This window comes from Pygocentrus nattereri, chromosome 11, assembly GCF_015220715.1.
Source record: "Pygocentrus nattereri isolate fPygNat1 chromosome 11, fPygNat1.pri, whole genome shotgun sequence".
NCBI classification, from domain to species: Eukaryota; Metazoa; Chordata; class Actinopteri; order Characiformes; family Serrasalmidae; genus Pygocentrus; species Pygocentrus nattereri.
Genome location: NC_051221.1, coordinates 30134472 through 30383245, shown reverse-complemented (window position 1 = coordinate 30383245; position 248774 = coordinate 30134472). Strand labels below are relative to the sequence as shown.

Below are 248774 nucleotides of genomic sequence, written 5' to 3'. Positions count from 1 at the left end.
TAGCTTAGCGGATAGTTTTGCCAAACCTTTCTTAAAATAATCATGTAATAATCAATAATCAATAATAATGTAACCCTAAAGAAACTTGGTCAGTGTGGTGTTCAGTTTCTAAATGGCAGTAGCCACCAGCTAGTAAATTCAATGCCTAGATTTCAGGAAAATATTCCTAACAGTCTGTGCCACATCATTTCATACATACAGTACAGGTTTCAAGAAAGTGAAAACATGAACACCTCTAGACTGGTGGTCCCTTAATGAGTAATGAAGGTGTTGTTGTTGTGATGCTCTTTGTCGCCACTAGAGGGAGACAATCGAAGTTCTCTGATCGTGACACTCGCTCTCATTCAGTCTCACAGTCACGCCCCCATGGACTGAGAGCTGAGAGCGCCACGCCCACACGTCGCTGGAAATGTTCTGAAATAAATAAAAAATCAAATAAATTGTTACTCTTATTCTTATGAAATGCAAGCGTCATTAAATTTGAATGTGCTGATATAATAATGTTTCATGTGCGGTCTTTAACCCATGAAGCACCTATTCAGTAACTAATATGAAACTAATATGTAAGGAATGTAGATTATGAGCCTGAGCAAGTCTGGCCCTACTGATGGGTCTTTAGCGTTTACAGGAGAATTTCAGTGATTTTTCAAAATTGCTTCATTCAATTGTTGAAATGTAAAACAAAGTCATTCAGAGTGGTTTAATGTGAAATGGTTCATTGTAGACAAAACATATAGACTCAGATTTCTTTACAGTAGTGGTGATAGGAACCAGGGGTTGTGATTGATTGATTGATCCATTCATTCATTCATTCATTCATTCATTCATTCATTCATTCATTCATCCAATGCCACATGGCATGTCAGTGGTAATTATATCTGGTGCATCAAGATGCAATTCAACTCTGTTGCAGTACAGTGCATATAAACATATGGTGAAACACATAAACAATAAACAATACAATGTACAACACTTAGTATAGGTGAAAAACTTGAATTGGATTGTCTAATTTTTTTAAAGATCTGTAGAGTTGACCAGAAGGAAGTGTTGACGGTACGAGAGTATGCTGAGTATAAACAGAGTCAAATAAAGGAAGCAATATTCCAGCTTTCTGTGAAGTTTTACCAACCATGCAATTTATAATCGTGTTTGAGTATCTACATTTCCACACTAAACTGTAATAGATGATGTAAGGGACAAAATTTGAAAGATTTTAGAAGAGATTTTGACTGTCCCCAAACTCGCACTGGAGGTTTTACATTCTGTTTCTTCCTATAATCCACAACGATCTCCACTCTTTTTGATGTATTAAGCTGGAGGTCATTGTTAATACACCATGTCATTGATTGATTCATCTCCTGGTTTCATTATTGTCTGTAATAAGGCCTATTATGATGATGTTGTCTGCATATTATACAATTTTAACAGATTTGTTATAAGATACCAGCTCTTTAGTATAAAGAGAAAAAAGCCATGGACACAGTACACAGCCCTGAGGCACACCTGACAAGCACTGTGATGTTAAATTATTGATTTTAACTGACTGTTTCCTTCCACTTTGTCACGATTGGTCCTTCCCAGTCCTGTCCATGTATTCGTGTTGTGTTTTGATCTTCCATGTGCATTTGTTTTGGTTTCCTAGTCCGGCCCCTTGTTTTGGTGACTCCTCCCCTGATTATTCTCACCTGTGTTTCCACCTGTGTCTTGTGAACCTTCGTTAGCCCTCTTGTATTTAAGCCCTGTGTTTTCATTAGTCTTGTGCTGATCTTTGTATTGGTCTTTGTATTGGTCTCTGTTGGTGTTTGTTCTGTTCTGCCTGTTCTGTGGTATTCTGGTTTATTTCATGTCTGCCCCCCGATCGACCCATGTTGGCTCTAGGACCCTGGATTGTCTCGACCCTGATTTTGGATTTGCCCTTAATAAATCTGGCTTATCTCCACATATGCGTCCGCCTCCTCGCTTCACGTCACACACTTAAAAAGGTCAAAAACCAATGACATACAGCTTTGGTAATGTTTAAATCTTTTAACATTTGAAGGAGTTTGGTGGTATTCACCATAATAAAAACTGAGCTGAAATCTATATATAGAACACTTACATTATTGTTAGCAAAGTATAAACATATCAAAACGTGCATAAGAACAAGACATGGCATTAACAAGCAAACTGATAAGAATTCATAAGCCTAAGGCTGTATGTGACTAAATATGCGTCAGGATAATACACTCAAATGCCTTCATAGCAACCAAATTAAGTGCTGTGGGTCTAAAATCATTCAGTGAGGTGGTTTTAGCAACTTCAAGCACAGGGAAAATAATTGGTTCTTTAAAACATTGTGGCACAACACACCAGCTCAGAGAGATGCTAAATATATCCGTAAACACTGAGGCCAGTTGACAAGCACAGTGTTTAGCAGGGTAATGCTTATGTGGTCCTGGTGATTTCTTTGGGTTTGGTATATTAAGAACAGATCTGACTTCTTCCTCAGTTATGATAAATAGAGGTAAAAGAGGCACAAGCAAAGGTCTGATATAGACAGAGACTGCGCTTTATAAATGGTCATTGACTTCAGACATTACTAAGCAGACCTAGCGTCATTAGTTTTCACCTTCTACTCTAATCATTTTATAGAGTTTGTCTATGTCTTTGGCTTTCCTTGTTGTAGATCGCAATTCATTCTTGGCTGCTGTATGAGGATCTACGTTACCACTTACATATACAAAATTCTTTTTTTGACAAAGTATACTTCTGGTCTTGTATTGCTGTATAATGTTACCTTTTTATGTGGAATACACAAAAGGTAATGTTAATGTATCATGTTAAGGCAATTATCGTATGAACATATCCATCAAAAGATTCACAGAGGGGTTTGAAAGCATCCCAGTCAAAACAGACTCTAAAGGTTTGCCTCACAAAAAGTAAAATATGTTTTTGTTCAGCATCTCATCTCAGGCATCAGTCAGCATATTTATAACAATTTCATGTAATAACTTTATGGAAAAATGACGCAAGAAAACAGCAGACGGTCATGAATCATTTTCTTTGTCTTCTCTTTTGTTATCTGTCTGTCTGTCTGTCTATCTATCTATCTATCTATCTATCTATCTATCTATCTATCTATCTATCTATCTATCTATCTATCTATCTCTGTCTGTCTGTCTGTCTGTCTGTCTATCTATTTGTCTGTCTGTCCGTCTGTCCGTCTATCTATGTATCTATCTATCTATCTATCTATCTATCTATCTATCTATCTATCTATCTATCTATCTATCTATCTATCTACCTATCTATCTGTCTGTCTGTCTGTCTGTCTGTCTGTCTGTCTGTCAGTCTGTCTGTCTGTCTGTCTGTCTATTTGTCTGTCTGTCTGTCTGTCTGTCTATCTCAAGCAACTAGTCACAACCTCTCTATCCAGTTTCATTTCCCTGTCAGTCTCTTGTCACATCCCATCTAAATTCAGCACTGTGTCACGTCTGAGCAGTCATTGCAACCTTGTTTGTTTTCCAACGGCCTTTCAGTGTGAACATCTACAGGCTATATAGATTGCCATGGACAGATTTATCTTCACGTAAAAGATTCAAGTACAGGACGTTGCTTCACAGAATAGGCTGAAAGGTCACATTTTTAACACTTGTCTATTTTATGCCTGACGTGGCTTGATAATCCATAAATGAGAAAGTATTTCCAGGGATAACGCTTACACATTCCCTTTGTGTGTATTATTATCTCATGAGTGAGAAGACACAGGTGGATATAAATGTGTTTCTGACCCATTTTTATTTTGGTTATCTCATCATGCTCAGAACCATGGCATTTTAAGACCTTTTAAAGTAATCTAATCTAAAGGGGATTACCTTAATCTAAATCCTGGTGGTCTCTGTAAGTAGAGACCATAAAGTGTGTGGAGGAAGCCAAAGGCCTGAGTGTCCTTACAGACTTAAATGGGACATAAATTGCACAGCCTTTCTTATCCCACAAATCTATGCATGTCAGCATATTATTTATTAATTTTAGTATTTTCGAGGCCAGTTGTTATCATATATGTTAAGCACCACAAGTTGGATAGTGTTTGCATGACCAATTTTAGCATTTTAATAAATTTAGTTTTAATAATTTTCAGTGCTTTTTTAAATTTTCAATGCTTTTTCAAGTCATAAGATTGTTAGAGCTTCAGCTTCTGTTTCTTTAAGTATTTTATTTGGCATGTTATGGATCATTGAGTTGTTATAGAAGCTAGTCTCTTTTAAGCTTCAATTTCTTGACTGACTGTGTCGCACTGGCTTCCAGAATTTACTACCTGTGGAATGTTTTCTGTGCCACTGGCTGCCACACAAATCATAAAGGTGTTCCTTTCATCATTTTCTTTCAAAACATATCTTGGGTGACTGGGGCCATAGGGTTTTTTTATTTCATCAGTCCACAGCACTTGTTTCCAGAATGCGTCTGGCTTATCAAGATTATGTTTTGCATACTTAAGGCATGACTTTTTTGATGACGTCTCAGCTAAGGTTTTCTTCTGATGACTCTTCATTGCAGATGCTCTACCGTTCCTGTGCTATCTATACCTTCCTGTAGGTCCTTTGCTGTCACGTGGGGGTTTTGCTTTATGTTTCTGGGCAGCATATGAGCAGTTCTATCTGAAAGCTTTTTGGTCTTAACTTGACTTCCATGGTTTTCCTTAACTGCCGTTTCTTAATGACATTTTCAGACAATGGAATCTGCAAGCTGAAAGCAATTATAGATATGTTTATAGCCATCCTCTGTTTTGTAGGCCTCAGTTTTTTCATTTTCAGCCTGGTGCTTAAAGGAGCCCCCAAATGTTGAATGTTAGCACATGGCGTGATTTGTCAGAGAACTCATTAGTCTTTGGAATTGTCATCAGCTGACATTTCCTGTGGACAAATCTTGACCTGCATATCCAATCATAACAAGTGTTCATACATGCTGCAATTACTACTTCATTTTTTCTATTTCATAAGTTAATTAAATTATTACTTTAACATTTAAAGAAAAATGTTATTTTTAAAAATAGTTTGCCTCAAGAGGTTCTTTATTTCTTTTCACTTCAAAAGTCAACAAATGATGTGATATGGTCCAGGGGTGCCCAAATGTTTGCATACAACTGTGCCTACAATATCCAACTACTAAGTTGTCACACATTCAATGTTTACGCTGATGATGTCGAGGAGCAAGATTAAAGGAGCACCTTTGGCCCTTGCGTGAATCTTACTCAGAGTTTCTGGGCCAGTGTGGCTGGGGTCAGAGGTCAGTCAGTCTGGTGCTCACTTGCTCCAATCCTCTTACTCTTTGTCATCCTCACACACACACACTGTTGGAATGACCTGGCGCCTCAGCACCAAAACAAAAAGCTATCTGTACCAGGCTACTAGCTCATGTCTGTCTGTTTTTGTGGCAGGAAATTATTGCTTATATAGAATGATCATGTTGAACAGTGGTCACCTGCAGAAAACATCTTAAGTGAATTTTGGCATTAGGTAAATTTTCTCCCTTTACCTTAAATAAGCTGTGTAAAATCTTTTTTTAAGGAGCTGTTGAAGTGGAGCATGATGGAAAAAAATAATAAATTTCATTTTGAATTTTCAGCAGTTGCAAAAGTCAAATGTAATTTACAGCTTTAAATTCATTCTTAAGCATTTAACAAAAGATAAATACTCATGTAAGTTTTATGTAAGTAGCCACAGGACTTTTTTGGTTAATCTTCATATTGTCCATTACAGTGTGTGGTAGTAAATGTCACATGCATTTTTAAATGTAAAACTGTGTTTGTTTGAGTACATTATAAATTCAGACAACTTCATACTAGGCCTGTCATTATTAATAATACAATACAATACCAATTATTTTGAAATTCAAGTTTCTAATAATAGGCCTAACAGTAAAGTGGACATAACACACCTTTCATGCATCCCAGAATATTTAATTGGTAAAAGACAAACTAAGAAGCTTTTAAAAGCACTTCCTTTAAAATAGGTGTGTCCAGTAGGTTCTATTTCTTATTGTTAGAATAAGCGGTAGGACCCATGAATTTAAAGTAAGCATCATCAAGGACTTATTCTGATAAAACATATTCACACGGAGACCTTCTCATGGATGTCACCTCACATCATGTCATGTGTTGTCCAGGCCCTGGTGGCCGTGGAGAGGCAGTAGGGGGTTGTCTGGCTGATTTGAGTGAGAAGTCACAGTTTTGGCTCTGTTGGAGTTCCCTAATTGGATTGACTGGAGGCTCATCTTTGACTTTGTGCTGTATGATATTGTGTCACACCAGGACGCAGCAGGCCTGCACCAAAAAAAGACTCTGTTGCTAAAATACGAAAGCTTTAAAGTTTTTACAATGCGAACTTGTTTAAGGCTTGTGAAAGACTGTACATAATGATTAGTTTATCTGTACCTGAATACAGATACCTTTGTATAAATGCCCAGATCTCTCTGTAAAATGTTGTCTTAAAGCCTGCATTATAGACATATACTTGCATATATACATTATACCTACTTTCTCTCACTTTTATTCTATTTTATTTTGTTAATGCCTTGTCGTTTTATCATATTCTGTGCTGACTGTTTGTCTTGCCTAACTGTCTGATCTCTTAGGTATGTTATGTTTAGTCAGTCATGTGTGCATGCACAAAGACAAATTCCTCATATCTCATATCTAACTAATGCATAGTTTCATTGCTTATTATTGCTATTGTCAGAACAAAACTTTGTATCTCTATATTTTTTTTTTGCTTTTCAGACATAATTTAAAAATGCCTGTTGTCCTTTACATGATATATAAATTTCATGATGGCGAAAAGAAATGACCCTGAATGATGTAGAAAAAAGTCTGGTTCCATTGACCTACATTAAACCATACCATATATAATTATATATAATCATAAAGAATTATAAGTAACTGTGTTAATGTAATGTATTTTATTAATCTGGAACCACTTTTTGGTGGAACTGGTGAAATAAAGCAAAAATTGCAAATTGCAATGATTTGTCTTGAAATGTATGTAAGGTATACAAGGTTGTGGGAATAAGGGCATTTATACTAATTACCTCTCTACTTTGTTCTATTATATAACTTTTTGACAAGGTTTATGTTTGTTGGCATATAGATTTATGTAAAAGACACTAGAAATCTCAACAAAGTACATTCTTGCCTCCAGTTGCAAGTGCCCTGCTAGTAATAAAAAAGCATATTATGTTTTGGATGCATCCTTATGATGGGTGACCAGTTAAACCAGCACCAGACAAGCACTACACCAGCTTAAACCACTATAAACCAAAATTAACCAGTGTGGAATTCATGCTGGTCTAAACTTTTTTTTTCCAGCAGGGTGGATCTTTAATTGCTTCAAATGTAGCTCTAGATTTCATTTAAGTAAATTGTTGTTGCCTTTAATATTTGCTGCTGACTTGTACTTGTTTTCTCCAGGACAATGACGCCTGCTTCTTGGGTCAACCATTTAGCAACAGACAGGTCGGCAGACAGTAAATCAGGGATTAAGTCGTAGTAAAAGACCACAAGAGGTAATGAGGAAAAAGCACCACAGGAGAGACCCAGACAGAGCAGTGGAATAAAAATAACTTCACTCCTGCCCCCCCTCCAGACACAGACTCGCCACGCAAACACGTGCCAGTTTACCTGAAGCCGTCTGAGTTGGAGTCTACGAATTAAGTAGGTCAGAAGACGAAACAGGACACCACTTAATGACTGGGTGAAAATGTACCAGTGTTGTTTTCTGTAGTCTACACCTATATGATGTTTGTTTCAACAATAAAGACTTCTAGCAGCCTTCAGTTAGGTGGGAGACTCTTTCACTGCAAGTTTTTTCCTGGTATCCCTAGAACTAATGCATGATGTAATGAATTTTCCAGGATGTGTATTGTGTCCATTTTTCCAGTAAATTACAATCCATATTTAACAATCAGCCCTGTAAAATGAACAAGGAACACTATCACTTCACTCACTTCTAGACAGCTGAGTTTAAAGCAAAAGATGATCAAAGGAGCTTGCATTTGCTCCTCCCCCTGCATCCTGCCTCACATGGTTTGTTCCAGCCTCAGTAGCCAACCCTCACCCACGCCTCTCTCAGTGGTTCAGGCTTGGTTTGCATTTGCAGTGTGGGACTAAGTGTGAACTCAGATGAGACAGACTGTGAGGAGAGATCAGAGCTTTTGTGGCTGAGACTGATTGAGAGAGAGCCACAGAGAGAGCGAGAGAGAGAGAGAGAAAGAGAGAGACAGAGAGAGAGGGAACAGTTTTGGGAAGTTTGTGGATCTAAGGACACTTAACAGCACACAGCACTGAGGAGACACTGCAGCAGCAGTCATGTTTTGTGCATTTCCTGGCCCAGGGTCAGTCAGCAACTCGCTCATGTATCACTATGGCAATGGGAAGGCGGTGAGTTGTGGGAATGTCTGTAATGTCTGTATGCATCTGCTGTAAACTTGGCAATGGGACTAAAAAAAAAGTCACAAAAGTGAATAAGATAATTAGATACATAGAAATGTTCCAGCATACAAAGTACTGATGTGTTTGTAGTCTTCTTAGAGCAATCTATCAGAATAGGTTCATTTGATGAAGTATAACAAGTGTGGCACTTGATGCCCAGCAAATCACTGATGGCAAAGTGGTAAGTTGTGTGAATTTCTGTGTGTCAGATGTAAACTTCTGTGTCTGCTTTAAACTCAAGATCTTTAAGAAAGTTTTGAAACTAGAAATGTATATGCATTCATAAGATAAAAGTGTGCAGCAGGGTCAGGATACACACTTGATGACAGTCTGTATAGCTGCATAGGACTTGATGTGTATATATATATATACATGCAATTTGGTCTGTGCTGATGCAATATGGAAATCATGGCACTTGCCATTACACCATTGTTGTGAGATATATCTTTGCACTTGTGTTAGTGTTCATGACACTAGCACAATGACTGCATACATCCATGTGGGTAATGCACTCCATCCTCTTTGTACAACATGTAACAATGCTTAGAAGAGTCGTCCTCATCTCAGAAGTAGTTCAAAGCTTGTTTGGAGCCGCTGGCATACTTTGCCAACTGCTTTCATGGTTCTTCTTGCCTGGTTTTGGCTTTTGGGGCTCAACTTTAGAAGTCAGAGACCATCTTATCCTGTGTATCTTAGACGTCCAAAGCCAAGCTGTAGTGGAGAGTGGGGTATTTTTTTGCCGTGAGGTGAAATGCCCTGGTTGGTATGTGGCTGAACTCTGGCAGATGTTTTTTCCCCTGCGCTCTCCACCCCATTACAACAGTGCACAGCCCCCTCTTTGATCTGCACACATGGTAAGTGCCTCCAGACGGGCATGGATGACACAGAGCGAGGGGGGAAAAATGAGTTGCACATGTGTAGGGCTAATTTGGGTTTGACTGAAAATTTCAGAGCGCACTAGTCAGTAAGCTTTGATGAAATGTGTTCCATTGAATCCAGGCTTTGTATGCCATGAGACATAGCGTGTGTTTCCAGATACATTCTTGCACAGTGCCTTGCCGTTTTTCCTCTAAAATGGTTTTTGTGGTAGTGTTTTCACTGGCTTGGATGCATACTTGTTTAACGTCACGGCTGCAAGTAGCCCCGCTGTGTGAATTAAGTGACTTCTTTGATCTTCATCCTAGCAAGTGCTTTGATATCTGATGAAGTCTGGTTCATAGAGGTGAGCAGTGAGAGAGCTCCTCTACGTTTTGGCCACTGAGAGAGGGCAGCGCTGCTTCCGTGCTGACCCCTGAGGGTGAGAGAGGTCATGCTGTAGGGTGTTAAGATTATTAATGGGTCGCCTGGCCAGCCATCACTGACTGGGGGCAATTGGCTTGATCCTGCACCATATGCTGCTCACCGTGGGTTAGAGTGAGTCTCCGGCTGACTCGGCCCAATCCTTTCGGGAGTGGAGCCAATCAAGGTCAGCGCTGTGCTTTCTGGGTCATGCGTCTATGAATGGGGCAAACGGAATCATCAGCGGTTCCAGCGGGATCCTGGTTCCAGAAGGCTGTTGCCCAGGCAGGGCACGTGCCATTGATGTGGTCCAAGGAGGCCTGTGGTCATTTCCTGGAGTGGGCGGGAGAAGGAAAGAGAGAGAGAGGGAGAGAGAGATGGGAAGTCAGATCAAAGCACAAAGCAGGTGCAAAGCAGGCTGAGAGGAGGATCCATGTGTCTGTGTGTGCTTGTTTGTGAAACTAATTAGAAGATAACCACATCAAATCTATGTATATATTAACACTATAATATATAGATAACATGTTTTACTCATAATACACATGTGCAAAACTTTAGGTCGCTCCTTCAAAGAAGATCATTTCCAAGCATGGTGGTTTTGTAATGATCTTGTAATAATTCTCAAGAACTTTTCATTTAATCAGTCAATAAATAAACACATTAAGCCAAAACTTCAAATATTTTCATTACACCCTTAAAAAGGGTTCCTTGAGCGTTCTTTAGTAGAGGTGACAGTTACACATAGAACTGTGACAAATCAAAGAACCAGTTAAATGTTTCAATGGTTCTTGTATAGACTTATTGTTCAGTAACTACACTGACTGGTGTGAAAAGTGTTTGAGTTATTCTGTGAGTATAGAGTGCATCTGATGTTAGAGAAGTGTATAATAAAAGTACCTTACAGGCGTTTACAATAAAAGTTAGGACCTGCTGGCAGCTCCTTGCCATTTAAGGGATTAACCCCTAAAATCAGGCTTATTACATACTAAGGCTTATTATTCACTAACTACAGGGACTTCAGTGCAAACTCGTTAAGCTGTTCTTAGGTTATAGAAGTGTGCAATAAAACGTTTGGCTATTTAAAGGGTTAGATTTACTTGATTTAAATATGTACATCAATTGCATGTAATATAAATATATGACAACAACACATTATTGCCAAAAGCAAGTAAACTAAAAGACAATATGATGTTCATATATGTTATTTATTTATGCGAAAATGAGGTTCTTTTGTTTTTTAAATGGCATTTCTGTTCTGTAAATAACCTTTTTTATTCTTTAAATGGCAGGTGTATTCTCCGTCTCCAAATGCAGAGGAACTGAAGAGGGATTCTGCTTCCTACTCATCATTCAAACTACCCAGCCAGCACTTCACAAATGCATTTTTTGGTAAATTTAGTTTTATATATCAACAATGTGTTCTATCAGTTTTCAGCTTTAGTATTTCCTTAGACCTGAGATTACTATTGTGTGTGAACATTGTGTGTTATGTACAATGTGTTTTTATATGTGTGTGTGAACATTGTGTGTTATGTACAATGTGTTTTTATGTGTGTGTGTGTGTGTGTGTGTGCGTGTGTGTGTGTGTGTGTGTGTGTATTGGAAGACAGAGTTCTGTTGTTGGAAAGTGTTTTACTCTCAAGGACGCCACAGTCCCTTGGGAGAGAGAACGAAATAAGATCCTCTATAGCCTTTATTCCACTGCTGTTTCAAGGACTTCTTTGGGGCAGGGGTGGGGTGGAGGGGGTTGGTGGGGTGCAGAAAAGTGCACACACACAAGCACACACACAGACCTTGTTTTCTCAGCTGTTTGGGAAGCATGGTTGGTTCGTATTTTGAGAAGAAAGCCAAGCATTTACAGCCAAACCAAAACCATTTTGAAACTCACGAAGGGCAGCTCTGTGAATTGAATTCCTCTTATTAACTGTGCTTTGGAAGTTCTCTACTGGGCTTTTGAGTTCTTCGCCCAGACTTTTGACATGAGCCAAAAATAATATGCAGTAGTTGACTACTCTTGGCCTTAGCCAAAGACTATATACACCACTGATTTGATGGTGATGCAGCTTGACATTTGTTTGAATTGCAAATTGTATTGTATAAACGTTGAGAAAAAAATCACATAAGCAAGTTACACCTTCTATTATTGAAACAATCTTTCCTTTGCCTGAATTGTGCTTTTTATACTTGTTTCTTCTGTCTTCTTTCTCAGTTCATAGTCTTAGTTTTAAGTAAACAGTCTGAGAAAACAAAGAGTAAAAGGATAAAGAATCCTGCCCTGTCTCTTCTTACATCTCTAATTTTTGTCGATATATTTTGTTATTTAATTTCAGATGGGCCAAACAGCTCCACAGACCCCTGGAGCTCATCCAGTGGGATCAGCCCATCGGGTCATGGAGGCATGCTGGGTTCCCCACCATCCAGCCAATCACCGCCTGGGAACTATGGCAACCTGCCAACACATGACCGTCTGGTAAGATCTTACTTTATAGTGTTAATGTGTAGGTTATGAGAATAGCATAGACTTAGCCAGAAGCTCTAAATCCATTTAATTAAAAGGACGAAGCATGTCACAGTCATTCTGAAGCTAATGACACAATGGGAACCATTGGAAAGCTTGTAGGCCTCAAAACCAGTTAACATCAGCACTATTGTTTGGCCTGAATAATTGGCTTTACTTCGTCTATCAGAATCAGTATGATTTATTCATCTGATTTGTTAATATAAAATATAGCAAATCTAAGGAAGGTTAAGGAATCCATTCCTCATAAATCCTGTTGGAAATGTCAATCATCTTTGAATAAATGAAATAAGAAATTTAATGAAAGGGTTCAAAGTATTGAGTAAAAAAATACTTTCATACTATTCTGCTCTGAATAAATGGCACTTTCAATATATATATGATTAAATTATGGTGTGTAGTTGCACATACAAATTTAAATAAAGCAATTTTGTCAATATAATATATTTTATTTATGTGTAAACACAGAACACATTTTAATTATTAATCATTTTTTGTGTATTAAGTTTATATTCAATACTTAATACCATTATTACGTTTTTCAGAATGTACTACCAAATTCAGCACTACCTGAAGCCAGCAAGCGTCTTCCGCCAATGTCCACCTTTCACAGAGGCAGTGGCAATGCCACACTTTTTGTGTCCACACCCCAAACTGCACCAGCCCTTACCACAGACAGGTCCATGGGTAAGTATTTATTCATAGAATAACACTCTGTTATTATATTGATATTTGGTCATGTAGTAATTACCGCAGTGTAAGAAAGATACTATATAAATAAACCTGTCTTGCTGTGCCTTCCCTACTACTGTATTAAATGTGTGTGCGCTTTCAGGTGGGCAGGGGAGTCATGTTGGAGGCTCACACACTGGAGACGCTCTTGGAAAAGCCCTGGCTTCTGTAAGACCTCACTTATTATGACAGCTAGTTAGAACAGCGCTTCAGAATCAGTGGCATGGCATAGTTTTGATCACAGGGAGGGCAGTGTTCTTATTCATCACTCTAACATAGTTACTCGGTCTCATACCAGCCTCTGCTGCCTTACCCTGTTCATATAAGGTCACTGACACTAAGTGCCACTGTTCCTCAGCACCCCTAGTAAATGTTATTAACTGGCATTCATGTTTTAAACCCTTCTGCCAGTTTCACAGAGGGTTTTAGAAACAAAGATTATGTATTTAGTACAAAAATAATTGAATTATTTAAATAAGGTCAACATTATTTAACTGATTCACTGTAGATGAATGTAGAAACTCAAAGTGATGGTGAAAGGAACCAGGGGTTGCCAGGTCTGCAACACAAATATAGCCACTGAAAATGTTATGCAAAATGACCAGTAAAGCTACATGTGTCTTCTGAGCATTTATGTTATGCTGATGATGATAAATCTGAACAAATACATTTTCTTTGGGGAATATTTTGCCTTTTAACACACTATATCACATCACCAAATCAATGGATTTTAAAAAATACATTTTGATATGTCGTCTCAGAACTCTTGTAAAGCAGAATCCCAGGCATCAGTAAGTGTATTCACAATCATTTCATGCAATGACTGTCTGTGAAGGAGCTTTTAGAGGCATTAAACTCTTCAGATGTTTTCCTGTTCCTATCACCACCACTGTGAACAATTCTGACTCTATAAGTTTACCTATAACTGAGCATTTCACTTCAAACCACTGTCACTCTCACTGCATAACTTTGATTACATCTTAACATAATTATGTAGACATTTTTAACAACTGGTGGAATTCTCCTTGGGTGGGTGCAATGCCACAGCTTTAGCATACAGTATGCTTAAACCCCCAAAAATGTGACGAATTTTCCAATACGTTAAATTCAGCAAATAAACAATAAATGTATTTTAAATGTTCAGCAGTGTGTTCTCTGTAGAGGATGTGTTAACTTATTTTCACTTTGAAGATCAACAAAACACATGATCTGATTTAGCTTTTGACTTTATACACTTTAGAAAATGAGGTATTTATGAATCATAGTTTCAAAAGCTTTTTGGCACATATGTTAAAAGAGACTGTAAATTCCAGGTGGTGAAAAGATCTGGATTGATGATGTAATTACCTTTATGACATTTTCACCTAAGACGCTGAGGCACAAAGAAAAAGCTTCCAAGAGATGACGAGTTGTGCTTTCAAAGTGATGCATGTGCTGTCACTGAAATCCCTGCTTAACCGCACCCCACCCCCTCACTTCTCCTCAAATGCTCTTTTCTCTGTCTCTCTCAAGATTTATTCCCCTGATCACACCAGTAGCAGTTTTCCATCCAATTCCTCCACTCCGGGGAGATCCCCATCACCTCTGGCTGCTTCTACAGTTTCAGCAGGTAAAAAGCTTTGAGGGTGAAGCTGGAACTGGCTAGGAATTGCTATTGAAACAGTTACAAAGTTTATATTCGCAGTGTTTCTGTAGGCAGTATAAATCATGTGTGCCTTTAATACAGAATATTTAGTAACTATAATCATTTGTATTAGTACTCATTAAAGAAGAACTTAGAATTACTCTTTTCTTGAGATAGACATTACATATAATTTATCAATATATTTCTTTCAGGAGCCAATCAATGGCCTCGATCAGCTGGACAGCCATCCCTGCCATCCAATTATGATAACTCTCTGCAGTCGCTGGTAAAATCCTCTCAAACTGATAAATTCTAATTTGTGCTATTGCATGTTCAGTTGGGTTAAAAGCAATTTCTGCAATAAATAGGATTCTGTATTTTTCATATCTTTCCTAACTTAGAGTTTCTGTGTCTGCTTTTTGGTTATCAGATTGAGGACAGACTGGACAGACTAGACGATGCCATTCATGTCTTAAGAAACCACGCAGTGGGAGGGACGAATATACCCCTGAACAATGACTTACGCAGCCTAATCGGACAGACGCAACATGGACCAATCACAATGAGGTCTAACTACCCCATCCCAGGACTAGTGACAAATGGATTACCAACAGATGTAAGCTCCCCTTATCTCTTTAACTAGCCTCTGTGTGCAGGTGTTGTAAAATTACATATAGAAAAAGCCCACATCATGTCCCATATGTAAAGTTGCAACGTAATGAAGTGCCTTACAGTCATGACCTTAAAACTGCCACTCAGATTCACACAGACACAGCCACAGACTGCAGATTTAACCAGTAGGTTGTATTTACTGCACCCTGTCACAAGGTTGTGGTGTAAGTATGATGTATGATGGTTTGTTTATTTAGGTTATAGATATAAAGAATTCACTTTTCACAGCAACACTGAAAAGTGTCCTGCATGATGTCCCTGCAAGGAAAACATGCTAAAGTCTTAATAGTGGCCAAAAACAATCACCCACTGTAACCAGAGGTGACTAGACTAGCCTGAACCAATACTAAAGTAAAAGTCATGTTACTTTAACAAAATAATCACTCAAGTAGAAGTTCAACTACCAGGTCAGTAGCAGGTTAAAAATCACTTAAGTAATTTATAAAAGAGCAGTAAAACTACATAGTACACCCATCATCTATCAGTGCAGGAGTTAAGTGATACTTTTTTGATCCCACAACTGGGGAAATTCCACCTCCGCATTTAACCCATCCGTGTAGTGAAACACCACATACACACTAGTGAACACACACACTAGGGGGCAGTGAGCACACTTCCCCGGAGCGGTGGGCAGCCCTATCCACGGCGCCCAGGGAGCAGTTGGGGGTTAGGTGTCTTGCTCAAGGACACCTCAGTCATGGACTGTCGGCCCTGGGGATCAAACCGGCAACCTTCCGGTCACAGGGCCAGATTCCTAACCTCCAGCCCACGACTGCCCAAAGATTTGAATGAGCTCAGAAAAGTACAAATCAGTCAAAATGTTACTTAAGTACATATGATTGAGTAAATGTAACTAGATGCTACCCACCCCTGAGTATAAGTTGGGCTCTGAAATGAAGAGAAGCAATGGTATAGAAGGGTCGCAAGGGGAAAGTTCACTTTTAGATGCAGATAAATGAGGTGAGAAGATGAGGAGCCACTTGTCTTAAACAAGCCTGCTCTGTACCCTGTAGAAAGAAGTTAGGGAATTTTTTTTGTACATTTTTGGAAAATTTTTGGATATAGCTAATTCAATATATAAACTGATATAGACAGTGACATGCGACATTATAGAGCAGCTTTGTCAGAGAGACATTTTCTACCCACAAATACGTTAAGGTATTATATCTTGATAATGTGTGATTGCGGGTTAGCATGCAAAAAAATAATGTTACATTCTGTGGGTTAACTGCAAGTATTGAAGTGAGGCTGTCATGCATGGTATATCAAACTGTTGTTTACCAACTTGTTAGGTTAGTTTTGGTGTTAATTAATTGTCCTTTTATTGTGCTTCTTCGCAACAACGAAGAAGCAGAGGAGTTAGCTAGCTGTTGTTCAGCTCTGCAGCCACCATGTTTTAACTGACTAGATATGTTGCTGAGATTGATATATTATATTTTCTGTTTGTGTGTTTTGACAGATGTCCGTTGACCCAGATGAGGCTGCTCATTTGGCCATACATTCTTCAGCTGCTCCTTCTTCTTCTGATCTCACTAATCAGGACGACAGCTTCAGAGGTCTGCCCAAGTCATCTTCACTCCCACTCCCTCTCCTCTGCTCATTTCTTCAGTTCCAATTTTCTTCTGCTTATGTGGTTCAGCTGCTGTTACCAGTGTGTTAATGCAGTGTTGTTTGCTTTTACTGTTAATGAAAAACTCACCATTGAACAAACTCTCTGCTTGTGTTCTTTAGCTCTGGCTGCAGGGCTGCTCTCTAACGTGTCTCCAGGCTCTCTTGAGGTGAAAGTGGAGCCGGTTGATGGGGAGGAATTTAGATTGCATCAGGCGCACCCTGCCCACTCACTTCACCCCCCTCATTCTAGCTGCCTATCTCACCTCTCCTCGGATGGCCTGCACTCCGATGCAGAGAGTGACACCCGAGAGCTAGAAACAGCCAGTGCTGGTGCAACCACCAGGAACAGGTGATGTCCTCCTGTAACAGCAGAAAATCTTCACAACCAGCACCATTACAGCTTCATAACTGTATTGTGATAGAATTAGTTAAAGTACAACAATGTAGCAATGTACACTGTACGCACATGTACACTGTAGGTTATGTTCTAAAGTGTACTTGTGTACTAACTAACTCAGAATTTCAAGTTAACCAGGTTACTTACCTTTTTAAGTTTAAAGGTTGTATTATTACATTGTAATAGTGTAATTATACTGTTATATATAATATATATAACATATATACAATGTTACAACAAGTACATACTGTGCTTACATACCCAATAATTGATACAACTCTCAAATGACCCAGATTGGCCACTAGAGGGCAAGAGGAAACTACAATAGAAATACATCTGCATTGTGCAATTGTCTAGAAAGATTTAAGATGGGACAACTGTGAAAGTCTCACAAGTGTTTAGCACTTAACACTTTCTGCTGCCTTGCTATATTTACCTCCTTGCACATTTTGACACATTTGTTTTCAGTGTATGTGATCCATATTATTTTATTTTAATGAATCTGAAATTTGATGTCACATCTACAGCTAAATAGAGCATTGAATAAAATCTGAAAAGAGAAAGAATGCTAACAGATTAAGAAATTATTTGACTTTTATTTGACATGCCTTTTTCCAAAGCTAATTCTCTTTGAATATGTGAATTCTCATGTAATTCTCATGTAGTTCTAAATGGCTGTACAGGACTTTTAAACATGCATATAAAGATGGACTTCATTCAGATGTGTGTTCTATTCTGAGCTTCTACTTACAGCTTTTCTGTGTGTGTGTGTGTGTGTGTGTGTCTGTGCGTGTGTGTGTGTGTGTGTCTTGGATATATGTGTGTGTGCTCACAGCAGCATCCATGAGGACGAGGATTTGTCTCCGGAGCAGAAGGCTGAACGGGAGAAGGAAAGGAGGATGGCGAATAACGCCCGCGAGCGTCTGCGTGTGAGGGACATCAATGAGGCTTTCAAGGAGCTGGGCCGCATGTGCCAGCTGCACCTGAAGAGCGATAAACCCCAGACCAAACTGCTCATCCTCCACCAAGCCGTCGCAGTCATCCTTAGCCTAGAGCAACAGGTCCGGGGTAAGCACTCCCTGCACTCAGGATAAGTCGTTTACCTGGGATCAGTTTTAGTTAATCACCAATTAGCACCAATAAGGTGATATTTACAGCAATACAAATCAAGAAAATGAATGGAATATATTTAATGAGGAGAACAATCGCTGTGCTGTGTTGTTTTCTTTTTCTTGGACAACATGTTTACTGTAGGCCAAACCTATAAAAAGTCTACACCCCCCGTTTTTTTGATGTTAAGCCAGAAATTAATGTTAGACATTTCTCCATCTTTAATGTGGTCTTGAAAACAATGAAATTCAAGAAAAAACAAATAGATAATTATTAGAAAACATAACTGAAAACTTACAATACCCTGGTTTCATAAGTGTACACACCCTTGTAGATGTGCTCAGCGTGAAATCCAATATTAATAACGGTGTCCAGGGACAATCAGCATACAGCTGCCATCATTTTAATGAATTCTGGTTAACCTTAAATATAACATTGCATCATTCTGGTTCACGAGGAGCAATATGTCTGTAGAGTCTTATTGTAAAGAGGTACAGATTAGAAGAATATCTCCTGTACCAAACCAAAATATCTCCTGTACCAGCATCAAAACTTTCAGGCTTAACTTGGCAAAAACAAGACTTTTGTAGAATATTTATATCTATATTAGTAGTCCTATGTTTGGCCTACACTCTACAAAATATGATTCTTCAAAGGTTCTTTAGTAAATAAAATGGTTCTATATAGAACCATGAACACTCAAAGAAGCCTTTGCATAATTTCAAAATTTCTTTGCATTGTGAGAGTTCTTCAGATTGATAAAGAATTTGTTGTCGATTGCTCTATATAGACCCATTTTGACAAAGGTTCTATATAGCACCAAAAAGGGGTTTTCTATGGCTATGATGTCATACCTTTAATAATAGTAGAATCCTTTTTGGTGCTATATAGAACCATTTTCAAAAAGGTTCTATATAGAACCATTTACAGCACATTATCCATCAATTTGATGTTTATTTTGATATCTGGTCTATGGTCGAATGCATCAATAATCTATGTGTTTTGTCCTCTCCAGAACGTAATCTCAACCCAAAGGCGGCGTGTCTGAGAAGGAGAGAGGAGGAGAAGGTGTCAGCCCTGACGCTTGACCCCCATGCCATGCACACAGTCATCCACACGGCACTATCTGACCAAATCAACAGCCTGTCTGGACATCTCTGACTGAGTGTGTGTGGCTTGTATATGTAAGAGTGTGTATATGTGTGTGTGTGTGTGTGTGTGTGTGTGTGTGTGTGTGTGTGTGTGTGTGTGTGATTGTGTGTGTGATTGTGTGTTTGGGTTAATTCCATAAACTGCAGTATTTTATGATAACCAGATATGTTTTGACAAGCATACACTCCATTTTATAGCACTTTCCTAGCCATTAGCTCTATAATTGACTGTAAAGAAAGATGTAAATTTTACACTGTTTATATGTACACAGTCACCTGACAAACCGGTTTGTTTTCCCACATTCATGCTCTTGTCTGGGAAACAACAGGCAGTTCTGAGAATCATTCTCCTATAGCACTCCAGTTTTTTACAAGATGAGTGAAAGAGGACTATACAAAAATCAAAGATTTTACAAATCATGCCCTTTTATACCATTATTGCTACCATGGACTTCAATGCAATAGTTGTGATAGTAAAGCTGGTTCCTCAGTACTTTATACATTTCAGGCTAGGTCTTTGACAACGATCCATTCCTGATAGAAAAGTGAATTTTCATATATCATATTAATGACTTGGCTAGTTTCTTTATTACATGATAAGTGGCAATGTTATGGAAAATGGAACCAAAATGCTAATATTTTGTTGTAATTTTCTACTTATACATTTTTTTACATGTGAAACAGAAAGACCAACGTCTCTGTGTACAACATATTTCATAGAGTTTTGAAATAAAGTGTATGAAAAAGAGCTCTCGGATTTTTGTTTTGTTACTAAGACATTTACATCATGTTTGGTTGGTGTACCATATCTGTGTTTGTTGTGAGAATGTGGAGTGTTCATTGCCTGTTTGCTTTATTTCATTTGGCTTGTCTGGACATTCATGTGAAAAACTGCAAGTATTACAATGGAGCTGTTTGCTGATGAACATATATTTGTGTACTCAGGCTTTTAAAGGGAAATTGTGCAGATTTTAAAAAAAAAATATTGTCATAATTAAATGGATAAGATGTAAAAACAGTCGTTCAGAGTGGTGTGATATGAAATGGTCTGTTCTGTTCAGTTCAGAATCTTTCACAGTGGAGGCAGCAGGAACCAGGTGTCTGGAGCGGTCAATGCCTCTAAGATCTCCCTCACAAAAAGCTAATATGTGAAATTCAAAAGCAAGCTTATGAAAGCACTAAATGATGCCTGAGGCATTGTTTTCAATTATAGTTTTGAATTTTTAAAATCCATGCATACATGATGGGTGTAGTAAGCCAAAATAATCCACAAGGAAAGTGTATATATTCAGATTTACCACAGTTTTACCATTATCAACATTACATATAACAACTCAGAAGGTCGCGATAGCGACATTTTCGATGTAGACATTGCCACTCCTGGTTCCCACCATCACCACCATTGTAAAAAGGAAATCTGAGTCAGTTACATTGAACCATTTCACACCAGACCCCTCTAAATGACTATGTTTACATCTTAAAAACTGAACAGTGATGGGTGGATATCAGTGGCTCTAACGGTCTCAGGAAGATAATCAAAGATAATCATTCAAAGAGTTCTTTGAATGTTAATGGTTCTATGCAGAACCATTTTCTCTACTAAAGAACCCTGTGTGTGTGTATTTCCAAAAAGGTTCTATATAGAACAATGTACAACACACTCTTCATCAATCTGAAGAACTTTTTCACAAATCAAAAGAATCAAACGTTTTTTGAATATTCATGAACCGTTCTCTTTACTAAAGAACCCTTGACGAACCATCATTTTTAAAAAGGTTCTGTTTAGAACCAACACAACTCATCAGTCTGAAGAACTATTTCAGCATGCAAACAACACTTTAAGCGTGAAATGGTTCTAAATAGAACCATTCCCTTTACGACAGAACTCTTGAAGAACGTTCTTCGGAAATATTTCTGGAAGGTTCTAGAACGGCGGACCGTTATTTTTCAGCCAGGGTGTGGAAATCCTGTCACATTCCAACATGGAATCTGAGGCAGAGTCAGAGCTGTGCACGCGCCTCCTGCCGACCAATCGATGCTGTGTGGGAACTTGTAGGAGTGTCATCAGTGCAGCAGGACTCGCCTCCACACTCTGGAGTTGAGCTTTTCTCCCAGGAGTAAACCTGCTAAGCCTGCGGTGTATGATAGTGAGCGAGTTCCTTCAGAGGAGAAACCTACTTTGAACGTGTTCTGAGAGAGATGCCGTCTCGACTTTAAAGCTGGAGTGAACACTGGTAAGCTAACTTTCAGGCTCTTTTCTCTGCCGTTATTTCCACATAGCTGAGCAGCAGGAAGAGACGGGGGTTGTTGAAACGAGGCTTCAGAAGTCATGAAGGAATGACCCATCTGTTCTCAAGACTTACTGCTCAGATACAAGGGCATATGGGTTCACCACGGAACTTGCACTGACCTGACCGCTGACACACATGTGTGTGAAACACTGAGTCATCGAAAGATGTCATTTTGTCGTGTCATACGTCCTGCAAGCTCTGTGAAATGTAACCCACCTGAGACCGGCAGCGTGAAACCTGACTGTAGGACAAGTCAGTGGTGTAGGTCTTTTCCCAACAGGTGTATCTGAAGGAGGACGTAAAAAGGTATGTCTTGTTCTTATTAGTCAGTCAGGTTGAGGATAAGATGGAAACAAGATAGGATTATCTTGGATTATCACTAGTGCTCAGTATGTCACAGTGAAATGTATTGTCCATTATCTGTTAATAACATCTGAAAACTGGTTATCAGTAGACCACGCTGTTTTATTTACACAAATCCAGTTTAGTGCTGACAGAGACCAAAGATGTCATGTAGGAGGCTGATACAATAGCACACTGTTAACCTACAAAAACATTGTTGTCATAGTAGACCTCAGAGTTGGAGCGCTGCTTGACTGCTTCTCCTCTCATTTTTGTCGTAAGTGCAGCTGGATGACCTACTAATGCTGTACTATTGTTCTACAAGATGATGTAAAACTTTAGTTGCTATTGTTTAGTGTCAGTCTAAGCGACATAAATGGTGCTGAGACTGAGTGTCTATTCATTGTCTTTCAGCATCTCTTGTATCATGGAAAACCTCACGCACAAACACCGAGTGGAACTACATGAAGGGCTTCAAGGTGGCCACATGCATCTGGGTGGTAATCGATATGACCAAATGCAGGCGTCCCATGCTGTTGGACCAGAATCCTTTGGAGTGAGGGTACAGGTACAGGGTATAGAGGGCCGTCCATATGTGGTTTTAAACGGACAAGGTAGGCCTTCACAACATCCTGGCTACCCAGATGTCTTCTACATGGATCAGCCCTACCAAGAGTATGTTTCAACCATGAATGGTCGAGGATCCAGTGTCCCAGGCCCTGTAATGGATGAGAGATTAATGAGACACATGCACACAGCATCTCCGGAGGTTCCAGTGTCCACTAAAAACCCAGGCTCTCCCTTGCTAAACTACCAGAGACACCCTGAGCTCCTCAGACCCTATGATCCCAGGAACAATAGTCTGGACCTACAGGGCCTTCACCACCATCCCAATAACAATGCTAATAAAATGGTTGACTCTGATTTAAATCAGTGCAGCACAAACTCTTCACCTGTTTATGCATCTCATGTGATGGTAAAGAGAGCCAGGATCCCTGTGCCTGGCACAGGGAGGGAAAGAGCCCAGGAGCACATTGATTCTGGAAGGTCATCTTCAGAAAGTGTACCCTGCCGTCCATCGCACATCATCTGTAGGCTGTCTGTACCAGACCATGGTAGTGACCACCATAGATCCTCACAAAGGATGGGAAGAGCAAGACACAGGAACCAATTGGGTCCTGAAGAAAAGAGACGATCACAAAGTGTCGGAGCGTCCAGCTCCGGTGACTCTTCCAGGACAAGCCCTGCACCTGGTGGAGTACGAGGGATGGGAGAGGGTGTAGGCGCCGGACTTGATTCTGCTCAGCATGACACCCTGCCAAGGATGAAGAAAAAAGATAGCATGTGTGAGGACGATATAAGATCTCTAACCGCAGCCCAGTTAGAAGAACAGCAGAAGGAAATGGTTAAGCCGTCAAAATTGGGAAGGGTTATTTACAGAATGGAGAGGAGAAATTTCTCTAAATCTGTTCAACAGAATGGTGATCACTCAAGTCCAGAGAGGGAGGCTCAGGTATTGTTTGCTTGTACCAAATGATAATTATATATTATAAATAAATATATATGATATTTTTGTCTCTATCTGTGCCGTGACAGTTAAGCTATGTGGAAAACCCAGTACTTTTGTGTGTGTCCTAGAACATTGCACATCAGTAAATGCATTGATCATAAAAGGAGATATATTGGTGAAATTTGTGCAGAATACATATATATATTTTTGCTTCAAAACAAGCCTTTATGTGCATTCTTATATGTTCCTGGATAAGGCTACCCCTGATATTTTGAAAGGACAACGAGAGCTTCTAGAGCAGCCAGATGAAGATGCAACTAAACTAGTGCTGTTCAACTACCTCAAAGAAGGGTAAGGACATGCACATGAAAATCACATTGGTCAATGCAGTCAGATTTATGAGATCTTGCAATGAACTGGTAGTGTTATCTTGTGAAAATCCCCTTCCATTAAGCTTTAAAGCCTTGTCTGAATCTTTTGATGATTAAAGTTGTGGAGAGCTGTGCTCTTCTATAATCCTCAGATAACGTGATGTTATTTCAGCTGGCTGGACTCAAAGGTCCCAGGCTTTGGAATGTAGCAATTTTAAGTATAAAAGTCTCATATTTGCAGTTAAACTCCTCAAGATTATTAAGATTTGACAAGAAAGAATTCTCTAAACACATCTTTAATCAAAAGGTAAGCTATATTAATTCATTGACTTCCCCAACCAGACATTCATGTACAGTTACAGACATTGGAGCACATTTCCCTCAGGAACAAAATTCATGGAGTGTTCTAACAAGCTAAATATGACGTACAGTAATAGCAAACAATGTCTTCATACTAATGTTTAGTTCTGTACTTGCACACTGATCTGCAGGAATGGTGAGGGTGATGAGATCATCAGGCAGAAGGTGAATCTGTTGTTTGAGAAGATCCAGATGTTGAGGTCGTGTGCTGTCCAGAATGTAGAGGAGGTGAGGGCTGTCACTGCTAAACCAGTGCTTATGGTTTGTCAACCCATAGAAAAACTGTGTGTGTTATAAAAGTGTAATACAGAAGTACAAGAAATAAGTATAAGCATAATCATGTGGTTGGATGGCCCCTTTCCAATTATAAACAACCGCTCTTTGATTTCAGTGAAAAAAACTCTTATTGAGATAAAAGATTGTCTATTTGTGTATATTGAATTTAGCTCTCTGACTCTGTGACTGAAGTAAAAGAGCTCCAGGACAGAAGGGCAGCACTGGAGAGTGAGGTCATTCAGCTCAAACAGCAACTAGAGGAAGAAATTAAGGTAATATGGTGCATAACAAGACCTATAACAATAGAGTAAATCAGTTTCACCTGTGGTGAGATCTGGTCACTTAAGAGTTTTGAACATAATGCTTCAAGTAGTCATTTTGAAGTATCTGTTTGTAGCTTGAAACTTAGCTTGAAATACCAAAATAAAAATGTTATGTTTGTCTTCACAGAACAGAGAAAGCCTGTCAGAGGCAAGTGAGAAGAGCACAGAGGAACTGAAGAAGCTTCAGGAGAAGTTAAGTAGGAGTGAACAGGAGCAGGTGTCACTCCGCCAGCGGCTCACTGACATGGAGAAAGAGTTGCAAGTCTCACTGGAAAAGTAAGCCATTTTTATCTAGACACAACAGAGTTGATTGTAAATTTAAGGCTAAGGCCTAGTTGAAGGCTTTGCCTTTTTGTTTCAGTATTTAAATAAGGAGAACTATTTAATGGAAATGCTATGTTTCCCTGTGTTTATAATCATAAAGTAAACTCATGAATATTACTTAATTGTGCTGTTTGTATGTATCAGACTCCTGCAGATGAAGAGGGAGCGAGAGCAGAGCCGGGCAGAGGCAAAGGGTCTACAGCAGCAGCTCTCAGATATGCACGATGAACTGGACAGCACCAAGAGCACAGAGCAGGGGGAGAGAGACGCCATCCTACGGGTGAGGGACTCTCTGTTGCAAATAACTGCATCTACTTCTTTTGACCTTTGCTAAACACAGTACGTTTAACATACCCCTGTTTATAAAATGATTTTATGTAAGTCAATTTATTCTTTCATTTCTTCATTCTCTCTGTCTCTCTCAGGAGCTAGCTAATATGCGTATGGAGTTCCAGGAGTTGCAGCAGCTGCAGGAGGAGCAGGAGGAGCTGTTGCGATGGAAGGAGAGGGAGCTCACTGCTCTAAAGGGGGTGCTAGAAGAGGAGATTTCAGCTCATACTAAGGATGTGGAAACACTGAAGCAGCAACACAAGGAGGAGGTGCAAAAGCTACTGAAGGCCAAAGATGAGGCAAGTGAGAAGGGTTTGATTTACACTGAGGTGGTAGCTATGTGTACAAACAGTTTATGTTCGTTGTCCTAACAAAACTTTTTATCTCCAAAATGGCAACTTTAAAGGAGAAGGAAAAAGCGTTCTTAACTTGTAACAAGATTTTCTTCACAGCAATGGAGATAAAAGATCACAGTGATGATATAAAGGGTATTTTGTATCACATTCACATGATAAATTTACATTTTGTCAGAGTTATTACAACAGCAATCCTATTTAAAGTTGCTCTATTCAAGGTATTTTTGTCTTCACCACTGCCTTTTGCAGCCTATTTCTTAGCACCCCTCTCTTGACTCAAAGAGAAGCTCAGACTCCTGATTTCTTGCCCTCAGAGCAGGTACCCCCTGAGTGACTCAACCTTCTCTCACTCTCAGGGCATGGCAGCTCTGGGTCAGGAGAAATCACAGGTGGAAGCTGAGCGGGGAGAGAGCAGGGCCCAGGTGAAGGAACTCACTCTAGCTAAAGAGCTGCTACTGAGCCAGGTCCACAGCTTGGAGATTCAAATCACCACTCTCAACAACATCATACAGCAGGAAAAGAACCAAGAGAGTCAACTCAGGGAATGCTTGGACAAATTGATGGTGAGAGGATTCATTATGTTCTTTGGTTCATTATTTTTATTTTAATAAACAAACTGTGATAACGTTTATATCTTAAATAGGAAGAGAAACAGAGGCTTGAGGAAGAGTTTTCAGAGGTGAGACAGCAAGAAGAGGACATGTGTGGTGCTAACAGAGCTCTGACTAGACACCTGGAAGACACACAGGTCAGATATACCTGCAGGGGTCAAATACACATGACATACTCATGTAACTATAGACACACCTAAATATATCATAAAGACAAATCCTGTTTAATCATCAGAGAGCATATTCAGCTCACAGCATGGTATACAATCTTGAATTATGTTCTAAATGAACAGTAATTTTAAACTCATGAATAGTCACTGTAGATAGCCTTGCATTGTCTTCTCTGCATCTTTTCTGTATCCAAAACTGTTTCATAAGCTTAACTAAGCTACCTCTTTTTTTCTGCTTGTAGAGTGAGCTGACCAAACTGAACTCTGAACACCGGCAGCTGAAGGAGAGACTGAAGGAGGAGACAAGGCAGGTGGAGGAGCTCAGAAAAAGCAAAAGGGGGCTTGAAGAGGAGAGGAAGAAGCAAGACAGAGTATTTGAGAAACTACAGGAAGAGGTGAGAGGAGATTTTGTGTACAAATTAGGGAGAGACAGATATTTTTGTCTGGTTGAGTGTTTTTTATGGTTTTCTCTTGAACTCATGTCCAGTTCCACCTGCTAAGCTAGGTCTGTCCATCACACAATGCTACCAAGCTGGGAGGGTGAAGGCTGGCATGTGCTTCCATTGAGTCATGTGCCACTTATTATGCCACTATATTGCCAAAAGTATTAACTCCAAATCACTGAATATAAGTATTTCAATCACTTCCATGGTCACCGGTGTACAAAACCAAGCACCTAGGCATGCAGACTGCTTCTACAAACATCTGTGAAAGAATGGGTCACTCTCAGGAGCTCAGTGAATTCCAGCATGGTACTGTGATAGGGTGCCACCTGTGCAACAAGTCCAGTCATGAAATTTCCTCACTACTAAATATTTCACAGTCAAAGTCAACTGTCAGTAGCATTATACCAAAGTTGGAAGCGATTGGAAACAACAGCAACTCAGCCACGAAGCGGTAGGCCACGTAAAATGACTGAGCGGGGTCAGCAGATGCTGAGGGGTATAATGCAGCGGTGTAAAGTTCGCCGCCACTAGACTCTAGAGCAGTGGAGACGTGTCCTCTGGAGTGATGAATCACGCTTCTCCATCTGGCAATCTGATTGACGAGTCTGGGTTTGGCGGTTGCCAGGAGAACGGTACTTGTGTGACTGCATTGTGCCAAGTGTAAAGTTTGGTGGAGGGGGGATTATGGTGTGGGCTTGTTTTTCAGGAGTTGGGCTCAGCCCCTTAGTTCCAGTGAAAGGAACTCTTAATGCTTCAGCAGACCAAGAGATTTTGAACAATTTCATCCTCCCAACTTTATGGGAACAGTTTGGGGAAGGCCCTTCCTGTTCCAACATGACTGCACGCCAGGGCACAAAGCAAGGTCCATAAAGACATGGATGAGCGAGTTTGGTGTGGAAGAACTAGACTGACCTGCACAGAGTCCTGACCTCAACCTGATAGAACACCTTTAGGATGAATTAGAGCAGAGACTGTGAGTCTGACCTCGCGATTGCGCTTCTGAAAGAATGGTCATATATTCCCATAAACGCTTGTGGAAAGCCTTCCCAGAAGCGCTGAAGCTGTTGTAGCTGCAAGGGGTGTGCCGACATTATATTAAACCCTATGGATTAAGAATGGGATGTCACTTAAGTTCATATGTGAGTAAAGGCAGACAAGTGAATACTTTTGGAAATGTAGGTGCCTCTGATCCTACAGACTTTTATTCTGTTCAGAGTCAGCCTACCACCATAATGCAATGTAATTGGACAGTTCAACACGCTTGAGGGAGAACACTCTTTCTGTTCATTCTGTTACTTCAGCTGACAGCCAGCCATGTTGGCTAGCAGCATACTGAGAGGGAGGGCTATCCTGCCCACCCAGAAAGAGTGAGGCCAGTTATGCTTTATTAGACTCATGGCCATGGATGGCTGGAGATCAAACTCATGTTCTTCCAACAATAGAGTCGGTGCTTTTATGGTTGCACCACTCAGGAGCCTCAAACTCTACAGATTTTTCTGCTTTTGAAAAAATTTGTTTAATTAGTATAAATTCTTGCTCTTACAACCCGTCCATTTTCTCTGTCCTTTTTCTTTTGCTCTCTCTCTCTCTCCTTCTCTCTCTGTCTACAGATGAATGCATTGCTAATGGGTTCAGAGAGGGAGACCCAGCGATTGCAGGATCAAGTGGATGAAGCCAGGGAGCAGAGCTTGAAGGAGCTCAGTGTTCTGCGTACACAGCTACACAACACACAAACTGAGCTGGAGAAACACACACATGCTTCACAAGAGTGCCAAAAAGAGGTGTTGGATACTCACACACACACACACACACACACACACATACACATGCATGAAAACACACACACACACACACATACACATGCATGAAAACAAACACACACACATACACATGCATGAGAACACATACACACACACACAGACACAGTCGGGTGTGGTCAGACAATAGCCATATGGTTCCAATTATTGACCCTAGGAGTGAAATCACTGAATCAATGCCAAAAAAAGCAGCAGAGTAAAGTGGTGCATAGTAAACAATCAACGGATGAGGATTCTGTTTGGTTTTAAAGACACAATGCAAGATTGAAAGCTTGATATTACATTTTTTATTTATTATTTAGTCTTATCTAGTGAGCTAATATTTTGTGAGTCTACATTACTTATGTTTCTTTGCATATTGAGTGTATTACTTCTGTGTGTTACTCAGTATATTATTTTGCCTTTGTGCAGCTGTGTCAGCTGGAGACTGAGTTGTCTCAGCGTGAGGGGAAGTTGGAGCAGGCTGAGTTAAAGTGTAAGCAGCTGGAGAAAAGAGTGGAGGAGTTGCAGGAGATCAGCAAAACCACACAGGACGATAGAGACAGACAAGTCAAATTCATGGAGGTAAAGCCAGACCAAAACGTAATTTCGTGAGACTGCCATCCATTAAAGCACGTGTTCAGCCAATACTCAGGTGGATCTGATCAACAGAGGCTGGTTTACTGACTTGCAGCCATTGTTCAACTTGCAAGCTGTTATTACACCTGTCAGTACTAATAAATGCTGAAAAAATTTAAGAGATTCTACATTTTACTCGAATTGTAATGCTAATAATAAAAATTAAAAACTGAAAACATTAAAGGAATCAGTATTCTTAGCTTGTAATGGATGATTTTTTCCAAGTAATTTTAAAACATTTCTATTGTTCTGTTCATCATGAAATTTTAACACAACACAAAGAGTAACTGGAATTTTTAGATTCCAACAAAGTGAAAATTGGCAAAAACGTTTTTTGTTCAATAACACAAGTGGCCATTCCTTTGTGTGAATGGGAGTGACTTGTGACACAGAAGAACCTACACACAGAGCCACACACACATATGCACCCACACACTCATCATAGTGTCATCTGATGGCAAAATAAAGCAAGGAACAAGAGAACAATGACCTCATACAAGCCAACTTATTCCTATTGCTGGGAGCACAAAAGGTCAAAGTAAAACAACATTCACTTACATATAATAATTATAAAGTACTATTATTCTAAATCTATTAGTACCAGAATGTATTTTAAAATGATTACTCAAAATGATTACATGTTCCCCCTTTATTGGAACATGGTTATCTTAATAATTGTTAGGGGTCAGATTTCATGATTTATATGTGTGTGTTTAGGAACGGGTGGCTCAGCTGCAGGAGGCTCTGGCTGAGGAGCGCAGCAGTGGAGACTCACTGATGCAGAGAATGGAGAGAGTCAGAGAGCAGGTGTGTACTCAGATAGTTTGTTCCTGACCACAACTTCATCACTTATCAACACATCTGATCCATCACAAATCACCATATCAGCTATTATGCAACTAGTTTTTAGAGCTTAAAATATTCTTCCAAACACATTTAGGACCTGGCCATTCACACTGGGGTTTGCTTAGGTCCTTTTCTGGATTTCGGTCAAATGTATGTTTGCTTTGATTTTTTTCATCTGAATGTGTTCTGCTTTTGGTAGCTTAAAGGGACTTCCACTGATTTTCCAAAAGCATTGCATCATTGTATCATTGAAATGTAAACAGTGGATCTGATGTGAAATGGTTGTTGCAGAGGAATTTAACACTGGTGATCCTTTTGACTTTTTTGAAGTAAAGTTGAAAATTATAATTTTAGAATAAAAAAAAACTTCACTACAAAAACACAGTACAAAAACAGAGTTTTAGTCTATAGACAGAGCTTCGCTTTATCCATACCCCTGTATTTTAGAGCAGGAAGACTGCACCCCTGTCCCTCATGTTTAGATCACATTTTTTTGATGTAAATGTGTCCCAAAGTGTGAAATATCAGTATGGTACATTAAGAATTGAGTCTTTACAATGAAAAACAGTATATGTGACTTTTTTTTTGGTAAAAATCATATAAACATGGTATAGTATTGTCTGATATTGACTGATATCCTGTATTAAAAATCAAGTGGTCATTAAAACAATGTAGGAGATTGCAAAAATAAAATAGAAAACAAAATAACTGATACTCCAAAACAAGGTGCATTAGGAGAGGCTCAGTAATTTTTCTGTGTTTTAATAAAGATAATATGATTTAATTTGTGTAGAGTCATTCAAAGCTGTTTTTGCTAGTCATGTACTGATTAGGTTGAGTTACATGCAAAACGATCTAAAATTGTCACTACCGAAACATTTGGTAAAGTTTCAGTAGTGTTATGATTCAGTCATTTGTTTTAATAAAATAAACATAACTGAAATACAAAATTACTATATAGAGATAAAAAAAATGTAGTCTAAAATCCAAGTCAGTTAGTAGCCTGAAATGGTTTGTGTTCTCCTCGAACCAATTCTGTAAAATTATACATACACTAAATCTTTGGAGACCTTTAGCTTTCAATTATCTCTCCAGGATAAACTGAATTTAAAATGATTTAAGCCAAAATCTTATCATAAAACTATTGCAAAATAATGTCTCAGGCATCCAGCAACATATTCGTAACCAACTCATGTAATAACTTTCTGTGAGCCACCTTTAAAAGACATTAAATGCTTTAGATGTCACTCCCTGTTGAAGAATTCTGACTGTAAGTTTCTCTAGAACAGTAGTTTCACATCAAACCATTCTAAATGACTGTTTACAGAATTTTGGAATATCAGTGGGCTTCCCCTTTAAACAGACAATATGCAATGTTATGCAACCTTAACAGGTATTATCGCTAAGAATGTGAGGTTTTATTAACTCTCTTGTTAGTGTGGGTTCAGACAGAATTTTGTTGGGCTGCAGTCTAAACTGGGTCCTGTGGGTCAGGCTGGATCAAACAGACTTGTTGGGCTATATTCATGTTAGTTTAAAAATTTCTAAAGCTCTAGTTTGTCTTGTAGACATAGATATGTCCACTTTATCAAGCTCAAGGTAGAACATAATTCATAGAATGCTGTTCATGAGTGTCTATGAGCAGAGACAGCAGAACAAAAGACTAATTGAGCTGCCACCGTCCTCAGCAGTCCTTACTGATGATATTGTTTTTGTAACACAGAGAAGGTGAGCATGAACTGAACCTTCAAAGGGCATCTCTGAAAATGAGTGTTTGTTTTAAAAAAAAGCCTACAGTCAGCAAATAAACTCGGAAATACTGGTTTCTAAACAAACACACACTCGCTCACTCAGCAGCTCACATATCACTGGATATGTTGATTCAACAACAGATTAAATCTTAGAGCTGGAGGTCTCTCATATCCTGTACTTTTATTACTGTTCCTTGTTTTCTCTTTTGTTCTCAATTTCTCTGTCTTGTCTAATTCTGCCAGACAGGAAGGACATGGGTAAGTGTGTTAATTGCTAACTGATCCGAGTTCAGCTGCTAATGGACTCCAAGCCTCTGACCCCATTTAGGCCCCATCTAACAAAGAGTAGTGGCCATAGCTATTATTGGTAACCACTGAATGTTGGCTTCTAACTGAAGCTCCTCAGGTTAAATCTTGATGACCTTGGATAAACAGAGCACTGCCTGCAATGATTAGTAAGTTCGGTAATATTAAGTAAGTTCATGATTCTTGTGCAAACAGGGCTGAATAACATTGTGTGAGAGCTTGATGGATGTATTATATGGTTGCTAATCTTTCTCTCAGCAGTCTTATCATAAGTGTAAAAACTGTACTTTTCTAGTAATGTGAGTTGCTGTACAGATGAAATTACACTAGCTCTGGGTACAACCATGCTTACACAAGTGTGAGGACATGTGCATGTGTTTACATCTGACAGGTTGAGCAGGTAAGAGGAGAGTTGCTGCAGGAGCGAGCGCAACGTCAGGATCTGGAGTGTGACAAAATCAGTTTGGAGAGACAGGTAATGATTCTAATTAAGTCCATGCATGGAAACAGCTACATACTGACAATAAATTGACCAAGACTGGCCATTTGTACATGTTTTTGTTCACCTCCAGCCAGTCAAAAAGAGACTGTGTACTGCTCTCTCATTAAGGATACCTTTTCCCCAAAACTGTTTTAAAAAGACTTGTTTACTTTTTATTGAATATCACATTATCCTTTTTATTCTTCTCTAGAACAAGGACCTGAAGAGTCGAGTATCCCATATAGAGGGCTCGCAGAGGTCAGGACAAGAGGGTCTTGTGTCCAAACTGGAGCTTCGTATTCAGGAGTTGGAGGAGAGACTTTTAGAAGAGGAGAGGTGAGGGACTACAGACTATAGTAATAGAGAAGCTTACACTGCTTAAACTAAATGTTTTTGGTCAAACATATTGAATTTAGATGGTTTGACAAGATATTGGTTTGTGATAATTTACGTATTTCTTTTCACACTGTGAGACATTTGATACATTTGAGGTGTTATGTATTTTTGTGCTCTATTTTATGGTAGAGACAATAACACTCTGCAGCAGGCAAACCGTAAGTTGGAGAGAAAGATGAAGGAGATGACCATGCAGGTGAATGATGAGCAGCTCTCTCTGCAGAACCAGAGGGACCAGGTGAGAGCTGGCTATCTTTCTACCTGGATCGTGGGTCACACCCCATTAAGCTTAAATAAAAAGCAAACAGAAGAGCATACAGAAATTACAAACTTTGCCATACTTACAAATGCAATACTTACATTTCTGGCTGAGCTTCACTGTCAGCTTTTAGTACTCTGTATGCCACATCCCTTTGAAAATGTCTTGCTCTTTTTAAACTGCTCTTTTAGTTGACTCTGCGACTGAAGACACTGAAGAGGCAACTTGATGAGGCAGAGGAAGAGATAGAGAGACTCGAGCACAGCAAGAAGAAACTCCAGAGAGAATTGGACGAACAGCAAGAGATCAACGATCATCTTCAGAGCCAGCTCACAGCCCTGCACACTGAGCTAAGGTCAATCATCAACAAATATGTACTTCAGTAATGACTTGGAAACATTCTGTTCCAATTTATAGACGTTTTCAAGACCTTGAACCTTGATTCCTTGGGGCTGTAGTAATTGCTTGTACTCAAGCTAGCTCCTCTTGCATGTTCCATCATTAACACATTCATGATCTGGGTGTGACCTTCTCCTAGGCGTAAGAAGAAACCTGTACTAAAGAGTCTGGATGACGAAGATGAGGAGGATGATGAAGAGAATGAGAGCTCAGGCTGAGAGACTGTCAAACACATTCGATTTTAGTTATTACTACAAAGTAACATTGATGTCAGTTATTGTTTTATGTTCAGCATAATTGAAAAGGTCGAACAAACACCATGTTTGTACTGAATTTTGTATTCCTGAAGTGCCATTACACTTGTGAACCTGCCCGTGACTAACCTGCATGTCATTAGTGTGATCTTCTGCCCCCTTCTGGTGACATAATGGAAGAGCATTGCTTCAGGCAAAATGCTTACTGTGAGTTTTGATACTATGTAAAATGATATTACTAAACTCAGGGAAGGATTTTGTTACAGTTCAGTATATTTAGTGTTTAAATATCTCATATCTGCCTTTGTCAAGCCATGCAGGCCTTGTGAAAACTGAATATTAATAATGCATATAAATAAAAGAAATCATGCATATTTGTGCAAAATCTATTTCAGTCTCTATCAGATTAAGAAAATTACATCCACAAATTTGTATATTACAGTTTACATTTTTTTGTTTATGCTCTATATTAATGAGCTAGTGAGTTTGTTGTTGCCAACCAAATGCATAAATTAGCTATGCTTGCATAAACCTAATTAAAATATAATGGTTCTGTTTGAATACCATGGTATTAGTCTGAATATATACCAGTATTTTGCAGTGTTTAGATCCAGTCCGATTGGCCTACCATTCAATCAGAAGAGATGAGGCAGCTCTAATAGATCAATGGCCCATGCCAGGACTGCTCAGCCGTGCTGGGTTTTGGCGGGTGGGTGGGGGGAATTGTGTTAATGTGGCTGAGCTTAGACTTAGTCGGACAGTCTGTGTTTGACTGGACCCGAGAAGTGTGCGTGTATGTGTGTGTCCATGTTCCTGTAAAAGAAATTAAGCAAGAGAGAACCATGAAGCAACACTGCGCTCTTAAACATGGCATTTTGAAAGAGTTCTTGGCGGAGTTCCTTGGAACGTTTGTGTTAGTGGTGAGTATTTGGACTTCTCAACGAGTTATATTTGATAGAGACATGAATCTACTGAATCTAATCAGGCATAATAATCAGGTTATTATAGAGTAGCCTCAAGCTTGTAACGAGAACGGTCAGCTAGATTCTTCAGAGTAAATGACTGGATGAAATATCTGTGGTTAGAGATTCTCTTTTGTACCACGTAGTCTCAGTTCTTTTGGATAATATGTTAGTTTGACTGTGGTACCTTATAATTTACTGGAAGATCTTTCAATTATCATCTTTTCTGTGGTCTTAACTGTTCAATCCTTTCTCTGGCGTCAGTTGTTTGGCTGTGGATCTGTGGCTCAGACAGTCTTGAGCAGGAATACGCTGGGCGAATCTCTCACTATTCACATTGGCTTCACTACCGGACTAATGATGGGTGTCTATGTAGCTGGTGGAGTTTCAGGTAAACACAACAAACAATTTCTTACCTAGAAATGATTGTATTAGACTTGTTTTGTATTAGAATCTGAGTTGAGAAACACTTCTCCAGATACTTGCTTTTGCTTAATAGCTTGAACACTTTGGGGTCCAGAATCACAAAATGGTCCTTAAAGTGGACCAGTCCACATCGAAATGGACTGAAGTGTACCTGTTAAATGAGAATGATGCTACTAAATAGATTCACCATGCTAATTTACATTACAAAGTTAAAGCATCACTTTAATGTTATAAAAATAGATGTGTACACTTTAGTGTTGGTGTAAATATGTTTAGTGCTTTATTGACATGTAGTGGGTGTGTGGTAGTCTGCCTGCATGTGGCATTAGCTGAAAAGCAAGGTCCATGTTCACACTCCTGAAATTGCTTCTTGGAATCATCAATAAATCAATGAATGTCGTTGCAAAATTATGTAAGTGACGAGCTATATATTACATATGTATCATCAAACTAATCACTACATAGTACATCATACACAGTCAAGTATGCTCATTTTATAGCCTTATGCTCTTTTAGATTTGATGACAGTAACAAATATAGTATTTTCTATATGGTATATTGGCTATTATAAGATAAGATGACCAACTGCTCTTCAAATGTTTGTATTTTATAGGTTGAAGTCATTCCTTTCATTCACCATTTAAATGTATAAATTCAGTTATAGGCTTCCAGTTGGTTCTCCTGAAAGGATAATTGATTTATAAGGCCTAGTCAACCCTTCTCTGCTTTTCTTTGAGAGGTCACATGTAGCCTGGAGCGAACAACACCCAGTATTCTGACAGTCACATTGATCTACACACACTCACTGCATGTGCACAAGCTCTGGTGAGCTAAATCCTGAACCTCCAATCCCAGTGAATAAATCAGTTGCTGTCAGAAATGTTGTAATCATCTGTCATGTCCAATATTAATGACATAACATTAAGCCTTATTTTTCAGCAACAGCTCTATTGAGAGTATAATCACTGTCAACTGCTGGCATGTGTGATAAATGATTTATTTAATCATTCAATATTTTTTTTATTTCATTTTCAGTCAAAATGGCCATTCAGTCCAGGTTATTTATTTTTCAGCATGCGGAAAAAGTAGGCAGTTTTTTTTTTAAAGAAAATAACACAGAGGCCTCGACAACTGAGTATAATATTTTTTTAAGTTCAATGATGTTGAGAATTGGACTCTGGGAAGATCTGTTCACTATTCTGAGATCACCAGATACTTCTCTGTTTTATTTTTTTTGTCCATTCGCTTTTCTCAATAATGGCTTCTTCACAACATCACATCCTGTGCAGAACTGTTGTATTGAATTGTCCCTTCACAGTGGAGGGATGGATTTTCCTTTGTCTTTCCAATTTCATTATGTATACAGATCATTTTATATCTCCTTTAAAATTAATAACTTGTACTTAATGGCCATTTTGACTGTGCATTCAAATAAATGGTCTCTGATTCTGGCACAGTTCTGTATTTTTAAATATTTGCGTTTTCTGTGACTACACTACAGGAGGCCATTTGAATCCAGCTGTTTCTTTGGCCATGGTCGTACTGGGTAAACTGAAGATCTGGAAGTTTCCCATTTATGTCATAGCACAGTTTTTGGGTGCCTTTGCTGGAGCAGCTGGGGTTTTTGGACTATATTATGGTGAGTAGGGTCAGTAGCATAGGGCTCCTACAGACAGAAGTGCCCTCTGCTGATTCCAGCTCATCACTAGGACATACCTGCCTAAAGTCACAATGAGCCTTCATGCATTGATGCACCCAGTGCGCACTATGAAAGAGAACTGTATAAAACTTAAGAATATTCCCACATTGTTCATTACAAATATTCATGACAAAAACTACTTATATCTGTTGAAGGTCAGAAATACCCCTGGCCTTATTTAGTCAACATTCAAGTAAATCCAGACAGAAATAAAGGTATCAGCATTTAGAATATGAGTAATGCTACTAATAGTGGCATTTAAATTGATACATGACACAAAATAAGGGTCATTCAAGGTGGCCTTACATTTTGCTACAATGTTTCAATGTTTGTTTCCACAGATGCCTTTATGGATTTTACTAGTGGAATTCTGTCAGTGACTGGCATCAATGCTACTGGACACATTTTTGCTTCTTATCCTGGACGACATCTCACAGTACTTGGAGGATTCATTGATCAGGTAACTTAATTAACCTGTGAACACAGATATAGGGAGCTGTTTCAGTTTTGCACTGCGCTACTTTTAGTTAACTTCCATTTACCAAAAAAGTGTTGACTAAAAAAAAAACACTGATTAGCTCATCAGCACTTTCACCACTTTTGAATTAGCATATCAGCACTTTTTACCATTTAACCATACACATAAAACAATTTGATAAATATTTTACGGAAGTCATGAAACCTGCCATATGACACCACTGAGAGAGAATGTAATTTAGTCTGTGTCAGTCATATGTGCAGTTTTTGTCAAATTGTGTAACATTTTAGTATGTTAAGTGAATGTTTTACAAATAAAAAAATTAGCCGGCTGGGAGGATAGACACCACCTTAGTTTGGCATTAAATCAGGATGAATGGCCAGGAAGGCCTGACCTCTGTATGCCTCAGAAGAGTTGATTCATGATTCTCTGCATGACTTATTTCCAACAAAACCTTTAGTAGATCACTGTTCATAAGCCATTCTGCTTTTTTCTGCTATTATTTCAGCATTTCAAATATGAAAGTCAAACTAGTGACTCCCTAATTAAGAAGCTGAAGCATTACTAAATCTGTTATTCCTACCATAGTGAGTGGGTCTGTGACTAGATCAATGGTTTATGGAGTCTCTTTTAGCCTCACATGCATCTCTATACGCAGAACAATGTATTTATTATGAGACTTTACACAAGCGCCTTACTTGATCCTAAAGGTTTTTTTTAAATAAACTAACAAATGTTTGTTAAATATTGAAATAAATGCTAAAATAAAATGGATAAAAAACCTCAATATATACAGCTAATGTGCTGAACCATGATCAAATGACAATGACAAATACAGACTTACATGAGTCAACTTCAAAGGAACACTGTAGACAACTCAACTCTGCAACCAACTAGGAGCCAATAATATGTGAATGACGAGCAAAAGACAACACTGCCATTTATTGGAACCTCAAAACAAGAGCAAAGTGACAGGTTTTATGTTCAGACAATATGTATCAGTACACACAAGTTAACCCACTTAACCTCAGACTGTTTCTGAGTTCAGATTAACAGATGTTTTGTTCTGTTCTTTAGAGAACTTGGCTAATGTGTATTGATTGGCTGCTTTATTCTCTCACTAATTAGCTGATTTTAGATGCCAGTGACCTACTCCTGTCTGTTCTTACCCAAACACTCATGTAGTTGCGTTAAATTGACCATAGAGGTGTACATTAGGTTAGTAGGGCTCACGAATGAGATTGCACAAATGTAAATGTGTCAAATACTGTGTAAAATATTTACATTTATATTCTTTGTGAGAAGTGCAAATATCAAGGTAATATCTCCAAAGCATGGTTAAGCTCAGAGACGGAGCTCACACTAAATACTGATCTAAGACAAGCTCCCTCTGTGCAGACACTGACTACAAATAGCAGTCTCAAACCAAACAGCACATGAATGAGACTGAACCACTAATGTACTTTTCTGTTGCAGGTGATTGGAACAGGTATGCTGGTGCTCTGTATTCTGGCCATAACTGACAGCAAGAATATAGGAGCACCTAAAGGAATGGAGCCTCTGGCCATTGGCCTGGTCATCCTGGGCATTAGCGTCTCTATGGGGATGAACTGTGGATACCCACTGAACCCTGCCAGGGACCTGGGGCCCAGACTCTTCACTGCTGTGGCTGGTTGGGGCATGGAGGTGTTCAGGTAGCATTCTCAATTACATATATTAAATATTATAATACATATTTTCAAATATCTCATGATGTCTGATAATATTCAAGTAAACTTTAATAAAAATTAATGAACCCATGCTGTCTCAGTATTGCCACTGCATGCCTAAAAAGATAATATACCTTGTTTTGATTGGACTTGTGTTTGTGTTTTCTTCTTTTAAAATGACACAAAAGAGAACCTTACACACTGCATTTCTACCAGCATGGAAACAAGCAGGCTCCTATGTAGAAGAATAGAATGTTGTTATAGATATAACAGTCCTTTACTGTCAATACTGACAGAATTAAAATATGCATATCGCCCAGCACTAAGTGGAATGGAGTGGAATATGATTGGTTGACGGAAATTTTTAACAGTAGACCATCTGAAAGAGATCACTTTGTTCTCTAGTCTGTTTATCAGATCATACTTTATGGCCTGCTTGTGCAATTGTGTAATTCTCCAGACTGAACCAACAGAAATACATGTGAAATATTTGCTGGACTAAAGCCAGTCAGATGCTGCGGTGAGACATTGGTTAGTAGAATGCAAACTGTGCAGTCTGATAAACATAATGTCATTTCTAACTATATGTTGCCATTTTTATAAAAATGTAATTTATTGTTAATGTCATTGGATTTAGATGCCAAAAGGATTCCATAGCTGTATGTAAATCACACAATAAGATTTATTATACCATTCAGAATCAACCGTGAAACAATATGTACAAAATAATCTTTGATGCAGTCAACACAAACCTTGACAGATCAAGGTTTGTACCATTTTCCATGAGTGTTTATCTCAGAGGCTGTCACTGCATGATAGTTTCCATGCGAGTGAACTGCCTGTGTTGAACTGGCCTCCCTTTAGGGGAACTGAGATATTATTTCAGATAGATTGAAACACAGAGGGACCACTCAATGGACTGTAGTGCTGTCTCTTAAACTTCCTGGATTCCTGGATTTATTTGTATTGCTGCAATTGATGAGAAATATTTTTTTTTTATTCATATTAGATTTATATGTTGAAGAATAATATTGATAGATGCTCTTTTTATTTAGTTGTTTTATTTAACCTTATTTAAGTCTAAGGCTAGATGTTGGTCTCTGCACGTGCCTGAGTGTGCAGCATGAGGCTAACAAGCACACACAGTGTAACAGATCTTCTGCAAGCTACATGAATTGCACATTTTTCAATAACTTTAAGGCATATTATTCAGTGACTACTACATAATAAATTATAATAAAAAATAATAAATTAAGCAGTAACTACTATGAAATAAATATGTTAGTTATGCTGTGTAACTGAAGCACCCACATTGAGATTCTTTTATATTTAAGGGATTAATTAACATTATAAGGTATTTACATATCATTATTGAAAGCTGCTTTGACACTGTGAAATTTTCTTATGCAGGCTCTGGGATGCTTTTCTACAGCCTAAACAAGCCACTTAGCACTAGAAGCAGTGCACTGGGTCAGCAATAAGTTTGGGAGCTGCGGACACTTTTTCACCATCACAGTGAACTTAAAACAGGAATTTTGAAAATTAAAGAGCTTGTCCTTCAGTTTACAAAGTCCAGCTTACAATCGCATTGCACTGTTTTAATAGTTGCCAAAAACCCATTTCTATCTGACCAACAAGCCAGAAAAGCAAGCTCGTAGTTTAAAAATAACTTTAAAATTAAAAGATGGTGTTGTTTATCCATCCATCCATCCATTTTCTAAGCCGCTTCTCTGTCAGGGTCACGGGGGGGTGCTGGAGCCTATCCCAGCAGTCTTCGGGCAGAAGGCAGGATACACCCTGGACAGGTCGCCAGTCCATCGCAGGGCTGGTGTTGTTTAAGCATGTTAAATGTTATAAGATGATATACAAAAGAAGCAAAGAACAGTGTTAAGTCAATACATTTTGCAACATTTTTCAGCCTTCCTACCACCAGCACCCTAAAGAGTGCACACGTGAGTAGCTAAACTTGAATGAGTTACAAGCTGTCTCAAAGAATGCTTAGACAGTGGTCTCATTTCACATCTTCATTTCAGCTATGAGTTATATATGAAATATACAGTCATGGCCAAAAGTTTTGAGAATGATACAAATATTAATTTTTACAAAGTCTACTGCTTCAGTTTTTATAATGGCAATTTGCATATACTCCAGAATGTTATAAAGAGTGATCAGCTTAACAGCAATTAATTGCAAAGTCAATATTTGCCTAGAAAATGAACTTTATCCCCCAAAACACATTTCAACTTCATTGCAGCCCTGCCTTAAAAGGACCAGCTAACATCGTTTCAGTGATTGCTCCATTAACACAGGTGTGGGTGTTGATGAGGACAGGGCTGGAGATCAATCTGTCATGATTAAGTAAGAATGACACCACTGGACACTTTAAAAGGAGGCTGGTGCTTGGCATCATTGTTTCTCTTCTGTTAACCATGGTTATCTCTAAAGAAACACGTGCAGTCATCATTGCACTGCACAAAAATGGCCTAACAGGGAAGAGTATCGCAGCTAGAAAGATTGCACCTCAGTCAACAATGTATCGCATCATCAAGAACTTCAAGGAGAGAGGTTCCATTGTTGCCAAAAAGGCTCCAGGGCGCCCAAGAAAGACCAGCAAGCGCCAGGACCGTCTCTTAAAAGTGTTTCAGCTACGGGATCGGGCTACCAGCAGTGCAGAGCTTGCTCAGGAATGGCAGCAGGCAGGTGTGAGTGCATCTGCACGCACTGTGAGGCGGAGACTCTTGGAGCAAGTCCTGGTCTCAAGGAGGGCAGCAAAGAAGCCACTTCTCTCCAGAAAAAACATCAGGGACAGACTGATATTCTGCAAAAGGTACAGGGAGTGGACTGCTGAGGACTGGGGTAAAGTCATTTTCTCTGATGAATCCCCTTTCCGATTGTTTGGGACATCTGGAAAACAGCTTGTTCGGAGAAGACGAGGTGAGCGCTACCACCAGTCTTGTCTCATGCCAACTGTAAAGCATCCTGAAGCATTCATGTGTGGGGTTGCTTCTCAGCCAAGGGAATCGGCTCTCTCGCAGTCTTGCCTAAAAACACAGCCATGAATAAAGAATGGTACCAGAATGTCCTCCGAGAGCAACTTCTACCAACCGTCCAAGAGCAGTTTGGTGATCAACAATGCCTTTTCCAGCATGATGGAGCAAGGTGATAACTAAATGGCTCAGGGAACAAAACATGGAGATTTTGGGTCCATGGCCTGGAAACTCCCCAGATCTTAGTCCCATTGAGAACTTGTGGTCAATCATCAAGAGACGGGTGGACAAACAAAAACCTACAAATTCTGACAAAATGCAAGCATTGATTGTGCAAGAATGGACTGCTATCAGTCAGGATTTGGTCCAGAAGTTGATTGAGAGCATGCCAGGAAGAATTGCAGAGGTCCTGAATAAGAAGGGTCAACACTGCAAATATTGACTTGCTGCATTAACTCATTCTAACTGTCAATAAAAGCTTTTGTTACTCATAATATGATTGCAATTATATTTCTGTATGTGATAAAAACATCTGACAAACACACATAAAAACCAGAGGGCAGCAGATCATGTGAAAATATTATATTTGTGTCATTCTCAAAACTTTTGGCCATGACTGTACAGACATTCACAGGTTGACAGTTGTAGTGACAGTGACAGTGTATAGTCTGGCACAAACAGACTCAAAGAAACCAACTCAGCATCCCTGTGCTGTGATGTTTCAAAGAAATGAACCACGTTCTCATTGTCTTATCACCTGAAAACAATGGACTGATGGACTGTTTTCATAAAAAATATTCAAGCAAAAACTGTTTAATTCATCAAAACTGCAATCCAGTAGTTTTTAGAATCAACTTCTTTGCCCATATCAAATTCTTGGCTGTCTCAGCCTTCAATTAAACAACGACCAAAATATACTCACATGTCTGTATGCACTCTTCTTCACAGCACTGCTGAATACTGGTGGTGGATCCCGGTGGCTGGTCCATTGATAGGGGGAATCACAGGAGCTGTGGTGTACTTCCTTCTGATCGAGCTCCATCACTCCAACCACACAGAGAAAACCAACCAGGAGCCAGAAGAAGAAGAGGAGGATGAAGAGGAAGAGGACAGCAGCCTGAAGGACAAATACGAAATGATCACCATGAGCTAAAAAGATAACAACTGACCATGAACTGGATCAAAATTTCTCACACCCAGAGGAGCTTATGCTTATGAAATAAAGAAAATTGCACTTTTGTGTATAGCTCACAGGCTATCAGTATAGTTTTCTGCTCTCGCTTCTTTCTCCATCGCAGACATTTGTTTAATTGTCAGGAAATAAGCAGATAGGATTATACTGAGTTCTCTTTTATTAAACAGACTTTATTACTGTTCAGGAAAACGTCTCTACATGAACCTCCCTTTTGGGAATGCATTTGTTATGAGCTCAGCTGGGGATCAAAGCATCATGAGAAATTATAAAGAAAATTTCCAGGACAAACAGTGTCTTTTCATGAGGACATTGTACATTTCCATTGTACGAACTGTACTCATCCTTTTGCAAAATGTATTGGCCATGCTAAAATGCACAAAACCTACAAAAATAATGTGCCACTAGAGGAATATTTTAAGCAATATTTAATGGAAAAATGCTTGTTGTTGATGGATTATTTATACAGTGTTTGTGTATTTATCCTTAAAATGATGTTTTTAGGTTTTGTCAGTCTAATAGTACACTAAAAAAAAGAATTATTCATTAAAACGGTAATGCCTAAAACTTACATTTAAAAAGTATGAAAAAATAGTACAGTGTAATGGTAGTATGGGATGCTACATAGTAACAAGAAATGAAAGATCTTGGCAGTCTATGTTTCTTTAAAATGCCCTTATAAATTTCTGCCATTAATGATCAATTATAGAGAAAATACACTTTTGTAAAGAAGCTTCTCCTGTTTAACTATTTGTGTAAATGGTTCATTTTGCTGAAATAAATGTCTAAACTTTTACAATGATTGTTTGTTACTAATATTTACTGTACATAATTGCACACACATGTATACATAGCCTGATAGTAAGTAAGCAAGGCCCACTCCTAAAGTGGGATATGGATACTTCTGCCCTTTTCTACCATCCTGCAAAGCTGCTATTCAGTTTCTTCTTGTAAGGCACTTTTTAGGCTAATGTACCATTACGAAATGTTCCGTTCTGAAATGAAACGACAGCCCTGAGAGGTTATGTAGCCAAGTGTGTGTGTTGCTTTACTAAATTTGTCACAGATTTGTAAACACAGTCACTATTAGCTACATACCACACTGTATTGATTAGGTACAGCTTTGTTTTGGGGATCCTACTCAAGAGCTTAAAGAGTATAAGAAATGTCTTACTGAATATGTGATAGTTTGTATCCAACACAGCACAGAAACAAAAAATCTTAATGCTAGCCCTGATGCCCAACAGTGAGAATGCATCCAATAACAATTAATAGAACTTCTTAAACTTCTTCCTTGCAGTAGATAAGTGTAGTGAATCACTGAAATACCTAAAGAAGTACCTAAAGTCAGAGACCTTCAGCTAAAGACAACCAGAGATATGTTAACCAAGCCTACAAAACCTGGGTCAACCAGGGAGAGCCCTACACTGAGCAGCCAAGAAGAAACAAGCCTGAAAGTGAAGCCAGTCTGGGAAACAGCCTAGTGAAGCTCTCAAACTGCCCATGGAGAACTGCATTCCCAGCTCTTTCAGTCTCTTCTAAAGAACGCATTAAAAGGAAAGGCAAGTAGATAACAGGAGAATAGAGAAGCGGTTCAGATGTAGCAGCAGCAGCTACAGACGTGAAGGGAAGTATTAATTGATACACATTCTACAAACCATCATGGGACTCCGCCTCCTTATCATCCCTTACACCTGTGTGTTGTTATGTTAGGTCTGTCTCTCTGTGTATACAGTGCTGGTTTTGTCTTTGTTCTTCTGAAGTTTTATGTGTACAATGGCCACTAATTCTTATCCTTGTCTTCTAATGCTTTCCCTGTTAGTTTCTTTGTTTTTGCCAGCGTTTCCTTGCCAGCTCCAGCTTTCTTGCTGGCTTCAGCTTTGACCCTAGGGGTCAGTGTTAGCTATGATTACGTATATACAGTGGCAAGAAAAAGTATGTGAACCTCTTGAAATTTTATGGTCTTCTGCATTAACTTGTCATAAATTGTGATCTGATCCTCATCCAAGTCAAGCATATCGACAAATATAACGTGCCCAAAATAATAACGCACAAAAATAAATTTTCTTTCAGGACTTTATTGAACACACTCATTCAACATTTAAAGTGATAGTGGAAAAAGTATGTGAACCCTTGGAATTACTAGCTGGTTGACCCTCCCTTGGCAGCAATAACCTCAACCAGGCGTTTTCTATAGCTGTGGATCAGACCTGCACATCGTTCAGGAGGAATTTTAGCCCATTCTTCCTGGCAGAACTGCTTTAGCTCTGTCATGTTCCTTGGATGCCTGATGTGTACAGCTCTCTTCAAGTCAGTCCATAGCATTTCTATAGGGTTGAGATCTGGGCTCTGACTTGGCCACTCCAAAAGGCGGGTTTTGTTTTTCATAAGCCGTTCTGTTGTGGACTTGCTCCGGTGTTTTGGGTCATTGTCCTGTTGCATCACCCAACTTCTATAGAGTTTCAGCTGGCATACAGACTCTCTCACATTATCCTGTAGAATTTTTTGATACACTTGGGAATTCATCTTCCCCTCAATGACTGTAAGCTGACCAGGCCCTGATGCAGCAAAGCAGGCCCAAATCATGATGTTCCCTCCACCATACTTGACGGTTGGGATGATATTTTTATGGTGATGTGCAGTGCCTTTTTTATGCCAGATGTATCGCTGCGTGTTCTTTCCAAATAGTTCAATCTTAGTTTCATCTGTCCACAAAACATTTTGCCAGTACCGTTGTGAAGTGTCAATGTGCTCTTTCACAAACTTCAGGCATGCAGCAATGTTCTTTTTAGTAAGCAGCGGCTTCCTTCGTGGTGTCCTGCCATAGACACCCTGCTTGTTCAAAGTTTTACGAACTGTAGATTCATGAACACATATGTTAGCCTGCATCAATGCCGCCTTCAAATCTTTGGCTGTCACTCGGGGTTGTTTCTTTACCTCATTGATAAGTCTCCATTGTGCTCTTGGGGTCAATTTGACTGGGCGCCCACTTCTTGGCAGAGTAGCCACAGTCCCAAATTGTCTCCATTTGTAGATTGTTTGCCTTACTGTAGACTGGTGAATTTCTAAAGTCTTTGAAATTGCTTTGTAACCCTTTCCAGCTTTATGTAAAGCAACCATTTTTGATCGTAGATCCTTTGAAAGCTCTTTTTGGCGAGGCATGGCTTACATACGCATATCCTTCTTGTGTGGAGCAAACTCAAAAAGTCTAAGTGGTTTTTATCCGTCAAAGTAGCTCTAGTACACACCTCCAAACTCATTTTCTTAACAAGACTTCAGGTATGACTCCAATTAGCTTTTTTGAGATCATTAACTCAAGGGTTCACATACTTTATCCACTAGCACTATAATGTTTTCATTGTTGTTCTCAATGAAGATATGAAGGATAAAAAATATTTTGTGTTATTATTTTGGGCACATTATATTTGTCGATATGCTTGACTTGGATGAGGATCAGATCACATTTCATGACATGTTAATGCAGAAAACCATAAAATTTCAAGAGGTTCACATACTTTTTCTTGCCACTGTATATGTGCATTTAACTTGCTTGCCCTTGTTTTGACTTTCACTCTGCTTCTTCATTTGCTTAGCTGCCCAAGAATGAAGCCAGAGAGCCCTGAGAAATGCCTGCCGTCACATTGGTTTGTGGCTGTTTCATTGGGGCAGTGCTCCAGCTGCGTCCACACAGCAAAAGGAGGTGAGTCAGCCCCAACAGTAGTGCACTTGTGACAAAAAAACACCCTTATGGGAACTCCCTTCCGCTAGCGTCTGGTGGAATTCACTAAGGGAGTTTCTTGCTGGCTTTCTTATACAATGGGAGTCCTAGTGGACATTGCTACTTTCAGCAGCGTCCAGTGGCACCCAAAGCAAGACTAGATTTCGACAAGGCTACCAAATGGCACCAGCATCTATACTTTGGCCCTGTCACTGGGAGATTGCAAGTTCAATCTCTGATGATGCCACGGCCATCTGTGGCAGGAGTCCAAAAAAGAATAATTAGCCTTATTCTGTTTGGGTGTGTAGGGTGTCTTTGGGTGTCTAGCATCACTGAGCATAGTCTGCTCCTGCTCACAGATCCACCCCCTTATTATCACTCGCGCCTGTGTCTTGTTAAACAAGATTAGTCCCTAAATTACAAGACACAGGCGTGATTGATAATATGGAGTTTTCCTAGTAAGACTAAGGGTGTTTTCTACTAAGACTTTGAAACAGAGAAACAAACCATACTGTGCTTATACACATTTGGCCTTGTTTATATTAGTTTTTTCTTGTGTGTTTTTATCTGTGTTTTCTTGTTACCTCTGGGTTTGAACTTAGCCTTCTTTCTTTATGATTTTGAATATGTCAGCATTATACCTACCTGTCTGTGCTGGGATTTGCCTCAGTAAAACTCTAATAACATACCTTAGCAGTCACTATAAATCACCCAGGTATATCCTCAGCTTTGTGTGCATTCATTTGTTTGAAACAGCCTTTTTGTATTGTTTGTTTTAACCAACGATGAACAAGCCACAAGAACAGAGAGAAAAAGTATATTTAGGCCACAATCAGATGCACAGCTTCCAGACATTATGTATCAGGGGATGGTGGGGGCATTCAGGGATGCAGGAGTGTGTACCTGTGTGTTTAAAGCAATAAGTGTAATCTAGTGGTACTTTGTTCTCAAGAAGTTTGGTTTATCTGACTATCTTAGATCAGAGCATTTTATACAACTGTATGTGACCTCCTGGGTGTTAATCTTAATAAATTAGGCATAGAAAGCCATTCTGTCCTGCCAGAAGATAAACAAAGAGGCTGTACCCTCCCCCACCCCCCCTCCCAAACACACACACACACACACACACACACACAACCAATGGGTCTTGCTTCTCTAAAAAATACTCAGGTTCTGTTTTAGACTCATATGCGTCAACAAAACAGTAATAAAATTTGTCAACTGCCATATGCCACACTAAGTAGCAGTTGCTTGTTCATGCAGCTTCGTTAAAATAACCCCTTAAATGGCCAGAGACCAAAGTTTTATTATGTGCTTCTATAATCTAAGAAAGGCTTGGCTAGTTTGCATTGCAATTCCTGTATTTACTGAATCATTCCTTTCACATTCCTTTCACTTTCATTAGTGTAGTCACAAACGATGCTGTTATGCAGAGCAAAACAGTAATAAGAAACAAGGCAAACACTGATTTCATGTTGTTTACTATGATAAATGTACAAGGTTGTATAAAATGATGCAAATGAAAGTCTTGTTGCTATTCATATCAACCTAAAGCCAACATCAAATGTCTGTCTCTTTGTTTCTTTCCTTCAATGGACCATCATTTTGTCCTCCCCCGCTAAACAGAACTAGCCAATCAGAGCAAGGAAATTCCTTTTCTTCTCCCTCACCCTTTCCTCCACTCCACCTCCACATGCTTATTCTCACTCTCTCTCTCTCATTCTCTCTCTCTTTGTCAGCAGCAGGGACAGCTTCCTATCTGTGAATCACTCCACCAGTCAAGACAAGTCTGTGGATACGTAACCATCCCTCTGTTCCTGGAACTGAGTTTGACGCTGAAGTTGGACTGAGCAGACCAAGGATGAAGGTCATACCAACAGCCCTTTCTTTTCTTCTGTTAATCCAAACAGTCACTGAGGGAGTTAAAGCGAGTGGAAATACTACAGGTACGTGAAATCTTTCCATAACTAATGGTTTCCACTGTGTCTATTTTACAGTGTAGGATAAGTAAACGATGTTCATGACTATGAAAGAAACTGAAAGGACTACACACTAAGGCCTTTTTTTTCAACAGATGTAGTCCGTGATTCACTTTAATTGCATGTTTCTAGCCATACTCTTTGAACGCTTGCCATGGAAAAATCCAAATGTTAAAGCAGAGGGTAAATCACATCTGGCAGAGATTGCTTTGAAAATGCAAGGTTCTTCAACTTACGTATCTGACTCTATTTTTAGCTCCTGTTGGGGAGGTTCAGCAGACTAATGAAGTGAATGTGCCGCCAGTGGTGAAGTCAACTTTTCACATGCATTTACAAGGCAATGAGTTTGAGGATACATGTGAAATCATACCATTTAATTCAAGCACTCTCCATACATGTAACTACAACACAAGCAGCCCGCTGATGATCATCATTCATGGCTGGTCGGTAAGGATGGCTTTGATTTTTTATTTTTTACTGTTACATCAACAGAACAAAAAACAGGAATCTAGACAGTGCTTACAAATTGTTTGGGGGGGGGGATTCTCAGCTCTGCCACATTCCTAGTATATTTAAATATACCTGGAGGCAGCCACAACATCTAGACAGATGTCTATTATTGTGAAGGCTTGAAAGCAGCCAAAGGTATGATGTAGGTAGAGTGGAGATGGACAGAATGGTTAGAAGCATAAGGAAATGCAATAACTACTATGTAACTGCTGCAAATGTTCTACCAACCTGCACTGACTTTCATCTCCACTGCCTCCATGTAGATAAACGGACTTATGGAAGAGTGGATATTCAGCATGGCTTCAGCCCTCAAGACAAAACTGGAGCATGTGAATGTACTGATCAGTGACTGGAGACCCTTAGCCCTACAGCCTTATTCAGTCGCAGTCAAGAACAGCAGGCAAGTGGGCTTCGATGTGGCGACTCTGCTGCAGTGGCTGGAGGTAATGAAGCCCTTTATGTTAGGAAAAAAAAAACACTCACTCAGCACATGTCATTATATCGCTGCTGAAATGTGCAAAATAATCTCTTATTGTTGAGGTGTCCAATCTTATTTGCAAAGTATGTAGCTGTTTGTTATTCCAAACAAGGTGGAGCACACCTGATTCTAATCGTGTAACCAATTGGTCTTAGTGGTTGAATAACTGATCAGGTGTGCTCCTGCTTTGTTGGTGGCAATTTATACAGTAAAGATAGGACACCCATGTCACGCAGGTGTTCAGAGTAAGTAGCAGAGGTGTTAAGAGCTGCCTGTATATATAATACATCACCATGTGGTGCTTCTGCCAAAATGTGTGGATGGTAAATTACAATAACATGTGTGGGCACCCTTTCTCTTCTACACAGGAGACCACCCAGCTCTCCATGGATAAGGTTCACCTGATCGGTTACAGCGTAGGAGCACATGTGGCTGGGTTTGCAGGAAGTCAGTTTAAAGGAGCCAGAAAGTTGGGCCGGATAACAGGTACTTTAGTTTCCATGGAGACAATAGATAGATTTTTTACTCTACTTTAAATTCCAGTCAGGGAAAAGCTAGGATTGGGTTGATTACTGAAAATACATGAAAAGAAACCACAGAGCAGAGAAAAATAACAGAAAGGGTAAAAGAGCAGTCTAAAATAACTGGTAATAACTGTTATCTTCAATGCAGACAGCGTAGTTCTCTCTTTCTGAATATTGTGGGAATAAAAACAAAGGATTTACAAAAAGTGGTAAAATAGAAGTAAAACATATTTAGAAAAATTAAAGACAACATAATCCTATCTAATTTTTGTGGATTATGTTTACTTCTAGGGGTAGGGATGTTAATTTTTCTAACTAAATTATTCTTAGCTGACCATTTATAGGTTCACAGAGTCCTTTTGTTGAGGAGGACTTCATGTTCTCTGTAGCTATATATAACAAACATCTTTATTGATACACCACATGAGTTCAATAAAAAATGCTTGTTGTAAATGTGTTCTGGATGACCACCAGAAGTGATGGGAAGCACAGTTGATGCTTTTCATACACCTACGCATAGGTCAAGATGTCACGCAGAGATGTTTGTGATGCAGGCAGTAATAGAAATACCCTGGTCACATGGAAGTGGTCCTCCAGACCTCTTTACACAGACTTCGAGTAACTTCACAGCTCTGACAGTCATTCATAAGTTACTGTTCTACTAATACTGACCTTCCATACTGAGGTACCATCCTGTGGAATAGGACTGAGTGAAGCTGAAGTGGCCGCATGAAGGGAGATTTATGTAATTGGCGGATAATACTCTCCTTGGTGTGGGCTCTTTATCAGCTATACCTCTGTATGCATTGTGAGCCAGTGGCAGCAATCCAATCTGTTGCTTTGTGAAATTGTCACCAAGATCCGCATACATTATATTGCCAAAAGTATTCACTGACCCATCCAAATCATTGAATTCAGGTGTTCCAATCACTTCCATGGGCACGTGTATAAAACCAAGCACCTAGGCATACAGACTGCTTCTACAAACAATTGTAAAAGAATGGGTCGCTCTCAGGAGCTCAGCGAATTCCAGCATGGTACTGTGATAGAATGCAACCTGTGCAAGTCCAGTCATGAAATTTCCTTGCTACTAAATATTCCACATTCAACTGTCAGTGGTTTTATAACTAAGTGGAAGCGATTGGCAATGACAATAACTGAGCCACGAAGAGGCAGGCCATGTAAAATGACAGAGCTGAGTCAGTGGATGCTGAGGCACATAGTGCACAGAGGTCGGCAACTTTCTGCAGAGTCGATGGCAACAGACCTCCAAACTTCATGTGGCCTTCAGATTAGCTCAAGAACAGCGTAGAGAGCTTCATGCAATGGGTTTCCATGACCGAGCAGCTGCATCCAAGACTACATATCCAAGTGCAATGCAAAGTGTCAAATGGAGTGGTGTAAAGCGCCGCCACTGGACTCTAGAGCAGTGGAGACGTGTTCTCTGGAGTGATGAATCACGCTCCTCTGTCTGACAATCTGATTGATGAGTCTGGGTTTGGCGGTAACCAGGAGAACAGTAATTGTCTGACTGCATTGTGCCAAGTGTAAAGTTTGGTGGTTGGGGGATAATGATGTGGGCTGGTTTGTCAGGAATTGGGCTCAGCCCCTTAGTTGAAATGAAATGAAATGAAATGAACCTTTATTGTCATTACACATTGTACTTGTACATTTGCACAACGAAAGTGGTTTACAGCCCCCCCTCCCCTCTTGGTGCAATAGAAATAGAAAGTTTAAATATAAAATAGAAACGTTTTAAAATATAAACAAATTAAATATAACAGAATAGAGCTATGGTTAACTATACAGGTGTAAGCATAAATTAACTAAGCTCTCCTATTTACACACTAAGCTTTCCTATATACACAAGTGATTTCCTATATACACAGTGAAGAAATTGACATTTGCAGCATCAATTATTGCACATTAGATTTTGTTTTAGCAGCATGGGTCATTGCACTTATCCCTGTAGGCAGACAGAAACATCTGCCCACCGGTGAACTGTATAGGTTTTGTTTAACAGGGATATGGCCCTCTTATAAAAACTGTCCCTCGGGGTGTCACGTGACCAGCTAGGAGATGGCTGCTTGAAACATGGCTCTGCTCCTATAAGTCTTTAAACTAGTGTTTTTCTCCGGAAGAGATCACATATTTCTTAAAAACTGACGCCTGATCATGTCAAAAGATAGGAGCGAGAAAGACTTTTCCATTTTCTCTTCGTCTCGTCCTCAAAGACAAAAGAAAAAAGATCCTCAAGCCGCAGACGAACTAGCTACGCAAGCTAATATGGAAGCTAGCGCGGCCCGGATCTTAGAAGAGATTAAAACCATCGGCTCGCGGTTAGACATCATGGATTGACGATTAAATACAATTGTTTCATCTATTTCGACCATGGAAAGTAACATCAGTACTCTTACTCAGCGGATTCAATCTACTGAGAACAGACTCGACGAGGCCGAGCACAGAATCTCCGCGTGTGAGGACACGGGGGAGAACATGTCCATGACCGTAACATCGCTGACCACGGCCGTGGCCCAGTTACAGACAAAAGTGGACGATTTGGAAAATAGAGGTCGCCGTAAGAATCTGAAACTAATTGGATTATGCGAGAATGCAGCAGGTTCTGTACCGTTGGTCCAGTTTCTGCAGGATATGCTTCCCTCTTGGGTCGGTCTCCCGCAGGACTTTCACGCGATCGACATCGAGCGGGCCCACCGCTCTCTCGCTCCCGTACCAGCGCCGGGCTCACGGCCGCGGAGCGTCCTTATCCGTTTCTTACGGTACACAGACAGAGAGGCTGTTCTGAAGGCGGCTATTAAAAAGCGGGATGTGTCGTATAAAGGATCGCGGCTCCGTTTTTATGCGGATTTATCAGCGGATGTACTCCGGAGACGCCGCGCCTTCGATGCGGTGCTCAAACGTATGATTCAGCGCAACATGTTCCGAGGCTTCGCATACCCCGCTAAACTCCGCTGCGTTCACGAGGGCCAGGTTCGGCTGTTCGAGGACCCAAAATCTGCCACGGATTTTTTGGATTCCCTTGGTTCTGAGTGAGTCCGCACTGACTTCATGTGGATCTTAACTTTTTTCCTCTTCCGGAGAGACTAAACACTAACTGTGAATTCCCACTCACATAATCGTGTTACAGGGTTATAACTCAGTAATAATAATAATAATGTGTGCAGTGTTTTTGTATTATAACCCTATTTTAGTTCTCATTGTGGGGTTCACCACTGACACATCTTATATTAGGAGCTGTAGCTAGTCCTTGTGGACTGACTTGTTTTTTTCGGGACATGTCCAATTTGGGTGACCAACTAGATTTGTTTCTTTCTGCTCCGTCAATTGGGGACGGAGCTGGGGGGGTGGGCCTGGGTTTTTGTTACGTTATTTTATCCTTTTTTTCCTTCTTTGTAAAAATGTTCAGTTTATCGCCACACAAATTGTTTTTGTCATGCATCATTATTTTCATTCTGCTTTTAATTTATACTCATCATGAATGATGCCTTAAGGATGGTAACATTTAATGTTAAGGGTATTGGTAATGTTATCAAAAGGAAGAAAATTTTAACATTGTTAAAGAAAGATAAAGTCTCAATAGGATTACTTCAAGAAACTCATCTTACAGACAAAGAACATGCCAAACTTAAACGTGATTGGGTAGGACAAGTTTACTTCTCCTCCTTTACATCTAACAAAAGGGGCGTGGCTATCCTCATCAACAAAAATATTCCGTTTATTCTCGATTCTGAAATAAGAGACCCTGAAGGCCGTTTCATCTTAATTATCGGTTCAATTCTGGGAAAAACTATTACCATAATGAATGTGTATGCTCCAAATGAAGATCGTCCTCAGTTTATGTCCCATATCATTTTACTATTTAACCAACACTGTACAGAATTTGGTCTTTTGGCTGGTGATTTTAACTGCGTTCTTAATGATGCACTGGACAGATCATCACCTTCACCATTGACGAATCCAAAATCCCCCCAAATACTTAAAAAACTCTGTGAAGACACTGGGCTGATTGATGTGTGGAGAGAGCGCCACCCTCTGACGAAAGATTATACTTTTTATTCCAATCCTCATCAATTATACTCCAGGTTAGATTATATTTTTATGCATACCACTCATATCCACACAGTAACAGCATGTGAGATTGGACCCATACTGCTCTCTGATCATAGTCCAGTCTATTTAAACTGCAACTTTTATGTATCCTCACCAAAAACAAAAAACTGGAAGTTAAATTTGTCTTTGTTGAACAATGATGCTTTTTGTGAATCAATTCGGGACTCACTGAAGAATTATTGGTCAGATAATCAACACTCCCCAGTATCCCCGGGCACTATTTGGGATGCAGCCAAAGCAACAATTCGTGGGCAAATAATTTGCCAGAGCTCTTTTATTAAAAAATCGCGAGAAGCAAAGCAACGCGCCCTGGAGGCTAAACTACTACACTTGGAGCGTCAACATAAACACACACCCACCACAGAGAATTGGAATCAGTTAACCAAAATCAGGACACAGTTCAATCTCAATTACACAGATTATATAAAGAAACTTCTCTTCCTAACCAAACAGAAATTTTACGAATATGGCAACAGATCAAGTAAACTATTGGCTTCCCAACTAAAAGCAGAACAGACCATGAAATCCATTAAAGCAATTAGGACAAATAATGGGAGCATTACATACGACCCACATTTAATTAATGAAGCATTCACAAATTTTTATAAAAATCTCTACTTGTGTCCACCTCCAAACAATGTGAATAGTGAAAATTATTTAGACAAGATCTCCTTACAATCGGCTACAGAATCTGAAAAAGCAACCCTTAGTGCCCCATTCACAGAGAGAGAAGTCTGGGATGCAATTCAATCAATGCCCACCGGGAGGGCCCCAGGATTGGACGGGTATCCCGTAGAGTACTACAGGAAGTTCTGGCCCGAACTAAAACCTATACTCATGCCCGCCCTCCATCATATATACGAACACAATGTCATACCAAATTCATGGAAGACTGCCTCCATCTCTCTTATTTTAAAAAAAGATAAAAATCCATCGGACTGTTCGTCTTATCGACCAATCAGTTTATTGAATGTGGACTTTAAAATTGTTGCCAAGGTCCTTGCACGCAGACTGGATGCCCTGCTGCCACGCTTGATACATCCAGATCAAACAGGATTCGTGAGGTCAAGACATGGTTCAGATAATGTACGCCGTGCTCTAAACATTGTAGATCACCTTAGCAGAAATCCAGATCCAGCTTTTATTGTTTCTCTCGACGCAGAAAAAGCTTTTGACAGGGTTCACTGGGATTTCTTATTTGCGGTACTAAAGAAGATTAATTTGGGTTCGTCTTTTATAAATATGATTAAATCGCTTTACTCTTATCCAAACGCAGTGGTCAATACTAATAATTTTCATTCAGATGTGTTCCCAGTGAGCAGGGGATGTCGTCAGGGCTGTCCGCTCTCTCCACTTCTTTTTTGTCTGGTAATTGAACCTCTGGCCCAATCAATCAGAAATAGTACACGCCTCACAGGCATCAAGATTGGTGGAGAAGACCATCGTATCTCCCTCTATGCAGACGATGTCCTTCTGTACTTGTCCAATCCAAACGCTTCTGTTAATATAGTCTTAGATTTGATCTCTGACTACAGCTCAGTGTCTGGATATAAAATTAACCTGGATAAATCGCTGGCCCTACCAATCAATATTTCACAAAGTGACAATATACGGCAGATAACTCCCTTCCATATCTCTGACACCGGATTTAAATACCTCGGCATAGTAATTACACCCAATTTGAACAATTTATTCACTACCAATTATACACCACTTTGGGACAAAATTGAGCAGGATTTGCGTGTCTGGACCGCTCTCCCAAATTCCTTTTTTGGCCGAATTAATGTAATTAAAATGAATGTCCTGCCCCGACTTAATTATTTTTTCCGAACTCTCCCGTGCTACATACCTGCTAGTTTTTTCAAGAATATAAACTCCAGAATAACGGAATATATTTGGAATAAGAAAAAACCTCGAATCAGGTTCTCAATACTCACTAAAACGAAAAACCAGGGAGGGGTCTCTTTACCAAACTTCCAACTATACTATTGGTCAGCACAAATTGTACAAATGCTATCTTGGTTCTTAGATAGACATGATTCTAAATGGGTTGAAATTGAGTCTTTGTCCTGCAAACCATTGGAGTTAAAATCTCTCCCATTTATAAACAATTTAGAAAAATGTCACAGTTTAAAAGACAAATACACAGTTTATAACACACTCTTGGCCTGGAAAGACGTTAGACAATATCTAAAAATCCCAAAAAATATCTCACTGTACTCTCCAATTTGCCATAACCCAGACTTCCCCTCTCAACTAAGGTCTATAGGACTACATACATGGGTCAAATCTGGAATAAGAGATCTATCCTGCATATACGGACAAAGTCTAATGTCTTTTGAGCAGATAACAGAACAGTTTAAGGTCCCCAAATCAGATTTTTATAAATACCTTCAGGTACGTCACTTCATAAGCTCCAAAGAAACCAAACTCCGAACGGAGTTGAATGACATGGAAAATGTTCTTATTAAGCCAAATCCTCGTCTGTGTAAAATATCGTATGTGTATTCTACATTCTTTGATGTCACTGAGCCATGTTACAATCCATTGAGACAGGCCTGGGAGAAAGATCTTTCTATTAAATTTGACGATGACTCTTGGAATAATATGCATAAGAAAATATTTCCTAGTTGCACTTCCATTAACATCCAAGAACAGAATTTCAAATTCTTTTTTAGATCTTATTTAACACCTTCACGTCTGTATAAGATGTGTAAAAACCCATCTCCACTATGTCCTAAGTGTAACTCTGATACAGGTACATTTATGCACATGTTCTGGGAGTGCACTAAAATCCAAGTATTCTGGAAAGATGTTCATCAGGTCATTCAGAAGATGTTAGAAAAACATTTCCACATGTCACCATGTTTGTATCTTTTGGCTCATGATCCCAATGGGGTGCTAAATGGAAACCAATCCTACCTGATGGGTTCACTGTCATACCTAGCAAAGAAATGTATTTTACTGCTCTGGATAACTCCAACTGTCCCAACAGTCAAGATGTGGCTGACACAACTGTCGAATGTCTTTCCACTAGAAAAACTCACGTTTGAAATGCATAACAGACAACAAAAATTCTCTGAAATATGGTCACCAGTTTGGAAAGTGTTGGAGGATTTATGATCTTTCTTCTTGCACCTCATCTGTACCCCTGCCTGCATTGTAATTTCTATGTAATTACTACCTAACACTTTTTTACCATACCCTTTCACTCATTCTTGAACATTTTGCAATAATGTCAAATTGCATATATCATAGTGGCGATTAACATATGTTTTTGTTTTATTATATTTTATTTTATCTTATTCTACATTACTCTCTTCTTTTTCTCCTCTTTTTCTGATTTGTTGTTGTTTTGTTGTTGTTTCCCTCTGTTAATTATAAAATCCAATAAATATACAATTAAAAAAAAAAAAAAAAAAAAAAAACTGTCCCTCAAACGGTTTGTCCTTGTTTTGAGGTGTCGGTAACGTCTGCCTGAGGGCAGCAGTTCAAACATCCTATGTCCTGGGTGTGTACTGTCCTTGATGATTGTGTAAGCCCTCCTGACACAGCAAGTTCTGTAGAGGTCTTCCAGGGAGGGGCGGGAGTGTCCAATAACCTTCTGTGCCGTGTTGATGACCCTTTGTATGGCCTTTTTGTGTGCTATGGTACAACTGGAGAACCACACAGAGATACAGTACGTCAAAACGCTCTCAATGGAGCAGCGGTAGAAGACAGTCAACAGTTTCTTTTCCAGATTCAGCTTCTTAAGGGTTCTCAGGAAATAGAGACGCTGCTGGGCCTTCTTCACTACCGCTGAGGTGTTAGAACCCCATTGGAGATCTGCATCCATATACACCCCCAGGAGCTTGAAGCTGGACACCCTCTCCACACACTGTCCATCAATGTAGATTAGTTCCAGTGAAAGGAACTTTTAAAGCTTCGGCAGACCAAGAGATTTGGACAATTTCATGGTCCCAACTTTGTTGGAATAGTTCGGGGATGGCCCTTTCCTGTTCCAACATGACTGTGTCCCAGTGCACAAAGCAAGGTCCTTAAAGACATGGATGAGTGAGTCCTGACCTCAACCTGACAGAACACCTTAGGGATGGATAGAGCTGAGATTGTGAGCCAGGCCTTCTCATCTAACATCAGTGTCTGACCTCACAAATGTGCTTCAGGAAGAATGGTCAAAAATTCCCATAAACACACTTCTAACCCTTGTGGAAAACTTTCCCAGAAGAGTTGAAGCTGTTATAGTAGCAAAGGATGGGCTCACATCATATTAAACCCTATGGATTAAGAATGGGATGTCACTTAAATTCATACACGTGTAAAGGCAGATGAGTGTATACTTTTGGCAATATAGTGTATCTGACCTGAGGACAGACCATTGGGCTACTTTGTTGTTCCATGACTAAGATTCTGCTCTTGACCTGTGTGTTACTGGACAAGTTCTTAGTGCAGGTGGCAATGCTTCAGTCATTCATGCAAGAATAATTGTGGTGGAGGCTGGCAGTGCAGGGATCTGAACTATGTGGCCTGCATGAACTCAGACACTTAAACACACTGCTCCAGAACCTCCTTAGCTGAATCATTGCCCTGGACATTTCAGTGTTTCTGCATGACACAGGCAGATGGGCCAGCCAATTTATTGGGAGCTACAAGTCAGAGTGGCTAAAACGTCCATTGTAGTAAAAGATAAAGTGATAATAGAGGTGGACAAAGTTTCATCCTGCTGAAGTCAAGGATTCTATTGGCAGGCATGGTAGTTGCAGAGTGTCACAGCCCAGCTGTGGTGCCATGAGTAACGATGATCTACCATTATGAATCATACACCTTATGTGCCAGTATGGATGTTATAATGTCTCCTGCTTGGTGGTGGAGGCTGTGGATTCAGTTGATGACTTGTAAGAAGGTTAACATTTGAGCATGGTTCTAGATGTGCTCTTGCCTCTGGTATACTTACATCATATTACATGCGCGAGTCCATGCTTCAGTCTGTCAAAGCATGCTTCAGATGATCATGCAGGACCCGTGGCTGTTACAGGGCTCTGACAACAGTGGCAAAGGCCCAAGTTGGACATAGAAATGGGCTGGCCATAATTGCTAGTGAGGGAGACAGGGAGGCTGTATGCTGGCTGTTGGCAAATCCTTGAGGTTATTTAGAAATATCTACTAGATGTATCAGATAGTCACCTACCATTACTGGTTATAATATTCAAAAGGTTTTGATCAGAGCCAAGAAGCAGCTGTTCTGAACCAGCAGTAACAACTTAAGCTAGTGATGTGAGCTCAAAGCTCAAAAAAAGGACAGGCTCTTCCATATATCTGTGTACCAAATCTCTGTATCTACAAATCTATATGTACATTTTCCACTAGAGAAGATTATATGTGCTACTGGCTACATCAAGTCATGTCGCTGCCCGACTTTGTTGGTATCAGATCTCTTAACTGTGCAGAACTGTACGAAGAGTACCTAATCTACTTTGCCATGGCGGTTAGTAGGAATGAAGTAAAAACATTTAGTTTATCACCAACAAACTAAAGATAAAAAAACACACTTTGCTTCTAACAGTTAGTCAAAATACTGCAACTGGACTGATACTGCACTGTTGTAATTGTAATCTTTATTTATTTATTTTTTGTTCCTGGCCAGGTCTGGATCCTGCAGGCCCCATTTTTCAGAAAGTGAATGCCAGTGAAAAACTGTCTCCTGATGATGCCAAGTTTGTGGACGCCATCCACACGTTTTCCAAGACTGGCATCGGGCTGGTGGTGGGAATCTCGCAGAATGTGGGCCATATTGATTTCTATCCAAATGGGGGATCAGTGCAGCCTGGATGTCAGATGACGTTCATATACCCAGGTTCGTACACTTTTTAAACAGTGGAATTCTGCGACTTCTCCATGACATAAATCAAAATGTCTATGCAAAATATTTGGCATAGTGCTCTGCAATATTTCATCTATATCTACAAACTGTGATACTGACACTATTTCCTGCTTTACTGACATTTTAGCAATGTATTTGATAGATAAGGACCATTTAATTTTGTGCACTTTATTCATGGTATGCAGTCCTTGACAATTTACACTTAACAAGAGTCCTTGGGCAAGACTCCTAATACCACCTTTGCCTACCTGTGTAAAATGATCAAACTGTAAGTTGCTCTGGATAAGAGAGTCTGCCAAATGCCGTAAATGGGTGTGCATGCACGCACATCATGAGCAGGTGGACATCTTTGTCCATTTCATTATGTTCAGCTTGAAATCAACGACAGGTTCTTTTAGCCAGCGAAATGTGTTATCTAACTGAACTTCAGCTTGGGAGGCATCAGTTTTACATGGTGTAGGGACGTAATGTATTTATTAAGTTATAAGTACAACAGAGTACAACAAAGGCTGTATCAAATCAGATCAGTGAGAGTAGCTGCGGCCATCCTTTCTTAATGTAGCTGCTGCATGTGATGTTTGTTTAGCCGCCGCGGTGCAGACTGGGGCTGAGTAAACACACTTCACGTAGGACGCAGACACTGTAGGAACGATCCTCTATCGCCCACACGAGTACTGAGTGTTTTAACTGTCACAGCAAGTACGCTGAGTTAGTACAGAACGGCATTTGTGTTGGCGTACTTGTGTTGAGTACGTTTCTGGCCTTACTTTCACAGCAGAGTGTCTCCGGACACGGCGCGCAAACCTGAAGCGAACACGTAGCATTTATAGCGTTGTTAGCACTTCCCTCGCTGCAGTCTTGTCTGTATGATACGACAGAGGTAGCTATCATACAATTTTAAGATTGACTCGTTAACTCTTCTCCACTGTTCGAATAAAAACATCCTCAATGGCCACATGCCCTGAACACTAACGACACCTCAGCTAGACCACCGTTAACTACACACTAGTAAAGTCTTAGTCTGGGGTCTCTGTGCTTTTTTGCGATCTAGACTCTTCAGATGTGATGAAATGATGAACCGCATGGGGAAAAGTCCAAGTAATTCCATGACTTTTCCAGCACTTATAATTTCCAGTGGCTTTTCCGTGGCCTGGAAATGTACAGAAAATGTAATGGTGAGATACAGGCACTGATAATGTAACATCAATTGTCAACAGGTTTACCAAAGACCATAAAATGTGCTCACCAGCGAGCTGTCCACCTCTTCACCGACTCCCTGTTGCACACGGATCAACAGATGACAGCCTACCAATGTCGAGACAGTGCTGCGTTTGACAGAGGTCTCTGTCTGGACTGCAAAAAGAATCGCTGTAATACTCTGGGCTACAATGTTAGAAGGGTCCACAACAAAAACAAAAAAGGCTTCTATCTGAAAACTGGTTCCCAAACACCATTTAAAGGTTAGTGTGTTAGCACTGCCCTTTGTGGGGGTCACCTCAACCAGTATTACCTTAGACTGGATTTCACCATTAAATGTGATTCTCTGGTTCAATCCTGGGTGGAAAATACTGTAGTCACTGTAATTGAATTCTGAATACTCGATATTGAGTAAACTGAATACTTGGAATACTTGTACTCTCTCAATTACATTTCCAAGAGACGCACATACTTTTTACTTTTTCATTTAGGTCTTTTTCAGAACTTGTTTCATATCACAAAGTCCGGATTTCTCTTTAGTTCTCTCACCAATCAATTAAGCCTCTGTGCATTTAATGTTATTTGTTTTTATTTTAACATCCAATCAAATTCATACAAAATGATACATGTAAAATGAAACTGCACACAACTTTGCAGGTGTGCTGGGAGCAGGGAAAACAGTGAAATACACAGGGCCGGGGCTACTCCAGGACCAGGCTTAGGAGACAATGATGTATAGCATAAGTTTTCGCCCATGATTTAACTTACTTCTGTTATTAAAAAAACAAAAGCAAAATCTCTTATGATCTAATTCTATGTGTTTTTTTACTTTTATATACTTGGCTATGTTTAATTTTATATACTTCCAATATTTGGCTCCATAACTTAACCAAGAAAGATTTTGCCATAGTATTCATACTTTCACTTAAGTAGTTTCCCTTTTTCCACCCCTGATTTAATCAAACCATCATTTTTTTATGTAACTGTATTTTTAACTTTAAGTTGTATGAAGATTCACATGCCAGTGGATTCTTTGATGATGCTGTTGTTAGGAGTTATTTCCTGTTCCTGCATTTCTTACAGTCTTTCTTTTTTAATGTCCATGCAGTGTACCACTATCAGATCAAAGTCCTGTTGCTCAACCTGATTGAGCCTGTTAAAGTCTACGCCTCCATTTCTATTACTGGAACCAATGGCAAGAGCACCTACAGGCCTGTTACTTTGTGAGTACTCCTGCACACAGCAGTGCTTTTATCTTCATGGACACTCTGCAGGTCTCATGTCTAAGTTGCGCTTTGTAACATTAATTTTTTTTTTTTATTAAACTGTCACAAAGAAATTATGATGGCAATTTTGTATTTGTTGATTTAATGACTCGGTTACAGGTCTTGTACGGTCATAGATTTCACGCAGTTCACACTGGCCTCCCACTAGGGGTGTCTAGCTGGGTCAGATCAGCTTCTAGGTACAGCGGTAGCTCTGTGATCACTGCTCTAAGACAAGTCAATAGTGGGTTGCCACGTACAGCCAGCATTCCTGACTCTAGCGCCACAGCTTATTATATAACACAGCACATGCCACTCATCAACAGTGAGTACATTGAAAATCAATGTCATTAATAAATGCAGTGGCACGTGTCAACGACAACTTGCATATGTAGCACCGAGTGTGAATGTGTACAGAGAACTGAATACTGCAGCTGCACTACTACACTTCTGAAAAGCTATTTTTCCCCCAAATGAACCATTTTACTTTTTTTCTGGTTGACTCCAAAAAATGAACTTCTGTAATGTTTTTAGGACCCAAGAACATGTTGAAAATACAACATACTCGTCCCTGGTTGCGGTGGGATCAGAGTTGGGCAAACTGCAAGCTTTGAGGCTGCGCTGGGAGAAAGAGGGGACTATAACCAGTTGGTGGAGATGTGTCACAAGCATGTGCGGGAAGGACACAGAACTCAGAGTGGCAAGGATACGGCTCAAATACGGGGAGAGCCAGGAAAAGTGAGTGGGAGTGTGGTTGCATTGTGGATGTGCAGTTACAAGACCATAACAGAACACTCGTGTGTAAAACTCCCTCTAGTGACACTTTACCATCACTGCAACTCTTATCCAGATAAATCGGTGGCATTTTAAATAATGTAAAGAAAGTGCCACCAAGTAACAGAAAAAAACATTGTGTTAATGCTTGGATATATTACTACAGCTTTCATCTCAGCTCCATTATTCCTTTGTTTTCAGGACATGGTTCTGTGGTCAAGGAGGAGACATTGTACATCTTAAACCCTCAGAAGAGCAAGAGTTTGTTCATTGTCAACACAAGAACAAGAATCAGTGACTTGGACATGCTATTAGGAAGCTGCTGAAAAATAAAAGTAAATGTGAAAGCCGGTGATTCCAAAGTATCAAAAGAAATATTTGTTACACGTTTTCAATTGAGCCTTTTTATTAATGCATTTCAAGTACTCCAAAAAATTACATCTCTTTGCACAATACGTTTTGAAATGTTAAGTAAAAATGTTCAAAGTGAACAAAAATTTAGGTACTGTATAAAACACAGTTAACATTAACAGACAGTAGTTTTTTTTTCCTAGCTTTTGTGATCTTTCGGCCTATATCACCTACAACGTTTTGACTCACTTCGGACATTTTCAGTGCACATTTTTTTTTCTATAAAGATTCACCAAGACTACACAAATAAAAAAAGCAAAACAAAACCCAAAATAAAAAAATAAAAGAGATGTGAGATACAGGCAGGTCTTTCCCCCTCTATCCACTTCACACCACAGGCTAAACAGACTGAGAAAAAAAAAGCCTATGCACTTCATCGCATTGAAATATTTTGATCATTGACTGCCATGAAGAGAAAATAACTTTCTATAAGCACAAATTCTGATAAAAATAACGATGACAAAACAAAACAAAACAAAACAAACAAAAAAAAAAACTAACATTTTTCAGAAATGAGAGAAAATGTCACTATATGGTCACATTTCAATCTTGATTGGGCAAGTTCTCAAAAATTAAGAGGGGAAAAAAATAGACATACAAGTATCAAAATCTCATATTTATCTTCAAATTTAAAAGAAATGTTACAGGAACTGTACATAGTTTACAATGGAGGAAGTTTACAGCTTTGTCAATAGAACAGCTTTAATGATGGCATCTTAGCTGCACCATGACCCTTTGACACCAAGATCTCACAAAGCAGAGTCCAGTCACTTCATGTAGCAGTTTCAATGCATTTTAAAACAACAAAAAATACAACTGAACCAGAGTTCAGAGGTATACCTCAGTATACCTATGAACCCCTTAACAATGGAAGCAAGGTCATTAAAAAACCTGACCATACTACAACCCTCGTTTCCAATGGAAATGGTAGTGGAAATGAAAATGAAACTTTGTTGTGATGAGGCTCTCTCATTCTGAAAGTGAGAGATTACAGCCCTGAGGTCAAACAGTGCCATCTCTGCTACCAGTCTCTGAAATGCCCAAGACTTCTGTACACCTGTCCTGCCACTTCATAGCATGGCTTCAGAAACATGGTGAGCCTTTGCGGAGATGGCAGTGGTTGGATTGATGTAAACGTAGTGGTACAGCATCAGGCATTTCATGGGGCTTTGACTGAAAGGACAACTCGACTCACTTTTGTGATAGCATTATAAAACCTAATCATTCAGTTTTAGTAGAATGATTAAGGCCACTGTAAACTCCACTTTGACGAGTCTACTCAAACAGACTATGACAAATGGTTGCCTGATGCATGTAAAGTGGTCCTTGATTAGCTTCACAACTTGTAAAAAGTACATTGTTAGGACAAACAGGTCAGGCCAATCATTTCCACAGAGGATTGAAGTAAACTATTTTAACTAAAAAACAATAAGTAAACTCGGTCATGAATGTATGTTAGCTCTTTTCTCCAGTATTCACAGCGCACTAAGCAGAAAATTATTTATATCACCACAACAGAAATCTGAGCCTTCTTTTAAGCATACTTGAGCATACTTGAACTATTTCCTTGCCTAAAAGAATCTGGAGGTAAACTGATAAATGCTTTTAACCTTGTGTGTGTATTTTGAGTGTTGGAAAATCAGCTTATTTATAGCTCAATGTAGTGTATTCAATTTAAAACCATAGTGTGATGTAGTGTACATTAAACTATACTTTGTGTCCTTAAACCTTGTCCCTACCAACATGTATTTTTTAGTATTATTTGGTGATATTAGTATTTCAGTTACATTAGGCATTAGCCTTTATGACACATGGGTTCTGGAAATATGCTGCTTCAAGTAAGACTAATGGTAATACATGTGACATGTTGTAAAGTAGTTGTCACCTCTGTGTCAGTCACATTGTAACTGATGGTATTTCATTGAAGTCACTGATTAATCTATAGGGGCTTGAGAAGAGTGTTTTTTTTCTTCTGCTTTTGAAGTAGCAAAAACAAAAGGTTACAGCTTAAGTACACAAGTACCCCCCCCCAAGGGATGAGCAATGGATGGACCTTCAATGAAAAGTGTCAATGATTAATCAAAACTTCTTCATATCTTCTTCATATAGATTGACATACACAGGTAGCTTTGATGGACTAATATCTCTGCTAGAGTATTCACGGCATGCACATTCTAATATATGTGTTCTCTGGGTGTGTGCATTAAATTGGTGCAGTGACAATGATCCCCTAGATTTTAAGCAAAGTAGAAAAGTTGAATCACTTACATTACAAGTACTAAGAATGTGAAATGTGAGGGTAATTCTCTTCCAGACTGGAGTTTTGTGCTAGCTATGTGCACCTCTCCACAAAACAACGCTATTTATTATTATTAATATTAATAAATCTAAACAAACAGAAAGCAAAGGAAAAAAAAAAAAAAGCACAGGGGAAAGTCGAACAGTCAGCTCGACCAAGACTGGACCATCCTATTCTCCCTCATCTCTCGTGTCTGTTAAATCCCTTCATCCTCACTCATCAGTACAGTCCCTTCATTTGAGTCTGAGTCCTGAGAATATTGATCAAAACGGCAATTTATTTCTGTTCCCAACGGTAGAAGAAATACTTTTGTTCTCACATATAATACAGTTATTTTTTTTCTCTTTACAGTTGTAATTCTGTACAGTGGCGCAGTAGGCAGTTGCATGAAGACATCAGGCTTGATCCCTATGCTTGATTGAAAAATATGTTGTATTGGAACCACGCTGCAAATATATAGATGAGGTTTGCCTCACTTCCTGGCATTGATGGCATTAAAAAGATGCTTTCATCTTAAACCATGTGCGTCAATGTTAATTGAAAGTCAAATAAAAAGAGAGGAAAAAGTTGATACCGTTGATGCTGTTTCTATGCCTGGTCCTTGAAAACCTGGCACTCTTTCAACATGCCAACAGTAAGGGTATGAATCAGGGAGGAAAACAAGAAAAAATAAGACTACTTCATGAGTGAAAGCTTCAATTTTTGTCTGCTGTTCATAGGACTTTTTTCCAAGGGCAAAAGAGAAAAGTCTGAGATGTTTTTCATTTTTTCGTCCCTGCTGAGATTTCCGGTACAGAAACCAGAGACATCCATGCAGTTTAAACTTAGTCCTCTGAACAGAGCAGAGCTATTTCCTATCATCTAGTGGCTCAGTAAAAAGACTGTAGGGTGAACGGAAGCATAATGAACTAGTCCAGGTTCCTCTAGGGACTGCTGGACATAATATTGTAAACGATTCCTGTTGTACACATGACTACCGACAAAGGCTGCTTTAAAAAGACTACACTGATCTTACACTGTTCATTTGTAGCATGTAGCTGTGGCATACAGCTGTTAAAAAGTTGATGCAATACTAGATTGGGAGTGTAGTGATGATTCCATGTGCTGGTCCAGTTGGATTCTTTGGAGTAAAGCCTTGTTCTACAGCCAGAAGGAGCAAATCCAGATCAAATCAAACTGGAGTTCTGCAACTGCACATAGTTAAGGATTTCAGAATTCTTGAAAACTGGAATAGAATTTGCGTTTTCCAGGTGCGTTAAAACTAGAATTCTCCACATCTGGCTGTGAAGTAGTGAAAACTTAAGTGACTGTTATCCCACTGTAGGCAGGCACTGGGAGGGGAGTGGTAGTGGTGGTATAGATTTGCTGGGATTTCCAGTGCTCTCAGCGTCTCATCTGGCCCATCTGGTAGTTCTCTCTAGGCTGCCGGTGGTGGCGCTGGGGCTGTGGCTGGCGCTGAGATGGACGTTGGTTCTGATGGCCATGGGCATGAGGGTGCTGGTTCTGATTGTGATGTTGATGATGATGCTGCTGCTGTTGGCTAGCATGCTGAGCTCGCCTCCTCTTCAGAGTGCCTGAGGAAGGGGGAAGGAGATACACGTCTTCTATAGACAGCTTGAATTTTATTAATCAACTGAGTAAGACACAAGATCAGTTATCCTTCAGATCCTAATAATATACTAAATGAACAGAGCTTCCAGCTCTTCCAATGGAATATGGAGTACTTTCAACAGCACTTTGACACACTGACAAATAAATAATCAACTTGGAATGTATGCAACACAAACAGAACTTCCATGTAGCGACAAAACACTCTCTGCAAGATGGTAACTATACAGGAGAATTTTTTTTCCAATTAAAAAGGAAGTAAACAGAACAAGATTTTTTCCCAAGTAATTTTTAAATAATATTTATATAACTCCATTCACGGACATTTTCACACAATATGAAGGCCAGTTGGCATTTTCTAATCCTGTACTAACTAAATAAATGATAAAATTAGATATTTTCCCCCCAGACAGCAATGACATGCTGTAAAGAGATGATTAAAATTACCTGGTAGAGGTTTAGGAGGGGGTAGTTTGGGGTTACTACTGGGTGTGTGCACACTGCAAATCTTGATGAATCCAGCCATGAGCATGATCAAAGCAATGCCCATCAACAACACTGCCCACCAGTGAGCCTGCAGACATACAGATATACATTAACACACACACTCAGAGACACAAACCTACAGATAAAAATTCGAAATGTCTGGAATTACACCATTTAAGAAATAATTTACACATATAAAAAAATCATTCATAATTATATATATATGTATAAACACTTTCAGAAAGATCTGACATGATAGTCTCAATTATAAAACATGCAGAGGCAAAACTGTTAACAGTGGTGGTGACCTTAACGAGAAATGTAAAGTATTTAATACCTCACAGAGTTCCCTCACAGAAAGTCATTACATGACATGAAATAAGCTACAAATATGGTGGCTTATGCCTGAAACACTGCTGCATTAACAATCCATTCATGGCGGAGAGGTAGATGCACGGTGTTAGACAGACTGAAAATGCATTCTTTTAGATTCATCACAAATGGTGATAACTTTAGATTTATCAATGTTACATATAAAAACCTGAAGATGTGTATTTTCACTAGTGGTTTTGGATAACAATTAAAATGGTTATATTTGCATTATAGACATCAATATGCTCGAGACCCATTACCACCACTGTAAAAAAAAAAAACAAAAAAAAAAAAAAAAAAACAAATTTTTTTTTCTCTACAAATGTATCAAAGACCAAACCACTATGAATGACTTAATGAAATGAAAATATGTCTAAATACGTTTCAAAATTGCCTTCATTCAAATACTAACAAAATACACTATATTGCCAAAAGTATTCATTCACCCATCCAAATCACTGATGTCAGATGCCCGGACCACCTCAGCTGGCTCCTCTCGATGTGAAGAAGCAGCGGCTCTACTCCGAGTCCCTCCCAGATGACCGAATTACTCACCCTATCTCTAAGGGAGAGTCCAGACACCCTGCGGAGGAAACTCATTTCGGCCGCTTGTATTCGCGATCTTATTCTTTCGGTCATTACCCAAAGCTCATGACCATGGGTGAGGGTGGGAACGTAGATCGACCGGTAAATCGAGAGCCTTGCCCTATGGCTCAGCTCTTTCTTTACCACAACAGACTGGTAAAGAGCCCGCATCACTGCTGACCCAGCACCAATCCGCCTGTCAATCTCCCGCCCCCTTGTACCATCACTCGTGAACAAGACCCCGAGATACTTGAACTCCTCCACTTGAGGCAAGAGCCTATCCCCGACCCAGAGAGGGCTCTCCACCCTTTTCCACCTGAGAACCATGGTCTCGGATTTAGAAGTACTGATTCTCATCCCGGCCGCTTCGCACTCGGCTGCAAACCGATCCAGCGAAATAAAAATTATGAATAGAATTGGTGATAAAGGGCAGCCATGACGGAGTCCAACTCTCACTGGGAACGAGTCTGACTTACTGCCGGCTATGCGAACGAAACTCCAGCTTTGTTTGTACAGGGCCTGAATGGCTCGTACCTGTGCAACAAGTCCAGTCGTCAAATTTCCTCGCTATTAAATATTCAACAGTCAACTGTCAGTGGTGTTATAACAAAGTGGAAGCGATTGGGAACGACATCGGCCACAAAGTGGTAGGCCATGTAAAATGACCGTGCGAGGTCAGCGAGTGCTGAGGCGCATAGTGCACAGAGGTCGCCAACTTTCTGCAGAGTCAATCTCTACAGACCTCCAAACTTCATGTGGCGTTTGGGGCAGTCGTGGGCTGGAGGTTAGGGAGCTGGCCCTGTGACCGGAAGGTTGCCGGTTCGATCCCCAGGGCCGACAGTCCATGACTGAACAAGACACCTAACCCCCAACTGCTCCCCAGGCGCCGTGGATAGGGCTGCCCACCGCTCCGGGCAATATATATATATATATATATATATATATATATATATATATTTGGCAATATAGTGCACATTACAGAAATTCCAAAAATTATCAAATTTAGCTGAAAATATTTCAAACCAAGGTGGTGAAATAGTTGTGTTCCAAAAGTAAGATACTTAATACAAAAACGCCACTGGCATCTGAAACTGCAGTCAGGACACTTACCACTATCCACTCAGCAATGTTCTCATAGAGCTCAGGATTGAAGATGGCTTTCTTTAATCTGGCCAGAGGCCCATCAGCATCCACCAGCCTGCACTTCATGAACACATCACAGTAACCCTTGAAGTCATTGCAGGGAGAGCCAGCCTGCAGCGTGGTCACCTTCTTATTGAAGAATCGGGCCAGGCGCTCAGAGCCTGTACTGCTGCAGGTGCTGGGGTTCACTGTGTGAAGCAGAGAAGACTCAAGAGTGATTCCCAGAATGATGGTACTTCACTGGCTTTTCTTAAAGACAGCACGAGCCTGCCTACTGCTGCGTAGGCGTGTTTTTTTTTAACATGGGAAAAAAAAAATCCATCTCACAGAGCAAGTACAAAATGGAGCAAGAAATGTAGATCAAATGCCTTGACAATTTAAGTGCAAAATGCTTATATGATGACACCAGCAAACGAAACAAAGTATTACAATCTGAAATAAGCTTAGCGACTCAGGGTACTGACTTTTCTCCATGCAGCAGACATGGCACAGTTCTGTCTCATCCTTCCCATCAACACTAGCACAGGTGCACACCTCCAGTCCATATTTCTCACAGATTGAGCCAGAACATCCCTGTGAGAAAGTGAGAAAGAGAGGACAAAAAAGACAAAAAAAACCAAAGAGAAAGGGGAAATCTGTTAGACACCATTGGACATCTTCAAGGTCAGCTTTTACAACGTGCAATGCCATCATATTCAAGTTCCCCAGCGCTACCATACTTACCCCATTAAGGCAGACTTGGGTTTCTCCATGGCAAGCAGTGAAGTTGGCTTTGGGTTCTGATGTAGGGCACTGGGCTGAGGCTCCATTACACGTGCCAGGGTGGGCACACTCCGACTCCTCCCGACACTTCTCATTATGACTCTTGTATGTACATTCTGGAGTGCAGCATGGGCCCTGGCTGGGACTAAGTGGCACAAAATGTGGAGTTTTTAGCATTTGCACTGCCTTTAACAAAGACAGCAGGGCTCAACTCAATTCCTGGAGGACAAGTGGCCAACACTGTTTAGTGATTTCCCTGCTCTAACACACTTACATTAAAATGGTAATAAATAAATTAGTTGAATCAAGTGTGTCCAAGCTGTAATATAAACTATCCTTTAGAGGACCAGAGTTGAAAAGCTATGGGTCATTTGCACCAACTGTTTGCTCAAATATAGACTAGATATAACGGATTTGTCTACACCAACTTCAGGTTTACACATTACTATATCGAAACCAGTTACACCGCACGCTATTTGCTAACATTACTTTCGTGGATAAGGCTGGGAACATTATCTGTGGTTTTACTTTCAGTTGTAATCATGACAATGCTTGCATGGATAGCATGGACTTTAGCAGGTGTTGAATCGTCAAAAAATGGCTGGAAACCATTTTTTTATAAAGTTGTACATTCACACTTGCTTGTCATAAACGATTATTTAAAACAAACAAACAATGGCTAAAAGTATTCAGTTCAACTGTAAAACGTAAGTGTGTACACAGCATTCTGTTCTATACAGGATCCCCCCCCCCTCAGAACCAATCAATGTTTACTGATTGGTTCTGAACTTATTGTAACCAAGTTAAAGCAAAAAAAGTGTTTTGACATACACATCAGTTTGTATTAGTTAAGATATAGCATGGTGGTGCAACTGAACTTAAACCAAGTTTGAAACAAACTAGTGTTAAATAAAGTAAAAACTGTGTGTTTTTCATCCAAAATGTTTATACCAAGCCAAAGTTCTCTCATGCCATCTCCCATTTATTGTTTAAACAAGCATCATCAAAAGACAGCCTATTTCAAAGCTTGTAACATTATCAAGAAGTACGGTTTTACTTCTGTGTATTACATATGCCTAATGTCAGTAAAAGCCAGGTCCCTCTATTACCAGTCCCTCACTTGCTACTTAACAGCCTTGCTAACCTTGGAAATGTCCAAAGCATATGAAACCATCCACAGCAGCTTTCTGAGATTGTTGCTGTTAAATGGAAAACAATCAACTCAACATATGTGAAGAAGAAATCTAAGAGTTTGCGGCCTGTTTCACACATACTACCTCTGAGACATGAGTGAGGTGGCAGTGTGACTGCTACAGCTGGCAAGTGTTAGCCATTCACACATGCAGTGTTTGTGCTGAGCAATGATGCATGCAAGTTCTACGGGCAACCTTTTTCCAAAAGCACAGTCAAATCATTTACTTTGCTAAATAAAATCTAATAAATAAAAAAAAGTTGCTTTCGGAGTTGCAGTTCTAACTGTAATTGTAATTATTTCAAGCCTGTTACTAGATGAGCCTTGGCTTATGATTTGGTGGTAACAAATTAGTTTAGGAAAACGATGGTCTGGGTCTGAAAGTGTCTGATATCAACTGAGGGATTTACACACAAACAAACTTGTGGCTAACCGGTGAACCCAATCCTGGTTTGTAAAATGCATTCCATATGTACATGATGGAAATCTTTTTCTGTCAACAGACTTACAAATTGAATTCATTTATTTTTCATGTCATGTTAACTGTATTCAACCACTAAAAGTCACCACTGCTGATCTTTATTATTACAGACATATACATAAACAGCAAACATGAGAGCATACCTGCAGACTTTGTTGGGTTTGAGTTTGCACTTCTTGTTGTCTGGTTGGTTAGCATCGTAGCAGCACTGGTCTCTGCACTGGTCACTATAGCCACAGTCACACTCCTCTCCAGGCTCCACCAGGCCGTTACCACAGATCGGCTGCCCAGACTCTGTTATAATGCACACAAATGCAAGCACGTACGCGCGCGCACACACACACACACACACACACACACACACACACACACACGATGAAGAGATGCATTCAGCTCAGTTACAAAGATAGCTCTTTGTTGAGTCCCGTGTTTAAGCAATGAGAGAGCCTGACTGTTGAGCACTTGAAAGAGTTATTTAAGAAGGACTCAATGCGTCACAAATCTGTGCATTACACCAGCATAAATCACACTGCAGGAAAGCTGTGATCCTTCTGCATTCATATTTGACACAATTGCTGAAAACGCCTGACAAATCCCACTTCACTGAAGACGGAGGAGTTGCTTTTAAACTAGATGATACTGTCCCTCCATAACATTGACAATAGCTATGCTGAACCTGCTGTATTCAGAATGACGTGCTATCTGACATAACATACACTACAAAAGGTGTCAAAGCAGATCCTTTATCATAAGCCATCAGACAAGGATGAAGAATAATCTGGAATAATATTAAATGTTTCAAAGACCTACCCACGAAGCAGTTGCCTCTCTTTTTCTCCAGCACCTGGCTGATGTTTCGAATGCTGCACACTGAGAACTTGTTGTTGTTGAGCTTGTCTCCTGAAGTGGCTCTAGCGTACATGATGTAGTTGCCTTTTTCCTTCTTATCCTGGCTTTTTGACTCTCCAGGAGTGCACTCAGGGCCTGAGTCATGCTAATAAGAAAAGGACAAAATTTAAATCAACGCCCGTGACTTTTACGATTATGACAATATTACTTATTATTATTTACCCTTGTTTAATTGAGATAAAATATTTGGATGTAATCTTGGAAATGAGCTGCAAGTTGGGTGGATGGACACAATGATAGAGAATTCACAAGGAAAGTGACAAGTGACTGCTTCATAAGTGATGAACATCAGTGAATTAATAATGCTCAGGACACCATGTCCATCTGCGTGACACAGTACAGGCTGGCAACAACCAGACTTTTTTCTTGAAATTAACCAAAAAAAGAGAAAAAAATCTGTTTATGGAAAAAGAAATACCAGTTGCGTTTGTGTGGCAACCTTTTAAGAGCATTAGGGAGACAATTATGTAAGTAATGCTTTTTCTAGTTTCATCTAGGGTGAGGCAGTTTATTGTAATACCAAAGGAGCAGAGGAACAAGGATGCATCTATATGATTCTTTTCAGACTGAGAACAAGTGTAAAAACATTTTTTAGTACTTGCAAAGCCACAGAGTTTATTTGAACAGCTGTAGTTTTGCTGTTGTGTCTCTCTGTAGCTAAGCGACAGCAGGAATCACATCTGGGGCTAACGCATCTGAGGAGCCCATGTGTGGAGTTTTATGTCTATCCAGAGTCTTTTTTTTTGGCTGGTTGTGCTGTAGTTGAATGTCCTCTGAAGCCAAACACTGCGCAATTTCAGAAATCTTGTTCTTTGGTCATTTACACTGTACACCGTTGTGTACAGACAAAGCCTATGATTTATACTCTTACTAAAACGCTCCATTCATGCTGCGTGTATAGCAGTCCTACAGACAGCTCTGTCCATTAACAATTTCAAATGAAGCTGCTTCATTCAAAATATCAAGCTGTGCACCAAAAACTGAGGGAAGAGGATCAGCAGAGCCGCTAACACTGCACAATGAAGCTAAAAGCAGGCAGTGATGTGCACAACAGGACAGTACTCTACAGCCTATTTTACAAGGAAAAAAAACACTATTTACGTTTATCTCTTGCCATTCTAATCAACCGAAGTAAAGTTGTATATATGGATTTTGGTAGCAAATGTCAACTTTTTTTTTGCCTTAGCTTAGCTAGCCTATATGTCTCCACCCTTACTGGGGAAGCAGCTGTTACTTGTGTGTTTAAAACAGGCTAAAGTCACACAATGTATTTCTGGCAGGAATTCTGTCAAGAAGGAATGTTTAAAGTGACTGTCAAGTTCGACTGTGTCCGACTGTCACAGAGTCAGTGACATTTCTGCATGTAAGCAGAGCATCAATAACTGTGTTTGTTTACTACGAGTAAATGAGCACGGTACCGAACCAACACATGATACCAGTATTGGTACTGATGCATTCCAACAAAGGTGTATGTAAAAGTGTGGAAAAAAAAACTACCATAATTTTGTTTTACCTTAAATTTGTTCACACATCCGTGTAAATATTGATGGCGTCCAAACTTACCGGAGAGCCAAAGTTGTGACCCACTTCATGAGCAAAAGTGATGTGTGAAACTTTCGGGGGCACATGGGACCCGTAGTTCTGAACAGTTATAATTCCAGTGTTCAGCGATTTTCTCTTTCCATCAGAATACAGCTTACTCTTCTCACAGATACCACCAGAGCTCCCTGAGAAGCCACAATAACCACCAGATTACTGGGGAGAGTTGTGCTCACATATCCATTAAATCATCAGTAAAAAACTGAAACCTTGGTTTTTAAGTATAGACTTCCCAGGAATATTTTTACCCATTAAAAAAAGTGATGTGTACCTGAAGGCGCTCCGACCCAGGCCAGTCCCAGTACGCCATCATCAAAGTCTCTGTCAGTGAAGACATAAGCTAAGCAGTAATCATCATGGTTCTGCTCAGAGTTTAGCTCCAGAAACTTCTCAACGCCAATATTAGCAAAACGGAAAGGGTTAGACCGGTCCCTCTCATCGCTAGTGGTGTTGATCTAAGAAGAAAACAGACAGCTCTTCAATAATGTTGCACAGAAGAAAATGTATTTGTTTATATATGCTAAATAAAATAAGTTCAGAACTACAATTTCTAAAGCCAGTTTAAAATAATTAAGATACAGCAGTGAATTCAGTTCAGTTCATTTAGCTTTAGGCTGAAAGCATCAGAGAGAAAAACCCTTCTCAACTCACCCTTATCCTCTTCACCATGAAGCTAATGTTGCGGATACCTAGAAAATCTGTACCCTGGTAGATTGCATCAATTGCCTTAACATGGCTGGAAATCTGAGAAAATAATGGGATAAAAAATTCAATGACCACAAATATTTATCTAGAAGGTATGTAAGGTATGCCAACCAGTCATACTAGCGTAACAGCTGAGAAGCTTAGAAATGAAACTGTGACGTGTAACGTGTATGGTCATGAGATTAGTGGCTTAAACCTTAGCAGTCTTATTACCTGAGCAATGACAGCCTCTCTGGTCTTGTAATATTTGAAGAAGAGGTGGTCTGTCTGGATGAAGAGCTGACAAGTGTTCTTCTCCACCTGAGTCATTCTCTTTTTCCTCTGTAAAAGATGGCTGTCTGATGGCTCCTTCTCTGACACTACATTTATTTCCTGTAAATCATTGAGATTTATTTAAATTAATTGTTAAATTAGTTGTTATGATAAATTATTTCTCAGGTCAGTATATTTTACTTCTTTTTCTCCTTTATCGTTCAACAACAGACAATCATTAAAATGCTTAAAATGGAAGTGAGACCACCCAAAACCAGTTCACATACAGATTATGAAACCACTACAAGACAGACAGCCTCTTCGAAAGCTTGCAGCACAATCAAGAGGTACTCGTTTCCCTCTATTTATCTTCTTAAATGTGCTTAATGTCAATCAAAACCAGTTCCCCTTTTTACAGGTCCCTTCCCTGCTGCATAACAGCTCTGCCAACCTTGGAGCACCTCCAAGGCATGTGAAACCGTCTACAGCATCTTTTTGAAATTGCTTCCCACATAACATCAACAATCAGTGCAATATGCAAGGATAAGACATTTAACTGCTCAGTTTTATCTGTAAAACCTGGCCTACTGCACACATTTTCAACCTAACACTGTTAAGCTAACAGAAAAGCAGAATCTACAATGAACCAGCAGGTCTTAGTTATCTGAAAGTGAAATGAGTTTCACTACAGGCACTTCAGCATCAGAATAATTCCAGCATTCTGAACTTGTAACTGAATATTTCAACATGTCTGAATTTAAACACTGCATAAAATAAAATGTACTAATGAAACTCTGGTTCAAACACCGGATATTTTGAAAAAATATAAAGGGAAAAAAAAACCACAGAAAAATAAGGCTCTGAGCTTTTTTGTTGAGTTCTCCACACTAAAGCTTTTGAGTGCTGTAAAAGTAGTGTTCTAAGCCAATGAAAAGAGTAATGTGATGTTTCAGACCAGCAGTAAGGTTATTGAACAGTACTCAGATATATGACTGCGACTGACCTTGGTTGGCTCTTCTATAGCAGAAGCCTGATATTTCTTCATCCTCTCAAAGACTGAGTGGTCTGCGCAACCACCCTCAGGTCCATACTTATGAGGGTAGTCTAAGAGGCAAGACAAAGGAATATATGAAAATGTTCACATATTTTAGAATTTACTGCATGCTTACTTATATAGGATGAATATGCTCACTGATATCATCTTCATGGTAGATGACAGAGTGGAACGGCACATTTTTGTCCTCCAAATATCTTTCAGTGGGCTCCACATAATAAGTCCCACGATGTGTCTTAATGAACCCTTCAAACTTGCCATCGACCACAGAGCCATGAGTCAGGCTACCCTGTTCGCCTGCAAGTGAGAGGAAAAGACTTGTCCATCTCTCAAATTCCACTTGTTCTTAATGTGAAAAATGCTCAGTCTCCCTAATGTGACGCTCAGCCTGCTGTAATTGCTCAAACACAAATATGACAAAATTAAAAGAGCTTTTAAGCTTAACTCTCTCACCATATAGTTCCCCTGTATAGATATGTGAGGTGTCATAGCTGATTTCTTCTCCAGACACTTCCAGCTTAAAATCGTCAGAGAACAGCTTGGTGTCTCTCCTCATTCTCAGGTTGAAATGCCTGTAATGAAAATCCAAAATGAGCAAACAGTTATAAGGTGACAAAGCTTCAGAACCTTCTGAGGAACCTATTGGCAAAGGAAGTGTTCTTATCAAAGATAAGTTGCAAAAACACCATATGTAATCTTTTCCTGTATTATTATTTAACAACAAAGTTAAGAGGTTGTGTAGCTCATAGTGCTATGTATTTTATTGTAATTGTATTGCATTGAATTCTGTGTTCTACTCTGTTCCATTTTCTCTTGGTGTCCACAGTGACATTTTGTTTCTAGCAGTACCTGAGCTCTGGACTGTCTTTTCTCTAAGCTATTGGTGGCTAGCAAAGATACTTTCTCTAGATTGATAAAGCACTTTGGATAATGCTCTGGATAAGAGCGTCTGCTAAATGCTGTAAATGTAAATGTTGCTTTAAGGGACAGATGATTTGTCCGTTCATTTGTTTATGTCCTTCCTTCCATCCTGGGAGCAGATGCATGGTTCTGGTTCTGCAAAGGCCATTAAAGAGCTCATCTAAACTGCTTTTTTCTTATATTATAACCCTTTTAAATCTGTGAATAAAACTGTGTATGAGACTGATTCCAGTGCATCAAGTGTCACTGATCCTGAGCTAAAGAATCATCAGTTATGACTTACTAAGGCGATACTGAAAATAAATGTTTAGAAATGGCAAACTAATAGCACAGTTTAAGATATTCAGTAAGTCATTCTGGCATTGTATTCCTAAATTAGTTCTACTGTAACAATTCGAATGGAGGAGATGCCATTTTATTTCTTTCTATCTGCATGAAATTGTGCCATAACAATCTTCTGGATAGAAAGTTCTAAAGTACATTTAAAACTCCCAAAGTACTTATCAATTTGCTGTTAGTTTAATAGTACACAGTACTTCTTATGCTTGAAAAGTCGGTTTTCTTTCTTCAAGTGGGACAGTCAAAAATTCACACCTTCCATGAGCATGGAAGTCCAGATGAAGGAACCGGTCCTCGTGAGAGAGAGCTCGTTTGGCTCTCTGGTGGTTGTTGTGCACAAAATCTGTGTCATAGGACAGACCTTCGTAGTGGCGAATGTATTTGTTCAAAGGGTTGCCATAGTAACCTGTATAAGAAACAATAAAGATTGGATGGTGTCAGCATTTGTCGGCATATATAATTTAACTGCAAACCACAGGGCACAGAGCTAACACTGACACAAGGGTAGCATCCCACTGAGAGTTTTGGGGTGTCGTTTTTTTTTTATTCCAGTACAGAAATTTAATTTAATATCATAATCAATGTCTGAGAATTGTGTTCTTATATCAAAACTATATCATCACAACACTTGAGTGACTCTTAACATAGATCACCACATTTAGCTTCTCAAAGGCTGGTAACAAACAAAACTCACCAGCAAACAGGGACATACATTCTGACATGGATGAGTGACAGAACAAAATAGAAACACCTCACTAGAGGTGTCCTAAAACTACAGCTAAATTTTTACTGTTTCTAGCTAACATCAGCTAAAATAGTTAGCCTAGTGAGCAACAAAGCTAAGCCACATCTGCCTGCTCAAACACATTCTTAGCACTCACATATCTTTGCTGCAAATATGAGCAAAACCATAAATATTTTAAAAAAATAGACTATTTAAGAAACAGGAGAAAAATCAAATCGTTGGTTCATCCAATCGATTACTTGTTACCATGCAGTCTTTGTACTCTGGTTGTTGCTATTCACAGGTTCTCTATAAACGGTCTTAATCTTTATGATGCATGCAGTTATTAAGTGTCCCAGATGTACTGATGATAGGTGCAATATACTCAGAAAAGCACAGTATGGCAGTATCACACTACTACTAACAATAATAATAATAATAATAATAATACCATACTGCCCACTCCTTGCAGAGATTATTCAGATGATGTACAGATGATATAGATAGTACTACTTTCATGTCACATGGACTGCCCATTGATGTGCAATCACAATATGTGAAGCAATTTGGGGTGTAACTAGTCTGAGTTATATAACAGATAATGGCTATTATGAATAAGTATTCACTCTCCTTTGTTCTTTTTAAATGCATCTGTCCACAATCAGGTGCTTTACACATCGCTATAGTCTTGGTTTCAGGGAAGAACATGGATTAATCTGTCTGAAGTGTAGCGTAAGTGCTAATAAATAATATTCTGTAGAAGTGATACTCTTTTACTAAGTTATAGCATTTTCAATAATTAACCCAACAAGGCAAACTTGGCCTTGCTACTAATATATCTGACAGTACATCAACTTACAACCATTTATATTTCCCTCTGAATTAAAGTTAGATGTTTAGGTTTGTTTTTTTAAAGTTACTTTTAACTCAAAATAATAGGTTTGCATCCAAGACCTTAGTTACCATTAAATTTAAACCACTACTTTTACTAAATGGTGCCTCACCACTACACGCGTTATGCTCTGCTAGTAAAAACTAAGTAATGTGGATGCTGCAAACAAGCCTCATTCTAAACACCACGCTAGAGCAACTTGAAACTGTGTTCACAACACAGAAACTGTTATTTTACACACAGAAAAAAATATCAGCTGTGAATATATCCACAAGTGTACACTGAGTTTTGATTCTGCAGTTAAGATTCAATTACATTTTTATTACTATATTTCTTGTTGTATACTACAGAGCTTTGTTTAGCACATAAAATAGAACGTTTATTTTAAAAACAAAACATTGAAAATTAGCATGAAAGTGCAACCAAACTATGAACAATAAACAAAAACCTAGTGTCCAACCTAGTGAACCAAAATTGAAATGTCACAAACCTACACAAAGAGTCTGACACTAAGCAATAATGAAGTTACTGTTTCCATGAAAGATGACAATAGAAAAAGGCACAAAACAGACTGAGAAGCATATATGACAGTTTCAAAATTTGATACAATGTTTTTTCAGTGCTGGATTGAACTCATTAGACCCTTAATAACTGGCAGCCAAACTAATCAGAGCAGTCAGTCATACTGGGTCTTAAACTAATATTAAACACAGTATAAAATGATTGTTTTTTAAATAAACAAAAAAAACCCCAAAACACAATGGCTCTGGGTGCCACTTTACACACACTAAAAATGAAGCTGAACTAGACAGATTTTACTAACTTGAAGTGTAAAACATGCTGTATTATATATGAAAAAAGCATAACTTGGTTTTGTTTGATCTAGTTTTAGATTCACTCAATCACTATTTAGAACTTCATATAAATCATTTGGAAGATACAGCATATTTTGCTGAATTTCAGAGTAAACTGGACAACTGTTTTTAAAGCTGTTGGGCAAGTGTTAATTCTAAACCCTGCTCCTTAACACTGAAAGGTGCCTCAGACAATATCTGGTACGCCCATGTACAATCTCTCACTGGAGTCATTTCCACATCACTGATCGTTTTTGTACACTTTGGGTGTAAAAAGGTGCATTCAGCAATTTATCCTTATAAGTAACCCTATCAGCTAATTCAGGGGTTTATTGTAAAGGACACAAGCAACTCCTTTTGCTCAGAGAGGGATTCCGAGAAGCCAAAATGCACTACAGCATATCAATATGAACGTGAATTTGGGCTGAACTTGAATTTACTGATCTGCTGAAACGTACAGCACATTTTCAGCAAAAGAAAGCCTGTAGAAAAATATGAAAATCACTTGACCGTGCCAAAGCGCTATGGATTTCACTGAAGTCCAACTTAATAATTTAACATATCCCATGTATAAGAAGTAGAGAAGAGAAGACACACTGCATAATTTTATTTGACTCTTCAAGGTAGGTCAGTGTTGATGTACTAGCTCGGCTGCATATAAACAGGAAAAATGACTAATGGTGCTGAATTCGGGGAGGCAAATTAAGCCATTACTGGGCTCGTCGCTGACACTTTCCATTATACTTCATATCCGATTAAAATGTAATCTTAAGGGAAAGGAAATGAATACTGTCGCGTAAACAGATGACGATTAACTAAGTCTTTAAAGCACAAAGGCCTAGTTGTTTACTGTCACACATCCTTCAGGCTTCAGCTAAGCTCCGCGAAGAAAACAATAAAATATCGGGTCGCTACTACATCAGTTGTTGTCAGCCTACTGCAAACAAACGGACTCTGCACGGCTAACATTTAACCTGTTAATACAGCCTGAAACGTCGGTGAGCGAAAACAAAACGGCGTTAAATGTTATGAACAATGAATTATCCTTTCGCCCAAGTTAAATACAGATATTTCCCCTCAATCGATGTGTGAGTTAGTTAGGTAGCCTAGCTAGCGGTCGACGTTTAGCCTAATAACACTGACACTTCGGCTAATAAAACTGTCTCGCTTTCGGTTAGCTAAACGTTTATTTAGCAGGTTACAGTGGCATACAGCGGCCTCATCCAAGTTGACAAATGCACATGTTGAGAAATTGAGGCAACGTTATAACAATGAGTGGTGTAGCAGCTAACTGGCCATATAGGTTAATTTGCTAACCGTAGCCATAGCGGGCTAGCGGCTCTGTGTCCATTTTAGACGACGCTAGCCGAGTCTTATCGGCTAATGCGGCTCAGTGAGAAACCTCGCTAAAGCTAACTCCGCTAGCATGTCAGCAAGCCAGCAGCAACCGACTGCCAAAACACTGAGCGACAGCTAGCTTACAGCAAATATTTTTCAATATGCTGAATGCCATACGGACACCAGTGTCTGTTTTCATCGCTCATAATGCCGAAAGCAAGTATTTACAGACATAAAAGATTTATAATTAAATTCGGCGTTTAGCTCGTCCGCTCGCTAGCCAGTTAGCTAGCTAACCTAACGGTGTTGGTCGCGCCAGCTGCGTCTCCTCATCTCCCCTTAACGTTATCCTGATTTATCTCGGGTTAAAAAAACACGTTTGTTCTCAAACAACACCTCGTTCACACTTACCTTGAGTGGATTCCAAGGCGCACAACAGGCAAAGCAGCTTTATCGCGACCATTTCGGCTAAGTTCATTGTTAGTGCATTGATGGGGAAACCGCTTTATTGTCCTAGTTAAGGCGCAGCCGCCCTGCTGTGTTTACAGCTTTCCTCTCTCATAGAGCTTCTCTCGGTTAACGGCGGGATGGCATGAGCAGGGAGAGAGTGAGCGAGCGCCCCCAGACAGCCCACCCGTCCTTTCAAACTAATGGAGGATACCGTGTGAAATATATGTGACACGAAGAAGCAGTTACCCTTAAATTCATATATGACGAAGAGAGATTAAACATATTCTGGGAAGAGAGAGCGACGTTAGCCGTTTTTGGTCATCTGAAATACCTCAGCTTAGTACCAGACTAAACACCAGTCCACTCTCCCTGCTGAAAAAAAAGACCAGTAGAACAATTAGGATTAAAATAGGATGATTTTGCTTTCTAATTGGAGTTGACATAATGGTTGGGCCATGAGAGATCACTAGTTTCCTGTAGGAGACCTTTAGATCCCATTACAAAACCATCAAAGGCATCTGGAAGCAGAAGGCCTGCTGAACTGTTAGACTCATTTACACTGTGATATCAAACCCATCAGGAAAACACACAATGCCAATAGTGATTATTTAACAACCAACAAGGACCAGCAGAAACTTTTAATGGTTTCTATTGTGTATTTTCATCAGAGCTTTCCTGTAGAGGTTTACATTGCTAGGATATTTTAACAGGAATTTTTGAGAAGATTGTTCAGCCAAGACCCAGACTCTACGCTGTCCTTTTGTCTTGGTAAGGTACCACTTGAAGCTTCGTTTTCATAGAAGAATCTGTCCTTGTTGGGTTTGGCATTTGCTTGCTTGGGCCCAACATCAGTATAGCTGCTGTAAATGGGTGCACTGGTTAGATATGTTGGTGGAGGCTGCCAGCTCCTTGGGTGGGAGGAGACTGTAATCACAATAATAGGCTATTCTGGGATTAAAAATAGCCTCTGTGGAGGCATCCCAGCTTGAGCCAACGACTAGACCAACATGATATGGATGGTATATAATTATGCTTTCACTAGGATCTCTGTACATTTGGTTTGAAACATACTCTTCCCTCACTGCTCATGCAACTTGGTTGAATGCAGAGTATGCATGCTGTACGACCACCTGTTTGGAGGGGGCTGCAGAAAACACACAGCTGTGTGTTATCATTAGGTGGGCATTCCTGTTGCCAATAAGACTTGAAGCAAAGCAGTGCCTCTACAGTGTTTGCCATTAAGCCAATTTAAAGCCATTTGTGAGTGAGACTTGTCATTGCATTCCTAGATTTTGCAAAGTGGCAGACTAGCCGCTATGACCTACCCATCTGATTTTCTATCTGTAGGCAAGAACAAATACAAATCCCATTCCAAAAAAGTTGGGACAGTATGTAAAAGGCTAATAAAAACAAAAAGCAGTGATTAGTAAATTCAGTTTGACCTGGTTTTGAACACAAAACAAAAACACAATATTTTGTGTTTTACCTTACAAATACCATTGTTTTTTCAAAATATCTGCATATGCCAACCTGCAACGTTCTGAAGAGGTTGAGACAGGAACTTGCTTACCAGTGTGTTACAGTTTAACAGCACTTCATAAAAATTTGGGGACTGAAGGCACCAACTCATCCAATTATACAGGTCTTCAACTGTGCAACTGTTGTCATATTCTGAGATCACATTTTCAGTGACATTTTTGCACTGCAGGCAGATTCAAACACCCTCACTTTTTGATTACACACATGCTGCTGTAATACATGTAGAGCATGGCTTTTTGTAATGTTCAAATAAGCATGGATGTCCCTAAAAGGATGGTGCCTAAAAGGCAGCATATGTTGCTCCAAAATGTCTTCAGTGTTAATGGTGCCTTTACAAATGTGCAAGTTACCCACTAATACTCTACTCCCACCACAAAAATTATAGACCTTGGCTTTTGAACTTTACGCTAGAAACAATCTGGATGGTCTTTTTCTTCTTTGGTAACACAGAGTCAACACAATGTCTGTTATTTCCATAAACAGTCTGAATGGTTGACTCATCAGACCACAACACACATGTCTGCTGTGCATCAGTCCATTTCAGATTAGTCCGAGCTCAGAGATGCTGACATTTTTTCTGGATGCTGTTGACATATGGCTGCCAGTGTGCAGAGTACAGTCTTAATGTGTATTTGTGGATGCAGTGATGTACAGTGTTTACTGACAATGTTTTTTCAAAGTATTCCCGAGCACATGCAGTAGTATCCGTTGCAGAAGCATGCTGGTTTTTAATGCAGTGCCATCTGAGGGGTCAAAGATCACAGGCATTTATTTGCATTTTTAAGCCACCATTTGATGATATTATGCACAGTAGGGGGGTGAAATACCTCTACTGTGCATAGTACAGTACTGGCTGAGTGGCGAGCCTCAACTATCCTTGCTCACAAAGGTCTTTGCTTTTCCTTTTATAGCCAAGTATGATTGCATCACCTATTTAAGATGTTCTCAGTGATCTCAGTCTTAAATTGCCCCTGTCTCAACTTATTTGGAGCGTGTTGCAGGCATAAATTACAGAATGAACATATTTTTACAAAAATAATGAAGTTGATAAGATAAAACATTTGTACTCTGTTTGTTTAAATTCAGGTCAAAGTACATTTTACTTACTATCACAAGTTTTTTGGAATTGGGTTTGTGAATGGCAAGAACAGTCCATGCAGGTCCTGAAACAGGCAAGCTCCTATTGTACACATTTCATAGTAATGTGTTCTAAAACACATTAAATACAACTTTTATATGTTTTATTTTGTTTCATGATGCAAGTTGTTGGGAGTGGGCTTTACCCATACACAAAACATACCAATGCTATATTATGAATAATATCACATTTATCAGAAAAGACACTTTTTTCATTAAAAAATAATTAATCTGTAAGCTTTTATTCTTTTCAAACCAGTTCTTGTTACAAATGAATAGACAGCATTTAGGAACGTAAGCCTTCAATTACACATAGGTCTTAACATTGAAATATAATGCAGCAATCAATGTGATGTATATTTAAGAAAAGGTAAATAATGGATGACAAAAAATTACTTTTGCTTGAAATTCCAAATACATGCAGTCACTTATTTATTCACATGTTCAGTAAACTAAGTCAGATTTTAAATTTCAGCTGCTACATTATATTGTGCTCAGTTGAATAGTGAGCTGCTTTTCTCATCACTAGGATTGCTCATCGTTATTCTTACCGCAGTGTTATTCATACTTTGTGTGCAAATCAAAGAGAACCATGATTGAATTTAGACTAAATAGAATTTAGAACAGACACTTGTAATAAAAAGCTCCTGGTTTTAAATAGATTATACTGGCATTTGTAGGTCAAATTCATTTAACTGAGTGCAGAGATGAAAACAGAATGATTCAATCAATGAATTCACACTTTTTCTTTGTTCTCGTTCAGTTCTTTAATCATGTGTGGACATTTGTATGTATTTAACGTTGAAAAGTTTTGACAGCATCACTGCTCCAGGGATCTGCTAGTATTTAAAGGAATGAATAACATTTGTGTGAATGCGTGGAAGAGATTCAGATCACTTATACTTGCTCCCAGAGGATCAGCAAATGGTATAGTTAGCATCTCGTCAGTTTTTTCTCATTAATAAGTTGTGCTTTGTGCAGATCCATAAGATGCTGATGTTTCAATAACTTCCCTAACTTAACTACTGACTACTATGGTTTATATTTGCACTATTTTGTTTGTAGGAGGTTGAAATGAAGAATGTTTTGCTTAGAGCTGGAGACCAGTTGAAAGTCCAAGGGAAGATCCATGCTGATGCTCAAAGGTAGGCTAAAACTAAATGCCTGTTAGTAAAACTGTACTTCTATATGGCTACATCACTTCTCCAAGCCACCCAGGCATTGTTAGCCTTGGAAGCTTCATCACTAGTGACTGAAAACTATGTTAACCAACCTACTTTAAATCTTTAACCACTGTGTTTTGATATTAAAGTCAAATCATAGGGCCAGTTTTCTGGACACTCAGACTAAATTGTAGTGTCAATGATGAATCAACGTTAAAAATACATTTTAGTCCAGGCTTAGGCCTAATCTGGGTCTGGAAAAGTAGCCCATGGAGTTTTTTGATTCGATTTGCATTTGTTTTGCACCAAGGTTTACTTTTACATCGTCAAGTAGTAAAAATATCTACACATGACAGCTGGGCCTATCAGCAAAACAACCTTACAGCAGCATCAGCTTTTCACAAAGCCAAGTCAACAAATATAGCATCTGCATCACAGCCTGTCATTTTGCACATGAAAATAGCCCCATTATTTTGTAATCATAAAGGAAAAAGACAGCCCACAGCAGATAAAGCTCCTTTAGATATTTTTAAGACCTATACATTTTATTTAGTGCTTGGTGTTTAGAAGTTAAATGAAAGTGTTATCGAGTAATATAATATGCTACTCAACTAATAAAGTAATGATACAATGCATTACATTTAGGAGGGAATTTGCTAATCAGTAACTGACATAACGTTGTCCTTTCTGAAGGTTTCAGATTGACCTGGGTTCCAGTTCCAGTGAATTGGCTCTTCACTTCAACCCTCGTTTCCATGATGATAATGCCGACACACCGGTGCTAGTGTGTAATTCACGGTCTGGTGATCTCTGGGACCAGGAGCAAAGGGACACACCCAACCCTTTCCAACCAGGCTCTACTTTTAAAGTATGACAGAAACCAAAAGAGTAAACAGCATCTCTGTTTCCCTTTTGTATTCTAAACTATTGAGCTTCTATAACAAAACATACACTGTCCAGTGTCTGAACTCAGCAGATGAACTGTAAGATTTGATCTTTTTTCCTTCCCTATTCACAGGTTGTAGTTAAGCACACAGGAAAACTATTTGAGGTGAAACTACCCGATGGGCAGGCGATTGAGTTCCCCAACCGACAGGGAGTGGAGGACATCAGTTATATTCGTATCAAGGGTGACATCAGCCTCACCTCTTTCAAGATGCACTGAGAAAAGCAACATTTCTGCAAAACTGAAACAAAAAGAATGCTAGAAGCCTGTTTAACAAAATGAAATGGCAGACTGTCTTTTCTCTTTCATGAACCAAGCAGCCCCATCTGGTGGGCAAAATATGTCATGCTACCCAAATGAGGCCTTAATAATAAAATTTCACTGAAATGACATTCGTGCCGCTGTTTCAGACACACACACACACACACACACACACACACACACACACACACACACACACACACACACACACACACACACACACACCATCTAAACCGTTTATTCTTCTGGGTTGCAATGGGATGCTGGAGCCAATCCCAGCTGTCCTTGGGTGGAAGGCAGGATACACCACGGATAGGTCGCCAGTCCATCGGAGGGCAGACAGACAGATGCGGTTTCAAACTTAATTGAATGCAAAAAAGTATGTAATTAATACAGTGTAAATTATGTAACCCCCAGTGACCAAACCATTGATTTTATTGATGACATTTTTTCAATATATTTTAGATTTCAAAATGAATCCATGGGTTGTTATAATTTTGCAACAGCAGGACTCTTACAGGCCTCTGAACATCACAGTTTTCTTAGTTGCTTAAATGCTATAAAACAGTTAACACATGACTATAAACAGAGCGTTGCTGACCAAAATAATGCTTCAAACCTCCACCAAACACTCAACACAAAAGTAAAATTTCCCATTAAACACTACAGCTGACTGTCAAAGTGAATAAATTATTCTATAAATTACTAAACACTGATCAAAAATACAGCTTTCAGTTTCACAGGTTTCAGCCTTCATGTGTGCTGTACACTGTGTGCACAATTATTAAGCAAGTCTTATTTTTGAGGATTATTTTTATTAATGACCAACTACAGTGCTCTCGGTTAATCCAAAATATTAATAAACCTCAAACATGAATGTTTAAGAAAGTAAAAGTGAGGTTTTATATCTATATGTGCACAATTATTGGGCAGCTATTATTGTGCAGAATTATTACGCAGCTAAATGAAAAACACATTTTCCCATCTCACTTTTTTATTTTCATCTGTTCGAGAGAATTATAAACACATTTTTATGGATTACCATTCAGCAGCAGATAAACTGTGGAACTGTGGATTGAGTACTGTACGCTGTAGTGTTAATATACAGTGGTGGTGATCGGAAGGTGGAAATCCTTTTTGTGTTTTATTGTAAAGCGCTTTGGTTTTAAATGTGCTATATAAATAAAATTTACATACTTACTTACTTACTACTACACATCCTTCTGCTGACAAATACTATCTCATGCCCCCTGTTTGTCATGCTGTATTTAATATTTTCACATTTTTGTCCCTGACTATGGAAGGTTCTGAATATCTCCAGGGAAATCCTTTTTATTTGATTTTTTTTAGTGGATGAGGGGTGTGCAGTAAGTTCCAATGAAACATATGTTTATGGCATCTCTGATAAAATCAGTTGTCTGGCTGCTTCACAATCTTTAGACACATCTGTCATTTTAAAACCTGTTTTTAAGAACGACGGTCTTACCTGTTACCAGTTTCTCATCTGAAAGACATTTGTCTAAGACCTTTTTTTTTAAAATCAATGGCAGCATCAGTAATTGTGTTGTTCGTGTGGTTACTAAAGGTATTTATAACCATGAGAGTATATTTTCTATAAGCTGTGCTTTAATTTCTTTCTGTTTCCTTTTATTTTGCACAGTTGGCCAATGAAATTGTGTTTTTCTGTGAGATCTGTGTTAATTGTTCTCTACAAGTACAGAAGTGTCCTTTTACAAACTTACATACACTGATCAGGCATAACATTATGACCACCTCCTTGATTCTACACTCATTGTCCATTTTATCAGCTCCACTTACTATAAAGGTGCATTTTGGAGTTCTACAATTACAGACTGTAGTCCTTCTGTTCCTCTGTGTACGCACTTTTTTACTGTTCTTCAGTGGTTGGGACCCCCATGAACCCACACAGAGCAGGTACTATTTGGGTGGTGGATCATTCTCAGCATTGAACAACACTGGCGTGGTGGTGGTGTTAGTGTGCGTTATGCTGGTCCGAGTGGATCGGACTGCAGTGCTGCTGGAGTGGATGGACTTTCAATTGTAGAACTACAAGGTGCACCTATATAGTAAGTGGAGCTGATAAAAAGGAAAATGAGTTTAGAAACAAGGAGGCGGTCATAATGTTATGGCTGATCGGTGTATGTAAGTTTGTAAAAGGACACTTCTGCTTTGCTTCGAAAATGACAATGAAGATTAATTTGACCCCAGTTTCATTAAACGTTTTCAGCAAAAACTGTAAAATATAGTGTAGTAGTATAAAGTGTAGCGTGTTCCTACATTGTTAATGCCATTAAAGGAGGTAAACACCCAGCAAAGATTTTCCTGCAGCTTGTGTTCAGACTACTCGGCTCCGATTGTAATCAATGTGCAAGGCGATTTAAAGTCAGTGCGGTTGTAAAGCTGCTGTTGTCCGTTTAAACCAATCAGCATTAACCTCTGATATCACGAGCCGCTGATTAGCCAATGGCGTTCTCGGAAAGAACCACGTGATCTTTGTTTTCCATGACTGTCCGGTGAACGCTGTCAAGTCGAACGACCTCAACAGCAGAAATGTGAAGTCAGTCGCCTTTTAGCGCTTTTAACACACCGTTAGCGACGTCCCTCGGGTCTGTGTCTTTAGACTGTGCTCTGAACGTCAACAACACCGCCATGTGAACCTGAAGGATACGTGAAGGTGTGTGCTAGCTTGCTCGCTAACTGGCCTGTGTGTGTGTCGCTGCCGCCGCCTGCCTGACCGGTGAAAGCTGCTGGAAAGTAGCGGAGGGTTAACGTTAGCTCACTCTGTGGATATACGATTGATTTACTTTACAGCCGTGTTAACTGTGGTATCTGTTTTTTCGTGAGTAGTTAACCTACGCTGTAACTTGTTTTTTAAAAGCTTCATGTATAAGCTACCTTTTCTGAAGTGAGCTGGCTCAGTGGTGGCAGTGCTAGAAATAACGGTAACGGGAGCTTCCCGTGGACTTTTAATTGAACACAGTTTAGTCCTATGGGCTCTTTGAACTTAGTAGCGCGTGGTAACGTTAGTTAGTGACAAAGGAAGGCTAGCTAGTCAATAGCTGTCACGTAGTTATAGCTGTAGCGTTTCATCTGTGTAGCTATCAGCTGACAGCCAACTGACAGCCGAGTCCCCGAGTAACGTTTAGCTAACCTAGCTAGCTATCAACCAAAACGTAACGTTTAAATCAGGTAGTATCAAAGCACGAAATGCACTGTTGTTTATAGTTAACCTACACAACACTAGCAAAACGCCGTCTCTTTAAGGTATGTTAGCAAAAACTAGTACAGCACATGGAATGATCTGGAAGGGGATCCAGTTAGAGTTCACCAACCTCGTACTACACGGAACCGATACACAAGGACATAGTCCAAAAATGTGCGCTGTTGAATAATTGACCAGTAATAAGAAAGGCCATGGAGTTATTCCACCTTGTTCTTCTGTATGTAAAACTAATATTTGTGCGTGTAAATGCTGTGGAACATACTATTGTATATTATTATGAATGTGTCCTCAGTTTTTCACTTTTTCAGAGTGAAGAATTGACATCTAGCTAAATTAGTGTTTTTTTTTTACAGGCATATTTATGTAAATATGAGGATGCATCTTTCAGGTCAAAAAACATTGGACCTCCCAGATGTCAGCCTCCTTGAGCAGAAACCATGACTTTTAGATGGGTTCCAGATTCATACGTACAGTCCCTGAACAGGGCTGTATACTTGTGGCACACGCAAGGCCAGTGTGTTGTGAACGTCTCTTTCCATCCACTATGTAATCCACCCTGTCGACTTCATGTCAAAAGGCCCTTCAGCTACAGAGAAAGCTACCATATATGGAAGCACGTCCACATCCAGAAGAGCACAATTTGGAAGGTGTGTCCCTGCAAAGCCAGCTCCCTCAGGCATAAAATTCTGCTGTACACCAGGATTTCCAATTTCAGTACCTCAACCTGTCTTGGGTCCACTGACCTGAGCCATCGCATGTCACGACTGAAGAGCACTTTGGAGTCTGTCTCAAAAGCTGTGAGTGGGACACAAGCAGAGATTTCCTCCAAGATAGCACGGCTTAAACGCAGTGCCAGCCAGGAGGAGAGAAAGAGTAACACAAGTGAAGAGGCAGCACCCCTAAAGGATCAGAAAAATGGATCAGCTTTGGCAGCTACACCTACACTTGTACCTCAGCCTTCATCATTGGCTCCAACCTCACCTGCAAGCTCCACCCCAGATCTTCCAGAAACACCGTCTGTCCCATATCAATACGTCCAGGATCAAAGGGAACTGAAAAACAAGAGATCTGTGGGTCATACCTCAAAAGTGAGTGGAACAGACACTGTCAAATCTTCTCAGGCTAAATTAGGAGAACCTGTATCTCACACTGGAAGCTCCACTGCATCTAAGCAGGGAACTCCACTCTTCCACCCAGGTTCTTTCAGTGTCAATCTTGGCGAAACCTACAACTACGTGGCCCATCATATCAATACTTATTTTAGCAGCCCTACTAAGAAACAAGAGAAACAAAAAGAGGCCAAGGACTGCATTGACCAGCCATCCCCTTCCATGCTTGACCAGTGCCAAAAGAGCAGTGACATGGAACCTGCCCATGTAAAGGGCCAGGCAGCAACATCTGCAGCTCTCCTGGACCCAGGGGCTCCTTCTTCTCCCAAAAAGAGCCTTGGACATTACCTAGGATACTCTGCACCTACAGTCCAGGCCTTTGTAGGGAGTTACATTACTCCTCTTGTTCCTAAATTTAGGACAGAATCAAAAAGTACACTTCCAGAAACAGATAAGCTCCTTCCTCCTGAGGATCCTGCTTCAAAACAGAAGGAATCAGCAGAGATTAAAGAGCAGAAATCTGCAGAGGAAAAGGCCAGGAGATTGCTGCTTCAAAGAGAGAAGGTACTGAGTGGTATGCAAATACATAATTGGCTGTACACAAATTTGTGACCTTTTGAGCTTTACCCATTTTTGAACATCCACTGCAGCCCGATAAGTAATATATAGACTAATTTATTCCTTTTAGAGGAGAAACATATGTCTTTTTTTATATTTTTGCTGTGCCAGAATTGTTTTATTGCCAGAATTATATTGCCTTCTCTCGTCTGTGACTGAAATATGTCAACTATAGACAGTAATTGGTGTAATGAAGTACAGTTGTCAAAAGGTATATAGTTCAGTGGAAGAAAACCCAGCTTAGAGGTTGGTCATATGCAAAGCTAATGTGACCTTTATATGTATGTGTTTATGTTCATGTGGGTGAGACTGCCTTATTGCTAAGTGCATTTCCAAGAATACTATATATTTGTTTGTATTTATATTTACTGCACTTCAGCAGTACATTCCAGTGCTCAGTATAGATGTTGGTATCTCAGCATCTTAGCTCATGATGTAACATGTCATTAGTTAATGAGATTTATGGCCTAAGCCTGTTTCTCTTTCCCTATTCCAGATCATTGCGCGGGTGAGTGTGGATAATCGAACACGAGCGCTGGTGCAAGCCCTCCACAGAGCATCGGACGTGAGGCTTTATATCAGCAGAGTAGAGGATCTGAGTTACCACTTGATGGAGTTCCCTGAGACCAGGCTAGTGGCTGTCAAGGTAAATAATTTCATTAACTCAACTTGCATGTTCCTAATATTAAATAGACAGGGATTTCCAGCTATAAATGGGGAAATACTATACTGGAAAAATGTATTTCCAGATAGAGGATCTGTGTGTATAATTGCTTTATTGTTTCAGCATTGTTAACTGCTGTCTGTTTTGCCATGTACTGTATTTTCAGTCAGGTGAAGTGAAGTTTTTATCAAGTACATTTTAGAGCTCCACAGTTCAAAAGGGCACAATACACATTTCTGCAAATGCTACCAGTTAAGGTTTGTTATCACTACAGCCTCACATAGCTTCATATCCAGAATTGCTTTTGTAACTCTCTTGCCAGTTTCAATGTATACCACAGGTCTATTAGCACACTACATTAATAATGATGGCTGACCACACAGTGAGTTAGCAAAAATATAGTCTAGTAGTGTTGTTGCCTCGCTGCATTACAAAAAAGGATTGCTTTTACACTCGAGTAGTCTCAAAAAACATTCTTGTACTTATCCTAAAATAGTTCGCAATAGTAATGTAACTCATACATGTCTAAGAACTGTGTGTGATCAGATGTGTGCAAGCTTAAAGAAGATTTGAACTGAAGGAAATTACATTTCATATGATATGGATATTAAGTTTTTTTTCTGAAGTGAAAGCAAGGCAGCTAGTGTTATGTTTATCGTCTATGTTTGGTATTCATATAATTCTCAAATGTCAGCTGAGCTGTGGGCATTATTATGGCTAGATGCTGTACCTCTGAGGTTAATGAGTGTATGTGTGTGCCTTCTGGGCTCAACTCTGGTGACATACACTGTATTTACTCACCCATCCAGATCATTGAATTCAACCACAAAGTGGCAAGCCATATAAAATCACAGTGCAGGGTCAGCGGATGTTGAGGCACATAGTGCGCAGAGGTTACCAACTTTCTGCAGAGTCAATCACTACAGACCTCCAAACTTCATGTGGCATTCAGATGAGCTCAAGAACAGCATAGAGAGCTTCATGGAATGAATTTCCAAGGCCGAGCAGCTGCATCCAAGCCTTACATCACCAAGCGCAATGCAAAGCATTGAATGCAGTGGTGTAAAGCACGTCGCCACTAGAGCAGTGGAGACGTGTTCTCTGGAGTGACTAATCACGCTTCTCCGTCTGACAATCCGATGGGTGACTCTGGGTTTGGCTGTTGCCAGGAGAACAGTATTTGTCTGACTGCATTGTGCCAAGTGTAAAGATTGGTGGAGAGGGGATTATGGTGTGGGGTTGTTTTTCCAGGAGTTGGACTCAGCCCCTTAGTTCCAGTGAAAGGAACTCTTAATGCTTCAGCAGATCAAGAGATTTTAGACAATTTCATGCTCCCAACTTTGTGGTAACAGTTTGGGGATGGTCCCTTCCTGTTCTAACATGACTGCGCACCAGTGCACAAAGCAGGGTCCATAAAGACATGGATGAGTGAGTTTGGTGTGGAAGAACTTAACTGGCCTGCACAAAGTCCAGACCTCACCTCGATAGAACATCTTTGGGATGAATTAGAGCAGAGACTGTGAGCCAGGCTGTCTCATACAACATCAGTATCTGACCTCATAAATGTGCTTCTGGAAGAATGGTCAAAAATTCCCATAAACACACTCTTTGTGGAAAGCCTTCCCAGAAGAGTAGAAGCTGTTATAGCTGCAAAGGGTGGGCCGACATCATATTAAACCATATGGATTAAGAATGGGTTGTCACTCGATTTTATATGTGTGTGACGGCAGACGAGCGAATACGTTTGGAAATACAGTGTATATATAAAGTCAACATAAACAATACAGTTGTTGATTCTTATCTTTACCTGAAGATTTGTATTTTTGGAGAGATGCTGAGTGTACAGGATGTAACTTAATGTGCATTTTTTGTTCATTTTCATTTAAATGGTATGGCCTCTTTTCTTGTCAGGAGAAGGTGATTCCATGTCTTCTGCGCCTGCGGCAAGCCAGTGATCCATCTCTAAAGGCAGCGGTCAGAGAGGCCCTTACCCTGGTGGGCTACATTGACCCTGTCAAGAACAGAGGAATACGCATATTGTCCATTGATGGAGGGGGCACAAGGTATGTACCCTAACCTTCACAGTGTGCTCAGAAGACAACAGACAGCTGAACTGCCCTTCTTACTGTTCTGCGTGTGTGCCTTTTTATTTTAAGGGGACTGGTGGCCCTTCAGACTTTACAAAAGCTGGAAGAGCTGTCAGGAAAATCCGTTTACCAGCTCTTTGATTACATTTGTGGTGTGAGCACAGGTAAGATAACTTTTTCTGGTTCTCTGTGTCTGTGTAAGTATGAAACTCTTTCAGTGAGTAATTCCATGCAGCTGTAGGCAATATATCTTTGTAATAGATTACAAAAGCTGCATGAAAGTGACTGTAAATGTACTTGCTGAGTGTCTGAGAACAATATACTGGATGCAGAATAGTATTTAATGACTCAATATCAGCATGACTTCTAAAAGTTTCTTGGATGGGTATTCTGTAGCTTGAGCTGTTAGCACCTAGTTCATTATAGATTTGCTGCACTTCAGACATACTGGTATTTAATATTATGTCTCGTGAGCTTATGTGAAGGTACATAATTTGTTGTCTTAGACAAACATCAAGTGCTTCTTGGTTGTGCAAACTGATTTATTAGCCATATTGGTTACATTAAAACGATATGAGGTATGCAGTTCCTGCATGGCATGCTGGACTTACTTGATCCTTATCAACAGAATTGAAACGTGTGTAAACGAAGGTATATTTATTAATTCTTTGAGCATCCTATATTAGTGACAAGCATGCCCTCTACATCTTGGTCATCTTCTCAATTGGGGAAAAGCGAGCACAGATTTCCCTAAAATTTGCCCAGTCTTTCCAGACTGGCTTCCACCTCCAGAAAAGAGAAATCAAGATGGACCACGTGCACCAGCCATTATCTTGATATTGCATTGGCAAAGATTGTCTGTTATTGTAATTCCCTTTATCCATTATCTTATATGATCTATTAATAAATATGCACAGAGATGATAATTATATTTATTTTGGATTTATTGTTAAAGTTGGCTAGAAATGTTTTGTTTAGGTGTGGTGTGTGTGTGCCTTGTAAGTTACATGTTGTTATGCTGTTAATATTTTATAGTCTAGTTTTATTGATTTCTTTATATTTGTAATTTAGGGAATTAATTCAGTCATTGCTTGTGGGTCACTGGAAATGCTGCTACTACTTTTACTTGTTGTAAAATAGAGGAAAGATGTTTATAATCAAAACCAGGGAAAATGATAGTATTTTCAAAAACATTTTTGCCGTAATGTAGTAAAGATCCTTAAGTCCCTGGTATAAGTGCTACATTGACACTGACCACCTGGGGGCGCTTTTCACCAACATTCAGCTTTAAGCTTTCTCAAACTATCCACTACCTATAGACTTGTTTTCTGAAATGACTGATCCAAAATGTTGTAACCACAACAGCTGGATCTAGAAGGTGTGCCTGTTTTCATCGTTCCCAGTTTCATTTTAATACTTTACTGCCAAAACCTGAATAACCCCCTGTGAGGGTACAGGATAGGGACATATGAGAGATTTTCTGTGCAAGTTACCAAACTGGCATGGTCCCAGTGCTGTGTTGGGCATGTGGGCGTATGTGGGGGACTCCGCCTTAATTCCTCTCCATGTGTCCATATAATGCATGCCACTCAGTCAGCAGTCCTGGCACGGAGCCTCAGAGTAGCAGTTGGTCATGGGAGGGGTTCCCTGGGATCAAAAGATGACATGGTGTGTTTAATTTACCTAAACCTGCTGGATACAGACAAGTAGCTTTATTTAGCAAATGCAAGCCGTTTCTGTGTTGCTCTTTTGTATGGCCATTGTTCCAGTTTTGCCATTCATAAAAATGAGCATTGCTTAGATTTGTGAGTAGATGACTGGCAACCTGTCTAGGGTGTTTCCTGCCTCCCACTAAATGAGTGCTAGGATAGGGTCCAGTAAGTTAGTGAGTGAAAGAAAGCAGTAGATAATTTACTTACATCCTTGGAGGACACATCCTTCACCAAGTTTTGGTTGCGTTTTCTGTGAATGCTCTTTTTATAACGCTCACATTCATCAGATTTATCTGCTTGGGGAACCAACGTTACAACATGTTCTTCCACAGGTTGCATGTAATTACACATTGCAAATCCCCCAAAACGTACACTGAAAGCTTTTAGGTGTTTAAAATTTAACACTTGAAATGAAGTAATTTTTGATTTTGTTTGTATCTTCTCAGGTGCTATATTAGGTTTCATGCTGGGTGTTTTCCGTATCCATGTAAGTGAATGTGAGGAGCTGTACAGGAAGTTGAGTTCTGATGTGTTTAAGCAGAATGTCATCGTGGGTACAGTGAAAATGGGCTGGAGTCACGCCTTCTACGACAGCGAGGTCTGGGAGAAACTTCTGAAGTGAGTACATAAACTTTTTCTGACATATTTACAGTTTTACTGTCATTAATAAAGAATATTGGACCATGGGGATTATTTAGAATCATGATAAATTTGTAGAACATTCCAATCACTGATCACATCATTTTTCATATTTTAATCAACCCTTTAAGAAAGCTGAAAATTGATCCGTGTAACCGCCCTCCTTATTTTACACTTTGAAAAATGCTTGAAAATAAGAGGGACACTTTGGACTGGTGTATATATTCCAAGGGAATGTAAAATACACATAGAATTAGCATAAATTAGGAGTGGTGGTAATTTCTGGTATAACCAGGTGATGAAAAATAAAACAAAAAAAAACATATTTCTTTTTTCCAGGTGTGGCTGTGGTAGGTTCTCACACAGCTGACTAATATTAGGTAGGACAGTGACAAATTATGCTTGGGTTAATTTACAACTGGATTCTCGGAGGCTACTTATCATACTTATCAGTTATACTCATATTTGTTCAGTGCAGGGTAAGGTGGGTGTGCTCATTGGAGGTCGGAAGCATTGGTTGACTAATTTTACATATGATGTAGATTTGTATTCCAGTACTGGGCTATTTCATTCATCTGTATAGCAGAGCTTAATTAGAGGGTGCTCTGCAAAGGCTGAACTAACAACAATGATGTTGTTTTGACAGTTTTAAAAGATGTGTGAGGATTTCAGACTAATGTCATTTATTAATTACAAAGCAATATATTGCAGTTTTCAGTGAAAATGGCTTTAGGGCATACTTTCTCTAGAACGTTTGTTCTAATGAGTATTCTCATTTTCCCCACAGAGAAAAAATTGGCTCTGATCTTATGGTTGAAACATCAAGAAACCCTGATTGTCCCAAGGTAGGGCTGTGAGAATTTAAGTGATGTCATGAAATCCTCATTGTAGCAATTGTTCGTGACTTGACTATGAAAGCCTGAAATCAGCCTCTGTAACATCTCCACCAGGTGGCAGCAGTGAGTACAGTGGTAAATAAGGGCACTCCATTGAAAGCATACGTCTTTAGGAACTACAACTTGCCACCTGGTGTGCGTTCCCACTATCGAGGTGGCTCCCAACACAAGATGTGGGAGGCCATCAGAGCTTCCTCAGCTGCTCCTGGGTACTTTCAGGAATTTGCACTGGGCACTGACCTGCACCAGGTAAGATTAAATGACTCCGAAGCACAGTATTACTCACATGTGCAGTGAGGTGAAATCAAATTACAGTTCCAAGAGCTGAAATCAGAAACATCTTTTGTAATTTAGCGGTGCTTCATACAGCTGGGTCAGAATTTTTCTTAAATTCACCATATCGGTGAAGAATAGACTCAAGCTTTCCATTATGAATTAACCAAAGACTGCAGAGCACTTAAGCATAATCACTAGCACTACATCCAGTCCGTTAGGAAACTGAGAATGCACACTGGCCAGGAGGAGAAGCTCTCATGTGGTTGTTGTGAATCTATCACCATTTATAATAGTAATTTTGATAGTATTTTTAATGTGTTTTGTGACTTTTTGTCTGTTACAATAACAAAATAATAATAATAATAATAATAATAATAACAAAGTAATAATAATAATAACAAAATAATAACAAAAGTTATATTTTGCTATATCACCAACTCCTAAACTGAGAAGTTAAACACACCTATATTTTTGTGGGGACTCTGTTATTCCCATATACATAGCAGTTTTTTTTAAAATAACATTATAGTCTAATCAGCTTTTAACCTAGAAAAAAGTTCCCAAATTGTAGAGAAGCCTTATTCCTTTGATAGTTTGTTTTTTAATCTATTTTTATTTTTCTCCTGCATCTTGCTCATGGATTGAAACATCATGGAGCAGGTGCTGAAGCGGAGCTTGGTGTTTAATTGAAGCGTGAGGGCCTGGTGGGGAGCAATGAAAGAGAATTGCTGATGGGTCCCTGTAGAGTGGGGGGGGTTTCTTCCCTGTATGTTTTCCTCCCTACAGAGACACTCATTATACACATATGCACACTTTGAGGTTGAGAGCAAGTAACGGATTTTCACACGGACATTTCATTTTTAAAATCAATTTTAGATTGAGTACCACAGTTTGAACCTGAAAGCAAAAGAAGTTAAATTGAAGTATGCCTTATGATTATTTTTTTATCAATCAGTTAATACATGACTCTAGTGTATTGTGAATTTAGATTTTTCTGTGAAAGTCATGAGCTGAGTGATCATTCTTTCTTTGAAACCTGACTTTTCTTTACATCGGGGTCACTGAAATTTTTTTACTACAACTGAAAGGCGAAAATACTTACATTCTGCATATTGCTCACAACAGAACTTTTAATTGATTGATGCAAATAAATCAGTTTATATGCAACTTAAACCTCAGTCCATAAATCCTTTTAGACATACAGGAGGAAAGAGTTTTTGAAATGAGCTCGCTCACTGCACTTTTAAACTAGTGTTTCTATCATCAAAGAATATTAACTTCACAAGTAGACTGGTTTGAGGAAATTAGAATGAGAACAACCAGTTTTGTTATCAATTGTGTAGTTTCTTAGCTACATTTACTGTATGTTCCACATACACAGACAGACTGCTGCAGAATGCGTTACCATCAAGAATGGGTGGGCGAACCCTGCTGCACCACAACTTTCCATTGGCTAAACTGGCTATAACACCACATCGATTCTCGCACATGCTTTAGAAACTTTTCCACCTGGAACGGAGCTCTGTTGTGTTCCAGCCCGGTTATGCCCTGCTAGCTAGCCGCTAGCTCACACACGAGCATTTCTTGTAAAACTGTGAATCATTCTTTTTGTGTCAATGTTCTTGATTGTTTCTTGAAGCTTTAATGTAGCAAGCTTGACAGTTTCACATTCTACTGAATAAGACCTTCCCGTGACTTCTTTGAGCTGTCTACCTTTTTCAGTTTTTTTTGGAATTTGCTCACACAAACACATTGCTCCTCTTCTGCTCTCTCTGTATCTCTGGTGCCAGGCTGATCCTCGCAGACTCTTTCAGGCTGCTCAGGCTGGCATGTCAGATGGTCTTGAGTGTGGCATTCTTCCCACGGCAGCCTCCTTCTTAAACCCAGAGCTTAACTCAGAGGTGCAGAAACTGCAGAGTCCTGCTGATCCCCCCCCTGTTCTCTGTGTACTGCTGTTTAAAAGCATCATGGTAGCCATCAATACACTGAGCTGAAAGCTCTGATGTAAGGGTTGGTTTCATATGCTGTCATCCTGCCATATTTTCCAAGGATGCCCACAGAGCAGTCCGCTTCCATCCTGTCACGCCACAATGAGCCTCTTGTCTCTGCAGTCAGGGCTCGAGTCACTTCTTAAGTCTGTACAACACAAGTGCATGGGACGATATTCATATGATTCACTGCTGTTCTTTGACTGTCAATGCGTAATGGACTACAACAAGATCACCTGTAAACTGGCCCACAAGTCATGAAGACTTGTAGCAATGGTCTCCTCTGTGATGCATCCCTCCTCAAACAGCGTATGTATCCACACATTGGCAAGTTGTCATATTCTCAAACAATTCTGCATCATTTACATATGCAAGCTTTATACCAAAGCAGATCCAGAGGGAGGAAGTTGGTGCTGAATGCCCAAGCATGGCATCTTTTCAGCAGTTGCCATGGACTCTGCCAGGGCGGTGTTCAGGAATGAAGCCTGTTAGGCTGTTTATGCCCACCCTCACACAGCTGCTGAAAGACACACTCACAAGAGAGCAGAAAAACCACCACCCAGGAGAAAAGACACAAGTTTGGAGTAGAAATAGAGCCCATCACCTCAGCTCTCAGAGCCCGATGCATCACATTGTCCCAACGTTACAGGATATAGACCTGCGACATAATACACTGACATCTCATGACTATGTGAGGCTGATTGTTAAATGTAGAGAGTGGAAAGCTGGTCTGCAGTGCACATTTGTGTAAGCAGTTGCATAGTATGGTGGATAACACCATTGCACTGCACATGGAAGGCCAGAGGTTTGATTCTTCATCCAGACAAGACCGCCACTGCTACACCTTTCCGCTCATCGGTTTATCTCTTACTCTTGGCTGAGTTTTTAAGATATATGTCCTTTTAAGAAAATGTGTGTTAGTGAGTGATCATACTACTCCAGAGCCTTCACATTATTCTGCTGCAGCCACCGATTTGGCCCTGTCTGGAATGTCCTGCTGTGCCCCATACGTATCTTCCAGGCTAAAGCATGCAAGGATTTCCTATTATCTGCTAATTTTGTCCCATCATTCCAAATTACTTTATTGAAAACATTGTGGGGTTTCAGTAGATGCTTTTTTGCTGTAGTACATACGGGCTGTTTTCTCATCTGGCTGCAATAATTGCTTTTCCTCATTGTTTTTCCTTTGCATTTCTCACATTTTGTCTTAAATATTTCTTGGTCTGTCTGATCTTGGCTTGATATGACTTGGAATTGTGCTGATTATCAATTTTATATCTTGTTATAACCGTTTTCCTAAAATATAGTGATTAATTACTTTCTCACAAACTTTCTGACACTTCTTTTGTTTTCCTCATATTTATGTATCCAGAAAACTCAGTGCAGGCATACATCAAATGCACAAAGTTTCCCTTAAAAAAAAGTCAGGAACCTGCTCAGTGTGTATAGTCATACACTGATTACAATCTAACAAGGAACAGATGCAGAATCTTCACCTTTACCTTCACCAAGTGTATAACATATCCAACATTACTGTAATGCATGCAAGTTTCTGTGATCATACATAGTTTCTTCTGAGCACTATTACTCATATGATCATATCTTATGAATTCAGCCATGGGTATGTACATTTCTAAGCAGATCTGTGTCAGTAAGAGTCTTTGGGCTACATTCACGTGTGTGTGTGTGTGTGTGTGTGTGTATGTATAGATGGATGGATGGATGGATGGATGGATGGATTCTATACAATGTTTCTGTCTAGGAATCAGCAGTGAATACTAGACAAAGAAAATAAACAGAAAGAAACCTGTCCTGTGCCCTGGCAGCACATCCTTCAAGGCCTCAAGGTTGTGATTTAAACCCATGGGGGTGTCTGCAGTGTTAAAATGCAGACATATTTGAAGTGTTGCTGTAGTGGGATGGCTGTAGGCAGTAAACATATTTGTTGATTGCGTTGACTGATTAAAGTCATGGTAAAGACAGCTAGTTCATCTCGCTCACAAAAATGAGAATATAAAGATATTCCAGACAAGGAAAATATTAGATTTTTTTCAAATCATTCTCATATGTCAGATTGCTGTTTGAGCACATTCTGTTATCATCAACATGAAGAATGCATAAAGAAAATCAGTTTGGTAGCTTAATTTACTTTTGCATTGTGGAGAGCAATTAAACAAAGTTAATTGCTAATTTGCAATTTTATGTTATGGAATGAATTTGTGCCTCAAAGTGAGTCCATCATATCTTTCATACTATCATGAAAGCAATGCGGGTAATTGGTCCCTGAAGACAAATCGACTGCAGAGGTTTAATATCAAGCTGAGGTGTGCATGTGCGTTTGTGTGCTTCAGTCTTCCATTGTGTAGCTTCATTTCCTGGTCATAGCCTGAGGGTGAAGGCTCCAGTTTCCCTTGTCCAGATGAGACCGCCTTGGTTCAGTATTTATGACGACAACTTGAACCTTATTTGAAGCATCTGGCTCACAAGGTCAAAGGTCATGATGGGAAACTAGTCAGGGTAATTGCATAATGTGGCATAATGACCTTCTGCCCCAGCCAATCAGGTCAGAGTCATGGTTGTCCATCATGCTGAAGCTTATACATTAGAGCTGTATTTACTAATGTGGGTGGAAGGAATTGTTTCGTCCCTTCTCTTGAGTTTAGTTTGTTATTCCCATTAGGACAGATTGCCAAACAATAATCTTTCATGTGCTCTCTCAATATTGGGTAGTGCTAGGATGCACTACAAGAGCAGACCAAGCGAAATGTCAGACGTGTAGGTGACCAAGTTGATTCAATACTGAAGCCAATTTTAATTCATTAATAATAGATGGATGTGTGGTGTAGTACCAGTGAATTCGGCAGTGAAGGATTCTAAAGAGCAAAATGATGTTGAACATTTGTACTATGGTTCTTTATAGAACCATTAAAAAAAATACTCTACATGGCACCAAAAAGGGTTCCACTGTTATTACCAGTCAAAGAACCCTTTTCAGTACATAGAATCTTTTTTTTTTTTTTTTTATAAGAGTATAGGGTGGGTTTTTTTTTTTTTTGGTCATTCTGTTTTTCAAGCAAACTTGTCTAATGAAATGACTTCAGTGTACCACTATTAAGCAGTTTGATGAGAACCAGAACACAAAAAATAAACATTTCCAGAGTGCACATCAAACTAGCCCAGCTTCCTGTCTTTGCTTAACTCTGAGGCCCTGTATCATTAGACAACACCTCTAGATTATGTAACGTATGCCTAATGAATGGCCACTCAGTCTCCTTGTCCTTATGGCACTAGAGTGGCTTGGCAGATCACAGCATGCTAACTTTGCACTCCTTGCCAAGTCTTCCCCATCCCCAGAGCCAGAGAAAGCCAGAAGCAGATAGTTCCTGCACTAATTGCTGAGAACATTGACCAAGGTTATAGATCTATGGCCTAAAATGCACTCGGTGCTGGTGTGGGTGAGAGAGGACCTCTGTACTCTTTGTGCTGTTAATTATAGTCTGTCAAAGAGCCCTCTGTCTGTAGTGGTGAAAAAGAACTCAAACTGTGAAAAGACCTAAACACATACATGCAGTTTTGATTGATCACAGGATATGGCACAAGTGGAAAGAGGAAGTTTAAGATTAGAATTGTTAAGAAGAGAAAAATGTTTTTTCTTTGATTGGTTTACTTTAACAAATGTCAAAAAAGAAGAAAGCAGAATAGTGAAATGTGGCAAAGGGTTTGTCAGAGGAAAAAAAAATGTCATCAGATGAATGTAGGGGATGCTGTTAGTTTAAGACAACATAATAGCAGATTATTCACCAGAAGCTCTGACTGATAAGTGCTGAGCTTTTCATAGATATCCATCATCATCATCATCATCCTCATTTCCATCTAAATTAAGTCTAATCAGGAACGGGCAAAGATGAAATTTTAATGAGGAGATATGTTTTAAGAACTTGTTTCCGCTTCCGAAGTCATTATAACTTTATCCATGCCTGATGCAGCCAGTGCAGTCAGCTTATTAATCAGATCAGATACAGTCATGCACATCTTTTCTTGTTTGAGAAAGTGCAAATAGGGCTCAGTTTGGTCTACAGTGAGTAGTTCCAATGAACAACATGATCATGGGGACTGGAAGGAAGCACTTTGTAAACAGTGATATGTGGTTCTTAAATTTGCTGAAATGTCACGGTAATACTGAAGGATACATGGGTGAATTGCTGTCAACCAGTTGTCAGATATTTATGGCTTAGTGTGTTTTCCAGAAGATGATTCTTTGCTGAGTGCTTTCCTCTTTTGGAACATGAAAGAGTCTAATTAGCAGAACCACTGTGAAAAGCGAAACTCTGGATGATTAGGCTGATGGTGCAGAAGCAGAGGTTACACAGGTCTAAGGGAGCAAGTATTACACTTACTGCAGTAAGAACTTTCACCATTTTCAACATTTTGGAAATGGTCAAATACAATGTTACAACTCTTGGTAAATTTTGTCATTTTTTTAATGTCTAAAACTGACTGTCGTTAATCACTGATTTAATCATAAACTGGAAAGACAGTTACTTTAAATCAGGGAAGCAACCCATCAGAATATGAATTATAACATCCATTGCTACCTCTGTGTTTTTTCTACATGTAGCTGTCAGACATTCTGTATTATTGTCTTCACATTCTCCATCATCACTTACAAAGTACTTAAGCCATATTCGAGCAGAATAAGAATGACCTGGGTATGTCCTGTAATTGAGTGATAACTGATGGAATGTGCTATGTCTGTACTTTTTGCAAGTATTAATTCCAGAGTAAATTATCTCCTGTAAGTCGCCAAAATCTGAGCTACTCAGTAATAGTAGTCCTGCTCAAACCTACATTTCAGTAATGTAGTAACAAAACCAGGTAATAGAAAATGGGTGAGGCTGAAGTCGGCTTCCTATTCACCTGTTTCTTGTTAGAATTTTCTAGTTACATTCTGGCACCTCAAGTTTCCCATTCCTGCGGTTACATTGTGGCGTATCAATAAAAAAAAAAAAAGTCAAACAAAAAGCTGGTGCATAAGAAACTGACTTCAGCTTCATAGTAAACGGCACCTCCCTTTGTTTTCTTTTGGTGACCTTTAGACGTGACTGTCAGCTAAGATGTAGCTCGATTTAACTTAGTTTATTAATAAAAACTTCATGAAAAGAGTACTGAAATCTACAGTGTTTTTGGTGATGGCTGAATTACAAGGTGAAAGGAAAATTAAATCGAAGGCACCTCTCTAGTCAGGCCTATGTTCCTAGCCTAATGCTAGTCTACAAGTCATTTAGCCAGACACTGTGTTGTTATTGTTCAGAAGTGTGTCGCATAATGCTGGTGCAAGCATCCACATGATAAGGTTTCGATCGGGCTATTTGGCTAATTAGGGGAAATTGCAGAGATCACTTATCCCATACGAATCAGCCAGTCAAATCATGCACAGATTACAATTTGGAACCTCCTTTGGTGAAGCCAAGGCCTTGTCCACATGTACACTGGTAGCATTTTCTATGCAATTCGGCCTCTTATTCACATTTACACAGCGTTTTAGGCCACTGGAAAGGAACCTTTTTTTAGTGTTGTTGTGTAGACAGAGAAAACTGAGTTTTTGGCTTGCAACATCGAGTGTGTGTGCCGTTATCTCCTTTATTTACATGAGGCGATCTTGTGCAATTGTGGACATAATAGTGTTGGTTTTAACATTGCTTACAGGACTTGTTACTTGTTTACACATGTAAATGTACAATTACTTTTGCATTATTTTGGAAAACGGAGGCATCACAATGCATTAACGATGTCTAAGGTCTAGGTCTAATCCAGCTCAAAATAGGGCTTTACCCTTTCTCTGTTCCAAATAATGACTGGTAGCAGTTGGTGATTTGTAGCAGCACCCTAAAAGCAATGGTTTTAGATGAGGCAGATGAACTTTCAATCACAGTGCTTCAACATCACAGAATAACAGATTTCCACTGTACTTTGCAAGAATTTAGTTTGAAAATATACCACTACACTACCAACAACAACTGTTGCTTTCCTCTCTGTAGATGTTATGTGCCTGTGCATTATTTGCATGACTTTCAGAAATAGATGATAAATTAATAATCTGTGTCATCAATACATCTGGAATTTTATGAATTTTTATTCTAAGACAAGAAAGTGTTGTTATATTTGATAATGTTAAAACAAACCAACGGAAATTCAGACATCATTCCTACTTATTATTGAGAAATACTAATTTAATTAACAACCTCTGAGTAATTCTCATGAAGGTTTTTTTTCCCACCTGAAAAGACTTTGTTCTTCTGTAAAGCAGCCTCTTTGTCCTTATTTCTACTGGTCTAGGTCTGTTACCATGATTAATGACAGTCTTTCAAAAACACAGCTTTTCATTAATCATGTTCCTGACTTCCTGACCAATTCTTGTGTGGCAGCTCTGGAACCCCATACACTATAACATTCATCAGTCTTTTTCTGAGAAAACCGGAGGCTGGTTGTTTATTAAATCTTTTTATATGTGACCTTAGACCTTGAAGCTGCTTTCCTGTTGCCTGTATCAGCTGTGTAGGAAAGTCTTTTTCTTTATTCAATAAATTATGCACCTGCACAAAACACTGTTTTTACCTCCCTTCTTAGAAGCCGTGCTGTTGGCGTATTCTATCTGATGGAGGTTAGTGAACCACCAGGCGTCTTGGCTGGGTGCTACCTGCATTGTTGGACTCCTTGTAGCAGGCGAAACAGTATATTTAGTTACTCACCGCTTACTCGACTTAAAGCAGGGCATCCCTGCTTGTGTAGTTAAAAATGGGCAGTTATTCCATCAAAATTATTTGTAAAATTGCTGAGATTTCATCAACAACTGCCAACTTGAACTTGGCCCCCCAGATTTGATCGCGCCAATACAGAGGTGTGCCTGAGCTGTCAAGTAAACCTGTGCCAGCAAACATAAGAGGAGAAGCAACTGACCCCTAGCTCTGCTGTATTTTGGCTGTATGATTGTAGGCATTTAGGAGAGAGTGACATTAGCACTCCAAGTCCTCTTGAGGAAGGTGACCTTTACCCTGCAACATGCTGGGAGTTTGACTAACGGTTTTGTCTTAGGTTTGAGCATCTTTTTGGTTCATGTATTTTGCCTAAATTAGCTTTCACTATGCAGTTTGCCATTAAGTAGACCATTGTTTTGAACCCAGCTTTGATTCTAATATGCCTCTGTTGGAGAAATCCCCAGTGTGAGAATATGGCAGTTGTCCAAGTATGGATCTTTAGAGATAGAAAAGGAGCAAAGAGCCCTGATGTCCATTGATTGGTCCTAGAGGTCTGCCAACAAGTGTGAAAGCCTGGTTTCTCTCTCTCTCATGCTCTCATTCTATCCAGTTGCTTTTAACATCTATTTGTATCTGTCTTTTTTCCCCAGTGTCTTCTGTCATCAACATGGGCTTGTGTGTTTCTTGCAGCTGTTGGTATAAATGAATTATTGATTTGTCCAAAAATGCAACATTGCACAAACCCCTGCCTGTCACCCAGCTGAGCTCTAAATGACAGATGTTTTTAGAGGACTTTGATACGAGCTTTATTAGTTCTCTGCAAACAATTGAAGCAATGTACTTGTATTGACTTGCTGGCATATTCCAGCTGAATTTCTTGACTCTTAATTTTATTCACTGGAGATTTTTAGATATAGTCTTCACGGAACAAAATTAAGAGGTGATATCTGAAAAATGAAACTGCTGAGCTTATCATCTGTTGGTTTAGTGTAGCAATGGCATTATCACTACTCCTTTGTTTCCCCATTAGTGTGAAAGCCATCTGTTTCTGATTTGGCAAGTCATTATATTTTAACTGTCTGTAACTCCACTTGCATATAGTGACACACTAACTAACTAGCACTTCCTCTCTGAGCTTTGAATGCGGGGATCGTTTTTGCCTTTTAAAGCCACAATTTCTTGAGAGCAGCCTGGCTTAAATGTTTGTACCGCCAATAGACTCTTAGTAATGTTTAAATGTTTAAAAGTTTGGGATCCGTCAGTGTAGGTATCATTTTGAAAAAAGAACTACAGTTAGCAAATCTCAATTATTCAGTCAGTTCAGTTAGGATACATGCTGAATGCTATTAGACATATTAAAAGTAGTATGAATATTTCATTTAGAAAATGGAAGCTACTATTTGTCATGGTATGAAATAAACATTGCAAAAAAGAGATAAAGCAAGAAAAACTCATCATGTTGGTCACAGTTATTATTGTGTCTCACCACTCTGGACTGAGTGTCCTGATTTTAGCATCCTTATTTCATTGCACCCCTGCAGTCAGCTTGAGGGCTCAGACTGGTTTTAAGAGTTGGGATGGTTTCTGAGGCCACCAGGGGTTCGAGGACATTATTGCCTGGCCCTTAACCCAATCACGCCTCCATTTTCTGTTCTGCTCCCCTTTTTTGGTCTTTTTTTCAGCTTCTTTGCAGCTCTTGACACAGTTTCTCAGCTCTTATGATTTAAGAGTGCCATTGTCCTTTGGAGCTTCCTCCCTCCGTTCAAATTCACTGCTGGACCCCCTCCCTGAAGAAGATTGATCTTAGCATGGCAAGATAACTCATTATGCCCATCCTGGAGAGATGGTGCTAAAAGATGGGACCAAGTCCCCGAGAGGCCCAGGCCTCACTTCCCTTCCCCCTCAGACACTCAAAGTCCCCAGAAAACTCCCTACACAGGGGGCCTTGCCTCTAGCCTTCACCTCACTAATGAGGGACCCTTTTTTTGCTGTTTTGAAGGCAATTCTAGCCCCCCTTGCAGCCCTGTCCCCCATGTATCAAAGCAACACCCACAGGTTTCTCTCCATTATTACCACAATTATCCAGGGAAGACATAAGGTGACTGATATCTTCCCAGTTCACTGATGTTTTGAGGGTTGTAGATAAATGAAACTTTGCATTTAATATGTGTATAATTTGTGGTCAAATCTGAGAAGTAGGTGAGGGAACCCGGAGAACCCTGAGGGAGAAGCGGCTTAGAAATTGTGTGTGTGTGTGTGTGTGTGTGTGTGTGGTTAGTGACTGTGTAATAATATTTATTATGACAAAAATGTCAATGTATACACATTTAAAAGGCTTTAAAATTACGGCCTTGTCTGTGATTGGAATATGTTCTAATCTAGCTGTTTTGAGAGTGTGTGTGCATTTAAATTTAGCTTTACATGTGATCCACGTAAAACATTCAATATCATTCTTATCGATCTTGTTAAACAAGCTTTTTGTACTAATATTCAATCGTAACATTTATAGGTTCTGCCTACTCTGCATCGGCCCTATAAAAGCATGTTGTAAAAGCAAAAATATTGCACAAGGATGCAGAAGCTACATTTGAAGGGGCTGAATGTAAAACATGTGTTGATTGGATGATGATCTGATTGCCATGATCGCATCAAATAATGCCAAGCATTTATGCCAGCAGACAAGAATTATGTATTGTAGATGCCTGTCTAGTCTCCATTGGTAAATTCTTCATAAAAATAAAAAGCTACCTCACCACATCTTTTCTTTCTGACTTTTGGTACATTAAACAGCTACATCACTACAGCAACCTGCATTGTAGGTTTTTGATTTTTGTGGTGAAAAGTGTGTTTGTGTTTGAATTAAATGCTGTTGATCATCACTGTCCCTTTTTCTGTTTAGGATGGCGGTTTGCTGGTAAACAATCCAACAGCTCTGGCAATCCATGAGTGCCAGTGTCTGTGGCCAGGTTCCCCTCTTCAGTGTGTGGTCTCTCTTGGTACAGGGCGCTTTGAGGCTCCCAGCAAAAACGCCTCCACCTACACGAGCCTGAAGACCAAACTGACCAACGTCATCAGCAGTGCTACAGACACAGAGGGTGGGTGGAGATGTGTTTGTGTGAAATAATAGTCTCTTATTAAATTACTAAATGTGAAAGGAAAATCAAATGAGAATGGTAAGATGAAGAATATATGAGGCCATTGTTTGCCATTTAAATGAATTATCTTTATTTATTATTTAATTGTAACTTATTAAATAAATACATCACATAATTATACAAAAGTACCATTATGTGAATGTATTTTCATTGCATCAAAATAACATTTCTTTTAGGAATTTATGCCTCCCAAAGAATAAAAATGGCATTGAGTGTGACCATATATGCAGTATATGTAAGTAGTGCAATTTATTTATACAATTTTAAATGAAATAGTTTGGCAAAATGAAGTTTCAGAAAGGCACATTCAGACATATAGGGTTCCATAAGTCACAGACCTAAGGAACCAGTTTCATCCTCTGGAGGCTTTCCTTATTGTTAGTATTATAATAAGGTGGAACAAAGTATGTCAGTGTCAGCTGTGGCTAGCCTCATGCCATGTTGTACACGTTTATTTTTTTAAATGATGGCAGAGATGTGTTCTATTTTTGGATGCAAAGTTAAAGGGCAACATTTGAGCCTCCATGTGTTGCCAAGGAATCTGAAGATCAGAGAAAACAGGTAATTGTGGAAAAATCAGACTGTCCCAGCCAACTTCCTTTCAGGCCCTTTGGAGAGGTTCTTTAAAAGTATTCAGCTACGTGCAAAATTGTTGTCCATAGATTCTGATTTGCTGTCACACAGCACAGTCGACCACATAGAACTGTTATAATGACATGCATATAAGAATGAGTGTGCAGTAGAGTTAGAGTACTGCATCATAAAGAAGACCCCAAGTGAATTATATGGTGTAGTCCCAAAGTCAGTTGCCCTTTCACAAATATTGAAAAAAAACGGTCATTTTTAAGTCAGGGTTAGGGTGGTTCAGTTTACCAAGTTAGGTGATGTGACCCCACGAAACCATGAAAACATGTTATTATTTTAATCATGTTTATTTATTTGACCAAGAAAGTATTTGAGTTAAAGGGCAAAGGTTTTCAGTAGTGGTGAATAATTTTAAAAATTTTGTGGCTTTTATTTATTGTTGTAGGGTTGCACCACCTCACATTTTCTGAATGGTAAAATTATCCTGGCTAAAACTAAATGTAAAACATTAAAAAAGGTGAAACAAATGTCAATACATAAAATTGATTCCTATATGAAAACGATCAAATCATTATTAATAATATTTTTTAAATATAATTTTGAAAGCCTTATTTCCCATTGACCTAAATACTGTCTAGAACTTTCTCTTTGGCTATGAGTTAATTGAAGTGTGACTGTGCTTTTACAGTTACATTTTGAAAAATCATACAGTGGTAAAGTCATTAAACCATATTTACTTGTCAAGCCTTGTACTGTCACGTTTACCTTCAGCTTTTTGCTGGTGTCGAGTTTATTTTTAAAATGAGCTTAGTAGCTCAGAAAGGGTGGGTGAAAATCTCTCCTTGTGTGTTCCTTTTGATATGAATATTAATATGTGGAAATATTGTCAGAGAATATGGAAGTATGTTGGTGCTTTATGTGTAATGCTCAATTCTGAATGAGTCAGTAGGTTTACATCAGTTGACATGTCTAAGGCTTGTGTGTGAGTGTGTGGATGTGGAAGTGAGCATGTAAGCATGCATGTGTGGCACACCTCGCCTTCTCTCTGCCTTCCATTTGGGATTAAACAGGGCAGTGGTTTAATCGTGGAGGTTATTTATAAATCTTGGATTAACGAATGCTCCAGCCTGGATTTCTCTCTCCCAGTTGAGAGAAAGCAGGCTATGCACCGTTACAGTCACAAACGCACCCCTGGGAGTTTATTGGTAATATAACTATATATTTTTAGGTACAAATAACTATTGGTACTATAACTATAACTATTAGGTACTATAACTAATAAATATTGCTGTAAAAAAGGAACCTTCACGTATATGGAACAACCATATACGTTCTCCTGCAGCATTGACCACTTTGTTACATGGCACAAGGACAAAGAAATCCCACTTATACTCTTATACCCCAGTTTAGTTGCTGAGATTAATTGCAGACCGTTTAAAATGCCAGTGATGTTCATTTATTATGTCCTTAATTTCTGAATCAGTGAGGTTGCTTAACTGAGCAAATGACTGAACAGTAATGCCAGTAAGAAAGGGCTGCTGGTCTGCAGGTTAAATCATCAGGCTGTCACAGATGGCCCCTTTATAATGAGATTAGTGACCCTTGAAGTAAAGTGAGAAATATTAGGTATTTAATAGAGCTGCTTCCTTTACTTTATTACTGAAATTCTTACTGGGGTAAATGCACTGTGGTATCCTACAGTCTGAGTCAGTGCTAAATGTGTTGTCTCTCTTTGTGACTGTGTCTCTCTGAGTTACAGACTTGTGTGGTGCTGTTGTGCAAAATGCACAACATGAATTTTATAGTTGCTGAACTGCTTTATTATTCTCTATTACCCAGGTAGGGAGCTGGTTTGTCCTCATAACTTTGGTTTCAGGGCATGTCTTAATTTTAAAAAAGTGGAAATGGAAAGAGCATAACTTTAGTTGTCATAATTTAAAGAATATCAGTCAGATTAGCAGTTGTATTTTTCATAGGGAATTCACAAGCATTACTGCTGTATTATTAGACTTGCATGCTATCAAATAGTATGCTTTCATCCAGCTCTAATACAGTTTGAGCTGGATTCCTGTCATCTAAAAGTGCAGAAAGGCTTGTATTGAAAATTTAGAATAAGATGCTATATAAATAATTTGAAACGTGATTTGAAAGGATGCCTTTTTTGACCTTGATTTTATTTTGTTGTGACTTTAAAAAAAAAAAAAAAAAAGAAAAGAAGAAATTGGTTAAAATCGATGTAAAACTAGTGTGGCTGACATGAACAGCTGCAGAAGAGGAAAAAAGTTATCCTATCCCACTTACTCATCTTCTTGTTCTGTCTGTTTCTTTTCCATTGGTCTTTTCTCTTTTGCCTCTTTTCTTTCACTCTCTCAGAGGTGCACACCATGCTGGATGCCCTGCTGCCTCCCCACACGTATTTCCGCTTTAACCCATATATGAGTGAGGATGTGGCTCTGGATGAGAGCCGCAGTGAGAAACTGAACCAGTTGCAAGCAGAGGGGGTGTGTTATCTGGAGCGCAACGAGGAGAAGCTGCAGCGAGCCGTCCGCACACTCATGCGAGAGAAAAGCTCGACTCAGAAGCTGATTGAGTGGGTCCGCCTCAAAGCACACATGTATGATGGCCTTTCAGGCTTTTCAAAACTGTAGGGATGCGTGGCTGCTGTTTCGACAATCATGGCACATGCCTCAGAGCTTACATTTATTGATAAAGCATGTTCTGATACTTCCTCTAGGGTCACTCATTACTGCGCTAGAGGATTAGAATAGTGTCCTGTTCAAACATTGAAATTCCCTAACTCTAAAATTCAGAGGAACTGAAGTAAGAATTATGGTTCTTCGTAGGACAGGCAATGCATTATCAATCCTCACGCTTAAAAGAGAATCCCCCAGATAATATATAATACTTTAGTTTTGTTAGGTTATGTAAACCATAGGGCTTCCAAATGGCTTAGAAATATCAATAAGAACATCAATGTTTGGTCTATTTTTGTAGCTTATTAAAAAAATCATCATAAGCAAAAGAACATCTTTAGAAATGAGTATTTGTGACGATAAGTCAGTAACACTAATGTAAGGACTCTGGCCAGTTTTTAAGGATCTTTTAATGATTTTTAAACATAGACTGTCTGATGTATGGTAACTGCTTCATCCAAAAGCTTGTACAGAATGTTTTGAGGTCTAGAAGGTCCAGTGGTGGGGAACTCCAGTCCTGCAGGGACAGATTTGTGCAGTTCGGTGTTTTTCTTGCTCAAATACACTTCAAGTGATTAGTTCATTGACAAGTTTATTTGGTGTGACATAGCAGGGAAATCAGGAAACTTGTCTGGACTGTTTCCCACCCCTTATCTAGGAGCAAATGATTTCAAAATGAGCCTAAGAAGAAAGATGAGGTCTGCATTACATTGTGAGTTTTTGGTAGAAGCTGCAATGACGCCGCAAGTAAAATGTGCCTAAAATTTACTTGAATGGGAAAGGACCCAATTAGCTTCCAATAGCGGTTAATATCAGTTGAATTTCACACTGAATTCATCTAGGTGAACTTCAGCGCAGTTTATGAATTTCATAAGTGAGTGGGCAGCCTGTGTTATTTTCTTTCCAGAAAAAAAAGAAATGGAGAAACTGCTCCTTGGTCTATATAACGTTGCTTATTACACAAAAAAACGAATTTGTGAACTAGCCAATGTTAGGTATTCCCTGAAATATACATTCTGTACAAAACCAGATCACATCAAAACTTCCCATACATTCTTTATTTTTGCTCCACTCCGGTGAAGAAATTTGTAAAGCAGCAGTTTGGTGTGATCGTAGTAGAATATACTAATTCCCCTCATTGGCCCTAATTCATCAGTGATTGTAAAATTGATTGTAAAATAAGTGCATGCAAATTTCACAAACAGTCATGCTATTCATCGTTTTACTTTACCATATCTGTACGATCAAACACAGATCTAGTAGGGGTGTTAATACATTGTGTTAATACATTGTGTTAAAGAACCTGAAATGAATGCTTTATTTGTGGTTAACTAACTAAAACAATTATCATTATCATCTATAATATGATTATATATTATATAATTATGATAAAAATAGAAAATAACAATAATGCTCATAATTTGTGTACATCGAAAAAAAAAATAAATAAAACACAACTAGTGCAGAAGCATCTCATACACTGCAATAATACAGTGTTATTTTAGGAAAATAAATCACACTACATAATCACAACATTCCACCATCTTACAACCAACTATTTTGTTTATTTCACCCTTTATTCTTTTCTGTCATTTTAACACTATAAAGTTTGTTCAGGGATGCGGGGTGCAAAGGGTTTGTGCACTCATTGGCCTGTGAGCTGCTGAATGCTGTTGTTTTATTTGCTGCTTACCAGAACATCTGCATGAATTGTGCATGCATTATGTAAATGATATGTAAATGAGCTATTTGTAGGCTGGTACTTGATTTCACGCACCAAGGCTGATTCACCATTTGTATCCACGTCCTGCAGAGTAGTTCATACGTCATTAAAAGCAAATCTGTTTTTTTTTTGTTTTTTTTTTAAAGCGATTTTCAGTAAATAAGGGCAAGAGACCTTACTAAATAAGGTCAAATGTCTCTACAGTGTACACTTTAGAGCAGGGGTGCACAGCTCCAGTCTGTCAAGTGCCAGTGCAGTGTTCTGCAGTTAGGTAGTTTACCTACTCAAACACACCCACTAAACCTGCCAAATAACAGAGGAGTGGGATCAGGTGTTTCAGCAGCAAGAGCTGTGCACCCCAGCTATACATTGTAAGGCTCACTTTTACGCTATATTACCCAGGTAGGGGCTGGTTTGTCCTCATAACATGGGTTACAGTGAATGCCCAAATAATCTCTAAAAATACTAGAAATAACAGAAGGAGAAACTTGTGAGTTTTAGTTTGATTGCTGTCATCATTTAAAGAATCTGAAAGTGATTGAGAGGTGTATGTTTGATGAGAGTTTTTAGAAAAGCCTCACTGTTGTATAAAAAGCTTGCATGCCTTCAAATAGAGATGCATAAAGCATAATTTAATAAGCTTGTATTTGCACAAAAAATATAACTGAGTGTGCACCAGTTCTCCTTCAGAAGCTATTTAATAAAAGTAATCTTAGAATAAAAGCTTGCTTTTATACTTGCAAGTTTTGTACCATGTATATTCCTTTGTAGTTAAAATACTACAATTGATTTTGAGTATATGTGCACACATTTTGCCGCTAAATTTGTAATGATCGTTCTTATAATACACTTTGTCAGATACGTCTGTTTGTTATCTTCTTTGATGTGAGCATCTATTTATTTTATGTTTATAAATTCCAGTCATTTGCTGTGGCTGCAAATTGAATGATTCATTCATTACTTCAGGATACGTTTGATAAGAGGTACCAGTCAGTTTTACTCTGTGTATACTTCTACTTCTTTTAAGTTTTCAATAGGAAGCATTCAGTTTCCTGATGACTGAAGCTGGGAAGTCGTTTTACATGGCAAAATCAGTTTCAGTGCATTTTACATAACCACAACAACCTCACATTTATTAACATTTACAGAGCTTCAGTCATTTCTTTACTGATCTGTGGTGAGTGACCTAGTCTACCGTTGGTCATCTTTTATCTGCTTCCAATTTGTGCAGATGTGAAAACAATACATTTTAGATTGGTCACCTGTGTGCATACATTTATTTAGAGTATGTCAGAATCATGCCTCACAGATTGTCACCTCCTGTTCTTTTATGTTAGAACTTTTGTTTTGCTGGAGCTTTTTTATCCGCTCTCTTTTTGAGATTGAGCGTTTTAATACAAAGACAAACTGTTTCAATGCAGTTATGCAAAGTAGGGTGTTACTCATAGCAGTAGAAGAGCAGTTGAGAACTACGCACTTCTGCTTCAAAGTGCAACTTTAATTCTACCTGCCATGCTACATTTAAATGTTGCACCCAGGCTTCATTAGATGTTCATAGATTGTGTTTGAGTGGTGACTGAAGCTGGTTTGATAGCTAAGAGGGCTGCATTTGCCATACTGTAGAAAGTTATTATAGATAATTTCTCTGGATTGGTAGTGTGAGTGATGCAGTATATTTCATTGAAGGGAAGTAAAGCACTGAAATTGTTAGAAAAAGGCTGCAGTGTTGAGTTGATATGTAATAGGACTGAACATGAACTTGAAGTAAAACTTCTGTAGAGAGGTTTCTAATAGCTAATTCTAGATGCACATAGAGCATTATTACAACAAAAGGAATTTACACGCATAGCGGTATTTCAGTTTTAAGCTTGGATGTTTTTGAGGGCACAATTGAAAAGGCATATGCAATTAATCTTATGTAAATATTTAAGACTGAAAAAAGCTTGTGGATTGTAAAACATTACCTTATATGTTTTGTCTGGTGTCTTTGTATGTACTTTTAAAAGTGATGCCATTATTCTTTTTTTGTCCATCAGTGATGCAGTTCTCACCTTTTTGTTCTTCCTATTGCACTGTGTGCCATAGTTCTCCTGCTTCTCTCTGCGCACTGCTGTGTGTGTGCTGTGTTCCTTATTCACCCATGTTCCCGTGCCTGAAAGAAGTTATGTCTGCTGCTCATTTTCTTGGAATGATCTTCTGGTCTTATTTATAGAGCATCTCACTACAGAAATATAATAGATCTGTATCAGCTTAAGTAAAAAAAGCGATACTAAACTTGACACCTACCTGAAATGGTATAAAACCCTTGAGATGCCTTATGAGTAAGACTCTGTTAGTGGGGTGAAAAATCCAGGAATGTCAAAACAGTACTGTTATCATGTGGCATCTTCTACTTAGAATTGAAAAAAATGATTGTGTAAAACATTGAAGTTTGATTAATTTTTATTATCCAGGTTGTTTTTACCCTGCAGCCTATTGGTCATGAGGAAAGAGTGATATGTAATAAAAATGTATTTCATCCATGTTGGGTTTCATTGTATGTCTCACACTTAAGAAATACCAAAAGGGTTCTTGGAAATGATGCCTCGTAACAGTGGTCACCACCTCTGGTCCTGGAGATCTACCCTTCTGTAGAGTCTAGTTTTCAACCACAACCTGCAGCTCCTGTGTAAACTGTTTAACTTCTACAGAAGTCTTTTCCTGGTCGGTTCAGATGCATCAGTGTTGGGTAATAGGGATGTAGATCTCCGAGGTTAGAAAACGTAGAGAAACAATTATTAAATGGTTTCATATGAAAAGGTTCATCGTAGTGAAACTTACCAACTCCGATTTCTTTACAGTGGCTTTGATAGGAACCACAGCTCACAATGACAACAATGCAAATACAGCCATTTTGTGTACTATCCAAAACCACCTGGGAACCTTCATGTTTCTTTTGAGTTTATTTTTAATGCAGTGTTAATGATGGTAAAATTGCATTAAATGTGAAGAAATAATGTTCCTTTGGGAGCTGGTATACCCTATTTATACCTCTCTGCCATGAACATTTTTTAATTCACTAAATCATTTTATATTTTTAGATTTTTTGGAAAAAGAGATAAAAAAAAAAAAAAGATAATATAACTTAAAAACAAAAGAATTATAATAATAAAACATCCCACACTAAAGAAGAACCAAAAACAGTGTCAAAGTTTAGAAACTGCATTATCACATGCCAAAATAAAGACAAAAGACAGTAATCGAAGAATATAAAATAGATGATTACCACGATACAACTCAAGGTTCTGTCACATGCCTTACCTCTCGCCTAGTTTAGCGACAGAAAAAATAGGTCTTTAATTTCTCTTTGTAATCTGTGAATGATCTTGAATTAGTTGTAGTCTAGCATTAATAGCACAAAGGTGTATCCTCCTTAAGCCTTCCTCTCTCTCCTCATGAGTAGATCTGTCTCCCGGGCAGTTTTAAAGGGATCAGAGGGTGCTACGGAGTAGCTGGACAACACTCATTGAGAGACTAAGAGTTTAAGAGTCTGGTGGTTTCTGCATGCATTCTTAAATTGAAAGCTCTTGAGGCTGTGGCTGAAGCTGAAACCTGACATCAACTGAAGGCTGATTGAGGTTGAAGGCATTGGAAAAAATGAAGGTTAAACCTTGCATTCAAGTGTGAAAATAAAACAAAAAAGTGATCATATATATATATATATGTAGTGATTATATATATATATATAAAGATTTTAAACCCTTTTACCACAATGCAGAAAAGACCATATTGATCACACCTGGAACAAAGCTGTGATTGTGGCAGGGTGCAGAAAACAAAGACATGTCAGGGACTTTAAGAAACATTTTCATTTGTTTCAGTAATTTAAAAGAGTTGCATAAAGTAAAATGGTTGTATAGGAGTTTCTGTTGTAGAAAACAGAACAGCACTGAGAGAGCTATTCTGCACCGCCTGTTCCTCCATTTTGGAATATTAACAATTTCTCTAGCAGGAAAACAATCCATCATGGTTCTGGCTTTAGCAGCCCAGTAGTAGTGCTGAATAACTGGTAAGGCTAGAACTCAATGTGCTTTGAGTTACTGCAAGTGAGACTTGGAAATACGGTGAGCTTTGTAACCCCAGATGAAATTGCAAGACGAATGTGTTTTTGTAAATACATTTAAAGCCACAAATGTATCTCAAATCTATATTAAAACAGTGCCTGACATCAGGCAGCGTATTCATCACCATATCATGAAATAACTTAATGTGATGGAGCTTTTAGAGATTCGTATCTCTACTACACTCTCAGAAACAAAGGTACAAAACCTGTCGCTGGGGTGGGATGCTCAAGGGTATGTCTCTGTGCTGTTAGTCAGAGAACATAATTGTACCATAATCCATCGAAATGATATTTTCTAGTTTGTATTGACTCCACACACCCCGCCTCGTCTCCAGACTTTTTATGTTATCATTCTCTTTTAAAACATTAGGTTATGAAATTATACAAACACATACTTTTCACCTGGGTTAAACATATTTAAGGTGCACAATTTGACCTTAAAACCACTGTTGTACCTTTGAGGGAACGTTAACATTGTTTGTACATTGATGAACGAAAAATGTCCTTTTATTTCTAACAGTGTGCTGTGAACTCTGAATGGCTTTACATCTTAACCAGTTAATTATGCAGAAATAAAAAAGGAGTTTCTGGAAAAATGGAAATTTGGGTTACACTTAAAAGTACATATATACAGCCAAACATAAATTTTATATATACACACACACATACACACACTGCTCAAAAAATTCAAATAACACATCCTAGATATGAATGAATGAAATATTCTCATTGAATACTTTGTTCTGTACAAAGTTGAATGTGCTGACAACAAAATCACACAATAATCAATGGAAATCAAATGTATTAACCAATGGAGGCCTGGATTTGGAATCACACACAAAATAAAAGTGGAAAAACACTACAGGCTGATCCAACTTTGATGTAATGTCCTTAAAACAAGTCAAAATGAGGCTCAGTATTATGTGTGGCCTCCATGTGCTTGTATGACCTCCCTACAACGCCTGGGCATGCTCCTGATGAGGTGGCGGATGATCTCCTGAGGCATCTCCTCCCAGACCTGGACTAAAGCATCTGCCAACTCCTGGACAGTCTGTTGGTGGATGGAGCGAGACATGATGTCCCAGATGTGCTCAATCGGATTCAGGTCTGGGGAACGGGCGGGCCAGTCCATAGCTTCAATGCCTTCATCTTGCAGGAACTGCTGACACACTCCAGCCACATGAGGTCTAGCATTGTCCTGCATTAGGAGGAACCCAGGGCCAACTGCACCAGCATATGGACTCACAAGGGGTCTGAGGATCTCATCTCAGTACTTAATGGCAGTCAGCCTACCTCTGGCGAGCACATGGAGGGCTGTGCGGCCCTCCAAAGAAATGCCACCCCACACCATTACTGACCCACTGCCAAACTGGTCATGCTGAAGGATGTTGCAGGCAGCAGATCACGCTCCACGGCGTCTCCAGACTCTGTCACGTCTGTCACATGTGCTCAGTGTGAACCTGCTTTCATCTATGAAGAGCACAGGGTGGCAGTGGCGAATTTGCCAATCCTGGTGTTCTCTGGCAAATGCCAAGCGTCCTGCACGGTGTTGGGCTGTGAGCACAACCCCCATCTGTGGACATCAGGCCCTCATACCATCCTCATGGAGTCGGTTTCTAACCGTTTGTGCAGACACATGCACATTTGTGACCTGCTGGAGGTCACTTTGCAAGGCTCTGGCAGTGCTCCTCCTGTTCCTCCTTGCACAAAGGCGGAGGTAGCGGTCCTGCTGCTGGGTTGTTGCCCTCCTACGGCCTCCTCCACGTCTCATGGTGTAATGGCCTGTCTCCTGGTAGCGCCTCCAGCCTCTGGACACTACGCTGACAGACACAGCAAACCTTCTTGCCACAGCTCGCATTGATGTGCCATCCTGGATGAGCTGCACCTGAGTCACTTGTGTGGGTCCGTCTCATGCTACCACGCGTGTGAAAGCACCACCAACATTCAAAAGTGACCAAAACATCAGCCAGAAAGCAGAAAGGTACTGAGAAGTGGTCTGTGGTCCCCACCTGCAGAACCACTCCTTTATTGAGTGTGTCTTGCTAATCGCCAATAATTTCCACCTGTTGTCTATTCCATTTGCACAACAGCTGTGAAATTGATTGTCAATCAGTGTTGCTTCCTAAGTGGACAGTTTGATTTCACAGAAGTTTGATTTACTTGGAGTTATATTGTGTTGTTTAAGTGTTCCCTTTATTTTTTGAGCTTATATATATTGATTTTTTTTTGGTGGTGAATGGTGGTGATAAATGGGCAATACTGGTCATTGCACAAATTAACAGTTGTAGGAACTTTGATTTTCATAGGTAATAACAGAATTAAATTAAAAAATAAAAGATTGGCTAGAAAATTTCACATCCTTTGAGGTTTGTAACAAGGACTGAATTCCTAAATGAAAAAGTAAGAAATAAAGAGCATGTTTTTTTCTCATATTTGAGTAGAAGTACTACACAATGATGTCAATAATAATTGATTAAAGTACAAATCTTTGAAATTAATGCTGAAGTACAGTAAAGAAATTCAACCCCTGGTTTTAGCCAGTGAATGGTTGAATCGTGCAGCACTCTATGTGAATTAGATCTCACCCTGAAATTGTAGAAGTTATGCTTTTGTGTTTGAAGGCATGTAGGGAGAGTAGAAACAAAATGAGTCCAGTTTGAGCTATTTGACAGTTCTAAAGAAATGTGTAACCAATGGGGTCCTTTATCATCTGATTTGTTCCTCTGTGTGTGTGTGTGTGTGTGTGTGTGTGTGTGTGTGTGTGTGTGTGTGTGTGTGTTGGGAGGCTGTTACTCTGTGTTAGAGGAAATATATTGTTTATAAACACACATGAGCAGTGGTCTCCTCTCAGATGTGAGACTAGCATATCTATAATGTGACAGCTCACATATTCTAAGACAGACTGCCTAGTCAGAGCAAACACAGCTGTAGCTTAACCCTGCAAGCAGCTTTGCTCAACAGTTTTACTCACAGGAACTGTCTACCCTCCCTGCAGTTTGGGTTCAGCTCCTCTCTGACGAAGATTGAAGCTGTGTGTATTTGTCTGATAGAGGTTTTATTTGCTCAGGCTGGTCAGAACCTTCAGTTTGCCTGTTAATGCGATGGAATCCCAGTCCCAGAGATTTCCAAGATCGAATCTTGCTCGGAGCAAAGTCACTTACACTTATCATAACACATCATCTGAGCTTGAGAAGTGAAGGAGGTTTCATTGTGTCACAGACACTGTTATGCAGTTATATGCAAAAGTTTGAACACTCCCAGTAAAATGGTATGTTAAAGTTAATACAGCCCCTACAGAGAATGAACTTCCATCAATCCATCCATCCATTTTCTAAGCCGCTTCTCCATCAGGGTCGCGGGGGGGTGAGAATGAACTTAAATGACAATAGTTCTGCAACATTTGGTGGACAATTTCTATTTATTTGTTGAGTTTAACATTAAAGGTGCAGTGTTTATGATTTAGGGGCATCTAGTGGTGAGGTAGCAGATTGCAACCAACTCCCTCACCCCTCCCTTTCCAAGTGTGTAGTAGAACCTATGGTGGCTGTCAAGTGCTAAAACTATTAAACAACAAATTGCTTTTAAAATGGCATTTTAAATTACCTGTCCAGCAGAAAACAGACAACTTTGGTGTCACTCTGAAAACATTTGTCCCTCATCAGTAATTTGCATCTATGATGATTTGCCCTCCCTCGCTTTTTCTTTTACTAAATAATATATATAAACCTTTATTTGTCATAAATTTAGTTTCTCAAACTTCTCACAACACAAAATGATTAGCCACCGGCAGCAGCAACCGCAGATTCTTCTTTCTATGTCTTCCAACCAGTGCCATAGCGCCACCAAAATCAAGCTGCTGCTGTAATGTAAAAATGTGAAAAGCACTCTCTAGAGACAGTGTTTGGTTTGTTAAGTATTACAATTGCAGCTGAGCATGAGTAAAACTAACAAGTTTGGTAGATCAAACAGCCTGCTTACATTCAAACTAAACAAGTTAATGCTGCTAAAGACTAAGTGTATACTGCTGAATACCTTTTCTGTAACAGTGTGGAGTGGCAAGTCTGTTGCATGGAAATTATAGGCCATTAACTGCCTAGTGTCTCTGAGATGATACTTAAGTATGATACTTGCTGAAAATACTCAAAAATACTCAAGGGCCCTGAGCATCACCCTGAATCAGCCATTGTTTATTTAATTTCCTGTCAAATGGCCATTAAGATAATCCACTTTCATAAGGAAGGAGAAAGTCAAAGGAAAATAACCGAAGTTGCAGGAGTTTCCACAACCAGAGTTTCGAAAATAAACAAAAAGTACAGAAAAAATTAGACTGTTAACAATCATGCAAGACCTGGTAGACCACCAAAACTGTCACCATCAGTACTTTCTGAGTTTGGATCATGCCTTCACCTGAGGGGGTGAGACTGTAATTGAGGTAGGGAACAAAATTCTGAGAGCACCTGGGCAGGTTCTCCTTGGAGCTAAAAGGCTAGACCCCCCCTTTTGGATGGTTTCAGGCATGGTCTGCTCCTCATTTTTCCGTAATTCCACAACTCTATTTAAAGCTTTCACCCTTGAGAGACCGAACAAAATCAATGTCCACTCTTGTTTCAGATTTGGAAAAATCCACACAAGTTTCTGTCCATCCTGTTCAGGATCTGAAAAAAAGACTAACTTTCAAGAAGCAGATACTGAAAAAAAATCAAAGAAGAAAAGCCACAAAGCAAACAAAGAGGCTACTGTTCACAGCACAATGGACTGACAGCCCCATATTCCAGACCTCCATTAAAACTATACCATAGAGCTTCTAAATCAGGAGTGAGTATGCCTGCCAATTTTAATTTTAGAATTGTATTCTAAACATTACATTTTGTTACTAGAATACTTCAAAATCAATTATTTTATGTTCTCATGGACCTTAAAACTCATTCATGGACCTCAAAAATCATTTGTACACTCTACCAACTAATACCACCAGCAGTCAGCATTATTGCTTTATGAGCTGTTTCACATTGCTCCAGTCAGTGCAGTATATTGCTCAGTACTGCATCGACTGCACGCTGTGTCTGTAAATCCTGAAGAATAAAAACAGTGCGGAGTGTTGGATAGGCCAATATTGGCTGCTGGGGTGTAATAACATGACCAGCTCACAGCAAAAGCAGCCGTGTGTGTGTGTAGCGTGTGTGTGCTCAGCAGCACGATTGGTTTGTGCTGCATTGATCCCCTGAGCGGCTCCGGAGCAGAAGGAGTATTGGGGATTGTGATGCACCCTTGGCAAAGCTTAGGGTGCTGATTCATCACTGAGCTTCCACAGGGATCAAGGGAGGCAATCAAACAGGCAGTGATTATGAAAAATGCAGCAGCTCCTCTTCTTTTCTTTCATTCCTCTGTGTTGCAGTCTGTGCAGCTTCTTCCCCTTCAGTCATTTCGTGGGGTGATCAATGTGCATCGTTCAGGCTAGCATGGCTTCTTTCATTTAGCCTAATGACTCAGTTGCTGATCTTCTGTAAGCTGATCAGCCGCTCAGGTCTGTGCTAGGCAATTGACTTGTGCTGCAGTTTAGGGTTACTGACTCATTTGACCCTTTCTGGGCACTGTGACATTGTACCACATTACTGCTGCAACATCTAGTTCTGTTCCCAGTTAGCTTTGAAAGATCTAATCCGAGTTAAAAGATACAAAAATATTCGGGGTTGCCTAAACTTTTTGACTCTGTGGGGAACGAAAGTGCAAAGGGGCCAAAAGGACAAAAGAATATGCAAATAAAAAAGGCATGGATATTTAAAATTGAGTTTAAAATGGCTTTTTGTAACATTATATTTTACTTTATATTACAGTTTATTTTGTTACTTAAATACTTCAGAAAACACGGCAAGAAATGGTATCATAGCAAGTGAAAACATCTTAAAGCTAGTCAACATATATAATATTTCTCATTATGAGAATATTATATGATTATCCTGCTCAACCAGTTTCTGTACAGTTTTAGTTGTTTTAGGTACATTTTATCTAGTGAGAAGGTGTCTTATTCCATCAGCAGTTACAGATAATTTTGCTTATTTTAAGAAATAATGGTTGAAGCAAGAACTATTATGTGACAATAGAATAAGATACTTCATAATATATAGTTGCCTAAAACAACTAAACTTGTCTAGAAATTAGACAGTTTTATAACTTGGTTATGTGGTGGTGCTGTTGGTAGCGCTGTCACTTAACAGCAAGGAGGACTTGGGCTCGGTTCCCCAGACAGGTGACCAGATTCTTTTCTCTGTGGAGTTGACATGTTCTTCCCGTGTCTGTGTCGCTTTCCTCCAACAGTCCAAAGACATGCAGTTAGGCCAATTGGACATGCTAAATCTGCCCTGCGATGAACTGGTGACCTGTCCAGGGTATATTCCGCCCAGTGACTGATGGGAGAGGCTCCCCGGCAACCTAGAAGGATAAGCAGTTTAGAAAGTGTGTGTGTGTGTGTGTGTGTGTGTGTGTGTGGTTCTATTTAGTTCTGCTATCAGTCTGGTCAGATGAGATACATTTTTGGATAAGCTACTGTGATCAGAATAGGAAGATCTCAGATAAGACACAGGAAGAGATTCCTGATGAAAACTAGCTAACTGAGCACTAAGATTTAGAACTATGTATAATAAGGGATTCATTTCCCCCATATTTTATGTATTGACTACATTCAAGATATTTTTATTTCTATCACTGTTTTGCAGTGTAAAAGTAAAATAAGAATATAAGTTATATGTGTTTGTTCTCTAACTGGGTGAAGGGGGGGTGGAGTTAGAATAACTTTCTGGTGAGCCACCTTTGAGCTGCGCTGCACCTCCAAGTCTATATAACAATTGATAATGCACACCAGCCCATAACTATTACATTATAGCATAAAATCCTTTTGTCCGGTAAGTTTTGCTGACTCCAAGTTGTTATATGAAAGTATTTGTGCTCTGAATGACATTCTGGTCATTGTTTTCTACCAGTTTGAGTGAAGAAAAGCTTTCGCTTTATGAGGCCTAATTAGTGCACAGGGAATAAATTCTGTTCTCATTTACACCTTAGAATTCCACCTGAGCCTACATTTAGATGTTTGAGAGTGTTTGTAAAGCAAAAATTAGATTGCTTTCCAAGGTAAGACGCACGAGAGTCCTTTGATCTCCATCAAGAACTATGTTTTACAGACTGCTGGGTTTTAGTTGGAAAATGGCAGTAACTTCCAGTGCTCAGTTTGGTGCTCCTCATTAGGAGCTGCTTTCCAGTGCTTGGCTTTGTGAGAGCCATTTAGCGCTGGGAGAAGAAGAGGGCTCTTTCTGCTGGGTCATGTTTGAAGCATCAGGAGAGAGAGACAGAGGCTCATTCACATATCAGCACGTGGCACATCGTGTGAGCCTTCTATGACGTGGTCTACAGATATCTCACATGGTCAACACGGAAAATAAGGCTGGATCATTTTAGAGTTAACAAAACGTGTGTTTGAAAATCTCTCTCTTTCTCTTCCTGTGTCTCTCTATACTCTTCCCCCTTCACTCTGTCTCACGCTCTGTCTCTCACGTCTACTTACTCTCCTGTGTCTGTCCAGCATTCTCTCTCTCTTTCCCTATTATCTCTATCTTCCATCTCCCTCTCTCCCACCTCTTTGATTGTCTCCCCTCCTTCAATCTCTCCCTTCCTGCTGTCTTCCCTGTCTTTCTCTCCATCTCTACGTCTTTACCTCCTCTCTCTTTCTGTCTTTCTCCACATTTCCTAGTTCTCTCTCCCCCCACTTCCCTCTTTTATCTCCCCGCTTGTTTTGCTCTCTCTCTCTCTCTCTCTCTCTCTCTCTTTCTCTTTCTAGCCCAATCTATCTCTATTTCTTTTCTCATTCCTTTAAATCTCATCTGACATTTCATCAGCTTGACAAACAACTTGCTCTTGGTTCCCACATTTGGATCCCCTCTGAAACGCTCTGCACACAGCTGAACCCTCTGCAAACTCTCACTGGGCAGATGGAATAAAATGGAAAATCTAAAGGTTGAATATGCAAGTTACTAATAAAAACGAGTGCTTTAATTGGATGTAGATAGCATGCAGACTGTCTGTAGGCAGTTGGAGATGAAAGGCAAGGACAATTAAGGCACTTCCTTTTGTCAGCTGTGCAGCGGATATGGGTACACGTCCCATGATCCCTTGCAGCCAATAATGAGAGGTGCCTGAGGGGCTGGTGCTAGTGAGGCGGAGAGAGAGAGAAAGAGAGAGAGAGAGGACTGGCGTTGAAAATGGAGAGATGGTTAGAGTGGGCCATGGGAACAGAGAGATCCCTCTGGCCACAGCGCCGTTCTGCCAGCCAGCTATTCTCTCAAGCCTGATCAGTGTGATTATTCAACATCCCCCCACCCCCCCAGACTCTCTCCATCTCTCTCTGTCTCTCTCTCTGTGATTCTCTCTTTAAATCTCCATCTCTGTCTCTGATTCTCTCTCTCTCATGAGCATAATCTTTAGGCTTTGCTATCAGTCTCTGATCAGATGGGAGTGGGCTGAGAGGAGAGGTACAGTTTTGGATAAGCTGCTAGTTCTTGTTGTAATCAATGGTCAGAATTGGGGAAATTATAGATAAGACACATAACATTAGAACTGTGCATAAGAAATGAGTGAAGGACTTTAATGCCTCCATTTGAAAGCTACTTTTAATTAATAAAACAAAGAAAAAAACAATGTAATTTGCTTTCTTAGTCGCTGCTGTTGTCTCAGACAAGTTGATGCTCTGAAGGCCACTCCACTCACTAGCATCTAACACTAACTAAAACGTGTATGTTAGACTTCTGATTTAAGATTTCACAGTTATGAATAATGAATATATCATGTTGCAGATTGTGCAGGATTTGTTTGAATGCAATTACTGTGATGAGATGCATTATGAATGCGAGGGAGATAAACAGACCCCAGGGCTTCTGCAGAGGAAGCTAACAGGGGAGCAATGTTGTTAAAAACTGGATCTTTCTGTGCGTCTCGGCTGAGCAGTCGTGCCAGTATCTGTATGAGGATCCCAGTAAAGAGTTCATCACCATGGGCTCCAGTGCTGTCAGCGCCCCCACCCAACTAGAGGGGACGCCACGGGGACTGAGAATTAGAACTGTCCATGAGAAACCAACTCATTGCAGAACGAAAACTCCCCCTGCTCACGGTGAAGCTGCTGAAGCCCTGCCTGGTTCCATAGGCTAAAATGAATGTGAGGCCCTCATCGAACCTTAAAACATTATAGACTTCTGAATTATATTTTAGAAATTATTTCACCTCTGGTCTCAACATTTCAGGACACTGGAGGATGTGTGTGTGACTTTTTTTGGGTGTAATTTCCTGTCAAAATGTCCATTAAGTACAAGTTGTTCATTTTCAAGAGATATTTATGAGGAAATTCAATATAAGATAATCCACTTGTATAAGGAAGGAGAAAATCAAAGCGAAATAAGCGAGAAAACCAGGAGTATCTAAAATTATTAGAAAGATGTAGAGAAAATGGGGCTCCTAGCAATTGTGCTACCATGGACCACCAAGCTGTCCCCATCAAGTAAACAGAACTTGAATCTTCCATCTTTGAGAGAGAGGAGAAAATCAAGCTCTCCTTCAGATCTGAAAACATCCACAGCTGTTTCTGTCCATCCTTCCACTGTGAGAAGAATAACTCAGCACTAAGTCTGAAAGGCTGTGTAGCTGTCAAGATGCCCTTACCGAGAGAAAGCAATAGACAAACAAGAAGAACATTTGCAAATCAAACGAAGAAGCTGCCGGTGGTCTGCCAGACGTCTGCCAGACCTCAACATCACTGAATGGGTTTGGGATTATTTGGACTGTGAGAAGCAGAAAATACAACCAACATCTAATACTGAACTTTGGAGGTGTGGAAAAATATCCCTGCAGATTTCTTTGAAAAGTTAGGTCTTCTAAACAGAATCAAAGCCGTAATAAAGGCAAAGAGTGGACTCTAAATGCTGAAACTTTGCTGTTATATTTAAATGTCGAGGCTTCTGTATAATTTTTACGTTAAACATGGCTTTTACTGTTTCATGATGCTGAAAAATGAATAACTAGCACTTGATAGTCGCTTTGACAGACATAAACACGTCGGGGGGGGGGTGTGTGTGCAGTGCTGTATGTATTTACCTCTTTGTGGCGACCCAAATTATGTCTCCAGCATGATGGAAAACATCACAGTGTTGACAGTTTAAATGCCCCTCAAAGACAGAATAACGAACTTGTGTAGTGAATGTGTGCGTACGTGTGATTTCAGCGCACATAAACGTTTCAGTGCGTGTGCAGCTGACGGCATCACGGCTGAGCGCGGTGTGGGACGGTGACCTGTCCGGCCAGTGCGGACAGAGAGGCTGCAGAGCCGGAATGAAGTACGCATGCGCAGAGGCGCTCTTACAGAGGGAGAGAGGGAGAGAGAGGGAGGGAGAGAGTTGAGAGGGAGGGAGAGAGTTGAGCGGGAGGCAGAGAGAAGCGCAGGAGGAGCAGAGAGGGCGCGCGGCTCGCTGTGTGCAGGTAAGTGTGCTGTGTTGTTTTCTACTAGAGTGAATGAGCTCAGAGTGTGTGAGTGAGTGTGTGAGTGAGTGTGTGAGTGTGAGGGAACAGAAGGTGAAGCTTCGAGACACTGAACACGAGGCTCGGCGGTCGGGCGGCGCGGGGGTCTTTCACAGGAGGTTTGTGTGATAGTGCTACTTCACTGCGTTCTGTCACTTGCTAATGTGTGTGTGTGTGTGAGTGAATGGCGGTCTGAGAGTCGCTGTCCTCTCGGGGGTCTCGTTGTTTACACCTGTAGTGCTGCTCGGTGTCGTTGAGTGAACAGAGGGGCGGTTCTGGTTCAGCTGAGCTGGACGCTGATGTTTGACATGCGCGCACGTGACGGACGCAGGTGCGCGCGGGCAGGTGCGCGAGCCCAGCGTCCACCGCGCGCGATCAGCATCTACAGCGTTTATGAGCAAAACCGCAGCAGCGATCATGAACTCCTCTGGCCGGTAATCGCTGACTCCCGCTCCTGTGCAGACAAACTGTTTTCAGTCGGTTTGTATCAGCCCGTTTTTAAACGCTATGTATTTATTTGTTTATTTATTTTTTATCGCGAAACTCACGCTGTGTGGGCTTGACAACATGAAACGCGCTGGCACCTCGTCAGTGAACAATCTACTGCCTGTTTAAATGCCACGAGTTAAACAAAGTGCTCCACTGAAAATCCTAAGGTAACCAGCCGTTTAGCGCAATGAGTTATACGTGATCATGCTGTGATGTGCTGGAAGCCTGTAGGTGTAGCAGAAGCACTCAAATACAGCACGAGCGCATCTCACATTATTCAAGTCATAAAACTGCAACACATACGATACACGATATGCATCACGATATTTTGTTTTCTGAGATTTAATAAGTTGGAACAGACTACAGAGCACGTAGTGTAATAATAATAACGAACATATGACTACAATGTTTTAGAAAAGTGTATTATGGCATAATTTACCATGATAATGAAACGATATTGTCGTATTGCACAGCCCTAACTCAACATCTTTAACTGAATATTGAATACCTTTAGACATCTGCAGCGTAGAATGAACATGTGCCGTGTTTAATGTACATCTACAGTGATCAGTGGACATGTAGAGATTAAAAGGACAATAATCTACATTGTGGGCTGGGCAGTATGACTGTAACATACTATATTATATTAAAGTGATAATCGTCTCACAAAATGCTTTTCTGTTCATATAAATTCTGTAGGTATCATCAGTGCGTAAAGAACATGGACCACCTACACATTTCATTAGAAAGAGAGCATGAGTAGCAAGCATGCAAGTAAAGTTTATTTATACGACACTTTTTAAAACAGGTGTTGTCACAAAGCAGCTTTACAGATCAGTATTACAGAAAGAAAAAGAAAAATCCGGGTCCAAGCCCTCATGAGCAAGCCAGTGGCAACAGTGGCAAGGAAGAAGAAGAAACCTTGAGAGGAACCAGGACTCAGAAGAGGAACCCATCCTCCTCAGGTCGACACCAGATAGCAAACATTGTTAGCAGAAAGTATATTAGAACAAAGTGGGGGGAAAAAGCAGTGGTTAATTTGATTCGTTTATGATTATGCATCTTAGTCCTGTTTGGCTGGATTTAGTGCAGCGCAGTGTATAAAACATTGAATAAATATCATTGGACTCATGGTTTTTCATAGCCTTTGTGAATGTGGCCCTACTGGTCCAACTCATTAATCCTCAGAAAAGCTAAATAACACAATACAGCTGTGAAATGTCTTCCAGTAAGCCTTAAGTATATGTGATGTTATATTTTTGCCATATTGCCCACCCCTAGAATTACCCGCAGTGTTAATTTAAGCACGGCTGAACGCTGAGTGAGTTCATTCACTGCTGTGCGTTTTGTTGTGTCCTATTACTCTTCACAAAAGTGTGCCATCCCAGATGGTAGTGGGTGATTTCGCATACTTTTCCATACTATGCCTTACGATTGACTGCAACTCATTAGGCAGGAATAGCCTGGATTTAATGCATGTCATTGTCAGAGTAATTATGCCACATTTCAGGCTGCGCATCATTTTCCATCACAGTATCGTTTCTCTCATGATAATGAAAATGTCAGCAGTGACTGTATGGCTGCTGTGCTGTTTCTTAATGTCTTTTTACTGACACTTTCAAGCAGCATGCCTGAATTCCAGATAATGGCACCCTGGACAATACCGGCGAATTGGTGCCCCTACCAATTCACCTACGCTTTCTGTATATAAGAAACATTACGATATAACGTAGATATATTTTGAGAACCAGTATGTTATAATAAGAGGAAATTTCTTTTGAAGAAGTTGTTTACAATTTTGTTTTAAGAATTAGAATCACACCCCCTTAAATATCAGTTCACTGAATTTACATGTATATAATACAAAAACATGATACCTACATATTTTGTTAATTGTTTTTTATATTAATTCGGTATACTATTGAATCATTAAATGCTAAACACTAAAATGGAACTGCCCATGTCATAAATATCTTGTGCTTCATTGGTCCCTCCACTGTTTACGATAAATGGTTCACGTCAAAGCCTTGGTATTTTCCTTCAGACATTAATTCTTCAGCCAAACAATCGCTGGTCTGCATAAAACATTCCCACCCTCCCCCTATCTGTCTTCTTGAGTCAGTGCTTCATTCAGGGTGACCCTCCCACACACACACTGCACACCCAAACACACGCCGCACACTCACCCCGCTGCATTCCGTTACTGGGTCAAATCACCCAATTAATACAATGCAAATGACGAGCGCCGTGCTATTGTCTGTTCACTCTTAGTGAAGAGCCTGTGTTTTTTCAACAGTTGCTTTTTAAGCACTTGAGACAATAGTGGCTCCCACTAACAGCAACTGCCAAAAAAGACAAGAGAGGATGTGTAGCTTTGTCAGCTGTTCTCCTCTGTCGAGTTGTAAAATGTGGAATTTTAGAACATTTTGAACTTGAAACGTTGGCACTGTTAGTAAGTGTTTAGTGTAGAATTTGGTTGAAGTTTGGAAGTATTTGCCGGATGGTTGTTCCTGACCTTAAAGACCCTGTCTAGCCAGTGTTGTAAACTACTGGCCTGGCAGATGGGCCAAATAAGCAAAGGGATTGAGATGCTCTTAAAAGACACTGACCTACATGTATGTCAGACAGTTTGTATGTGTGTGTGTGTGTGTGTGTGTGTGTGTGTGTGTGTGTGTGAGAGTGCCCCTGTATAAGGCAGGGGAGTCACACATACTTCATGATTCAGAGACACTCATGGTACAGGCGTCACCGTGGTCAAAGGCTGAGAGATCACACTTGCAGATCTAGCCTGAGAATGGCTCGGAGCCCCTGGGAAAGAACCATGCTGTAGGAGGAAGACCCACTGTGGTAGCTGGATATGAATGCCACTTATTCCACAATGTGGGTCGGGAAGGCACGCCGGCTATTTTGCCATCAAGAAAAGCCAATCATCAGAGCCTTGTGTTGTCTGACCGTCACTGGCCCTAGACTGTCTCTTCTTGAATAAAGGACAATGCGGCTTATACAGCCACTCTGCAACTGTTGGTTTGAGTGATATCATTATGAAAGAACTCTGAGGAACAAATTGCATCACTTTTATGTTTAGCGGCCTTCTGAGGGTCACAATGGCTAGATGGGTCTTTGTGGCCGAGATGAAAGGAGTGGTGGAAATGCACCAGAGAATTTTCCTCCTGCCTGCTCTAGTTTTGTCACAAAATTTGCTTTGTAATCTCTTCTGAAAATTGCTGAGTATAACTGGCTGGATGTGTTTTGAGGACATGAAAGAAGACAGAGCTACTATTAGACCTTGGTAACAGAGAGAATAGATTTCTCCAACAAGCAGTTTTTAAAAATGATAGCCCTTTCTCACTGTACATCATGATATGGCATAATATGGCTTCGGATCCTAATGTAGAATGTTCCATACCCTGGTCAAATACCGATGTCCATTTCCCTTTCCCATCGTGTAGTGATACCTGCAAAAGGTGGAGTCCTGAGGAGTTCTGGTGATTCTGTGATGACTGGTTTTGAACAATGATTTCAGAATTTTTAGCTGTAGTTACATCTTCGTATTCTGCATGTTTGATACTCTGGCGAAAGGGTAACCAAATTCAGTAGACATTCAGCAAAATTTCTTCCAGCACAGATTTTTTTTATGATTGAAGTTTTGGTGCATGTTTACTGAATTTGGTCACCCTTCTTACAAGGCAAAAAATGCCAAATACAGTTTTTTTCCTTTGCTCTTTATTCAAACAGTTTACGCCATAGCAGAAAAACAGTAAAAATGTCAGCTGTGTGGAACATTTCAGCTTTTCTACAGGTTTACTTAGACAAGTAATTTGTAATCACTGTTCATGCCAAGTATCAAGAGGGGAGACAATGCCCAAGAACATCTCATCATTTTCAGATTTGGTACCACATGAAAACACATCTTGATTGATATGTGGAACACAGTAAAACAACAGAAGCATGAAGGAAAGTCCCTGCTAACACACCAGCGCCATCTGTGCCTTCAGTTCAGTCATTTACAAGCAACAGAGCCAAAACACAAGGTATAACTAAAAATGAATGGAATTCATTGCCTTGGATTACCAACAGTTCTCTGTTCTCAAGCACATTGGATTTCATTATACATAATGTAGCCTACTAAATATATTGTAGTAAGTTTTTATTTTAGTAAGTTTTTCTATTTTGATTTTATTTATGGTCAGTTTTTTAGCTCTTCAGTTTCGGTTGTCTTGAATTTTATTTTCAGTTTCGTTGCATCATTTTAAATCAACCTGGGTATGGAAATGGAAATGTCAGAATGTGTGTTGATGAATTAGTAACCATGCTTTGCCTTGTTTGGGGGTGGAAAAGTGCTGTCGACATATGCCTGTGGCTCACGATCCTGGTCCTGGACTACCACTGCCTTCAACATTATAGAGTTTTTCCTGCTCTAGCACACCCACTTCAACTCGAGTGGGCTTACTAATTAGCTGAGTAGTGGATCAGGTGTTTTACTGCAGGGAGAAACACCACAATATGGTTGGGACCTGGGCTGAGAACCACAAGCATATGTGATGGTCATAGATCAAAGATGTGAGTGAAAGCCCTCGTGTCAGGATAATGGAAATATGTCTGCATTTATTGCTCCTACCGTACACACATATCCATGTTTTAGACACACACACACTTGACCTCTCATGTACAGATGTCCAGTTTTCTCCATACTGTATATTCACTCATACACACAATGGACTGGCACATCTGTGGGATGAGCATGAGTGGTGTCGGGCAGGTTTTCTTAATTAGGCTTTCACACTTGGTTAGATATGACGTGTAATGGGGATCGACCCAACATCTGCCTCTGCTGCTGTTTACATCCTACTGCTGTAATAAATTAACAAGGATGGATGAAGACTGATGGATTAGAAAAACACCAACCAAGGAGGAGATAGTAGAATGTATTAGCTGATGGCCCCAGCTGACAGTTTGAAAGAGCTTGAACCTGATCTTGGTGTGAACGTGAAGTTACCTAGCATTTAGATGATGTTGCTTCATATTTTAATCTTTGCCTTATATGTACATTACTTTTATTCAGTGTTGCTATTAAGATGTACTTACAAGAGTATGCATTAATTAATTCCATAGTGAATTACACAATGACCTACATTCACATTTGAATCACATTCTTTATCAACAGCTAAAAGTCTGAACATCTGACTTTTTCCATTGGTTTCAATGTCAACAAATGACACATGGCAAAAACAAAGGATATTTAATATTTGCAAGATCATTTAGTCATTTTTCATCAGATTCTAGTCATAAAAATATCTGCATCAAAGTGTAGTTTCATTGTACATGATAATTTAGACTGATCAGAAACCTGTAGACTTTCTTACCATGTTAGCAGCCCTTTTTATTTTTAGCTCAAATTACTCAATAGCTTTTGTTCCTATGCCATGTTATGAAGTCCTTATGTCAGCTCATTAACATTTTATGTTAGACAAGTTAATTTCTGTATTACAAACAGAGAGTTGCTCTGTTGCCCTGTTAGGCTGGCCCTGGAGAGAAGATTCTTCTCTTGAAGTGATGTGTGATGCTAATTTTACAAGACACTCTTCCCCCCATGTCACTTTGAAAGGTTAACTCTCTCTGATGTCGGGGGCTTGTAGCAGACCAAAGCACCCACCCAAACATATTTAAACTCCACATCTCATTTCATAGAATGAGCCCTGAAGGGATGCATCTTTCAAAAGCTCCTGCATTTTAGGCCATCATTCCAGAAGATACTTTACCCCACTGTTAAAACTCTGGGATGAAGGTCTGTGGCCAGAGGTGGTGTGCTTTTACTGCAGCCCACAGACTCTGTAATATCAGAGCGGTTCAAGTAGAGATATGAGTGTATGTCTGTAGGTGAAGGTGGCAGAGTTTTCAGTTCTCTGTTTAAGTGAAGTGTGTGTGTCTGTCAGGTGAAGGGTTGCATAGCTGAATGTTCTCGAAACAGAATGGAGGTTTTGGGTTGGTGAGTGGGTGAGTGGGTGAGTGGTTAAGGGTGAGATGGGATGAACTTTCCCCATACTGAAAATGTTTAACAAGCATGCTGAAATGACTAAATTGATAGATTTTTTTAATGAACACCACCATTTTACATCAAAACCAACCATAATTTGAGTAAACATGAAATGATCACTGCATTACCGCTGTTTAATAGGAATCCAGGATTATACTGGACCAATATTAAGACTGGACTGATATTTCAAACTGATATTTGCTGACATATTAATTGTTCTGCAGAAGAGCAGAATCTCCTCTCTAAGGCTAAAATGTCTGCAGTTGATTCATTTTACTGTACTTATTTTGTACTCCCCCTATAAATGCATCAAGTGATTTAAGTCCCAGTACATTTTATTATGTATGGGTATCAGTATCCATAGATATGGAAAATATTGGATGTTTTGTGTCTCTTTTATTTTAACAAAGTGAGAAAAATTCCATGATTTTGGCCCTTAAAAAATAAAAGTTCTAAAATTATTATTGGCTTACATTTACATATACAGGAAAAAAAACCCTTGCCATTGGAAAGAGATCTTTACACTATATGGAGGTTCTTTTAAACTTTTTAAAAAAGGTTCTTCATGTTTGCATATCCTTCTGACAAAAATAGTTTTTTGGGGGAATCATCCACTAAAAAGTTTTTTAGGAAACCAAACGTGAAGTGAACTATGAAATCACTTCAGAGAACTCTTTTTGTTGTCGTGGTGCAGGATTTACAGGTAGACTACTTCTTTTTAAAAAGCTGGTAATTATACACAATTATCAGAATTGTTAAACTTTGAAAGGATGTGATCATAATTGGGCTTTTATATAGCAGCATACTATTAAATCTAAAAACCATGGTGGTGGTGGTTCTTGGGCTGTGGGCGCGGGGGCTGTGGGTGTCAGGGGGCAGTAGTGGGGAAAAGCACAGGGATCATATACTTCACTGGGACATTGGAAAGGGTAAAGGGGGGGCCGAGGACAAAGCAGTTCTGTTTTCTCTCTCTCTTCTGGCGGGGGCCGTTGTTCTCACTTCTCTTTTTGTGAAGAGGGGTATTAAGGGAGGGGGCCGAAGGGACTCAGACACATCACAAAAGGAGCTGTGGTAGTTTCTTTCTCCAGGGCTTCCCAGGCTGCCCAACCGCACTCTAGACAACCTCTGGGTGACAGATGTTCCAGCAAGGATGACCAGAGCCACAGGTCATAGAGGCGAAGGTGTTTTACTGCCTTTACAACAGAGAAAGGAGAGAAAGAAAAACTGGGTAATGATGGAGGAACTGAGAGGAAAAAGTGAGCTGGAAAGAGTCTGAGGCAAAGTTGAAAGCATGTTGGGAAGAGATAAGAAGAAAAATGTTTGTTCTTCTTGTACTGTGGGTGTTATGATGTGCACAGCATGTCACCTTACAATTTCAAACACTCAAGAGACAGACAGAGAGAAACAGAGAGAGAAAGAGAGACCAATCTTCATATTTGCACCTCCTCACATTTGCATAAGCTTAAGTAACCCCCTTTTCTCTTTACACACACACGTGCACACACACACACACACACACACACACACACACACACACACACACACACACACACACACACACACACACACACACACACACACACACACTTGTTTTTATACCTTGTCAGGACATGTCATACATTTATCCCTATATTGTCCACAATGTATAACTGTAATATTACATAAATATGTAATACTGGTTGTTTGGTAGTGCTTTACTAAAGGGCAGTATTCATAAGGCTACACAACACCTTCATAAGCCTTCCATAACAATTGACATAAGCCTAAGTAAACTTTTATAAAGGCTTTTTTACACAAATATCAGATGTCATAAAAGCTGCTCTTGTCCATTTTAATGTTGTTTCACTTCAGCAATTGTTATGATTTTCTTATGACGGATGTTTGTTGGAATAGCCTTTTTAAAAAACCTTGTGTAACTTTATTTCAGTTGTCATGTAGCCTTGTGATCGCTGCCCTTCAGTAAAGTATAATCTAATTTTCTGAGCCTAATCATAAACCTAACTTTAACTTTAGGGGCAGTTCCACAGATGTTTAAAGAAAGTCATTAAGAGTGTTTTGATGTGAAATGGTGCATTGTAGAGATAAGTTTACCTCAGATTTTTTTACATTGGTGATGATAGGAACCGGGCATGGTGATGTCTACAATGCAAATGTAGCCTTTTTATTTGCCATCCAAAACCACCAGTGAGCCTGCACAGGTGTTCTGATTTTTATACATTGTACGCCTTTCCAGTTTGAAAAAATAAAACATGCTGTTTTTACAAAGAAGCTTTACAAAGTCAGGACCAATTTTTCTTGCACAGTGTAGGTCACTCCTGCCCTAATTTTCCAAGGTCAGAACATTTTTGTCCTGAAAATGTACAAAAACAAACATACACGCAATCCCTCTGGTCCCATAGAGGCTCAGCCTACTCATGTTATCTAATTGCTCAGCAAATACAGCAGCACATCCTATCCCAGTTTTCAAGCAGGAGATTTAAACGGTAGCTCTGCCAAGAAAGGGCAAAATGAACCTAAGGCTTGCTCCCCCACACAAAAGCACTGTAACACAATTCAGCCCTGTTGCACACTGCATAGAAAAATTACCAGGCTGCTATATACATCTAGGCTATGTTCACAAAGCAGCTTTGAGTAAGTAGGAGAATTTGCTGTATCTGGGACAGTTTGGTTTTAAGGATGTGGGTACAAAGTCCAGCGTGGTCAGAGCAGAGCATGATTTAGGACTAACACTTGTTCTGCTCAGGGCCTTCAACCCCAGTTCATGAGTCTTGCACTGTACAGGAGAGCATAGATGTGAATAAATTTTGGTGCAGCGCATTGGTTGTTTGTGCTAAGGGTGGGCAATATGGAAAGAAATAATATGTAATCTGAAGGTATTGCGTTTAGATAATAATCTAACAGACAGATTTACTACAGTACAGTACACTCATGTAGTTGATCTAAATCTTTCTGTCTTTTTTAGGAGACAGACAGTTGTTCAGGCAACAGCAGTGATGTAAAAAAAAATATCATGATACTGGTGTGATATGGCAAAAACATCATACACATCAACACTCCCAGGCCTTTTCACAGTAAACGAGATGCACATTTAAATTTTCTAAGGTTTGTTAAATTGGAATAGACAAAACATAACCAGCAGCACTTTTTTTAAAAGATACTAAGATACTCAGAAACTAAGAATTCAGTGATTTTTATTCAGTGTTATACAAGCTGGACTGCAGTGAATCACTCTTAATTATGCTATCTTTATAAGAGAACAGGCAGTTGGTCAATTCTTTTTAAGTGCTCATGATAGCCACAATATGCTCAGGTATGCTCAATAATGATAAACCGTTATACTGCCTACCACTAATACTAGTAACATTGTCCTGTTGCCTTTTTGTAGTTCGCACTGTATTGTGAAGAGTCTGTTTGTGTCACTAATGGCCAGATTTGTCCATTAGGCTGATATGGTTTGAACCGGCATGCAATTAAATGAAAGTAATAACTTGGATTTGGTGCACTCAGACAGGTTTGGCCCATGGACAGATTGAAGCAACAGGGAACATCACAGATTACAGATGGTATGAGATGGCATGGGGTGATGCAGGGAATCTTGTGGAGTGATATGCATCTTCTTATGCATGGAAGTGTGTGTATATCATAGCAGTACGAGAAAATCTTAGAATTTTTTTTAGGTCATTTGAAAACTTTTGCTTTAAATGGGCCAATAGAAACAGCCCAAAATCACTCCAAATAAACTTGTGTAAATCCATTGGCTATATGAAATTAAGCATGTTTTTTCCTTCTCCTATAAAATTACCGTTTGGAAGATGTGAGGCTTTCCTATGACAGAAGTGACATGTCATACATTCACCTATGTGAACATGTGTGCATCTGAGGCAGGTTTGTGACAGCGAGGGGTTTTTAATCCTGTGTGAATGACAGTTTGAATCTCCATACCTTTCCCTGTGTCACTGCAATCAATCAGATTTTCTCCTTTTCTGTGCTGACACACTCTAGACTGTGCCAATAACGTCATGGAGATATTAAACTGGATCAAATATGCATTCAAACCAATAACTGAGAGGAAGATAGGGACAGACTACATGGGGCAGATTTACACATAGCTCAAAAAAAGGCAAGTTAATTCATGTGTCTGAAAAAATGAAATAAATGAAAGAGAAAATGGTGTTTGTTAGCGTGCTGGTCTTGGGTCACATTGTTCACATGCTTTTTTTTGTTTTGACCATAGTGTGGATTGCTGTTGAGAGAAATTAAAGAAAGAAAGAAAACACTTTGCAGTTTCACCATGTTACAGAAATATGTCTTTTAGCTGGTGATGGAAAATGAAACTACTTCTCGTGTTTTTGTCCTGCTGATGCTACACAGCTGCGTGTTTAAAAGCATAATCTATACGCCCATAATCTTTCTCTCTGCTTGGAAATGATTAGAGAAGATTGAGGTCAAAAACCCATTAGAATCATAACATTAACACCACAGAAAAAAAAGAGAGAAATAAAACCCTGCTTCCCTCTCTGTCAGCAGCCAATCACAGGAGAGGGAGGAGGCCACAGGGAAGGAGACATTCAAACAGTCCAATCAGGGTATGTTTCTGGACAATAAAGCTTAGGGATACAAGCTGGGAGCCTAATTCAGTCTGTCAGCTATGACAAATTCTGCTTTTTTGGCACCATGTGTTCAGAACCATGTTTACGCTCTCAGCAAAAGTTGCCCATTTCACTGATACAAGATCAGCTTCACCTGCCCAGATACAAACCTTAGCTGTAGTAACTAGAGCAGGCACATTTATGTCATATGTGGTAGTGCTAAAGACACATGCACATATTAAAGCAATATGCTGTGGGGAATTGTTTCTGTGTTGCTGGAGCAGTAGGTAACAAAGCCTCTCTTATTATTGTTGTATTATTTTCCAATTTGTGGTTTAAACAGACCAGAAGACAGAAAGAGCATAGAAGAAAAAAAAGAACAGAAAATGCAATTTATTCACTGACCCGAAAACAAAACAGACACGACACAAAACAAACAGAAAACATACAAAAAAACACTACCCACCATGTTTTGATCTGCTGCAAATGGAATACATGGAAATAAAGCTTATAATCAAACGAAGAACAAAAGAGCTATTTGAAGCTGGCCTCCGTCCCTCATTCACAGCCATTTGGCAGCCTTAGGCTCTTCTGCTACTGAATTCACTATAATCTCTTCAAGTGCTAACTTCACTCATTGTGGAGGCCTCCACTTCTGTCTTTTTGTCTCACCCTCTTGCTCTCGATCTCTTCATTAACATCTACATCTGTCTTGCTGTTGTGCAGGGAATTTTTTAAAAGGTATTATGAGTAAAGTGCTGGTCTTGGGTCATTTTGCTCACATGCTCTTTACTACAGAGCATCTTGTATAATGCAATAATAATCTTTAGTAAACTATTACTAGAATAATAGAAGAGCACTTAGAAGAACCTTTAAAATGTAACATTTCTAGTTAAATAAATCAACATTTTTGTAAGTACATAGTATAAAATATGATTGTTTTCTTATTGCATGAGGGCATGGGGTTAGAGCGACATTCTGGTGGGCAAAACCAAATGTCCTCACATGTCAACTTTGGCTTACAGGCCTCACTTTGGCTGGTCCCGTCTCATACTACTTATATCAGGGGTGTCCAATGTTATTTGCCAGTATGGCTGCAGGTTTTCTGTCCAACACAATCACATGATCAAATGCCTGAGATGAACTGGTTAAACTAGTGGCTTTCATGGATAAGACTGGACACACCTGACTTAAAGGATCTCTAGTACTGTATGTCCGAGACCCATTTAGGTACTATTCCTAGTACTGAGTGTTATAGAAGGTGAATCTTTAGTATTATCAGCAGGAGAAGTACTTGTAGAAGCTGAATCAGTGATATTATCAGCAGGAGAAGTACTAGTAGAAGCTGAATCTGTAGTATTATCAGCAGGAGAAGTACTTGTAGAAGATGAATCAGTGATATTATCAGCAGGAGAAGTACTAGTAGAAGCTGAATCTGTAGTATTATCAGCAGGAGAAGTACTAGTAGAAGCTAAATCTGTAGTATTATCAGCAGGGGAAGTACTAGTAGAAGCTAAATCAGTAGTATTATCAGCAGGGGAAGTACTAGTAGAAGCTGAATCAGTAGTATTATCAGCAGGAGAAGTACTAGTAGAAGCTAAATCTGTAGTATTATCAGCAGGGGAAGTACTAGTAGAAGCTAAATCAGTAGTATTATCAGCAGGAGAAGTACTAGTAGAAGCTGAATCAGTAGTATTATCATTATCAGCAGAAGTACTAGTAGAAGCTAAATCAGTAGTATTATCATTATCAGCAGAAGTACTAGTAGAAGCTAAATCAGTAGTATTATCAGCAGGAGAAGTACCAGTAGAAGCTAAATCAGTAGTATTATCAGCAGGAGAAGTACCAGTAGAAGCTAAATCAGTAGTATTATCAGCAGGAGAAGTACCAGTAGAAGCTAAATCTGTAGTATTATCATTATCAGCAGGAGAAGTACTAGTAGAAGCTAAATCAGTAGTATTATCATTATCAGCAGAAGTACTAGTAGAAGCTGAATCAGTAGTATTATCAGCAGGAGAAGTACCAGTAGAAGCTAAATCAGTAGTATTATCAGCAGGAGAAGTACCAGTAGAAGCTAAATCTGTAGTATTATCAGCAGGAGTAGTACTAGTAGAAGCTGAATCAGTAGTATTATCAGCAGGAGAAGTACCAGTAGAAGCTAAATCTGTAGTATTATCAGCAGGAGTAGTACTAGTAGAAGCTGAATCAGTAGTATTATCAGCAGGAGTAGTACTAGTAGAAGCTGAATCAGTAGTATTATCAGCTTCTCGTTCTAGGGGTATGTCCTCTGGCTGCTCAGAGTTGTTTTGAGAATTCAAAACAGCAGTCTATAGTCCTGAGGTGTACAAATACTGTCTTTAGTTTGTTTGTGTCTGCACTGTGTTTTTGACATAGTCTCTGGAGCTGTCAATTCAGACTAACATACATTTCAGAAGAGGGCATTGTTGTTTTAGAAGAGGGCCATCAAGTCCTCTAGATCAAAGTACATAAACCTCTGATTGCTTGATGGGAAAATAGATACATGATTGCTTGATTATATGTGTCAGACAATATCTGTCGTTTGTGTGGTGTCACTTGGCCTGTGCTTAAATGTATGTGTGTGCATCCATACCAATATGTGTCACCGTCTGACTGTCCATATTTCATTCCTCAACTCTTACCATTGAAATGCTGTATTCACATTCTGTTCTACTAATGCAGTGACAGTGGGCTGAATTATTAAACATTTGCTGAGAAATGACACATATTGTTAAAGAGGTTGGAGTGCCTCAGGCTTACAGTTAGATTTCTCCCTCATAATTGTTTGTTAATATTTGTCAAGCATAAACAGACTCATCAACCCCATTGTAATTAGCTGTATTTGAAGGAGGCAGGTTAGGAAATGCTGGAAGATCCAAAACAGAGAAGCAAAAAATTGATGCAGCCGCAAGTAAAGGAATACTTTAATATCAGAAATCAACATGTGCAATTATAGCATAGACAGCTAATTATTCTAATTATTACAGGGGACAAACCAATTGAACACTACTACTATTTGTCTTGCTATTTCACAAAATAGTGTTGCTCAATCATGACTGTTACTTGAAATGTGCTGAAAATACCCAGATCACATCTTCGTGTCAATTCACCAACTCCAGTTCTGGTCACAAAACTGTATTGCTATATCAGGCTAAGGTAGGAAACAGTCACTGGAGTGGTACCCCTTTGTCACTGGGGTAGTACACTCAACAGTACATCATAGTACCTTTAGTGAGGGAACATAATAGTACCATAATAATCTATTGAAAATATATATCTCTAAGCTGTATTGACTCCACACACTCCGTCTCGTCTCCAGGCTTTATATTTTATTGTTCTGTTTAAAACATTGTTATTAAATACATAATTTTGCCTGAAAAACGTATTTACGGTGCACAATTGGATCTTAACACCACTGTTGTACCTTTGAGGGAACATTTACATTGTTTGTACCTTGATGAATGAGAAAGGTACCTGCACAGAACCTTTATTTCTAACAATATACTCCTGGCCGGTCATCTAAAGCTTAGTAAATACTGAAAAATTATAAGTTGCAGTCTGATATTGAATGGATATGGTTTTACATTAGATTATCTATCTGCAATGTCTTCCATGAGCTAGCTTCAACTTCTGTGGTTGCCATGGTTTTAGGAGTTGGCCTGAGGTTAAAACAGTCCATTTTAAGGACGAAGTATTGGAGACCTCTTCAAGGTCGGCTGGGTCTCAGGAGGGTCTCTCTTTGCTCTGTTTACTATATCTCTAAAAAAGAAACTCCCTTTGAACTAGACGAAATGTGAGAAACATGTTTTTCAGAGAGACTGTAGATGAAGCATTCTGGTGTTATTGATCTACTGCAGCATCAGAGCCATACACCTGCTCTGTACATCAAACCATTAAGACCAAACTGATCTCAGATCATCAACCATGAGCGATTCCTTTCAATGCAGCATCTCTAGGTAAGCTGCATACATCTTCAAATCTGTTGCTGCACAGGCTGTCGTTCTGTGTGCTTTCGGCCTTGACATCCCTACACCGTTTGACAGGAGAGTGGGCAAGAAGGAGTAATGAGTAACTCATAGTGACATTGCTCACCAGTACTGTCAAAGTGTACCTTGAGAAGGGAGAGGATGTTGCAGTGTTGCTCATCTGGACCCCTAGTCATACATGGCATAAGGGGTAGGACTTTGTGGTCTTGGAGATAGGGCTGACGTCTCTGCTGTAAAAGTACTGCGTTAGCTAGATTAGTTAAACAGAGTTGTCTGCTATTGTTATAAGCACATAAAGATGGAGACTGAGAATTTGATAGATCTCTAGGCCTAATCTTACATATTGATAACTTTTCATGTGAGTTGGATCTTGTGAACTCCTACAAATTTGCAAGCGTGAGGTGGTTTTAGAGCATGTTTCTGTTCCACAGGCATAACACATGTCTAGGTTGAACTCAAATTACACAGAATCCAGTCAAATTACACAGGACTCTTGATGAACTTATTGGGATGTTGCAGTGTATCCTTTTGCACTATGACTTTCTGAGCAACTCTTTTATAGCATTAAAGGAATAGTTTGGTGAAAACTCAAGACATACTTGGAATACAGATTTTGCTTTTTTGGTTTGGAACTGGAACTGTGAGGCTAACATTGCTAATAAACACTACAGCCCAAATTACAAAGTACATAAAAATGCATCTATATCTTATAAGGTTCTTATATTTATCTTATAAATAAGGATGCACAAAGCGGTTAATATTTTTTAGGACATAGTATGACCTACTGCAAGCTATAAAAATGAAAAAAAAAAAAAACAACTCTATGAGCAACTCCAAGGCTGGTATTCAAAAAGCAGTCATAAATTAGAGGACTGATCTTGGGTCAGATTCTTTCATATTTATGACAGTTACTGTCACAAAAAAACTGATTCTAGATCAGCACTCCTAATTCCAAAGTGGTTTGTGAATAGAAACCCTGATGTCTAAAAGGCTGAGAGCGTTCAGCTACACAGCAAGATTTTGTTCAATTTTATAGTTTACAGTATGCAAGGCCCAAACCATATCAGCAAGTCTGTGTAACCATACTTAAGACCTTAAGTCTGTTCGAGCAAGTTGACAAAAGTTTGAGTCATGTATTATGACAGAAATGATTTGAGCACTTTGAGCTGGGTGACTGTTGAGTTCTAGTGTTTATTAGCAATGTTAGTCCTGGAGCTCCAGTTCTAAACTAAAAAAGCTAAATTTGGCTACATCTGGGTAAGTGCACATTACTGTAACTGATCTAAGCATTGGTGTTCTACTGCCAACTTAGTGCTTAGATTGTCTGTAAGCAAATTGTCTATGCAGAGTGTATAGATTGTACTGTACTGTGGAAGCCATTGTAAATATATGCTAAAACTCAAACCCATATTCAGTCTATTTCTGATTATGACATAATATATCATATTTACTGTACTATTTTCATGCATACTTTCTTGGTATTTAATTATGTTTTGTTTGTCAATCTCGTCATTAGTTTGCTGAGTTTGGGACTGTAAAATAATAAGTACACTTTACCTCTATATGTATTATTTATGTGACCAGTAAGCCTTAAAAGTTATAGCAATACTTGGGTATTAGTGCATTAAGGCACTTTGTGACCCATGTAGCTCACATCATTTACTTTCAGTGCACATCCATATTAACACAAGGAAAACATTGTACTTTTGAGACTTTGGTGTTCCATCTTTTGGTGAGATATTGTGACTAAGCTCTGAGAAACCTGGAGAATCTATTGTCGATTCTAAAGCCAGTAGTTGAGCTCTTTGGAAAAAAGGGGCAATCTTCACCAAGAGAGATTATAGCCCTGATCCTCTCTACTCTGCTCAGTTCTGTTCAGCTTTCATCACTTTGCTGACAAATCACATCACTTCTTAAAGCCAAACATTTTATTCTCACTATCTGCTTGAAGCCTGATGGAACCACACACGCAGTTTTAGCTTCAAATGCTCTTATCATATCTGAGAGCTGAGTGGTAGGACTATGACTATGTAGTAGCAGATCAGTGCACATTGTTAATTACTTTTATTTGTTTTAATAAATGATAGAGGAGTCTGTTAAAATGAATTTTAGCCTTCTATGCTTAGCATAAAACCTTGCCGATAAAGTCTCACGGCTATTCCTGTAGTATTTCCTTTGTTGAGTCACACAGTCTCTGAGGACATTCCCTATATAGGTCCAAGACAAGAGTGGTCCCTGCATAGATCCAATTTGCTATTATCCTGCCTGTGAAAAGGATGTGGTCATGCACACCCTTCTCAGTGTAACCAGAGATGGTCAGTTTTGTTATGTGGAAACTCGATCTGTCACTTAGTAGACAAGCAGGACCTGAGTTCGTTCATCTCTTCTGCAGTTAAGTAGTCTATACATTATTCCTCTGTGAGCATTTAACAAATTAGAATGTCAGTTTTGCTGTCAATACGATAAATATAACAAGACCTCTGCATGTTTCATTACTGTTTAACTTCTGTTACTATGATTCAGTCCTTTAACTTCACAATAAATCATTCATTTTGCATTATTTTCTATATTCTGTCTTTATTGAATAATAGGCCGCAGGACGTGGGTGTCCATGAATGTTAAGGGATTAAGATGAATTGCTACTACATATGGTGTAGTGGTATAGATTGGTCCTTCATAATACTGAAACTAACTTCACAGAGGAAAGAAGCCTTTAAAACGTGATTAGTACATGGTAAATGCTGGTCTCTGCAATATAATGGGCTTTTGCAGCTGTTTACCATTGGTTTAGACTCAAATATATATATATTTTAATATCTGTAGAAATGAAAGACTTCTCAGCTTGGTTCAAAACATGCTTTGGTGAAACCAAAAGGAGGTGACCCTGATTGGATTCTCCATGGTGGCAAAAAATCCAATTAAGTGTTTGGCGCCTGGAGTCAGACTCGTCAGGATTACCCGTCCCCCAAAACCCCCAAATTCAGACCTGCAAGAGTGAGATAAATCTGGTTCTTTAATCTCCCCATAAACTAACCCCCACCCAGATAAACAAAAAACAAACATGGCTGCCTTTAATTTACCTGCAGTTTGCCAGGAGCCTGGAAGCTTCCACTAACATGGGAGGCAATAGACCTGGTTGAACTTTGAAGTTAATCTCCAATTGATAGGTCTGGAAGAGGGTGTGCAGAATTCAAATTGGGTTTTGGATATTTACCACTGTGTGTGTGTGGTGGTGGTGGGGGTAGGTGTGCTCAGATTGCAAATCTGTGTATGGGTGTGATGGGTTGTGGATCTGCACATCTAATTCCACAGTTTTGCATACTAATTTAACCTGATTACCTTTGCTGCCTCTTATAACCATCCAGAAAATACGAACACATTTTGATTTGCTCAGGTTCAGTCTGTTGCTTTATTTTTTTCAAACCACTGCGCTGAGAACATTTGTTTCTGACTCTCGTCCTTTCTGCATGACTGGACCACCCATGTTTTTGTATTCTGCACCTAGTACTGGTGCGTCATGCTGTTGGTTGTTGTTATCAACTGTTATCTTATACTTCATTAGAGCATGTTATTATTCTGGATAAAAAAAGTGTTTGGAAGGTAATATGCTAGGGATGCTAAACTGAAACTGCAGAGCAGTATATAAAGTAATAGCATGCATATTTCTGATGGTTCTTCAACAGACATGTTGGTGGATTCAGACTTCTCTTACTTTATCAAAAATGGAGGTGCAAAGAGTTCTTTGCATGAAAAACTTTTGGTTCCCTAAACACCCTTTCAGTGGATGGTTCTTTAGACGATTTTTGTCATTGAAATTTAGTTTAGTTTAAAGTTTAAAGAACTTCCACATAATGTAAAGGTTATAGGCAGAACCTTTACATTTGTGTAGAATCTGTATATTATATAAAGGATCTTTACATTTTTGAAAAAGGTTCCTCACTCTAACAAATCTCTGTTGCAGACATGTTTCTTTAAGGAACCAAAAAGCTTTCCTCTGGGATATCGCTCAAAGAATCCTTTGTGGCACCTTTTTTAAGAATGTACTATAGCTTGCAAATTAGTTTCATAGTGATTCAAAGTAGTTTATAGAACTTATTGCTTAAGAATATTTAAGCTTAATCACTGCATAATACAACCAGAGTTTGAGTGATTTAAAACAGTTTTTCATCTTCTGAACTTAGTGGTATGAGTTGTGAACTACACATCAAAGATGTAACTCTCCTTCTTCCTACTCACAGTAACCATGGCTCAGTCACTTCCTTTTCTTTGGAAATGACTAGCATGGCTAGCAGGTCAATTTTCTGTGTATGACTGTGGTCAGTATGTATGGGGTGTGATGGCCTTTGGATGAGAGCGGACATTCTCTCCCACAGTCCGGACCTCTGTTATTAACCTCAACCCACCACTTCCTGCCATGTAACTCCAGCCCCTGGCTGCTGCCACTGCTACCTACCAACATCAAGAGGTACCCTCTCACAGAATCTGTAGATTAAGGCAGGAAACTCTTTTATGTGATTTTGAGTTCAATGGAAAAGGGCAAGGCATTGAGATCAAGGGGCTCATGATTAATTGCTCAGAATAGAGCTCTGTTTCTCTGAATGTGTTGAATAGAACATCACAAAATGTGAAATGCTATGAAATTGTAGTGCCTTTGTTACTTTATGGTCAGTATACATAAGTGAGACAGGAGATCAGCATTAGCTGGAGGGTTAAAGAGCCCATATCCTACATTTTTGTTGAATTTTATTTTTTTATGTCTACTCAAATTGTTATACTTTATTTTTACATGACCATTTTTCATCTCTTTATCTCTTAGAATTAAACAAGCTATGCTATTTTAGTTACTATTTTTAAGACTGATTATATATATATATATATATATAATCAGTCTTATACACACACTCACCGGCCACTTTATTAGGTACAATAATGTTCAATTGCTTGTTAACACAAATACCTAATTAGCCGATCACCTAGCCACAACTCAATGCATTTAGGCAGACCGAGCATCAGAATGGGGAAGAAAGGGGATTTATGTGACTTCGAACGTGGCATGGTTGTTGGTGCCAGACGGGCTGGTCTGAGTATTTCAGAAACTGAACGCAGAATACCATCTCTGAACGCACAACATGTCGAACCTTGAAGAAGTTGGGCTACAGCAGCAGAAGACCACACCAGGTGCCACTCCTGTCAGCTAAGAACAGGAAACTGAGACTACAGTTCGCACAGGCTCACCAAAATTGGACAATAGAAGATTGGAAAAATGTTGTCTGGTCTGATGAGTCTCGATTTCAGGTGCGACATTTAGATGGTCGGGTCAGACTTTGGCGTAAACAACGTGAAAGCATGGATCCATCCTGCGTTGTATCAACGGTTCAGACTAGTGGTGGTGGTGTGATGGTGTGGGGTATATTGTGTTGGCAATTGAGCATTGTTTAAATGCCGCAGCCAACCTGAGTATTGTTGCTGACCATGTCCATCCCTTTATGACCACAGTGTACCCATCTTCTGATGGCTACTTCCAGCAGGATAATGCACCATGTCACAAAGCTCATATCATCTCAAACTGGTTTCTTGAACATGACAGTGAGCTCACTGTACTCCAGTGGCCTCCAGTCACCAGATCTCAATCCAATAGAGCACCTTTGGGATGTGGTGGAACGGGAGATTCGCTGACAAATCTGCAGCAACCGCATGATGCTATCATGTCAATATGGACCGAAATCTCTGAGGAATGTTTCCAACACCTTGTTATAAGTATGCCACGAAGAATTAAGGCAGTTCTGAAGGCAAAAGGGGGTTCCAACCTTTTACTCGCAAGGTGTACCTAATAAAGTAGCTGGTGAGTGTATATAAGCTCTGTTTGTCTGATTGGCTGTCCTGTTTTGTGCTTCATTCAAAAAGCAGTCCTCATAAAACACTTTATGATTTCAGCGTGAATGGGCTAAACCGCTGTCAGCTGAAACAGTGGATATATGTAAATGCCTTGGCTTTTGCGACATCACAAATCACTGAATGCAAAACTGGCTGTTTATGCAGGTTAATCTCCCTGTATGGATTGTATGAACTGGGAAATAAATGGTATGTTTTGAGATGTGTTTACATATTACATCAAACTCTTTAAACCAAAGAACAGTTAAGTTGTTTAAGATATGGGCTCTTTAAAGTGAAACATCTATTGTAATAAATACACACACACACACACACGGTCTAAGCCGCTGGAGCCTGTCCCAGCGGTCATCGGGCGGAAGGCAGGACACACCCTGGACAGGTCGCCAGTCCATTGCAGGACAGTAATAAATATACAATTATCTTATATTGTTCTGTATAAACAAAGGGGCATTCTAATCACAGTGAAGCGGGTCGTGAAGTAAGGAGGCTCAAGTTAGTGGAGAATCCCGCGGAGGGAAAACTTTAATGCTTCGAGACAAAAACGAAACTTAACTCGCTTCCAAAACAACAACTGAACTACTACCAACTAGTCCCCCCCCCCTCGAGTCTCTTAAAGGGCTAGACCCCGTTGAGTGACTTAAAGCCTGTCCGTTGCGGATTCGCTCCAGTCGCGAGTAGTAGCCCCTACAACAGTATATACTGATAGTTAACTGAAAAAAAAGCAGTCTTTGGAATGATGGTAGAGAAGAACCATTATTGTACATAAGATCTGTGTAGTTTGATGAACTGTTTAAGATTAATTTTATAATCCATGTAATGTAAAGGTTTTGTTTTTGGTTGGCCTTTTTCTTAAAGCTACACTTCCAAGCCTAACCATTTAGAGAAGTTTATTTTTAAGAACATGTGCCATCCTCCTGTGTAATTTTGAGTTAGGCTCATATATAGTATATTCAGGTTAACATCCATTTTCTAAGCTGCTTCTCCGTCAGGGTCGCGGGGGGGTGCTGGAGCCTATCCCAGCAGTCTTCGGGCGGAAGGCAGGATACACCCTGGACAGGCCGCCAGTCCATCGCAGGGAAGACAGACAGACAGACAGACAGACACAGACAGTCACTCACACACTCACACCTAGCATTTAGCATGTCCAATTGGCATGACTGCATGTCTTTGGACTGTGGGAGGAAACCCATGCAGACACGGGGAGAACATGCAAACTCCACACAGAGAGGACCGCATGGCCGGGGAATCGAACCCAGGCCCTCCTTGATGTGAGGCGACAGCGCTACCCACCACGCCACTGTGCCGCCCCCCCATTCAGGTTAACAATGTTTTTGAAATCAACCCATAAAAGGACATGTTTTTACCTCTTACTGTGCGGCCTTTTTAATGACCTTTGGCTTTATAGACTTCATCCTGTGAGGGATTTTAAGAGCAATAAATGAAAGTAAACATTACAGGAATTCATTTTGCTTTGGACTCTCCCTTCAGAGACCATGCCCCCCTCAGAGCCTTTAGCCTTTAGCTAAAGTTTAATGGTGCTGTTAATCTTATGTGTAGGCAATGGCTCAGGATGAGATTGAAGAAAAGGCACAGAGTTTGTGACAAAGATATTCCTTTAGTCTTAGTGAGGCATGCTGTGCCACACTTGTCCTGTTGACAGTGAAATATGGCTCTTCCTTTGAGTATGGAGACACAACACACTACAACCACAGGAGGCCATGAGCCAGTTTTGTTGCAGTGTGCTCTATTCAGACCTGTTGTAAAAAAAAAATGTGGACCATAAAATATGGCAAAAGACATGACAGGACAATAAATGACGTGTAGTATTTATATGATGATGACTAATATTATACAAGTGACTAAAATACACGTCCAAGTTTATGCAGTTTCATGTGTTGACAGTTACAGATGATGCTGATTTTTTGTACTCCTTATTTTTGCTACCTTCACGTAACTTGACATATGCACCTTCTTTACTGTCATTGGCAAAATATTCATTATGTATTATCCATTACAGTGAATCCAGTAAACAAGAGAGTTCAACACATTTAACACACATTTAATACATTAAGTAAATATGTTAATTATTCAAATGACTCGCTACATCTATTTGTGTAGATTGAATAAAAGGAACAAGAGCTGAAGATAAAATTATTATTTTGATTCAGTCAATGCAAATTAAAGCTGTAGTTTAACCAGCTGCCCTAAAACTTATGCTCTTGTGAGATGAGGGGCTGCAACACGAAGTGTTCTATAACTTCAACACAGTAAATCTCATATGTCCCAAAATACCAATAAATGTCTTTTACCTGTGAATAAAAGACATTCATGTTTTTAGTGTAAACCAGAATAACTACAGAGAATCTTTAGGAGAACATGTTTATTGGGATGTTGTGTGCATACAGTTGTCTGCAACAGTTTGTGTGCCCCTGGTCAAATTATGTGTTGATTGTCTATACTGTGAACACACCTCAGCACATTTTAATGCATTATTACTATTCTTTTGCTGACAATAAGAAATAAAATGTGGCCTATGCAAAAGTTGTAGCACCTTTTATATTTTTTATTTGATTTCATTTTTTAGTTTGTTCCCTAAAAGGTGTTAACTTATTTTCACTTAGACAATCAAAAGAACATGTAATTATGACCTGTGGATGCTCATCCTAGGTCTAGAGGCCTCAATTCTCTGTTGTTAGACTTATTTTATTATTATTATCAAGCTGTATAATTAGGCATCAGACTCTTAAGTTCTAAGATGATCCCATTCTCTTGGGCCGAATTCTTGAAATTATGTTATACAGTGTTTACTGGATTTGGAGTGAGAGATATTATAGTTTGAATGTATCTTTTTATATCTCTTTCTCTTTTGACAAATGCTCTCTAGAGAGACTCAGAGAGAAGCTGTAGCCCTTAAGACATTCGTCTCTACTCAGATGAGATCAGAGTGTAGATTATGGAAGGAAGTCACACATGTCAAGAAAATATGAGATCAAACATGTCAAATATGAGATCAGAAGATGCTCTGAAAATGAAAAGCTTGAGTATAAAAAATGTATATTAGCGACTTACATAACATCACCAAAATGACGTTATCTGGTGGCATGTAGAGCGTATAACAGTCTGATCCTGCAGTCATAGATGGATGTTTTGTGCTGCCCTTTTTGAGTTAAAAGTAACGCTGGAAAATGTTTGTGGTACTAGCCAGTGGCAGATGTCCTGGTGAATTGAAGCATTACGAATCTGTTGAGTGATGGAAAAACACTAAGATGAAAGCACTTTGTGGATCAACTGCTCCACTATGATGGAAAATCCTTTCTCACAACAAATATGTAATGGCACTGCCTCTGCATGGCCTTTTCCAAAGACCTTTCTTTCATATGGTTATGAAGTTGTATATAATAGAGTGGGCAAAATGAGGAATGCCTCTTTAACACATCAAGAGCTGTATGGATTTGACAGAGTTTGATTGACATCCTGGCACCTCTTTTGGATGGAAATGGTGAAGTGGTGAATTCAGAGCTTTTGCATAACAAAAGCTGTGCATGCTTCAATTCCTCAGTTAACAAATTACCAAAATGTGGTGTAAGATCAAATCTTTGATGCTGTGAGGTGCTACATTTTGCCATGACAGTGACAGGCCTTGAAGACAAAAAAAGTATTTTGACTTTGCATTACATCAAGTCAGAAACAGATTTTCATAAGCAAAACAATTCTGCCATCATTATTAATGTAGTTGTAACGAGCTGGCTCACAGCTTTAGGAGTATCTGTTTTCTCCAGTTTTCAAAACTGGCAGACTTGATTGTAGTTTATTCAATGAATAACAAGCCTCAGCGTCCCTGTGGAAAACTAACGCCTCTTCAGTGACTTAGCAGATTAACTGGTAGGGTCACCACCACTATGATAGAAACTCATAGAATATATTAATATAAACTATTAGCTCATTCTGCAGTTGGACAGAATCAATCAGATTGTGAATATATTTATTTTTCACAGAGAACTGTTTCCAGCATGTCTAATGGATGGAGTAGAGAACACGTTGTTAGTCTTATTCACTACCACAAGCTGTGCCAGCTCAGCCTGTAGCACTGTATGTTTCTAAATCAGCACAAGGTAAATTATCCACTGAACTGAATACTACATATTACATAAGTTACATGTTACATACAAGCGAAATGTAACAATGTCTCAGTTTACATGCAAATTACTTTGGGTGCATGATAGTAAAGTAAGCCACAGGAGGCTGTGCATTACTGTGCTTTTATAATAAATAAGGAACGTTCTTAGGCAGAAAAGCAGAGCGCATAAAAACCCCTTTCCCTATGGTAAAATAAAAAAAAAACCTCAGTCTGAAGTGGCTTATTGCTTTTCACTGTTTTATCAATAAGTTATAATCATAAAATCAATGCTTTTTGTAAATCTGCGACAAACGTGGACATTGGAAGCATGTGAATCATGCTAGACCCTTAGTTTAAACAAACCAAGTTTGTCTTTGTCTTTCAGTACACTTGGTGTTCAGCAAACCATTCACAGCACAGTTATTTTAGATGACTTGGTGCATTAATTCAAAACTCAGTGCATAAGTGTGCTTTTATCAAGTATTTAGCACCATCAGATTTTAGAACTAGAACATTTAATGAAGTATATCACAAGACTACTTCTGCGACTTAAGACCTTACACTTAAAACAGCTTTGTAGAATGGATAATCATAAGCTACAATGCTCTTAAAATTGCATTGTTGTGTCCTGTGTTCCCAGTAATGCATTCTCTATTATAATTATTATGCTGTAAAGTTAGAATTTAGTGATCTCATTTCGTACTATATCCCTGAGAGGTCAAAGTAAATGAATGTGCTGTTTACCAAGAGTTATAGTTTACTGGTATTTTGTGCTGTGGAGGCCATTACATTAGTATGAGCTGGACGAAGCTCATTAGCTTGTAGTGGAAAACCAAGGGGCCAGTTAAGTAGCTTACAGTCTGATCCTGCTCATTTCTTCCTGTCCATTATGGCTACCTGTTACCAAAATAAAACACACCACTCAGCAGAATGCCTCTGTGAATTAAAACCTGAGTAGTCATTTTAGTCCATAGAGTGATGCACATGACTGGCATTCAAAACAGATAAATGTCCATACCCTGTAATATTTAGGATCAGTGTAATTTGCTTGACATCACTTGTATGGTATGCTTATGATATAGTCTCTTAGTTCTGGGCTGTATGGAGGCATTTCTAAATGGTTATCACAAACCAAATAATAAACTACAAATCCGTTTGAATAGTATGTTATTTTACAGTAACAACATCTGCACAAGTGTAAACCGACATCAGCTTCTATGGAATGAACAGTTCAGTAATGTACTGTTTTGCTTCACCTGTCTCTGCCCTTTTACCACTGCCTTCATGGCCCATGGTCTTTTAAATATTGCTTATATCTTCTGTGAGCTTAAAGCAAAGGATTGGCCAAAAATCAAATTTACACAATTTCTTCTTACCCCAGTTGCAGCTTATCAGCCAAGTGTTGTTTTAGTTTTGCACTGGAGCTCAACAGTTAATGTAGCTAAACTAGCCTCTAGTTTATGATTGTGCAAACGTCATGCCTAAAATCATCACACACTTCCCTTAAACTGCATGGAGTTGTTAAATAATCTCAAATAGACTCGTTAATGTAGTTTCCAACATTGTATGACATAGTACTTTTGACCATTTCTAGAGATAACAGCATGCCCAACATTAAACAAAACAGTCATGCATCTAATACTATTAGTATTGCTATCTTCAGTCCAAGTGAGTCTGTGGTTATCTTAGCTATGCCTCCTCTCTTGGTGCTGAGTATTGAATAGATGCCCTGCTGAGATCAGAAGACTGCAGCTTTATTGTACATCCCCCCAAAGTGAAATGGAGAATACAGGCCCTGTCTGGGCCAAGTGTGGTTCAGGGTTGCTGGACCCACTCATTTTTCCGTGTCATGGTCACAGCCTTGCCACAGCAACACTCTCCCTTTCATATTCACCCCTCTAAGGGACAATGCACTTTTACCATGCCATAAATCAGACCCTGAACCACGGCATCACAATGTAGGGGCATGTCAATAAAGAATTTACCATAAGAAAAGGGGCCAGGACCATGCATGCCTAGCACTGTGTGGGGCTTCCCAGAATTCTCACCCATTAATAAGTGTTGTGACCTCTGGATTGGATGGGTTTGGAAAGGTATTGTATTTCATAGCCCTTGACAATTGGCTCTGGATCTGGCAGTTATTGTGTTTCCATTTTGATGATTGGTCAGTGTAGACAGTTATTGTGTATTAGGAGGAAGCAGGGGTTTAGTAAATGGAAAGAGCAGGAAGTTTTCACTGAAAGCAGCCTAGGGGGATTACAGGGTGGCAGGAGCGTCCATGCTGGCATTCACTTTAGACTGGAGGTTGCTGGCATCAACAAATGTACAGAACTGAAAGACAGGCATTTCCACTGCAGAATAGATTAACTTTGAGCTTCTAAAAACACAAAGGACATGGAATGTTCTTCTAGCTGAAGATGAAACAGTATGTGCAATGCTAAAAAGGTATAAGAAACAAGCACAGAATCACTCCTGTCTTATAGCAGAACTGGTCTGTAGGTCTGTCAATACCATTTACATAAGTGCTACTGTATTTCTAAAGAGTGCCAGCTGCCCCTAAAAGAATCTTTAAGACATGTCCAAAAGCTAGCAGCTGTGAGAGGAAGTCCCAGGCATTAACAAAAGCCTATTGTAAAGGAAGGCACTCAAGAAAACATGTCTATTTTGAATGCTCAAGCAAAACTTCTTAACCTGTGTTTTATTGTGCTGGGGCCACTAAGTACCCAAAACATACCATTATGAATTCAAAGGAAAGCTTTAATGACATTAAACAAGTCATGACACAAGCACCCTTGTGGCAGTACTCTCACCAATTATGTTGATGTGAGGTACTGATTAACCTCCTGGCTCTTGAGGAAAGTCCAGACTCAAGAGGATTCAAGAACAACATTCCAGCTACTTTATTTGGGTATCCAAAGGATTATTTCTTTTTTGTCTACTAATTGATTAGTTTAGTGAAGACTAGCTGGAGGCCATAAGGCTCTTATTTGAGACAGGCCAATCAGTCTGAGCCAGCTAGGCACCTTCAACTTTGACTTTTCATTGAGAACAGGATGTAGGGTCAGACTTCCCCTGACAGCAGCATCCTCCTCCTGCCTCTTAGCAGCTGATCCATTCTGGCAGGAGGTCGTAGAGGGTTCCTTAGTCCCTTAGCCTCTGAAATGTCTGACTTAGTCTTAAGTAAAGGCACTTAAGGTCAGGAGAGCTAGAATGATCTTTAGGAGCTGAGATGGTCATTTAAACAGCTTCAACATTGTTGGTGCTCTGGAAAAACAAAGGAAGCAAAGGGAGGATAATTTATTTTACAAAGGCAGACGCTTTAGCCACCTGTTTGGATGGAGCGATGAAATATTTCTGCTTGGAACATTATGGTAAATGGTGAAAAAGTATGGCACAACATGTACACTTTATAACAGGTTATATAACAAGTGGTTCTTGGCTTGGACATTTGATTATAAAAAGTCTTTGATTGGTATAGGGCCTTAACATTATGCTAAGAGTTCTTAATATTCTAGAAAGGTTCTTCATGCTCACACACTGTAACGCCAGGGAGCGAGGAAGCGGATGCATGCGCTGAGATAAGCAACTTTTATTGTGGGCAAATCCAAAATCAGGGTTATAACGGTCCATGGTCAGAGAGCCAATGGGAACAGATCAGGGTGCATACATAACCAACTACAAAGCAGACTAAACACAGAACAAATTACAACAGGGGCTAAAATAACAGCAAATGATACATCCAAACAGCACAAACAAACATCAAACAAAGACCAGCGAAAACAAAGGGCAAACACTGGACTTAAATACATGAGGGTAAATGAGGGACAGGTGGAAACACAGGTGGAGACAATTAGGGGTGAAGTCACGAAACAAGAGGGCAGGACTGAAAACCAAAACAAAAGCACATGGACAGGACTGGGAAGTAAACACAACAGGAGGAGTGGGAGGAGCCAAGCGTGAAACACACTCATCTCATTTACAAAAATGGTTCTTTCATCTCCTGAAAGCTTCTATTGGGAACCAAGATTGGTTCTTCTACGGCATCACTCTAAAGAACCATTTTTGGCATCGTTACGTTTAAAAGACCAAGAGATTAACATAGTATGTAAACACTGTTGATGTTTCAAAATGTACCACTTAATTCTCAGTCCATGAATTAAAATTACTTTCATTGTTTTTGGGATGGCATGAAAACCAAAACATTTGCAAGTATTGAGCTGTTCTGTCTACAGCAGTTTAACTAATTTAGCTAATTTTTCACAGTTAGTCATCTTAGAGGCTAAATGGTCATTTTGGTTATTCAGTTTTTATAAAGAATTGTATTCCAGTCGTGCAAAACATTGTATTAATAGAGACCAATTAAATAAGCTGATCTTCCTAATCATCTCCCAGTGGTTCTCTTATTCCAATCCTCCTCACCTCTATACATTTTAGCAGATTAGCAGTTGTACCCGAGTCATGTGGTGATTAGGTAAGTTTTTGTGTATGAATGGAGGAAGCCTTGGAGATGAGATACAGGATGCCTTTTCAGTTTTCTCACTGGGGGTGGGGTAGGGAAGAGAGAAACAGAGAGAACTGAGGGTTGTGGATCATTGAGCATATGGCTCAAATGCCGCTGAGACTCTATCACTGTGTATTCAGGCCTGAAGAGAGAGCAATTTGAAAATACTTGTCTTTTAAACCATCCAGCTGGAGAGATTTTATACTGAGAAAAAAAAAAACCTTCCTGTGAAAAGAAAAGCCTCCCTGCATGCTGTGTCTGTTTGTTAGACTCGATGAGTCATTTTTCACATTAATGGCGTCAGGCATATTCATTCGTAATTGCTCTTCTGAAAGCAGTTTTATGGTATGTGAGCTTAAATGGATATGTAGAATTTGTGCAGGAAAGCTGAAATGGAGCAAGGTTTTAGGCTGGGACTCTAAAAAACATACACATCTCAACTAACATTCACTAAATACCTCATATTGGCAGAATTTATTGATGTTTCCTGTGTCCCTCGTGTTGAACCCAGTTTGAGGGGAAATACAATGCTCATTTAAGCACTTTATGCTTGTACAGCCCATTGTAGCTTTTTGCAGTCAATCAGTCATTGCAAATATTGAATTTGTTTTTGCTGTTCCAAGTAAAAACCTCTTTGTGGATTTGTATTGTAAAAAGTTTTTGGAGCTATCCCATAGTGCTGCTGTCCATAAAGTACACAGACACTGGCTAAATGGAAATTTGATCAATAGTGTGACACTTCTGGTGCAGACTAACAATACACTAGTGGACTACTGTGCAGTTTCATTGTCCTAGAGGGAGTGACTATTTTTATGCAGCAGGGAGGGGACAAAATGTGGAAAACTGCTGGAAAATGTTGGAGGATGAATAGACTTTCCACTGCAGAGAGACACACATACTGTTAAAAGCTTTCTAAACTCAATGGCTCCAAAGTAGTTCTAAGAAAAATCTTTAATTGTAGTGGAATCTCTACATGTTGAGGTTTTTCACACAAGCACATCTCGTTATTTAAAGGACAGTGAAAGGTTCTTTAGGAAACCAAAAGTGGTTCCTCTATTGCATCTCCCTGAAAGAAACACTTTTTAAAAAAAAACAAAAACATGTAGGTGGATTGATATGTTTGGATCATTTTTCATAGTTAGCATGCATGATCTTTCCTTTACTATCGTCATCTGGAACTGCTTTAGTACCCTGGGCCAAATTGAATTATTTGTTGATTTTTTTACGTGAAAAAGTAAACAAAACATTTCCTGCAAACTGCTTTCTGCAGATTTGAATGCAGTTACTTTATATTAGATTTACATAAATAACACAAAAAAATTATAGTAATTGTGGCATGTGCAAGTTTGGACACTCTACTAGGTCAGTGCTTTGTAACACCCTCTTAGACAGACATCACAGCTTGCAAGCACTTTTTTAAGCAGCTGGGAGTTTCTTTCCTTGTTTTAGGAATTTTGTCATTGCAGAATATTTCTATTTGTGCAATAGGATCAGGGAGACTTGCATGCACAGCATGTTTAAGATCTACCCACACACAAGTCAGGGTACTGTGAGGGCCCTTCCAAAAGCTTCAGCTTGTGTTTTTAGAAGTTCAGGTGGATTTTGTGGTATGCTTTGGATCATTGTCCAGTCTCTTTTAAGCTTCGGTTTCATAGCTGACAGTGTCACATTGGCCTCCAGAATTTGCTGATATTTATCCATCTACCTGTGCAATGTTTGCGATGCCATTGGCTGCCTCACTACCCCAAAGCATGAACCCCACCCACCGTATGCTTAACAGTTAGTACAGCATTTTTAAGGTAATGCGTTGTGATTTCCGATTCATGTTAACTTTAAAACCCAGCACTACAGTAATCTAATTAGATCTCACCTGGGAAATTTATGCTTGCACAAAAACATTATTGATGAGATCTGTTGAGTTATGTTCTACTGTGGCTCATTACCTAAGTTCACAATTTAGTTATGTAATTCAGTTGATGAGCAATAACACAACATTAGCACTCTGTAGCAATTAAAGTACAGTCACAGAGCTTCAGCATTTTGTCCCTTATTTCAGTTGCTTCTGAAAATAGCTATTTTATTTCCACAATTTAACAAGAAGGATGAAAACACTGGAAGTCTGCTTGAAAAGCTTGGGCTCCTCAGGACAGATGCTTATGTGAATTGCATTAAGTACCTTGGGAGGACTCATTTCTGACAGCTCTTAAAATAGTTGAGGCCACATGCTTGTTTTTCCACACTTTTCTCTCTCTGTGCTGGGACTCAGGTACAGGGGCTGTTGCTCTGTAGCGTGTTCTATGATGGATTTCTGAGGGTGTCTGTTTTACAAGAGAATCATAGATAAGAATTGCTATAGACATTGATTCACAAGCAGCCTGTTTGTGTTAAAGAGTGCTGTACTAATAGCAGTTTCACTGGGAAGAATCTTGAACATGATAGCACATGTACAAGTGGTTTGTGTGCATCTCCATCTGTTATTCAAAGATCTCATATAGGCTGCAAAGGCAAGCTTTTCCACCACACCTGCTTTTAACTTTTACACATTGACCCCCTGAGCCGTAGACTTATTATTCAGTTATTAATCTTAAGACTTGTATTTCTTATTGGAAAGTTATAAATTAGGAATGCTTGGTAAATCAGTCTAACAGGTGTGAGGGACTGCAGCATCTGTCTGCAGTTGAGCAGAACGCTTCTTAAATCAATTAAACGTCACAGTGGCTGCTTCCTCTGTTACAGCACAGTGGTTCATCAGCGATACACACAAATACAGATACAGTGTATAATTTCTATTCTTGGTTGCCAGACAGTACTGGGCACATTGTATTCTGTCTGACTGAGCAGCCTCCACAGTGTGTGTCACTGAGGCATGGGTGTTTATGGGGTTCTTGAGAAATGGCATGACTATCTCTGTCAGCATTCTTTGGGGTGACAGGACTTTTGGTTCCCTAAAGAGTCTTTCAGAGATGACATGAATGAAATATATTACATCAAAACAATTAAAATTGAGTGTTGAGGATTTTTCCTAGAACTTTTACATTATATGGAGGCTCTTTAGACTGTAAAAGGTGCTTTTTGCATCTTAGTCTACATATATGGACTGTATGGACTGAGCAATGAATAATATGTTTTTAAACCTTTAAAGGCCCATATTTGCCATTTTCTTGAATTTTTTCTTTTATTTATTTTTTGCTCGAGGTCCTTCTGTGATATTTGTCAAAATTATTGATAAAATATATCTTTGAGTCATCATTAGTAAAAGGTTTGCAGTAATCATTAATTTAGAAACTATTAAAATAGAGTATAGAGTCATTGTATGTACCTAAGGCCCAGGCAGCCTTAGGCACAATGCTTCTAGGCGAGAGGTGTCTGTACCAGGCATTCTTGCAGCGCTAGAAAGCCTTGAGAGATGAGCAGATACGAGCTGTAAGAAATACGGCCTTTTTATTAAAAACAAGATAACTTTTAGTGAGGAACAGATAAGCAGTGAGCAAAGACGGGTTGTAACTCTTAAATAATTAAAAAGGCCCAATATGGAGAATCGTAAAAATGGTCCTTGTCCGACAAAGCAAAGTAAATTTAACATAGCAAATATAATGATAGCCAATGGGAACCCTAGGATGGTCAGAGAGGAGGAGTGAAGAAATTACCCCTGGAAGGGGCATTGAGCATATGTATTTTTGACTGTATTATGTTTTTTGCATTTTGCAAGATTGATAGGTAACAATACGTGTTTCATCTGTATCGTTAGGGACTCGGGGTAGGAGAGTGAGGCGCTCTGAATCCCGACACATTCATGTGATTTTATGAACCAAAACCTTGCTTTTTGGCTCTTTTGCTATGTGTTGGGAATTCAGCAAAAGTGTGGACTGTCTGGGGGGCCCTGAGGACCAAAAGAAGTTCTCTGGCCTTGCTTCAAAGAACCCTTTTGATGCCTTAATTTTGAGGAAGGATATTGTTCATCATCATCATCATCATCAACCGCTTATTCCAGATAGGTTCGCGGTAGCAGTTGGGAGAGCAAAGAATCCCAGACGACCCTGTCCTTCCTCCAGCTGATTCCCGGGGACCCCAAGCTGCTCCCAGACCAACTTGGAGATATAATCCCTCCAGTGGGTCCTAGGATGACCCCGGGTCTTGTCCCAGTAGGGAGGTGTCCAGGGGGCATCCAGATCAGATGCCCGAACCACCTCAGCTGGCTCCTCTAGCTGTCATGAAAACCTTTATTTTTTTCTGCATCCACCATTTAAAAAACACCTGCTGCTCATAACAATATGTAAACGCATCGTAACGCATGCATAATATTTTAACTTACATGAACTGGCATTAAATCAAGAGTGTCTTTTTTTCTTTCACTTCTAAAGTTACCATTTCATAGAGATGAGGTTTTCTCTGCCTCCGCCATCTGATTTTGGAGTTTTCTGTGAGCAGATGCAGATTAGCTTGTCATCAGTAATTAGCTGACTGCACACAGCCAGCTGGCCTCCACATGCAGTGAATGAGTGCAATGGGAGAATATAGGCTTCCCTCTCTCTGCAAACTACCTTATATGGCCTGCCAGCCAGTGGACAAGACCATAAGACTAGAGACAGCACACCTTTCATCTGTGCTCACTAGAAATGAAGTCAATACCACAATATATTGCATTGATTTCTCTTGTGAGGTACGATATCTATATACAAGAGCCTATATCATTGTTTTTTAATCAAACCTATAGGTCTTCTGAACAGATTTCTCTGCCTTAAGTCTGTTACTAACCTACTACCAATTGTCCAGAGCATCACTGCTTTATAACTCTTTAAAGGGGCTCTAATCCAATTGCTATTCCAGCAAAGCTAATATTAGCTAATTTGACTGGAAGAAAGAAAAAACATTCCACCTTTTTTTGCATTATCAGTTATTTTGTTTTCTTTTAAAGACTACATAATCAGCAATGACTGTTTCATGAAAATGGAGTAAAACATGCAACACAGTGGGTCTAAATAGCCCCTTTATGGAGCACCAGCCACATATTACGGAAGAATCGACTGATATCAAAAGTCAGTCTACGTTTAATTGCATTTGAGACAAAGAGATCAATACTGCAATGTATTGCACACTGCACAATCTTCTCTATGTCTGCATAGTATTACATCCATCAAAAATGCAGCAGTGTGCATTGCTAGTTTGTTGTAGGGAAGGTTATCAACCCCTCAGCATTGATGTAACTGGCTGAAGCCCATCCCAGACTGTCTCCTATTGACAGACACATGGCTCTGTGAACAGTTTTCACATATTGCGATGTATTGGCGTCTGAGTCTGTCAATATATCTCATGTGAAATCAGTGGCAAAAGCTGCATTCACAGACACCAAAATGTCCTTGTAAACACTGCTTTTTTGATGTTGCGAGCAGCATATTGTGATATTATCACACTGCAGGTTAATCTTTCCACTTTGGACCAAGTTACATTTTCTTCCGAAAAGCTCCCCTTCCCTTACTCTCTCTTTAACTAAACTGTTCATTCACCTGTCTGTCTGTCTGTCTTTTAGACTACTTATCACTGCTCCTTTGATGGATTATTCAGCATGGCTAACAAGTTACCATCTGCTGCTGCCTCTGTTAATTTCCCATTTGACTCAATGCTTCATTGCACTTGTTGTTTTGATTTTTTACATTTATTTATTTATTTACGTTTTACTTTGCCTTGTTTCTCTTGTCCTCTCAGAGCTGAAAGTAGGACACTTTGTTTCCTATATCAGTCAGGAGCAGCTTAAACCGGCAGTGCCAGCCAAGCCAGAATATGACACATACTGTAGAATACATCAGCCCTGGACCTAATTGCTCATTCACACCCACTCGACCACATGCAGAGAAATAGAAGAGAGAGCAGGGTGGGAGCAGGGGGGGAGGCGAGTTGCCTCACTGTCATCAGCAATGTTTTCGAAAAGCAGCTCCGGGATATTTTGCTCTTGGTGAATAATTTGAAGCCGTGCTTATGAAACTTTAGATTAAGGCTGTTAGGTGAGAGAAAGAAATTATTCTAAATGATAAATTTCCATGTCTTGTAGGCCTAATTTTAATTTAGAGCAATGCTTTGGCCAAAAAAAATCTCAGCTAACAAGTAATAGAAGCTTAGAGCAACAGTTTAGCCTCATAGCTCCAGTGTACAATGAATTAGACTTTGGACACCAAGCGTGTCTTGGCTGATTGACTGTGTTTGAGTTAAGAGGGAAACTATGTTTTTTGGATGAACCATTTCTTTTAACACTTCCTGCTCTATGCTAGACAATAGAGAAACAGAGCATTAGTTATCAAGGTGACCCTTGCATTCCTGTCCCTCTGTGAGCTGGAGTGGTTCACTCTGCATTCATAATGCACAGACAGGCCTGTGATGCTACACGGCTAGTTAGTTATGTGTGTGCATGCCATCTCTTGGCTGAGAGGAGTGTAGTCACTGGGAGCTGGCAAGAAACAGGTGGCATGAGAGCAGAACTCTTGACCTGGTTGTAAACTGAGGAATAAAGAGCTTCACAAGTGTGTGCGTGTGTGTTTCGTGAGGAAAAAGTGTAGCCTCTATCAAATGTTTGAGAATGCTTAGCTTTTCAAAATGTGTTTAATAAATGAGCATGCTGTCTTTGCTGATTGCAGTAGTTTAACATAAGCTAGATAGACTTATCACACTTATACTGAGGAAATGGCAAAATAAATCACATTAGGCAACTGTTCTGACCACATAATCAATTGTTATTTCACCATACTTCTATTGCAAACCGAAAATGCTTGCTGTTAAAAAAGCTTTTTTAAAAGTCTAGGGTCCACAAACTTCTGTAGGACATTGCATTTAACACATTGTTAATGCATACCCATACATGTATACACTATATACATTTGCATGCAGTATGTGGAGATGTAAGGGAACAGAGCAGCTCTGTTGAGTCTTTGTAAGTGGCTGTAGGCTGCTGCAAAGGTGTCAGCTCGTCTGCTTGTGCTGGCTGTACACGATCTCTCAGGCTGACAGGGATAATGAAGCGCGTGGGTGAAACGCGCCTGGCCTTGATCTCACAGAAAGAGCGAGGCGGAGAGGAGGGAGGTGGACATGGCTTTGGGTGTGTCTGTGTGTCTGCAGGTGTGCTCTTTGTTCTGTGAGCTTGTGCATGTGTATGCTTGTACATGCATATGTTTATGTGAGCACATGTGCAGGCCATTATCTCTGCTGTGAATAGATCAATAGCACAATGTTTGTTACCAGACTAATAGAAGCTATAGGAGTCAGAGGCTTTATACGGCTGGAGCATTTGTGCCATTAACTGCATTTACATGCACACCAAGAATTCAGTAGTAGTCTGATTGCTAATCTAAGATATGATATAAACATATAAACAGTGGGTATAGGTTGTCATGGTCATGCTAGGATTTTGTGGTCATGCAATTTAGAAGTATTTGAGGTCAATCTGGACATCTGGCAAGTCTTACGCTGAGCTTTTGTGACATTTAGCTGCTTTTCAGCAGTACTGTGCATGTGATGACAGCTTTATAACACCAACACAAACACACAAAACACTAGGGGAAAAAAAGGAGATGCTGCTCATGTTGACACTATGTGAGAAATAGACATGATGGTAATACTTCTAAATGGTGGGAAACGTGAGTGAAAACTACATTTTGTGTTGTAACTAAGGTAGACTATGATAACGTGCATGTGAACACAACTATAAATGGACTAGTCTTTAATACAACTCATGTAAATCTTGGTTTAATCAGCTTATTGTGATCCATCCATCCATCCATCCATGCATTCATCCATCCATCCATCTACCCATCCGCAAAAGTTTGCAGTCACTTGCATGTCCAAAGTTTCTTCTGAAATAAATCATGAGTATTAATAGGGACTTGGGGACCCTGTCCCCCTTTGCAGAAGTAATAGCCTCTATTGTTCTAAGGTTTTACACTAGATGTTAGAACATTACTGTGAGGATTTAATTGCATTCATTCTAAAGAAATCAAATGGAGCTCTATCAATCTAGAAGACACAGTTCCACAGCTTCAGCCCAATACTTGGCAGTGGGCACAATGACCTCAGGCTCATGTGTAACTCCTCCAGATTGTCCTATTTTACTCGCAGGGCTTTTCTATGGATATATACAAGCTGTTTGTGCACAGTTAAATGCCTGTGTTGGCAATGTGTGCACCTTGATAGGGTATGTCCAGAATGATGAACTGAGATGTAGATGATTCCATAATAAGAAAGGTGTAAAACATTGAGAATAAAGTTGTAATTTGTCACCGGCTCTCCTGTGACAGGATCCTACCACTTGGAAGATTCCAACTCCACCCTAGATCCACCCCCTCGTTATGTCTAACACCTGTGTTGTTATGTTAGCTCTGTCTTATTGTGTGTGTATATATAATGCTGGTTTTGTCTTTGCCTCACATGTGAATTTGACTGTAATTTGAAGCTCAGTTTGGCTCTGGGTTTCTTGTGGTTGGGACCTTAGTTGGCCTTTGTTTGTTTGTTATCATGGATTTACCCACATTATAGCCATTCGCTTGTGTATTAACCCCTACCTCAAGCTGTGATTTTGATTCTAGAATATTCCATAATTAAACATACACATGCATCATCATTTCTTTATATGCCTGTTATATAATAAAAGTAACATTCAGAGCATAAGTGATGATCTTCAGGGTGGGTAGCTTGACAAAAAATGACTATGGATAGGCATTTTCAGTATTGTTTCAGTCTTCTTGCTCACAAAAAAGGCATTTTCAAAGTTTTGAAGGGTAGAACAGTTGTTCCTTCCTGTGGAAGGTTGAATGTCTGCTCAGGAAGCGCAGCATGTGGACAGCTCAGAAAAGACTGTACAGTCTCTTGTGGGAGATTTCCTAGTGAAAGGTTCACAGCTCTGGGGAGGTACACTATCTGACATAGCCTGAGGGAAGGGTGTGTGTGTGTGTGTGTGTGTGAGAGAGAGAGAGAGAGAGAGAGAGACACCTTAATGTCCTTGGTTCACAAACTCATAGACACTTTACACATTTTTAGTGGTTTAATTTTAGGTTTAACGGTGGTGTCGGACCAGTGTGGATGGAAGAGACGATTCTAGAACAGTGTGAATTAAGGGGAAAAACAGCATTAATGAGGGAGAAGATTCTAGAACAGCGTGAATGGAAGAGGATCTAGAAAAGTGGAAATATGAGAGGAAATTTTAGAACAATGGGAATAAGGACAAAATTGTAGAATTATTCTAGAAAAGTGTGAAATAGGTAGGACATTCCTGAACAGTGTGAATGGAGGAGAAGATTCTAGAACAGCATGAACATTCTAGAATGATGTGAATGAGCGAGATCATTCTATTGAAGTGAAGGGAACATTCTAGAACAGCGTAAGAGGGAGGCCATTCTAGGACGGAGTGAATAGAAGAGGACATTTTAGAACAGTGTGAATAGGGCATCACGCTTTCACACACAAGTATGTCACACCAATCAAGTGTTTGTGTTTGTTGGAGTTTGTTGAGTCTGTATTCTCTGGCAATGAAGGTCGAGTCAGGTTATAGTTTCACATCATCCATAAGACAAATGACATTTAAATTGCCAACATAGCTTTTGCTGTTTGCTGTTTTAGCTTCGGCTAAATTGATGGCAGGTGCTAAACGAAGTGCACAGAGGAAAATTTGTCTCTGTATTTTGTATCACAGATTGGCTCCCCTACCTTAGCCATTTGTGAAGTGCATAGTCTGATCTCTGATCATATATTTACAGTAGAAATCATCTGAGTCTGAACTGTTGCTGGTCAATATTTCCATCCACAACCATGCCCGTTATAGGGTGTAAATGCATTTTCCAGGTCACTGACCGTTATCAATGTGTTCTGTATATTGTGTGTGTGAGGTCTCTGGGAACATACCCATTTAGCTAAATGACCAATTTTAACATATACACATACAAAGCTCAAGGGAAAACTACTTTAAAGCTGAACTATGTAAGATTTTTGTCAAGTTGAAAGAAGTAGCTTTACTGAGACAGGAAGAAATCCAGCAGGCTACATATATGGTCTGCACACGTTGCTGCACGTTGCCCTGTAAAGCCTGAAAAGTCAGAGGTCAGGTCAGATTTGTCCTTCATCAAGTTTTGACTGGTTTCTCTTTGAATGCTCAACATGACAGGATTTATCATTTCTTATATTGTCATTGTGATATACAACAACTTCATCAGTCATCACATTTTATGTCCATGTCGTGCAGCAGCAGTGCTTGTAATGGGTGGTTGTCCTGTACATTCTTACATAGAAGGTAGTTCCATCCCTCAGTTAAGCCTGAAACTCTTTGTCTCTCTCTCCTTGTGCATCTCCTCTGTAACGCTTGTTGGCTCTGTCTTTACACACAGCTCTCTCAGTGGAGAGGCTTATTAAATCACGCTCCTGTCAACCGGGCCTTTCAGCGACCAGGGAGAATTGTGCAGCGCGTTTGCCTCTTCACGTAAATCCAATAAAGATCATTCTGTGTGTGGTAATCTGTGTCATTCAATTCATGTACATGCATATATGAGTGCTTGCCTTGTCGCAGAGGGGAATAATATTTGTTTAAAGAGCTCAACTCAGAGGGACACAATGGAACGGCTAGTAAAACCGCACAAGGAAGACTTTGAGTCAGAGATTGTTTGGCCATCACAGTTGTTTGAATGGAACTATTATGGTACTTCAGGATGGGACAGTTACAGCTCATGGTCAGTACATGAGGTACTCATGTATCATGTACCATGATGTAAAACACAATGATGTTTATCACATTTAAAATTTTAATCAAAAAATGTACGTAATTGTCTTTTTTGAATATTCATAATGGAAGTAAATATTCTTCTACTATACTCTTCCTGCAAAGCACACGCCAGGACAACACGTTTACACAGTTATAATCTGAACAGGTAACCGTAGGAATGCTAGGGGTAATTTAAATTTAGTTAGTCATCTGTTTTTTTATTTGTTTTTTGCTTAAAACAAAATGATTAATTCTGTTTCTTTCTCAAAGGAAGTATGTATTATTACATACTAAGGCTTATTATTCAGTAAACTATAGGTTGCTGAGCCTAACCAATGATTTGAAAAATATGTTTCCGTCACTTTTTTAATTACTTCTCTTTTATTGATAAACCAACTTTTCCACCTCATTCAAGCATAACATTTTTTTGCCACATTTAAGTGTGTTTTTGGATTTCTGGCTTTTCTGTGCAGTTTTGATGCACATTTTCAAAATTCACAAAAAACAAGGTTAAAAGAAAACCCCAATTGTCTACTTGTAGGTCCTGATTACTGCATGAATCTCGAGCCTAAGCATAAAAATACCATCATACATGCCATATAAATATTGTAAAAGAATGCTTTGAATGGAAGTAAGGTGTAATGTTGCTCTAAAAACAATAAGTAATGAGCTGCTATGTGGACAAAAAATGTAACAGCAACAAAGATGTAATTTTTTTTACAGAAAAGTGAGTGTTTCTGTTTCATTTTTGTTTCAGAACAGTCAAGGATGCTTGCAATTTCAGTTGCATTTTTGTTTGTAGCATGATATTGTTCTTTTCCAGTTTTTGATTTCACTGCTTGAACTGATTTAAAGCTCCTAATGATCTTCCCTGCAGTGCATTCACTCATCATTTTCAGTTGATTACCATAAAATCCTGAGATGATGTGATATTTGTGTTCTATTCAGAATGTGAATAAACATCACACCATTCAAAGTCCTGCAGTGATATCTGAAAACAAAGCCATCTCAAATCTGATAAATTATTTTCTAATTCTGCCAACATGAAAGTGTTGGAGAGAAATTACGATGTCTTGGATTTCTCTGTTGATTTCTAAGAGATATAACCTAACATGCTGGGGGGTGGGTGAGGCATGGTTTGGTATAATAATTTAAACCATGTATCTAGCCTCAGGCTTTTGTCCAGTTTGAGGCCCAAAACTGGTAGGTGACTGTAGAATGATTTTGGCACTAGTAACCAAAGGTGAAAATGAAATAATGAGATGCAGTTTGCAGTTACCACATACATTAGCTTAGTATAAGATTCTCCATCTATAGCGGAGATGGTTCAAAGAGCATCACATGGCCCCTGAAGAGCCTTCTCATGCCATTGAAGTCTCCCGTAGCATTACCATCTGAATACACATCTGACGTTTTTTGGCATGGCACCAGGTTTCTGTGGCATCAGACTGCTTGTTTACTAGCACATGAAAGGCAGTGGATCCTCCTTACCGATGTCATCACGAGTGCATGATGTTACTGATCTAGGGAAGTATTCAGATTTCCTAAAGGCCTGGTGGGGAGATAGAAGGGCATACATTCTTACAAATGAAGATGCCAGAAGGGTTTTATTGTGCAGTGATGCTGTAGAAGGATCACTTTTGCTTCCTGAAAGAATGTTTCAATACGTGGACAATTAGAACCATTTTTGCTGTGAGTGTGAAGAACCTTTTTAGAGTTTAAAGAACCTCTGCATGATTGGTTCTATGCCAAAGATTTTCCTACAACCATATGTCCAATCCTGTGATCATTGAAAAACAATTATTTTTGTGTATGATTATCTTGTGCTTACTCAAAGAGAACATGTTAAGCAACAGTTGAAGGAAAATAAATGTTTTGTTTGCTATATTTCTAATTTGTCCCTTTAACCTTGAGGTGATATGCAAGACAGACAGACTTAAGCTCTTAAACCTTTGAAAGAACAAGCTGTGGGTGGTAAACCCACAATTCCAGAGACATACAAACTCTTCTGGCCTCTCTCTCTCTCTCTCTCTCTCTCTCTCTCTCTCTCTCTCTCGCTCTCTCGCTCTCTCTCTATCTCTCTCTCTCTCTTTCTCTCTTTCGGTCAAAGATTTGGTAAGGGACTCACCCATAGCTATGGAAACCAGCCTGAGCTGTTGTTCTTTGTGTGTGTGTGTGTGTGTGTGAAGCGAAGAGGAAAGGAGGGTGGGCAATTCTAATGTTCAGATGTAAAAGCCAAAAAGGGGCTTGGTTGACCTCCACGTCCTTTCTTTGAGATTTTGGTAGTAATTTGTGTAAATATCTTTTAAGACCACTACCATTCTCTTGGCTTTGCATGTAGTTGAGCAGATTAAAACACTTTTGCTTTATTAGAGCTTTACTCATTCAGGTTTTTAATATAAAAGGCGTATTATATCCATATTTCCTCTGGGTCAAAGGGTACTCAAGTGTATTACACCACATTTGATCTATAATCATCATGATAAAATGAACATTGATATGAACTCCCCAGGTCCCTTTCAAATTAACCTACATTATGGAGCTCAGAGTCAAATTTAATAGCATTTGTGAGCTGAAGCGCTCATATAAAATACTGCCACATGATTAGACATAACCACATGGAGTACTCGGTGGTTAGCAGTGTTACCAGAAACCACCCTTCAATGTTTAGCCATTAAGAGTAAGTTATTCACTTTTCAGAGATATTTCTAAGGAGATTAGATATAAGATAATCCACTTGTACAAGGGAGAGGAAGGCCAAAGCAAAATAAGTGGGGGAAAAAAACAGGAATTTCCAAAACTAGAGTTTAAATAATTATAACTCCTAACAACTGTGCAAGACCTGGTGGACTACTAAAACTATTGCCATCAAATAAAAAGCTTAAAGCTTTCATATTTGAGATAGAGAAGGAAATCAAGCTCCATTCTTCCTTCAGATCTGAAAAAGTTTTTCTGTCCACATATCAACATGCTCCATTTTAAAGATGTACCCTCCTGACTTGGCCAACCCAGATGTGTCTTGGCCACCCCAAAATTTCTGCCATGACATTGGCTTTCACCTCGCTGCAGGGCAAGTGTTTCTGTCTTTAAGTGGGGAGTTGTTTTGCTATCGGCAGTCTGCGGAACAACTGTCCAAGTTCTGTCCAATCCCCTCAAAGCTTCACAGAATTCTCTCTAATTTGCTGTGACTTCACTGACAGGAACAGATCCTAGATCAGCACTCCTGCTGTAGCAAGCTTCATGAATATAGGCCCAGATCTCAGTATCGCTCAATGTATTTAGATTTACTTGGTTTGTGAAAAGCAGGAAATACCACCTACATATATATATATATATATATATATATATATATATATATATATATATATATATACATATATATATATATATATCCTGACCCTGAAAAGTGAATAACGTGTACTTATTGTTACTTATACTTGAAGGGTGGTTTCTGACTTTTGCACGTTACTGTACATTATTGTCATTGGTGATTAGTAAATACTGTAAGATGAACACATTAACTCTCTGAAACAGACAGTACAAGGTTCATTAAAAGGCTTTCATTGATGTTTCTGAAGCAAATAGAGGGCTGCCTTTGAGCAGTCATCTGGCACTTCCCAGCAGAGAACTATGAGTGATGGTCCTTTAATGGATATTAGCCATGTTTGCACAAACCATGTGTTGTTTGTATGCCATGACAACTGCACAACAGAAAAACAACAGTCTGTGTTGTTGGGAGCAGAGCTGCTTTTGTAGGCACAGAGGGCCGAGAGTAAAACTTGTGAGAGTTATGGCCCCCTGTATAGCCCACTCCAGCACACTTGAGAGCATTCAAACTCTTGTTCTGAGTTTTAGCCAATCAGAAAGCAGCTCCATTCATGAGTCTGAATAGAGACCCACCATAGGAGCTGCTCCTCTGAGACAAAAAAGGAGAACACTCAGACACACATACTGTTTTTTATACAATGTAAGGATGTGAGGTTTAAAATGTATAGGATATATGTAACTACCTCTCTTTATGAGACTTTTCTAAGCCTAACTGTAAACCTAACCCCAAACTCCGGTAACCATAAATAAAAGATTTTATTTGCAGATTTGGTATTTTGCAAAATAAGGACCATTTTACTGGTACAGACATAATACATTTACTCCTTTTTTCTCAGTTTTTCCTACAAGTCTGGATATTTTTGTCATGGAAATGTACAAGGTCCCAGTCCAACTCACTCACACATAGTCCTCTCCTCAGACACAATCTGCTTCAGTGTAACTATGTGTCGTCCGGCCTTGTGCCTCTCTCAGCGGGTGAGTCAGGAGGAATGAACCTCAGCACAGCTCTCCTCACCTGCCATTCATACACGCAGCTAGTGCATGCTGCAATAATGCCCTTCAGACCTACTCAGTCACCCCAGCTCTCTCACTGAGTGAGGCCTCCTGCTCACGCTGCTCATTACTGCCTCCACTCCTCTCACACTATCCATCATCTCACCAGCTCCACTGTCAGGAACGTCAGAGATGCATTCAGCGCTTTCTTTTGAATGAATATTTCCCGAATAAAGAGCTGCTGTGAGGTTTAATGAGGCATGATGTGAGCTGAAGATTAGAGCCGGGCTCATTATGGCCTAATTCAATCTGACTTGTTTGTTTGTTTTGTGTGGATAATTGTCTGCAATGTTTGCTGCGCTGGTTTTGTACCAATGAAATGCAACTCGATGAATCTGATCACTGAAAGGTGATCAGGCAAATATGGTGCTTTAGCTTAGCCTGTTAGTGATCTGCTGTCTGTACATCTAGATGTGCAAAGTTTGGACGGCCATGTTTTGTTAAGCGAAAATAACACATCTGCTATAAAGAACACACCTCTGCACATTTTAGTATATCTATATGTTCCATATATAAATACATTTAAATTAATGTGATACCATATATGTTTTTCGTATAACTTGATATTCATATGTATATTTTAATCTAATGTTGTGGGGCTTGTTTTGACAAAACAAAAAGGAGGGATTTATGGATGCTAGGGCAACATTATCAACAGTGTGTTAAGAGCAGAGCATCAGCCATCAGGCTCTGTTGTGCATTGGCGAACAGTGTAGACTGCAGTGTATGGCTTTCCATGTACCACTGAGAAACCTTGAACACCTAAGAGTCCATAGTCCCAATGAGGTGTGGGGGCTCTTACAAGCCTTTAGACCCCAACATTCTACATTGAGTAGCAAGGTTTGGGTAAATTGGAGCATGTCCATACATTCTGTCTATTGCTTTATAAAGTCATACATGTATGTGTGAGTGGTGTATATAGATGCCTTGTGTGCTTGTGGCCATCAGAGAGGGAATTGACTGCTTTTCTCCATGTTGGTCAAATTAAAATTCATATTGATTGAACATTTAACCTATGTCTAAGTTAATTTCAACAAGTACTCTGGTGTTTTTGCTCATTTGGGCTGATCTAAAACCAGTTTCTCATGTATAGCATCTGGATACAGCCTAAGTAGGCAATGTAGAGCTGAAGCTAAACTGCCCTCCACTTCAATATAGCTGTACCAAACCTGAGCTGGAAAACTACAGAGCAGAAAGACAGTAGTGAGTTGTAAAAAACACACAGTTACAGGGTCTGGTTATTTGGAGCTCCGTTCGTTGTCCTATGTGATGGACAATGTGCTTTGAACAGGATTATGTTTCGGGTTTGTGCGCTTTTGTAAAGGGCAGTATTATTCCAGGCCAGGCGGGGAGAATAGAGACACTTTCAAAGGGAAATCGCCCTCCTTTGTTGCTTCATGCAACCATAGCTAACGGACGTCAAAAGCCTTTTTCAAATCAGTTCTCTTAATGGCTGCAATAATACCAAAGAGAAATTGGCAATAAACTGCAGGGCTGGGTTCCCTGCAGCATTGGCTGGCTGCTCTGATATGGGCTGGGTCTCGAGGGTCGTCATGGCAAACCCTGATGGGAAGGGAAGCCTATTCTCTAGCCTAAGGCACTTCCTTAACTTGTTAGTGGTATTGTGCCCTGCTGGTAACTTTCACTGGCCTCCTTCATCAGATCCTAACATGATGGCTCCGCCACTGGCTGTAAAATTATTAAGACTGGTTTCTCTATCCATGCAAACAGTCTTTGCTGATACCTGCAACTGTTTGTACTCATATCTGCTTCCTGCTACACTTTTCTCTTGCATCTTTTTAAGTCAAAAAAGAAAGATCTCACTGAAAATCCTCTAATGAAATATGACACAGTGTGAAGTGTCCTAGAAAATTTGTTGCTAAATATGTTGCTTCAGAAAGAGAAGCAAATTTGTCCCAAAAAACTTGGAGGACTATACTGGTGTTCACATGATACCAGGAAATGTTTAACCCCCATTGTGCCGAGACAAAAGATTGTTTTAATCCCGCTGTGAGAGCGCAGTGGAGGGAGGGTGGGGGTTAGGCCTGGCACTGTGTGTACGACATACTTGCTCCCTCACTCTCTCTGGCTGTCTGTCTCGTGTGCACCACACACAGTGGATAGAGATGCAGTGATAGCATTGGTACAACTTCTGGAGTATGTGGGGTTAATGTGATGGTTGAAGGCTGGGAGGAGAGTTCCATACCAGTGCTACAGGAAAAGGTAACAGCTCCACAACTTTTGAGTTTAGATGTAAATGGGAATTTCAAAGATTTTTCAAAATTTCTGCATAATTAAATGGTCAAGATGTAGACAAAGTCAATTAAAGTGGTTGGATTTGAGACTCACCGACTTGATAATGGTGGTAGAACCAAATGTCTGAAGAGTTTAATGCCTCTAAAAGCTCCCTCTCAGAAAAAAATACATAAAATGATTGTGACTGCCCAATGCCTGAGATATTGTTTTACAATGTAACCTTTATATAAACTCATATAACCTTTGGACTCGTATAACATTTTTATGATTTCTCCCTGCTTTACCATGTAGCATGTGTAGGTTGGATTGTAATTAAAATGGCTATATTTGCATTGTAGACATTGTGACCCCTGGTTTCTATCACCACCCCTATAAAGAAATCTGAGTCAGTAAGTTTCTCTACAGGGAACCATTTCAAATCAGACCACCCTGAATGACTTTGTTTACATCTCAGCCATTGAGTCATAAAGGAATTTAAAAATGAATAGGAAGAATTTCTCTTAAGGCTCAACTCTTGGTGCTGCTGATAGTGGCAGATGCACTTGTTCGTGCTCAGCTTACAGTAGTTTTGACTTTTCACTTCATTTTAGTCAATTTGCATTAGCCTATCTTTCAGACCAGGTCATACAAATTGTATGAGAATTTCTTAATATGAGAGAACTAATGAGCTGACGCGCTGCTTGCCGGATCTAATTTTATTCCTATTCTTCATTTAATAACTTTCCATTCTGAGAGCTGCCTGTGGAGAACTTGCATGTGAGTCATTTATTAGCCTAAAATTACTGTAAAAGATTTGGTCATGAATCTCATTACACCTTCTTTTGTTGGTGTTTGGAAAGAATGATGGAAATGTGAACCTCAAACAGAAGTTCAAGAGGCTTGTTTAGAACAGAAGTGGATGATTATGTGAATGCACAAGTTGTAGTCCTAATAACCAAACTGCAAATCAATAGTTCAAGCACATATCTGGCTCTCCTCACTTTGTTAAATGTACATATTGTGCAAGTGAATTGAATTGTCATTGACTGCTGCTGGTGATGAAAGATCTTCATCTTCAGAGAGGAGAGAGAAAACAATACAGTGAGAGTGACCTCAGTTGTGCTTGTTTTTCTGTTTGTTTGTTTTTTTAAAACCCCTCTCTGACTACCTGGCCTACAAGGCCTTTTCTGTTGGGCATTTGTAGAGACCTGGGCTTTATTTTAGCAAACTCAGAGCAGTTTTAAGTCAGCACCACCAGCTGCCAGGCTTCAGCAACTAGGGAGAGGACGGGGGGGAGGGCTGTTGAAAAATAACAGCAGATGATCTGCTGTTTTACACCACATTTACATTTTCCACCTGTTATTTAATGGTTTCCCTAAAGGTTAGGACTGTGGGCTTAATGAGTTCTCAGGGGCTACTTCTTAATTTATTAGTTTAGGGACATGTCGCATTTGCTGTGACTTGGTTTTCAACTGTTCAAAGGGAGAAGTTCAGACAAGCCTTTCAGAGCTGCATAGTGCATTTTTATATGTCACTGACAGTCGATGATTGTTTTTTTGGCTGAAATTGACTGTGAGAATTCAGTTCTGGGCTGGTATTGGATCTTAATAACTTAGTTGTTGCTTTAAATCTTTAAAGTTGTCATTTTTGTTTTACTGTACTGTTTACATTTCTTAATTACACAATGAATTACATAGTTATGGATATGGTATTTATGTGTTATGCTAACATATGATTTATACTTGCATTTCAAGCTTTTCTTCATATCACATAATGACAAAAACATGGCAAAAATGTATAGAATAGCTTCTCCTCTGTTTACAAACACAAATGTGGTACCAATTAAAAGGTACCAATTACCAATTAATAGTGGTACCAATTAATCTGTGCTTTCTATGAGTGAGGAATAATTAAACCCAATGTAACAAGAGGGTTCCATGCCATTTAGGTCATGGGAAAAGATTAATGTACAGAGAGTGCGGGAGAGAGTGCGGGAGAGAGTGCGGGAGAGAGACAGAGAGACAGACAGAGAGAGAGAGAGAGACGGGGGGGGGGGGGGGGGTAATCTTCCTCTCCATTCCAAGGATGGTGCCAATCCCTCCCCTTATGTATTAGGCCTTAGAGGCTGTTTCCTGTAGCTGCTTCACTTTGCTGGATTTAGATGCGATTGTGCTCTTCAATCAGCTTCTGCGTTGCCCTGGGTGTCTTATGCTGAAGGGAGTTGCTGTCATTTTTAGCAGCTGCCCTGAGTCACTGAGCTGCAGTCTTTCAGACATTTCCATAATGGACGGGCAGTAGTGGGTTGACCACAGGAGGAAATTAATCTTCTGTGCTGGTGTTCATCCATTACATGCTGCCATTGGGCCTGCAAGACTGCAGTGGACACTTTGACTTATTTGTTTTTAGCTGTGGTGCATAGCTCTGCTCCTAAGTGGGGGATGTTCCAAGGTACACAGAGAGCAACAAATGGAACTGTAATTCAGGTTGATGCTTGTTTAAGGTGTATTCACTTCTCATTTCAGGTACTGGATTCTGAGATCTGCTGTGGTGTGGGTGGAGTGAGCCAGAAGAGGAGACAGGCCTGGTGAGTGATTGCAGTGTTGTTCAGTGATATCTGGCTTTGTGTACCATCCGTTGCTGAGACGTTTACTTGGTGGATGGCTGAAATGTCAGTCATTTGTGTGATGTTGAAACTGGAAAATATCTGGGATATTTGAAGAGTTTGAGGAATCTTATCTCATACGTGGCAAAGACAAAATAGGACATTATTATGTGGATTCTGAAAGAGCTCCACTGTCTGGCTGTTTATATATGCATGGATGGGAGAATGAGGCAAGATACACAGACTATAGTGTGCTGTTGATGTTATGTCAAAAGACTGGGGACACCTTGCATTCTGTTGACATTTTCCTAGTACTGTTTGCTTTTTGTTGTTAAGAAAAATACCTGCAGTGGATTTGTGACTATAAAATAGCTTTTAACAAATACAGAGTATATTTTGCAGCATTCAGCTTGATGTTCACCAACATCTCTTCCTCAATATGAAGGAATGGGTGGGCAATATGGCGGAAATACTTGTAGATACTTGCAGATATTTTGATGATAATATCTCAGCTTTCTTATATTTATTGAGCTGGTATTGAGAAAAGCCTCATTTTATGGATACACTCAAAAACTGTGTACAATTTTTTGTTCAACATTTCCATGCTTCACAAAATCCAAATAAAAAGGTCTACATATACTCTCTTTCTTGAGAAACTCATGGTTATTCAGTGTTCTTCGAGTACTGACATATCCACAATATGCTTGGAAAATTTACAGTAAAGTATTGTCTTATTGCCCACCCCACCTTATTATGATTGTACAGTTTTCTTATCCAAACTATTGTTAAAAGCACATATTGAAAATCATACAGCTTAAAGGTGTAAACACCTGAAAGGTTTGAGTGCTGATTAGTACTGTATATAAGCTGCATGTGGTGTGGCACTATACCCAAAGTAGAGATTTTTGCTTCAGTTTTTCAGTTTTTGCAACAAAAAACTGCAAGATTCAAGATTCAAGGATATATGTATATAATAACATATGTGCAATGCAATGAGTGCAAATGAAAATACTGTGCATTTCTGTGCAATGGCAGCTAAATAGATACTCAAGTGTCTGTAAAAACTATACATGTATATATGTGTTATACACACAGTTTACATAAAGCAGTATTAAAAATATACTGTATTACATTAGCATATTGTATACATTAAATATGTGAAATAACAGCTTTCTATTTAGTCATTGCTTGCTGGTTAAAACATTTTGAAAAACTAGATGTCGTCAGACTTTGATGGACAGTGCTGCAGATAAACAGTGAAGTATTGAGCTACTGCTAGCACTATTTCCTGTAAAAACCTTATTGATTAACTGTGGCTTTCTCTTTCTGCTATGTGGCCACTGGATACTGACTGCCCTGCTCTGAATGTTTTCAAGCACAGTGGTCAATTCTGCTGTGCGACAGTCATCATTGAGCACTTGCTTTTGTGAGTCAGTAAAGTCAATGAAATGTGTATGTGTCTAAATGTGTGTGTGTGTGTGTGTGTGTGTGTGTGTGTGTGTGAGAGAGAGAGAGATAGTAAAAGGCTGCATCTGATTCGGCACTTTGAAACACATCAGGAACAATGGATTTGGGTTCAGCATTCAGAATGAGTTCTTCTGAAGTTTGTGTTCACTAGTGTCTCATTTGTTCTTAGCTGCCTCCAGCTGCAGGTTCTGTTTGTGTGTTTTGTCAGCAGTGGGGGGGGTGAAGATGAGAGAGGGGTATGTTTACTCGGAAATTGTTATGACAAATATCATGAATATACATGACTACTTAGCATTTAAATCGCCGGTGGTGTTACTGAATAGGCTCAGATGAGGATATTTGCTACTTTTTGATAACAAAATTGACCGAAAGAAAGAAAGTAAATAAATCTCACAAAGCATGCAGAATGCCAAATGTCCATCGAAGTCAGAAAGTGACTGAAAAGTTCAGAAACTAGTGAAGCTTTTTGTTCAGATTTTGTAGTGGATCATACCGTATGACAGGCTGTACTGGACATGACATGAATTATAATAATCAGAAATATGTGTGGGTGATGTAGAAGATGCTGTACATTCAGCAATACACAATCTTGCACTCCTCCTTAAACCGTTTAGCTAGAAATTAAACAATTCAAATAGAAATTAATTTTAAACATTTTCCCTTTTGCTTCAACTCTCAATCAGCAAAGACATGTTTAGTGTCTGGAGTTTACTTCATTATCTTCACACTGGATGTACATACTCTTATATAACTGTGGACAGAAGTACAGTCATGTCCATATACATTTGGTCAAGGACAAGATTATTGTTGTTTTAGCTGTCTGCCACAGTATATTGAAATTTAAATTAAATTATCTATATGAGCTCAAAGTGCAGAATTCCAGTCTTAATTTGAGGGTTTTTGCATCCAAGTTGGAGTTTTTAGGGACTTAAAAATAGCCTAAAACTATTACTGTAACAGTACAACATATAGCATTGTTAAATATGTTGGTTTTTCTTAATTCAATTAGTACAGGTACTGAAGAGTACATTAAACAGACATTAGCAAATAAAGTACACTAATTATATTGCAAGAAGCATAATAACAATGAAACAAGCTAGCCCACCATGAGAGCAGACCATCTCTTCTTTGAAAATGTTGTTTTCATTTTTACCTCAAAATCAAGAGTAGGGAGGAAAAGCATATAGGGCTAACATGTTAACTACAGGCTACTTCATTATCATTAATAATTTTACATTTGTGATATTAAATGCTCAAGTAAACTGAATGCAAACATGAACATATTAACATAAACCAGATTTTCAGCCTTTCTTTTTTCGCTATATTAAAAAATCTATCACTTTGTGACTCCATCCTGTCATACCTAACAGAATTATGCATTTACTCATCTTTACATCCCTACTAAAAGAATGGCTAGCACCCTGAATTTTAACTGTAGTTTTGCCCATTTTATTGGTATGTAACAGTGTCAGAAACTATATAAGCAAGTTTATTTGAGATTATTAACAGCTGAGTGCGGTTTGAGACAAGTGTGTGGTGATTTAGGCATAAATTTTGCACAAAGCTAATTAAACTGAGCATGAACAAAACAAAAGGGACAACAGTCAAATACTAAACATGTCTCGGTTGATCAACGACATTGAGAGAGACAATGTAAAAATGTTTATTTGCCTGAAAAATCATGTTAAATACTAAGTCGAAAATAAATTCTAGTGAGAAATGTGTTCTTTTTAAACGCCATGCAGTGTATATACATCTTACAAGAATACGTAGTGCATGCTGATTGGATTAGTATCAAAGGGCGAAGAGGCAGATTTGTCTCTGCAGGAGACAATACCATTGACCAGCTTGAGCAAGGATTGAAGAGGCCTGAGGATCCAGACGGATGGCTTATTAAGTCAGGATGTCTCACTGAACCTTAAATGTAGCTACATGGAGAGGGGCTGTGATGCCTTCGAAATAAAGTGTCAACCTATAGAGTGACAGGCCTGCTGTGCGAGAGAGAGAGAGAGAGGAAGCGATGTAACCCCAGTCTTTCTACACCGTATCCAAGGTTGTGCAGGCTGCTTCTCTTGGCTCAGTGCTGTGTTGAGCAGATGGTGTTGTGTAGTTTACTCATCTTATCATGGTCTTAATGTTCAGCTCCTCTTCATACAGCACACATTTAATTTCATGTCGTATATTCCCAGATCTGAAGTAATATCCTGCCTAACACTTGAGGTCCATTATAATTGGAAATCATTTGAACGTTTCACCCTTGAATAACTCAACCCCACCTTTTTGGTCTTATGTCATGCATAATTATAACACCAGTAATATGTGTGTGCAGTTATAATTTTTATATCACAGTGTCAGTGAAGTGTAGCCTTTCATAGAGAGATATGTGGTAAAACGTGGATGGCTAATTTGATAATTGATCCTCACAGAGAGGTGATAAAACAGAAGTGAAAGCCTTACAATATAGGTGTTGACATTATTCCTATCTAGCTGATTCTGCATTGTTCATCTGAAAAATAGTGGGATAGTCTGGTCAGATGTATACACTGACATGCTCTCCTCTTTTTTCTTTAGTCATCAATCGGCCATAATGTAGGCTTAGGAAACTGCAAACACCACCAGGGGATGTGCAGATTTTTTCATTCTGTGTTTTACTGACAATATTTAAATTCCAGAGTAACAGTTTCAAAATATAGAGAGTTTATGCATACAGTACTTAGTGTATCTCATGTGCTTGTTGCGCACAGTTTAATGAAATAAACTATTGGGAGAACTCAAAATATCACGGAAACATGATTTGTTACAGCTTCTTTTGTTTCTTCCACTGTTAAGCTGCCAATAAAACATGAATTTTTTAAAATGTGAAACTTAATATATGTACCATGTTGTCTTGATACTTATGTTCTTTTTATATATGTATGTACAATACTGTACAAAAGTCAGAAAACACTTTTCATTTATTTAATGACCAGTTGAAAGTTTCTACATATATAAACAGAACGCATATACACTATATTTCCAAAGGTATTCACTCACCCATCCAAATAATTGAATTCAGGTGTTCCAATCACTTCCATGGCCTACTTCCACGCTTCTACAGACATTTATGAAAGAATAGGTCGCTCTCAGGAGCTCAGTGAATTCCAGCATGGTACCATGATAGGATGCCACCTGTGCAACAAGTCCAGTCATGAAATTTCCTCACTACTAAATATTCCACAGTCAACTGTCAGTGGTATTATAACATAATACATATTATAATACTATAATACTATATAATTATAAAGTGTATATGGGTATGTGTATGGAATGGGTTTCCAAGGCTGATCAGCTGCATCCAAGCCTTACATCACCAAGCACAATGCAAAGCATCAAATGCAGCCATGTAAAGCACCGCCACTGGACTCTAGAGCGGTGGAGATGTGTTCTCTAGAGTGATGAATAATGCTTCTCCACCTGGCAATCCGATGGACGCGTCCGGGTTTGGCGGATGAGCGAGTTTGGTGTGGAAGAACTTGACTGGCCTGCACAGAGTCCTGACCTCAACCCGATAGAACACCTTTGGGATGAATTACAGCAGAGACTGTGAGCCAGGCCTTCTCGTCCAACATCAGTGTCTGATCTCATAAATAAATACACTCCTAAACCTTGTGGAAAGCCTTCCCAGAAGAGTTGAAGCTGTTTTTAACAGCTTTTTTTTAACAATTTAAAATGCTTGTGAAGGCAGGCGGGTGAATAGTTTTGGCAATATAGCGTAATTAACAGACGATTACACGGAAGCCTTAAAAACGAAATATGATATCAGCCGTTTCAATATTGAGTGTTTCCACCCTTTGCTTTCATTGAAGCTTCTATCTTTTTCAGGAGACTTTTTTTCAAAGAAAAAAACTGCAGGGATGTTTTTTCACACCTCCAAAGTTCAGTCTTAGAAATTGGTCATATTTTCTGCTTCACACAATCCAAGTAAACCCAGACACATTCAGTTATGTTTGGTGGTCAGTCCACTGTTCTGAGAGCACTAGCGGCTTTATTTGATGTGCAGAAGTTCTTATTTTTGGTTTGTATATCTTTTCTCAGTAAGGGCTTCTTAACAACTACACATCCTTCCAGACTCATTGTTGAGTTGTCTTCTCACAGTAGAAGAATGGACAGAAATCTGACTGATGGTCAGTTTTGGTGCTCTGGAGTGTTGCAAACTCATTTTCCTTTGACTTTCCTCTTTCTTATTTAAAGTAGATTCTATTAAATCTCCTAAATATCTCCTGACAAAAGTATGTACATTTGAAAGACTGGAAATTAAATAAACGAAAGTGCTCTCAGACTGTTACACAGTACTGTATCCTAACCTGCACACTGACAAAAGCATTCTGCCATGTTCTGTGTGGGCTACTGTTTGAGGTTCTGAAGCTGAAGTGGGCTGCTGCATAGGAAATAACATACCATCTCAGCAATTAGGTGCAGGCGTTTGCTTTCTAGGGGTAATGATGCTGTCCACTGTGTATATATTTGTGAAACAGCTCATTAATTCTTTGTCTGGTGTGCTGTGTCTGTTTCATCTCAGTGTACCTCCTGTAGAATTTCTGTCCATAACATTAGCATAGCCAGTGCAGTGCAGTCGATTTGACCTCATTCTTGTAACAGTTCATTCAATTTCTGCAGAGGCACAGACACAGATCTGTCAAGCCATGCTGCCGGTGACCTCACTAATGCAGAGCGTTGGATGGATTACAGCCTGTAGGGAACATCAGACTTATTGCTTAAATTCTAGTCCATGCCAGGGCTTTTAGAGCTTTTTTACAGCCCTCTGCCTGTCACGCGATCAGCACTTAGTTGTGGCATTTTGCTGAAAGCTAATGAAAACCGTGTCTGTGCTTTTTGCATGTGTGTATTTTTAGCTTTGCTATGGATTTCCTTTATGCTGCCTACGGTTAACATAGTTCACTTTGGGTGGTCAGCCATGTAAGGTTTTAACAAAGGTTATCTAAGTATGTCATTATGTACTAGCCCATTATGTCCTTAAACATAAAGGTGCTAAAAGGGTTGTTTGGAAAGAACCTACATGGATGGTTCGTTAAAGAGTAATTTTTGTGAATGAGATGTACAAGTGGGAAGAAAAGTTTTGTAAAGTTTTAAGAACTTTAAGGGGGATCCTGAGTGTTGCAACTGTGGAAGCAGTATCACTATCACCGGGAGATCACAAGCCCAATCCCGGGCGATGCCACAGCCATGACTGACAGTCCAACATACTGTTATAGACCCTTAACACTTCCACATTCTATGCAGAGGAAGTTGTTATAGTAGGGAGAACATTACAGTAGAGGCAATGTTTTATGAAAGAGAATGTAGACAAAGACCTCCTTTATGATGTATTGTTTGCAGAGGACTTGCTTATTTGTATGTCCTTATTAAGGCATTTACCATATATTTTCATGAAAGAGTCAGTTGTAGGAGCAGTTTTCATTTTCAGAGAGAAGCAAACTTGACAAGGTCTACAAGCTTTTCTTTGAGTATTACCTGCTTGACACATATACTGTGTTTTAACATTTCTGTTGTTAACTTACAGACACAGAATGTAAATTCACAAAACAAATTATCACCTTAATTTTACAGACATTTGATTTATTTTAATGGTTGTTACTGTTATTATTATGGTAAAATACTGTAGGTCTGAATAGTTGAGCTAGTTGAATTGGTTGAATTGCAGTAAAAGGCAGTATTTCTAAGAAATTAAATGACTGTAATTTTTCAGTTTTTTTACAATCATTGAGAAAAAAAAATACTTTTACTGTTAATTAATAGGTTTTAACTGGCACACTTGCTGGTATTTTACCTTTTTTACAACTCTTATGAGTCTTTTCTGTAATGTCAACAGATCAGTAAAAGTAAAGCGAGTGATTATTAGATGACTCGCATGCCCAAAAATTTGTGAGTTGACCCCCAAGCATAAAGCCATCAAAACATTACTTACGCATTTGATCCTATATAGTACCAGTCAGTCTCCGGTGGGCAGTCAGTGAACCCTCAGTCATTGATATGTCCATTATCTCAAATGCTTGGGTGAACAGTTCATTGGCTTATAGAGGCTGCACATTAGAGAGGGTCGCTGAACTGACCAGTGGAAACAAAGCCTTGTGGTCAGTGGACTGCTTACTTTAGTCTGTTTGGAAACCCATATGTGGACACTGTGTTCATTCTTGTATTTATGAAATAAGGAGGTCTAAAACTCCAGCAACCTTTTCTGTGACTGAAAATGTGTAAATATGTGATGACAGTTCAGTTTTAGTGTGATGTCCTTTTCCTTTAATGAGATCTGTGACATCAAAGGGCAAAGGGGATGTACTTAAAAAGTGTGTGAGGTTGTTGTTGTTTTTATAATTGAAATCTATGTTTACTCAGTGCATTGTAAACAAGGATTGCTGCTCTCTGCAGACTGAGGAAAATGATTTGCATATGAATGTGTCTGTTCTTCCTTCTGTTAGTAAAGAGCTAGAGCACTGAGGAGTATCTCAGTAGAAATGTCTAGTCTTAGAATTTACCACGCAAGGTAGATGTAGTTGTAGCTCACAGTAAACATTCATTTCTTTTTAGTTTAGCGTTTGCAATGTGCAAAAAAGTTGCTGTTCCATAGATGTGTTTATCAGTTTGTATAATGCAACCTGTATCCAAGGTCTCAGTTCCTGAACTCCTAATTTCACTGAAGACCACTCACACATAAATGCAAACCTCACAGCAGTCAGTGGCAGCCAGAATTTTAGATCGCATTCCCATACCCTCTCTTTACCCAGAATAGAAGAATGTAATTAATTTCTTTTTATTATTAGTATAGTAATTAATTTATTTTCTGCCTGTTAAATGACTTACCAAAGTACCACTTATGAGCATGTGATAAGGATATGAGTGAAGTCGTGTCTTCTCATATGGCTTAACCTTTTACAATTCCACATCATTTTCACATGCTCAGATGTATCGACCCAATTACACAGTGACTGAGGAGAGTCTCATTATCTGCATTGGTAATCCCACATGTCTGATTAGGTGCTGCTGCTGGGACATTACTGATTGGCCCTCACACCCTGCAGAAAGCACGATTTGATTTTCTCACAGTTTGAAAGGGGTATTGTTTGGATGGTTGAGGTCTGAAATTGGATGGCCAGGGCTTTTTGAAAGCAGTGGAGGGGAAAGGATTGGTATTCACCTGCAGGATCTGAATGGGCTTAAGGAGTGGCTAGAGTTGCCACGAGCCTCCCTGATTCTCAGCCTGGAAATCTGATTATTTCATGACAAAACACAGTGACACTCCACAGTCACGTAACTGACTGATAGTACATCTGAATATGTGCATCTGTTCTTTCCCTCTACATATGTAGCAGTATGACATACTGCTGAACATCTACTACAGTGTTATGAGGAAAGGCTGTCTTATTCCCAACGAATGAACTTCTCTCCTTCGCTCTCACATTTTCTTCTCCCTCCCAAACACTTTCAGTTTCTTTCTTTCTTTCTTTCTTTCTTTCTTTCTTTCTTTCTTTCTTTCTTTCTTTCTTTCTTTCTCTTTCTTTCTTTCTTTCTTTCTCACTCTCTCTATCTCCCTTTCTCTCTCTTTATCTATCTCATTCTCATACTCTATTTTTTACTCCTTTTGTCGTACTCTGTCTTTTTCCTTTCTATCACAAGTCTCTTTGTTTCTCTCACTCTTTCCTACTTTCTCTTTCTCTTTCTCACTCTCCCACGTGTTTTCTCTCACTCTCTCACATGAGCTCTGTTTCTTACTCTCTCACATGTTCTCTCTTTCTCATTCCATCCCTTTCTCTCTTCCACTGGTTTTATTGTTTCTCTCTCTCTCTCTCTCTCTCGCTCTCTCTCTGTCTCTGTCTGAGTCTCTTTTCTTCTCCTCTTTATTAGGGAGTCTGGTTTGTGCAGGTCAGGCATAATAGGTACAGGGCTGAAATGACTGAGGACTAATGAGAAAATGCTGCCTGCCACTGTTCTGTATAGTTGTGCTCTGTGTGAAGGAGACCCCTCTGTTACAATAGCTGGGCTTCGGAGGGTTTGAACTGCCTTTGATTGCATTTCCTGGCTCTAGGGATGCACTGTGTGTTTGAATGTTAAGTGGGAGCAGGACCCAGACCACCTCCAGAGCGACCTCTGAAAGAAACAGGTGGGACGGCCTTCTAGGAAAGAGTGGAGCCTTTTGAGCCAGCAGAGGAATGAGGAGGTGGGACAGTAATTCAATAAAAGTGCATCTGTCATTCCTTATTTCCATACTGACCTAACCCATTCTAAAAGGTATCAGTGCTGAATATACTGACAGTTGCGTTTACATAGGATTACTTTGACAGATGGAAAAAACAGTATATCCTTACAGCAAAGCAAATCCTGGTATACAGAAAACTTTAGTCAAAATTGTGGATGGTATATTTCTTAATTTTGAAGTGCTGTAGCAGAAGGTAGTTGTGAATGTCCGTATTAGCTCTGTTCGTTATAACATGTTCAGGTACATATCAAGTGGCAATATCGTTATGATGATAAATGACATCTTGAACTTTTTGTAGCTACCTGAGGTTTTGCCCTTTTGTCGAGAGATCACAAATTGAAATACTACACAGAATGTAGTAGAGAGCATAATTCACCCTTTTAACTCCTGAGATGCACAGTGTATAGAATGCTGAAGAAAAATGACTACTATTCATTTTTCAATTAGTTACTACTACAAAATATTCAGTTACTAATATGAAATATTCAGTAACTACTTCAGAATATTCAGTAACTAGTACAAATTATTAAGTAACTACTATGAACTATTCAGTTACTTCTACAGATTATTCAGTAACTACTGTAAATTATTCAGTAACTACTATGAACTATTCAGCTATGTGGACCTACCAAGAGGACCCTCAGGGCTTAAGGAGTTAATGCCTGTGAATGTTTATTTTTTTGCTGAGTGACCCAGAGAGCACCAGGTGTACTTCTCCCCTTTACTGTCTCCCACTTCTCTCCTGTTGCCATGGTCACCTGCACCTTGCGCATCCCATTATGGGATGCAAAGCGATATAGTCTGACATCTCCTGTGGATGACTCATGGAGACCTCAGTCTGCTAAGCAGCAGGGTAGACACAGAGGCGTTTAGCTGAGCAGGTGCAGGAAGCCTTGTATAAGCATCTTTATATTATATAAACCAAATATTTGTTGAGTGGGGAAATTAGTGCATTTATAAGCATGTTAAAGGCGATAAATCAAGATGAGTATTGGCTGTGTGACAGTGTCATAGATCTAACTAATAGCTCAATCCCACTCTTTCTACTGGCATTTTGAATCCACCCGTTTCCGCAGGTCGTTACTCAACTCAGCCTTTTGTTTGGTTCTATGATACATTGATAGGTGGGAAAAGAAAGTTCTGCAGCACTTATAATTGCAGTCGGCAACAATGGTGCAGGAGCTGGCCGAAAGCACTGGCACCACTGAGAGTCAGCACATCCTAAAGCTCACAGGAGAAAAAAAAGCCCATTGATTACGGATTGTGCTAGAATGAGGCAGGCAGTGTGTTGAATGGTGTGCTCTGAAAGGGCTGAGGTCACTGATTTTAGCAGCAGTTCACTGTATGACCCCCCACACACATTAACCACGACATTAGCATCACAATGCTAGTCCACGCAGTGCTAACTTTACTGAAAGCACAAAATAGAAGATGCTTTATATAAAGTTTATATAAAATCTTTTGAAAGTAGGATGCAAGTATGAAATGTTGAATGTATATATTGCCATATTCTGTAAGCCTATCATCAAGATTTAAGATGTGTTATTGTGCCAAAATGGTTGGAATTTGAATTAGTTGGTTCAACAAACAAGATAATAAATATATCAACAGGGAACAATAAACAATCCACATCTGCTCAAGCATGATAGTTTTGTACTTAGACATAATATGAAAAAATCAGTGATCAGCAAGGAATTTGTTTTCATTCTTCATCTTTCTCACTTACATATTCAAAAATAAAGGTGCCAAAAGGGGTTCTTTGGGACGATACCTAGAAGAACCGGTTTTGCTTTCCTGAATAACATTTATATGTGTCACACCCTCCAGTTCATCGATACAACAGTGTAATCCTACTCCAACACCCAGAATCCAATTAGAGATCATGTGACATTGTCCACCAATCACAAATTGTTATAAAGATCAGCTTCAGCTGAATACTAATCCACTACACCTGTTTGTCATTCCACAGACCCTTATAAAACTGTTTGTTTGAACCCATCTTTGCAAAGTATTGCCACTGTTTACAGAGCATACCAAGCTTTTTTTTTTACCCTGTCCTTGTTTATTGTGTATCTTAACCTTTTTGTTTGTATATTTTAGACAACGTTTTATCCTGTGTCCTGTTTGGACTTGGTTTTTGCCGTTCAGTTATGACCTGTGTTTTTGTCTTCTCTATTCTCTGGATGTCCCTTATGGTTTGTTATCTGACTCTGACTTTGAGCTTAGCATGTTTTTTGATTACAATTTTGGATCACAAATCTTCCAGTAAAGCTTCGTATTCTTTTATCCCTGAGCATCGGACTCATCGTGCAGCATTACACTGCACTCTGAGAAAAAAGGTACCAAACTTTCGCTGGGGCAGACCCCTTTGTCACTGAGGTGGTACCCTCAGGTTTACAGCTCAGTAAATTCAGTCATGGAACATAACTGTACCATAATCCATTGGAATTATGTTTTCTAAGTTGTATTGACTCCACACACCCCATCTCATCTCCAGGCTTTTTATTTTATTGTTCATTGTTATGAAAAGGTACAAATGCATACATTTCACTTGGGAAAAACCTATCAAAGGTGCACAGTTGTATCTTAAAGCCACTGTTGTACATTTGAGAGTACATTTATATTGTTTGTACCTTTACGAATAGAAAATGTACCTGAACAGAATCTTTATTTCTAACAGTGTATGAGTGGTTCTCAAATGGGTTCTCAAAAGGCCCCCAAGACAGAACAATTTTTTCTTTTGCATTGCAAGTTGGATAGGAGTAAAAATGTGGACTCTTTAGAGGCCCCTGAGCACTGAAAACCTCTGCTTTAAAAAAACACTTTTGTAAATTGAATGTTTAAGTGTGAACAACATTTTTGGAAGTTTGTTTGAAGAACATATAATGTAAATTTTCTATATCAATCATTTTTTTCTAAAACCATTCATCCAATCCAAGAAAGATTAGGGAACATGTATGAGCGTAACTGTGATTTTTGACTGCTGTCACCTGTAAATATGTGAATGAAAGTTCATGATGTCATCATGATCATTGAGCAGTGCCGTAAATATTGGCATTATCTCTGGTAATCGACCTAATGCTACAGGTGCAGATGAAGATTTGGTTGAGAAGCACTGGAGTATTTTTCCAACACTCAGGATGCTTTTCATGGGCTGTGATGGCTTCAAGTGAAAGATGCCTCTGCAAAAATAGGTTCAGGGTTTTTATTATAATGGTGATGTAAATGATTTATTTGCTGACTGCCATTTGGAGAAGGTGAACAAGGAACCTGATTGTGGTTCAGTCCATTCTTTCTGGCTTTCATTTGATGAAAAGGTAAACATTATGCAGCAAGTGAAGCTCAGAGAGAGAATTGGACAGCATAATCTTGAGGATGCCACTGTACAGTGGCTGGCTGTCTTATAATTTGTACCTATTGTCTAATGCTTAATACCAGCTGCAATTTGATTAATGAACACTTTTGCCTGTTGTTCATCAGTGATGCAGATCTAATGAGAGTGTTTGTGCAACCCAGCTTTGTTGTCAGAAACTGACATTCACTTCCTTTATGTAATCATAGAGTATTATGCAAAACTCAGAGACCACTCTTTTATTTATTTAACTTCCAGTCATACTTATTATCATACAATATACTGTCGAACCGAAATGTGTGTGTGTGATGTTAATATGTAAAGACATACAACAATGCCTCTGGCTTAAATGATTGTTTCAGGCTTTGCAGATGGACTTGTGCTGGTGCATGCACACTGTATTTTAATGTGTTTTTTTTCTCTTGACTCAGTAAGGCTATTTCTTTCAGTTTTAACAAAAAAAAATAACTTTCACAGTATTGCTTTAAGTTGTCCACTCTTTTCTTTTGTGCAGTCTACCTCTATTTTAACTCCTCCATATTTAAATCTTAAAACCAGTGAGTTACAGCTTTGTCCTCCCAACAAAAGCTGATCATAACACTGTTAGTGTTACTGACATTCTGTTACTTGAAAGAGACACTAACATGCACACAAACACCTAATGTTCATCTATAATGACTAAAGAAAGTATTTCTGAGGAGTTTAGATATAAGATAATCCACTTGCATAATGAAGAAGAAAGTCAAAAGAAATTAGGTAAAAAAAAAATTCCAAAACTGGAGTTCAAAAAGTGAATCCCAATAACCGTGCAACACCTAATAGACCAAATAGAACAAATAGAACAAAACTGCTTTGTGAGAAGCAGAAAATGCAACCAACTTCTAAGACTGAACTTTGAATGTGGGGAAAAATATCCCTGCAGATTTGCTAAACTGAAAGCAAGTGTCCTAAAAAGATGAATGAAGGGTGGTCTCTGACTTTGTGTGTGTGTGTGTGTGTGTGTGTGTGTGTGTGTGTATTTATGTGTGTGATGGTGAGGCTATGTTTGGTCCTTTGTCATTGAGCTAATACTTACCGATTTGACCCTACAAGTGTGTATTTGCATATGTGTATGTGTATTTATGTGTGAAATTCGGCATCCATCCCACTGAACTCTTTTAGATCCAGTTATTTACATATGCAAATAAGGAGCCCTATGATCTGCATGTGAATAGGCTTGCATTAACTCACTGCTGCATATTTGCCCATAGACTTCTGTATGTGTGTGAGACAATGTCCCCAATACAGCCTCAGTGATTCTGTGAGGACACCGTGGTGCCATTCACTCTAGTGATAATGTTTTTCTCTGTGAGAGTACAGGGAGCCTCTAAGGTCAATTTCAGCGCTCTAGTTTCTCTCTCTGCTCCCGGCCTGCCCTTGATCTCATTTTAATGACTTCTAAACTGATTTGGAACCTGTAATCCTGTCTTTGATGTGCTACTTTAAAGGTCAGGTGGCACAAGATTGGTAGGCGGCATTTCTGTCTGCCCACTATAGTGTGGCAAATTAGAATGTTAGCTTGTTTCAATATGGAAGGCACGTTTACATAGTGCTTTTTTATACATACTGTATGTAGAAAAGTGTCTAGATACCTCCAGGTGTTCACCTGTGGACACACAGCTTTGTGATAGAAAAGCATTACCAACAGAATGGGGCGATCTGGAGTAGCTACACACGAGCCTTAGGTGATCGTGCCCAATGGCAAGAGTTGGTTAGAGGGGGGTGTGGAGCAGTGTAACTGCATCTTTTAAGTCATCAAGCTCCATCCAATACCCTTGGGATGAGTTATGATCCAGAACTAATCATCCAACATTTGTACCTGACCTCAATAATACTCTTGTAACTGAATGCACTCAAACCCTCACAGCAATGGTCCAACATCTAGTGTAAAGCCTAGTGTAAAGCAAAGTAGGAGCTGTTGCTGCAGCAAGAGCGTCAAACTCTTCTACTAATGCCCTTACTTTCAGAAGAAACGTTGAATGACAAGTGTCTACAAATTTCTGAACATTTGTTGTATTTCAAACATTGTATATTGTCATCCACAATGGTGTAATGACTCACAAAATACACAATTTGACTCAATATGATCTTTTTGTGTTTCAAATCAATAATTATTTGAAACAGCAAAAAAGGAGTGGCTGGAAATGTGTCTGATCTAATGCTGTGACTTTTGATCTAATGCTCTAGTCACAAAATAATGCTGGCCCGAAGCTAAATATGCTACAATGTGCTGTATTGCTACATCCTTGGTAACACATTATATTAACATGCATACTGTTTACACACTGACTTAGGTAGTTAAGTGCAGTCCTAAGCTTTGCCATACTGCTGTCCATTGTTATTAGGCTGCTTATGAAAATTAAGTGTAAATCTAGACCAAAATAGAATGGAAAATCACCATTTGCCTTGCAATTTAGTATAAAGCTAGGCCTAATTAGAAACATTCTCCCATTATGTTCGGTGTGGACTGTAAGTACATTATGAACAAATGTCTGAAATATTAGCAGGCCTGAAACACTTGGTAGACTGTGTGATGTGGGAACCTAAGCTAATGTGAATTTAAAGCCATGGCATGGATACGAAGCGGTGCTTCGATTCTGTGATAAGCGATTTGTCTTGCACTTGCGTGCTTTATCGAGTGAGGGATTAGTGTAGAGCTGTAACACAGTCCTGATACAGCAGCGCTGCTTTGTTATGAATGCTAACAAGGCTCCCTTTAAAACAGTTCCAGCCATTAGCATGTCAGCACACAACGATCTGAGAGAGAAGGTGTTTTGGTTTGTTTTGTTTGTGATTGTGAATAGAGGGCGAGAGAGAGCTCAGGGAATATCAATGGGCTTGAGAGAGAGTAGAGCACTCAATGAATTCAATGGGAGAAAGAATTTTATAAACATCGATCCCAATTGTTCAGTGTGCTTTGAGCTAATGTGTAAATTGGTACAAAACATTTCTTTTCAAAACTTTCTTTTCAGGGTATTTTTGGATGCTCCCCAACCCCTGTCACCATGGATCATATGAGCCATGTGATACTGTGTTTGAAAAGATATATGCCTGTATGAATGACATTTATAGTGCTGATCATAAACAGTATCACAGTGTCAATGTCCTTATACGAGACTGTATTACATCTTTCCACTAAACTCAAGTGACAGCGCTTAATTTGAGAAGCTACTTATGTCTTGAAAACAATAGCCATGAAATGACACCAAACAGCGATCATTGTTTCATTAATTTGTGTGATATGATTGTTGTGCTCCTGAAAAGGAGGCCAGCTTGGTTTAATCCTGCATTCCATGAACTACAGGACACCAATTCATATGTTAACCATCACAGTTATTTGCATACCCCTTCTGCAATTATAAAATCTAATGAGAGGCTTATGGGAAACGTATGCTCTGGCCCTCTTCTTTGGTGGAATGCTTTTGTGCAGCTGCTGTCCTAGGTAAGACTTGCAGGAGAGAAAATTGCTCTAATATCATCTTCAGGCGCCCCTGCTCAAAATCTCCCATTAAGTATGATTCACCATGAAGATTTTACATAATATTAAAGGTACTTATGCACTGAGAATTTTCAGGAAGATAAGAAAGATAAGCAGGTCTGTGATGGTAATTGAAGCTTTTTATTCTAGCGGGTTCTTCTGTGAGTCGAGTCTTAGCTGCAGAAATACTTCAGAACTGGACAGAGGAAGAACTTCGGACTGAGCAGGGCTGACCAATATTAAACTTTTGCCATCAATACCAATTTACAGAGTTGTGATTTCTGATACCATTTACTTCTAATGTTTTACATCGAAACTGAAACAGACTGAAACAGTTTTAGGTAAACATTGATATAACTGATATGATTGTCAGCTGTTGTGTTTCTTAAACAGCACAAGCCCATTCTTAAATAAGGGAGCCTTTAAACACTGAAGGCTGTAGAAATTGACAGTCAGAAATTAATCTGTGTTAAACCAATGTCTCTAATGCTACCATAATGGCAGAATGAAGCTCTTCACTGTTAGAAAAATACTACTACGAGATCCTAATGCGTGGCCATGACTTAGTGAGGCATGATCTTGTTCCCACGCCTTACTAAGTTGTGGCCATGACTTAATTATCACATACCCACGCCTTACTAAGTCATTGCCACGTATTAGGATCTTGTTTCCACACATTAGTAAGGCGTGGCCACACATTTTTGTTTATATACGATGTCACCAGCAGGGCTAGAATTCAACTGTTTTAAACCCCACCTCTTTTACTTACTACTAACTTGCTTAACTTTCATGACTATGGCAAAGTGGTGTCCCTAATATAAATATTGTAGCACAGGGGGCGGAGCATCCTAGAATCCTTAACGGCACATATTCTAAATTTTTCTTGCATGTTCTTTTTTTCTTGAGGTCCACTTGTAGGGTTAGGTTGGTTTTGTGTGTTCATTGTTTTCATTTCATTTTTTAAATTTATATTTACCCTAAAAAGGTTCATATTTATATTATTTTTATTATTCTATTTTTCTACAATTCATGTTATGTCTATTTAAATGCACACTTTTCCAGTTTACTGTCTATTTAATGTTATTGCTACACCATGGGGGTCTGAGAGTAATGCAGTTTCAGTACACTGTATGTCCTGTACATATTGTAGTATTGACAATAAAGCTGACTTGAGTTGACTTGACGTTAGTCACTTGTTTTTTCTATAATGCTTGGCTACACTGTAAATAAGGGTCACCCTCAGTGTACTCTGAGCTTTAAATAAAACTTGATTGATTGATTTTCGGTGAGAATTTTCCAACCTCTTTTTATTGCTCACCATTTTTATTACTGTACCTTTAAGACTAATACATGTAAATGAGCTGTGTTCTGATTGGCTGCCCTGTATTACACTTCATTCAAAAAGGATGAAAGAGCAGAGCTAACCTGCTGTAGGCTAAATAGGTGAAGAGGTGTAAATGTATTGGATTTTGTGACATCACAGTCACAATTAATTCAAAACAGGCTGTTTTGCAGCTTGTATGGAATATGTGCACTGAGAAGTGCATTGTGTGCATTTTAACTTAGCATTGTAAATATAACTTAAGCTAAATATAAACTTTAGTTTGTATATTAAACTATTTTATTTAAAACATTAGGAAAATGTAGTTTTCCACGATGATATCAACAATGATATTGTTCATTAAGTAGTAGGAGCTTTATTGATGTTTGAAGGTACCTCCATGTGCAGGAATGTCTGATAACCAGAAATGTCTGATAACCAGCATAAAATCTATGGCAATACTTTGTTAATACCACTAAAATACTGATTCATTACATTATGCTCATAAAACATGAATGTATTTCCATAAGATGTTAGCATCTGATGACAGATAACTTTCTATTGTAAGATACTAGTGCTGACCAGACACAGCCACCTCCACACAGTTCCTTTAGTAAATTTGCATGTAATAGAGATGACTATGCATTTTAATGAGCCTGTTTAGCATTAAATGCATCCTTACAGTCATCCTTGCAGTCAAAGCCTAACAAGACTCTTGACTCCTGTCATGTCGTTCCTGCTGCTGATGCTGATTGGATCTCCTGTGTGTAACCTCAGCCTACTTGAGTTGCAAATGGTATGTGTGTTATGTTAAAAGAAGACTTTAGTTTCACTTAAGGGAAATCACACACTATATGCTCTGAACTCTTTGATGAACTTAAATGTCTTTCAGCTATCTGTGTTTTGGAGTGCGCTTCATTTAAGCTTTTCCTCGAGGCATCATCACATCACAGGCAGACAGGTTCATAAATCTAGCAGACAAGCAAACAATGCCGATCCATGCTCATAATCGATGAAACGGGCTAACAAGGTCAGAGTGCTCAGACAAAAATACACAGGAAAAAAGGCTTTATTTTGTATCACACAAAAACCCAAAACTCGGATAAGACTTCACAAAAGACATTTTGATGAGCAGTTTCACCCCAAAAAAGGTTTTAATCTTCTGTAAAAATCTTAGGTTTAATCTTCTGTATTTGCCTGCAAATAAGCTTTAGCTGTCATTGTAAATTTATAGAAGTTTAAAAGGTTTTTACACATCTATCAGAAGCATATGCTAAAATATATTTTGCCACTTTTTACTAGTGTTATGCTAAAAACTCTAAACTGCGTCCTTGCATACTCCTATGTTTTTGTGTCTCCTAGTTTTTTTGTCCCAAGTGTTCTGGTGTCTCCTGGTTTGACCTAGTCTGCCTTTGTCTGGATCATCACTATGGATAGTCCTGCTGGAAATGCTCCAATAAAATCAGTGATAAATGAATCTTTCAGAGTGTGTCAAAGGAAGTCAGTTTAACAATGTGTTGGCTAATTTTTGTAATGAAGGTCAGCTGGGTTCACTGGCTGGTGGTGATACTCATTGAGGTGATTGTCCCTGATGGTTCCAGTTGAACATGCTGTAATGACCCTCTGCTTCAGTGGGTGTGTAATAGCATGTGGCCCTGACATCTGCTTTAATCTAAGTAGTGTACAGATGTGAAATAGCCCACCCCTGGTCCAGCAAAGGAAATAGACGATGGGCTGATTGAGAGAGCTGGCCATAGTACACTGACCCTACAAACACAAAAACAACATTTTGTTGTTGTTAGTACGGGGTCAGCTCTAGCATTTTTCTCTATGCAGGCAGCATTTTGAGGGTGGGTGTGCCTAAGCACTCCCCTGACCCTGCACCTTGTAAAAAATGTAATAATTAAAGGCAGAGAACATATGTTTCCCTGGGGCCTCAAGCTATCCTTTTGAATTAGCAGTGTTAGTAACCTATTTGATTGATATTTGTCCTATTCACATTTAAGTTGTTTGTTTGTCTGAATAGTGTAACGGAATGTTTATTTATTTTTGGTCTAATTTTGTTTATGTGAGGAGTACTAACTTTTCTTACATAACACTGGCAAAGCAGTTAGCTTGCTAGCTGATGCACTGTAAAATTAGAAATGAACTAATAACAATGACAATTGAAAATGGGGTAAATAACATAAAAAGTAAGTGTAACTTACAATGAGTGCCTAAATGTTGTTAGGGGACCCCTCGTGGTTGTGGGACCTGAAGCAGCTGCTTGTGTCACATATTAGATAGAGCCAGCTCTGAGTTGGCAATTGTTTTAGAATGTATAGAAAAAGTACTAATAAACTAATTCATCCATTGTGAACATTATGTAATGGTGTATGGAGAATGTTCTAGAACAGTGTGAGCAAGGGAGACACTAACATTTTTAGTGAGGGAGAACATAGAAAAGTGAATGGAGGAGAGAATTCTAGAACAATGAGAATGTTTTAAAACATTGTGTGTGGAGGAGAATATTCTAGAACATTGTCCATGAGGGAGGCTGTTCCATAAGGAATCATTCTAGAGCAGTATGATTGGGGAAAACATTCAACAACAGTGTGAAAGGAAGAGAACACAGAGAATGAGAGACTATATTTTAGAACATTCTTTAATACTGTAATATTGTGAATGAAAACATTCTAGATCAGTGAATGAAGGAGGCCATTCTGGAACAGTGTGAAGGAAGTAGAACAGTCTAGATCAGTCTGAACAAGGGAATACCTTTTTAGAACAGTGTGAATGAAGAACAGGTGAAATGTGCAGGGTGGGGGTGCTGTAGGACCAGGGCTGGAAACAGTGGAATAGACTGCTTAGTGCTAAATGACTTATTTTCTGTGCACAGTGAGCTTGAAACATGTAATGTGATTACTTTTACAAGTAATCTCACAAGATAATCAGTCTCTGAAAAGTCTGATAAAACTGATTTACCCACATATCACAGGATTGACAAAGGCCTTTGACCTGTATTATATATGCTGGAATTAAATGACAGTACATCAGTGCTGGCCTGCTCTTCACTCAGCACAGGTAATGAAATATTGGATTTTGTGTTGAATCTGAGTGTGTTTATTAGAATTCACTTATTCATTTATGTTAGAAGAATCATTTCAAGACCTGCTCATCGAGCAGCAGAACGTATTGAGATTCTCTCTGAGTGTATTTTTGCTAGCAAAGCTGTCTACTGATTAAAAGAACCACACACTCACCACACACACCCTCACACCTCTTCTTATGAAGACAAAAATTTTGAAACAGTCTGAATTAATCTGCATTCTGCATCCAGAAGAATGTAAGTAAGAGGGAGTCTTATGAAAAATCAAAAGTACTCTTATAATAGTCAGTGTCAGTGTATTCCACTGTGTGTGTGTGTGTGTGTGTGTGTGTATATATATATATATATATATAATGTGTGTGTGTGTGTGTATTGGAATACACTAACACTGACTATTTCTAAATTTACTTTTGAGTTTATATAATATAAGATTACATATGAGATAATCCACTTGCATAAGGAAGGAGAAAGTCTAGGGAAAATAAGTGAAAAACCTCCAAAACTGGTGTAGAAAAAAATGGAAATGGTGCAAATTAAACATCATTCAAAGATGCTGCTGCTTTTCTCAGTACAGCATCATACAATGTGTTTGCGATTAGTTGCATCATCAAGCAAAAAAATGCATCCAACTTCTAAGACTAAACTCTGGAGGTGTGGAAAACATTCCCGCAGAACTGAAAGCAAGTTTTCTCCAAAAGAACTGAAGCTGTAGGAAAACACTCAAAATACTGAACATATTAATTTTAGATTTAGTTGCTGTGGCTTCAGTATAGTTTTCTTTTGTATTGTAAATATATTGTTTGTTTTTCTGATGCTGAAAAAAAATACATGAATTCTTGTACAGGAAGATAATGAAATTAAGTAAATGAAGGGTGGTCTCTGACTTGTACACAGTGCTGAAGATAAATGTGTGTCTGTAAGTGTGCATTTTAATATTTATTTGATGCTAAAAGAGTGCTAGTCAGGTATACAGTGAAAGGTGTAATATTAGTTTATTTAAAATGATTTAATGCTTTAATGATGCACAATAATACAGTATGTTAATGAATGTGCACTTATAGGTTTAGATTACACAATGATGATGTAATAGTAGTGTACACTATATTCACTGCAGGAATCATAGTGCCAGGATTTGTATTGGGATTCTAGCCATCATACTACTTGGTATCAGATCTAAAAGAAAGTGATATGGCCTGGAATAGCAATGATCTTGGCTCCATACACTTGTATTGCTGAAGATAATAAATACAAATACTGATAAGGATGTCTCAGCTATGAGACTGTGCGTACTTTGTTCCTTGTGTCAAACTGTTTTCAAAATCTATGTGATTGGGCATGCTTGTGTGTGATTCAGTGTTTGAGGCAAATGATTCTTACATCCCAGGAGAGCATCCCCCCAAGCCATAGCCCGGTTTCATGGTTAGCACTAAATTAGCCAGCACCATCAAATGCGTGAACTCCCAGAGGACTCAGTGAACCCAAGCCCGCTGCTGCAAATTTATGATGCCCTGCAGTGATAAGCGAGCAGGAGACAAGCAGGCCAGGGTTATCGCTTGTTGACTTAGCAGGCCCTGCATATTAAGACCAGGCATCATTTGCCATTATACCACAGGATACAATAGAATCACATAGCATGAAGGGGCAAATGAAATTCAGCCGGGCTGCTGCAGTCTGTAGTAATGACCTGTCTCTCTCAGTAAGGGGTTAAGATGTGGTTCTGATGTTGTAATAGTGATAGCAGTGCACAGGGAGCCTTAGCTAGGCTGCAAAATCAAGCGAAATCCACAGTCAATACAACTATATTTGTACAGCACATCTGCTAGAAACCTCTCTGCCCCGTGAAAGTCATGTTGCTTTATGCAGATGGTTTCATATTAGCATAGTGCAAATTGTATTCACTTCTGTATTGTTTTAGCTTGATAGCTAGGGAGATGTGTTGGTACTATTTTTTCGTAGAAGAAGCTGTTCTTTGGCAGCCTAATTGTCTCCTAAAATAATGTTATGATGGCATTCTGTGCCTCTGTGCTTTGGTGAGTAATGAACGTGTCACTGGAAATTTGTAAGTTGATGAATTGTGGGAACTCAGCTCAAGGAGATCAGCGAGCCTGCCAGAGCTGAGCGCATCCAACTTGCAGTGAGAATGCCTGCTCTCACTTCAGATAGGCCTACAGCATAGGATCTTATCAAAGTTGCAACCATAAGTATCAATTTGACTGCAATTAACATATAAATAAGGCTAATCTGATATGATAATGAACCTGCAGCACGACATGCTTTGTTAGCCTGGGATACGCTTACCATTTATCAGTATGGAAAAGTAGCTCTGGATACCAACTCTTGTTTTTATGCACTTCTGTATGATCACAGGGAACTGAAGCAATATAATGTATTAAAAAATCTACAGCACCATTTCTACCCCAGACCATTAACTTCAGCTGGAAGGAGCACTTACTGTCAAACTAAAGTAAAAGAAATAACACAGGCCTGCTGAAAAGCAGTGACTGGAACAGTAACTAATGCCAAACAGCCTTGAGTGCTGTAAACGTGTTTCCTCCACTACTGCTAGCTCTAGCCGCACACACATAACACAGTCCTCTCTCTTCTCCCCACATTCCTCTCTCTTCTCAAATTGAATCCTCCAGACATTCAGAAGTGTCAGGTCAGTTAGTTTGCAAGTGAAGGTTCTTGCCTTTGGTTGGTTAATGGCATAATGAAACGTTCACGCTGCCCAGCAACAATGAAGCCTCTTTAGAAGCAGATATTTGATTGGCAGCTGCATTCGTAGTTCCATTTGACTTTGAAGAGTGAAGCATTTCCACAGGGAGAATGAGCTTCTGAATCCATGGTAACCAGCCACAAGAAATTCCAGCATTTGTTACATTAGTGATGAACATTAGCATGTTCAGTTTGTATCCTTACTGGTATGACTTTAAACAGTTACAGCTCATGTGAATAGCACTTTAATTTGATTTAAGCACTTAATTCTCAGAGACCTAAGCATGCTTTTTATTTGATGATATATATTTTTCCATTTTTAACCAATTAATTCCCATACTTGTTACAAACTAAGGCTTATTGTTTAGTAACTACAGGGACTTTAATGCAAACTGGCTGAGCTATTCTTAGGTTATAGAAGTATGGCCTTTTTATTTTTTATTTTGGGTTTCGGGAATTTTGGGAAAATGTTGCTAAATATGTGATTTTATATCTAAGCTATAAGATGAATTTATATGTTAGATAAGTATGCACAAAACCTTTCGTTCCCTGAATTCCCTGAAATTTCTGATTCAGCTCATTAAGAGATTAATAATTACCAGAGCAGGTGTTTTTGGGTAAAAAATTGTTCATAATGTGGCAGGGGGTCTGCAACATTGGACTTGGGTCCATTGATTATAGAGAATGTATATAGAGAAATACATATATATATATATATGAGAGAGATAAATGCTAAAAAGTGGTGAATATTAAAGCCATTTACATTCAGAAAATTGGCCTTAAATCTGTGCATCTTTTATTAGTTTGTGTAAATTGTTAGTTTAAGTGCCATTAAGTTGTAGACGTAAATAGAATTTGAACAACAGTGGCATTGCAGCTCACTGGGGATGATTAATTGACTCCACCTCCTTCACTAATTGGGTCTTGTTGACAAGACTTAAGTTTAAAACATGATCTCCACCTTTAGAAAAGCATGTATGGTCTCTTAGGAGCTGGTTACCTGAGCAGCCTGAAGTAGAGTTAAAAGCTGCAATTTGTCTGATTTTTTTAAACAGATGCTTTAATAGAATGCGGTTCTCTTAAAGTCAGAGGCAGGAAATTGAGTCTCCAGTGTAACCTAATAGAGAGAGGGAGTAAAATACCCTGCATTTGCAATTGTCAGTAGGCAGAAATGGAAGGTAGCAACTTAATTAACTGTGTAACGGCCCAGAGAAAATAAGGGAGTGTTTTTACTTACATTCAGAGATAATTTGATTGTTGCAAAATATTTAGGCTGAAATGGAATGATGCTTGTGGTTTGCTAGGTAGCGCCGTCGTGTTTCAAGCATGTAGAATGATCAATAACGCAGTAGGCTGACAGGATTGCTATGACTGTGGTAATTGTTATGGTTAAATGAGCTCATGGACTGTGTACCAGTGCAGTGTAGAGTACATTATAAACCATTAGTCAGGCTCATTTATCATGTGGTCCTATTTTCAAACATATGCCTTCACATTGCTTAATGGCTTATTGTATGACATTAAGGCATGCATTGTGTAATACTGAAGTTCTCTCTTTTTCATTTTATATTATTGAATTGTACTTTTCACCATGTTCACCCTTAGATGTTCATAGTTCTTACTTTTGCTATATTATTCAACTGTAGTTACATTATTGGATATTTAATTAACATTTTTAATTATTATTAGTTATGCAGTGAATTACTTTCATTTTTGATTTACATTCTGTGTAAGTAGATTCATGTTTTTCACTTTCGCTTTCTTCCATTTGTCAAGCAATATCAAAAACGTGACAAACATAAAAGATCAGTTTTCTCTCTGAAAAACAAGACTGTACATACAAAAAATCATTTCATCATACTTTCAGGTGGGGTCGTTAATCATACATATACAGTCTTACATATGCATAGAGAGTTATGTATTTAGTTTGGTGATTGGCATGTCTAATATTAGAGCAGCATGAGGGGGGTTGAACCCAAGGCTTAACCATTCGACTAGAGTGCCAATAACAAAACTTGCACGTGCACATACTAACCTGTAAAAACAGCTTCAAATGTGATGACTATTGTCAGTGTGTTAAATGTGTGATGTAGGTCTATGTAGAAAAAACTGATCAGGGTATGCTGACTGCTTTTTGGCCTTACAGCACACAAATAATGTGCTTGCAATTGTGTTGTACATAGTACCTACTATTTATTTTTTTATTGCACTATTGAACAATAGTGAATGCTGATTTTGTAATTTTGTATTTTGTACATGAATGAGAGGTCGTTAGATTTAGGCCGAGTAAGGGTCTGTAATTGCTGCACACCCAGTCAGAGACACGTTATTCTAATCATGATATAATACTTTTCATGTTGTCATCATGAAATCCAACAGCTTTTCTGAACATCAAATTTTATGTCCATATTGTTCAACCCTGATTCAAATCAAAATAAAATCTCTTATTCTACTTCCAAACACCATGGGACTGATTAAGAATGTAGAATCAGCACTTCTGACAGAATTTGTATGCTTGTTTAAATGATCTATGTGTGAGGAATAATATCAGGTTACACTGTGCTGTTCTTAGTGAGTATGAGTTATTCTGGACTTACTGTACATTGTAGCTTTTTGTTTTGCACTGCAGGTTCCTCTCTTACCACTTACAACTGTCTGGACTGTTCCTAAAATCAAACCCTACTCAGGTAGCATTTGTTTTGAGGTTGGCTCTTGTCATGGATTCATGCTTGGATTGTACTTGTTAGTCAGTCTGGATTAAAGCTTCTGCCAAATGAATAAATGTAAATCAGGGTGTAAATGCAAAGCTGCTGTTCACATCAATCTCTGTGATATTTATGTAACAGTGGTTTCCTAGGTGTTATCATACTTAACAGTCGCTGCTGTTGCAGTGCTTGTCCTTTTCACTCTGCGGCATTTTATGCGATTCATTCTTTGGCTGCACTTCCCTCCCTCCTCCCCTCCCTGCACCACATCTCTCCATCTTACTTTCTGTCCCCAATTCCAACTCCCTATTCTCTATTGCAGTTGTTGATATTCTTTCTCTCGCTCTTTCTCTGTGCAGAGGTGGATGTTCTTGTGTAAGCTGTTGTCCTGATTGAGGAGAGAGGCGGGACTAAGCTCTGTCTAAAGGAAACCTATTGGTCGCTCATGCTGATGATGGACAGGCCGAGAGGCTGCAGGACGCTGCTGCTGGTGCTTTTCTTGGGTAACATGGCCACGGCACTGGAGGTCCCTCTTGACCGTGAGTACCAAAACAAACACCTCGCACACACACACACACACACACACACACACACACACACACACACACACACACACACACACACACAAACACACACACATATCCAATCACTCTCTCAGCAGTGCCCTACATAGCTCCCTCTCACACTCGTCAGCTCTGAAAACACTCTCAGATATTTCTGTCATCACACGTCTCCTGATGCTGAAGATCTGTGGACTGCAAAGGCCTCTTTTCACAATGTGTTTCAGCCTGCAGAGGTGCATGAATGAATTTATTCACTGAAGGTTACTATAACCTTACTATTTCATTTGTAAATGATTATAGAGAGAGAGAGAGAAAGAGAGAGAGAGAGGAGAGGAAGAATGTTAGCAATGGCAGCAGATGAAGTGAACTCAGAATTCACAGCAGCTTTCTAGTACTTTACAGTGTGATTCCTCTGCATTAAGGTCTTGGCTCATAAAGTATTGTGGTGCTGAATGTGCTCTTGACCCATAAAGAGCCTCTAGAGAATGCCACGTAGACGTTCAGTATACAAAATAAGGATGGGATGATTACCAGTAGTTATGTTATATCACAATATAAAACCAGATGACTATACTCTGTCAAATTTTAATATTTCTGATAACGGCTTTTAGTTACTTCCTTTTTTAAGGTCATATTAGAAGTAAATTGTCTACTGCTGCGGTCTCACTCAAAGCACAAGCCAGGACAATGTATTTCTATGCCGTTAAGGTCTGGGCTCAGGTGCCTTAGTGTTAAGATCATTTTAACTGGTAGAGAAAGTGTTCACTGTGATGCTCACTCTACAATTTAAGAATCATCAAGATTTTTGGAAACCCAGGCCTGAGCAGTAAACAATAGTGTCTGTGATATGGTGATATTTATTGTAATTACTGTTGACTGTTGTGATTGCAATGTGTGTTAGTGCCTTTTAAACAGTTTCAGTATGTTTTAGCAACCCTGCATTAACACTGAAAATCATTATAATTATGATCACTGATATCATGATATGATTTTAATACCATATACTGAATATGGGAAGTTGAAAATGAAAATGCAACTACGCTACACTTAAAATGAAAGTGAATTGAAAGATTCCAGAGCAGGAGCAACAGAAAGTTATCACAAAAAAGTTCTGATATAAACTATGTATAAGTCTTTAATATCTGAGAAAAAGCTTTCAGTAGTTTTGTGGTATTGTATGCAGCAAAATTACTGCTTACATTAAAATGACTACCATATAGCAGATTACAGACATTTTCAAGCCGATCGACCCTTTGAATCCAGCCTAACATTAAACTTTCTTTGATGCCTGTCATTTTTCCTCCATGCTGTTGGGGAATAAAGCAAAAGTTCTGGAAGGATGTAAGTTATTCCTCTGTGTGAGTGTGATAAGGCAAATTTGGATTTCGCTTTTCAGTGCTGCAGTTTTTTGTTTGTTTTATTGTGGTGCATATGACTGAGAAGCATTATTTTGCACGCTCCCACTGCACTGTTCCTTTGCTCTAGTGCTTTCCTTTCAGCAAGAAGTTCTCCTTTGAACTCATGAAGATACAGTACATGTTCATATTCTTTATGCTTCAGGCAGAAGTCTTGACCTTTGATAAACTTTAACTGGACTTTTCAGTAAAATCCTGTTTATAGTCATATTGCATGAAGGTTTTGTGTGCTGTGGTTCAGTTTCATTCATTTGATGTGCTTTTTTGCTTTGCTCTTGCTTTGCTTGGTTAGAAACAGACAATTCCTGCATGAGTTCCTGAGGGAGATTGAGTGCTCAAAAACGCCTTAAATTTATTTGATTCAAATTAAAATTTCCACATTAAAAATATGTTATAACAACACAAATGTGTCTCTCAGTTTACTGACATTTGGCTATAATTGTTTTGATGTACAAATCTCAGTTCCAAAAAGTTGGGACAGTAAGTAAAGTGCAAATGAAAACAGAAAGCAGTGATGTGCAAATCTACTTTGAACTATGTTTAAAGAAAAACAGTACAAAGACAAGATAATTAAAGTATTGTTTTTGTAAATATACACTCCTCCTGAAATTGTTGCCTGTGGCACGTTCCAAAAAAAGCTGAAACAAAGGCAATGTAAGACGAGGAACTCTGTTAAATGTTTAGAAATATCTTAAACAGGTTATGCAGTCATACTTTTTTGAATTGAATCAACTAAATTTAATGCGTCTCTTTTTCAATGTGTGTATGCTGTGTATGAGTGAACAATGAAAGTGTCCCTAATTTATTTGTTTTGTGTCATTCTAGTGCCGCAGCCTCCAACCATAACCCACCAGTCCCCTAAAGACTACATAGTTGACCCACGAGAGAACATCGTCATTCACTGTGAAGCGAAAGGAAAGCCTCACCCGAGGTGCGTGATTTATGCTGGTGGCATTCGTGTACAGTGCTTGCTTTATGTATTGAATAATCGCTTGTGCATAGGCTCTTTGTAGACTACGGACTCAAAAATCCTCACGTACTGAGCCACGGTAAGAGGATTTGAATGACCTCCTGAGGCATGTGAAAAGAACCCTCTTCAGTAATAAAAATGGATGCATAAATATGCCTTTAGAACGACAGTGTGGCAGAAGGCGTGGGGCACACTAAAGGTGACCTAACAGAAGGCAACTACAGCTTGAATGCTACAATCTCACATTTTATTCTGATTGAGCAAAACGGATCATGATAATGGATAGATTTTCATTATGAGTATTCCATGCTACATGCCATGTTCTCTCTGATATTGGCAAAGGCCCCTGATGAATATATCACTTCTAAGGAGGAATTTGGATCTCCCTTAAGCTGAAGGAGTATTAATTGAGGCGTTATCAGGAATTAAAGTCAGCATAAGTAGCAAAACGGTCTTTATATCTTATCGAGTGAGGTTTAAAGTGGAAAGTAGAGTGACCGTGTTAAACATTACTGCTGTGGTACAGAAGTGTGTCCTTTTCTCTCCCTTTATTGTGTTTATACATATACATATGTATACATATGTATTGAATGTTCAGTGCTTTATGAATACTACAACCTGATAAGGGTGGGCAGTATGATCGTGTATTATCGTTATTGTGATGAAGTATATTTCACTATGGTTTTCTGAGTAGTTATCATGGATATTATCAGTGCTTAAAGAACATTTCATGTTTCTTTATAAAAAAGAGCATTAGGCCTGTTTATTTGGATTTAGTGTGAAATATTGAATAAATACTATTGTATCCATAGTTTTGTCAGTACTTGGAGTTTTTGGCTATACAAACCTTGTAATATGATAATTGTAAAATGTAATATCCTGATACGTATTGCCTATGTATTTAAATATTGTGTTGTTATATCCTTGCCTTATTGCCCCGCCGTATAACCTGTTAATCAAACCAATTCTCTCTAACTTTGGATACTTCAATTCTTTGTGTAAATAAGTTAACACTAGATGTTATACTCTACATATAGGCAATTTGCACATGCTATACTGTTAGCAAGAGTTTTTTATTGTATAATCTGATACTATCATGTATTCACAATCAAGATATAAGCTGTTTTTTATGGATATGTTTTTATGTTGACCATACCACATACTGAAAGACTGTATGGGACTATATGAGGTGTTTTGCTGTTTTGATGTGGTTAAAATGTTCTCTCATTATGCACTCACAGCTTCTCCTGGACCAGGAATGGCATACATTTTGATATCGATTTAGAATCTAAAGTGACCATGAAGCCTCATTCAGGCACTCTGATCATCGACATCAGTGGAGGGGACAAGGCTGAGGCGTATGAGGGTGTTTACCAGTGCACTGCCCGCAACGAGCATGGGACAGCCATCTCCAACAACATCGTCATCCGACAATCAAGTACGTCAGAACCTTTTATACATCACCTTGCCTTTATAGCCACTCTCTGCATAGTCATTCTTCAGTCTTCATGTGCATTTATTCATCTGTGACTCTTGTTTAAATGCTTTGTTTTTTCCCCATCATTAATATTGTTTTCTTTTTATCATCTTTTTGTAAAAAGACACATTTGCCATCATCAAAGCTCTAATTTTGGAAGGTATATGAATTTGAACTCAGAGCATGCAGAGTTTCCTCAGTGTTCCTGGCCCATGTTCCTCTTTTTGATTCATATTGATTAAAGTAGGATTCAAACAGCAGTTTCCATTTTTTAAGCAATAGTGTTGGTAAAATATCTAATTTTCCCAATGTTCAAGCAGCCAAGACATGTTTGGTTTTCAAAGTTTGCTTCTTTAATTTAGCACTGGAGACTAATGAAGCTAACAAGTAATGGGAAATTAATAGTAATGTGCAATCTTCACTCACTTGGCTTGAACTGTATCAAGCTGTTAAATAATCTCAAAAAGACTTGCTTTTGTAGTTTCTGACACGGTGAGACACAGTTTCATCTATAAAGACTAGCAAAGGTTCTCATAGCTAAAAGCAGTCACAGCCATCTTGAAGCCTATATTATCCATAATTTTGTGCATTTTGAGATTACTAAACTCAAGACACTTTGAGGTGAGTGTATTATGATAGGTAAACAGATTGTTCATTGCTAGTTGGTGAGGTATAAACTTGCCATTACTTATTCACTACATTAGCCTCATAGCTTCAGTGTAACTAAAGAAGCAAGTTCAGTCCTTCCAATTCCTTCCATTCCCTCATTACTCCAAAAGAAACTTGATTTGCATTTGGTATAGTTTTAAGTCATGTACAATTCTTCTAAACAGTGATATGGTGTCTTCTGATGTGTCCTGTAGGATCCCCTCTGTGGTCGAAAGAGAAGATCAAGCCAATCGTCGTACAGGAGGGTGTGTCTCTAGTGCTACAGTGCAGACCACCTGCAGGACTGCCCCCTCCTATAATCTTCTGGATGGACAACAGTAAGCATTTTTCTTTAGCTGATAATACACCTCAACACAGCTGGACCACATGTTTAAGCATTGTAACAGGATCTTCCCTCCAGCCACAAATGGTTGTATGGTTAACGACACCTTCAGTTCACATATTTTTATTATAAGTGCAACTCTTCAATAGGACAGTGCCAGGATTACATTCAATGAGAGCTAGGCTACAAGGAAAAATACCATAGCACTTTAAAAAGCAAAAAGTATGTGGACACACACGTCAGCCTCTCAGCCTGTCCATCATCAGCATGAGCAACAAATAGGTTTCCTTTAGACAGAGCTTAGTCCCGCCTCTCTCCTCAATCAGGACAACAGCTTACCGTGTGTGTGTGTGTGTGTGTGTGTGTGTGTGGACACTGCTTCTAAACATTGAATTTGGTTATTTGAGTCACACCCACTAGTAACAAAAGCATATAGTCATGCAATCCTGGCAGTAAAATGGGTCACACTGAAGAGCTCAGTGACACATGTCAATGTCAAATTTATGGCCTAATACAGCTACACCAATGAACCCTATGCACTGTTATTGTAATGTGGAAATAGGACCAACAATAGCTCAGCTGTGAAGAGGCAGGCCACATAAGAGCACAGAATGGGAAAGATGGTTAGATAAGCACATAGCATGCAAAAAATGTCTCTCTTTGATTTCAGCACTCGCTACCTAGTTCCAAATTGCTCCTGGAAGCATCATCAGCACAAGAAGTGTGAATCGGGAGCTTCATAGATTGAATTTTCAATGATGGAGCCACTGATCGCAACCTTTACATCACCATGTGCTATACCAAACGTCAACTAGAATGGTATAAAGCGCACCGCTGTTGGACCCCTACCTGTCCATATGCAGAGTGGCAAAAAGAAAGGAATAGAGTGGTAAAGAAGGAATAACCTTTCATTTTTATGGTGGGTCCCTTAGTTCCAGTGTAGGGAAATCTTAATGATACAGGACACAGTGAATTTCTAGAGAATTCTGTGCTTTTTTTGCCAGTTTTGTAGCAGTAGTTTGGGGAATGCCCTTTCCTACCTGTTTCAGCATTGCAATGCCCTGGGCACTGAACCCTCACCTCAACACCTTTGAGATAAGCTGCAATGACAAATGCGAGATAGGCCTTATCCCACAATATCAGCCCCAGATCTCACTAATGCTCGCTGAATGTAAGAATTGTCTAGGTTGCAAAAAGTGCACCCACTCAACGTTATTGTGCATGGTTTTGGAATGAGGTGTTCAGTGTATGGAACACAAGTTTTAGTGTCTACATACTTTTGGCCATTGAAGTGTGTATTTTATGCAACCAGTTTTGACAGAGCTGGCAAATTTTGCAAGTTATTTTTGTTGAAGATATAAAGGGTTGTAATCATAGAACAACACAGAACTAGGCAAGCTTTTCTAGAGTCAGTCTTGCCTGATGTTGAATTTCATCAGTATGATGAAAGCATATCAAGATGTGTCTAAACACCCGGCTCTGCCACTCTAGGAGTTTAAATGAATAGAGCTGAATATATTAGGTTAGCTCTGTTGCCACATTACGCGCTGCATTACTTTAGGATAGCTGTTAGGTGTTTCTGTGTTTATGGTGCTGTCATGTTGCAGTGTGTTCACTTGCTTCAGTAGTACAGTTAGCAGTAAACTGCTTCCATGCTTCCATTCTTCCTTTCTCTCTTCTCTTTTTTCTCTTTCTCCCACTCCCCACTTTACTCTATTCCATTCTGTCTACCTGCCAAGCATGTAGCTGTCACCCAGGTCCTGCTACAGCATGAAAGTCTTACCACACACTAGCTTTACCTGTCATCCCCCACTGCTCCCTGTCATCTTTCTTTCTCTCTCTCTCTCTGTCTCTCTCTTCTCTTTCTCTCTCACTGTCTGTCTGTCTCTGTCTCTCACTCTTCTTCTTTGTGTTCCCCTCCACAGATTTCCAGCGTCTCCCTCAGAGTCGGCGTGTCTCTCAGGGTCTGAATGGAGATCTTTACTTCTCCAACGTTGTGACGGAGGATTCCAGAAGTGACTACATCTGTTACGCACGCTTCCCCCACACACAGACCATTCAGCAGAAACAGCCCATCACCGTCCGCGTCCTCAACAGTGAGTCCCTTATGAGTGCCGCATACATCTGTAGGAGAGAAGCCGGGGTGTAGTTTCCCGCAGTTATGATTATTATAACTCACACTTCTGACACCAGTGCTGAATGGAGACCATTGTCAGAAATGACAGGCATTTTTATTTTTGCACAAGGTTGCTCTAAAACCTCCAGACCTCCATTCATTGCTTGAAAATGGTAACTCTGAGCATCTAAGGATATGAGTTGTGTGTATTTTGTGAAAATGACTACATACATTTATTTATCCACTTCTTTTATTTTGTATCCACAGACATGTTCTGTTTGTGTTATTTTCAATATCACGATTCATGCGTTTGACCTTCTGTTGTGTTCCAGTGGATGCAATCAATGAGACAATGGCAGCTTATTTGAATGACACTGATTTGTTCGGTGGTGAGTGATGCCGCCCCCTAGTGATTGCCCCGTGATGGTTTAACCAACCCTAGAGATTAACCCCCGTCGTAGTTTAACCAACCGCACAGCCCAGTCACTAACCTCAGTCTTTTATCTATCTTTCCTTACCTGTTCCAAACGAACACTCACGTTATGTGAGTTTGCACATTCTGAAATATTCTTCTTTTTCTGTTTCCTCTAGACTTTTATACTGATTGATTCATTACGTGCTCCAATCTGAATATTAAATGTCCTTTTCTGAAAGCATGGCACTATTATCCTTTGCCTGGAGGTCTTCTTCAGCTAAGGCAGCTATTTTCCTTTATATTTTATTATTATTACAGTCTAAAATTACTAGTTATATTAGACGAAAGTGCATTTTTCACGGACAAATGAAGCAACTCGTGCGCAAGTACTTGTATTCTTGCAAACATGTTCATGTTAACTGGCATGAATGATCTAGATCTGAATAATGAAATAACCATTATAACATGCTTAGAATTTTTAATGTGAAAATAGTCTCCAACTCCTCTGTTACTTTCCACCCCTCTTGCTGGTCGCTTCATTTCATTGTCTCATTCTGTTACTCACATCTGCCATCTGCTCATTTCTCATTGCTTGTACAACCTCATGTTCATTTCATAGGCCTAATTTACTACAGCGTTTAGCATGGCCACAAATTGATTCGGTCATAAGTCATGAAATAACGACATGCTAAATATTTTATCATGTATCAAACATTTTAGTTACTGTGCTACTGGCTATAGTAGATATGGCTCCATGTATTTTATTGGTTGTTCATTAATTATGTTTGATTGAAATGTTCCATATTGTAAGCCACTCATTCAATTAGGTGACCACAACATGCAGAGTAAGCGGAACCAGCATCTTTGTGTTGCACATCTTTCTGCTTAATGATTGTATTTATAAGCGTAGTGATAATTATAATACCTGAATCCAAGGTAAAGTAAGTTTTGCCCAGTCTCGTTCACTTTTATGATGACCATATTCAACACAGCAAAGTACAGAAAGAGAAACACAGAGAAACTTCTGTGAAGGGTATAATAGTCTTTGGGCCTGAAATACATATAAGAAGTGAACAGAAATTCTTAATTTCTCAATGAAACTATGTGAAATGGTGGTGGACCGCTCAGCACTAGCATTAAAAACTGCTTTTATTAAAATATGTTTTCATTTTCATAGTAAAAATGTCCCAGACCATGATGTGATTGTAGCAGGTTTGCTGGTGCACTTCAGTTCATATTCTGAGTAGAGATGTTTTTCTCGCTTCAGATGACCCAGCAGAAGAGAGACGGCCTTCATTTCTGGTTCCGACTGGTTCTACCAGCTCCAAGATGGTCCTTAGAGGACAGGTTCTGGAGCTGGAGTGCATTGCTGAGGGGCTGTAAGCCTACACTTCTACTCTTTCTTCTGTACTCCGCTGTTGTTTTCTTCATACTCTTATAAGCCCTTAAACCCTCAGGGTCTGTATGTGGGCCTATGTTTCAGTTACTCACTTTCATAAACACATTTTATATTAGTTACATAGTTGCTGAATAAAGTCTTATTGCATATTATGTGCATAACAATCCTGTAGTTCAAGAGGTTAAAGTGATTGGTCAGTCTTTTGTCAACATTTTGTTGAATGTTGTGTCAGAGTAATTAAGTTGTAAAAGACTGAGGGCCCAATAACTCAAATTGAGCTCATATTGTATGCATTCTACCCATGTTATATATAAAACTGGCACACAAGCCTAAACTTGCAGATTATGGGCTTTGTGCATGAAAAATACACAATGCGCTTCTCTCACTCATGCATACTCAAACATGGGAAGATAATGCAAAAAGTGGTCAGAGATACTACATGTGCAGTTGAATACATATTCTGCTTGACCGCTGAAGTTTGAGCATCAATATTGCTCCACCTTTTAAAACCAAGCTTACATTTGCATTAAAAGATGTGTTTTTAATAACAATTTCAGCAACACAGCGGTTAGATGGAGGCACTAACTTTGAACACATGAAAGACTGTTTGCCATCAGAATAGCACTGTTCTGATGCTTGGAACATGTATGTGTGTGAGAAGACAGGGCACAAAATATAATAATGATAATAATAATGCAGCCACAGTGTGTGTTCACAATCCATGTTATTGTTTCATAAACTCTTTTTTTAGCCGGAGAAAAGAATCATCCATGTAGAATGTTTTGGTGGGAATTTTTTTTTTTAAAAAGCTATCTTACTATATAGGCAGATAATTTTGGTTGTTTTAAGAAATGGTGTAGTGAGATAATTTTACTCAGTAAAATTACCTAAAACAAGTAAATAATGTCTAGAAATGAGCTAGATAATCTTATAATCAGCACACAAAATGGAAACTTTTAGATATATTGACTAGATTTAAGGTCATTTCACTTGAAAAGATACTGTTATTTGCAGTGTGCAGTTAATGTGCAGTTTGAATGATAAACTGCAATGTTTTAGTAAATTGACCATCAAATTTAAGCACATTCTGGCAGCATATTGAAGTTGTATCAAAGCACGTTTTGTGCTGCTGGGTCTGAGTATGTAAAATACAATGATTTCTAAAGATTCTTCCCTTTTTTTTCCTCTTTATCTCTCTCCTTGTATTCTCTCTTTCTCTTCTCCTCTGTAGCCCTACTCCAGAGGTCACTTGGAGTAAGGTCAGTGGTGAGCTCCCCACCAAGAGAGCTTTCTTCCAGAACTTTCAGAAGACGCTGCAGATCATGGATGTGTCAGAGGCAGATGCTGGCGAGTACCGCTGCACTGCCAAGAACCGACTGGGCTCCGTCCACCACACCATCAGTGTGACTGTGAAAGGTGGGAGATGGATGGCACATCAAATACACACTCAACCACTTCACCTCACATTTACCCTCTCTACATTTCCTCTTATTGATTTTTAAATGCAAAGCATGATTTTATTATCTGGGGAACTCATGTTTTGTCAGTAAACAGGACTGAAGATTGAGAGACTCTAATTAGATTGTCTCAGGAAAAAACATTTTCAATGTTGATAGCAGTTAGACATTTCAGTGTAGGCTCCTTACTGTAAACAGACGCTGTCAGATGGAAAAGTTTTGCACAATACTTGTCTGTATTGTATACTTATTATGAATAATTTATTTGTTTGAGTGCTTAGCTTTTCTCATTGCTATTTTCATTCTTGCTTTCTTCACTGCCTAGAAGTGGTTGAAATATAGATATGTTCCTTATGCAGTGTTTGTGTTTGTTTGCTCTTTTCCAGCTGCACCATACTGGATCAGTGCTCCACGGAATCTGGTCTTGGCTCCACTGGAGACTGGGGTGTTGACCTGCAGAGCGAGAGGAAACCCCAAACCTACCATCAGCTGGTTCATGAACGGAGTCCCCATTGAGAGTCAGTCCCTGTACTTTTCACTCATCCTCATTGTACTCATGCATGAGGTGTTAAACTGATAAAAGGCAAATTGGAAATTAATAGGTTGCCTGAATCTACATGTACATGTAAGTAGAAAAACTGTATATGTAGTAAACATGTACAATATATTCAATATAATAATCCTCTGAAAAAATAATAACACATTGATGCACACTGTGTATATAATTGTCATATGGACCTTCATGCAGTTAAGTACTGGAGCTGAAAACTGCCATAAATCACTGCAGCCCTTTCTTAGAGCTGTGAAATGCTCCATCATAACATAAAACATGGAATGTTTCAGTCTTTTCTCTAACTTAAATTTTTTAGCCCCTTAAAATCACAGGCTTATAACTTTCTAAGCCTTATTATTCAGTAACTACCGGGACTGCAATGCCAACTGGATGGGTAATTTTTAGGTTATAGAAGTGTGTAATAACATTTTGGACTCAACACTGAGGTCTGACCATTTAAGGGGTTAATTATGCAATCATATCAAATCATTTTTTAATGAAGTTCTTGGACCTCCCCCTCTGTTGTGCTGCATGCTCTGAGAATGCTTACCTGTTCCGATCAACTCAGAGGAAGTACTGTATTATGATCAGGGTGTGCGAGTGTAGTGGAAGCTTGTGAAAGCAGAGCTGATCTGCACATCTAAAAAAACATTGAAACATCAAAACCACAACATGTTTCACTATTAATGTAAGAGAGTCCATAATAACACTACTGTGCATATTCAATGTGAATAGGAGCGTCTGCTAAATGCCTTGAATGCAAATGTACTATTAAAGTATAGTGAATAACGGTGTACTGCCGCATGTTTAAATGCTTATAGCATTTGTGTTTGCATGTAGAAGAGGAGATATTTTATTACAATATCAGTCAAACAGCAAAAGGAAAACAGACTGGGATCTCTTGATTCAGAATAGTAATTGAATGTGTATCTAATTCAATACATAACTAACTTACTGACTAATTAATTATGTAATTATATTATTGCAAATGAAAATTATGTACATTAAATGAATGGCAAAATCGCAATAATAAATAGCCTTCTAAGGATTAAGACTCACTTCTGTCCATAGTCAGTCACATGACTGTACTTTTTTCTGTTCTGTTATCTAATAGATGCTCCTACAGATCTCACTAGGAAAGTGGAGGATGATACCATTATTTTTACTGAGGTTCAGACCGGCTCCAGCGCTGTGTACCAGTGTAATGCTTCTAATGAGTATGGGTACCTGCTCTCCAACGCCTTCGTCAACGTGCTGGGTGTGTAATTAAAAGAAGCCTGTTTCAAGTTATGTCATTAACAGCTTATTAAATACAATGAGATAAAATACAATTATGTAAATATTCTATTATGACCATGTCATATTGCTTGCCTGTAAGTAATAATGAAGAACATTGTGTCTACACTATGAGGACTCTGGGTGGTGTCTAGATATTCCCAGATTTACAGAAGTGTCCAGCAGTGTCAATACAACATTATCACTGTCACTCCAGTTATTTTGGTCTAGGTGTTATTGCATGTTTAATTGGATTTGTGTGTTGCAGCTGAACCTCCCAGAGTGCTCACTCCCCTGGATAAGGTCTACCAGGTCATCATGAACAAGCGTGCTCTTCTGGACTGCGCCTCCTTCGGCTCTCCGCTACCAGGGATCAGGTGGTATGTGTATGCACGTGCATCTGTGTTTCTGTTTGTGTGTTTACAAGCCAATATGTATCTCTGCTCATTAACGGAGCTTTTTTGGCTCTGTTTGCACATGCCTTATAGACAGATGTTTAACTAGGTTGCTAAATACTTTCTTGTAGCGCCTAGCTCTAATGAACTTCTACACTTTTAAAAAGTTATTAAACTAACTTCACTACATTGTCAAAACCCAGCCACACTGTCTCTAACATGCAGCATCAACAGCAATTATCATAGCTTTGTCACCAAAACATAATTAGAGAGCTGGGGCCAATGCAGGAACTCTGGGCTGTTTTTTTCTGTTTTAATGGGACAGAACTGTAGCAATGTGCTGTTTTTCTAAGGCAAATATTTTCACGATGGAGTTTTTCTAAATGTGTGACAGTAAGATAGCAGCATACTGGTAGGATCATATTAGGACTTTTCTCTGCAGGTTCAAAGACAGCCGCTCCAGTGTGCTGGATGGAGACCCATTTGTGTTTCATGAGAACGGAACTCTAGAGATCCCCGTGGCACAGGCCTTCAACAGCGGCAAATACACCTGCGTCGCCACCAACTCCTTTGGCATCTCAGAGAATCGTGTACACCTAGAGGTCAAAGGTGGGTGCTAATTTGGAATGCAACATTTGAGTTTCAAAGAGAATGTTCAATTGGCTTAAATCAGTAATTAGTGTAGGAATAAGTTTCATGTTTTTTTCAGTCTACTTATGTTTATCCTTACAGCTTTCCAAGGTATCTGTAACCTTGGGAGCACATGTGATGCCCTCCTGCCTCCTTCTACACTGCAAAATTTGGTATCTTAACAAGAGAAATCATCTTAAATTTACTCAAAATATCTAATATATAGAATAATATATTTATTATTGCATTTATTTGTAGATGTTTTTATGTAAAGTAATTTTATTGAGGAAAAGTATCTCTCTGCATTGGCAGAGAATTGTGCTTGTTTCAAGCACATTTCTTAAATAAGCAAAATTATCTTCCAATATAGTGAGATAATTTTACTCAATAAATTACTCAGAACACAGTAAAACGTCTAGAAATAAGTTAAATGATCTAATAATGAGCTTATAGCAATCTTAACATGAAGAATATTGGGTATATCCACATAGATTTAAGATTATTTCACTTACGAAGATGTCATTTTTTGCTGTATAAGCATTAGGTTGAGGGGTTTAGCCGGTAGCTTATGAGTTGTCTGTTTTGCAGATGAAGGCAAATGATGGTAAGTGCTTTTCCAAAGAGCATAACAGGAAACTGCTATATTACTTGTCCATTAAGCCCTGAAACCTTTCTCCACTATAATCTACTGCCAGACTTTTCGGCAGCTATTGTGTGGGTCAGGGCTAGCAAGTCTAAAGGGAAGAGAAACTTATATTATTTAGAAAACATACAGTAAAAGTCAGAGATCGTTCATTATTTATTTAATTTCCAATCAAAATGGCTGCTCAGTAAATATTATTTATTTTTCAGCATCAGGAAAAAAGCAGAAAATATACATTTAACAGAAAATTACACAGAGACCTATATAACTAAATTTCACATTTTTAGTATGTCCTGTGTCCACGCTTTGCCTTTATTATCTTATTATCTTCCATTCTTTTCAAAACTTTACTGTTTGTTTTTCAAATAAATTTGCAGGGAAAATGTTCCACACCTCCAAAGTTCAGTCTTAGAAGCTGGTTGAATTTTCTGTTTCTCGCGATTCAGGTAATCTGAAGCACATTCAGTGATGTTGGTAATGGTTTTGGTGGTTTACCAGGTCTTACATGCTTGTTAGGAGTCCCCATTTGGACTGCATATTTAAAATATTTTTGAACTGCAGTTCTGGAAACTCCTGATTTTTTTCACTTGTTTTCCTTTGACTTTCTCTATCCTTATGCTAGTGGATTATTTTATATGTAATCTCCTCAGACATATCTTGTATAATAACTTGTACTTATTGGCTGTTTGGAGTGAAATCGTTTGCACAGAAATGTATATTGGAGAACATGCATGTACAGTTTTTTCTCCCTATAAACTACTACATGTGCGTACTTGTGGCCTCCTCTGTTGAGTCATTTCTTACTGGCTGATGTGCTTTTTGTGTCGCTCAGAGCCCACTCGGATCCTGAAGCAGCCTGAGTATAAGGTGGTCCAGAGGAACAGGAATGTGGTATTTGAGTGTAAAGTTAAGCACGACCCCTCCCTTATTCCCACAATGACCTGGCTCAAAGATAATGGAGAGCTTCCCGATGATGAGAGGTTTGTATTTTTGTTACATAACATGCACTATTATGTTTCCAAGCACTGAGCCAGGTCTGAGCATGTATTTATAGTCCATCCTTGCATATTCTGAAAGGATATAATTAGAAAAGATGGCGTGTCATTTTAATATCTTTACACTAATAAAGGCATCAGATCCCATGGTGTTTTACTGTCTATGGCACAGTGTATGTAGTACTAGATGTGACAAGTGGCAAGTAATTTTCTCTGGTCCATTGTTCATTAGCCTTAATAATGAATCATTAGAGGATGCTTCTAGAACAAATCCATGCATCATAAATCCATGATGTTCTTTCCTAAAATACTTCTGACATCAATTACAATTGACTTTTACATTCATTATGGATTCAGACAGTCTTAACATCAGTTTTGACTGACATTGTTACAACTGCTTTCAGATTCATCGTGGATTCAGACAGTCTTACCATCATGGAGGTGACAGAGAATGATAAAGGGACATACACATGCATCATGAACACAACACTAGATCAGGACTCAGCCAGTGCACAGCTCACTGTTGTTGGTAGGTCATGTTATCTATTCCTCCTTTTGTGAATTATAATGTTATTTATTTATATCCACTGCTGAGCAAAGATACAAGCTGACTTTAAAGAAATACTCTTTAACAGGCCCTGTCTCGTTTCCTAGTCTGTTTTTTGGATTCACCAGCTAAGGGCTATTGACCTCACTCAAGGAAACAAGCAAGAGTAATTGACTGATCTGGGAAATAGATTTTGCAGCAACTTGATATGAATGATATATAATTACCACTCCATTATAATGTGCATTATTACTCTACAAAAATACTTCAAACTTTTGTATTTATCCTTATTTCTAACTCCTAACTCATTCCTACCCTGCTCAATCTCAGAGGCCACCCCTACACCAGCGGTTATTTACGGTAAAAACTGCCTCATGCACACCACATCACATCCCATACTCACCTGGGTTGGTGTATGTGTGGTGATGCAGTTGCGCATGCTGTGCTGTAGCTACATATTCATTGCTGTTTGGATGTTTGCTTTGATGTTTGTGCTTGTGACTTCATTAGCGTCTTGCTTGAACCACAGGTTGATGGCTGTTCAACCTTTAAATACACTTTGGTTTTGTATATCTTTCTCATTTTTGCTTTCTTTTTGTCTTTTTGCCTCTGAAATGTATAAATTTGGGTGTTTATTTTGATGCAGTTTGAGTATTTTGCAGATTTTGCATACTTGCTCAACACTGTACTTTGAAAACAAGCACAAATATGAGTAGACTTGGCATTTATCTGTGTACCACCTAAGGTAAATGAATGTAAATGATATAGTTCTCTGACACCACAAGCAGATAAACCTTCTGGTATGCTATGAAGGATAATTTCCCATGTTTATATTAGTAAGCTTGTGCCACTGTGCTCAGTGGGGTTCCTCCAAAGCGAAGCATCCCCATTAAATCCATTTGTGTGGAAGTTGCTTACCCATAAATCAGTGTGGACAACACATTTATCCAGTGATGTGTGCATTGCATTTGCAAGATGTATTAACATTTAAAATAATGTATTTTAGGATGTATTAGTGCATGATTCATCTGCATGTCATCTATTTTCGAACACTCAGAGAAGAAACAAGAGCATACCTTTTTTAACTTGAGTTTTTTGTTTTGATTTAAGTTTAGCATCACAATACTGGACAAGTGCTGCTATTTACCACTATATTTTTAACCTCTGTTCTTTGTCCATCTGCAGAAAAACCAGATGCTCCTACAGATCTGGAGTTGACTGATCCTGGAGCACGCAGTGTCCAGCTTACCTGGATCCCTGGAGACGAACATAACAGTCCTATAAAGAGTATGTCTGTCTTTTATTTTTATTTTGTGTAATATTTTAATATGTAAAGACCTAACGAAGTCAAAATATGTCATTTTATTTTGTTTGTATTATATTACATTACATACATTACAATGTTGAGCAAGCAAACATATGAACACAAACTGAATATAATTTTTGTTTCATTTTAACCATTTTGATATTTTCTTCCCTTTTTTCAGAGTTTCTTATTCAGTATGAAGATGCGCTTCATGACAGTGGCACTTGGCATAACCTTACAGAGGTGCCTGGCACTAAGACCACAGCTCACCTCAAGCTGTCCCCGTATGTCCACTACAGCTTCAGAGTCATAGCTCGTAATGAAATTGGCTATAGTCTGCCCAGTCAGCCCTCACATCAGTACAAAACCAACCCTGCAGGTAAGAGCTCCTGCATTTTCTGGTAGTATGGAACTGTAGTTTAATGTTACTTGTAGATTACATGTACATAGATGACATCTGTGCGTTTCTGTCAGTTTACTTCAGCTAGTAGCTTTACATATAATGTATCTCTCTCTCTTTCTCTCTCTCTCTCTCTCTCTCTCTCTCTCTCTCTCTCTCTTTCTCACTCTGTTTCACTTTCTTTTCCAGCTCCTGATGAGAACCCCAGTGAAGTTAAAGGCATGGGCACAGAACCTAACAATTTAGTGATATCCTGGAAGGTAATAGAGAAACTATTTACCAGCTACATAAAATGAAGAAAACTTTCTAAAAATGTTTGGTTCCACTAAAGTTTGCTAATAATTTGAAAACTGTCCAAATAAAGTAAGATCTTTATGAACATGAATGACCTGGAGCTTTATGAATACTAATGGTAATGGTGAACTGCTATATGGATACTAAATAGTGACTCTAAACCTTCTTTCTAAGCCACTGACGGGTCTTCAGTCAAATGGTCCTGGTCTTCAGTATAAAGTCATGTGGAAGCAGATGCATGTGGACGAAAAGTGGACCTCTGTGACAGTGGCCAATGTCTCAAAGTTTGTGGTAGCTGGGACGCCTACCTTTGTACCATATGAGGTGAAAGTTCAGGCTGTGAACAACTATGGCCATGGACCAAATCCAGCAGTCATCATCGGCTACTCAGGAGAAGATTGTGAGTAGCACAATATAATTAGCATTTAAGTTCTAGTAGTAGCTTTGAGGATCATTGAAGACCATAAGAAAGATGATGAGAGTCTGTGTTGACATTCTGAAATGTTTATTATATAAGAAGCACATTTTCTATTTATCTCACAGTGCCAGTGGAAGCTCCAGAGATTTCCCGGGTTCTGGTACAGAACAGCACTCTGGCAGAAGTGAACTGGAGATCAGTACCAGCAAAATCAGTGCGTGGGAAACTACAAGGCTACAGGGTATGTCTTGCTATTGATGTATTTGCACTTAATACTATGTGTATACTATGTAAATAATGTGTTTAAAGATATTTGATATGTAGATAGTATGAAAATATTGTATATTTTCACAGAAAGCGACAGAAATTAGCTCAACCCACTTGTATGCTAAGTGACAGCAAATGACAGTATAAAGCCCTGTGATTAGAGAACTATTATTGTGTCAGATTCCTCATATGCAGTTCACTAGCTTTGAGTTGTATTAAAAAAGCAGCCCTAGTCTTACTGCTCCTCAGAGAGACCCTCACACTGTCTCTGTAAAGACTGCACCATGACAGAACCCATTCTGGGAAAGACCTCCTTTTTCCATGCAGGAAAGCAGTGTTATCTGCTACTGCAGAGTTCTTACTAGAATGAAGTCAGCCTGAGCGTTGCTCTAACCACAGATTTGGTCTCAATGGGATCATGAGATTTTATCACAATTCATATCTGTGTTATGATGTTGAGTCTTAGTAGATCTGCACACAGCTTTGCTGACTTATGAAAACTATATGACCCAGAGGATTTATACCCTGCTTCGTATACACTGCCCATCAAAAGTTTTGGGGAAATTGTTTTCTGAGTTGTTTTTCATGGTTCCTTTTTCAAAAACCTGTAAAGGTTTGTTTAACATTAAACATCCAACCATTTATGCACATAAGGTTTGAGTGTTGATGAGTTCTGACATCAATAGGGCATATGTGGGCTATGACATTATTCCCAAGGTAGCAAGTGATTTTAAATGCTCATTTTTAGCTCCTTAAATTCTAGGCTTATTATTTAGTAACTGTTATGAATTATTTGGTAACTGCCATGAAACTAGAACTCTGTGGAGTTATGAGATTAAGCAGGGAACAGTGGACCATATGTGACTTCTTGGCAGAAAAAAAAACACAAAACATCAAAACTAAGTGTCCCCAAACTTTTGATGACAACATGAACTGATTCAAGTGCAGTATCATTATGTAAACTGGGCTTCCACATCTCAGGTATATTACTGGAAAGAAAGAAGCCTGCACAAGCACAATGGCCATGGACACCCTCACCACATGGAGCAGCAGACACTGACCTTCGGTGAGAACAGGAGCCACGGCAAACTGCCCGGCCTACATCCTTACAGCCTGTACAAGGTCAACATCAGGGTGTTTAATGGGCGTGGAGAGGGACCTGCCAGCACAAGTCAGCAGTTTGAGACTCCTGAAGGAGGTAAGCGTTGGAGTAGTGTGCAGTATCAGGCATATTACATTAATGAATGAGATGATTTGATGATATTTTAGACAAGAATGAATAATTATGTTCTCCTTGGGTGGATAAGACTATATAATGTTATGATGACTCTCATTAAAACCTGTTAAGCCCTAAACTTCTCAAGACCAAACACAAGTTCCTTTTTCCTGTAACATAACAAAAGTGAAATTATGTAACCAACGTAGATAGTTTGAAATCAGTGGGAATATGAATATTATGAGTGTTTATTTCTTCACAATGATTCCTATTATGGTTCTTTAGAAAATGATGCTATGCATCATAAAATCTCATTATGTCTTATTTTGGACATAATATAAGAAGAACCACTTCACTGGAAAAGACAAGTATGCTTGAAGTAATTGAATGTGAAAGAGGAAGAGGACAACCATCATCAGTGTAGATGGAGACAGTCAAAGGAATCATGAATGAGCCTTTAAGAAGCCTGAAGACCCAAACACTATCCAAAGAATTGTCATAAGTCAGAATTGACTTGGTGGCACTTAATACTTACAAGTGAAAATTATTTATAAAAAGTATACCAGCTACAAAAAGTAGCTGGTTGACCTTATAACACTGTAGTGGAACAAAGACAAAATAATACAAAAAGCTGTTTTTGGGCATAATACATACATACATTTTATTTTGGCACGAAAACAAGCACTTACTTTATTGAATATTATTACAGTTGATTCTGATCCATGCAGTTGGATCAACGCATCACAGTGTACTTTTTCACTCCTAATAGAGACGGCTTCACTCTTAAATGTATTCCTTAAACATCTGTGCCTTTTTTCTCCAGTTCCTGGTCAACCAGCATTCCTAAGGGTAACCGACAACAATTTAGACTCTCTAACTCTGGAGTGGGGCCCACCACATGAGAAGAATGGCCGTCTCACAGGATACACCCTCAAATATCACTCAGGTGAGTCAGCACGTAATCCATGCAGAACATGGCTCAGTTGTGGAATTACAGAGTGGGTTAAGAGATTACACTGAGGCATGGGTAGCGATCATCCTCAGTGGATCCGTGAGCACATGTGGATATCCTTAATCTCTACAGATATCAGGATATGGTTTCAGTTTATAAACAAATTAGTTCCATGCTGGAAAAGATTTTACTACATTGGTAATGTTTCACCCTACCTAATAATTTGTGTTGTGGTGTTTTAAATATGTTCAAATGTATATATGTGCAGTATATGTATGTTTTTATGTGTGTATATGCATGTTGTTGAATTTATGTCATAGTGAATCATGGAAAATTCATTAGTTTTCTTCAGACAGAACACACACATTTTTACATGATAAAACACTCCATCAGGAAGGTTAAAGGTTTGGTGACTTCTCATCCTACCTTCCGTTCCTCCCTCCTACCAATCCCATTCCACCTCTCTAGTCAATAACAGCAATGAACTTGGCCACTTGGAGGAGCTAACCGTGCCGGCCAATGAGACCAGCATCACTCTGCACAACCTCAAGTACAGCACGCGCTACAAGTTTTATTTCAGTGCCAAAACACTCAAAGGACCGGGCCCCAGCATTACTGAGGAGTTTGCCACAATAATGGATACAGGTATGTTACTTATACTTTGGCACAAAATTGGTACTTTCAAGCCAGCTTTCCTGCAGCGCAGGATTTAAAAGTACCATCTTAATTAACATCAAACAAAAGGGAAAACTGCCCACTGCTTCAATTAAGTCTGAAAAAAGATTACATTTTACTAATGCTCTATACTTGTCTGTTGTATTTTTGCATTGTGTTTGGCATTGTTCTCTGTAATATGCATAGTTTTATTATTTTTTTTTGTATAAATGTCCTCTCACACTGGGTCAAAATGGCTGTCATTTGTTTAGCTTGATGAGTTTCTGTTTGTTGGATGAATACATCAGATCAATTTTGCATCAAAGACAAACAAAAGCATGATTGAAGAATGGAGTCATACAGTATCTAAGCATGCTAGCCAAAGGCGACTGACCCTTTACTGCCTGTTATGCTGTATACAGAGTCCAGGGTTAAATATTGTGAATCATGTCTATTTGTGAAATGGAGAACCTCCTTTCCTCCTGACTTTTGCAAATGATACGGCATGCTATGCGACATATTAACTGTTGTTTACTTCCTTGTCGAGTTTCATCCACTGTCATAATAATCTTTGGTAGCTTTCTCCTGCCACAAAATTAGTACTGACCTTCGCTCAGTGTGTGAAGCTAGTGTTGTTTTTTTCCACCCACACACACTTGGAGGAGAAAGTCTTTATAGTAAGGTCTGTGTAAGCTAACAGAAATCCAGATTGGCCAGAACATTGCTAGTGTTGGGGAGGAGAGGGGGATGCTTTTATTCTCCAAGTCCAGTGAGAACATGGCCAAATGTGAATCCTTACAGATAGTGATTCCCAGATTTGCTTTTTTTCAGTTTCATCACTCAGACGTTTATTTTCAGTAGTCATTTGATGTCATGTAGAAGAAAAGCATTTTGCTACAAGTATGTTGCTGTCATTCATTCCTTTACTTCAGAAAAACAGGGTAGAATGTGCAATCAAACAGCATAGCTAACTCATTTTAGATAGACTACATTTTTGACAGCAACTGCTTCAATTGCAGGTAGAACAAAGAATGGCTACAACAGTATGCAACAACACACTGATCCTTTCAACAGTACAGTAAGCTATATGTCTAGGAAGATTTCAAGTCAGGTCAGTTTAAGCCAAGGTGGCTAGACTTTTGGCCTAATCTTAATTTCGTTTCGACTGATTTGAGGTACATAGTAGGTTAGTTAATGTTTTTCATCCATTTGGATGTACGTCAGCTATGTTGTTCTGTGCTATTGTTTCTCTTACATGTTCTTATGCATTGTGTGGGCACAGGCACCTCTATTCCTTGCATGCAGCCCACATACAGCATCTTATATTCTGCTATTGAAATCAAACAGCATGCCTCAACTTCAGGCTTGGTCTGTACTCTGTTTTCCAGTGTAGCAATGAGCAAAGGATTTAACCTGAAGGAGACAAAATTAAAAGTTGTTTTGTCTGAGTTGGTGCATGCCCTCAGTATGCTCTGTCTGACCATTTCATATATTCTGTTTATTTTTTAAATGGAAAGCCTCCTTTCCTCCTGACTTTTATAAAGGATACCCTTTACTGCCTGCTATGCTACATACTTATTCTTGCCAGCTTGCAGGCCAGTGGTCCTTGACCTGTCATAATCTACTTGTGCTCTGTTTGTGATCTGTTTGTGTTGTGTCTTCTATGTCTTCTTTGTGTGTGAATGTGTGTGTGTGTGTGTTTCTTGTGCCTTTTCACCTTTTTTCTAGGGATTCCAGCTTCCCCCTATCCACTCTCCCCAACTTCCCAGTTTCTGCGCCCCCCTCATCACAAGGGTACATGTGATATAGAAGCAGACCTAGCTCTTAACACTTCTAACCTTAACATCTGATTGATTTCAAGCTTGACGCTAACGGCCGAGGCACCTAACATTAATTTTATTTACCAAAATCTCTTGCAGTATATTTAATATCAATAATCATTTGGGTAATGGTAATATTTAAAATTCCCCCTAGTTGTGTTCACTTATCTAAACCCCACATAAAAACCTAGTCATTGTCATTAAATGCAAGTTATTGTGTGATTTCAATGATTTTACACCCATTTTGGTGATGCAAATTTCACGTAAAATCTAGTGAATTGCTTCAATAATCATATCTTTTTAAAGTCTCTGCACATGTATGAGCATCTGGCCTCACTCTTTTTTTTTTCTTTGTTGTTTGCCTAGCGCTACCAGTGTCTCCGGTGTTTGGCAACGTTAGCTCGTCTGTGGGCGAGGATGGAGCGCTAATCACTTGGGAGTACTGGGGGCCAGAAAAACACATTTATGTTGAATATATTGTTGAAAACAGTAAGATATGTTTTTAGTTTTAATATTGTCTTTGTAGATGGAAAGGGATAAGATTTAAAAGCATAAGAGAAGAATAAGGCATGAATAAGCCTGAGGATAGATTGGATGAGCCTGTTAATGGTTAAATTGTAGTTTACTCCCAGATTAGCCCTAACGTCCAAGAAACCAGCCCTTAGTTGGAATTGGTCCAGGGATAAATATTGTGACATGCTGGACTAATATACACTGCTCAAAAAAATAAAGGGAACACTTAAGCAACACAATATAACTCCAAGTAAATCAAACTTCTGTGAAATCAAACTGTCCACTTAGGAAGCAACACTGATTGACAATCAATTTCACAGCTGTTGTGCAAATGGAACAGACAACAGGTGGAAATTATTGGCGATTAGCAAGACACACTCAATAAAGGAGTGGTTCTGCAGGTGGGGACCACAGACCACTTCTCAGTACCGATGCTTTCTGGCTGATGTTTTGGTCAATTTTGAATGTTGGTGGTGCGTTCACACTCGTGGTAGCATGAGACGGACTCTAAAACCCACACAAGTTACTCAGGTAGTGCAGCTCATCCAGGATGGCACATCAATGCGAGCTGTGGCAAGAAGGTTTGCTGTGTCTGTCAGCGTAGTGTCCAGAGGCTGGAGGTGCTACCAGGAGACAGGCCAGTACACCAGGAGACGTGGAGGAGGCCGTAGGAGGGCAACAACCCAGCAGCAGGACCGCTACCTCCGCCTTTGTGCAAGGAGGAACAGGAGGAGCACTGCCAGAGCCCTGCAAAATGACCTCCAGCAGGCCACAAATGTGCATGTGTTTGCACAAACGGTTAGAAACCGACTCCATGAGGATGGTATGAGGGCCTGATGTCCACAGATGGGGGTTGTGCTCACAGCCCAACACCGTGCAGGACACTTGGCATTTGCCAGAGAACACCAGGATTGGCAAATTCGCCACTGGTGCCCTGTGCTCTTCACAGATGAAAGCAGGTTCACACTGAGCACATGTGACAGACGTGACAGAGTCTGGAGATGCTGTGGAGAGCGATCTGCTGCCTGCAACATCCTTCAGCATGACCGGTTTTGGCAGTGGGTCAGTAATGGTGTGGGGTGGCATTTCTTTGGAGGGCCGCACAGTAGCCTGACTGCTATTAGGTACCGGGATGAGATCCTCAGACCCCTTGTGAGTCCATATGCTGGTGCGGTTGGCCCTGGGTTCCTCCTAATGCAGGACAGTGCTAGACCTCATGTGGCTGGAGTGTGTCAGCAGTTCCTGCAAGATGAAGGCATTGAAGCTATGGACTGGCCCGCCCGTTCCTCAGACCTGAATCTGATTGAGCACATCTAGGACATCATGTCTCGCTCCATCCACCAATGCCACGTTGCATCACAGACTGTCCAGGAGTTGGCGGATGCTTTAGTCCGCCACCTCATCAGGAGCATGCCCAGGCGTTGTAGGGAGGTCATACAGGCACGTGGAGGCCACACATAATACTGAGCCTCATTTTGACTTGTTTTAAGGACATCACATCAAAGTTGGATCAGCCTGTAGTGTTTTTCCACTTTAATTTTGTGTGTGACTCCAAACCCAGGCCTCCATTGGTTAATAAATTTGATTTCCATTGATTATTGTGTGATTTTGTTGTCAGCACATTCAACTTTGTACAGAACAAAGTATTCAATGAGAATATTTCATTCATTCAGATCTAGGATGTGTTATTAGAGTGTTCCATTTATTTTTTTGATCAGTGTATTATGCTGTTATTACAAAACCTTTGGTAAATACATATAAAGATGGTCTATATTTGATATGTTGTTTAATTTGGGGGGAAAAAAACGTAAAGCTTATTAACAAGTACAACGTGTAATTCTATTGACTGAATTTTGGTAATTGAGCAGTGTAACAATGACAGTTTTTTGATGTAGAGATCTCATTAATGTTATAATTAGTTCTGGGATTTGTCTTGATAGATGATGGATATTTTCTTGTCCTGCTTTCAGTAAAATCACTTTAATATTACATGTTACAGTATGTCAATGGCCTAATAATTTAACTTTTTTGGGGGGAAGAACTCATGTCATACTAATATACAAACCATTGACATTCACACCTCATTGAGTTCATTTAAATTTAATAACTGTATGTCATGTACACTTATTATAGATTTTTCATAGAATTAATTATGCTAGTAAGATAGATAGACTAAACTTAAAACTTTTTTAACTTAAAAAAAAGATTAATATTGATGATGAGTGGTTGTAGTGACCTAACTTATTGCATGAAGTGTGTAGAATATAGTAATTTGCAACGCCAGAGTGTGGATTTGATGTGTTCCTCTCACTGGAACCCCCTTAGGCAATGAAGACTGGCAAAAAGAGATGGTAAATGGATCGCAGTCCCATGTGCTTAAAGGTTTAAAGGAAGGGCTGGCATACAAAGTGCGTCTGGTGGCTAAAGGCCACACAGACCAAACAGTCCACCGTTCTGAGGAGTTACTGGTAACACTACCAGGTGAGGCCCTGATTGGCCTTGACCCCGTGGCTTCATGGGAAATGTAGTTTATCTGTTGCAGACCGGCATGAGCTTTTAAATCCTGCATCCCATTTGTGACTCATGTGGAGTGTCTTTGTTCCTAAGCATGATCACTTGTTTTCAGGCCATCGAGTAGAAATATTCAAGACTTTTTCATCTCTGTTGAGTTATATAGTTCCTGCATGATATTTGTGTTTACATAGAACAGTATATCTATCAAGTTCTGTATGATTATATGATAATACTACACTTATGAGAGACCTGTCATCATTTTGGTTCTATCTCCCTTTGAAACCCCCCCCCCTTGTGTGATTTTTCTTTTTTATGAATACTTTTGTGACTCTACAGTGCTCATAATCATGCATTAATGAAAAGTAACCTAGTGAGCGCATGTCTTTCATCATCAGGAGGTTGAATTATTTTAAGCACAGTCAGTATATAACTGAACTGAATGAACTGCAACTATCGTAATAAAGCTCCAGTGTTTTTCTTTGTACCCATTGAGAATGTTCCTCTCCTCATCCATTTGTGGACATCAGTGGATTTGCACGTCAGCTATAGGTCGATACTTTGCTATAGCTATCATTTTTTGTCTAACTGACCCTCCTTACTCTCCCTTCCCTCAGCTATGGCCAGTAGACAGGTGGACATTGCTACCCAGGGTTGGTTCATTGGGCTCATGTGTGCCATCGCTCTCCTTATTCTGGTTCTCCTCATCGTCTGCTTCATCAAGAGGAACAAGGGGGGCAAATACCCAGGTGAGAAAAAAGCCAGAATACATTGTACTTGTAACAGTGAATATCTGTTTTCAAGGTCTGTTTTCAATGTTTATTTGATAATAGTTGGGTTATCTTGGTATATGGTCCACTGGAGCTACACAACAGAGAACCTCACATTCTCCTTTACTAAAGTTCTACTTGTTTTGCCAGTGAAAGAGAAGGAAGATGCACATGCAGATCCTGAGATCCAGCCCATGAAGGATGATGATATAACTTTTGGAGAGTACAGGTGAGAGAACAATGAGCAGGCCTGTGGGGAAAACCTCCCTTCTCCCTCTACCTTCACCCCAAAACAGCCCTCTGGAGAAAGTCTTTTTTCCCCATCATGAACTATCACACCTGCTTCAGCTGTGAAGAACATGGGACTACGAAGGACAGGAAACCTCATTATCTCTGGAGTTAAAGCACAGCTCGTCCCTGGTTTTATTTATTGGGGCAGGTTGGCCTTATTCTTCTATGCCATAAATGTGTTAATGGTTGATTTTTCACCAACTGTTTGATGGTGTAAGACATCCATAATACTCAAAATGCAAGACATTAGTTCAGGTACTCTCCTTCTTGTTGGTTTTACAGAATTTTTAACTTTCATCATATATAATAGAAGCAGGTTATATATTTACTCTTGCTCTGCATTTATGAAAGTTTAACTGTCACAGTTTTAGACAGATTATACATGCTTGTTTGCCTCTTTGATTTGAGTTCATTGAAATCAGCTGGCTGAATAATTATGCAAATGCAATATGCATTCATATCCATAATACAGAGTATCCATACATTGTTGCTGTCATAACAAAACCGAAATGGTAACGTTAAAGGGGGGTCCAAAAGCCACAACGAAAATCATGGATTTTTACCTGGAAATAAACAGAATTCTTGAGAAATTCAAACAAAGAAAAGTTATAACAAGTAAAATGATCAAGGAATATTCAAGACTGCACTATTTCTAGGTCATTAATGAATTTAAGCAAATTGGTGATATTGGCCATGTTAGTGCCTTTGTACAAAAGGCCAGAGTCTTATTACTTCTACTGAAGCTTGTGTTTAAATGGCTCTTAGTTGAAAATGATCCACCGATTAGAAGCTTTTGCACAAACATGTGGAGTTGATGCCAGCTTGAGTGCATGCCATTATTAAAGCAAAAGGTGGTCATACCAAATACTGAGAAGTTCTGAAATTCATGTATATATTTAAAAGATTCTACTTTTGTTATGCTGATAAAATTCTATGTAATTCAGAACTTTGTATTAAATTAGGAAAGAATGCAAAATAGAAGCATTATCACTGGTGGTCTCCGATTTTAGATGGTATTCTATTTCAGAGAGATTTTATTTTAGATGGATTTTAGATGGTACATTCCTTACTTTATTGTAGAAGGACACTTTCTATTTGTCTGTTTTTATGAAATGTTCACAGCCTGAGGAGCAGCAGAAATCTGAAAAAAATGCGTGCAAAGGTGTTGGTACGACAGTGACTAGGAAAACATTCAGTTAACTGAGCACAGAGAAGATTCTCTTACTACTGAAAGCAATTTTCTTATGATGTTTGCTATTGTAATCAGTTTCTTCCTGGTCTTTAGCTGCTTATCAAGTTGCGTGCACACAAGCGATAAAAATCAAGCACTTTACTTTTCAAACACTGTACTTTTCAACATTTTTTGTACTTTATTTTTTGCTTAAGCTTACATATGCTGGTCTTGGTTTTATGCCTAATATTTTGTATATTATTAACACATGACTTTTTTATTTGCTGTCCTTTTATTTTCAATTTGTAATTAATCTAAATGATGATATATATATACATATATATAACTTAATGTACTATGCATGGCTGTACATAAAATGTCTTTAGATAAATGTTTTGAGTGGATGATGTACAAAGTCATGAATATATGTACGTTTACGTATGATACAGTACATAGCACAAGAGAGGGCCATAGTTTTCTGCTAACAAGATGTTTTTTTATTTCTACTTTTCCATTTAAACTCATTGTGTCAGCTTGCTGGACTGGAGTATTTTGTAGAAGTTTCTTATGAGACTGATGAGTCCTGTGATGAATACAGAAGAACATGCAGTTGTAATATGAGGACTGAATAGCTGGGTGTCCATAGCCTATAGAAATACTGAGCACTCATAGAGCCCAGTGGTGACAATTAGTTGATGATTTTTGCTTTTTTCATTGTTTATACACCAACATGTTTTTATGTACTGAAGCATATTTACGCTGTTTTGTGAATTTTGATGGAGCGTTTTTATTACCCTCCCATGTTTAACCCCTCTAACCCCAATGACTAATTATTTCACTTGTTGTCTGGTCCTCATTCTTTTTCCACATTCACCTTTTGTAATGATTGTCGTGTGTGTTTACATGGCACTGATTTCTTGCTCTATCGAGGTCAAGACAAGCCTCCATGTTTAAATGATTTAGTGACAGTCACGTCTTCAGGTCAGAGCCTCTGAAGCTCCTGCCCTTGCATTACAGTAGCTCACAGTTGATCTTAGCTTCCAGTATGTCATGTCCCGGACAGAGATTCAGTATGAGCATCCTTTTTGACCATTGTTGTTCATTCTCTCTGCGATCAGTGTTCTGTCGGTTGGATGTAGGTGTGGGGGAAGGTAAGGAGGAGACTGCCAAACTTGCATGTGGAAAGCTGACTGAGATTAGAAGAGACAAAAAGCCTTCCACGTCGTTTCAGGATTACACTTTACTCATACTCCCCAGCCATGAAGCTAAATGGTATCATACACATGACTTCATCTAGTCCCAACTGCGAACAATTACTCGCAGTGAGTTCAGAGACAATAGTGCATCGTTATTGATGCTTTAAATGTTTATGATAGCATTATAGAGCTTTTCTATGGCAAAGGACTCAATTTAAGTTTATGTACTGTGCATTACAACAGATCATCACATTTATTTCAAATCAGCTGAATTCATTTCACATTTTGTCTTAACTGATCATTTGTTTATGTTTGGCTGTTAAGTATCTGCTTATCTGATCACATCATTGCGTTATAATGTCTGGATAATGATTGTTTACAAAGGCTGTGCACGGTCGGTGCTCATGTGACAGCGATATAAGCCTTATTCGCTGAGATTAAAATGACTAAAGCATTCAGTAATTAACAACAGTAACTAAGAAAATCTACTCTTTCAGAAAATGACCTATTTAATCACTTTTATTCTAGCGGTGGAAATTGCTGAGTTATAAATTACATAAATTAACCTTTTGTTACTACAGGCCGCTGTAGAATCATTACCAAGATAGTAACTCTAACCTTAACATCAATGTTGGTAATTACTGGGGGCTTGAGTAATTTAATCCTTTGTGAAGAGAGTGTGCTTCTATATATCATAACTTCACACCCTTGATTCATGTTCTGGCTTTTGAATATTGACATTTTGAGAATGACATATTTGACATGCTTGTTATTCATTAAGACATTCAGTTTTGCCTTGATTTTTACCCCATAAACCATGAATCAATCTGAATTTTTAAACTGTTTTTAAATGTATTTTAACTGAAAACATCACTTATTTGCAAATACATTGGATTATACCAGTTCTAGAGGTGGGCAATATGGCAAAATACAGTTATCCTGATACTTTAAGATGTTTTCACGAAGCTTGATATGTTATAATAATTATTTTTTCCTGGGAAGTTGTGTAACTTTAAAAAAACAGAAACTTTCTCTTAATCTGAAACTTTGAATACAGTGATTTCTATTCAACATTACACATACTGCCTGGCACCAAATCCAGTAAGACAGGACTAATTATTATGCTGTCTTTGTAATAAAACAGTTGTTCAGTCTTCTTTAAGGACTGACAGTCTCCACGATGAGTCTCCATGCTCAGGAAAGCATATTATGAAATATTGTGACTGTAAGGGTAAACATTGTCCTATTGCCCAGCCCTGATCAGAACGAACAATCAATAGGATGCTTATTTAACAGTAACACTTTGTGTTTATTTGATAATAAAAGTACTATTGTCTCACTTTTACCTACAGTGACCTTTGACACTATATATGGCACATTTTTCTTTATTATACCAGGCATGTTGTTCACATCAGTGTTCCATCTTTTCTCATGAACAGCCAAGCTAATCTATGTGCGACATCTTTCATCATTCCCCCTGTAACACCTGCATGTTATTTTCTCCTAGTGACAATGAGGACCATAAACCATTAAAAGGGAGCCGCACCCCGTCCAGTGGCACCGTAAAGCGAGACGAAAGTGACGACAGTTTAGTTGACTACGGGGAAGGCGGAGATGGACAGTTCAACGAGGACGGCTCTTTTATCGGGCAGTATAGCGGAAAGACAGAAAGGGACACTGTGCAGGGTCATGAGAGCTCAGAGGCCCCCTCACCTGTTAATGCCATGAATTCTTTTGTGTAAGTGCAGGGGACCTAGGTGATGCAAGTAGGATATGTTCAGTATGATTCGACTTCCAAATAGTTGCCTGTTACAGGAAAATGAAGTCAAATGAAGGACAGAATAAATTTAAAGAGTTAAAAATGTCTTGTGAGAGATCTCGCATGGAATGCACTAAAACTGGCATGCTGATGTGGACTGAGGACAGATGTGTTTGAAATCAGTGATTGTCGCATAAATTATAAGACTTATAAGTTCACTAACATCAGGCAGCCTTTCCGTTACTCCTAAAACACAATTATGTCAGTGCTGCATGCTTAATGTGCTACTATTACACAAACCATATTGTCACAACTATGAAACCTGCGGCTTAAGAAAGAAGTAGCTCATTTACTTGGGCCTTGTGGTGCTTCTCTGAAATACTAGGTATGCCTTCTTTATGTTTCTAGTATTATATGAAAATTGTACATGTAAAACGAACCAGTGCTGCAAAATTTTTGCTATAATGTACACTTATAATTACGTCTTTTTTGACAAGACAAAAATATGTATGTAAATAATTGTAGAAAGAAAGACTTTATCCTATATAATGGATGGAATGTGTGAGCTTAGAGATGATAGGGCAGATCAGATATTTAAATTACATTCGGACAAACTCCAGAGGTGCCATTGTCCCAACACTGCGCCACCCTTATTTGATTTGATTTTCTTTTTTTTTTCTTTTTCTTTTTTTTTTTTTTGCTCACACCCAAAATGTATTCATACTGCATCTGCACATGCTGTGTCGCTTCGACATGCATGAGCCTCATTAGCTGTCCACTGTCATCACCTTGACCTGCATGCGAACTCTGTTGGTTCCCATGGCAACCAAGCCATAGCAACCCAAACCGGCTTCGATGTGTGAATTCCTCAGATTGAAACATGGGAATAGTTTTCATTCATGCACCCCTTTTAGCACAGCAGCTGCATTCGGCCATGATAACGGGTGCAGGGTGGCCTTTTACTACATTGTGCCTTTTTTTTGAGAAGTGCAGTTCCGGTTCAATTTACAGCAGCTATTCTAGTGTGTAGGCAATTAGGTGGAGAGAAAGAGCAAGAAGGTGTTTATATGAACCGGAAATGATATTCATGAGGTTAATGGAAATGGCATTTGGCTTTCTCAGATTTTATCTGGGTCTTTTTTTCTGAGCAACAGAATGGACACTGCAGGCTTTGCTCTTTGCCTCATTCAGTTTCAGTATATTGGTTGATAGTTTAGTGCACTGGGTTTGGATTGTGTGTGCGTGTGTGTGTGTGTGTGTGTGTGTGTGTGTGTGTGTGTGTGTGTGTGTGATTGTGTATGGTTGCTGGAAGTGTGTGTGTGTGTGTGTGTGTGTGTGTGTGTGTGTGTGTGTGTGTGTGTGTGTGTGTGTGTGTGTGTGTGTGCGCACTAAACCTTTTGTGCATATGTGTGTAAAAACAATGTGTTCATGTTACTTTGTATAATCCCATTTTTGTCCATTGTTCAAAATTAAGACCCTTGCCAGTGAATGGATGGATTTTCATGAATTTTGGGTTTCAGATAACTTGCATCAAGTTTTAATTTCAAATGTATGTGTTTATGTAGATATATTGTTGAATTTGTAAATAATACGATGACGTGTTTGGCTTACAAGGAAATCAAGTGGAAGTCAATGAAGCGTTATTGAGATGTGAGGACGTGTTGAGTTTGTTGTATTCCACCATTATCTTCTTTTGCTGTGATCACTGTACACTGTTTTAGATTGATTCATTCTCTTTTGTGAGCTGTGGAGATTTGTTTTTCTTCTTCCTGCCATCTCAACTGACGGAATTCATCAACAGCTTCATTAAGCACAACAGAGAGGACTGTAATTTCCGCAAGTGATGATTCATCATATAACTGAGATCTATGTATTAGAATCATTATTCAATACCGTCATCTGCCTCTTTGATTTCTCTACATACTAGACCTGCAAAGTGTTTTTGTACTTAAAAAAGCGCAAAAATGTTACTTTCCAGATTTTACTAACAGTTTTACATTTCATTTGTATTTAAGTTTCCCCACTTGAGAGTTCGAGAATGAAATTTCAACAACTCTAAATTTAATATTGAATAAATAAATATTACTATATTACTTTTTCTCATGGTGTCGTCATTCTGTTCCTCACATACAGTGAATCTGGTTTCTATGTGACAGGGCACCCACGAAACCTTATGTTGGGTGGAGTGTCACTGTTATTCAGCACTCGTCTACATCATTCAAAGGGTTGAAGTTAACGTACAAAACCAGTAGTGCCGGTTTTTATCTGAATGGAGTTATATGATTATTATCATACTATTATTATTTTGTTAATTATTGTATTACATTAAATTCTATACATAGGTTCAGTTTCCAGTGTCCAATTTTCAACACATGCTGTAAACACATACAGTTCTGTACAAAAAACAGAGCGCCCTTCATTTACTTAATTTCCTGTTGAAACGGCCATTGGCACATCAAAATTTAATGTGCCTTTATTACACCTTCTATTACCTTTGAGAGATTTGCTTTCAGTTGTTCAAAGAAATTCTTGTTGATGTTTTCCACAAGTTCAGTTCCATTTTTTGCAAGGTTGCATTTTCTACTCCAATCCTGAACACATTCATTGATGTTGAGGTCTGGACTCTGAGATGGTCAGTCCATTTTTCTGAGAACTCCAACAGCTTCTTTATTTGATTTGCAAATGTTTTTTCTCTCTGTCTCCTATTCTCAGTAACAGCTTACTGACATCCTTTCAGCCTCATAGTGCTGACTTATTCTTCTCACAGTGGAAGGATGGACAGAAACACCTGTGGATGTTTTCAGATCTGCAGGAAGAGTGGAGCTTGATTTTCTCCTCTCTCTCAAAGATGAAAGCCTTAAGAATAAATAACTTGCACTTAATCCCTGACGTTTGCATAGAGGTTTGCACAAGCACAAAATTTGCTTGGCAACTGTAAATGCAACTATAGTTAATCTGCCGGAAGTGAGTCTGACATATTCCCTGGCCTTGAAGAAAGCACACTGAAGTGTGTGTGTGTGTGTGTTTATGTGTGTGTGTGTATGTGTGTGTGTGTGTCCGTGTGCATGTGTGAGAGTGTGTGTGTGTATGAGTGTGTGTGTGTGCGTGTGTGTGCGCGGTGCGCGCGCGTGTGTGCGTGTGTGTGTGTGTGTGTGACTGTGAATTAGGCTGTGTTTGTGTAATGGGTGGGATTTTTCCATTCTCCCCCGCTGTTCAAATGAGGGCTATTTTCAGAGCTGAGAGATTTTAGAAGAAAGATAAAACACAGAAAAGCTCTGCTGATGCGCCATGGTGGTCACATAACAGCACACACACACAGGGACCCAGAGAGCCGAGGGGTCAGTTCAGTGAAGACGTTACATCAGCAACAAAGGAGAGAATACCAAGTGTGTGAACCGTGACGATGTGTTTATTTCTGTCATTGTTTTATTTGTGCAGTAATTGAAGCAGAGAGAGCAAACCTTGGGCCATCTGTTGGATGATTACAGAGCAACTGTGTCAGGAAGCACAGACGTCTGGTGGGTGTCTCTTGGACCCCCTTTAACTGGTTGGCAAGAGTTCTGTGCCTTCTGTTCCCGAACATTTTATTTCCCGAATAAATGCATCCAGGTCTTCAAAATACGGTTTCTTGAAGTCAAGATGGCAGATACCCTACGCTCTTTAGCTCAGAGTAGAGCTGATACAGCGGAGCACTGAGAGAGACTTCAGGTGTGGACAAACTCTCAGGTCTCTGTATTTCTCCTATGCTGATTAAGCACAACGTTGCTTGGGAAAAGCACATTAATCAAAACAGAAGGCTGAAAATGGCTTAAGCAAGATCTTAAGGAAACAGTACAATACCACAAACACATTCCAGCCACCCACAGCCTTCTTCAGTACAATGTTCTGAACAACCATCTTCTTGTAGTATGTTCGATCTTTTTTAAGCCAGGATTTTGTTTTCTTTGGATCAGTGCGGGGGCTTTCCCAAGCAGTTCTCAGATTGATTTTTTTTATCATCTAACTATTGTTTCAGTGATCTTGCTGCGGTCTAGTCTGATTAACCTCTTGAACCCTAGGATTATTATTTAGTCATTGATCTTAAGATTTATTTTTCAAGAACCATTCTAAATGATTCAGTAACTACTATGAAATGAACATATAAGTTATGTAGTTATGAGTGAAATACTACAGCTCTTCTCATATTTCCAGTCTCATATTTTCCAAATGTATCCCATTATCCCACCCAACTAGCTGCATCTATTAAACTGCCAACATATCAGTACTAAATAAATCATTTTTTCACTGCATACTAAGTTGTTATTTCAGTTTTGAAAGCACAGACTGGCAAGTGGTGGAGCATCAATGTTGTCTTATTATACCCCTGAACTAGTGTTCCACTGGAGCCACTCCTCTAGTGCCATCTAGTGTAGGGGTGTGAAGTATGTCAACTGACAGACGTTTATACCAGTCACAATAGAGGCTTTTTCACTTTGACTACCAGAACAAGGGGTTCATTCAGGTGGAAGTGAGAAAAAATACCTGTAGTGCCTAATCCATGCAGTAGTTATGCAAAACGATTGAATTAAATCCAGTTTTTCTGTTCCTCGCTAAAGCATTTCCACCAACTAATAACAAGGCCAACAATACATGGAATCCAGTGGAGCTACTATGACCTCATCTGCATAACTGCTTCCTATAGTTTCTATTCATTATTAGCAGCATTAACATTCAAGGGTGGTGCTTTCATATTACCTCTTCATCAAACTAATTGCCTCTTTGTGTTTAATTTGGCTTAATTGGCTTAAGCAGCCCAATTTTCATTTGTCATCACAGCTAAATGAAAATGCATGAGTTAATCTTATTTGAAACACAGATGAAATAACTCATCACTCCACCTCTATTTGCTATATTTCTTTCTTACAGCAAGGCTTCTGCTCCCATCTCTGTCTTAGCAACATTCACCCCCCAGCATTAAAACAAGCCAATCAGAGTTCAAAGATCCACACTGCACTAGCCTAACAGCAAAGGCCCCATATGTTTATATATATAATATATATATATAGTACTATTTTGGCCAGTTACAGCAGCTGCCTGATGGGAGTTTTTATTTTTTTAATGAAGCGAAAGGATTCTGAAATCCTGCTATATCAGGGCTGATTGGTGATCATTGTCGCCATGCCAACATAGGCTCCTCATTGAACTCAAACACCATTCACCTGCCCCCCCCATGACTCATTTACTCTTGTCCCCTCTCCTGGGATTGTGAACGTGCTTGAACATTTGTGTGGGTGCGTGTCTGTGCATAACTAATGATTAATAATGTGCACTGATTCCTCCATTCAAAGCTATACATTTGTTGTGTACATTTGATAAACCAAGCCTCTGTATTTAGATATCTAATAACATATAAGACTACAAGTAATGCACAATGGTATCAACATCAGGTTGGTGTTAGTAGATAACTGTATTAAAGAATCATTGGCATTAGACACATTTCAATCTGACATTTGATGGATTTATTGTACTACTCTGCTAAATGATCTGCATTTCATTCATTTTACTGCATTTGTAATTCTCTACAAGTGAATGTTATATTTCTCCATAACACTCATCCAGATAGACTTAATCCCAGACCTGGAGACCAAGTCAAAGACCAAGACATTGTAGCAGTCGAGTCTGAGCCCAGATGTGGCTGAAACAAGGCCGCAGACCACACGGAGATGTTTTTCAGAGTATGTAAATAAAAATAAGAAATAGTGGAAAAACTGAAATTTGTTCGTAGTTCACTGCATGTTCCTTATCATGAATTAAGCATGATATATATTAATAAATAATCTTATTTTATAATATATTTGGTCAAATATAACACAAAATAACATAATGCACAATATATTATTGTTAAATTACAATCTTAGTCCAACTTTGCATTGTAACTTAGAAGCAAATGACAGGGAGGTTATTCTCTTTTCTTCTCTAAAACGTGTTCAGAATCATCCACCTAAAGTTAACGGGATATAAAGCTAACAGCATACATCCCTTTCTATAAAATAAAAACACAGTAATAATGACATCCTGATCTGCCTTCAGGGCATGTTTACATTCTGGAACCAATGAACATCAACAAACAACAAAAAATCCCCCGCTAAGCCATCATGGAAAGAATCAATTAGATCCTTGACCAGCAGGGACCAGGTTTTGTTAATATGTAGAGAAAGCACCGTAGAGAAAGGACTGTATCTTCAACACGTTTCCAGTCACCTCAGTTGGATTACCTCGCTCAGTTGGTGCTGAGAGCAATTTCTGAGTCCACTTTATCCCAAAACCAAGGCAAGGCCAAGTCTTGTTGATGTAGCAGAATCAGCACTGGTATCATTTAATACTTTATGTACATAAAAATAAATCTGTATTGAACCAACGATTCTAATATCAATGCATTCCTAAAGACTACACAGTCCTCATTCATCATTGTAAGGATATGTTGACTCACAGGACGTTAACCGGCCCTTTGCTGGCCATAAAACTAAACACTAAAAATCTCTTTTGGCGCACATAAAGAAAAAGAGTGTACTGGATGAAAATGATTGATTATTGAGAGCATTAACACTAATGAACACTTTTTCAGGCGTGATCTTCGCTTGTACAGGCTGTCTCTGATGTAAGTCTGTCCTTTTGTATCCTTATGCAAATTTGGCCTTTTGCTTTGGTGGCTTTGAAAGATGAATCAGCTAATTGCTTATGATTGTTCAGTGACATTTCCATATGGCAGACGAATGGCGTGGCAACACGACCACATCTGACGAAACAGACGGCGTTGTTGACGCAATCTATAAATTCTCTGTTTGTGATCAATTAGAATTTTTCTATAAAAGCAAAACCCAGTAGCTGACCTGGGGAGCAGTGTTCACTAGAGGTGAGAGAGGACCATCTATATTCATTGCTATTACGTTAGAGGTGGTAGACGTGTTTCTGACACAGAGGGAAGAGGTGAGTTTGTGGAAAAATCCTTGAGGTTCCTCACTTTCACTCGTCCCCCCATGATCTGCGCCAGTGGGTGGGTGATATGTAAAGTGTGAGCACTTTGTTCTATTGATCTGACACTAATGCCCTCCAAGCCTCTCTCCTCTTTCCATCTCTCCATCTTTCCATCCCCCACCCAACCTCTTCTCTCATCTTTTACCCCCTCTCCGATGACAGGGATGGGATTACTGCCCCCAAAATCATGCCCCCCGTGGATTTCACTGAGAAAGAAGGGGAGAAAGGGACGCGTGATTTTTGTATGTGTGGCATGGTGGGGAGGGGGTGTTCCCCTGATAGAGGCCCTCCCACTGATATGTGGAGACTAAATCAAGGATCGTAGCCCTTATGCCTCTCTAACCCCCTTCCCCCATTTCTAGCCCCTGAAAGCTCTTGCATCTCAGAGATTTCCTCAGTGGACGTGCACACTTGAATAGCTGCTTACATTTAGGATTTCTGCTCATAGAAAACATCACCTTCTTTGATTCATACAGGCGCATCAAGTATTAAACCTACACTATAGACTACAATCACACCCAACAGTTGAATCTTTAAAGCTGTTTGAACAAAAAGGAGAACCAGCATGTGCGGTAGTTAACAGTAACAGTGTGTAGAGAATCCTAAAGCCATACTTATTTAAAGGCTGTCTAATAATATCTAACATATTTCTATCATTTGTAGCCCACAATTCCTGTTTGCCTGCTGAATTAAATGTGATGAAGCATTAAATATAAAATGTGCCATTACTTTTGCACTTCAAATTTAGTTTTGTTTTTTCCCTCATATGTTAAATACAGCAAATAAACAGTAACTGCGCATTAAAATGATGCATACGACTGTGTGCACATGGCCTTTATTGCACACGCCTAATCATTGAGTAACACATGTGACAAAAGAATACTGGAGAATTTATGAACAGCTTATGTTTCACAAGATGACACCAGATGTTTGGAGACGTAAGTTGAAGTAAAACATAGGCATTGTGCTCTATTGAAGATTCTGATGCCCTGAAACTACTGTGCTAAATTTCAGACCTATTGTTCTTATTATTCTGCATCACTTTCATTTGAGGATGTTTTCATAGGACTGATTTTTCTTTACAACAATCTTAGAAATGGAACAAATCACTTTAGCTTAGGGACCCTTATGTCACTATGATGTCATGTACTTCATAAACATCTGATGCCATCTTGCAAACACTGAGATAAGCTCGTACGTAATTATTTATAAAAAAAAACAACAAAGATTACTATAAAGTGAGGATGAATTCAAATCCTTTGCTGACCACCCAAAAATGGAGCGTCTTTTCCCTTCTTCATATCAATGTTTGCATCAATGAAAAAACAGATCAAAAATGATGCCTCTTTTTGGCCAACCCTTCTCTTTTAATGTAGCAGGGCCAACTGACACATACCTGACATATATAGAGATATCTCTACCCTTTGACTGGTCTATAAAGAAAGATGTGATGCACCCTTTCTGCTGAGTCTGTGATTGACCTTGCTATTGTGTCTAAATGAGGATAAAGCTGTTACTTACTTGATTTTATTGATGCAATGTATTCTCATTATTTTCTTTATTTTCATTATTTAATTTTATTATGAACCAAACCATAGAACTCCAACCGTCATGGAATCAGTGAAAATGACTCCTTTATCTCATTTTTTGTAACGAGCTGATTTTTATTAAAGTCTTTACTGGGAGGTCCATCTGTGTGGTCTTGCTTACCAAAATCAAGCACAAGTCGTCTTCACAGCTTCCATTTAGCAAACCTTTCTTTAACCCCTAGAATTAAACGGGCCATTTTTGTTACTGTGACTTTAAGACTAACTTCTGTTCTGATTGGCTGAAATTCTCCTTATAAATGTACTGTGAATGAACGGCTCTCTGCTGAATGGGCGGATATATGTAAATAAGTGAAGGAATGAATCCAAAGCTCAGTGTTTGCAGTAAACGGCACAGTTTTAAAAACGTGCACCCTTTAAACGTCCCTCTTACATATACGTGTAATCACTTAACAATACGGGAAGCAATACACATTCATTAAAAGTGAACTACAGCAGAGCGGCTGAGGAAATATAACAGACAGACAGTTTTAATGACCAGTGTCTTCCACTCCTGACAGATAATGGCGTGTTTGGTTTCGCCTGATCTGATACGCAGTAATGTGACATCCTTCATGACGACATGCCCCGAGAGTGGAGGGTCGTCTCTCCTTCATCGACCCACACGACACCCTACACCCGCTACACGGCCGAGAACAGCACATGGAAGCTGCGTTTTCACAGCGCGTCAGTGCAGAAGTCGCTACATGTGAACAGCGAAGAGCGATGCTGTGGATTTTAACGGTCCAGCCGAAGACCGAGGCGACCGTTACCAATCACAGCTCTGTTCACAGCGGAATCAGCGCGAAAGCGTGTCTGGCAGCCGCGCTGGCCAATAGGAGCGCTCTCAGAGCCCTCCGCCATGGAGACCGTCGCTAGGTACCTTCCAATCAGTGCGCGCTGTAGTGACCGTTTCTAAGCGTCTTCCAATCAGAGCGCGCTGTGGCGACGGTCGCTATGCGTCCTCCAATCAGAGCGCACTGTGGAGTCCGTCTCTAAGCATCTTCCAATCAGAGCGCGCCGGGGCCGAGCAGCCCGCGCTGCGCGGCGGTGTGGCGACGCTGAGCTGCTGCAGGTGGGGCTCGGCCAGGGTACGCGCCGGACGGACCGTCCGTCTCTCGCAGGTAAGGACGCCTTTACCGGCCCGAGCTTAATGTGACTGCGGCCTCAGGAAGGGCCTTTCGGGGGGGAGAGGGAGGCCGTGCTGTCCGCGAGGCTGCGTATGGCGCTGGTACCGCAATGCAGAGCCGTGTGTTCTGCTTTTGCCAATAGAGGTGGCTGAACTTC

General features: G+C 39.2%; 9 protein-coding genes across 29 annotated transcripts in view; 8 read left to right on the top strand and 1 right to left on the bottom strand.

Moving 5' to 3' along the window:
* The first annotated feature begins 8149 nt into the window (after window positions 1-8149).
* LOC108428361 (transcription factor 12-like) lies at window positions 8150-20254 on the top strand. 2 transcript variants are annotated; one of them, XM_017699292.2, is made up of 12 exons: window positions 8150-8413; window positions 11032-11131; window positions 12073-12212; window positions 12806-12947; window positions 13096-13160; window positions 14505-14601; window positions 14829-14902; window positions 15047-15232; window positions 16748-16844; window positions 17020-17248; window positions 18135-18364; window positions 19422-20254. In XM_017699292.2, the coding sequence occupies exons 1-12, from the start codon at window positions 8342-8344 to the stop codon at window positions 19565-19567; spliced, it is 1578 nt and encodes a 525-aa protein (XP_017554781.2). In that variant the 5' UTR covers window positions 8150-8341; the 3' UTR covers window positions 19568-20254. The 2 variants fall into 2 exon arrangements, with proteins under 2 accessions (XP_017554781.2, XP_017554780.2); XM_017699291.2 differs by having other exon boundaries at window positions 18132-18364.
* A 1384-nt stretch (window positions 20255-21638) lies between these two features.
* LOC108428393 (cingulin-like protein 1) lies at window positions 21639-34768 on the top strand. Of its 2 annotated transcripts, XM_037542922.1 has the most exons (20): window positions 21639-21791; window positions 22605-23703; window positions 23957-24051; window positions 24563-24659; window positions 24878-24979; window positions 25158-25306; window positions 25499-25634; window positions 25780-25983; window positions 26397-26603; window positions 26684-26788; window positions 27064-27216; window positions 28878-29048; window positions 29496-29648; window positions 30420-30509; window positions 32543-32557; window positions 32997-33080; window positions 33298-33422; window positions 33612-33720; window positions 33933-34096; window positions 34280-34768. In XM_037542922.1, the coding sequence occupies exons 2-20, from the start codon at window positions 22618-22620 to the stop codon at window positions 34356-34358; spliced, it is 3324 nt and encodes a 1107-aa protein (XP_037398819.1). In that variant the 5' UTR covers window positions 21639-21791; window positions 22605-22617; the 3' UTR covers window positions 34359-34768. The 2 variants fall into 2 exon arrangements, with proteins under 2 accessions (XP_037398819.1, XP_017554832.1); XM_017699343.2 differs by lacking the exon at window positions 32543-32557.
* Window positions 34769-35142: 374 nt separating this feature from the next.
* Window positions 35143-44643, top strand: aqp9a (aquaporin 9a). The gene is made up of 6 exons (XM_017699344.1): window positions 35143-35314; window positions 35621-35747; window positions 37284-37421; window positions 37823-37941; window positions 39436-39653; window positions 43604-44643. The coding sequence occupies exons 1-6, from the start codon at window positions 35237-35239 to the stop codon at window positions 43806-43808; spliced, it is 885 nt and encodes a 294-aa protein (XP_017554833.1). The 5' UTR covers window positions 35143-35236; the 3' UTR covers window positions 43809-44643.
* Window positions 44644-49289: 4646 nt separating this feature from the next.
* Window positions 49290-65192, top strand: LOC108428396 (hepatic triacylglycerol lipase). The gene is made up of 9 exons (XM_017699347.2): window positions 49290-49511; window positions 49801-49991; window positions 50318-50497; window positions 50901-51018; window positions 60829-61038; window positions 62283-62525; window positions 63371-63485; window positions 64062-64265; window positions 64503-65192. Exons 1-9 carry the CDS (start codon window positions 49427-49429, stop codon window positions 64597-64599), a joined length of 1443 nt encoding a protein of 480 aa, XP_017554836.1. The 5' UTR covers window positions 49290-49426; the 3' UTR covers window positions 64600-65192.
* LOC108428395 (disintegrin and metalloproteinase domain-containing protein 10-like) lies at window positions 64686-84042 on the bottom strand. The gene is made up of 16 exons (XM_017699345.2): window positions 83639-84042; window positions 79675-79825; window positions 78613-78731; window positions 78298-78456; window positions 78109-78209; window positions 77067-77225; window positions 76800-76892; window positions 76420-76603; window positions 76113-76276; window positions 74451-74634; window positions 73784-73934; window positions 71929-72112; window positions 71670-71778; window positions 71173-71393; window positions 69067-69193; window positions 64686-68585 (listed from the first exon to the last, which is right to left on the bottom strand). Exons 1-16 carry the CDS (start codon window positions 83703-83705, stop codon window positions 68395-68397), a joined length of 2364 nt encoding a protein of 787 aa, XP_017554834.1. The 5' UTR covers window positions 83706-84042; the 3' UTR covers window positions 64686-68394.
* On the top strand, window positions 82491-88852 carry LOC108428397 (galectin-2-like). Of its 3 annotated transcripts, XM_037542524.1 has the most exons (5): window positions 82842-82887; window positions 84388-84445; window positions 87419-87498; window positions 88210-88384; window positions 88535-88852. In XM_037542524.1, exons 3-5 carry the CDS (start codon window positions 87428-87430, stop codon window positions 88679-88681), a joined length of 393 nt encoding a protein of 130 aa, XP_037398421.1. In that variant the 5' UTR covers window positions 82842-82887; window positions 84388-84445; window positions 87419-87427; the 3' UTR covers window positions 88682-88852. The 3 variants fall into 3 exon arrangements, with proteins under 3 accessions (XP_037398422.1, XP_017554838.1, XP_037398421.1); XM_037542525.1 differs by lacking the exons at window positions 82842-82887; window positions 84388-84445 and adding an exon at window positions 82491-82512; XM_017699349.2 differs by lacking the exon at window positions 84388-84445 and having other exon boundaries at window positions 82791-82887.
* Window positions 88853-91253: 2401 nt separating this feature from the next.
* LOC108428398 (calcium-independent phospholipase A2-gamma-like) lies at window positions 91254-119389 on the top strand. Its single transcript, XM_017699350.2, has 10 exons — window positions 91254-91418; window positions 92321-93640; window positions 94191-94340; window positions 96270-96421; window positions 96515-96609; window positions 98604-98775; window positions 99584-99641; window positions 99747-99941; window positions 111611-111806; window positions 114825-119389. Exons 2-10 carry the CDS (start codon window positions 92405-92407, stop codon window positions 115097-115099), a joined length of 2529 nt encoding a protein of 842 aa, XP_017554839.1. The 5' UTR covers window positions 91254-91418; window positions 92321-92404; the 3' UTR covers window positions 115100-119389.
* Window positions 119390-131398: 12009 nt separating this feature from the next.
* Window positions 131399-240350, top strand: LOC108428399 (neuronal cell adhesion molecule-like). 15 transcript variants are annotated; one of them, XM_017699351.2, is made up of 32 exons: window positions 131399-131481; window positions 181013-181074; window positions 207868-208047; window positions 209395-209412; window positions 210312-210417; window positions 211698-211894; window positions 212797-212919; window positions 214850-215020; window positions 215373-215429; window positions 216723-216834; window positions 218086-218270; window positions 218698-218829; window positions 219979-220122; window positions 220408-220519; window positions 220977-221143; window positions 222640-222787; window positions 223207-223331; window positions 223680-223709; window positions 224535-224636; window positions 224837-225034; window positions 225245-225315; window positions 225524-225749; window positions 225893-226008; window positions 227016-227232; window positions 228074-228196; window positions 228671-228847; window positions 230585-230650; window positions 231043-231165; window positions 233515-233670; window positions 234318-234449; window positions 234621-234699; window positions 238636-240350. In XM_017699351.2, exons 3-32 carry the CDS (start codon window positions 207954-207956, stop codon window positions 238868-238870), a joined length of 3942 nt encoding a protein of 1313 aa, XP_017554840.1. In that variant the 5' UTR covers window positions 131399-131481; window positions 181013-181074; window positions 207868-207953; the 3' UTR covers window positions 238871-240350. The 15 variants fall into 15 exon arrangements, with proteins under 15 accessions (XP_017554840.1, XP_017554845.1, XP_017554848.1 ...); XM_017699353.2 differs by lacking the exon at window positions 131399-131481 and adding an exon at window positions 131616-131639; XM_017699356.2 differs by lacking the exon at window positions 209395-209412.
* An 8126-nt stretch (window positions 240351-248476) lies between these two features.
* The window catches only part of cntn1a (contactin 1a), a 79638-nt gene continuing 79340 nt past the window's right edge, over window positions 248477-248774 (top strand). For all 3 annotated transcript variants that reach the window (XM_017699371.2, XM_017699372.2, XM_017699367.2), the window contains exon 1: window positions 248477-248611. The gene's annotated coding sequence lies outside the window, so the exon portion shown is untranslated. The remainder of the gene's footprint in view (window positions 248612-248774) is intronic.

What these genes read in the sequence shown, in the direction of transcription:
- LOC108428396 (XM_017699347.2), top strand. Translation starts at nt 49,427, where the DNA reads ATGAAGGTCATACCAACAGCCCTTTCTTTTCTTCTGTTAATCCAAACA. An exon ending in CTCTGCTGCAGTGGCTGGAG is followed by an intron (nt 50,498 to 50,900) that starts GTAATGAAGCCC and finishes TCTTCTACACAG; the next exon opens with GAGACCACCCAGCTCTCCAT. An exon ending in ACCTACAGGCCTGTTACTTT is followed by an intron (nt 63,486 to 64,061) that starts GTGAGTACTCCT and finishes TAATGTTTTTAG; the next exon opens with GACCCAAGAACATGTTGAAA.
- LOC108428399 (XM_017699351.2), top strand. Translation starts at nt 207,954, where the DNA reads ATGCTGATGATGGACAGGCCGAGAGGCTGCAGGACGCTGCTGCTGGTG. An exon ending in CATCGTCATCCGACAATCAA is followed by an intron (nt 211,895 to 212,796) that starts GTACGTCAGAAC and finishes TGTGTCCTGTAG; the next exon opens with GATCCCCTCTGTGGTCGAAA. An exon ending in CACCCTCAAATATCACTCAG is followed by an intron (nt 228,197 to 228,670) that starts GTGAGTCAGCAC and finishes CCACCTCTCTAG; the next exon opens with TCAATAACAGCAATGAACTT.
- LOC108428397 (XM_037542525.1), top strand. Translation starts at nt 87,428, where the DNA reads ATGAAGAATGTTTTGCTTAGAGCTGGAGACCAGTTGAAAGTCCAAGGG. An exon ending in ATCCATGCTGATGCTCAAAG is followed by an intron (nt 87,499 to 88,209) that starts GTAGGCTAAAAC and finishes TCCTTTCTGAAG; the next exon opens with GTTTCAGATTGACCTGGGTT. An exon ending in AACCAGGCTCTACTTTTAAA is followed by an intron (nt 88,385 to 88,534) that starts GTATGACAGAAA and finishes CCCTATTCACAG; the next exon opens with GTTGTAGTTAAGCACACAGG.
- LOC108428395 (XM_017699345.2), bottom strand. Translation starts at nt 83,705, where the DNA reads ATGAACTTAGCCGAAATGGTCGCGATAAAGCTGCTTTGCCTGTTGTGC. An exon ending in CGCCTTGGAATCCACTCAAG is followed by an intron (nt 79,826 to 83,638) that starts GTAAGTGTGAAC and finishes TTTCTTATACAG; the next exon opens with GTTACTATGGCAACCCTTTG. An exon ending in ACATTGCTGAGTGGATAGTG is followed by an intron (nt 69,194 to 71,172) that starts GTAAGTGTCCTG and finishes GTATGTCTGCAG; the next exon opens with GCTCACTGGTGGGCAGTGTT.
- LOC108428398 (XM_017699350.2), top strand. Translation starts at nt 92,405, where the DNA reads ATGACTTTTAGATGGGTTCCAGATTCATACGTACAGTCCCTGAACAGG. An exon ending in ATTGATGGAGGGGGCACAAG is followed by an intron (nt 96,422 to 96,514) that starts GTATGTACCCTA and finishes TTTTATTTTAAG; the next exon opens with GGGACTGGTGGCCCTTCAGA. An exon ending in CAGTGCTACAGACACAGAGG is followed by an intron (nt 111,807 to 114,824) that starts GTGGGTGGAGAT and finishes TCACTCTCTCAG; the next exon opens with AGGTGCACACCATGCTGGAT.
- LOC108428361 (XM_017699291.2), top strand. Translation starts at nt 8,342, where the DNA reads ATGTTTTGTGCATTTCCTGGCCCAGGGTCAGTCAGCAACTCGCTCATG. An exon ending in TCAGGACGACAGCTTCAGAG is followed by an intron (nt 16,845 to 17,019) that starts GTCTGCCCAAGT and finishes TGTGTTCTTTAG; the next exon opens with CTCTGGCTGCAGGGCTGCTC. An exon ending in CCTAGAGCAACAGGTCCGGG is followed by an intron (nt 18,365 to 19,421) that starts GTAAGCACTCCC and finishes TGTCCTCTCCAG; the next exon opens with AACGTAATCTCAACCCAAAG.
- LOC108428393 (XM_037542922.1), top strand. Translation starts at nt 22,618, where the DNA reads ATGGAAAACCTCACGCACAAACACCGAGTGGAACTACATGAAGGGCTT. An exon ending in TTCAACTACCTCAAAGAAGG is followed by an intron (nt 24,052 to 24,562) that starts GTAAGGACATGC and finishes ACTGATCTGCAG; the next exon opens with GAATGGTGAGGGTGATGAGA. An exon ending in GACAAGTCAAATTCATGGAG is followed by an intron (nt 29,649 to 30,419) that starts GTAAAGCCAGAC and finishes GTGTGTGTTTAG; the next exon opens with GAACGGGTGGCTCAGCTGCA.
- aqp9a (XM_017699344.1), top strand. Translation starts at nt 35,237, where the DNA reads ATGAAGCAACACTGCGCTCTTAAACATGGCATTTTGAAAGAGTTCTTG. An exon ending in TTGGAACGTTTGTGTTAGTG is followed by an intron (nt 35,315 to 35,620) that starts GTGAGTATTTGG and finishes CTCTGGCGTCAG; the next exon opens with TTGTTTGGCTGTGGATCTGT. An exon ending in TGTAGCTGGTGGAGTTTCAG is followed by an intron (nt 35,748 to 37,283) that starts GTAAACACAACA and finishes ACTACACTACAG; the next exon opens with GAGGCCATTTGAATCCAGCT.